Source organism: Gymnodraco acuticeps, unplaced genomic scaffold (assembly GCF_902827175.1).
Source record: "Gymnodraco acuticeps unplaced genomic scaffold, fGymAcu1.1, whole genome shotgun sequence".
Classification (NCBI taxonomy): domain Eukaryota; kingdom Metazoa; phylum Chordata; class Actinopteri; order Perciformes; family Bathydraconidae; genus Gymnodraco; species Gymnodraco acuticeps.
Genome location: NW_022992250.1, coordinates 3,565,391 through 3,853,748, shown reverse-complemented (window position 1 = coordinate 3,853,748; position 288,358 = coordinate 3,565,391). Strand labels below are relative to the sequence as shown.

At 40.3% G+C, this 288,358-nt stretch overlaps 11 protein-coding genes across 30 annotated transcripts; 5 read left to right on the top strand and 6 right to left on the bottom strand.

The window, feature by feature from the left end:
• Positions 1-34,111: 34,111 nt before the first annotated feature.
• spry4 (sprouty homolog 4 (Drosophila)) lies at positions 34,112-41,166 on the top strand. Its single transcript, XM_034206807.1, has 2 exons — positions 34,112-34,393; positions 36,747-41,166. The coding sequence occupies exon 2, from the start codon at positions 36,798-36,800 to the stop codon at positions 37,935-37,937; it is 1,140 nt and encodes a 379-aa protein (XP_034062698.1). The 5' UTR covers positions 34,112-34,393; positions 36,747-36,797; the 3' UTR covers positions 37,938-41,166.
• A 51,533-nt stretch (positions 41,167-92,699) lies between these two features.
• Positions 92,700-99,541, bottom strand: ndfip1l (Nedd4 family interacting protein 1, like). Of its 3 annotated transcripts, none has more exons than XM_034206749.1 (8): positions 99,370-99,541; positions 97,264-97,351; positions 96,406-96,536; positions 95,446-95,499; positions 94,898-94,985; positions 94,641-94,765; positions 94,333-94,399; positions 92,700-93,871 (listed from the first exon to the last, which is right to left on the bottom strand). In XM_034206749.1, exons 1-8 carry the CDS (start codon positions 99,397-99,399, stop codon positions 93,768-93,770), a joined length of 687 nt encoding a protein of 228 aa, XP_034062640.1. In that variant the 5' UTR covers positions 99,400-99,541; the 3' UTR covers positions 92,700-93,767. The 3 variants fall into 3 exon arrangements, with proteins under 3 accessions (XP_034062640.1, XP_034062641.1, XP_034062642.1); XM_034206750.1 differs by having other exon boundaries at positions 95,446-95,496; XM_034206751.1 differs by lacking the exon at positions 95,446-95,499.
• Positions 99,542-100,197: 656 nt separating this feature from the next.
• On the bottom strand, positions 100,198-105,521 carry endou2 (endonuclease, polyU-specific 2). Its single transcript, XM_034206815.1, has 7 exons — positions 105,390-105,521; positions 104,379-104,520; positions 103,822-103,927; positions 102,692-102,813; positions 102,038-102,150; positions 101,353-101,506; positions 100,198-100,578 (listed from the first exon to the last, which is right to left on the bottom strand). Exons 2-7 carry the CDS (start codon positions 104,478-104,480, stop codon positions 100,321-100,323), a joined length of 855 nt encoding a protein of 284 aa, XP_034062706.1. The 5' UTR covers positions 104,481-104,520; positions 105,390-105,521; the 3' UTR covers positions 100,198-100,320.
• Positions 105,522-107,065: 1,544 nt separating this feature from the next.
• rnf14 (ring finger protein 14) lies at positions 107,066-118,514 on the bottom strand. Of its 2 annotated transcripts, XM_034206792.1 has the most exons (10): positions 118,424-118,485; positions 115,207-115,282; positions 113,979-114,137; positions 113,744-113,874; positions 113,359-113,548; positions 110,734-111,119; positions 110,044-110,272; positions 109,375-109,547; positions 108,772-108,902; positions 107,066-108,659 (listed from the first exon to the last, which is right to left on the bottom strand). In XM_034206792.1, exons 3-10 carry the CDS (start codon positions 114,127-114,129, stop codon positions 108,599-108,601), a joined length of 1,452 nt encoding a protein of 483 aa, XP_034062683.1. In that variant the 5' UTR covers positions 114,130-114,137; positions 115,207-115,282; positions 118,424-118,485; the 3' UTR covers positions 107,066-108,598. The 2 variants fall into 2 exon arrangements, with proteins under 2 accessions (XP_034062683.1, XP_034062684.1); XM_034206793.1 differs by lacking the exon at positions 115,207-115,282 and having other exon boundaries at positions 118,424-118,514.
• Positions 118,515-120,931: 2,417 nt separating this feature from the next.
• On the bottom strand, positions 120,932-143,414 carry hspa4a (heat shock protein 4a). Its single transcript, XM_034206746.1, has 19 exons — positions 143,087-143,414; positions 137,041-137,098; positions 136,779-136,919; positions 130,981-131,103; positions 130,113-130,212; positions 129,685-129,818; positions 128,891-129,135; positions 128,493-128,569; positions 127,996-128,147; positions 126,669-126,775; positions 125,935-126,068; positions 125,417-125,598; positions 124,830-124,913; positions 124,049-124,195; positions 123,485-123,610; positions 123,238-123,345; positions 122,858-122,977; positions 122,557-122,718; positions 120,932-121,911 (listed from the first exon to the last, which is right to left on the bottom strand). Exons 1-19 carry the CDS (start codon positions 143,191-143,193, stop codon positions 121,714-121,716), a joined length of 2,505 nt encoding a protein of 834 aa, XP_034062637.1. The 5' UTR covers positions 143,194-143,414; the 3' UTR covers positions 120,932-121,713.
• A 799-nt stretch (positions 143,415-144,213) lies between these two features.
• Positions 144,214-150,886, top strand: zcchc10 (zinc finger, CCHC domain containing 10). The gene is made up of 4 exons (XM_034206470.1): positions 144,214-144,352; positions 145,339-145,500; positions 147,477-147,512; positions 149,927-150,886. The coding sequence occupies exons 1-4, from the start codon at positions 144,312-144,314 to the stop codon at positions 150,153-150,155; spliced, it is 468 nt and encodes a 155-aa protein (XP_034062361.1). The 5' UTR covers positions 144,214-144,311; the 3' UTR covers positions 150,156-150,886.
• Positions 150,887-151,982: 1,096 nt separating this feature from the next.
• Positions 151,983-181,610, top strand: aff4 (AF4/FMR2 family, member 4). 11 transcript variants are annotated; one of them, XM_034206571.1, is made up of 21 exons: positions 151,983-152,292; positions 162,416-162,545; positions 165,819-166,610; positions 166,974-167,012; positions 167,156-167,242; positions 167,601-167,628; positions 167,736-167,799; positions 168,004-168,096; positions 168,793-168,937; positions 169,161-169,914; positions 170,075-170,226; positions 170,641-170,726; positions 171,020-171,254; positions 171,549-171,646; positions 172,022-172,085; positions 174,694-174,830; positions 175,413-175,484; positions 175,615-175,708; positions 175,843-175,886; positions 176,243-176,466; positions 177,756-181,610. In XM_034206571.1, the coding sequence occupies exons 2-21, from the start codon at positions 162,420-162,422 to the stop codon at positions 177,881-177,883; spliced, it is 3,462 nt and encodes a 1,153-aa protein (XP_034062462.1). In that variant the 5' UTR covers positions 151,983-152,292; positions 162,416-162,419; the 3' UTR covers positions 177,884-181,610. The 11 variants fall into 11 exon arrangements, with proteins under 11 accessions (XP_034062462.1, XP_034062461.1, XP_034062467.1 ...); XM_034206570.1 differs by having other exon boundaries at positions 165,810-166,610; XM_034206576.1 differs by having other exon boundaries at positions 151,984-152,292; positions 165,815-166,610.
• Positions 181,611-183,395: 1,785 nt separating this feature from the next.
• Positions 183,396-214,735, top strand: shroom1 (shroom family member 1). Of its 6 annotated transcripts, none has more exons than XM_034206649.1 (9): positions 183,396-183,589; positions 203,264-206,125; positions 206,205-206,382; positions 206,591-206,643; positions 207,327-207,932; positions 208,300-208,896; positions 209,439-209,547; positions 210,124-210,396; positions 212,041-214,735. In XM_034206649.1, exons 2-9 carry the CDS (start codon positions 203,478-203,480, stop codon positions 212,287-212,289), a joined length of 4,713 nt encoding a protein of 1,570 aa, XP_034062540.1. In that variant the 5' UTR covers positions 183,396-183,589; positions 203,264-203,477; the 3' UTR covers positions 212,290-214,735. The 6 variants fall into 6 exon arrangements, with proteins under 6 accessions (XP_034062540.1, XP_034062545.1, XP_034062541.1 ...); XM_034206654.1 differs by lacking the exon at positions 183,396-183,589 and adding an exon at positions 184,041-185,444; XM_034206650.1 differs by lacking the exon at positions 183,396-183,589 and adding an exon at positions 186,318-186,621.
• A 3,662-nt stretch (positions 214,736-218,397) lies between these two features.
• LOC117540205 (ankyrin repeat domain-containing protein SOWAHA-like) lies at positions 218,398-220,556 on the bottom strand. Its single transcript, XM_034206764.1, has one exon. It carries the CDS (start codon positions 220,423-220,425, stop codon positions 218,992-218,994), a length of 1,434 nt encoding a protein of 477 aa, XP_034062655.1. The 5' UTR covers positions 220,426-220,556; the 3' UTR covers positions 218,398-218,991.
• A 2,230-nt stretch (positions 220,557-222,786) lies between these two features.
• Positions 222,787-268,158, top strand: sept8a (septin 8a). Of its 2 annotated transcripts, none has more exons than XM_034206727.1 (10): positions 222,787-223,067; positions 243,461-243,575; positions 243,752-243,947; positions 246,703-246,889; positions 251,041-251,202; positions 253,813-253,909; positions 258,545-258,713; positions 258,840-258,972; positions 259,387-259,556; positions 266,275-268,158. In XM_034206727.1, exons 1-10 carry the CDS (start codon positions 223,038-223,040, stop codon positions 266,438-266,440), a joined length of 1,425 nt encoding a protein of 474 aa, XP_034062618.1. In that variant the 5' UTR covers positions 222,787-223,037; the 3' UTR covers positions 266,441-268,158. The 2 variants fall into 2 exon arrangements, with proteins under 2 accessions (XP_034062618.1, XP_034062619.1); XM_034206728.1 differs by lacking the exon at positions 266,275-268,158 and adding an exon at positions 261,086-262,163 and having other exon boundaries at positions 222,788-223,067.
• A 650-nt stretch (positions 268,159-268,808) lies between these two features.
• ccni2 (cyclin I family, member 2) lies at positions 268,809-272,705 on the bottom strand. The gene is made up of 5 exons (XM_034206729.1): positions 272,393-272,705; positions 271,136-271,292; positions 270,605-270,739; positions 270,247-270,321; positions 268,809-270,118 (listed from the first exon to the last, which is right to left on the bottom strand). Exons 2-5 carry the CDS (start codon positions 271,247-271,249, stop codon positions 269,918-269,920), a joined length of 525 nt encoding a protein of 174 aa, XP_034062620.1. The 5' UTR covers positions 271,250-271,292; positions 272,393-272,705; the 3' UTR covers positions 268,809-269,917.
• Positions 272,706-288,358: the final 15,653 nt, after the last annotated feature.

The window sequence follows — 288,358 nt, the reverse complement described above, 5'->3', positions numbered from 1 at the left end:
GAGCGAGGAGGGAGGAAATGAAAATAATCGACCTGAGAAGGACCCATGGACGGATGCGGTGCTTCCCTAAGCGTAAAATACCGCCGCCAATGGGAATACATTGCAATCAGTTGAAAGCTCTTTTCGTCCGTTTATTAAGCTGAAGGAGACTCGGCGTGTCACAATTGCACGCCAAGGACCCTGACCAAGCGTCGCTATTGGACTATCAGGGAGTGAGACTGTGTTGTCCAAGCAGCTTTACAGTCAGTCATTTCACGCATGTCTCCTTTCTCCTCCTCCTCCTTTCTCCATTTGCGTCTCTCTCATTCAGAAACATAAACTATTTGCTACTCACACTAACACAAACACACTCCCTGCCATTGCCCAAGGCACACAGTGTACAGAGTTACTCACATCCCCAGGAAGCGGAGGTATGACATCACCTTATCATCTCCTGTGGACCCATGGGAGAGACTGAGAGTGGGGGAGAGAGAGAAAAATAGATAGGGAGAGAGAGACAGATGAAGAGATAGTAGTCCAGGAGAAGAGAAGAAGACAGAGCAAGGAAGATAAAGGAGAGGAAGGGATACATGGGAGGCAGAAAGACGTGTTTGACAATGTGTTGAAAGTGATAAAGACGTCACAGCAAAATATAATGAATGGACTGTTAATTAAAACTGTTCCATGTCCATCATACACAAACACGCAAGTGCACAACACTTCATTTATATGGCATGAGTTAGAAACAGTGACTTCTGTAAACAATCACTGCGGTCGGTGCAATAATCCTAATTATGCATGCTCTGAAAAGAGGTCAGGTTGAGGAAATAAACAATGTGCTGGGTTTTATTGACGTTTTATTTATTTTTTTACACATGACCAAGAATCACTCATTATCAGGACTGACCAATGCTCCAATGCTTCCTCCTTGGATAAGAAGGGGATGCATAATCTTAAGTGTGCTTTTACTGCAGCAAATCTTTATGCATCAGTTCATTGATATTGCATTGAGCTACAAAATAGTTCTTGTAGACAAAGCAAAAAGACATGTTATAAATTGAAAATACCAAAAACAAAGCATTTGGTATGTTAAACCAGATGTGCATTTGCTAATTCAAACAGAAAGTATTCTTCATTGAAGTATATTCTAAAGTAAAATCCAAAATTACAGTTTAAAAACACTTCAGATTAATCAGAAAGCTCACCTTTCTGTTTTCAGTGTGCTGTCTTCTTCCCCTCATTGTGCAGCACCATGCTGTAATGCGCTCACTACTGCCCCCTGAAGACAGAGGTATAAACACATACAGTCTATGATAAACACCCACAGTTGGTAAAAAACATTGACTGCATTTGGTGAAAACAGCAGCTGTTGTGGATTGTTCCCTAAAGGTCATTGACAAATTACAATGAGCCCATTCCCCACTCGAAAACATTTACCAGACGTGGCAGCCTTAAGATCTAAGTAAATGTAATATTTAACATATATTTGTATTATGTTGCTAACTTTTATGCACATACAGTAAATACATTTCATTTTTCGATCACTTCCTCCGCAGTCTATGATGCAGGAGAAAGATTGCTATAGTTTAAATTCCGCTAATATATAGTAGCCTACATTTTACCAGTAAAACAAATTCAGAACAAATAAGACATGAGGCAAAATGCTGCATACAGTAATTGTGGTAAAATCAGCATTTGTAGGTGTACATGTCAACTCATATATAATACATATGAGTACATATTCATGATTCATGATTTTCCCCACAATGTGACAGGACTGTTTAGCTGTAAGGTATGCTCTGCCTCAACTTAGTATGACATGTCATTACATTAACAGTACATTCCATTCCCATCTCTGAAATAACAAGAACAGCCTTGATCAGTCTTGTGTCTCTGACTCCAAGGCCTGAAAAGATAAATTGCTAGTGGACAGATAGCACTTCCCTTTGCCTTGAACTGGAAAAAATACTTCTTTCCAGAAGGTTAAACTGTCCACACATGATTTAAAATTAAAATAAAAACTACATTTATGTCAGATGGCCAAGATTTGCAAATGTGTTGTGTTTTTGTAAAAAGGAGCATCAAGGAAACACTTATACAATGTTCTGTGAAAAGTATAGGTGTTGCTTTTGACAACGGACAGACTTTTCTGCAGTAATGGCACAAGTTAGAACATCAAATGAAAAATATAGCCTACTAATGTTAAAATGCACCCTGGGATCAGGATGACCTATAGCATGCAGAGACAGACCTATTAAAAGGACCTATTAGTGCTGATAAAAGGTTATAGGTTTGATTCTGTGACAGCCAGCGGACGGCCGTGTGGCCTTTCAGGATGACAGGATGTGGTTGCCCTTGGTAAGATCATCAGTAAGAACTATAACTGTAAATATGGCCAAAACAATTAATACATAAAGTAAAATTAGGATAATGTTAATATTAAAAACTACCACACACCGCTGTCACATTTGGAGACTATGAGGTGAGGGCATCATTGAGATATAATCCCTAGTCCAGTTTTGATATTGACTGAGACGTGTCATCCTGTTAGTAAAAAGCAGCACTCAGGTATCACAGCATGGCTTTGGTCTAAAAATGGCTCCAGGTCTATTTATAGATCAATGGATGGATGTTACTCCCCTCAATGTCACCGAAGCCCAATGACACAAACAACATTGCTGTCATTGTGCTATGTTGGAAATCGAAAATAACACCTTCGAACATGTTAAAGCTGGCAGTTTCTAAAAAGACAAATAGTGAAGTACATTGAGGATTTGCCCAAAAATCACGAAACTATCTGTCTATCTATCCATCTCTATCTATGTATTTATCTATGTATTTATCTATGTATCTATGTATTTATCTATGTATTTATCTATGTATCTGTCTATCTGTCTATCTGTCTATATATCTATCCATGTATATATCTATCTATATATATCTATCTATCTATTTATGGGTTAGGGTATCTATGCATCTATGCCAATAAATCCTACTAAGTCCTATACAAACTGGTCCTTCCTGATCTCATCAGTAGGAAGTTCTTTTGTCATGTTTGTGTGGGAGTTTGTGTCCGCTTGTGCATGCATCTATGTGTGTGTGTGTGTGTGTGTGTGTGTGTGTGTGTGTGTGTGTGTGTGTGTGTGTTTGACTAAATATAGCTTTGTTTCCCTGGTAACACCTGAGGTTCATAATAATGCTTTTAGCACATCAACTCCCATGCACATTTTTGTCAATGAAAAACAACCCATTCATCAAATGCTCACCTGCACCAGTTACACAAAAAATAATTTAAAGTCCTTCTTTCTTGTGATGTTTCTTTTTTTCACACACACAACAACAGGCATACAAATAAACACACACACCCTTCCACCACCAAACATGCATTTGTGATCACATAAAGTCAGATACGCTCCGGAGGGGGTGTGTGGAAAGGAGATCCATTATTTGAGCTTCTGCCTGACGCTTTTGTGTGCAGCTCAGCAGCTGAAAGGGAGCGATCAGCCAACCATAACAATCTATAATGGCTTTTCTGCCTCATCCACAAGTCTAGAAGCGTGCCTCCGGTCGGGGCTATCCCCCCGGCTCCAGCCGCCTCTACCTCCCTTGATGTCTGTGAGTGTGTGTGCGGATAGATGGTGACTGTGTGTGTGTGTGTGTGTGTGTGTGTGTGTGTGTGTGTGTGTGTGTGTGTGTGTGTGTGTGTGTGTGTGTGTGTGTGTTTGCGTGTGTGTATGGAAATTCAGGGCCATGACTGTGACTGTGACTGCGGAAGACCCCATTGACAAGGAGTGGAGTCAGCCAGTGCAACCGGGGGCCCCTGAGCCTGTCTGATCACGCAACAACAGGGGGGCCGGGCCCCAGGATTCGTGCAGAGCAGGCCGGTTGGATGTTCTGAATATCAGCATGGAGTTTGGGGCAAACATTTTTCCTTAAAGCCTCATCAACAGCAGAATAAAAAGGCAAGAGCTTAATTCTTGACTCATCATGAAGACTGCAAATAATTTGAAAGAAAGAGGCAGTGGCAGATAACCATAACCAGAAAGTAATGCACCACAAAGCATGCTGGGTATGACTAACAGGCTATTTGTTGTTTGTTTTCTCATGGATAACTCAAGGTATTGAATGTAATCACAACGCCATTGGTGGCTATTTTAAAAAACACTGTACATCAAGTTTTTTACGTTACTTTTGATAGGTCCACATTCAAGCAATCGGAAAATGGCTGATTGTCTTCTTTCTGTATTTTATCAAAAAGAATCACTAAAGTTATCATACATGCAGATTTATCTTCCATTCTGTTTCCTTATATTCGTCGTAGACAAACACAGTTTAGTTTATCTCAACAACATATATTATGTTCAGTTTCTGTTGTCAGATACTATAAGTTGAAATAATTTAGGAGTTTAAAAAAAGGGATTCCACTACATCATTCTTACATTTCTATCCACATTTGAGACAAAACATTTGAATGATTCAGTTTAAACTCAAACACATGTTAGATAGGCAATGATGTACAACTAACAGAAGGCAGATTTTCAATTTGTATCAAAAAAGCTTACAAATGTTCGCCCTGGAAACAAACTTTTATAGTTAGTTTAGAACATAAATTATGGAGGGGCACTTCCTTCCATAACCCGCTGCTTGACTGCTAGCGAAAACCACAAACCGACTTCCATAAAAGATTTACCTGAGAGCAAATGCCAAAATTCCTGCACTCTTAACGGCTGGACACACAGACACTGGCCTGTGGCTTTTTTAGGTATCACTTGGTGGTTTTATGAGGAACTCAGGTATGTTTCAGCCCTGATGACCCAGCACAAGATGGAAGCTTGGGTTATTGGTTGTAGGACTTTTACAAAGTGCCTCTTGGACAAACACTGACATTATGGAAATCTGGATTGTATTTGGTCAAATATCCTTTTGATTATCTAAACAAAAAGTCAGTAAACTAGCTATAAATACCAACTATTTTTTGCATAAACATTCAACATAACTAATCAAAGACTTAATTAAAGAAAAAATGAAAGAAAAGTCGAAGTGACACAAAATAAATAATAGCATAGGAATAATGACACAATGGTAAAAGGTGTAATTTCAATGAATAAATAAAAAGTATTAGGACTTAATGCAAATATAATTGATTACAGCACTGTGTTAATCAGTTTGAATTAATAGACAGGAAATAGTTCCAGCGCCTCTCTCATCATTCTTAACTGCCAACACTTAATACCTCCATGAATTAACAGCTTTCTTTTACAGGAGCATCCGTGTGTCGGCTCTACAGTAAGTGCCTCCTCCTTCCCCTGCTCTCTGCTGACCACTCCCTGGGGAACAGCATCCATTTTAGGGAGGAAAAGAGCAACGGAAGAAAGGCAAAATGATGGAAGAGAAGAAAAGGGGAAGGAGGACTGAGAGAATTAAAGTTATATGTTGGGGTGGGTGAGCTGGAAAGCTGTAAAAGGGTCGAGAAAGTGAAAAAAAGGCGGAGATGAGGGGAAGGGAGGAAAGGAGAGTAGACAGGGAAAAAGAGAGGGAAATCAAGTAGCCATCCGGTGATCATTTTACAGGCTGAGGGGAAGTGTTCCTGGAGAGGGGATGGAGCCAGACAAATGACTGAATAGGAGCTAAGGTGGCAACACTGGCCTATAACAGAGCTACTGGAACTTCATCAGTCCTACAGGTAGACAACAGCGATCATAGAGGGGAAGGTGTGACTCACAGAAAAAGATACACACATAAATGTCATCAAATAGCTTTACTTATCTAGCCTTCAAGTTGAAGAGAGGCTTAATGCACAGAGAAAGAGTGGAAGAGAGAGAAGGGGGTGAAGTTGCTCCTCATGTAAGCACACATGTTCCACATTATATTATTCTGTATAAACTTATCAAGCTTTGCAACCTTATTTTAAATGTTCGGAAACATTCAGTTGTAAAGGGGAACAATTATGTGTGTACCAAATTGCACGAGTTAGTTAAAAATCCAAATGTATCCAAAATGACAGTCCTCCATTGCCTTAGATCTATGTTGTTAAATATTTTTGAAATATCTCCTGTTGATACTGAGTTGTTATTCTCCTATACTCAATCCCAAATCCTTCTTGTGTGTTGTTACAATAATCATTAACATAGATTAATGCTGCTTATGTTATGCATTTGATTTCTACATATGTTATGTTTAAGTTATTTGCAATGAAGGGAAAATAATCTTCAATGTCATTCCCTTAACTCTGTGTTTTTAGATCATCACTGAAACTTCCACCTTCACTCTCTGTAATAAGCAGGCCACTCTGCATTACACATTATAAATTAATAGCCCCATGTGTTGACATGAAGTATCGAGCGTGTGGTGCACTTTGAGCACAAGACTAATCTAAGGGTTTGTTGGAGAATTGGATGTTGTAAAACAAAACTGCCCGTGCCGACGCTACTGTAAGCAAAAAGGCAGATGGCAAGGGGAAGGAGGTGAGTTTACATATGCCGAGAGAGAAGAAAATGAGACAGATGGTCATTTGTTGACTAATCTTTCACCGAGCACCTTTAGCACATTTACACTCTGGCCAGACTTGGCTGTCTTAAGACCTGGCTAACATTTCTGGCCCTTTATGCATTAAATTGGTTCCCCACATCCCTTTTTTATACATTATTTTATTTTAAATACATGTTCCCACATATGACCATATTTATTTTTACCGCATCAACAGGTTTTCATGGCCCAAAGGGAATTATAAATGTCAGGTTCTTCCGAATGGAGTCGATATCTTATATAGCTCTCCCCAAAAATTGCATGAAACCAAATGAGGTGTGATGATGATGAGAAAACTGAGCACCAGGTGTCCCTGTCTCTCCTCTGTCTGCCCCCACTTTAAAAAAAAACAACCTCCCCTCTCCCTTTCTCTGTCCCTCTCCCCCCACCTGGTCTGCTTGGCAGCCTCACAGTCCTGGGAAGTGAGGCTGAGATGCTGGACAGCATTTGGTTTCAATGCTAACAGATACCATAAACCTCTGGTGAGAATCTAATAAGCAAAAGTGCTCTCTTCCTGTCCTGGAGCTCGGGAACAGAGTCATCCAGGAACATATCAGAAATAATTATTGCCTGGTACCTGTCTGTGTTTGTGGAAACTTGTGGGTTATGACTGAAGTTATGAGGGTTGTAAGGCCATGAAACTCTTTGAATAAAAAGTATCACATTAGATTTACAAGCTGAACAAGTGTATCCATTTGTGTCTCTGCATGTTCGGATGCCAATTCTTGTTTGTATCTCTGGCTTTGCCTGTGCATGCATGTGTGTGTGTGTGTGTGTGTGTGTGTGTGTGTGTGTGTGTGTGTGTGTGTGTGTGTGTGTGTGTGTGTGTGTGTGTGTGTGTGTGTGTGTGTGTGTGTGTGTGTGTGTATGTGTGTGTGTGTTGAGGATGCCTGTAAGGCCCCTGGTATCCAGCAGAGGAATGCAGCAGTCTCTTGAAAAGTAGTTATCAGCTAATGAGAATTCCACTCGGAGCAGGAAGGAAGGGCTTAGAATGCGTGTCCCTCAGCGAATTGGGGCGAATGTTAATCACGATGCCTTTAAGTGCACGCGCGCGTACACACACATGCCTGCATGCACGCACGCACACACTGAAGTCTAGACCAAGTGGAGAGCTGCAGAGCCTGACACATGAATGGTCAGGAGAGAGAGGGGAAGATGGGGCAGAGAGAAAGAGAGGATGTTTTTAAAAACTCGGCTCGGTGTTGTCTTCGTGGTTTGGAACTAATTGGTTTCAGATGAAAATCAGCGTGCACAAATTCGAGAAGGCCCTAATGTTCTTTGCCTTGCACTCCCTCTCCCTTTCACAAAACACCCTCCTTCTCTCTGGCTTTCATTCACTTTCTCTTCCTCTTGGCATGTCGCCTTCCTGCCATCCTGGCCAGGCAATTAATCAAACTTCATCTTGTTTTAATGCAATGAATGCCATGTCGTGCAGGTCATAGCTCAAGACAATTGCATTTAAGTAAAAACATCAGCTTAGAAAACCCTAAAAGGTCTCCTCTGGTTATCCAAACAACATACTGACCACTTCACTTTCTAGCAGTTTTTTCTCCCCCTCACCTTCAATCTCTCCTTCAATCCATCTCTCTTTCTCTCTCTCTCCGTCTCGCCTTCACCCCATTTTGCCGTGAAGGACACCAAGCTTCTGGAGATCCCGTCCCTCAGGAAGAAAGCAAGCGTCCCCCTACCTCCTACTGTTTTTGCATAACCTATTATTTATGTCTGACAGACCTCCTCCAGACAAATGGCTGCCATATGGAGAAAGAAAGGCAAAGGAAAAAGAAAGAAAGCAAAACACTCTCTCTATCTCCTCTTTCTCTCTCTGGCCTAGTTTCTCTTTTGGGATTTTGAAATTTCGATCAGTTTCTTCGCTAGCTGCGTTCATATTTCCTGTCGGATATCTTGTCTCGTGCCTTACAAATGGCAGAACATACGTCTGAGCTGCCTGCTGTCTCATCGAGCCGACGGAGATATCAATCCTGTCTCATTGTAAAAAGATCTACAGCTTATGTGGGCTGTAAACCACGACCGCACTTACACCATCTCTGTGGTCCATAGGGACTTATACATGTGAAGCCTTTAGCATGACTTAGGGATTTGTGCAAATACAGTTTGATGGGATAGTTTGGATTTTTCTAAATAGGGTTGTAGTATAGTTAGTCATGGTAACATATTGTAAAAAGTTGATGAGGAATGAGCCCTATTTTTCACTTTCGTGTTAAAATAAAAACAAAGCGTTATTTTTGAATACAAATCAACATAGCAGTACCTGCACCTACAAACAAATTAGAAATAAGACCCTTTTGATTTTGGTTTCATGAAGATCACAAAAAAGCATGCACTTAAATGCTTAGATGAATCACATACATTAAGGGAGTTTAATAGCAGATGTTACTGCAAACAAACATTGATTTTCCATTGGGTTAACAGTTCAGAAAGTCCATAAAACTTGTCCAACATTGTAAATGAATTATAACTTCTGTGCATATGAGGTAGCTCACCATGCCTGCTATACACTTTAAGCTTAAATGACATCCTTCCCCCTTAACCGTGGTTCCTTAATTACTCTACTCCTTTCTTTTGCATTTGTCCTTCTGTTTCCTCCTCTGCTTTTTTAATGTTTGTCCTTCTGCGGTTATTCTTCCTGTCTCTTCTTCACGGCTCTTTGGAGTCCCTCTTCCTGTCAGAATAAACGTGTGTCTCTCATGCCTGGTCCCTGAGGGAGCAGCTGGCAGGCTAATTCCCGATGGGACCCTATCCTTCTCCTCCTCCTTCCTTTCTCCCTCCCTCCATCTCTTGTGTAACAGCTCAGTTGTCCCTGTCGGACAAAACAGCACCTTTGTGGCCTCTCTATCCATCTCTCTAACCCCCCTACCCCACCCTTTTCTCTCTCGGGGTGAAGCAACATTTAAAGCAGGAATAGGGAAATTGTAAACAGCAGGTTTTTGGGCATGGAGGCCGAGGCAGGGTCCAGCACGGCTCAGAGTCCAACAGAGCAGAGAAGCAGGCCTTTGTTACTGGGGGATTAGTTGGGGAGGTGAGGGTAGGATTGCCACCTCAAACACCATACCCCCACACCTCCACCTTTAATCACCACACAACACAACCAGTACAACACCCACACACAGTGGCAAAATCAAGAACATTTCCACTGACTGCATATGTCATCTGAGCTTCATGATGAAACTTAAATGCTTTCCAGCTATTAAAAACAGAAATATGATCTAAGTAAAGGACCACTTTGACTCCACATTCACAGGCTGTGTTTGACATATTATGTGCTAATCAGTATTAGTTGTTCCATTATGACGCTGTGGTAACTGTAACTGTTACAATCATCTGGGGAAAGGGACCATCTGTGTTTAACATTGTGATTTAATAAGGAAGGCAACATTTTTCTCCATAATGAATAATGAATGAGCCATTACCTGCCGTCTGTCTCCAATCTCTCGCTCTCTGTCTGTGTTTCCTTGTGTTGATTAGTTTCGCTTTCTACAGTTTCTTCTGGATGGACGCTGCCACTGTGTACTTCAATCTGGCTTTTAGCAACACATGAGAAGCTACATGTTAAATGACACCTTATTTTCTAAAACAAACTTAATTCAACAAATTGTTAAGAGAAAATAAAACACTGCAGATGTGGAAGCTCAGACTCAAATAGTGAACAAATGAATCAATGATATACCACCACTACCCAGCTTGATGTCAAAAGAGGGAAGTTAAGATATATGTGTGTGCAGAGATGCTAAAAGTTTGCTTTGGGCTGAAACATAAATCAGGGGTACTTCTTGTGGAGACACACAAGACATTTGACTGAACTCAGATCGTATCAAAGGCCTACCGGCAACATATGAAAGCCTTGTATGTTACATTTGTTAAGTGCATATCTGATACAATATCAGATAACATATCAGATAACATTGGGAGGAACATGTTGATTGCTCTACTTTTGTTTAAATCTCACTTGCCTGTGCTTTGGGTATATACCTCTACAGTCAGAAAAATGCTTTAAAAAAATTGCCTTTTCATCTGGAGTCATTTAATTGCTACAATAGTTCAATTGTATAAATGTATAAACCCAGTTGTTTGCAGTGTTGAGTGAAGTAACTACAACACACAGTGTAAAATGTGAACTACAGGCAGACTCTTGGCACCAAAATCAAACATACAAATAATGACTTGGACACCCACACACATAGGAGTATGAATACTTTATCTCAAAAGTGAGATATTGGCACAACTGCTCCTGCATAAATGGCTGATGCACCAAATACAATTAAAAAATCAAAAAAATAGAAGACATTTGTGATTTGTCGATGCTTGTTAAAAGAACCACATTGTAATCTTTGTATATTTGGACTACATTGGGAATTTTTGGAGGATTGAAAGCATTTTGGAAAATAGATGCAGCTGGACAGCTTTGATTTGTAGCCATTAATTAAAAACACAGAAGGTGTCTGCCTTCGAGGCAGACCATCCGGCTGAGGCTTTAAATCTTTGCAGAGCAGCAGATAGGTGTACAAAAGGGCAGTCCATCACCATTGACCGTTGTTCCTATTTGAACCATCAATCACTACCTCACTGTAAATCACAATTGGACATTTCCTGTCTTCTAAGAGAAATCCGCGGCATTTGGCTGAAAGGTGTGTGCCCTTAAAAAAACACACATGCAAAATGGTGGGATTGATCAAACAGCACAGCTGGGCTTGATGTGTGTCTGCCGTGGAGAGAATGACAACCTCATGTTGAAGATTTAGCATCGAGCTGGAAATGCAAAGTGAGGCAGGTTAGTATCGCTCTTTGATGAGAGATATCAAATGGCTTTTGAGGGTTTTCCTCTCTTTGCCTTTTATGTTCCCCTCTCTCTCCATCACTCTCGTCTATCCTCTCTGTCTCACTCTTGGTTTTGCGCTGAACTTTCCATCCACAGCCTGCCTTTCCCTGTGTGTGTGCTTTGAACTCCTCAAACTGTTCTTTTGAAGGGCAGAGTCATAAAACGTCCTTTTATGCAGGCCCGGTCTCTTTGATGGGGTTGTCACTTTGTACAATGCTCCGCTCTAAGCCTCAGAAACTTCAGACAGGCATGGCCACACCTACACAGACGGACGGACAAACACACAGACAGACTTTACATAACATTTCTGTAAAAGGAATAGGGTTTAAGCTCAATGGAGACTCTGGCTTAAGACATTCAGGTGTTAGAAAAAGGGGTCAGGAAAAGCATGGCTGTACCCCTTATAAAGTAGCCTTACTTTGGTGCAGAAAAGTTATATAACAACACAAGTTTACCAACTCTCTTATCTGATCACGATTACTGCACATGTTCTTCTTGTTACCCATCATGGATAATGTCAACAACATGAGAAAACTTCACAGGAAGCAGAAACCATACACAGCTTTATGCAGGTTAACTGCTTATATTAAAATGCCATTCATCCCAAGACATCATCTTAAGAATAGCTTTTTCAAAGACTTTTCAAAGCTGTTTTTCTTTTAATTCATGTTGTTTAAAGGTTGGCGCTACGTTGGCTTGTTAAGTACACGCTTTGAATTAAATTGGCTAAACGGTAAAATCCTTCAACATGTCAGTAGCAGAGTACAGAGATATGTGACAAGCCAAATGTATAACCCAAAGCCAGACTGCCTGTTTTGGAGTTGGGGCAGCCACTAGGCACCAAGCCACCACATATGTTTACTATTGGAGCCTCTGTTGTGGTGTCACACCCTGTGAATAATGCACATTCTGTCTTTTGTCACCTGTTTTTTATTTTTCACCCTGTACACTCTTACCATCTGTTTTCCCTTGATTTACTTTATCTTTGATATTGGATGGTTTCTATTAAAAGGATACAAATGTTAGAGATTGTAGCTTTCTTTCCTCTTGTTCGTGTCAAGTAGCAGAAGTTTGTATATTATGGTATGGCATTGTAGGTATTATCGTGTTTATACTCCACCATTTAAGCTCTGTAGCGGACAGTGCCAGGCTTTTATATGAGGCCCCGTTAAGAATTGAAAGCAGTCTAACACTGTCCCTGTTTCTGCTTCCTACAGCTGCTTCACAATAAAAGCCTCCTGTTGGTTCAGTAGTGGAAAACCCATGAGGAAGCAGCATGAAATGCTTATCAGGTGTAACTTAACACAGCTCTGACATAGCCGAAAGCAATAAGAAAACTTAAACAAGGCTGATAGCTGAACGTGTGGATTGTAAGGAACAGAGATTTGGTTAGAAACTACAAAAAACACTGAGAGCTGAGCACAGAGACACTTTCAGAAACAAACCTTTCTCTCTGGTCACCAGGGTAGCCATACCCTGGTGATGTATGGTACTGTATTGTACTTCAATGACCCTCAATGTTCATGAGGAAGAAGGCAAGACAAAACCACTCCCTTGGTAGAAAAGGGAAACCTGCCTGCCACTGCACAACTCATTTTAAATGAGTGGCTCCTACTGATTGGTTGAAATATTTCTGGAGAGGAGCATGGGATCTGAAAGGTACACACTTTTGTACTACACAAAAGTAAACCGGACATTCTATTTCTGTATGATATTAAAAAACAAGGATGTAAAAAGGTCCCAGGTTTATACAGTAGATGTATCGTGTCCTCGATACCCCTTTCGTTTCCAAGTTGTCAAACTGTGGCCATTACAGTCTAGGTTAGGTTTCCCATAAGCATCCCAACACTGAGACAATCTTTGTTCCATTGTGAGCCGCGAGCACTGAGAGGCTTTTGGGAAGCTGGAACCTGGCTGTTCCCAGGATCCCTTTCACCTGAGCAGTAGAACAACAGGGGGAAAGAGGGGTGACAAAGAGAGCGTCTGTTGGAGAGCAGGAATAATGTGAATACAAACATGCTTGCAGACATACACATGACAAGAACGTGGACACGCATACTATCAGTAACATATACATGCAATGACAATGTTTTACAACACAATTTTAACAAAGCGGTAAACGACAGTGTTACACTACACTTTGGTGCAAATGGTCTTTACAAAGAAATGTCCTCCACTGGTTGGATAAAGTGTTTGTGTGGTAATGTAGCACATTTACCTGACTTTTCCATATTCTACATGATGTTTTTCAGTTAAGAAAGCCTCACATTGTTAGAGGGTTGGTCAGCTTGCAGTATTTTATTGCAATATTACACGTTACACGTTATGAGGTGTCATGCAGATCTCCCAAATTGCATCTAACTAGCCACAATATTCTAAATAAACCCGGATGAAAAACTAGAGGATTGTTTGGTCCAAAGAAAAATGCCTTTATACCAATAATGCAATTTGAGTCCAAATGTATATTACCATTTCATTTAATCGTTTATTTGGCAGGGAAAATGCACAGTGATGAACACTTAAAACATAAAAAATGTGTCAAGCGTAACAGTGCCAGATTTAGCTTTGAGCTCATTTCCATCCGCAGTCCCTCACATAAAACATTTAAGAAGTTTACATTTTACAAACATAGCAAAAACAAAATACATGATATGCAAAACGTGCAAAATAGCATACACTAGTATTTATGACATGGTAATACCCCTGTATTAAAGTGCATTTAGCGGTGATTGCACATCTGTTTGTTTCTCAACCATTCTTTGAGTTGACCTTTAAAACTATTCAAAGTGGGACAATCCCGTATCTCAGTTGGGAGGCTATTCCAGAAAGAGCTGCCTTTAATGGAGAGGACATTTTGTCCAAAAGTGGTCCGTCTACGTCACAGTCTCCTCTGGTGTCTGACCTAGTGCAGCGTCCAGTGTGTTTTTTGTGGATGAATTCCCCTAAGGGAGGGGGGGCCAGTCCATGTAAACATTTTTAAATAAAACACATACTTTTAAAAGACTTCAAATTGTCAAAACTCAAGAAATTGTGTTTTTCAAGGATGGTACAGTGGTGGTATGAATATGGCTTTCTGTCAAACACTTTGATAGCTCTCTTGTACAACACATTGGATCCTTCGATTTTGACTGGTCGTTTACGGCACATCATGCATACTGTTTTTCTTATGTTTAACTGTAAGCAAATATTGTTCAGCCAGTGTTGAACCTTGTCCAAAGCTTTTGAGAGACCACATGAGATAATTTCAGTGTTCTTCCCGTGTATAAAGATGACCGCATCATCGGCATACATTTGCACATTCAACTCAGGACATACATTAGGCAAGTCATTTATGTACAGTGAAAACAGTAATAGTCCAAGAATGGAACCTTGTGGAACCCCAACAGGGTTGACAAGGTAGGGGGATTTGGCACCGTTGACCAAAACACACTGTTTTCTGTTAGATAAGTAAGACTTTAACCAATGTATAGAAACTGCAGAAAAATTGAAATGAGTCAGCTTTGTAAGGAGCACTTGGTGGTCAACAGTGTCAAAAGCCTTCCTGAGATCAAGGAAGACAGCACCTACATATGGGCTCGTGTCCAACATACATTTAACCTTTTCCACAAAGACACAGTTAGCTGTCTCAGTGGAGTGGTGAGCACGAAAACCAAGCTGCATTGGGTGGAGTGGAGCGAAACCTTTGTCTAAATGTTTGGTGATTAGTTTTGATGCCCATTTCTCAGCTATCTTAGACCCCATTTACACGCAAACGCAAATGCATACGAAACTCAAACGAACCGAATACAATATCAAAAAAGTCTTCCGTTCACACGAGACCACTCAAAAGCGCTGGAGACGCTGTAGTACATATGCCGGGCCTGTAAGTGGCGCTGTACTTCCGCACAAGACCGCTCGAAAGTGCTGGAGACGCTGTAGTACATATGCCGGGCCTGTAAGTGGCGCCACAAAAAACACCAAAAGGCGCCACAAAATACACCAAAAGCAGGTTGCCATGGTTGCCCTTCTGTTCATGCCCCGCGGTGGATTTAGCAACATGTAGTTCATGTAATTCTCCATGTCCACTTGTTGCTGATGGTTGTGGTAGAGGAGCTGTAGATGTTGCACTAACGGCCCCTACACACGGCGGCGTGCGTTGCCGCTTCAACGTTTCTGCCCATTCACTTTGTATGGGGTGACGTCACGCTTCGCCGAATTGCATTGTGGGAGCAAAGCGTAGCTTTTCTCGCGATGCTCGCTGCAAAAGTAGAGCAATGTTCTACTTTTGACGCTTCGACGGAGGCGTCAGCCAATCGAATCATATGCCAGTACAAGCTCTAGCCAATTAAACCGCGTGCTTGTGTGACTGGGGCGGGAGATTCATGTGATTGGTCGAATTTCAGCCCCCCCCCCCCCCCCGCCGGCAAGCGACAACGCACGCCGCCGTGTGTAGGGGCCGTAACATCTGTAGCATGATCGAGCTGTAGATTTTGCACTAACATCTGTAGCATGGTCAGTAGCAGTAGCTACTGACAGTAGCTACTGACCATGCTCCAGCAGTGAGCAGCAGAGGTGGGGAGAGGTGGGGCTATGGCTTCATGGTTATCAGGAAAATGATCGTATAGGGCGTACACACTGAGCCGTTTGGCCCCCCAGAGTGCTACGTTTGCATATCTATCCACCTTGGGACCCGTTATTGTTTGCGGGGTCCGTTTCTGCGTTTCCGTTACGGGCTTGTGTGAACGAACGGGCTATACGAAAGAGAAAAGTAGCGGATACAACAGTTTGCGTTCTCGTGTAAACAGCACCTTAGAGACACAGGGGAGGATGATTGGTCTATAATTGGACATCATTGCCTTATCCCCAGATTTAACGATCGGTGTCACCTTCCAGGATGATGGAACTTCCCTTGTGCTGACCACTTGACAACTCACTAAGTGTTTAAACATGAGAATGAGATGACAGGCCATATAATGTGACGTAACTATTGCATTTGTACTATATGTCATTTTAGGAACACCGATTATCTAGTTAGCAGCTGTATAATTTTATGCCCCCCGTTTCCTATGGGCAATTATGAAATTAGAGGAAGAAAGTATATAAACTTGAGGCTAACTAACCCATTCAAAATTAACCTTTGTAGCTTCCACTATCAATGATGGTGATGTATTTCTGAAACAACATACCTTGGGAGTCTTATACGTCAAGGTGTGCTTTAAAATTGCTGTGCTGTCTAAGCAAAATGTTCCTGTGCCAGGAAGTGAGGTTTTAAAGAAGCAGAACGTTTCTGGGACAGGACCCCTCTAACTTCTGAAATATCCATCACCCTCACATTCAGAGTTCAGAAGAAGTGCTGTCAGGGTTGAGTATGTGAAACAGATTTCTAGGACAAGATCTCTATACAAACATCATAAGAGCTCTGTTAAACCGGTTTGATCGTCAACCTGTTTTCTTGCTGCGCTTGTCTTCCGCTCTTTGGTCTGTGGAGTGTGTATGTGTGCAGCTTTTGTGTGTGTCTCTTCTAAAAGACGGTCTTAGAGGATGTAAATCACCCCGTCAAGATTGAGGGCTGTGATAACATCCTGAGTGCACACCGAGACACACACACACACACACACACACACACACACACACACACACACACACACACACACACACACACACACACACACTGGAAATGTCCATGTGAGATGAGTAATAATTCAGCTGGTTGAGAGAAGGTATAATATGTAAGAATCAAAATGAACTTTTCATTGAGAATATCGCATTACCATGTTAACCAATGCATCGTAGTCATTTGGTTGGGAGAGCTTTTGGATATTTTTTCACTGTGACATAAATGTACATTGACAAACCACATCCAACATGATCATCAGTTTCAACAGCAAAACCTGTTGTAAGCCTTTTATCTTAGAAGATCTGTTAAGGTGCTGACACTATATTTCATGAGCAGATCTGGCCCAGGAACAAACTTTATCTGTGTTTTGTTTCCAGTTTCCTCACCTCGGACATGTATTTTTCAGTTTTTCGTGTCAGTTACTGACGGTTGAAGTGTTGCTAGACAAGAGAGCTAAATATAACCCAGAGACATCTGTGGTTTTTGAAATCATGCAGATAAGCGTTTTGAAGACATGTGGGCTGTCAAAATGTGAACTTCTCGGTTATTGTAAGACGGCTTCCATGGCATTGTGAGGAAGGTAAAGTATATTCAAGAGACGTGGCTTTATTTGAAGAAGCCTGAAGGTCCAGGAGTTTTAAACCTTAATATTAAGTTTCTCCTCTTTATAATTATAGACCTGTAATTTGAGTCATGATGTGCCAGAAAAGTTCCTTAGACATGTTACATAACAAACGCATGGGAAAGAGTCTAAAGTGAGCAGTAACATACTTTAGATAGTTAAATAAACTCTAGGTAACACCTTTAAAACAGCAGTGCTACATGAAATCAGAACACCCTGCTTGTATGTATTTTAAACTACGTCCTTGTTCTAATTTTAAAATATCCAAGTCATATTGTCCTGTAGCTGTCATTGTGAAATAAGAAAGTGCTTTGATGGCTGTCAGAGACCAATCAAGTCATGGGTCAATGGGTCACATAGCAACAGGCTGCAAAGGCCACAGAGGAAGAGAGAGAGAAAGACACAGAGGAGAAAAAGCAGGAGGGCAAAGACAAATGCTTATCGCTTCAGTGCCCCCGTGTCGGCAGCACCATCTCCCACTGTCACCACCTTGAGTGACACACATCAGGGTTGAAGGGTCAGCAGGGGTGAGGAAGTGTGATGTAAGTGGGTGTGTGTGTGAGGAGCTGTAAACTTTCTTGGAGAGGAACAATAAAAGCAGTGATTGCAGGACAGGTTTTGAGCCTGTTTGACCAAACATAGTCACAGGAAGTAAACCCAGGAAGTATTCAAGGCCCGAAAAACGTTTTATCTCCCTGTGAAAAACTACACAAACAACTGATTTAAAAGTGAAACACTTGCTTTAAGTCCTGTCCTGAAGTATGCTATGATTATAATTTAACCACAGTACACTGAACAGTACAGGAGCAAAATTAAGTAGCAACAAATAATTCTAATGCCTCTAGATTCTAGAACAGTCGTTTTCACAACAAAAGAAAAAAGTGAGTTTTACTTTTATAGTTTGCTTTTACTATATTCTGGTGGATATTAAAACAAATTTAAATGTCAGAAATCTCCATGCCACAATTAAGAATTGAAAAGAAGAAGATAAAATAAATAATGAATATCATATAGTTTGGTAATGACAGTAAATAAAAATGTGGTATCATAAGGTTGTCTCTCCAAGCATAAAACGTCTCAACTTAATTGTAGCCAGGAAGATTTTATTGCCAAAAACTAAATAAAATGGAAAAGGTGGAAAAAAACAAGCCTTGACCAAAGCAGAGCAGAAGTTTTGGCTTTATGATTGTTGGAAAGGAAATAATGAGTGGGTGTCATTTTAAGGGACAATTGGCCACAATATAGAACAGGAAGGAACCAAAGGAGTTGAAGACGTTTTGTTGGCCTTTAATGCATTAGTATATGAGAACATACATTTATGTGAAGCAACAACAAACTAAGAAAAGTAAAAATAATTAACTTAATCAGCATTTTGACACTTAATAAGCTTGACTGAAGGAAGAACAATAGATGAAGGTGAACGGGGGATGGTGCGAGAAGGTGGAAGTGTGTGTGAACAGAGGATAGGTAGGGGGCAAAGCAGTAGGTGGGTGTGGGACCATTGTCAAAGGATAGGCTACTGTTAATGGGGTGGGAGCTGCAGAGGAGATTGGAGGTGAAGTGAGGGAGTGACTGACACATGGATAGAGACGACTAGCAGGGGGTGGTAGGCAGAGAATAATGGTGGCAGGATGCGGGTGTGCTGCATTGAAGAGGGTGTGTGTGAGAGTGTGTGTGTGCCACTGGAGGCTATGCGTGTTCTCGATGTTGTTTCAGGTGTCCATACACCCCCAGCCAACCAGCAGGCCCTGGAGGGAGGACTGGCAGCTCATTAGCCTGATCAAAGACTCCACTTCCCCCTCTGGTTTAACACACAGACACACACACACACACACACACACACACACACACACACACACACACACACACACACACACACACACACACACACACACACACACACACACACACACACACACACACACACACTTTGCTGTGTTGTGTTTACCTGGCTAATCCGAGTCTAATCCGCCTGATATGCAGGATGTGGGGATCAATTAAGGAAATGAAGGTGTAGTGATGAAGGGAGGGGTGGAGAAGCTGGAGAAAAAGTTGAGGTGAATTGTGCTTGATCTTCTTAAAACAGAGTGTCAAAGCAACAAACTGACCTTCTTTTAAAAGCTCTTGAGCTGATGTACGGTACGGTTGCTTGGTAGTAATCGTTTTGGTGTCATGGTAGCCTTGAAAAAAGAAACAATTTACGAAGTACACATTTATGTTTCATTTCCAGATATTTTTGTAAGTTCATCGGTTAGAAATACTTCTGTAACCTGTTTGCTTACCAGCATTTACTTAAGGAAGCTTAAAACGATGTGTTACATGTTGAAAGTTACATCAACAAACACTTTGACAACCTACATGTATATGTAACCGCGGCCGCGCACACGGCCTAAAGTTTAGCTGTTCTACTGATCAAATTTGCCCTTTAACTCAAATGTATCAAACACCAAAAACTCCACAGATTCAATTAAAGAAACACGATACAGTTGGCAGTCAACAAAAAGGTTCAAGACAAGGATTTTCTCCCAAGAGTATTAGTGTTTTTATTATCTCAATGAATCTTATCCAATTAATTTATATACTGTTGTGTTTTGTGTCTTTTGTTGAGGGATCCAGCACCCCTGATGTGAGCGGCAGCCTTGGGAGTTGGGATTCAGCCGTGTTAGGCCCTCACGTGCACTTCACTGCCCCTTAAGTGTGTGTGTGTGTGTGTGTTTAGTTAATTTTGCACCTTTCTTAATTTATCACTTTCTTTTCAGTTGCTGTGTCTGTACAGGGCACGTGTCGTGTGAGTGGCGGTGAGTCATATTTAGATTTGACCTGCTTGCTTCCCCCTCCCAACAGTAACTGTCTGCGCTCATTTAGTCAGTTTTTATAGGCTGGATATATTTTAAATAGCATTCTTGGTGTAGATGAATTCATAATAAATTGTTGTTTTTACTGGTTAAAGTATTGTTTGTAAATGTGTCTGATATTGATAAATAAATATCATACTCTTGGGAGAAAATCCTTGTCTTGAACCTTTTTGTTGACTGCCAATTGTATCGTGTTTATTTAATTGAATCTGTGGAGTTTTTGCTGTTTGATACATTTGAGTTAAAGGGCAAATTTGATCAGTAGAACAGCTAAACTTTAGGCCGTGTGCACGGCCGCGGTTATATTATAGTGTGTAATAGTGTAATAGTTGTAACTAGTTTTGCTTTTGTTTGATACTTCGTTTTTCTTATCTTTCAGTTGGTGCATGTGTATTGACTCTGTTCAACACAAAAGCAGACAAATTCAAACTTACAGTATTTATTTCAGTTTCAGCTTCACTTTTTGTTTTAGTTGGAGTTTCTGTTTTAGTTTCATTATGAAGTTATAAAACTCTTAATCAAATCCTCTTTCCTCTCTTACCTCCCTACTGCTATTGCAGTGAAATGTCACCCATTGTGAGTCTTTATCCTGCCTCATGTGTTTTTGTGAAAACATCATCCTGGTTAGAAATATATGTGACAAAAACCGGATTTATTATATCTCCGTTAATCAGGTTTGTCTTAATCCTTAGTCTTAAATTAGGTTTCTTATTTGCCTGTTTTATGAATCAAGTTACAGCAGACAGCTGAGGAAAACCAGGTACATAAGCGCAAATGAATGCACTGAGTGACACAGCTCATCTGAGGCAGGAAATGATTCTTTGTAAACTACAATGAGCTGACTGTCAGGATATCATCATAATCACTGACTCAGCTCCTGATGCTGAGATGATTCATTTGAGTGAGAATAGAATCATGTAAAAATAGAACTTATAGTGAAGAGCTGCTGTTTATTTTCTGTTCATATTGAATAGGATCCTGATTCATATCCTGTATTGACTGGGCCTTAGTTCGGAAATTGACCACCACATCATACATCATAATATCAAAGCCTGTGAGTCAAAGCATCCCTCTCGAGCCACATCCTCTCAGCTCAGGAGGATATTGTATTAATCAGAGGCTTACAAAGCATACTCCCCACACTCACATCTGGACACAAATTCACAAAAAAAACTCATTCAGGGGCCATTTTATCCTCAACATGAAGTAAATCATATTATAATGAATTAATTTAGATAATTCTGAAGGATAATACTAAACTGTTGCAGCTCTATGAGTGGTCAATTTGTTTAATATTACATTTCACTACATTTACAAATTAAGAAGATAAGAATTTACTTTTTATAAGAAAAATAATCGAATTACAATCCAAGTATGCAATGAAGAAAAAGTTATTTGGTCATAGTGTTAAAACAATAGGGTTATTATTTCTAGGGTAAATGTTTTAAGGATAGATTATTTAAAAAGGACACATGTTCTTTTTGCCATGACTCAACCCAGTCTCACGGCATTTCGTGTTCACCAACACGATTTTTAATCTATTGATTCGTGTTCACCAACACGATTTGCCCCTTTTTTTCGTGTTGCACACAGCACGATTTTAAAAGCAATGTATTTCTACTGCCTGCAGCACGTCTTTTTCTCCGGTCGGGTCGAGGAAGACCGGAAGCTGTGTGGTTCATAAAAACATGTTCTTACTCAATATCAAGCCACAGTTATTGCTTTTATTTGAAATCGTATAATTTCGGACTTTTGTTGCCGTCTGTGAGGAAAATAAATTGGGCTCAGAGCCTCAGAATACGGAAATCTGTATTTTTTAATATTTGTTTCCTTCTAATTCGATATTCTTTTCAAAATAATACACTGTTATTTACTCACCAATAACACACAATTATCCTTGCTTTTATTTATTGGTTTAATTCCATAATCTCGGGCTTTTTTGGCGTCCGTCAGGAACTGAATTTCAAAATAAAAATAACCGGAAACAGACGTAGGCCTATAAGGGACATTTCGAGCATCATTGCGATTGTCAACATTTCTGAGTTTAGGATGGCCGAAGACACTACACTACACTACCCATAATCCCCAGCTATCGTTTAGGACTACAGTCCCGAGGTTACGCAGAGCGTCAAACAGCTGTGTGAAATGGAACGAAACCACGCCAGACTATCCAAAACTGGAATCGAACGCCCCCCCAGAACTACACATGCTGGCTATTGTGTTTCGCAAAATGTTCTATGGGACGTCTCTACTGAACGTTTTCGTTTTTCCCACAATTAGAAGTTGCCAGTATTAAACACATTGGTGTTATGTAAAACATATAATTAATAAATGGGTGAAAATCGCTTGTGTCCATAATGCGCAGCATTAATACCCACATGACAGCTCATTGTTACTTTGTAATTCTACTCCACTACAATTCAGAGGTTAACCTGGTATTTTTACTCCACTGCATTTATTTGAGTTACTTTGCAGATTCTGATTAATTATGTGAAATATAAACAACCCTTAAATCAGACTTTAGTTACACCTGAGTAAAATTCAGGTAAGGTGATTGTCAAGTGCCAACAATCAGGAGAGATATTTGATAGTTGGTGCTTGAGAAGACTAAACATGTATCTGGAATTGACATGAATGGAAACGAGTAATAAAGTATATTCATTACTCGTTATTCTCTACTAATAGTTAATTAAAGCCTGTATATTATGGCTATTTTGCACATCCCTTTCAAGATTTTTCAAAGGTGTATTGACATATCATATACACAACTACGGTGTAGTTATGCAATGAATGAAACACTTGGGTCACAGGTTCCTCAACAGTGCATTACAAGACATCTATCAATATGTGTGTACCTCCACCATTAAACTGTCATATTCTGCACATTTCTTATTCTATCTACATACATAAGAGTATAATTCATATGTATAATATCAGTTAAAATAAGTGCTTCAACATAGTTAACATTGCAGGAAAGCAATATATTAGACGTTAAGTACTTTGTCAGGCTTAATATTTATCTGTAGATAGATACCCCCAAAGTTTTTTTCTTATTTAAAAGAAGACCTTAATCTGTTATTTAATGTTTAAATAAAGGTTAATTCGTTTTTCTGTTTTGCACCTCCTCCTATTAATATCTTTGTACATTCTGCACTAAACTGTTTTATTGTAGAGATCACTTATAGTATCTTCTTGATTTTTTATATTCTATATTTATACTTTCCCCCTATGAAAGTATGTACTCTTAATATATTTTTTATCAAATAAAACACAATAATTCAATAACGTGCTTTAACCACTAGGCGGTGCACACAAGGTACACACAGCCATAATAACTTTGTATTATTAGTGTAGGACACTTTTGTTTTCGTACAACATCTGAAGATGTGTAGTTTTATTCGTGCTTTCACATAATTTTACAGCATATTGCTATACTATTTCAGACTCAGTATTTACATTCTTACATTCAAAGAAAATCAGTAATATCTTTAAAAACTACAGTCCTTTTATATCAGCTGTGCACCGTTATGGTGTAAATATAACCTATCTGTGAATTAGATCAAATGTAAAAGTCAGCCGAATTAGTGTTGATACTGCAAGGAGACGTATTGTGTGAAGAGAAATTGAAGATGTTGTTGAATATATTTATGATCCACGTCAAGTATTCAGTTTCGGCGGCATTTTCTCAGTTTTTCCAAAGGTCTTCTCATCAGGGCTCTATAAATAAAGAACTACGGCAGATCTGTAATATACAATGCAGCCGAACCGTGTATTACAATGCCGTTATGTGATGACTTTCAAAGAGAAAAGCAAGAGCGCTCGGAATTAAGTATTCTTTTATTCTTTTAAAATGTTTTCCGGATTTCATATCATATAAACACCAAATCCCAGCATGCATTGCGGCTAAAACATCCAATAAGCGAGCTTAAAACCATAGCTGAGGATCTTGGGTAATCGCTCGAAATGCCTACGTCTGTTTCCGGTTATTTTTATTTTGAAATTCAGTTCCTGACGGACGCCAAAAAAGCCCGAGATTATGGAATTAAACCAATAAATAAAAGCAAGGATAATTGTGTGTTATTGGTGAGTAAATAACAGTGTGTTATTTTGAAAAGAATAACAAATTAGAAGGAAAAAAGATTTAAAAAATACAGATTTCAGTATCCTGAGGCTCTGAGCCCCATTTATTTTCCTCACAGACGGCAACAAAAGTCCGAAATTATACGATTTCAAATAAAAGCAATAACTGTGGCTTGATATTGAGTAAGAACATGTTTTTATGAACCACACAGCTTCCGGTCTTCCTCGACCCGACCGGAGAAAAAGACGTGCTGCAGGCAGTAGAAATACATTGCTTTTAAAATCGTGCTGTGCAACACGAAAAAAAGGGGCAAATCGTGTTGGTGAACACGAATCAATAGATAAAAAATCGTGTTGGTGAACACGAAATGCCGTGAGACTGGGTTGCATGACTGTATTATCTCGCACCATTAAAGCCTCTGAGCAAAATGTCAAGTTTTGGGGAACACCCATTATTAAATAATAAGCCAGAGACAGGAGATGATTAGCTTAGCTTTGCATAAAGGCTATAGAATAATGGGAACAGCTAGCCTGGCTCTGACGAATTATACCTCATCATGTCTAATCGCTACACAAACAGTCAAGCAAAAACGACAAGTTGTATGTTTAACTTCAAATGTGTCACATACTGTAACTATATATTGGCAAGGTGAAATTACTTCATAAAGAGCCAGCTGTTTCCCATGCATCTAGCCCTTATGCTAAGCTAAGTATGTCTCTCTGCAAGATAGCTTACTTCCCAAAATCTTGACAAATTCCTTTAAAACATCGAGGATACTCAAACATTACCCTGAAAGATAAAAGCTTAACACTGCTCAATATGTCATTCTAAAACTGTTTACACTACTTCTAAAGCCTGCTTACTATGACCAGTTCACAGCTGACAGAATTGGAAAAGGCTTCTGGTTTTTTCCCAGATGAAACTGATTTCCTTTGTCTGCCACCCACTTTCTGTTGCTCTTCAGACTGATGGCTAACAGGAAGTTGCTGTAGCTGTCTGACGCTCTTCCCTCACCGTCACATCTCCTTCCTCTATCCACTGATCATTTGTATACTCCTCTCATCTCCTCCTCATCTTCCTCTCTCCTGCTTCCTCCTCTTCTTTGATCTCCTAACCCCTCTCATAGCCTCTTTTCTTCTTCCTCTTCCGTCCTCTCGCCCTCTCCTCTCATTTACCTCAATTTTTCCACTTACCTGATCCTCTTGTCTTTCCTCCTCTCCTCTACTCCTTTTCCTCTCCTCTTGTCCTCCTGTCCCACCTCTGAAAGCTTAATTTAAGCTTGTCATCAGAGTATCTGAGAGCTGAAGTTGGATACTGCTGAAGCTGCAGCCATCATAACTTCTGGGGCGCAAAATAACCTGCAATCTGTCTTTATTTGTGGCTGTTAAACATAAGGTATTTTTGGTCCTCCTTGTTTTCAGCTGAAATATATAAAAAATATATAAAAAGCAAAATGAAATTGGATTTGGTTCACCAACAACTTAAAAAAGGCACACATGTTGTGAATCTGGTGTGGATTTAAGCAATGTGTTATCTTGCTCTGAAAAATGCAGGGATCTACATTTCTCTCATAGGATTTCTGTTCTTTTCCATTGAAAATTCCTGAAAAAACGGTTCAGTTTTGACTTTGTAGCTCTCGTCTGAACTGGAAGAACCCCGCCGGGCGAGGGGAGGAAAGGAGAGCTCCGGTGGAAGTTGACCTTCGACCTTTCTTCAGAAGACTGACAGGACCCCGACTGCACTCCGACCTCCAGGGACCAACCAATCACTGAAGCGTGACCTGCCGTCTGGGGCGTGGCTACAAAGGCCCTCACCATTTCTCACATTCTGGGCATTCCAAGTGTCGCTGTGAGCACATATCATCCCGGCACCCCGTGGATGAACACACACACACACACACACTTACGCCATACACAAATTCAGTAGTACAACTTAGCTGGTCTGTCATCAGACACATTAACCATAGCCAAAAGAGTTCATGATAAAGATATCGATAGAAATTTGGAAAATAATAATCGTACAAACCGTACAAAAGTGCTTGTACAAAACTGTATTGGTGCATTATACCGATTATACCACAGTTATTCTCAATATCTGTATAAGTAAGATGTATATAAATCTTGATCACTAATCCAGATCCGCATATTAAGTCCATATATTAAGTAATATGGATTAGTTTCAACAGGGAACATGTAGCCCACACATGCTGTTTGAGTTTTCATTTTTACCCTGTTTTGTCTTTGATGTATTCCTACTCACTTGGACATGCATCATAAGTATTTTTGAGTTTAATTTTAAGTTCAAAACCCAGATTCTGTCTGTCTGTCTGCTTAGTTTGGCACATTTATGAAATGTAATGAGAGATGTGTATGTCTTGCGGCTGCCTGGCATAAAACATTCACCCCACATTGGTTGTTCCCTGCTATTTATGTATTTGTAAGTACAACTACTTACATATGATTGGACAAGTGTACCAAGGATAGACCAACTGTGTATGTGTATGTGTGACGTGTTTTATTTGCCCTTCATGTGTGGTTCGACTTAGAGTGGAGCAGTCCGCATCCCATCCTGTGGTGCTGCATAACATCATATTCAACACACACACACAGTCTCGACACTGACCCAGACAGAACCAAACCAGGCCACACACTAATTACATGCCTGGAATTGGACATAATATCAACCAGCCGGTGGACTATGGAAACAGGGATGGAAGGCCAAGTTAAGGGTTGTGTGATCACGTGTATGATTCTGTGCACACTTTATGATGATGAAAGTTCATGGATGTATTTCTGTGTACACATATTTATGTTACTGTACAACAGGAGTACATTATGAAGTCAGACAAATGGGAAGATCAGAACGTTACATATCTTTTACAGCCTTGAGAGACAAGAAGTACACATCTGGTCACGGGAGAATCTGTTGCCAACATTGTTTTATGTAATGACGCTCATTTCCAAGGATGCAATGTCTTCCATTTGTTGATTACAGTAGTTTCTAAAGTGTGTCAGAGGGAGTATAGGAGGAGACCATAAACTGAAAGTACTAGCTAGAAATTGTGCTTTACCTTTTGCTGTAGAGTTAGCTACAGATTCAAATGTAGATGTATTTACTCAAAACTAAACTACAGAGTTTCAGAAATCCTTTATTGGTCCCACACCAGTAACACTTAAAGGTCCCATGTCATGGCCATTTCTACTGATCATAATTCCATTGTTGAGGTATACTAAAATAGATTTATACTGTGCAATTTTCCAAACTCACATTGGTTTCTCATACAGCATCTCTGTAAAGTATGTGTATTCACCGGTATTCACTCTCTGTCCTAAACGGCTTGTTGGAGCTTCTGCCCCCCCCCTCCCTGTGAGCCCAGTGTGCTCTGATTGGTCGGGACGTTGAGAGGCTCGTTGCTGCTCGCAGCTGCTGCGAGCTGCTGCGAGGAGCAGACAGGCTTCCGTGTCGGCGATACAGCGAGAACAAGCTAAACTCATCCTGAGCACACACAAATACTCACAGCCAAAGTAAAAACAATAAGTGTGGCTTGATATTGAGTAAGAAAAAGGTTTATAACGCTGTGAGCATGGGTCTGCGGAGAGCATTTCTCCCCGATCCCAACGTAGTAGCCCGAAAAACGTTTACCCATTTAAACAGTCGTGGTAGATACCTTGTTTGTTTTAAACATCATAAATACACAAACAACAATGAATACTTAGGTTGTGTATACCCGAATCTCCCGCTGGTCCAAACAAAGTAGGAACAGCATCGTTCTTCAGTGCCCTACGCTGTATATCCGGCATGAATCGCTGAAAGGTTTGGGAAGCTTTGTTTCGTGAAAGGCTGGCAGAGGGTGTGGCCTCTGGGTAACCCCACGTCAGAGTACCCAGGAAGTAAACAATGGAAAATGAGAAATCTCCAACGAGGCATTTTGGGTCAGCATAGACTGTGTTAGAGTTGTACTCGCTACCGGGTGTACTTTGAGGGTTTTTGACTCTGCAGACCGTTTACATGCATAAAAACCTTCATAACACACAAGGGGACGGGTAATGACCGGAAAAGCATGACATGGAACATTTAAAGATTCACCTACACAACTGTAAGATCCTCCTCAAAACGGTGTGCTTTACAAATGGCCATGGAAGGACTTCTTCCTGTTTTTCATCTATTATGACACACTTCTGTTTTCCAGTTCGGCACTGGCTCACCGGAAAAATATAAACAATGACATATACAAATCAAGTATTAAGGTCTAGTAAATCCAAAGGCATAGGATCCCCTCTTGGACCACCACTGCGGAAGATGTATCACAAGGTTTTAATGAGATGGTTTTATTGATCCCTATAGGGAAATTCTTTCATCTCTTTTGAACCAGCCCAGGAAGTTCAGAGGTCAGGACCCCTGGAGCTGACATGGATTCAGGGTTTCGCATGAGACCATTTCAGCAGGGCAAATGCTTGTCAGAATGGAAACTGTGTCTGGTTCATAATGGGAACATACAGTCTATATGACCTTGAGGTCAGAGGCTTTCAAACCAAGGATCTTCAAGTGTCCCTGAGTCACCAGCAAAATTATGCATATGGAGTTTATTGTCAAATTCATTTCACGCTTGGAAGCAATAACTGATCATTGCTTATTTGCTTTGTTTTCACCAAATAAAGTATAGAGTTCTCTTCCCACTTTAAAAAGGTGTGATGGCTCTTCAGACTATTCATAGTTATATTTATATTAGTATTTTGAAGGCCTATGCTCAATAAAACACTATTGCCCTTAATATCATGGAGAAAAGCTTCAGCTAAATGGCATTTGTCACTTAAATTATCTGAAGTGGGACCAACCGGGACCAGATGAGGCCACATTTCCCAAAACGGTAGCCCAAAACAAAAAAACAACAAAGTCTTATGGGCTCACGGCTGCTAACGGACCAGCCTTTCCAACAATGGGTGTGACTATGGAGCCACAACACTAATTTCCTGATGCGTAACCATGTCAAATTACTGGTCGAGAGATTTCCTTTCAAAATGTCAAATGCTCATGCAAAATGAATTGAAAGTGGCACATTTGTATGACCCAAAAAAAGTTTGTATCTACAAATATACAGTTGATTTAAAGTAACACAATAGCTATGATAGTGTTACAGAAAAACCTGTTGTATGGAAGCTGAGCCAGTGTAGCTCATTTAGCCTCTGTGTTGTTTTTCCTTTACAGGAATTTCTAAGCCCTCTAATGGCTCTAAGTGAATTAGGGCTAATGTATCCTATTATGGTGCAACGAGGGCATGCCAAAGTCATCAAACTCTTTATTTTGATGGATGTGGATACACAGATTCATACAACCACACATACATGCGCCCCCACCCTCCTTCCTACCTCTTTTACCACACACATCTCCGGACTCCAAAGCACACAAACACACCTCCTGACCAAGCGGGCAGCGAGGAAGGAAGTCAATATTTGAGGAGTTGAAGCTACCTGGACTTGTGTTTGGGATCCGCCTCTTACTGTAGGGAGACTATAGAGTTTTCTACAATGCCGCTCTCAGCTTGCTCAGCTTGACTGTTATTGTAGGTTAAAACCCATCATTACATTAGCTAATTATGTTATTCTTGGACATAAGCCTACCCTACTGTTCAAAATAGGAAAAAAACACCCTTACGGTAACATTATTCACAAACACATGTACTGCCACCAGCCATTTGAAATGAGCTCAAGTACCCCTTCTTCACCCATCATGCTCCAAATGTGTGATTATGGATGATTATTAAGGGATGTTTTTTCACACAATTAAAAATAAACATAAATATTGGTTATTGGTCATTTTTTGTCAAATTGAATCATCAGTGTTTGGTACTTTGACAAAGTCTGCATTTGGTCTGATGACACTTGGAGTTCCAGTTACAATTGATCTATTAGTTGAATGTACGACATCAGTTTATCCACTACTTTTACTCAATTGTATTCAATACGTCAACTACTGGTATGTATACCATCTAATTATCCCATTATTTTAAATGCTTTTCATTAACTATTTCAACCATTTAACAATGAACTAGTAGCTAACTATTCCAACTGTTTATCCATTACAGTTTTCAGCATTTATAGGGGAAATTTGGTTAACTATTTTAGGAAAAATAATGGCCGCTTTTAACAATGAATGAATAAGTAATCAATTTACTTCATGCTTGCTTTAATCTTCATGCTAAATTCCCTCTCCAATGATATGTATGGTTATGGTTAATATACATTTACAAAAGTTTAGCATTCCATCTATGTTACCATATATAGCAATGGAATGCCCTTCCTAACCTAAATATGTTGATATTTATATGGTTACATTTTGTAAATTTGACTAACAAATATTCTCCACAACCGGAAATAATGTCATCATGACCAAGCCGAGTTGTTGTGATAAGTAGGGGAAGTCGCCCTTCTGAATACACCAGATGACCAATGCTTAGAGTTAGGAGGTAAAATGACTGTGCAATGTTTCTGAACAACACACATATTTACATGAAGCAAGCACAAGGACAGAGCCCGTAAGAAATATGAAGTACTCTGTGGGGTAGCAACAGTTTTTTTGTATCTCCCACTCACGTTTTTTTACTGCTACTATTGTCTGGGATCCATTAAACTTTTTGGGAAAATCTTTGAACTTTCTTCTGAATGAGCTGTTTCAGATAGACATTATTTAAAAGTGCACACTGAGTACCGTTTCCTGCATGTTGTTTATTTAATACCACAAATTATGTAATCTTTCAAAAATGATCTGATTTTTGATCATCCTTTCATGTTCTATTGAAAATTGTATTTTATGTTTAGGAGGGAAAGATGTGGACCTGGTGTGAAAAGCACCTTCAGGCTGTTGCAACTGCAGCCCCACACAGCTGTTAATTGGTGAGAGATGTGTATTATGTGGTGTCACAAGGGTTAGGGTTAGGGTAACCCTGTTGCGATGTAAATGATGGCTTACCTGCAACAGGAAGCTTTTGATGTAAGCTGTGAGTACTCTGTGTAGAGCTATCGCTGTGATTTGCATTTAAGCAGTGTCACACATTCAGACACACAAATACACACAGTCAGGGAACAATCAAAAGCCTTTCTCAGGAGATTGTGTCTTGGGAACAATCAGGAAGTACAAGATTGACAAACAGCAATAGATTAGTGAAATACAACAAGTGATAGACTTAAGTGATACACGAGAAGGTTATTGGCATTGTAATTTGATTTAGAAAGAAATATCTGTATGTGGATTCTGAAGAAACTGAGGTGGGAATAATGGTTCAACTACAGATTTTTTCCAAGGTTCGAATAAAGAATGGGCTTAAAATAATAGACGTTTTTTGTTTTTCAAAGCGCAGGGAAACATTTTTCAACATTTGATATGTCAAATTGCTGTGGAAGCAGATGGGACTGTCCATTAGACATCTCAAGCTCACAGCAGTAGCCAGCAGATGTGGCAGGAAGGAAAGCTGGGAGGGAAGACTCCGGAGAGAAATCTAGGCCCTCCCTTCCGTGCATGTATGCCTGGATGATCACACCGACAAGAAATCTACAATTCAACAAGCACTTCATGTGGACCATGCCTGCAAGCCACACAGCTGCGCACAGAAATCTGCCAGTATCTACAGTGTGTGACTTTGTGCATCTCTGTGTGTGTGTGTGTGTGTGTGTGTGTGTGTGTGTGTGTGTATGTGTGTGTGTGTGCGTGTGTGTGTGTGTGTGTGTGTGTGTGTGTGTGTGTGTGTGTGTGTGTGTGTGTGTGTGTGTGTGTGTGTGTGTGTGTGTGTGTGTGTGTGAGAAAGACAGAGAGAGTTATAGAGGGAAATAATAAAAATGTGAGGAAAAGGAAAGACAGGCTGCCATGTGAGATTTCCATATGTGTTGGTCTATTATGAAAGCTCTTTAATAATACATTTTAAAGAGCTTATTTTAGTTATCTTGTATATTGAGAAGATCACTGCAGGCAGAAAGTAATGCCATATTATTTTCAAGTCTGCATTACATCATGGAGTTTTAACAAAGCTGTTTTGCAATACTGCATTTTAGATGGAGTGATGCTATTTTAAACTAGACTAAAGCTATTATGGGTTAAAATATTTCCCCCATGCCACTATGCAGAAGTATTTACATCAGATTCATAAAAACCTCTTAGGATTGCAATATGATTCCTATTCCTAAAATATACACTATATATCTGCATGAAAATGTCATACATGTAAATATACTCTTGAGAAACCTCTTTACATTTCTATAATACACTATTACAGGCATATCATAAAAAACATATTCAAGACAATATTAATTACACTATTTATGATTAAGGCATATTCAGTTGATTAAAACCCTTTTTCTGTGTTTTATAGACTATTCTGGATGCTTAAGGGACAATTGTTTTTGTTTCTGATTCATCCAAATACAAATAAAATTACATTTTATCTTTCACTGATTCTTTCTCTCTGTCTATACTTTTTATCCAAAAAAACAATAATCACAATTTGGGATGTAGTGGTTTCCATGGTGATGTATGCAAACAGCTAATGGGGCAACTGTTAACCTTTGACTGGTTAAAAGCCCCAAGCTGAGGGAGGGGAGGGGAGGACGGTGAGGGTGGGGGGTTGCAGGGAAACACACGCACACACACATACTGGGATGTCAGAGAGAAAGGAAATTCAGACTCATTTCCTCCGTGTGGTTTCGGTACAAATCAACAACATCCTGTCCTTTTGTGAATCCTGCCTGCCCTCATGCTGGTTTGCATTTCAGAGTAGGCGTTATAACCCCCCACCCTTCTCCTCCCCTCCCCCTCATCTCCTCTGTTTTTTACACTACCATAGATAGAAGCTGTAGTCATACCTCACATTGTTGCAGAGGAAGGAAGGACACGTCCTTGTTTGCAATAGACGGATTTAGATAGAACAGATACACAAGAGGAGCGGCCATTATTTTTCCTAATGGACCTGAGAAATAGCTTTTGCTATCTCGACATCGAAGAAATGTAGATTAAAATAGAAATAGCCGTCATGCTTTTATACATCAACCTCATTTGTATCATACATGTGGGATGATGGCTTTGCTTAGATGTTTTGTTTCCTGAAATGCAGGCCATGCATGCATCTTTATGTTTTTAATTAGGACAGTTTGCCCTCCATTAATCAGAATCACAAGAATATTCAAGATTGAATTCGCCAGGATGAAATGAGACATTAATTCATTGCAGATTTCACATCTTGCTCCCCCTCTCGTCTATTACACAAAACCACCATAATCGCGTCTCCTTTAATGTGTTGCAGGAAGCGAGAGCTGCATAGATAAATAAATTAACAGGCTAAAATAAAGCGAGAGTGGCACCACAGCCGATGAGCCGAGGCTTTATGTAAATCAGGCCTGACATTGCCCTTGTGACCAAAAAAAAGACCCACCTCCTCATTCCCTCACCCCCTTCTCTCTCACACACACACACACACACGCCTCAATCGCCATTTCTTCCCATTCATAAAAATATCGGCAGCGCGCCTGCGCAATGTCATTCGGAGTCCTCCCCATTCATAAAAATGTAACCTCCGCATTTCAGCCCTCCCATTCACAAAAAAAGGAAAAAAGCCGAGGCATCTGCGCAGTGCCGTCCCTTCCCTTTCCTCTACCCTCCCATTCATAAAAACTCACTTCCCTCCCCCTCAGTGGTTGCAACACCATATCCAAAGCTCTGCGTCCACAGTCGCCTTACGCACCAGCGAGTGGAGAATAGTGCAGGAGATCCCGTCTCCTTTCGATTACCGTGCTCATATTACTTCATAACATTTGGACTTATCTTTACTGTGGAGCTACTCACTCACTGGGACTGGACTATTGCCTGCGCGCAAACGTCGTGCGCAACGAAGGGATGAGAATTGTATCCTGAAACCACAGTAAGTGATTAACCCTGATGGGTTCTCATCGTTAAATAATTGAAACTTGTGAGCGTAAAGCTGCATAAACAATATTGAGCCCCCATTTGCTTGCTGCAGTGAACTGTCCCTCTTTATCCAGTGACTTCCTACACATGCAAACGCTCTTGCAGACTCTATTTGCAACAAGCTGATTCGCGGACCCTTGTTTGCACTTTGAGTCAATATTTAACAACCGATTTCGTATCAAAAGCAATGTTGTAGTCATAGAGAGGTGAAACCGTGTCGCGATTAAGCGTAACTTGTTCGCTTTTTTAAAAGTAGAGACGTATTTCAACCTATGACGCGTTTCTATTTGAAGCATCATATACGGCCAATGTCACGATATCAGTCAGCGTAACAGATCCATATTGTCTAAACCTCCGTCCACTCTGAAGCCATGGCTGTTCATGTTGTAGCATATCTCGGGCGGTTTGATGTGTGTCTCGTTCTCGCTGCAGCGGCGGTTGGCGCACCATTTCAGTTGTGTCAGGTGTCTTTTCCATTGCCTTTTCATCCTGTTCGGCTAACTTCCAAGAAAATATAAAAATGTGTCTTTTATCTGCCTATTTCGGATGCCATAAGGTCCAGGGTAAGGCATCAAGCTACGCATTTAAACATCGCTGATTTAACTATCCCTCAACCTGTCTGGTGGCAGAGAGTGTACCATTTGCTTCATTGTTCGTCCAGTTGAATATAAATACAATCAGGTGTAGGCTACAATACGTGGATAAAATGCCTATATACATGCTATTCGACTATGCCGAGCGGCCGCCTCCAGTTTTTATGACTCAGTCCATTCACATATTAAAGGGAGGGACGGGCACTGCACGCGCGCACACACACGCACTTAAACTCGCAATGTTCCGGATTGGAGTTTATAATGGTCTAGATTTGACGATCACTAGCGCTTGTGTCGGTGCCAGCAATGTCACAACAGGTTTCTCAACCAGGCTTTTGGAAATCCGAGGAAATAGGAGAATAACACGAGCCGACGGTCAAGCAGAACTGTGTCGAGCATGACACATGTTTACATAAAATAAACCATCGATCAGCAGTTATGAACCGCACCACAACAGCGTTTAGGTCCTTGGTAACATTCAGAGTGCCTTGGAAGAATACAATCAAAACCATAATGCATCTCAGGGTCTGAATTAGCTAGGTTTGCGGGGTGATTTTGTAAACTAACTTGCCACCGCAGATGTAGGTCAGTCGAAATGTCGTTTGTCGTCAATCATCGTTTTTATTATCTGTATGTTATGTCTTTGTCGGTCTGCCCAGCGTGTAAATGAATGATGAAACCGATTTCATTCAGGTTCATCATGACTGGAGCGCATTGATTCATGCTTGCAACACCGATTGCATCCAGCAGTTTTCATTCACAAAAACCGGCAGTTCATAAAATCTGACCCATTCACAAATTGCAAGATTGGTGTGTCTCTCTGATTCAAATGTGTGTGTGTATACATGTTTTAACATGGACAATCTTCAAACTGATACAATTGTAGGCACAATTATATTATTTGCTTATTAGGATGTAATTTTTCCAAAACCCTTATATTTGCCTCTTGTGTTAATATTGGCTTAGTTGTAATATTTTTCTGGAAACCTTCTCATCTCTTTGCTCTGCCTTGTTTTGCATCTTTGAGTGTTTTGCATGCAAGCCCTGCTCTCTATTGCTCCCTGCTCTTTGGAAAGGAGGCGATGAGAGCCAAACTTCTATTGTCCTAATGTCAAAGTTAGAATAGAGGAGGTTTGAAACCTTGTTGGTCTAAACAATCAAGGTCATTAGGAAACTCTACATTCAGATTATTCAAGAGATCCGGTATCTGTTGAAAGAGTTTTAAAATACGCAATAATCGTCTTGGGTTAGGCAAGCTTTCCTGTAAAATATGTAATTTTACATATTGTCTGAGGCGTTGATTGGCAATCTAATAATTCCTTTAGATAGTTATTGTAAGATGTATTATAGTTATACAATACATTGTATATCATGTGGAAAAAAAGTAGTTCAATTATGACAAAAGTCATTAGCAGAAGCAAAAGAAGCAGGACATTTAAATTATACCACATATGTTTAAAATTGACACTTTACAACCCCTCCAATATAATTGTATGTTTGGGATTAAATGCAAAATGCAATAGGTGTTTTTTCTTACTAATTTAATGTCTAATTACCTGAAACCTTGACTTCAATATACCCTGGTTTGGTTAAAGACACATAAAGGAATGTTATTTTCCCTGTCACCCTTTATTCAAAATGGTACAAGAGCAATAACTTAAACAGAACATGAAGCTGGTTTTAACTGTCTCTTTTGTGTCTGTCTTTTTTCAGTTTTGCTAAATGCTGCTTTAGAGTGAAGACGTGCAAGGCACCAGCCTACACATGGAGTCCAGGGTTCCCCACCACATCCCCGGAGTGTCCTCCTCTCTCATATCCCAGCCCCTCTTGGACAGCAGAGTGCCCTACGGCCGTCTTCAGCACCCTCTCACCATCTACCCCATCGACCAGATAAAGTCCTCGCATGTGGAAAACGACTACATCGACAGCCCGGCTGTTGTCTCCCAGCAGCCACCAAGCCAGAAGTCTGTGAACCGTAGAATCACCTGGCTTGGTCAGAATCAGGATGCTTTTCTTGGGGCAAACCACAACCACCATCACAATCATCAACACCAGCAAGGCAGGTGTGAGCCCCACTCTCACCAGGATACCACCACCCACCCTTGGATTTCTTTCAGTGGGAGGCCCAGCTCCATCAGCAGCAGCAGCAGCACCTCGTCTGATCAGAGGCTGCTGGACCACGCTGCGCCTACCCCAACGGTGGACCACCATCCAAACCTGCATCCCCACCAGGGCCCCGTCAACACAATCACAACCCAAACTCCAGGCTGCTTCCCTTCCTCTGAATCAAAAGTCCTGACCTCCTCTTCCTCTGCTTCCTCCTGCTCATCCTCCTCTAAATCGCTGGACCTTAAGTCTGCAAAGATGCCCGCAGGAGGCGTGTGCACCAATGGAGGCCAGCAGGGTTTGGCGGTGATCCCTTCATCCCCGGCAGAGAAGAAGCACCTTGTTCTCTGTGAGCACTGCGGGAAGTGCCGATGCACGGAGTGTACGCTCCCCCGAACCCTACCCTCTTGCTGGGTCTGCAACCAGGAGTGCCTGTGCTCTGCTCAGAGCCTGGTGGATACAGCCACCTGCATGTGCCTGGTCAAAGGGATCTTCTACCACTGCACCGAGGATGAGGACGACGAGGGCTCATGTGCCGACAAGCCCTGCTCATGTTCCCAAGCTAACTGTTGCGCACGTTGGTCCTTCATGGCTGCCCTTTCATTTGTCCTGCCTTGCCTGGTCTGCTATCTGCCAGCAACTGGACTGGCCAAACTTGGACAGAAGTGTTACGACAATGTTAGCAGGCCTGGCTGTCGCTGCAAGAACTCACAGGGCGGCGTGAGTGCCCCGGTGTGTAAAAACGGCGTGGAGGCAAAAGTTGGGACAATAGAGAAGCAGCAGCAGCAAGGGTCATGATAGTGGACCAGACAGGCTAATGGTTGCTTCACTAAAAAATGGACAGGACCACACACTACTTGCTTGCTCTCTATGGATAGGACAATCCAACACCAACCCCTTAAACTACCCCATTAATCTGCTGGAAAGTGACTTATGTAAAACAAAGGTACTTAAATGGCTTCTTGACCTTTGTTTGATAGGGTGGATGATCAAAAGGGGCCTGATCTGTGCGAGTCTGCTAGTAGGAATAGATAACAGGCCCCCTAAGATGTTTTTTTTTTTTTTGTAAGAGTGACACAAGAAGAAGAGACTAGATTGTGGGACTGGTTGTGTTGTTTTGCAAAGATGGCTGAAGGCACAAAGTCATTGTACCTCTCTGCTGCTCTGTATTTCTTAGCTAATTTTTGTAATGGTAACTAACCAGAAGCTGGTGGCTGATCCTCGGCTAACATAAAAGTTATTAGATGGAGATGAATATCTGTACGCCTCCCTCCCACCCCCCGAAAGCACAGCATAGTGTGGGTAAAAACACTAAACTAAGTAATAACCAATATTGTGGCTTTATGATAGGCCACTGCAAGAGTGGAATCACCAGCTACTCAATCACTCTCTCCACTATTATGATGATCATCTTTGAGGTTTTCTCCTCTTTAGCTTGAAAGATTCTAGCTTGATGCTAACAATTTATCTTTAGTTTTAATCTCCAAGGAGGAGCTGTAAAAAGCAAATATGTTTGAGACTTAAAGATAATAGTAATTTCCCATAATACGTGTAGAGTAAGAGAGAGAGATACTCACTTTACAGTGTTTTTCCTGTTGTTGGGGGGTGAAGTCCAGATATTATAAAAGATTTTGAAGGCTGTTCACCAATCACCTCAGAGGTAATGCATGTCATGACCTGCATGCTCTAGTCTAATGGTTACCCAATGTGCTAGAAGTCGATGTGTCGTAGAGAAATGTGTAAAAAAGTACACCCAACCTTCTCAGGGACTGTTACAGTAATCCTCTCTAGAACTTGGCCTACAGCATGTTGATTTCTAAACTGCCTAAGAGCCTGGTCTACTTCCTCTTTGCACAATAAGGCAAATAAATATTTAGGGGCAAAAAGGCAATTGTGAATAATTTAAAACAAGTAAGCTAAGTGAGAGACAAGCTGGCCAGAAAATAATGTTTCCGGAGGAGAGGGGATGCAAGTGATAGAGAGTGAAAAGGGGGGAGAGAAGGCATAGCAAAGTTGTTGTTGTGTTTGTATGTAGTCAGCCTTTGTCAAAATCAATCCTGCCACTTGCACAACCTTTTTAGGAAGACGCAAACCCCTTAAAGGATGTACTAAAGCACAGTATTAACCACCTCAGCCATCTCACATTACGTTTGCGTGCACTACATTTAGCCCACACCCCCAGCCCCCCTCTACACACAGTGTCTTCATTAAACTCTAATCATTATGCTGCATAGCTGCGTTAGTCAGATAGGTTGTCTTTTATTCTTAAAGTCTATTTGTGTGGCTTGCATGATGTTCTTAGGACTTTGCCAAAGGAAGCTAGGTTACAGTAGCTTGTTTTCGCTGTCTGAGTGATCACAGTTGTTAGGCACTCTTGCCAAATGGAGTTGACGGCAGTTGGTTCTTAAAGGCATGCTGCCCTTTAATACAGATGGCCTTTTCTGTTTGGCATAAAGGCATACTGTCTTTGTTGCTGCATAATACACGCCTCTCTTTCATGTTGGACACTTAACTTCCATTAGGGCGCCTAACTTTGTTCATAACCGTATTTGTCTTGTTGCACAAAGCTGATATCACAGGAAAAAAAGGAAAGAAAAAACACACTATCCTTAGTCTTGAATGTATGAGGCAATATTTTCAAAAACCTAGCAATTCAGTCCGAGAGAAAGGTGCCAAAACTGAGAATGATTGTGTGATTGGGCCAAAGCCTAATACATTATAGGCAGGCGGCAAAAATCACAAATGTTTTGACAATATATTTAGTAATAGAGCTATGCAGGTACAATGTTATTTGCTGTAAATAGTTTCACAACAATTGTGTTCTTTAGAAGAGACTTTTAAATGTCCTTGAAAGATTGCATGGTACGTTATAACTACAATTCAGTACAAAATATATAGAGAATATATTAGATATATATTTTGAGGGTAAGATTAAGATGTTTTTGAGGTTGTGAGTAGAAGGAAATATTGAGTGTGGAGATGGGAAGGTTCAGGGAGGGGTAACAAAGATGACAGGTCTTTCTATCACTAGCATTTGATTTAAAAAGTGTGCCCGGCAATAAAAAAAAAAGAAGGAAAACAAATTCCTGCTGTTTATGCTATCCATGGCTCGTTAGCAGTCGAGAGGCTAAGCTAATTCCCTGGTTCCTCTCCGAGTCCTAAAGACTGTGGACTCATTGAATCCACACAGGGAACACAATCTACCCCTATCCGGATCAACCCATTTCCTGCTGTTACTGCTCAGTGTCTCAGCTCTCCCCTCTTTCTCTCCTTCTTGCCTTTTTCCTCCCTCTCTTCACTCTTCTTCCCTCCTTCCTCCCTGAGAACAAGTTTAACAAACACCCCTGGCCTTGATTGACAAACACAGCTGCTGTGCATAAACGTGTCATACCACAGAGACGGGAGAGAAAGACAAGCCTGTCTCTCTTCCTCTCCCTTTCTCGACTGTTTTCCCTCTCGATTTGTAGTTCTGTGCCATCATTTTAACCAATGGACCTCTTTTTTCAACAGTCGCTGCCTTTATTTTATTTCTCTGCTCTGTCACTGCACGTTAGCTTTATACTTTTACATGTGCTCGCTAGCCTGTTAAAGGTGTGGAATAATCATCCAACAATGACAACTCAATCATTAAAAACGTTATTTTTCTTTTTTTTTTACCCTTTGCTACAATGCTGTGACTTTTACACATCCATACCCCTTTGTGTCGCTCAAATTTCGGGCACTGATTTATTTTATTTTCAACCCAAATGAAAGGAAAAGTCTCATACAGCTGGGTGATACTACTCCATTCCTTTTATGCCTTTGCAATGTCAATGTTGGGGATTAAGAACGAAATCCGTGCTTTTGTTTTGTTTAGATATAACAAAAAGAAAAAAAATCTCATATAAAAGGTTCCCTTTATAGATATATTTATTTTGAAGTTCTATTTTATATAGTATTTATTTAGATGCCAACCTTTTGTTTGTGAAGAAAGCTTATGTCGAAATGGAATGTACATTGACAATGGAAATATATATTGTTAAATATACCTGGCTGTTGTGTCGTTACTTTTGTGAGCTGTTTTCAACCAAATAACACACACACACACACACACACACACACACACACACCACACACACACACACACACACACACACACACACACACACACACACACACACACACACACACACACACACACACACACACACACACACACACACACACACACACACACACACACCATGCACTATACCTCAGAACCACTGACGTAAAGCTCCAAGTGGGATTTTGGACAAAAATACTCATAAAACTTCCAAGTTACATAGTCAAATATAGATATAACAGCATGTCCTAACATTACAATTTGACAAATAAGGACCAACATCTTGAAGGAAATCTTAGGTCCTAAACTGCTTAGGTCCTAAAGTAATCATTCATATGTACAGTGTATTTCAGCATACCTTTTAAACACATTATAGGCTTCTTATAAAGATGCTTTAGTTACTAAATGCTGATTACGTTAACTACGATTCATTCTATAAAGGAATGTTTATGGGCTTGAGTTGTTTTACATCAGCACTTCAACTTCCTGAGGTCCCCTGCTTCCTGTGTCTGAATAGATTGCTCTCTATAAAACACTGTTAGGTCACTGAAGGCCAAATAAAGCAGCTTGACCTTAAACTGAAAAAAAACATTACATAAGTAACAGGAAATCATTTAGAGACTTCCTCTGAACGATGTAACATGAGACAGATGGCCACTTCAAATCAGAGCAATGCTTGATGGCTGCTGTGTTTGTTTGTGTGCGATTGACTCACAGGTTAAACTGACTTCCTCCTAGTTTATAGGGGTGGTCTGTTATAATCTGGATGTGTAACATTCCTTTCTCTCTAAAGCACCTCCTTAAGAAGCTGGAGCACACAAAATCTTCCTGTCACACGCACACGCACGCACACACACGCACGCACGCACACACCCACACACACACACACACACACACACACACACACACACACACACACACACACACACACACACACACACACACACACACAAACACACACACACACACACACACTGTCATCACCCCCCACCCCCAGCCCACCTGCACTGCTGTTACCCCTGAGGCGCTTTTCCTTCCCTTATGCCCTTCCCCTCTGTACCCTTGTTTCCTGGGTGTTTACCAGAGTGCACCTGGGAGAGTAAAGCGGGACACATGAACACCACAGAGTGTGTGAGAAAGGTAGAGAAGAGGCAGCTAAAAAAGGGAAAAAAGAGCACATAAAAAGAACAAAGTGTAGAACAGAGTTGGCCTTCCAGCATCACATAAAGAACACGTTTCCGCTGCAGAAGCCCTGCAGGCGCTGCAGAGTCTGCTCTAACAGGTGAGATCAGAGACCAACCTGCCTGTTTACCTGCCGGTCTGTCAGCACCCACCTGGGACAGCACACACACACAAACACCTGCATTTGACTTCCTCCACACCTACATTGTCATCTCCACCCCACCGGGCCACATACATATCATCAACACAGGAAGCTCCGGCACAGGCAGCTGAAGGAGAAACCATTTATTATCAGCTTGTATTATGGCAGGCTGGATTCACAGTTTCAACCACTGCTGGGTCAGAAACTGAGCATGCAAATAATTATTTGTGCTGTGGTTTGGCTTACGAAAAGTGGTTTGGTTTACCGCAGGAGACAATGCAGCTAGAAAACCGATGAAACTAATGTTTGAATCTTCAGGAAAAAAATGGTGTATGTTTACTGTGTTTTTTTTCAATTTGCTAAGCAATGTGTGTGAGCTAGTATGTCAGACTGCTGCTACCGCCACATGTTTGTGCTCTGCCTCATTTACAGCGTTATTGTACCATCAAGAATAAGGTTGTCACACCCACACATCAGCTGTTGTTATAGGAAAGTATTTATGTTGTGCCAGTAGTTTCTTACTTCTGCATTTTCAAATGCAAATGGGACAGTGTTACATTATTGTCCAAGAGAGAATAATTATTTAGCTATTGAAATTAACCAGAAATTAAGACATTGAAATGCATTAAATGTGCTCCATGTTTAAGAACTAGAAGTATGTGGCCTTTAGGCTGCATGGGACTTTGTTTGAGTCAGGACATGTATGACACAAAAAGCGTGTGTATGTGTGTGTATGTGTGTGTGTGTGTGTGTGTGTGTGGATTAAACCATCAATGCATCAATGCATAGGAGTCCTACTGACGAGGTTGTGTTGCGATAACGCAGGACAAAGGAATCATCAGGTGCCACCACCAATTGCCAGATTCTGACTTGGCCCATCTCATGTTGGTCTTCTTATCTGCTGCATCTGCCGCTTTGTCACCATACCAACATACATCAATGTGACCCACGATATAATTGAAAAAAGGGAAAAACAGCCACTTTCCAGCGTGAATCTGAACATAAACATATGAACATATGTTAGACCAATGTTCTGAGGCTGTGGGGAAATCTACAAGCCAATTTCTGCAATGAATTATGTTTCCCCTCAGCTGGTTTGAGATTTTCAAGAAGCTAACTGTAATTGTGTCTTTCCAGCACTTATGTGCTTCAAGCAAGCTCAAGTAAATCCCCCGCAGTTTGCTGTTTAGATGACATATTGCAAAAGTCATTTTCACATCTGGTGTAGCGCTCAACCAAACCCCCTTGCACCGTCGACCCAGCTACATGCACATTCTTTCCTCTTTTCTTTTCACCCCTGTTCATAACCCTCCTCCTGTTTTTTTGTTTACAGAATATAATGTATAGATGCCGATAGATACATTTTTTTTAATACAAAAAAGGGGTCAAGTTTGCAATCTGTTGCTGATAGAGATTTTAATTTGCAGGGGCAACATTAGCAAGCATCAAAACAGCATGAGTTGTAGCTAAAGTCAGAATCAGAAAAAAACTAAATGTTGGCCTTTAAATGATTTGCAACCTTTACCAGTATTTGTTGTGATGCTAAACGAAAGCATATACCGTTCCAGGGTAGAAAACCCAAAGGTGAAGAGGTAGCACAATCACACATCTTAAGGACGGGGTAGGTGCTGGGGCTTGGTGGATTCTATAAAGATGGCCTCTGCCTATTCAATGTTGAAACTCTTGCAGGACCTTGTGGTGCAATGTGTTCCCACAAAACACATTGAAAAAATTCCCAAATTGGGAAAATAAAGTATATCTAATCTAAATGTTGATTAGCACCAGCAAGTGCACTAATAAAACTAAGAGCCTTTCACCCAGCCTTGCGATGAAAGGCTCTGTGCCCGACCTCATGGTGAGCACTATAGACTATTTTCCGTTGTTTTCACAACATCATATACATTTTGGCTATTTCAAATGTGTCTGTCACAAATGAGATATAGCATTTGGGGAACAGGATTCTTCTCATAAACCCGTAGACAAAAATCAAGTCTGCATCCAGCGCAAAGAAATGTAAATTAATGCGTGTTTCCATTTTCTACTTTCTACTATATAGACATTTTAAGAGTTTGCAGTATTGAGATAAACTGAATTTTCTAATTATGTAATTGGGTGTCATTACACCACAGCCGAGAGGACAAGGACCAGATGACTTAAAAAATAGTCTTCCAAAGAAAGAAAACAATGTTGAAATCTAGAACTAATGACACAATTTGACTTCTCCACATCAACCAATTCTAAAAAAAGTGTTGCAATATTTCTTTGAATTTCTGGTGAATGAAATCACCATTTGATTGTGTGTGTGATGTGTGTGTGTGTGTGTGTGTGTGTGTGGTGTGTGTGTGTGTGTGTGTGTGTGTGTGTGGTGTGTGTGTGTGTGTGTGTGTGTGTGTGTGTGTGTGTGTGTGTGTGTGTGTGTGTGTGTGTGTGTGTGTGTGTGTCTGTGTGTCTGTGTGTCTGTGTGTCTGTAAGTGTGAGTTGGGGAGGGGTTTATTATACTCGTAAGCACATGAGATCCTGCGCAGGTCTGCAGGAATGCACACTCTTATGGGGCAGACATGGCAAGTGCACTGTTTGGGAAATGGAATCCCCTGACAATTAGACTTGCAGATTGCAAAATCATGTAGCCTCCACCCACACACACACACACCACCCACACACACACACACACACCCACCCACACACACACACCCACCCACACACACACACCACCACACACACAAACACACACACCCACACACCCACCCACACACACACACACACACACACACACACACAACACACACACACACACACACACACACACACACACAACACACACACACACACACACACACACACACACAACACACACACACACACACACACACACACACACACACACACACACACACACACACACACACACACACATGCACAGATGTCCAAACACACACAGTATCTCCTCCTCTGCCCCCCTCCCTTCCCCTGCTCTCTTTCCTCTGTGGAATTCAAAAGTAAAATGAACCTAAGTGTGACAGGACGGCTTGAGCTGCAGGAAAAACACACATTTCAACACTTGGGAAGTGGCGGGGAAAGCAGAGAGGAGAAGAGAGGAGGAGGAGAACAGGGAGCAGAGGAGGAGCTGTTGTTTAGGATTCTGAGAAGCTTCTCTGATTTAACATGCATCCATCCAAAACAGTCAATGAGAGCTTCAGCCCCAACTAAAGATATTCAATTAAAAATATCTTTCAAGTTCTTCATGAAAGAATCAGCTTTGAAAACTATTGTCAAACCTCAAAATACTTTTCACTTCCAGTATGTCAATTCAAAGTGGTGGAGATTTTTTTATGCAACAAAATATTTCACGACTTAAGTGTTTCTTTGAGGCCAGGGAAGCGAAAGAGAAAGAAAGACAGAAAGAAGAAGAGGAAGAGGGATTAGCCACGATTTTTTGTGCCGCAGTTGCCTGCCTACCAGCAAGTCAGCCAGGCAGTCAGCCTGTCCACCATGAAGCCAGTCACCCAGCCAGCAAACAAGCCAACCGGTCCATTTCATTCAGTGGGGCCACTGGCATGGGACCAAGTAATGCCACTAAACAAAGAGCTACTGTCTTGCATCACTTCCCCTCAGAGAGGCCATCCAGGCCGCAGCCTCTTATCACCAGGCACTGCCAGTCTGCAGTGCCGAGGCCTCCACCACACGGCCTCTTTACTGCTTTCTGCTCCAGCCTTCTCCCATTATACCACCATTATGCTAACCCTGTACCCAGGGGGAGGGTTTTATTTCAGCTTTATTTCAACAAAAGGGCTAGCACACACAAAGAAAAACAAATTAAACCTATTAAATAGTATTTTTAATTACATTTCATCTGACCTCCCAACATAAAGGAGCAAATGTGTTTCCTCTTTTTGGACAAATATGCACCGAGTGATGTTACATTATTATCATTCACTTTTAAAAGTTTAGAAAAACAACTTTCAATGGCATAAGTCAGTTTTTCACTTCTTGAGTTTGAAGGTATTCAACATTACATTATTTTTTTCTCTATTGTGATCCTAATATTTTGTTATTGCAAAAGTTAAGCAGCGAAAGTCTGGAATCTTAATGGGCAGCTTTGCTCCTCAGTCTTGATAAGTATTCTGCCGGTGTAGTTTGATACTTCCTTCCATTCCACAACCTCGGTACGTGTGTGAGTGTGTGTGTGTGTGTGTGTGTGTGTGTGTGTGTGTGTGTGTGTGTGTGTGTGTGTGTGTGTGTGTGTGTGTGTGTGTGTGTGTGTGTGTGTGTGTGTGTGTGTGCGTGTGTGTGTGTGTGTGGGTGGGGGGATTTGTGTGTGTGTGTGTGTGTGTGTGGTGTGTGTGTGTGTGTGTGCGCGTGCGTGCGTGTGCATATGTGTGTGTGTGTCATGGATGCGTGTCCGTTTTCAACAGGCCCTGTGGCTGCCTAAGGGGGGGTGGACATGTGTAAAGGAACAGTTGCATTCCTTTCAGATCCTCCTCTCAAAAGGGAAAACACACACACAAACACACATTCAAATCTATAGAAAAGTAAGCTCACAAGAACACACAAACCTTCTCTCTCTCTCTCTCTCTCTCTCTCCTCTTTCGCCCTCTTTTCCTCTCGTTCACCCTGTTTCTCAACAACAGCGGAGCAGAACGGTCCCCCGAGGCGTCAGAGGGGCCAAAACTGAACCGACCAAACTTGGCTTCCGACCCCAGATCAGCGGCACGCCCACTTGGCGGCGGCCTGCAGTGCATTCCTGGTGAGAGCATTGTCAAAGCCAAGCACTTCCTCTGGAGCCGGGCCAGCCCAGCCACAATAACATTTCATACATTTATCTCTTGGCTTGGGACTCTAACACTCTGTCCTGACACAAACAGTGAACAGACACATGTGTGCATGCTTAAGAAAGAGTTGTGTGTACATGCATGCATTTAGATAGAAAAGCCTTGCAAAACCCTTCCTCCTGTCTTTGCTCTCCTCCTCTCTGCGTTCTTATCTATGTTTTTTCTCCAATCATGTTTTCTCTTTTCTAACGCGAAGCTGTTGCACTGACTTTTTCACTCTCATCTTCATCATTCTAACCTAACTCCCACTTGTTCAGGGATTCAGGTTGATATCTACTAATCATTACATTTTCAATGGCAAGGCAAGGCAAGTTTATGTATATAGCACCTTTCAACACAAGGCAATTCAAAGTGCTTTACAAAAATTAAAGACATTAAGAGCATTAAGAAACATATTATAAAATGATCTAGAAACACTCTTTTAAAAGCAAAGATAAAAAGCAAAAATAATAAAAGTTACAGTGCAGTTTAAGATATGAATATATTAATTAAAAGCAGCAACAAAAAGAAAAGTCTTCAGCCTGGATGTAAAAGTAGTCAGAGTTGTAGCGGACCTGCAGGTTTCTGGGAGTTTGTTCCAGATATTTGGAGCATAATAACTGAACGCTGCTTTACCATGTTTAGTTCTGACTCTGGGGACAGAAAGCTGACCAGTCCCTGAAGACCTGAGAGATCTGGATGGTTCATAATTTAGCAGGAGGTCAGAAATGTATTTTGGGCCTAAACCATTCAATGCTTTATAAACCAGCAGCAGTATTTTGAAATCAATTATTTGACACACAGGAAGCCAGTGTAAAGACTTCAGAACAGATGTGATGGACTTTCTTAGTGTTGGTAAGGACTCGAGCAGCGGCATTCTGAATCAGCTGCAGCTTTCTAATGGATTTTTTAGTGAGACCTGTGAAGACACCATTACAGTAGTCGAGTCTACTGAAGATAAAAGCATGGACATGTTTCTTTACCTAGAAATGGGAGGTTTGATATGGGCCTGTAATTGTTCATTACTGAAGCATCTAGATTATTCTTTTTTAAGAGCGGTTTAATGACTGACGTTTTTAGGGCCTGTGGAAAAACACCTGAGTGAAGAGATTTGTTTACTACATGAAGTAGATCTGAGGCCATGCAATGAAAAACATTTTTGAAAAATCCTGTTGGGATAATATCAAGGAAGCAGGAGGAGGATTTCAGAAGTTGTATAATGTCCTCTATCATTAATATGATGGAATTGTGTCATGGTGTTTGAATTGAAATTCGGTGGACACAGGGACAAAACATTTGCTGTACCTGATGCAGAGGCACTGACTGCTTGTCTAATTTTCTGAATTTTGTCAGTGAAGAAGAAGGCAAATTCATTGCACGCCCTGGTGGATAGAAATTCAGAGGCTACTGACACTGGGGGGTTTGTTAGTCTGTCAACGGTAGCAAACAAGGCATGTGCGTTGTTTTTGTTTTTGGCAATTATGTCAGAGAAGAAATACTGTCGTGCAATTTTCAATTCCAAATTATAAGTCTCTCTTTATAGATTTAAAAATTAACCTGGAGATTTGTTTTTCGCTACCTGCGTTCAGCTTTTGCAGAGTGCAACATCAGTCACCACAACCGTATAGATATTCAGACCCTTTGAGATAAATAAGTCCAGAGTGTGCCCCTTATTGTGCGTGGGCTCTGTCACATGCTGAGTCAGTCCATAGCTATCAAGAACACAAAACAGTTCTTTAGCCCCTCTGTCCTGGGGGTTGTCAACATGGATGTTAAAATCATCAACAATGACTAGACGGTCAAAGTCAATACACACTATAGACAGCAGTTCAGTAAAGTCATCAAAAAAGCTTGCACAGTATTTGGGCGGTCTATAGATATTTAGGAACAGAGCTCGAGAGGAGCATTTCAGCTGAAGGGCCACATATTCAAAATGTGTTCCCATAAGATGTCTTCCTGCATTGAAGGCAAGGCAAGGGAAGGTAAGTTTATTTATATGATTGAAGGGAATCATTGAACAAAATAGCAACTCCACCTCCTTTCTTATGCATTATTTCCTGGCTCATAAAACTGAAGTTGGGAGGTATTGATTCGATAAGAACAGCTGCACTGTTATTTTGTTCAATCCAAGTTTCCGTTAAAAACATAAAATCGAGATTGTGCTCAGTGATCAAATCATTGATTAAAAACGTTTTTCCTGCCAAAGACCTGACATTTAATAAAGCTAGTTTAAGTTCGTTAAATACACTATCAGTCAGATTTTTTGTAACAAGCTGTGGATGACATGGAATCACTGCTAAATTTGATAAACTCACACAAACGTTTGAGCACTTCCTGTTTCTAAGCTGATTCACCGCTCTCAATCTATTACCTATCAACACAGATATCGGCAAAGCTACTAGGCAGGCAGGGCCCCGGCATGTCCTGGAAAGAGTTGAGACTGCCATACGCCCTTGAGCCTGGACCCAGCACATATCAGTTAGAGTTTGCTGCGTTTTGTACACACACATTCTTATCAGGCTTCGGAGACCGCAGATGCTGTCTTGAAGGGGGGGAGGTGGTTGACGTAGGCACGGTGATGAAGACGGGGGAGATGGTGCGCGTCTCTGCTTCTGTGATTGTGGTGGTCGTCATTGAGGGGCGGGGGCAAAGGACATGCTGCCAACCCTGAGTATCGCCTTCATGCGGTCATTGATCTCCAGGAAGGACTTGGTGCCAACCCTCTGTATCTCCTTCATGTGGTCAAACTCCAGGAGGGTGGGCGAGGGTGAAAGGGTGAACGGAGAGTAGAGAGAGCTAGGGGGTGAAGGAAGAGTATCCTCAAAGGTGATAGGGGGGGTGAAGGGCAGTGGAGACTCCTCCATTTGTGTCATAGGTCTCCCATAATCAAGACATTCCTCAGGCGGTGCAGTGATACTTCTTCAAGGTTTTCTGCGCGATATGTTGTGTCTTTCTCTTGTTTTGATTCCTCTTGTTGCTTGTCCTTGGCAGAGGGAACAGATTGATGACGCAGGCAGTTGAATATGTTAGAGATAAACAATTTCACTCCTGACTTGTTCAGGTAAACTCCATTTGCCTTAAAAGGATGTCTGCGGTCCCAGAAAAAGTAAAAATTGTCAATAAAATTGACAGAATGGTCAGTACAGGCAGTTGAATCTCTCCACTCCTCTTCTGACTGGTGGTAGAGGGCCACTGATGAACACCTCTGCATTTAGTGAGCTGACAGCTTCCAACAGACATTTAAAGTCTTCTTTCAGCACTTCTGACTGTTGTTTCATAACATTATTTGTTCCAATGTGCAGTACCATATTGTTCACAGTCGGATGTTCAGCCCCAATATGCAGGATCTTCTCAGCCAAGTCAGAGACCAAATCCTTGGGAAAACAGAGTACTTTGGTGTTGTTCTTTCTACACAGACTTTTTACATCTCTTAAGGTCCTTACACACCAAGCCGATTTTCGGCGTCGATAGATGTCGATAGATGACGGGCCGTTGATGAGCGCCGTGTCGCCCTACTCAGATTGGTGTGTCTTGGTGTATACTGCACCGTCGTGTCTTTCGACATGTTGAATCGGCCAAAGAAATCACTCTGATTGGCTGTTCAGCTTAGCGAATCAGTGCATGAGAAGCGAAACGGAAGTGAGGGACCCAAACAAACTATTAAGAAGGCAAATCTGAGATTTCATTTAACTCCAGCTCTCGACACAGGCTCGGGAAAGCCCCATGAGCTTCTCGCTGTAGAGTGAAAATCGAACGCACCCGCTATTTGTTGTTTGTTTATATCACGCAGTCTGTTCTTCTTCTCTCGGTGTATCACGCAGTCTGTCTTCCGGTTGTTGCCTCTTTTGAATGACGAATACACACTACCGACGCCTGCTGGTAAGGAGAGTTATTGCCACTCACGCATGGCCAAGACGCAGGAGATGTGAGGCGACGTGAGGCGACGTGAGGCGACGTGAGGCGACGTGAGGCGACGTGAGGCGACGTGAGGCGACGTGAGGCGACATGAGGTGACATGAGGCGACGTGAGGCGACGTTCCGTCTTTGGAGTTCTTTGGTGTCAGTTTGGTGTGTAAGGACCCTTACAGCAGAATCACCCACAATCAGAGTTTCAGGCCCAGTCGTTAGCTTTCCCTCTAGCCTTTTACTTTTGGAGTAGCTATTGGTCCTTACCCTGCTGTGTGAAGAGGACAGGTTATCCAGGTCATCAGAAAGAGATCTCCGGTTCTGGGTCAGCGGAGCGTATCTGTTCTGGATTGGCACACTTGGTGGTTTAGGAGGGTTGTTTGTAGTTCTCCCTTTAGCAGCTGTCCATGGCTGTTTCCTAGTATGAATAGGGGTTGAAGAGGCGCTCTTCCTGGGTGATAACAATGCAGGCCAGCCGGTCGCATCACAGATTTCAGAGCGCTGGGCTCTGCCTGTTATTCGTCCTCCCAAATCCCATGGAAATGATTTACTCTTAGGCTTTGCACCCAGAGAGTTCCAGGGAGGACTACCACTTGTAGATTTATTACCCGGTACACAGCCCTCCTGTTCCTTGGAATCCTTGTAGCTGCTAACTAGCTGTGAGTTAGCATGCCTTTATCCATTATTTTGCAACACTGGTAAAGTGGTGTCATTCCAACCTAGTCCATTCACTTCCATGTTAACTTCTAACCGTTGCATTTTCATTTCCAACACGGTCATCTTCTGTAGAAGTTTCTGGAAGTCATCTGTAGAGAACGGAGGCATTTTACTGCTAAATAGCATGCAGTACCAGGCTTTAGCTGTTGCTAGGCCACGCTACTATAAGACTGAGGTCGTCGTAAAAATATTGAAATATGGCTGAAACCCTCCATCTATTTACGAAGAATAACTGTCCCAGTGATAAGTTAATGTCCAGGAGCCGCTGCTCGAAGTTTTCAGAAAAGAAAAATAGGAAAATCAGCATAAAAAAGTAAGCAGAGGCAAGAGCAAACAGAAAATCGTCTGCACTGTAAGGAAGCAGGAAAGGGTCACAAGTCATATTCCAAGCCAGTCTCACGGCATTTCGTGTTATAGGCACGACATTTAATCTATTGATTCGTGTTCACCAACACGATTTTCCCCTTTTTCGTGTCACACAGAACGATTTTAAAAGCAATGTATTTCTATTGGTAGTATGTTTCGTGCCTGCAACACGTCTTTTTGTCCGGTTGGGTCTTGGAAGACCGGAAGCTGTGGGGTTCCTAAAAATATGTTCTTACTCAATATCAAGCCATGATTATTGTTTTTATTTTTAAATCGTATAATGTTGGACTTGTTTTGCCGTCTGTGAGGAAAATAAATGGGTTTGTTATTCTTTTTTAAATAACACACTGTTATTTACTCAACAATAACACACAATTATCCTTGTTTTTATTTATTTGTTTAATTCCATAATCTCTGGCTATTTTGGCGTCCGTCAGGAACTGAATTTCAAAATAAAAATAACCGGAAACAGACGTAGGCCTATATGGGACATTTCGAGCATCATTGCGATACACAGCCACTGAACTGATTAACCAAGATCCTCAGCTATGGTTTAACCTCGGTGATTGGATGTTTTAGCCGCAATGCACGTTGGGATATGGTGTTAATGCGATATGAAATCCGAAAAACATTTCGGAGTTTAGGATGGCCGAAGACACTACTACACTACCCATAATCCACAGCTATCGTTTGGGACTACAGTCCCCGTGATTAATCTTCAAGCTCTGGGATTGGATGTTGGAGTGGCAGTGCGCCAAGGTTACGCCGAGCGTCAAACAGCTCCTTGAAATGGAACGAAACCACGGCAGACTATCCAAAACTGGATTTGAACGGGACCAGCCCCCGTTTTCCCCACAATTAGAAGTTGCCAGTATTAAACACATTGGTGTTATCAAATGTAAAACATATAATTAATAAATGGGTGAAAATCGCTTGTGTCCATAATGGGCAGCATTAATATATACCCACATGACAGCTCATTGTTACTTTGTAATTCTACTCCACTACAATTCAGAGGTTAACCTGGTATTTTTACTCCACTACATTTATTTTTGTTACTTTGCAGATTCTGATTAATGATGTGAAATATAAACTATCCTTAAATCAGACTTTAGTTACACCTGTGTCAAATTCAGGGAAGGTGATTGTCAAGTGCCAACAATCAGGTGAGATATTTGATAGTTGGTGCTTGAGAAGACTAAACATTTATCTGTAGATCCCTATAAAGTATATTCATTACTCGTTATTCTCTACTAATAGTTAATTAAAGACTGTATATTATGGCTATTTTGCACATCCCTTTCAAGATTTCAAAATGTTCTAAGGTTTATTGTCATATCATATACACAACTATGGTGTAGTTATGCAATGAATGAAAAACTTGGGTCGCAGGTGCCTCAACAGTGCATTACAAGACATCTATCAATATGTGTGTATACTTCCACCATTAAACTGTCATATTCTGCACATGTCTTATACTATCTACATACATAAGAGTATAATTAATGTGTATAGTATCAGTTAAAATAAGTGCTTCAAACATAGTTAATATTGCAGGAAATAAATATATTAGACGTTAAGTACTTTGTCAGGCTTAATATTTATCTGTAGATACCCCCAAAGCTTTTTTCTTATTTAAAAGAAGACCTTAATCTAAAGTATTATTTAATGTTTAAATAAATATGAATTAGTTTGTCTGTTTTGCACATCCTCCTATTAATATCTTTGTACATCCTGCACTAAACTGTTTTATTGTAGAGATCACTTACAGTATCTTCTTGATTTTTTATATTGTATATATTTCTATCATTGACCTTCTACTTTCCCCCTAAGAAAGTATGTGCTCTTAATATATCAAATATAAGTATATAACACATATCAAATATAAGTATATAACACATTAAAACAATAATTCAATAACGTGCTTTAACCACTATGCGGTGCACACAAGGTACACACAGCCATAATAACTTTGTATTATTAGTGTATGTATAACATCTGAAGATGCGTAGTTTTATTCATGTTTTCACATAATTTTACAGGATATTGCTATAATATTTCACATGTTTTACTTCTACACATTAATATCTGATTGATATCACAGACAGAAAGGTACATCCGTCATTTGATGGTAAGCTATTGAAATTCTGATTCCATAGATGTGTCTCCCATCACCCAAAACCCCTGACTATTCTTTCAACTCAGTATTTACATTCTTATATTCAAAGAAAATCAGTAATATCTTTAAAAACTACAAGTCTTTTTCTATCAGCTGTGCACCGTTATGGTGTAAATATAACCTATCTACGAATTGGATCAAATATAAAAGTCAGCCGAATTAATGTTGATACTGCAAGGAGACGTATTGTGTGAAGAGAAATTGAAGGTGTTGTTTAATTGCTGATATATTTATGATCCACGTCACATATTCAGTTTCCGTGGCAGTTCTTCCAGTTTGTCTAGAAGTCTTCAGGGCTCTATAAATAAAGAACTACGGCAGATGTGTAATATTTAATGCAGCCGAACCGTGTATTACAATGCCGTTAAGCATCACTCGGAATAAAGTATTTTTTTTTTTTTTTTAAATGTTTATCGCATAAACACCATATCCCAACGTGCATTGCAGCTAAACAATCACCAAGCTTAAACCATAGCTGAGGATCTTGGGTAAATGGATACTGTGTAATGTGGGTATGATGTTAAGGTTGGTGATATTAGATTAACAAATATCGATGTGCGTTCAAAGTTAGCTGAAAAATGATGGGAAACTTCTCCGAGGTCTTGAGGTTTTTACTTAAATATTTGTATTAAAATGCTGTCAAACTGAAGTCTCCAACACATATACATTTGTTGTGCATGACTTCGATAATGGCCAACCTCTGTAATCACATTGACAGCCCACATGAACAATAATCGAGGCGAAAGTTTGGACAATAACCCAGGTTACGCATGAGACTGGACATTCAGCTGATCTTTGACAAACTATGAATATTTACACATGCAAAAAACGAACATGGACTCCCTCTCACACACTTTGGGAGTTCAGTTGTGACGTGATGTGTTAACTTAGCTTTGTATTACAAATCCAACAGTGGTTGTGCCAGTGAATTAAATAATGATGTTTCACACATACTGTATGTTACTCAGTCTGCACTCTCCAACTCAGGAGAGGAGCTGAAAGGAGAAAGAGTTCTACTCTTGTGAAAAAGTTCCGCTTGTAAATTTCCCACTGTCACATCTTCTTCTACGATACTCTCTACCCTAAAATGCCCCCTCTCCTTCCCCGTTAACATACGTCTGTTTTGTCAATATCGTGAGCAACAAGGAAAATCACCATGGTAACTCATCAGAAACAACTCACCACCTCTTACACTGGTGCATCCATAGGCAAAGAGAAAAAAGGTCAAGTCATGTTTTCTCAGATATGTGAGAGTTTTGTGTATTTGTGTGAGTGTGTGTGTGTTTGCATGTTAAGGACACGAGGGTGGGGTATCTTGGCATGTCTCACCACAGTTCAATGTTTCCTTTTAGCTCTATTGGCACTTTGGTGTTCCTGTTGGCTGACCTTTTCTCTTCCTGTGAAGTTCCTGTCATGCATTCTCTGTTTGGAAGGTCACAGGTCTCTTAGTCAAAGCCCGTTTCACTGTATGATAGTATAGAAAGAGGTCTATTAACCCTCCTGTTGTCTTCGGGTCAAATCTGACCGATTTATTACTTTCATCAATCATAACTTTTTTGTTTTACATTCGATTGCATTAAGGCTTTGTGATATCCTTCACAGTAGACATTTGAACATATGAAATTGCTGACCACCACTTTCATTGAATTTTGGATGATTTAGTCAACTTTGTAACACCCATGGTGCTCCCGGTCAAAAATGACCGCCATAAAGAAAAGGAATTAGTAACCATCCGGATCAGATAAAACACCAAAGTAAGAGGGGGGGGGGGGGAAACGAAGACAATAGGAGGGTTAAACAAGAATTAGAAGTGAATGATGTGTTTAGCATAAATGGTTTTATGACATGTTAAAGTAACTGGCCCTTGTTTAAAAAATAACACATTTCTTCACCATGCAGTCAAATGCATTATTTAAATATAAAACAAAATCTTAGGGAACTATAAGATTTCTATATTTGTGATCCCTCTAGAATACTAAAACTGTGAATTAATCATTTCCAATGCTTGTCTCTGAGTCTGGATCAAAGTAAAAACAGAAATTAGCCGCCTGGATAACCTATTGTTGCTAATTGCATAGAGATTTACCTCCAGGTAAAATTGTACGCTTTTCAGATTAGTTACTTCCTGTTAATGGTCACATGGCTCAAGAGGAAGCTTTGCAAAATCAAGTGAAGTCAGTTCGGTATTTCAGTATTTCATTCATTGGTTATAGCATTTTTGAAGTGGGTATGAGCCTTAAAGGTCCCATGTCATGGCCATTTCTACTGATCATATTTCCATTGTTGAGGTATACTAGAATAGATTTAAATTGTGCAATTTTCCAAAATCACATTGGTTTCTCATACAGCATCTCTGTATAGTTTGTGTATTCACCAGGTATCCACTCTCTGTCCTAAACGACCCCCCCCCCTCCCTGTGAGCTCAGTGTGCTCTGATTGGTCGGGACGTTGCGAGGCTGGTTGCGAGGCTGGTTGCGAGGCTGGTTGCGAGGCTGGTTGCGAGGCTCGTGGCTGCTCGCCGCTCCTCGCCGCTGCTGCAAACTGCTGCGAGGAGCGGACAGGTTTCCGGGTCGGCGATACAGCCAGAACAAGCTAAACTCATCCTGAGCATACACAAACACTCACAGCCGAAGTAAAAACAATAAGTGTGGCTTGATATTGAGTTAGAAAAAGGTTTATAACGCTGTGAGAATGGGTCTGCGGAGAGCATTTCTCCGCGATCCCAACTCGTCTATTACCAGCGTTTTCTCCTTTTTTCATGTCACACAGAATGATTTTAAAAGCAATGTATTTCTATTGGTAGTGTGTTTCATGCTTGCAACACGTCTTTTTGTCCGGTCGGGTCTTGGAAGACCGGAACGGGTAATAACCGGAAAAGCATGGCATGTCATGCTGCCCCAAATGCCTCGTTGGAGATTTCTCATTTTCCATTGTTTGCTTCCTGGGTTCTGTGACGTGTGAATACCCAAATCAACAACAACTGACCGGATTGGCCCAAATGGACCAATCCGCAGAGCACCTCACACACCAGGATCCCTTGGCTAACTAACAGGGAGTCCCCATTGACTTGCATAGAGCTTCCTGAACGCTGGTAATAGACGAGTTGGGATCGCGGAGAAATGCTCTCCGCAGACCCATTCTCACAGCGTTATAAACCTTTTTCTTACTCAATATCAAGCCACACTTATTGTTTTTACTTCGGCTGTGAGTGTTTGTGTGTGCTCAGGATGAGTTTCGCTTGTTCTCGCTGTATCGCCGACCCGGAAACCTGTCCGCTCCTCGCAGCAGTTCGCAGCAGCGGCGAGCAGCAACGAGCCTCGCAACGAGTATAGCAACGAGCCTCGAAACGAGCCTCGCAACGAGCCTCGCAACGTCCCGACCAATCAGAGCACACTGGGCTCACAGGGAGGGGGGGGCAGGAGCTCCAACAAGCCATTTAGGACAGAGAGTGGATACCTGGTGAATACACATACTATACAGAGATGCTGTATGAGAAACCAATGTGATTTTGGAAAATTGCACAATTTAAATCTATTCTAGTAGACCTCAACAATGGAAATATGATCAGTAGAAATGGCCATGACATGGGACATTTAAGGGAGGGGTATAGAGAAAGACTTAATCAGTTTCATGATAGTGTTTTGAGCATGTGTGTATGGAGAGAGCTGGATAGAGAGCAGCCAGCCATGCTGATCAACCACATATCTGCAACAGAAAAAAATACAAAAACATGTTTCCCTTAAAGTGGACCTATCATGCTATATTTGAAACATATATTGTAGGGCCATACCTATACAAAACATGTCTGTGAAGTTTTTTTTTCAAAATACCAAACAGTTCACCCATTGTAGCCATCCCTCATTCTGCTCAAACCCCTCTTTTGAAGCCCTGAGAAACGCAGATCTTGGGTCCTTAGCTTGAAAAAAAGAAAAGAAGAGGAGGCAGAGCTAATGCCTGATCAGAATTATACAGGAGATAAAGTTAAATTCTGCTGTGATAAAACGCCATCCTGTTTAAACCACGTCAAGGATTATTTCTGAAATAGTATGGAGCTCAAATGCTTTTTCTCTTGCAGGTTTATCACAAGGTGAGTTCTTTTTTTATTTCCTGCTTTTTAAACACATGTGCTCTCCAGTACAGGTTAGCTCTGAGTGTTAGCGAGGTTGCTAATGTAAACAAAGACGTCCAAAACACATCAGACATTGTTTCTGATAGCAACTTTCTGTGGGTCCACCGACGTCAGTTCGGATGGACACGTCAGTTCGGATGGAAATCTGTATCCGCTCGTTGTACACCCATTTTTAAAAGATTTGGGTACGGAGGAAAAGAGAGAGGGTTTTATTTGCTGATGCTGCGTGAGTTCCCCGATGCACCGGGGACACATATTTATGTATCACAAACATCACAAAGTGCATTTTGCGTGAGTTCCCCGACGCACCGGGGACACATATTTATGTATCACAGACATCACAAAGTGCATTTTGCATGATAGGTCCCCTTTAAAGAGATGTGTAGAACTGTTGTCAGTTCACTTCAAACTGCAAACACGGTACATTTTTACCATTTGCATTTTGAGCCAAGAAAAGTAGTTTTATGTATGTGACGTCATCTTTGATGGGAGTCATAAATACAGCAATTGGGTGTGAAGTAGACAACACAACGATGAAAGCAAAACCAGTAAGCATGTATCCTGATCAACTTATGTTGAAATTTGTAGGCGCAATCATGGTGTCTAACTCTCATAGAATACACATGTTGCCTGCAAGCGGGTAGCATCAAATAAGTGAAAAAGGATAGCTCTCCATCAATTTAATGAATACATTCTCCTCTCTTAGGTTTGCACTTTTAATATTACTCAACAAAGCCTCGCATCCAGAGTTGACAGAACCTCTGAAAACACATAAAAGGAATCACAAAAAGGGCAATTATAAACCCTTGGGATTCAATTCAGTCATTATTCAAAGTGATTTAGTTAATGGTTTCAAAGAAAGGGAATCTTTAGGAACAACAGACAGGGCCGGCCCTCGGCATAGGCAGTATAGGCGAATGCTAAGGGCGCATCAACCCATAGGCGCCGAAAATTGGGGAGAAAAAAATAAATAATTAATTGTTATTAATAAACAAGAATACAGTTTGAAAGGGGAGTGATTTGTAAAGTATCCATAAAGAAAAAGAAAATTTATTTACAGTTCTGTTTCATATGGGTTTTGAGAGATGTATCCATAGATCTCCTAATGTTGCTCTCAAAGTGCACCAGATTGATGCTTTTAACTTCAATATTTAAAAAAAAAGTCTTCCCGGGTGTTCATGCCCCCGGACCCCCCTAGAGGAGGTGAGGTCCCCCCCCCCCACTTAGATCATGTTCAAATGGATAGGAAACTAAATACAGTTGCACACATCTTGTGTCCATATCTTTCTGTTTTGGTGGTCATGCCACAACAGTGCACGCGCGAGTCATAGTAAGTGTAAGTGTCTGCATTTGGGGGGGGGACGCCAGCTAAAATCTTGCCTAGGGCAGCAAATTGGTCAGGGCCGGCCCTGACTACAGGAACTCGTTTAACTGAACCACATATTTGCACACACACACACACGCAGTCTACGGCAGTCCAACTTACGTATTGTATAGAGAGTATAGAGTAGTCTGTGAGTGGTCTGGCCTGCAGAGCTCTGTGGCCCCTGTGTGTGTGTGTGTGTGTGTGTGTGTGTGTGTGTGTGTGTGTGTGTGTGTGTGTGTGTGTGTGTGTGTGTGTGTGTGTGTGTGTGTGTGTGTGGTGTGTGTGTGTGTGTGTGTGTGTGGTGTGTGTGTGGTGTGTGTGTGTGTGTGTGTGTGTGTGTGTGTGTGTGTGTGTGTGTGTGTGTGTGTGTGTGTGTGTGTGTGTTGTGGTGTGTGTGTGTGTGTGTGTGTGTGTGTGTGTGGGTGGGTGTGTGTGTGGCCTAGCATTACTATACTTGTGGGGACCTAAATCTGTTTACATAGTCACGTGTGGGGACTCGCCTCCCTTATGGGGACAAATTGGAGGTCATTCATTGTAGGGTGAAGACTTGGTTAGGTTTAGGATTAGGGTTAGGGTAAGGGTAAGGGTTAGGGTTAGGCATGTGTTGGTTATAGTTAAGGTTAGGATAAGTCTCCAGGAACTACATGTAAGTCAATGTAATGTCCCCTGAAGTTATGTATACATGGTGTGTGTGTGTGTGTGTGTGTGTGTGTGTGTGTGTATGTGTGTGTGTGTGTGTGCGTGCATGCGTGCGTGCGTGCATGTGTGTGTGCGTGCGTGTGTGTGTGTGTGTGTGTGTGTGTGTGTGTGTGTGTGTGTGTGTGTGTGTGTGTGTGTGGTGTGTGTGTGTGTGTGTGAGTGAGAGAGAGAGATAGAGAAAGAGAAGAGAGAGAGAGAGGCATCATTCAACAGCCGCTCCTCCGTCCAGGAGCATCGGATATTGGATTAGTGTGTTAATCTCCCTCTCGTTCTTTTCTCACGTTCCTCTTTCCTGGGTCTGTGTGTGGTTTTTTTCTGTATCGTTCACTTGCCTTCTTCTATATTTCCTTGCAGTCCCAATTCATCTGTTCCTTTCATGCTGACGTCCTATGATGCCGTAAACAGGAGCCCCAAATGTCCATGTATGTCGTTGCTGCGGAGGTCAGACATAAACAATAATTAAAAATTGTAGGGAAATCTGCTGCCTCCATTCAGATTGTCAAGAGCTGATCATTATGTATCACATGTCATGTCACCACTTAACCAAAGTCAGATAGGTAATATAATGTAATAGGGAAACAAACATAATGTAGCAGAGAAAAACTGAGTTCCTGCAGACTGATACATCCAAGTTGAACCTAAAAGTCGGTGTGTAATCTGTGATGTAGCAGTTTGGGTAACCTTTTACTGTTCACCTTTGTTTTGTTGACTTCCAAGGGGAAAATATGGCCGCAGCACACGGATTGAACATGCCAACCCTTTCAGTAAAACTGTGTCTTTATCAGGGTCAAAATGGACAAAGGCACATGGCCAACACATGTTTGGCAGCCTAGATTATTGGATAATTGGTTGAACAGGATTTCTAATCTAATGGATAATGGATCTAAGGGTAGGATATAACCAGCGTGCTATAACCATTCCCCATGCACTGAAATGTATCCAGAGCATTGACAACCCATTTTTCATCGAGCAAACCTTTAGGGGGTTTAACCAAGCCCCCAGGAAGTGCGCAGGACTCTGAGGAAAATATTCGTTGTGGCCAAACGGCGGTACTACACTTCCGTTAGGTTGCTGGGCCCGGAAACACTTTTTCCCATTGACTTACATTGGGAAAGAGTGGTCTGTAAATCGTTGGATAATGTTTTTTAAACTAAATAAACTACCTAGTCTGAACGTTTGTATAGCCCTTATTAAAAACATTCGGTCCTCAAGTTGTAAAATGTGCTAATAACGTTATTCTGAGAGTTATTTTCCTTGGCATTATGAACGCGCATCTAACCCACGGGACCGCGCTGCCCGGCACGTTCATGTTACGTGTTCAGTACTACATGCATTTTACCTTTACCCATGGATGCACAATAAGAACGGACCCATGTCGGCTTACTGCCAGCCCACGGAGCTGTAATAATGGATATATTGCACATGTTTGCTGGTTTTTTTCATCATTTGTAAAATATTATACTACATGGGCTGTATGATGTAAATCTTGTACCGTAAATGTTGTATTAAATAAAGTTAATATTACCGACGTAGATTAACGTCCCTGTAGCTTATTATTGCACTTGCAATATACCATTAAAGGAGTTGAACATAGCTGTTTGTGTTTGCTATTACTATATAATACCACGCAGGGATAAGCCAGAGCGTACAACCTTTGCATGTGGGCACAACACGTTTTGACCGAGTTTGATTCATTCGCTATACCCTATGATATCGCCCGGGGAAGTCGTCATACTTATACATATATAAAAAATATATATGTTTCAAAGCTCTTATTAAATTAACAGTTGTATTAATTATAATTGTATATGTATACATATATATATATATATATATATATATATATATGTATATAGCCTGTGTGTTGTATATTTATACACACAAAGGAACAACCTTTGTTGTCAAAAAACAAACAAGTTGTATTGTAGTGTTTATTTTAGTGTAGTGTCTGATTTCAGAGCACAGGACAGGAGAATGCTGGGCACAACATAAAGCTCAACAGTGAAGCTGGCAATGCTGAACAAAACCATCTAGAGTTATAATAGTTATTCAGCTGAAAAAGTCAAAGAATATATATTGAAAAATATATTGCACATGGTTGGTATTTAACAATAAGGGGTGTTGTAGTCTGTGTATAGTGTGTGATATTGGTATTTATGGAAACATTTTACACCTTTCCTTCAAGTATTATACGTTTCAGTTACTTGTGGGTTACTTAACATGAATAATCACGGTTACTATCCTTTTACTCCATCACATTTCAAAAATAAATAGGCTATTGTTATTTTAACTCCACCACAGTAATCCATCATCAGCTTTACTTTTTAGATAAAGATTTAACTCACAATTGATTATCACTCAAAATACATATATTTTTATATATTACCAAGTGGTTTCATGTACAACCCACACAAGTAGGCTCTGTTGCTTGGATATCACTAGATCCTGTTACAGCGTAATATAAAAGTACATAACAATGTATGTGTTCATTAGCATAATTACTAGCTAGCCGCTAGCTGCTAACTGCCGCGGCCGCCTAGTTTATATCAAAATCCATCATATAACAATGAATCCAGTACCATGCTGTCATGAATGCGTAGAGCTGTTACGTGTACAAATTGACGTGCTTGATGTGAATGAGCCTTTGGGGGGCGTGGTTAAAGTTGCGCATGCTCTATGACCGCACATACGGGTACTTATCAGGCATGATGGGTAATCTGTGACGTTTCGCTCTCTCAAAAATTGGGCCATGTTATCTTCATGCGCCAGCAGCTCTCATAGGAATTAATGAGGCCCCGCCTCCCACGCCGTATCCAGTTCTTATTATACATCCATGGGTTTAACCAAAAATCAAACTCCTTTTTAGCAATGTTGTAACAATCCCAGATCCTTGCAAATAACACAAGTTATTAAAACTTTTGAATCCACCCATCAATGTTTTTAATTAAAATATTTCAATCTTTCATCATGCTGTTTACTCTTTTGCTTTAGACAAAAGTTAAAAACATGGCTATACAATTTAACCATAAATGCTCTAGCACTGAAATTCACAGTTTTGTCAGGTTTTTTTCAATCAGGACGTTCGTGTTAAATGTTTGTAATTTCATGTTTTCATCTGCATTATACAAGGGGAAACACAGAGTAGAGTGAGTGAGAAAGGGACAGGGCCAGAGGGAGAAACAGAGGAACAGAGAGTGGCTGAGGAACACTGAGGGAACAGAGACAGCACCTGCTCGCTGACCTCGAGGCCCGGACAAAGACACCTCTGTCCCACAGTACAATGACGTCCGGGACACTGTAACTTCCTGTGTCTGGTGGGACGACAAACAGCATAGCAAGCTAGCTGTCTGTGCAGTCTGACTCTATTCATTTACACACACAGACAGAGACACACACACACACACACACACACACACACACACACACACACACACACACACACACACACACACACACACACATACAGTGGGCCCTAATCTGGCCATTCACACAGTGACAAACTTCTGTTTAAAGTTTGAGTTTAGAGTAAAGTAACACTTTCTTCTTCAGCAAAAGCCACTAAACATAGTGTTTCCTGTTTGAGTATGGAATCTGATTAGGATTATAAAAAAAAAAAATCTTGCATTTTCTCTGCCTTACTTACTGATTTGAATGTGTTTATTCATCATAGATTTGTAGAATTCCCGTTTTTCTGTGAGAAGAATAGACAGTCTGCTGCGGCTGCTGCTGCTGCTGCTGCTGCAAAAAGGAATAGGAATCACTACGAGCAACAAAAGTTGACGACCACCCCATTTTTCGGGGATTAGCTTCAGATACTAAAATTGAGATTACCTTCGTCATGAAAACTACTCAACGTCAATGACTATAACGGAAATATAGGCAGCATTTATTTACCAATAGCAGGTTTAAATGAGACAGGAAGCTTTTTCCAAAAAAATTGCTTTCAAGTTTACATCAGAGTATTTTAGCTTTTTTATTGTTTTGAGTATTCTGCTCAGCAACAACTCTGTGACATTCCGTGTTATATAATTGTCCACCACCTCAATGTCTATCTTTGATAACAGGAAGGAGACTCAACCTTCCAAAATCAACAAGCCCGTCCTTGGATTTTTATAGCTGTACAGTTCAAGGAAATCAAGGCGTTAAAAGGTACTGGCCTCCTTTTCCTGCTTACAAACTTAGAAAATAGCATATATTTTAACTGTTTTTGAAACTGCTGCAGATGTAGCATTAAATCACGTCCATTCAAAAATATATAAACTTTTACAGCTTACTGGTTAGCTACTTTCTATTTAAATGAATAAAACAGAGCAAAACAACAGATGTATTCCTTATTTTAGCCTGTAAGTCATGTTTAACCACAAGCAACTGCTATTTCATATTTCAGAAATAATGCCTGGATCCATTGTATATATGCTCCCTAAAAAAAGATATGATATATTCAAGCAAGCCAAAAAGTAAACCTTTAGGTTATAAAGTCTGTTAATGCAGTGATGTATTAAAAATAGGCCACTATGACCACAAGGAGACAATCTATAGCCGCTTCAAACACTCGATTCACTATGAATTAAAACGTAGTATTCACTTTATGCAAACGATGATTTATGTTACAGAAATTGTCCCCTAACAGGCGGGATTAACCGATTTTTGGCCGTTTTAGTTTCCACCACAACAGTGAGTTGTGACTTTTTCCCCTTAAATGTGACCTCTGTAAACCAATTACATCCATTCAGACTCAAGCAGAGCCTGTAGTAGCAGAGCTGCATCTCAGTCATTATGGCACATGATATATGGGACAAGAACAGGGTGCTGAGCTGCGGCGATAGGGACGCCTGATTGAAGTTTGATCGTGGCCACCAATTATGTGGTTGCTATGTTTCCTCTGTTGCTACTCAGGTATCTTCCTTTCACACGCCCAAGGGGAGGAGGAGGAAGGGTGAGGAAGGGATATTATAAACACATGTTGATATACAGGTGAAGTCAAACATAATACATTATTGGTGGGAGTTGGGAGTTAATGGGGAGCATAGTAGCAACAGATTATTTAAGTGGTACTGTGTGAATTTATTCATTTTATTTTACTTATAAACTGAGTTTGCTTAAGTGATTTTTTTTTTATTTGATGATGCTTACATCCAAGTCAGAGAAATACTGCAGTGATTTAAGCCACTTTTACACACTCTCCCTCAATCTTTTTAAGTAATTCTGGACGTGTAAGGAAGAGTCTGTGATTTTTAGAAAGGTGTGTATTTGATTGCCAAGACTTAGATTAGAAGATTACTACCACTTTAAATTGGTTATATGCTAAAATTGATGCGATAGATTAGCTTGGCATAAAGACTAAATAAAACAAAAACTGAAAGCATTGTTCAAATGTAGGAAATAAAATATGCCTAATAACACCCTTAAAGCTCACACATTAACAACCTGTAAACTGTTTCTGGTGCAAAACAAATGTGTAAAAAGTTAACATTTGTGCTTTTAGGGTGGAGGGCTTATTCGCAAAAAAAGAATCATTCACAATTTATAATGAAAGTAAAAGAAAATGATACAATATTGACTAGTAAACTTGCAGTGAATTGTTGACATGAGTAGATTTCAATACTTGTAAGAAACATAGAATGTAATGCCAAAAGCAAACACATCCACTTCTCTGTGATCTTAATCATCCTCGGGACACCGTTCCAAGCCCACAGGCCTCTCAGAGTGTCGTGTCTGTGTTTGTGCACGTGCCTGAATGCTGGTGTGTGTGTGTGTGTGTGTGTGTGTGTGTGTGTGTGTGTGTGTGTGTGTGTGTGTGCGCGCGCGCATGTGTGTGTGTGTGTGTGTGTGTGTGTGTGTGTGTGTGTGTGTGTGTGTGCGTGCGCGCACGTGTGTGTGTGTGTGTGTGTGCGCGCACGTGTGTGTGTGTGTGTGTGTGTGTGTGTGTGTGTGTGTGTGTGTGTGTGTGTGTGTGTGTGTGTGTGTGTGTGTGTGTGTGTGTGTGTGTGTGTGTGTGTGTGTGTGTGTGTGTGTGTGTGTGTGTACGTGCATTAGTGTGTGCTGTGCATGTAGGGTAAATGAATGTGATTGTTTTTATTTGCAGGCTGCGTAGGATACAGGAAGCCTTGGGGGCCCAGACTTGCTTTTTGTTATGGAGGAGTAGGTGAGTGTGTGTTTATATGCGCATGTGTGTGTGTAAGAAAGAGAAAGAGAGATGGAGGCAGTCAAAGTTAAAGCCATGTCTTCTATCTATAACTGCTGGCCATAGAGTCTCAGTGGAGCCAGAGTGGGGTACAAGGGCGTAAACACACTCCACACACACAAATGGCAACACTTTATTTGAAACATATCGCTGTAATTTACAGCATCCTATTGATCCACTCAGGGCTTGAGCTGATTCATCCCTTATGTCAACTCTTACAATGTTCTCATCTTCCTCCTAAATTACATACAACTGGAATATTGCAATGGTTAATTATTAATAGATGGCAAAGTCAGAACTAAAGTTCTTGTTTTATCAGTGAACATTTCTGAATTTGCACACAACAGTGCATAATCCAATGCAAAAGGTTTTTGTTCACACATTCAAATGTGCAGGAGGAAAGAGATCCTGAAGAAGCTGTTTTCACCAGCAGAGTAGAAGAGGTTCTTAAGTCACCTAAGTCTTAAGTGCTTTAAGTCACTGGATGGGACATTGTGTCTGTACTCCATAAGCAGCAACACTAAGAGGAATCTGATGCTATTGAAACTTATTTACTATCTGTCACATTCCTAATAGTCATGAGAGATTTGCATGATTCAACCAATCAGTGATGAGTCGAACACTGAAGGGAATTAAATGATTTCTCTTTTTGTAAAGTCACTCGCATTTATAAGAATCAACAGTTTCAGGCAGCCTTAATTTGGCAACAAAGTCTCTTAGAAATCACATGGATATAGAAATAAACGAAAAAGGTTAAAGAGAAATATCAGCTAAATTAAGTCACAATATGTGCATACCATATAAGAAATCTGCTAAAAAGTTCACAGACAATGTATATCGACCAAATCTACTCATAGCAATTAAAGCATGATTCATTTTGTTATGGCCTCTTTATAATCACTGGCAACACTTGGTTAAGTAATAAAAACTACGATCTTTCCCCAACCAAAACCAAAGTGCATTTGGTGCCCAAAAGATATTTGTACGCCTTCCATCTACACCAGAAATCTCCCTACGACTGGCATGTGTTGAAAACTTAGCACTTCCTACAGTTAACCAAAATAAATGTTGTTTAACTGAATAAACTCTAGGCAATAATTATGTTTCCTCCGAACACAACTGGCAAAACCAATTGGTATTATAAACGTGCTTTCTAAGGACAGGGTTGCAAATGACAAATTGTGTTGTTGGTTTCCCACACTAAAACTTTTTTGATTAGACAGGTTTGCAACATGAGCATATCTTAAAATAATCTGGGTGCATGTTTAGGAAAAATATATCTTTGGTGATTTAAAAATGCTTGTATGGCCAAACCAATTATTTAACTTAAATGTGGAGTTTTAAAGTACATTATAATAAAAAGCTATTGGATTAGTATTTCAGGGCTTGTATTTGTTTAAAATTGAACAAATGTCCTTAAATCAAAAGAAGGATTTCATAGCTTTTTGACAAAACCATAAATATTGTATGAAGCAACCTGGATGAAGAAGTCTATTCGCCAAGACCAACTCTTATCTCATAAAAGTAGATATGTAAAGTCAATGGAAATGAACAAGATACTGAGTAATATGACAGCCATGCCTCAACATTGACTTAAAAATATTTGTACAAATATGATTTTGCTTTGCTTGTTTTGCAACAAAATGAAAAAAACTCTACTCTCCCTCTCTGTTTTTGCCTCCTGAGGTTTTGCTGCAGTTTCCTTTAGTAATTTGACAGTTTCACCACATCCAGTTTGGTTTCTGGCTGGTGTCTTGGCTGGAAGCGACGGCAGAGCTTTTTCTGGAACCTTCTTTTACCCCCTGCTACAGCTCCTATGTGGTTTCATCTCTGAGGGCCTCCAAAGCACATGGCTGTCGTCCCAGTTGGAAAGAAGGCGAGAGAAAGAGAGAGGCAGAGGGGGTAGAAAGGAGAGAGAAAAAGGGTAGAAAGAGACAAATAAAGTGTAAGGAGAGAGAGAGGGAAAGACTGAAATGAGGGACCCAGTGAGGGACATTTGTGCTCCGAGCAAACAGGCCAAAGAAAATTAAGGCCTTCATTCTTCCCTCCAGGTCTTCCCCACTTCCTCCCTCCTCCCTTTCTTCTCAAACCAAGGACATAAACACCAGACAGGCAAAGAGTTTGACCTAAAGAAGAAACGTTTCATTTAGCAATGTGTCCTTGTGTTCCCTGTCCTCCACTAACCTAACCCTGTGCTTTACAATTCAATGCTGGACCTGAGTCAGAAATGACTCACTGCAATACGCAGCTGAAGGTTTTCATTGTAGAATGTGTTGTTTCATTGTGCAAGAAAAAAAATGTGGATTGCTCACTTTTAAAAGTAGCTTCAGCAACAATTATGAGTGAGGTCTATGTCTGTTATTAACAAATGGTACTTTTCCTAAACGTACAAACTCTCCAGACTTTTGATCATGTCCCAATGCCGATGGACATTCTCTTTAATTAGGGTATATTAGTAAAAGGGCAATCAGTGCAAGTGAAAAATAACTATAGCTGGAAGTTATGTAATGTATTTCTTGTTGCAGCAGTGACGCAACTTATTGGAAAGTTAAAATAATACACCAGGGTGTTCCGCTTGCATTCAAGATGATATCAAATAAGCGTGAAATGGAAAAACAATGCCCTCATCAGTATGATTATCATTATTATTATAAATATGTTATATACTGTATATTAACTCTTGTTTAAAAAACGACATCTTGTCATGCATCATGCACATAATGCCTGTTAGCTATAGTTAGCTATAGTCTTGCAGCAAAAACTCTCCCTCTGAAGTTCTTTAGCTAACCTTTACCAAACACTTTCAATACAATTGGCAGGTGAGAAAGCACATTAGTAGGTCACAGATTAAGGTTTTGTGCCACATGTGACATTTTCTTGATTTGGTAAATATATTGAAAATACATTTTCTCATGTGTGTATAAAAACAAACAAACGTGCCTTGTGTTTCTCTTTAAATGCATTTACTGTTGCCAATCAGTGCTTATGAATGTAAGCCAGGGTGAATGTAAGTGTTTTGGAAGGCACTGCCAAATAACTTTTAGTGGATGGTTTTCATTTGAACATGCAAAAAAAATACAAAAACACTTTGACTATAGGCGATGAGTGCTTCTGAAAATTCCTGTGCTGTTATGATTAAGAGTAATGTGATGAGCCAGAAATAAGAGAGAAGGAAAGAGTAAAAGGGAGGGAGGGGGTGTGTAATTTACACCAGGAAGTAATTATGTAAATTCTAGGCCGGTTCTTCTAGTTTACAGTCCAGCCATAAAATCACTGTGATGTCTGGCTCGCAATAAACATTATTTATTTCTTTGTTTATTAATGCTTCCTCTGCTACTCCTCCTCCATGTTCCTGTGTTACTTTTTTAAAGAAGGAAGTACAGAACCCCCCCGCCTGAGAGGCCCAGCAAAGTTTAATGTTAAAACATCGTTTTAAACAAGTTATTTTTTATGAAACAAACATGAGGCTTTGATGTGGGTTTGTCACATGTGGTTTGATATGTTTTGTGTTTGTGGAATAAAAAGCTGATGTTTTGAAGTGGGTATTAAACAGATTCATATTAACGGCCTCAGGACTAATTCTGATATGGTTAAACTACTGACTTGCATCTTGTGATCCGTTAATGTCAAAGACTTTTCATTAAAAAAAGTGAAAAAAACCTCCTGTGTACTCTCCTAAAAACTCATATTGATGATATTAAACACGAGAAGCAAAGTAAAACAATGGAAATTGATTTGTCACCATAATAACATAGTGAATCTCATTTTAATCCAAACAAAACTGCCTCTGAAAATGCATCATTTTCTTATCATTTTCTCATGGACAAGCTCACACTTCAGTGGAGATATAAGTAAGCCGGCTGTGGTGAAGTGAGTTAAAAAAAACGCCTCCTGACGTTGTTTGCTTGTGAAGTATTCAACAACCATGTTTGCTCAATGTTACACAAAATATAAAAACTTCTGAATTAATCTGTTCACATTGTCTGTTAGTTTGTTTGAAGTAACGAGAGTTTGTCTAAAAGCTGTGATTCTGTACTACAATCCACATTTTAACTTGCCTAAAGCCGAATGTCTTCAAAACATCTTGTTTGCCCTGTCACAACATCTGCAAACCTTTGTTGGGTGCCAATAAGCCACCCACTGAAAAACAACAAGCAGAGGTTAAAGTCCACAGAGACCCGGCAGCTTGTTTTCAACTGTCAGAGAGGCAGGATTCTTTAATGACATGTTGTATCCCATCCTAACTGTAACATCCTCCCCATAGGGTAAATAAATGCTCAAAGTGTGTGTTTATGTGTGTGTGTGTATGTGCATGTGTGTGTGTGTGTGTGTGTGTGTGTGTGTGTGTGTGTGTGTGTGTGTGTGTGTGTGTGTGTGTGTGTGTGTGTGTGTGTGTGTGTGTGTGTGTGTGTGTGTGTGTGTGTGTGTGTGTGTGTGTGTGATTAGAAAGAGATATATGATCCATCCTGTCTCCCTCAAAGGAATCAGAGCCTCTGGTGACGTACATGCACAGCTCATGTGTTCAGGCAAGGGAGAAAGACCGAAAGAAACGTCCAAGTGCTTGAATGCAAGTGCAAGAGTGAGTTTTTATGTATGCGTACGTGTGTGAGTGCTGCAGTGTTAGTGCACATGTGTGCATGCACAGCAGATAGCCTCTGTGTTTATTTAGTTTGAGGTGACAGCAGGAAGGAAGGCAGGTTAACAAGCTGCCGGCTCCAGGCACCCAGGCACATGGTGGTTACGCAACCCCGGCCAACTCCTTTCTCTCACACTCATACACAGATAATGCACTCACCTGGGTGACAAAACAGATGCACTCACAACTTTGCAGGCATATTGGAGTGCTCTTAAACCAGCGGAATTTGACTCTGCATCATACTTGCATAACAAATAAAAAACTCTGATAATTTACTCTTATCTAATCATTGTCATACGAAACACACACAATGTAAACAGCACATTTAGTAAAGCTGGTTTTGTTTTTCTGTCGATGTGTTGTTGTGACCATGCTGTAGACGCCGCAGATGTGGAAACTTGGTGAAGGATTTGACACAACAATTGTTTTAGCACCAACATAACCAGAAAACAAAAGTGAGATCAATGTGGAAGTGCCTTAAACTTGCCTTCTCTCTCTAATATCCAGCAAGGGGTACTCCTCTAAAATAAGTTTGGTTGTGTAGAACAGAAAAGTACCTACTTCACACTATATGTGTTGCTTCAGGGAACATTTTCCTGACAAGTATATGGTCTAAAGTTACTATTTTATTGCATGAAGTGGAGCTAGAAGTGTTGAAAAGGCTATTGCGTACCAACAGGTAATGCTTGCATACTACAGCTTCGGAATCACTTCCTGATTAATCCTCAAAACAGGTGAGTGCCATCAGCGTAGAGAAGGAAGTTATTCCATCAATGCATTTAATTTGGTTATAAAGCTAAATATAACAACACAAAAATAGGACCAAGAACAGAGCCCTGAGGCACTCCAAACTCAGAAAATGGGGATGCAGTTTATTTAAGAGGAAACATACTGTACTCTTTCAGTAAGTAAGACTTTGTAACACAATCTATTTTCTGCAGAGAAAAAAAGGATATTGCAGACAACTGATTTTAAGTTTTGCTAAAGTTTCTAAAAGTAATCAAGAACTGCTTTTATTTCGGCTTATTATTTGAGAGAAATATGCTGCTTCTCCGGTGGATAGCAGATGCTTGCAATTCAATAAATACACAATACAATGTCCGGTTCTGTTGCCTCCAAATGTTCTGCAGGCCACGTGTTCCTTCAGTAAACCATGTTGCAGACCTCTTTGATCATCTTGACATCTATCATCACAATTCATTTGACAGTATTATATGTTTACATGTATTTGTTTTATCAAGCTTAACCAGAATTATTTAAATAAAACATTTACTTTATTGGCAAAGATCAGACATAAACTGTTTTCGGTATTTGAAAGTTGCTCAATAGTCAGATTCATAGGAGTATTTTTTTAAAGAGAAACATAAGCACAGTCTCGGCTGACAGGCGTTCACTCAGACGTTCTCAAGTACACACACAGAGGTGCACATGTGCACATGCTCACTAACATATCTACCAGGTGCAGCATCTGTGATTGTATTTTGTGCTGCGTTGAAACATCGTACCTGTGATTTACAGACCCAAAGGCAAAACCCAGAGTGGACAGAAAAAGACGGACGAAGAGGTAGAAAAGAAAGAAGGTCTCAATAATAATTTATAAATATGTATATGAGGGGTTTTATGGGTGTATCTGTGTGTGCACATGGCAGTGATGGTCACTCAAGCAGAAAAGACCCCCCACGTCACCCATTAACACACTCTCACCTTCGACCCCCCCGCCCAAACTCCTCTGAATGGCTGTCTAATGGAGGCCAGACTTTGAGAGTGTGTGTGTGTGTGTTTGTTTCCATGTGCTCTCATACTTGGTTGCATATGTCCATCTGCATGTGCATATGAGCGAGAGAGACAGACAGACAGAAAGGATAAAGAGAGGGAGTTTGTGAGTACAAAGAAAAAACAACTCCAGAAAGTGGAGGAAGTTTACACAGCCGACTTTGCGGAGCTGCAGGAGCTGCTCTATTTATAAAGACAGCAAACACTCACTTCAAATGTGCTTATGTGTACGTGTGTGTGTATGTACATAAAACCATGTTTTCACGTGCTGTACAGTTTGTGTGTGTGAGCTCTGTTTGTGGGTGTGTGCATTTCAGAATGTGCACAGCTGTGTGTTTGTGTCTGTGTGAGTTTATGTGTGTGCGTTAGAATTAATAAATACGCACAATTGAAGGCTTCCTGTTATTTGGCGGTGAGGCCAGAGGAAGTTATTTTGTGGTACACTGATAATTTCGGTCAGAACACCAGGCTATAAATACTGTCAGCGCTACGCACTCTATCCCTCCTTCCTCTCCTCGCTCTATCATTCCATCCCTCCCTAAAATGAGAAACTGGTGTGCTGCAGGAAAACAAGAACAAAATAAGCGTGCAGGGAGTTGTTTTTAGATATTTTACAACATCCCTCTCTCCACTCTGCTCTGCTGTCACGTTCATCGTAGGAACAGGATTGCGTGGCAGCATATGCTCAAAAAAAGAAAGCTTTGCATATGTGAAAAGCTCAAATTGTTCACATTTGTTGCAAGTTTTTTTCTCATTCTCAACAAATATAGTGGAAACCTCAATATCAAACAATTATCTTGTAAGAAAGCATAGCCCAAGTAGCCAGCCTGATATGTTATTCTTCTTTGCGTTTTTTTTTAAAATAGAATTTTCCTTTTTTTAAGATTTTGGTTTTAGCATTAAGACATGGCCACAAACATGGCACATAAGTCAAATATACTGAGATTTGATGACAGTGGGAAAACCACAAAAGTAGAACACCGCCAGCCTTACCCTTGGATGGAAAGCAACTGAAAACAATTGGGAAGAAAAAGTAGACAATATTACAGAACTTCAAGAAGTGCAGAAAGCGGTTCTCAGAGGGTCTCATATTTTAGGGTTTTACAGTAATGAGGAATTTGGCTCAGCACAAGTAGTTAAATAGTTGTTCAAATACAGGTACACACACTACAGGAACATGTTCACCAATGCGCACAATAACCAAGAAAAACACAAACACACACTGGGATGCAGCCTGCTACACATGCATACCCTCTCATTAATATGGCCCTCAAAGACGCATGTGGTCACTGCATGAGGCCACTGCATGAGGCATGCCAGGAAATTATTTCAAGGGCATGTTAATATTCCAGATGCTTTTGGATATAAACAAGCTTCCAAATTGGAGAGCGGATATTCAATTTGAGCACAGCTCTGCGTGGTGATACATAGATGTTTATCCCTGCCTGCCTATCTCTGTAGCCGGATGGCTGAGTGGCCACTTAGTGTTTACCTATGATAAGGGTTTACTGTTTGACTACCAGTTAAGCTGCAGTCAACAGAGAGGCCACAGTGGGGAACATAGTTTTTATAAAACCTGTTGCTCTTTGTCATTTGATGCAGAGTAGTACAGTACACTATAGGATGAGAGAATAGTTTATGTGGTTTGTTTTTATCTTACTATGATGCAAGATGGGTGTGGAGTTCGCTGCGCAGATTTGTACAAGAAACTAAAAAGAACATTTCAGAGTCCTTATCAGAACATATGGACCCAAAAGGCTTAGACTTGACAAAGATAATGACAGTAAGGTGTATTTTATGCATGCATAATGCAGCTTAAAAAACAGACATGTGTATTTGCTAATTCATACAGTTAGCATGATCACATAACATGTATTAAATATTTAAATGTTGACAGTTAGCATGTCATATCTTATATTATCATGCTAATGTGAGCATATACATATTATATTATGGTATCTTCAGTAGTTCCCAGCTACCCTGTATCTCTTCTGGTTTCAAGCATTGTTGCCATGAAAATAAAACACATAACTTAGCAAAGGTTTTGTTAACAAAGACCTGGAGGACATCTGTTTAGAGCAGGAAATGGACAATCTAGTATAGGAAACAGTGATTACAGAAAGGCAGACTTTTTTTTTTACTTTTATGAGCCATGTCATGTTGTTTACTTTAAAAGGACAATCTGCTCACTGACTCTCACACTGAACATCGAATGTTTTACCGATGTGAAGGAGTTATCTTCAGGCAAAAGCATTTTGGAAATGAAATCCTCACCCCCAATGTTTGGGGGTGAGACATCTGCCACGAGGAATCTGATCCATCGTTCACACTCGAGCAGCCTCACCATGCAGCTTTTTACAGCCTTGCTTTATGTACAGGTTGTTAGCCTGAATGGCCTCTCATCATTAAGGACAAAACAAGCACATCTCAAAGTTTATGGCAGGACCACTCAAGTCAGCAATACACAGGAACTGCACAAGACCCCTCCTGGACTCCTTAAGAGAATTCAAGAGAGTAACAACAAACACACAAGCAACCATTTCCAGGTCTGCAATACAAAAATGTAAGCTTATCTTTGGCTACAAACTTATCATGTCTATAAAACATATTTTTGCTATGTTTAATAAGTTTACTAGCACTCAACCTTTTACAACTGTGTTTGTTAAATCCTGAAAAGATCACTTCCTCTTCCCCCCCTCCAACATCAACAAATTGTAGTTGTAACTGACAAGTCCTCACTGTGCGATGTCAGTATCGTTCCTCTCAATCAACTCCAGTTTGTCCTGGGACTTTATCCCCCGGCAACATCGGAACTCACTGTTTACCCATCCCATAATAAGGCTCATTCAGCTGAGGACATCTTGATTAGGTCTGCTGAACGTCTGGTTCTCATTTAGCATGGAGGATGGGGACAGAGAGAAAGGAAGGAAGGAAGGGGGTTAGAAAGGGAGCGGAGGATAGAACTGGAGAGGTGAGTGGAAAAATTATAATAGAAAGAAGTATCGTCTTTAAGTCAGATTTGGGGATATGACAAAGTTGAGGTCCAAGTTTGGGTTCATACATTTGATAATATTTGGCAAATTCACAGTGTGCTTAGTATGGCCTTGAAAACTGATCTGGAGGGAAACCATGATACCAAATTTGTATAGATTTTCCCTTATTCACACAGTAAATGTTATGTCTAATACCCTCTGCTATAATTTGGCTAATACCCTCTGCTATAATTTGGCATATTCATGATATCATATCACCCCTCTATCCTTGGAAAACAGGATTTAGTACTACCATTTCCTGACCAATCACTATGCAAACATACTGTAAAATTAGCAACTATTGAAAAACTCAGTCAACCTCTCCCGTCCAGCTACAGTATACATGTCAGATGTTTTGCTTGCTTGTGAAATTGTCTTGATTCTGCCGACATGTGAGCAAGTCAATGTAAGTTTAGCTTAGCTTAGCACAAAGACTTAAAGCAGGGGAAAACAGCTGGCCTGGCTGTGTCCAAAAGTATAAAAATCATCCTACCAGCAACTGTAAAGCTTACTGTTTAACACATATCTTGTTTGTTTAATCTATACACCAAGTAACGTGTAAAAACAACAGGTTGTGGTTAGACCGGGTGTTGTGTGCCAAGCAATTTTTTGTCGAGGCGTGGTTACTTCCTGGAGTCTTGTGGTCACATTGAGGCTACCAGAAAACCAGCAACGATACTTTTAATTAATTAAGATGCATGTAAAATTATGAATTTAATTTCAAATAAATCTATCGCTTATTTCCTCAATTAATCAGTAAATAAAAAGTCATCACAATTTCCAAATGTCCAAGAAATTCCTGATTTTTTTTTTTTTTGAGACAAAAATCACAAAAGAGTTTAAAGCAAAGATTACATTTCCACTGATATAAAAGAAAACATGTCGATTTTTGATTGATAAATATCTCTTTTTCAGCCTGGCATGAATCCCTCCAGCATAGCATTGTGCATGTTCATTTCATAGGATGAAGTACTGGGCATGACAAACAAAAACATAATAATGGAGCTGGAAGATTGCATCAGAAAATGCAGGTATGACATTCATATGCAATGCAGCTTAAAAAAGGCCTCAGCAGAACATAGACAGAGGCTGTATACATATATACTGTCAATAAACATGCATTCAAAAAGATACGTCAAGACACACACACACACACACACACACACACACACACACACACACACACACAGCATGTTTATGTGACAGAGTAGAGTTCATGTAACAGATAAGGGACAGTAGAGTCAACATTACTGTGGATAGCCTGCTGATAGAGTGTTCCTTTCCTTCCGCTGCCCTTTATTTACCTAGTGATAAAGTGGGGCTGTATATGTGTGTGACAGGATGTGTGCACATGTGCACGTGTGTATGAACATTTGTGATTAAGCGGGTGTTTTCCACTCATTGGAACCACAAAGGGGCCACGTCTTATATCCAAGTGTTTTCCCCCTTCACAAGTAGTGAGAATGTGTTCTGTGTTAAAAGAGACTTCTACAAATCGCATTACTTCGACACAGGGGACCCGAGTCTGCTTCAACTGAAAACCAGAGCAAAAAAGCATAAAGAACATTGACACTCCCACAGGGTAAAGGCATTATCTACAACCACTTCCAGAACAAAATGTTGAAGCTAAACATGTACCAGGAAAAGCCTTGAGCTAAGAGAGGCCATCTCGTAATTTTCAAAGGTCATAGGTTCAATTCCCAGGTTGAAGACACTCTGAATTACAGTACAACTTAAACGCCTGCACACACATGGTTAAGCAGCTCTGTGGATCCACCCAATTTAAAACTAGTGTACCCTATTGTCCAGCAAAAATGCAAAGAGACAAACAGAGAATTAAATCACATTAAGCCACAACCGTTTCTTTGTCTAGCAAAACCATAAAGCTCCGAGAGGTTTGTTAGTGTTTATACCTAACACATAGTCTTTTATTAGCTTTTGTAAATGTCACTTAGGGCAACTTCCTGTTCAGTTATACAGTACCTCCTTTATATTTCTCTGTTTAGGAAATTAGGCTACAGGGCAGTCTGATAGACAAACTGAAGATTAGAGGAAACAGGAAAACAAAATACAGACACAAAGGCGGTAGGTGATATTCATCAGCAAGGAGGAAAAGTTCCAGCAGAGTAGAGAGAGAGAGAGAGAGAGAGAGAGACAGACAGTCGTACTTTCCTCCCTGCAGTCTCCAGCCGAAAACATAGTGGAAGAGTCATGCATCAGCGGAAGAAATTGGGAATGTGAAACATGCCAGATTAGAGAAGCAATCGGAGGGCCTGCAGACACACTCAATGGCTTCAACCATGGGAAAACACATGCACACATACGCACATAAACGTGCACATACGCACACACACACACAACCACAAAAACCCATTCAGATTTTGAACCACCTGCTGCATTCCACAGCCAATAAGTCAGCTACTTAAGGAGCCAGCTTTTAATCAGCCAGTCAGTCAAAGAGGCAGGCAGTAAAGCAGCCAACCATCCCGCCAGTTAATCAGCAAGACAACTAAACAGCCAGGCAGCCAGTCAGTTAGTGGGATTTACTACTTTAATAATCTGCAATAAGCAGCCATTTGCAGCCTGTGACACAAAGACATTAGCACAGAGCAACATCAAGCAAGAAGGGAAAATACGTTTGGAAATAGCTTGAAATGTTTTTGTAGGCCTACTCAAATATGCATGTGCAGGAAATTACATAAAAAACAAATACTAAAAAAATGATGGCAGAAATGTATGTGTGTTTTACACACGGCATCTATTGCACGTCTGTCCGTCCTGGGAGAGGGATCCCTCCTCTGTTGCTCTCCCTGAAACAAACTGTGAAGTCCACTGAGGCAAATGTAACATTTGTGATATTGGGCTATATAAATAAACATTGATAGGACATATTTTGTACCGTTTAACACACACACACACACACACACACACACACACACACACACACACACACACACACACACACACACACACACACACACACACACACACACACACACACACACACACACACACACACACACACACACACACACACACACACACACACACACACACACACACACACACACACACACACACACACACACACACACACACACACACACACACACACACACACACACACACACACACACACACACACACACACACACACACACACACACACACAGACAGACAGACACCACAGACAGACACACAGACAGACACACAGACAGACAGACAGACACAGAGGAAGCAGTTATTAAGGAGGAAGCCAGGACGTCTTAAATCCATGATATGCCCCTCAGAGAGAGGCAGTCGGAGGCAACACAGCTGACTGGAGTGCTTCAAAGCAGGAAGGAGCCTCCACCTCCACCTCCACCTCCACCAGCCTGCACGTTCAAGGGGAAGTGAGGAGTTTACAGGGTAAGATGGGGGTAGGGTGAGCAGGGTGGATGAGAAAAGAAACACAAGATGTGAAGGCCGCACCTGCAGCCACACAGCCGATTTAAGTGTTGATTACATTTTGTGTTTTATAGTTTACACTTATAGTTCATCCTCTCTTCATTATGTGTGTTGACATTTTGACCTCATGCACAATGCACACTAGTAAACATATGCATGTGGGCAGCATGTTCATGTTGTAGCGCAAACATTTAGTTTCTGTACTGTAGCACATCACTCATTCTTTAGATAAGTTCACCTTATGTCATCATTTCAGGCTGGGCCAAAAGATCCCCATAAAGCAGAGCTCTTAAATACAGGAAGTGGCAAATCAGAATGTACCAAATGCCACCACACTATGGGGTTTTGGGGGATTTCTATTCAAGAGATTTTGTTAATTTCCTTAGAGTATATTATTTGTTGGTGCTTTACTCATAGGTAAATGCTAACTATGTATATTTACACGAATAAACTACATGTTTCTGTTATTTCCTTTAGTTGAATGGTATAGTTTATCTTTTTATTACCCCTTTAATTCTAAAAAAATGGTCTGATCCGATTTTAAATATGCTCCCTATGTGTGCTCAGTTTGGGGTAAGATCAGTTAAGTGGAGTGATGTTTTGTTTTATGACTTCTGATTTGTAAAACATGTTTTGTTTGGGTTTTTTGGTAAATAAAATCCTCCTTTTGAAAAATCCTCCTTGTGACTGAAAAATCCAACAAATCAAATCACTTTGGTAAGTGTTATGTTAAGGACTGCAACTAAGACTGAAATAGTACTTAATAGAATATTTCAAATGTTATGTTGCCTTTGGTGAAATTGGGATTATGCTATAAGAATGATAAAGGATGTATTTTCCTTTTTATGTACTTTCTTCTACCCCAATAAATCCTAGCATCCCTGTGCCTATTACCTTTATTTAGTTAGTTTTCTCCCCTTCCTCTCACTTAATAAACAGTATTTTATTCCTGTTCAGTATTTCATTTTACATTCTGTTTTTAGCTCATCTTATTCTATTTTACATGTACAGTATAGTTTACTTCTAAGTTCTTACACATTAACTTGCACATTGGTCACTTGCAACATTCTCTCTTGCACTATTTCATTTATATTCTGATTATTTTTAACAATTTATATTGTTTTACATCCTATATATATATGTGTATGTTGCACTGTTGAAGGAGCCTGCGACTATAGTTTTCCATTGCCAGAATTACACTGTTGCTACTGTGCATATGACAATAAAACCTTTGAATCGTTGGTTCTTCTGCCATTTAATTCCCTTAATCCATCTTCAATTTCTCCCTCTTTCCTTCCTTCCCTGTCTTCCCTCTCTGTCCATTTTTGTTCTCCCTCTTTAACGGTGGCCCTCTCCTCCTCCTCCTCCTCCTCCTCCTCCTCCTCCTCCTCCTCCTCCTCCTCCTCCTCCTCCTCCTCCTCCTCCTCCTCTCTCCACCACCTGTGCCCCTGCGGAGGGGGAGTTCCGGGAAAGAGGAAACCCCCGGGGCAGCCAGGCACCTCACAGATGGTTAGCAAATTACACCTTCATTATACCTCTCCTCTCCTCTTCCTCGCTTCCTCTCGCCACTGCTTCACAATGACTCGCTGTTCCTGTGACACCTCACATCTGTCAGCAGCTGACCAGGCTGCTCACAAAAACACATCTTTAGGAAGTTTGTTTTAATTAAACCACAATACTGCTTTTATTGTATGTTTACAAGTAACTTTTCTTCTTTTTTTAACAGCTAAAAAGACTTAATGCTGGCGATAATATTTAATGCATGTCTTTAAGAGCATGTCCTTTTTATATCCTGATAGGAAAACTTACTTTATGCCAGTTACTCACTCAAATGTTATCCAAGTGATATAACAGGTAAAGGTAAGGTGCAGTTTGCAGTCAATCATATTAAGGGTTTACTTTTTTAAAAAAAATTAAAATGATCATGCAATCTTGCCACTTGTTTTTAGGTTTAGAAAAAAAAAAAAATTATTAGGTTACTATGACTTTTTAATGTTATTTTACAAAAAAGGTTACATTATCATGAAAATGTGCATTTATTGAAACCCAAGAAGTGATTAAGCCATCAAATATTCTTAAATAGTTTCCGTCTTAATTTTTGCACTGCACAGCATTCACTTCAGAGATATGTTAAACGCGTGTTAATGGTCTGCCCGAGAACAGTGGAAACAGAAATATAGTTTCTTCAGGTTAGTTTCAAGAGAAGCATATCTTATAGAATTGTGCGTAACTAAATCACAGTCATATCAGGTAATAATTTAAACAATTGCACTTTACAATTTGTAGGATGATTAACGATAACAATGATCCATCTCCAAAGAGATATTAACTCATGCTCTCTGTTGGACTGGAACGTGTCAAAACGAGTGGGGAGGTGAAATTATGAGACAGTATGATGGAAAGATGCTCATGGGAACTGTAAAATGAAGCACTAATCATAATTCATCGGGATATGATATATGACAACATCAGCCTGAGAAGTCTGTTTTTTTGTTATTATGTGAGTTTGAAGATGTGTCTCATGGTAAAGTTTAAAAGCTCTGCATGGTTATTGAAGAATTTCTAGACTGTACGAGGCTTTTTGGTGTGTTGCAACGGCAGCCGTGTAAGCCAAAGAGGTCAAAGTTCATCATTGATTGACTGATTTCTCCTGGAGTTCAAATAAAGTCAAACTTTCTTTATTATGGCCAGGCATAAAAAAAAAGTGGAAGAGGAATGGGTTTTATTTGCATTTGCAAAGTTAAAATGCTTAGAATAAAGACAAATTGTTGAGAATTAGGTTAAATTACCATTTTCAAATGTCTGGAATAAATCAAACTACCAATGCATAGAATGAGAGTTGACTTTAAATTCAAGATACGCAAACATATTTTTCCTCCCATTTTTTCATTATACGTACCTGACCCTAATATTGATCTGTACATAATCAACAATCCTGCATATTTAATTTTCTGAATTAGCAATGATAACATTAAGAAAGAACAAGAGAACACAGAACAGAACTTAGAAGTTGGAAGTTCTCCTAATTAAAGATCTACAGTCTTCAGGTCACCAGCTGTTTGCTAAGTTGTAATGACCACGGACTGACTCACACACCCTGTATCTTATTTCCATGCCTCCTCCAGCCCAGCATGCAAGCACCGGGCCCAGTGCACCCATTAGTCAAGCCGAGGAAGACATGGAATAATAATGAACGCACCTCACATGCATGAACAAGTATAGCCCCCACCACCGCCACCGCCGGTGAGTTTCCAAGAGGTATTTCCATCATGTAAAATGTATGTCCCTCTCACTTAAACTGATCTCACCCTCCTGTATCAAGAAGGGAGATTTTCTGTTTTTAGAGCAAGTGGAGCAACTGAAGTGAGAGGAAAACAGGAACATGTATTTTTCTCCCTCAAAGGTTGTTAAAGTTTTACTTATGTAGCTTCTTTATCAATGTTTGCATCAGGTTATCATTGACATTACAACGTTTAAAATCTGAATGTTGCTGTACTCAGGACTACAATTCCCTTGATGTTTGGCCACACATGTTCAACTGATGGACCCAAGTCCTCTCAAGTGATGCTCCTTGAATTTTGAGCATTGCTGCATTCACTCGCAAACTGTCTCACCTTGAAGAAGGTCTCTTTCCAAAGCTTGAACAAAACATTTGATCTGAATGTGAAGATGCTCTTATTCAAGAGCAACTACAAAAACACAAATCTAAAGAGACAAATTCAACCAACAAAACAAAGATTGAAGACAGCAGTTTAGACATGGAATATTTTCATTAGAAATAAGTTTTAAAATGATTTTATTTCTTCATTGGAGCCACCTGTTTGTTTTAACCATCCGAAATATTGAAACCAAAAGATAAGATTTTTTTACGGCTGCACCATCCCATCAACAAAAATATTCTTGTCTTTGTGTTTACTAATTTGTGTCCAGCCAAACATTGATGGATACTCCAAAATAGAGTTATGAGGGTTTTATCAATTACTTTTTACTAGTTGACCACAATTCAGGGTCAGTTGGTAAGGGTTAACAATCTTCCTCATTACCCGCCAAAACAGAGATCTTAGCAGAAGAGAACCGACACATGGATGAGACAAAGCGTCAATGCAGAGACGCTGTGGAGCAAATGGAGAGGCAGACAGGGAGATGGAGATAAAGGAGGGAGAGCCCACAGCAGGCCAGAAGTCCTCCAATGCTACTGCAGTGGAGTGACAATGAGAGAGGAGAGAGTATGAGTCATACACAAACCCCTCCCTCTCCCCTTCTCTATCTCTCTCCCTTCTTCCCTCACCCCCCAGCCTCCCCTCCCCTCCTGCCTACAGTGCCCATGTAGCCAGGTTACGTCGATCCTGACTCATTCATTCACAACCGAGCCTACTTTTGTTATACAGATGAAATCATGCTACTTAAGAGGCCATTGCAGCTCTCATTATAGTTCTCTGACATACTTTACCGCTCTGGCTGCCGGAGCCCCATTCATAAAAATGCTCCAGAGTCTAAATATGTGCAGAGAGAGGAGGACACACACACATCCCCAATCCCTTATTAGGTCGTGTTGTATAGCTGAATGGGTTGCTGACCAGTGTGTGTCCCTGCTAGAGTTTGGTGTTTAATCCCTGCAGAGGCCACCCACACGTGTGTGCACCCAAAGTACTCTACCACTTTTGAAAACATGAATGTGCTCCATATCCCCTGTGTCATATGTGGCTTTCGCTTCATGGAAATTCACCACTATTTCTCGCTACCAACATTTTTCTCCTCTTTGTCCTCTCTCAGTGGAGCAGCATCTACCTCCATGTGGTTAGCTCATCTCCTTTTCTTCCTCTCCTTCGCTCTCTGGTTAGCTCATCTCATCTCTAGGCAGTCAGCTTTGCAGGCAGCTAATTATAGGCCACGCTGTGGAGCGTAGGGCCGGATGTGACAGCATACTGTGTGGGTGTGTGGTGTGTGTGGTGTGTGTGTGTGTGTGTTGGGTGTGTGTGTGTGTGTGTGTGTGTGGTGTGTGTGTGTGTGTGTGTGGGTGTGTTGGTTGTGGTGTGTGTGTGTGTGGTGTGTGTGTGTGTGTGTGTGTGTGTGTGTGTGTGTGTGTGTGTGTGTGTGTGTGTGTGTGTGTGTGTGTGTGCATAGTATGGATGTGAGGTAAGTGCAGACATATACTGTATGTTGCTGCTTGTCTTGAGGAGTGTTTGTGTGTATCTGTGTAGTGTTTATTAACATCCAGGACCGGTTTTAGTCAGACACCGGACATGTTTTCTAGTCCTCACTTCTAAACATTGCAGAATGTATTCCATTAACGAGGGTCCTGATGTTTAACAATACCAAAGTGTGTGTGTGCATGTGTGTGGACGAGCCACCAGCAGGATATCCAATCCCAGCCCCTCCCACACTGTACTGCAGCTCTGACTCATACAAGGTGGAGGCAGAGACAACCAGGGTCTGATGACTGGCAATGAGTGCACACCACACACACACACACACACACACACACACACACACACACACACACACACACACACACACACACACACACACACACGCACACACTCTATGAATAAACATACATGAAATATACATTTATACACATACGCATACAACATAAGGCAGTCTTCATAATTTAGATTGACACAAACAGAGGCTATATAGTCGTGGTGTAAATTAATTTACTCAAGTACTTCATGTAAGTACAATTTGGAGGTGCCAGTTCTATATATTACAATTGCTATTTCCTTCTACTACGAATATTCAGTCAAACAATGTCCTTTTTAGTCCACTGCATTATTTGACAACTGTAGTTACCTTGAAGATTCAGAGTTAGATTTTTAACTCACAATATGATCAACAAATAAATTAACATTTATTATTGAAGGTTATCTTTTGGCAGCCACAGTTTTGAAGGAACAAGGCTAACATTTGGCTTGGAGGTTGGTGTTTGTGACGTGGATGAGTGAACAAACTTGGTCACAGCAATTGGGAAATTGTTCAATTATTATATTAAAACATGGATGTATCTCATTTTGACTGTGTAACTCGCCTTTAGTGTGATAGTGCATACCGAGATTTGCTGATGAAGAAAAGGGCAGACACAGCAGAGGAAACCTGCTTCACATCATTTTCCTCTTCCTCCTGACTGGTCCATTATTTTTGTATATCAGGGAACCTTTACATTAATTGTTGCTTACTCAGCTCTGTAGGTGCTTGCCTAAGCCATGTGAAACACATAAAAGTCACTGAATAAATGTGAAGATACATATCTGATTATCAAGACAAATACCTGAATGTGCTGCATCGCCTCCTTCTTTCACTTCACCATAAAACACATTTTAGTTGCACAATATGTCCATACTTTCTGGGGGGGAAATGAAACAACAACAATGTGATATTGTTGCATTTAATCCAATAAATACATGATGAGGATGACCTAATTATCACCAGAAACATTTGAACACTGTGTGACAGCAAATCGGGTTGTATACATTCTTTCATTGTTTCTGTACAGCACTACAGGATAATATGACACAAAGAGGAAGTGTCTGCATTAGACGGAGAATGTGCACATGGATTTGTCAATGAAAGAAACAAAGTTGAATCCATTCATACATTACGCACATAAACGCGTCTGCCTGCACACACTCCCGCATAGTCAGACAGATAATAGCAACAGCTTCACACGTAAAGGATGAGATCAGCAGTCAATGTGTATCCGTCAAGATGCCATGGGAACTCTCTCTCCTCCTCCCTCTCTTTCTTCTTTATCACTCACTCATTCCTCCTCTCCTGTTCTGCGTCTGCCTCTCTGCTTCCTGTGTCATCCCCTCCCCCCACCGCTATAAAAGGAGAGAGGCCTGTTCATTCATGCATTCAGCCAGTCAGCTGAGCGAAAAGAGAGGAAGGAGGAAGTGATGGAGGGAGGGAGGGAGGAGAGACAGAGATAAAATGAGAGGAGAACAGAGGAAGAGGAGGAAGGTTTCCTCCCTGTGATGAATAGGTCACCTGTATTACATCACTGATGGAGGGATGAAAAAAAGAAAGAAATTGGAGGAAAAAATAAAGAGGTAGGGGAAAAAAGACTCTCTCTTCTTCTCTTTCTTCCTCATCATCTTCCTCCCTCTGCCCTTATTTCTCTCTCTCTCTCAATCTCTCTCTCTCTCTCTCTCTCTATCTCTCTCTCGCTTTCTTTCCCCCCCCTCTCCATCACCCCCTCCCCTCCCCATCCTGACAGTATGAGTCACAGACAGACCAGTTCCCTTGATGCACTGCGGAAACGTAATGTGACGTAGCCTCCACATCTCCCCCTCCCACGCCACACGCGTCCCCCCCGTCCCGTCCCTCCCATTCATCCATCCTCCCGTCATAGCACAACGAGCCTCCATTCACAAAAAGCCCTGTGAGCTGCGAGAGACAAAGAGACGGCAGGTGGATTCACACCACCGGAACCAACACAAACTGTGTCCCACCAGAATATTATACATTTCAATATATTCTGCAGTACATGACAATCCATTCTAAAACGGTGCTTGTAAATACATGATCAGCACTTCTCACATTAAAGCTCGACCAGGAAAACATGAACATCTTGGCAAATGAAATGAGTCTCTTTGGCTACTTGTACCATTGCTTCTGAGTTTAACCATCAGTGCTGTGCAAGGTTTATGGTTACCATGGTTACAGCATGTGCAGTCAAATATGAGTTAGATTGCCAGGAGCACTGATTTGTAACTGTAATTAAAGTGTTGACAGGAAGTATGTTTGAGGTGTCCGAGCATGTGAAAACTCACAATCTAAAACTGCAAATGGAACAAAATAAATGCAACTAACTGCAACACAATATGCAGAAACAATCCAATACATGTTTTCCAATTCAGTGTGATACATTGTATGTGGCAGTGATTAAAAAGAATAGAATGTACAGGTTATACGATGTGATTATTAAACACAACAGTACATTAACAATTAAATAGTGGATGCATTAGGAGCAGATGTGAAATCATAATCACAGCTTCTACAATAGTCTACAGTTTTTCAGGCAGAATTGATGGTGTGAAGTGAAAAAAGCCAAGTCTTTGACATCACTTCAGGATGAAGTCATCGAAAAATGTGACTCTCATCAACTGCTGGCATTCACAGACATTCTGCCAGTTAGTAACACAGACAATGCAACGGGTCGGCATTTTATGACATACAAAAACATCTGCAGCATTTAACTCGTCAGCAGTCTGCGGATGTAAGCAGTAAAATGAGATACAAGGGTCCTTTTTCATGCTATACACTAAATAGTGCCGCACAGCAAGAAAAGCATAGGGACATTACATTATTGCTAATGGATGTTTACCAGAAATGAAGAGACTGTAAACCATGTATGTCAAAGACGCAATATCTGAATAGATTTACAGTAAATGGTGACAGAACAATCCCATAGAAAGCATTATTCCATTGTATTGACCTTTGACATGCTGTTTATTTTATTCTCGCATGCAACCTTGCATTTAGTGCAACATAAGAATAATGTTACAATTCCTGTGCTGACACTGGTAAACTACAATTGAGGATAGATCATGTTTTGATAACTGGTGAAATTATGCTTCAGATTTAAGGGTATTTTCTATTTTTGTTCAACGAGGCAGCTTATTTTTTGTACAATTCAAAGGTGTATAAAGGCAATGTGAGCTCAGTTTAAGATGTATATATATTTTGGAGCAATTAGCAACTGTGATCAAATGTTCACCAGAGCTTCTCATCGAAAATGATTCCTGTATCCTTTAGGTCTAACAAACACATAGTGGTAATATAAGGCCTATGTCAAAATAATGTTGCATCTTATGTCTATTTCTAACCACTTTACCTCAACCTCGATGTGAAGGAGAACTCATAATGACTCATTCATTGCTACAATGTCCTGCTCCAAGTGTCAAATTCCGATAACATCAACTTTTTGCAACTTGAGGGCGATTTTATGAATGAATGTCTGACATCCAGTTTTGCTGTGCTGGTTGGCTGAAGAGAGGAGCAAAGAAAATCTCAACGTACAGTATGATTCACCACAACAAAGTGTTAGGGAGGGGGTGATGATGTCATTGGTGGTGGTGGGAGAGTCATGTGTGAGTCAGAGAGGGAAAAGATGAGGAGGAGATGGAGGAGGAGGAAGAGGATAAGGAAGAGAGCATGGTGTGGGGTACCTGCTGTGTGTGACCGATGGTAACAGGCAATGCTGGCCTGTGGATGACTCACCACTGCTTTACCAACCTCCAACACACACACACACACACATACAAAAGCAAGATATTGTAGAGGGGGGGGGGGCCAGAAGGATCCTTCTTATAAGCATAATGTATGCTGGGGGGGGGCTTTTGACATCACACACATGTTTAATGATATCAAAGTGGCATTACAAGCATGTAGTCTTCTACACAACATACACACACGTCGCCGGCAAGACGTACACACAACCACATGCACATAGACGGCAGGCGCATGCATATATGCACACACACACACACACACACACACACACACACACACACACACACACACACACACACACACACACACACACACACTCTCACACACCACACACACCACATGCAGTGCAAGGGAGAGGAGGGGAGGGTAAGGATGACTCATACATCAATGATAACACCCCTCCTCCTTTCCCAATCAGACACACACACGCACACACGCAAAGACAAAAAAGAAGAAGGACATAATCATTTGGATGCAACCCACATCCTGGGGAACCTCCCATCTGAAACTCACACTGACAGCAGGAGGCCCCGACTGAGTGCAGTTTGTCTAAGGTGATGGGAATTCTCTGGCAGGATATCCTCACTTAAATAAATATGATAAAGTCAAAATGTGATATGCCGGTATTTCTGTACGTGTCTTTATATTCCAGCCCTTATCTGTTTATATCAATTTTTCGCGGTTAAAATAAATCTGAATACCTTGGTATAATTTATTTGGAGAATAGGAGCTTGGTGGGGACGGTCGTCACTAATATATGTCTCTCAGAGTACTTAGAAATTCCCTCCAGTTAACAGAATAGATATTTTTAGAGCAAAATGTTTTTCTATCTTTGTCTTACCGTGGCGGATAAACATGTTACAAGTGATTTTTCCACAGGCCTTTTACTCGTTCCACCGTCTGCCTTTCTGAGAAAACTCTGACAGCTGTAGCTCCATTTGTACTGAACAGTGCCCTCTGGAAGACCTATTCGCACTACACGCTGGTGCTGTTTCCACAGTGGATGTTCTTTAATGTCGTAGTGTTCCTCCTACACTTATACCAACATGGACTATGTCTGTGATTTGTTTTATAGTATGTATCATCAATTTGCTTTCAATTAATTTAGCTTGTGTTAAAATAAAGTACATTTACTTGATTTGGACACATTTGATCCAAGGGTTGCATAATGTGTAATGTTCTTAGTATTAATTAATAATTAAAGGCTAGTTGGTGTTTCTAATTTGATGGGTCCCTTATGATGGGGGGGGGGGGGGGTTTACACCACTCTATTGTGGTATCCATCTTCTCACTGAAATCTCAACCGGAAAACAAGTATATTCCCAACCACTTTTACTTTGATCCTAGCGAAAAGATTATCACTCAGCTATTTTTAGAGGCATTAAAAGTAGGTATTCTTTGTGGAAGACATTTTGACATATCACAGCAAGAGAAATAGATGTTAATAATACAATTAATGATTGCAAAAGTTGTTTAAGATTTATGGCCCTGACATTTTGTATGCTTGGCTCACTGTCATAACTGGGACATTTGAATACAATAGAGCCATCTTTAGTCAAGTCAAGTCAAAATGTCTGCTGTGAAAAGTCTTATTCTCAAATAGTGAATTTGTTAGTAAATTAATTGTTTTTTAAATGATGCAGTCGAATTGGGGCCAAATCATTTTTGAACTAGTCTACAGTGCACCATATACCTGTCTGATAAGCCCTTAAAAAACGAAATCTCTGAACATGAGTCGTATCCCAGGCAAAAGGATTTAGTCCGAAACATATTGTACTACTTTATCGACTATTGTAAATCCAAAAAGCTTGAACCAAAAGTCTGTTTTACAAAAGCCAGAAAGCCAAAGCACTTCTCTTTGGAAAGATGGCTCACTCCCAAGCTCACTGTAAATCAAAAAGGCTCCTCTTATCTTTTGATAGCTAAAACATGCAAGCAGTGCAGGCACTTGGCTAGCACACATAATTCCCATCAATTACTCAAAGAAATACTTCCGTCTCTGTAAATCTAGGGCAGCTGACAAGACACAGACAGCTCTTGGCACAATGGAGTAATTTTATGAATGACATCTGGATAAGGAGAACACCTGGACTGTGTGACCCCGCTGAAGCAGAGCAGGAATGACTTTACAGAGGGAAGTGGTCTGAGGCTGAATCTGTGGAAGATTTGCATGATAAGGAATTTGGTTGTTTGTGTGCCTTGCCAGAATTTACAGCTGAAACACTGTCAGCAATTAAACCCGTCCGCACCTGGCAAAATGAAGTTTGTTTTTCCAAGGTCATCTGGTGACGTGGTGGTTCAGTGGATTGGAGTTGATGGTCTGGAGAATAACCTCTACTCTATTTGTCTCTTACTCTCTCCCACTTTTGTACTGAGCAAAATTGGAAAAATGAACAGAAAAAGACTTGAGTTATTAGTTTCCAAAATCTGAGACGGTTGGAAGTTCACATTTTCAGCCTCAGAGCCGCTGAACATCTGTGATTTCTGACCAACAGCTGTTTCTGTTTTTCCCAAAGTGCACAGCACAAAAGAAGAAATGACTTCAGGAAATCTGATTTTTTTTTAAAGTACCAGTGGTGCTGCAACATAGAAGTAAAGGATCTATAGTTTAAATGGAAGAAAATTATTTGTTAAACAACATTAAACAGTTGCCTTTCAGTATGCAGTCAGTTTCCTGTCATCAAATCACACATACTGGCCTTCTCAAAATGATTGACAACATGGCATGAGTTTACAATTAATATCATTTAGAATGGATCAAACCAAGCATGAACATCTGGATCGCTCTGGCTTCTATGTGCTTCTCTTGGGAACGCTCTATTACATGATGTAATATGATCATTTTTTGTGAATTAAGAGTGACATTTCCCCCTCTGTGCCCTGTGCCCTGTGAAAGATAACCTGAATGGAGCTAAAGTCATGTAAACTGAGCACCACCAGAGGCCAATATCCAACCAGGATGATGTGACACTATGCGACAGTAAAAGTTTCAGTAAAACCAAAGAGACAGATTCAGTTGGTGTGACATGTCTTCCAGGTGGAGGGACCGTAACTTCCTGCTCCAACTGCTGACATGTATAATTAGCCACCACCAGTAAATCATCTCACTATGTACACACACCTCTCCTGTGTGTTAAATTTAGCATGGCTAAAAGTATGTCAGTAACTGAACATCGTGGTCAGCTCAGCTTCCTCTCTGAGGACTGTTGGATCTCCACCTTTCTCTAGCCTCCACATGCTGGCCAAACGTTGGTGTAAAATACAGAACATGGAAGATTGTTTTTTTTATTTAGGTCATGTAAGGTTTAAATTTAGTCTAAAAACAATAAATCATCCACTTAAACGATATATACTTTATGAAATGTCTTGACATCTGTCTGATTTAGGTGTTTCAGTCTTAATGATCCTTATAGGCTTTTATTTTGAAATGCTGTTGCTTTAAAAAAAGAAATCTAAAATAGACACACAACAGCATGGAAAAATTGAAGGAAATGTTTATATGTCAATGTTAAATAAAATCAAGCAGTAAGAGAAAAAGCTCCTCTTTTCATTATTATCAATATCTATCTATTTAATTTTTCTGATTTCTGAACTAGCTAAATTGAAATGCCTGTTATATCATGTACTTTTTTTAAACTGGAAGCTAAATGTCATTTGATAAAAGCTCAACAAAACATGTCCTTTTACAGTTTATTTCAAAACATTTTCCAAGCAAGATAATTTAAAATTGCTGTAAAAAAAAAGAAGTAATTCTGCTTCCACTAGAATGAGAGTTAACAGGAACAGAATGACTCTTTTGATATTTCATTGTAACATCAAAGGAAACGATCACACATCCCTTCCTCTTCACAGGGAAGGGTTTTTAAATAACATCTGGCAATACGATAATTATTTCCTCATTGGAAACCATTGGGATGACTAAGATAGGGTGTCGGAATCATTTATTTAACAATTTTATTATGTCTATTTTCACATTTGAATCTCGTAACTAGAAGCTTTTTTTAATCGCTATCACTCTATATTTGCAGCTTTACATCTCCGCTGACATACATGTTTTTGTCCATAGGGAAACAACACTCTTGATTAGTACTGTAGTAGGTAGTAATTCCTAAATACATGTGGAATAAATGCTCTAGGGGAAACCCCGGCTCCCGTGCTCTTTAATACATTAATAACTTTTTAGCCCAAGAACCCAAACATCTAATGATTTCCCTTTTCAGTCTTGTATTACCTGAATTCATACACTAATTCACAAGGGACCAAAAGCATTGGTCAGAAGGATTATATGCACATTAAACTTGAAATATTGTTACACACTGCGTAAATCAACCCATAATACCAAAATGACCCACTGCCCCTGGGCTGAGAAAAAAACAAAACATCTTCTGGTAGTAGACATGGTGAAAGATAACACAAACAAGACTGCCCCCTGGAGGTTAAACAGGAGCACAGTGCATGCTGCTGCTACCAACAGGCAGTAAATAAGGCATTCATTTATCAGCACACACTTCATAACTGCAAATAGCACTTGACAGTTCACCACTAACAACTGAAGGATTTTACTGATTTCTCAGCAGTCACTATTTCACACCAAGAGGAGACAAAATATGTATTGTCCAAATCATATAATCAGAGGTTTAAAAAAAATGTTCTTTTCTGCCTTCTTGAATGGAGAAAGCCAGACCGCATGTTTCAAGGAAAAGGAGAAAAACAAATAATGATGGAAATCTGATGGATTGAGAGTTTAGTAAATGAAGAGGACTCGGGTGCGGGGCAGGGTGGAGAAGGTGTCAGCCATCTTGCGGATCCTGGCGTAGTTGATGAATCCTCGAAGGAAGAGCAAAAAGCCTGAAAAGCACAGAGAAAGGGACAGTCAGACACCATTTGATGTGCTATACGGAACAACTATAACTTAACGTAAGCAAAGAAGGGTTCAATACTGCACTTCAGCAAAGATCAGCATGAAACATTTTGTTTATATAGGAGAAATGCATTCTGGATTCATTTTGGAGAAATTCTGCAACTATTGTGCTTTGTTTTAGGAGGAAATTAATTTTGAATAAATTAAACTGATGAAATACAAACAGTTGTCTATCTAATAAGGGTGATAATAAAATACACAAAGTTATTCAATCAATTTGTAATATTACATTTTGATTAACATTTTTTACTTTGGCGAAAAACACTTTCTCTCCAATACGGTAAATGACAGTCTTTATCGACACCTCAACACTAATGCAATGGAGCTCCAGAGAACAGAAACGTGTCACAAGCCAAACGTAAGCATTTGATTTGATTTGGCTACTTACCCATGACCAGGAACACCCACCACAGCCAATACTGTCCGTCAAAGTAACCAGGGAAGTATGTGGAGAACTAGAAACCCAACAGGACGATACAAAGTAGTGGTTAGAATAAATATGGCCTTCACTGGTCTCACTCTAATGAGTCCTGCATTTTAACAGTGAATGAAGAAAGCAGTGTACTTCTCAAAAGAACTAAGCAGTGTCAAAAAGCGACAAAAACAACACAAATATACCTTCTGAATAATTGATTGTATTTTAAGTCACATTTGACGTGTTTGTACGTGTGCTGTGTTTGAGTGTCTGTGTTGTACCCGGACAATGAGGATCCATTTAATGAGGGAGAGGCCAAAGCCTGAGATGGCACCGTAGCGTCCCGCTGCTGAAGTGGTCAGACAGAAAGACAGGAAGAAGCCGATCCAGTTGAACAGGAATGCCACTGGACAAAGAATAAAAGAGAAAAGAAAGAGTAAGTCATGTCATCCCAATTTTCTTTTTATCAAAGTAGAAAAGCTGTAGATGAATAAGGTTGGGTGAACAAAAGAAAGAGACAAACAGTGGGTCAACTAACTGAAAAAAGTGAGCATGAAGATGCCATCATTTCCTATCCTCAGCTGATCAGCGTCTTCAAAGTCGTCTCTGGCCACAAAGTCTTCATCCTGAGATAGAATAAGCGACAGTTTTAGTTTTTAAGATTGATTTAACCAACTCACAATGTTATATTTAGCATTTTACAAGTACAGTGTACAATGAGATGTAGGTACATGTTAGAAAAACACAGGCAAACTTTGTTCAGCTTTGGTGGAAACCAAGCTTTGTTCACGACAGAGATTAATACAACACAAACAACCAACAGAACAATGGAAAACCACAACACAACAAACCTGTTTACCATTCAAACCACTACTATCATTGTCACCTAATTAAAAAGTCAGTTAAATGCAATAGGCTATCAGGAGAAACCAGTAGAGGTTGTCTACCTAACACAGCACCAGGTAGCACTCTGAATACACAAACACACAAAAGGGTGGTGGACTGAACACATAAACACTGTCGGTACAGCTGCAGTTTCCCACACCAAATACACTTCCTCTCATCATACACTCTCCTCCCAGTTACCTCCAGTGAACTGCGAATTACATCATCAAAAGTCTCCGGGCGTTGAAGCTGCTGCTGAGCGCAAGGCAGTGTGTGGCAGAGAAACACAACACCAGCAAATCAAACACAGTGGCCCACATGCAGAACGGTGCAAAGCATCACAATGACCACTAGAGGTCAGATAGGAGCTGTCTTTTTCCACATGATATTTCTAACAGAAACAGTAGTTTTTATAGGAATGTATCATTTCTTATAATTAAGTCAGAGTGCCTCGGATATGACTTTGTGAATTAAGCCTACTCACAGCGGGATGGATTACTGGTATTGTTATTAAACAGTTATATAGGCATTAAATGCAAGTAATGGCATTCGGTTTGCACGTGAGGTTTGCTTTGCCCTTTTTAAATAAAAAAGAAAAACTAGGGCCTACACTTAAACTTGAAAGACACATCTTTTGCATCAGTAAAAGACCATGGATATCTCTCCAAGCAGTTTTATGTCCTCATAGCAAAAAGAATAGTACAGAAAAATAAGTCTTTAAGTCTGAAGCTCCCTGTCTGTTTCTAATGCTGAACCAGTATTTACTCAGATTTTGGAATAACAAACTCCGGTACAAAGTGCACAGGGGCAAGTTAAAAGCCTGACAGACAGACTGAGGCATTGAGGGCAGAGAAGGCTAACAAAAAACCTCACCCATTCAAAGCGATCCTTTAATAGGAGTGATAATAAATGTCTGTATCAATATCATATTGTTAGAACAGCAACATAATCTTTGCAGTAGTAGGAAAGAGAAAGAGGCAGACTCAGAGTTTTCCGAAATTTGAAGACAAAAAAATGTTCCGTTGCCGGGTGCTAACCACTTCCTTGCAGACAACACAGGAAGTGTTTGAGCACAAGCTAGTGTGTGTGCGTGCGCGTGTGCGTGTGTGTGTGTGTGTGTGTGTGTCCACAGGCTATATGCAAATAAAGTGAGACACTCACTCTTCCGGTTACCAGGGGAACACTGGTCTCAGCCTTGGTTCTTTCTGCTTCATCATAGGAAGGTAGGGTAGTCGCTACGTTGTACGACGGAGGCTTGGGGAAATCCCCATCTTCCTTGTAGTCAAAGAAGGCTGAAGAAGAAACAACACAAAAATAAAAAGGAAGAAGTTTCACTAGTACACGTTGTATTTTGTATACATTGAGAGCAAACTGGTTATTGCATCAGCAAATTACTGGTCCTGCCAAAACTAGAGCCACTATTAAACTTGCATTGTTGTTCTTGTGCTTGTTTACTACAGGCAGGCAGCTCTGAAAGTGGAGACCAGCCTACTAATCCCAACTGCCAGCAAACGGACTTAGATTACAAAAAGGTGCTGTTTACGCAATCAAAACAAAGCTCTCTCGTGATGTTTTGGCCAAGAAGACATCGTCGACTGGCCTAAAGTGCCCATCTAACTGAAAAAGGTATAAATCACTAACCAACTAAAAAGTATTCTGAAAGCAACTTGTATTTATATAATCTGACTAAAATAAAAAAGCTCTTGAACAAGTAAAGGTGCCAAATTTAAAAGGCTACATATTTTATTGGAAATTTGTGTTAAAACAAGATTGAGGGAAACGGATCCAAAATTAAAAGGATATTTGAATTTGGGGACAAACTAAAAAATAGCCAAGACATCCCTCAATAAAGAAATGTAAATCTAATCTATGTGTGTATTTTTTTATGTATCCTTTTGAAGCTGTTAAGTTTATACTTCAGTGTTAATGTTCAGACTAACACAAATATGGCTTCCCAATGTGCCACCGATGTAAATGACCTCGGTACAAGGGAAACATCTGGACAAGTCAGGGTCTTACCAGCATTGTCCCCGGTGATGCTGCTGTATGGGGGGGGGGCATCAGCGGCTGCCTGTGGACTCTCCTCTGGGTCCTCCTCATTGGGAAGCTGTGGGAGGGGGAAAAAGCCATCCTGGTTTATTTAGGGCTACAATACATGTGTGTCAGCACTTGCTCATCTCAATTAGAATCAGATGTTTTAAGAAGCTTTAAAATGCCTGTGTAGCAATAAATGATTTTCTCAACACCCTGGCATACTTAAAAGAACCCACAAACCAAACATCTATCAAATAAACAGAGGAGAAGAATGTCATCAAGTCCCACATCAAAAACTGTTTTTAAATGACATCTGAACATTTTAAAGAGGAAATGAGCATTTACAAGGATTACAACATATTTCTCATTCCTCTTTCTTTTGTTAAAAGTAGGAAACATGTGACTGCCAAAGCTCAGCCAGCCCTTACCCCTGATTCAGCTAAACAAGATTTGTTCAAACCAAGCTTATTTGATCATAAACCCTGTTTACAGGAAAGACCACTCAAGTGGTGCTGCATACCAAAGTACTGACACACTGGGTCCGCAGAGGTATCAATTACAGATAACAACACCTTAGGTGTCCTTGTGACGTTTCATTGTTCAGTTCCCATGGTATTTCTTATGATAACTGGAACTCAAATCTTATCATAAATGGGTGTGATTAGATTTAGAAGAGAACGGGGGAATGTGGTATACTGTATCTGTCAACTGATGCATTTCCAAATGGCTTTTCTGGCATAAACAAGCAAGTCCTGTAATAGTCATTGAGATTACCTGAACAAGCAAGAATATGAAACGTGTTTGATGACTTGCTTAATCCATGGGGGGTAATTATGAATCCTTCAAAACATGAATGAAATGTGTATTTGTGTATTCATTGAGCACTTATTACCTCTGGGAAATAATAGCTGTTTATAAACTCAACACACCATCAATCATATAAAGATAAGATAATATAGATTATGCTCCTAACACTTTCATGTTTCTCTTTTGTATGATTCAAATACAATCACTGACAGGCTCAATTCTCGTCACCTACAGGAAATTATATATTTATTTGACATAACAGCAGTGGTGGAAAGTAACTAAGTGCATTGTATTGAGTATCAACATTGAAATACTTTTATTTTACTTGAGTATTTACATTTAATGCTACGTTATACTTCTATTCGACTCAACTCATAGGTAAATATTGTACTTTTACTACACTATATTAATTTAAAATCTTAGGTAGGTTAGCTTTTAACATAATGTATCTCTTAAAAATAAACTAGTGGACTAACTGTTAAAGATACAAAAACAAATTGAATTATCCAACATATAATACAAATGTCAATTTTGTATGTAGAGTAAAAACTAACATGCTTATTAATGCAAAAATGTATGTCACATATACTGAATATTTTATAATAAATCACACATGGAGGCCATTTTTCTGGAGAATTACTACATTTTGCTGATAATACTTCTGAACTTTACTTGAGTAGGTACTTTTACCTGAAATGGAGAATTTTACCATTAACGTATTGGTACTTTTACTCAAGTAAAGAATACTTCTTCCACCACTGCATAACCGTTTCCAATACATCTTCACATTAATCTTCCATCAACCACATAATGAGCAGCAGAAACAGGAGTCACACCCACTAGGAGGTCATGTGCTTCATCCTAACATTAGCATGTAGGGCCAGGGGGTCGTCGATAAGTGTTGAATGAAGAAGTTACACCTTAACCCACAATGCTAACTAGCTAGCATCCAGTCAAAAAACCAGAGATAAAAGCGCCCCAATAGGCAAACACGTTCACATTCTTGTAGAGAAAAAACAAGGAAACGTTAGCGTCAAGTTAGTAATGCTAGCTTGGTGTTAACGGCCAGCTATACCCAATACAAATAACAAAATTAACCTTATTAACGCTAATGATATCCCTAAATAGAAAACCCCCACTATCAAGGATGTGACACAACCATAGATTGGACACAACCCACACGCCTGGGAGAGCTACTTTAATCTAACAGTATACAGCTGACGTAAACGTGTCATGTTAAATTATAACGTGTTATCCATTAGCAAGGTTATAGTATCCTCATACCTGCTGATATCTGCCGCTCGGTTCGGCCATTCCGCTTTGAACGGCTGGGAATCAACAACAGAGAAAGCCACCCAACGAAAACGAAATTATATAAGAGTACGAACTGTAAACTCAATGGAAACCTGTTTCTCCCTCGACTGCTTGGTGCTCTCATACAGCTGTCAAGTTACAGTATTTGGTAGGATACACTACCTGACTTCCGGTTAGACATTTAAAATAAAATCCCGATGGAGAACTATGAGCAGTAAATATATTTATTTGTGTTGTTGTTGTGAAGTACTAGGTTTTTTCTAATCTATTTCAATGAGACTTTTTAATAAAAAATGTTTTTTGTTTTTGTAACAAAGCAACAATTACAATGCTTTTATTTTGAAACCAAAACAGAGCCGTTTCCCCTAAATTCTTGCTATTTTGACGACTGTTTTTGCTGGCATATCGATTGACGTCATAGGCCACAACAAACTCGTTGCCGCCCCCATTAGGAACAAAGTGATATTAATAAAATAATCATAAGAAAAACGTCACTGAAGAATTAGCTGGGAAATGTTCTAATAATGAGAAAAAGTCATGCATCATCAGGGGTGGAGGAAGTCCATTAATTAAATATAGGCCACTGGTATCACCACTGGTGATCAATTTAGCATAAACCAATGTATTTATCATTTTCATGATTAATCTGTTTGTTATAATTGTAATGATTAATCTAAAAGTAAAAGTTACCAAATGAAGTAAAAGTATGATATTACATGAAACAGCATGAATTATCACATGACACATTCAATTTAACTTAAAATACAGTTAGAAAATGCAGCACTAGAACAAATGTAATTGGGTCTTGTAAGGTTTTATTGTAGCTTTATATAAAATCAAAAGACAACAACAATTCCTGTGACACTTTGAATGCAAGCTTAAGAGTTGGAGAAGTTTATCACAGATTAATTTCTAGTCAAGTTACTGAGCAGGTTTTCGGTACTTAAGGAGCACGGGATACGTGGTGCCAATGTGCTTTTCGTTGTAGTGGTGGCAAACAATCTCCACATCATAAAAACTGAACTGGACTTTGACACGCTCGTTGGGCGAGGATAGGAAACAGACAGTGTAGAGAGCAATCTCGAACTCAGGACTGACACCAACGAAGATGCTCCCCTTTGGCTTTATACCATCCTTCCAGCTGAACTGTAGCGCCAGGATGTGTTTGTTCTCATCTGGCTGCAGTGAGAGAAGGAGAGATAAATGGCAGGTGATGAAATAGACATGAAGAGGATGGTGAGGGATGGAGAAATATGTAGGATTGTTTGACAAAGCCACCTCCTGAGACAGGAGACAAATAAAGATGTAGGGGAGACAAAACGGACTCATGATGGTTAAGGTGTCAGTTTTGTATTATCAAGAGAAGGAAAATATGAAACCGGGATGAAGAGGAAGTGAGAATGGGACAACACCCTGTCAGTGTTTCACACTTGTTATACACACCACTTGATGTATGGAAGCCAATTATCACCAAGAGAAGAGAAAAAACATGAAAAGGCATGAGAAAAGTAAAAATAGTCATCACTAAATACACAGTATATATACACAACACATTTTTGGGGTGATTGTCAGCTTACTTGTTAGCATTACATAGTATGTTACATAATGATGCACTATTATGTGGAAAGTGGGCTGAATCCCCAAATATGTGCTGTGATTTGCATTAGACTCAGATTGGAAAGACAAATAGAGAGCTGAACGGAGGGAGAGAAAAAGCATATTCATAGCAGGATGTGAGTTTTCTCATAGGTGTGCAAGAATGATGATGTGAAATAGAATACAAACTGTGCAAGTTATCTTTATATTTAAGGGGGAAGAGATGTGAGAGATTTGGGAGATATATTAGTATGCATATTTGACAAGGAATAAAATACAGATATTTAAATAATGATAGATTTTTGACACAATGTGGTCAATCTAAATTGAAACAATAGACAGACAGTAACATCATACCTGGGGTGAATGTGCATCAACGCTGTAGCCTTTGTAGTCAACGTGTCCCATCTTCTCTTGTAGGTAAAGCTGGATCCAGTTGTGAAAGCCGATGACAGTCCGACCTCCTCTTGTCTCTCCAACAAACACATGTTCAAATCCAGAGGAGTCTGGCCTGGAAGGAGTAAGCATAGGTGTCATTTAAGCTTCGGACACATGTCGCCACCTCTAGTCCCCAGTGCTTTTTAAATGTATAATTAGCTAAAAACGTTGCGTACTCAAAGAAATGTATAAAATGAGAACACTTTGAGAAATGGTTAAGACTACAATATAAACTGAGGCTAAGCAACAGCCCACAACATGTGCATGATCATTAGTTATAGATGTTATCAACATACTGTATACTGTAAACTTAACTAAAGATATTAGACTCACTACTGGTTAGCGCACTAGCTTGATGTCTAAACTTAGCATCCATTCAATTCAATAAATCATATTAACTCAGTTGCAATTTGGACATAATGCAGTGTTTCGTGGCCTGCTTCTTTTCTGTCCTTGCTTCAATACACATTTTCAGTAGTTCCAGTCATAGTACTATTGCTGACTGGATGTTCTACACAGAGCCAGTTACTCAGACGGTTACCATCATAGCACCAGATTCCACTGGTGAAGTTATTATTAAGGTGTTGTGCCAAATTTCACCCACTTGCTGGCTCCTTTCCTCGCATAAAGTTCAAACCAGATCCTGTACAGCTGCTCCTTGAATTTGGTCTCATTCTTTGGAGACAGGTTCTTCTCCACCAGGTATTTGTGAGCTATCTGCAAACAAAGGAGAATTTCCTATAGAATGTTGTCATACACTTATTTGCCATGCTTGAGATGTGACCTAAGGGATGTAACTTTGCTCCAGATTGAAACTTCTCAACAACCGATTGATTGATTGATTGATTTATTGATTGATTGATTGATTGGTTGACAGAAAATGTTTGTCCAGACATTCACATTAGCATGCTAACTGTTAGCAAGCCATTGTTAGGATTGCTTGTCTAAGATAGTGAAAATGGTCAACATCATACCTGCTAATCATCAGCATGTTAGCAGTGTTATTCTGAGAATCTTATATTAGCATTTAGTATAATATAACCTCACACACTCTTTAGCATGGCTGTAAACCTTTAGTATAAACGTAATGATTTAATAATAATTCAATCATTTTGAGCATCTGTTTAATTGTTATTATGTGAAAATGTAAACAACTGTGCAACTCTGGATGAGTTTGCATTTGTTTATTTTGCAGAAATTAGCCATAATGAGGTGGAAAACGAGATGGGACTTTATTTCCATTGGTTCCCACAGGTACCTTCATGGTGGGTGACTGAATGATGCAGTCCAGGAATTTGTGGTTCTCTGCCACCTCCTCAGGGGTTACAATTTCTGGTTGGCCGGTGTCACTCACATAGTTATCCAAGAGGGAAATAAAGGCTGTAGAAACAAACACAAGCTCTCTTCAAAAAGGGATTTCTGTTATCAGTCCTGAACATGGATACAATGACAATTATTATAGCTGAATGCAAACCTCTAACTCAGTACAGTATATACAGAAAAAGTCTCAAAACCAAATCAGCAAAAAATGCCAAATTCAAGGTGAGGGACAGTTTGTTTGTAGCCTTTATTTAACCAGGTGAGGGGAGACCTGCAGCACAATGGTTACACAAAAAAACAACAGAAAACAAAAAGGACATCATACAACATAATTACAGGGGTACAAATTAGAAACCTATTCACAATGACAGGTATCACATAAAATGTCATCCAGCCGAGCTTTAAAATGATACAAGGGAACCAAAATGCTCAGTTTCCAAAAATGTTGCATAGTGTTCCAAGCGAGAGGAGCAGCGCACATAAAAGCTTTAGTACCTGAAACAGTCCTAGCACTTGGCACATGTAAAAACAGTAAAGTAAAGCAGGTTGCTGGAGACTATGTATAAAAAAAGTACAAAAATTGCATAAATCCTTTTAACTGGGCAGCTGCCTCAAAGTGAACTCTATGTCAGCTGTTACATTACCAGTCCCTCTACAGCTCTGTGCTAGGGCAACGTGATGCACAATACACACTGAAAACATCACTAAACAAGTATTGCCGGAAAAAAATGTGTATCAGCAGTTTTCATGCAGAGAAAGTCTTGAAAAAGCCAGCGGTGATAGAAGAGAATATTTCGGTATCCATCACAGAAGACTCTGCATGCTCTGAGGTTATGAAACATGCTACTGTTCGTCATAAGGAGATTAAGAGTCGACAAAGAAGCTTTTCTCAAACGACGAGGAGGATAGTACCAAACAGACATATGGTGTAGTGGAATGTGGAGATTATGTCAAATGAAACCTTTTCTGACAGAGCTGTTGTGTAAGAAGCAGCCTCTTTCCACAGAAACAAGGGAAATACATTAGGACAGATAATTCACTTCTGGATCTTTTCCCTCATGCACTTACCTAAGAAAGTCTCCTTTTTGAAAATGTTCTCATCGACAAATGTAAACAGAGGAGATCCTGCTCCATCGTTAAGGTCCTCCAACGGCATGCTGTGAGCAGCTTTGCCCTGAGGCAGGAAGAGAAACACTCACATTTTAAAATTAGACTCAAATTGTCAATGCAAAGTCAATGCTTTCTGTTCCCAAAAATATACAATTATTTTCTTGCATGCTCCCATACATTCAGCATTCAGTCAGTGCATTACAACATAGATTCACTGCCACAGTGTTAAACAATTATCAGAGTGAAGGGAAAGTATATAGGTGATACAGAAGAGCTGATACATCAAACAACCGGAAAAAAAATCGATTATGTTGTCTCATCTGTGGTTTAAATTAAGAGCATATCATATATTCCTTTATATATTTTTTGTATTCACCTTAATATAATGTATATATTTAGTCATGTGACATGTGATACAATTTGCTAAGAAAGTTGGTATTAATAGGTTGGTATATGAACATGAGGTTCTTAAAATACAGACTCAGCAATTGTATATGTGTTTGTGTGTCTCTCACCTGCAGAGAGATCATGTAGTCCTTTCCGGGTTGGAGTCTGTTCACATCACTGTCCCACAGCTCCTGCATGATGGGCGACAGCTCTCTGTCGCTCTCAATCATGATGCAACCGCTCGATGTTCCTTTGGCTCAGTGTTTTTCTCTAACAGGAGAGGAACATTAAATAAGGTTCAGTGTAAGCAGCAGACGGTAACTAAAATGTTCAAGTTTTAGTGCTTTTTTGATTGTTATGTTTACTTTTTTGTATACAAACATCTGTTGAGATGGTAAAACATGATTTAGACTGATTTTGAGATCATGGAATTTATCTTTTACAATTTTTAAGGATTTGTATACTTTTTAGATTTTGTTTATCTTAAAAGTGTGAGTGTTTGTTTTTATCTGGGTTAGATAAAGATCATTTTAAAATGTAAAAAGTTATTTTCTTCACATTTTAATTCTGGGAAATTTCCCGTAACTTTCAGAAGATGATAAAATTGAAGAAACATTCCAGTGGGTCAAAGTAATCTCAAACCATCTGTTAAGGAGTTTGATTAAAGGCACTATGCCTTTTGTAATGTTGTTTTACATTCTGCCCATGAGACAAAAATACAACTTGATTTATTCATATTGAACTACTGCATGCTAAAGATAGCTCTTATTTATACAGCCATTTGTTGGCAGTGTATGGGGGTATTCATTTCGGAGTTTTAATCTGACAAAGACATGATGAATAAAAAGTTATTATATCTAAAATGCTTTAGAATTGAATTGTTGACTTCCTTATACACACAGATATTGTTAGAGATATGAAAGTAAAGCTTGATAAATAACCACAAAAAAGTCCATCAAAAGGCTATGATGAAGCAATTGTCTAGTTCACACCATTGTAAAAGACATAATAGCATCGCCCAGCCAGACAGAGTTTATCCATCCAACTCAACACCACCACAAAAACATGGCTGACAGCAGAACACATGACACTGAGCCCTGGGATCCTCAGCATTATCATCCGAGCAAAAACCCACTGACCTCTGTCCTGTGAGCCTGATTTTCTGCTTCAGCGTTGTAAGAGTTAGTGAAGTTCCTCAGTGATGGTCAGGTGCTGCTGGTTGTGGTTTCCTGTGTTTGTGACAGCAGGTGTCTTTATGGGCAAAGTAACAGCTCAGTCAGTGTATGGAGAAAGACAGGCAGGGGCTGGAGGGGGGGCGAACAGAGGGCACGAGGCAGGGGACAGGACAGGACAGGAGAGAGGGGCCATTTGAAAAAGGTTGTCCCCTGTCAGCAACTCTAACCAAAGGGATTACAACATGTTGTCGTCTCTTTTCAATCTCAGGCTAAAATGTGCGCTCTTTGTTTCTTTAGTATTTCATTGTTTGTCTGTCTGTCACAGTATAACCTCTGGAGTGCAGGGTAAATGTGGTTCATGTTTCAGGTAATAAGGCGTTGTAAAGGTGTACATAAAGCACTACAGAAAGCAATTTATTTTAAAAAACAGGAAAAAATATAATCTTGGGTTGGGACATTTCTAGACTAATCGAGTTTGGGAAACCTTATTCATGTGACCAAGAAAATACTGACACTGACAGCGTTGATCTATCACTTGTGTATAAGACTGCAGGTATAGCCCTGAATTGCAGGTGATCATTGTTTTGTTGTTTAATCTAAATTGTTTATGTCTCCTCTGTTAAGACTTACACAGGTGAAAATCCAGTTACTTTGTTATTCCTTTTCTTTATTTTCATCTTGGAAACAGAAGGAAAACAAGCTTTGCCAGGTTAAAAAAATAGTTAAACACATTCATTTTCTGTTCCAGGTTCACAAATCTGCAATTTAGATATCTAAATGATGCCTACATAGACTTGTATATAATATAAATATATGATTTACTGTGTTGTGCTTCTTATGCGATCTTTCACTGCCGATACCTCGTTTCTTCCTGACATAAAACACAATTGAACTAATTTGACTGCAACTTTTTACTTTTGGGAACCAGTTTCTATGTGACACATTTTTTCAGTACCTTTGGACCAATGAAACTCAGCGTAAATTCAACCAGGAAGACTGTCTATTCACTATTCCCATGTAACTTCTCTCTCTCCTCTCAATAAGTGATCGGGGACGTCACTCTCCAGCTTAACCAATCACTTCGCTCTATTCCCAAGAGCCTATCATAGTGCTCTGCCAAATATTTTAAGTCTGCTCTCCCCCCTCTGACAGCTGTCATTTCAGGTGACTTCACGCAACCCTCCTCCACCCCTTTTCACCTCCCGTGCCTCTGAATCCAGGGTCAAGGTAAACCACTCCTCTTCAGAACGACCCAACTATCCATTCACCACCATCAGTGTCTAGACCCCAGGGGGGTTTCATCGGATCGGTTCTACCCTCCCGAATGATACTTCCTGCACAACTGGGCCGAATCGTCACAATCACCATTACATTCATTTGTGTATCTTTGCAATAAATATAACACGAATTCCACTAGCCTGGCTGTGTGGTCATTACAGATTCTAATCTAATCTAAATATGTATTCTTACATCAAAACCGTCTCTCCTGATTGAAACACAAGTGTTGTCCAGGTGAGGTCTCAGTTTCCCAATTGATCTCACTGAAAAAACGTCAGTGTGTTAAGTGAGGGCAGAACAATTATGGCAGTAAAAAGGAGCATTTTTCAGAGTCAGATAAAATGAATACAATTAATAAAATGTGCATTTTTTACTTTTGTTTTAATGAACATTACGCATATTCATTTTAACAAGATTCTGCAGGTACTGTATTCAAATGTTTACTAAATTAGACATTCAGTGACATTTGATCTGCACTTAAGGGGAGATGGATCCATGTGCGTTCCTAGACTCATCAAAAGATTGTCTTTTTATCAGTCCCACCGGCATAAACTCTGAAAGTAGTCTTTTGGAAGAAGTGAAGAGCAAATCATTCAATTGTAGTAAGAACAGATTTCATGCAGATCTCAAATTCAAACAGAATGTATTCCATGATAGTCAGCCTTCATGTCAAATGTAAACAAAAGAAAATAAATTAACATTATACAACGTGTTTTTGTATATCTAGATAGTATCATTATTATATGGCCTCTCTTTGACACTAAACGTTGGCAACATTAAAGAACAGTTGTACAAAGGAGGATGTAAATAAATCAAATATCATTGCTGAATGTTTTGGCTGTTTACCAAGTGAGGATTTCTTTTCTCACAGCTCCGTCCCTGAATAACTCGACACACACTGTGATCACGGTAACCCCCCCAGAGGATTGACTGCCATAGATATAATCTGTAGTGTCCTTCATTATTTCATTTTGTTTCGAAAAATACATTTGACTTCAACTTCTTACCCTCAACCACTCCCATAAAATTCAACCTTTCAACCTGCCTGATTTGTATCACATGACGTGCAAAGGTGTGCTTTAGTAAAATAACTCATCTCAAGGAAAACAAATTAGAAAAAAAAATTCAGAGTGGAACAAATATCACATTTTGGCAATAGATACAAAAATGTCTAGATGATAATATCTGGGCGAAGTATTTCCAAGTGTGCCTCCATTGCTTTCCCTATGTTCGTGAATATGAAGATCATGCAATTATCCACCTTGAGCGTTGTTGAAAAGTTGTTAGTTGGTGGCATAGTTGTGACACTTGACATAAAGCCAGAAAGAAGTTCGATATTTAATATAACAAGCAGGATACTTATCATGACAAAAAGGGGCGAATGCAGTCCTCCATTTCCCTAGAACACGCAGTTATTGGGCAAATAGAGGCAGCCACGTTGGATTTACCAAACGCAGTCAGTGGTTGCAGTATCACCTGTTGATGATTGCAAGCCTGTGAGATGTCAAAGCTCATGAAAAAACCCAAGCGGAGAGACACGGATGATCTTTGAGCTTGAAATAACAGTTAGGTCCTATGACATTGTCATATCTAAAATATCTACTATAGTCTTGATGTTCATGAATATTTAAGAATGTGTATAATTATAACTGCTTTTATTTATAATCCTCTCTGAACAAATACTTTATATACATGTCATCTGTCATATATAAAGTAAATATAAACAACTTGTTTTCTACTCAAGATGCGTTATTATATTCCAAACATAAACCATGATGGTACATGTATATGGTTGAAGTGGCACTCCTGTGCTTTTGCAGGCATGGTACGTGTCACAGGTGAAGTGATGTGAGATAAAGTGCATTCAGATGGAGCATTCAGACACTGCCCAGGTGTCAGTCCTCTTCATCACTCCAGAAGGCATCTTCTTCTTCAAGATCCACACCTTGGAAGAGTCTGCAACAGGCAAACAAACAACACGTCAACCAATGTGTCTGTGTACAGTAAGTATCCGTGACTACTTCCCTGGTGCTGTGTACAAAACAATAGTAGAAAGAAGGTTACTCACTGGTTGTAACAGGGTGAATTTGGGTTGTTAAAGTGGCTGTAAGGGTTGACTTTGCTGAGGATGCCCAGACACAGCCAACAGAAGTATTGTCTACACGAGGTACAGGTCATCTTATTACAGCCATCATCTTTCTAGAAAGACACAAAGACAAGGCATTAGCAACAGAGGGATGAACAAACAGCAGTAAACAACAGTAAGTGAAACAATATGAGTCTGAACATGGGGATTTAAGGGACAGTGTGGTCTGGATAGACATCTTTTTTTAAGTAAAGCAAAGGCAGGGAATACACATTTGAGAAGCACTTTTTATTGTATATTTGCGATTAATCCCTATGGTATTTAAATATCAAATGCTCTGACAAAAGAAAATCAGTTAGATCTTTCTAAACAAAAGCTAGCTTATTTACTAAAACCATTTGGACCAGAGCTATGCATCAAGCACTGGCAGCAGATATCATTTTGAAAACATTCTTTGAACACATTCTTGCAGCTGGTGTATAATGTTAAGTAAAGAAAATGTTTCATATTAAAAGCAGTGAACACTGACCCCTGGTGATAAAGTCAAAGCCTGTTTTAAGTGCACTGAACAGCAGGAGGAGCTACCTGTATGTTGGTTCCACAGCGAGGGCAGCCTTTGCAGTTCTCATTGAGCCAGTCTCTGCTAAAGGACTCTTCCACTGCTTTCTGGATCACCCTCTTCCCAAAGCGCTGCTCCATGAACTTCTGCCCCGCAGGTGTGGCTGACAGGTATTCATCTCTGAGGTTACGCAATTCATCTGTGGATCAAGGCAGAAAACAGGGACAGGAACTCAGAGTTGGGATTGAGAAAATGTGGTACTCATTGATTCTTCTTTAAAAAACCATTATGGAACCTGAAAGCCAAAAGTTATTCACAATGTATCGACCCACTGTATATGTATGGATTTTTATTGTGTGCTTAGCTTTAAAAACTAAAACACCAAATCTGCAGTGTTAGTTCTGAGTCAATTGTTAGTAGTTACTTAGTAGTAGTTTTCCAAGCCCACAGTATTAATTGTATTTCAAATACATGGGGGCTTAATTACAATTTGTCTTCAACTAAGATGTTGTCTTCCAACGATTATGAAAAACAAGACAATTGCTTTTTATCATTTGTATTATAGTTGAATTATATTCAAAGTTCAAGGAAACTGTTTCTACAGTCAAGTAGTAATCTTGTTGGATAAGCCAACCTGTTGCTTATGTCCTTTATAAACTTTTGTTGTGAAGCAAACCTGTTTTTAGTGACCTCACCTGCAGGGAGTTTACAGTGGGAGAGACCATGATAGCCCATCTTGCACAGTGTACAAAAGGCATACTGGCAGGCTGAGCAAATGGCCATGGTTGAGTCTGGCTCCACCATGACCGCCGTGCCGCAGGACTGACGGGGACAGTACACCACGTCGGCCATGAGGTCCAGGCTGGACTGCAGCAGTAAGCGGTCATACCGGGCAAACAGCTCTTCATCCACCAGCTGCTTCACCTGAGAGACCACAGATCAGAATTCCTTTATTTGTCCATTAGAGGGGACATTTACATTATATCAGCAAAGAGACAGGCATGATGGAGACAAAATAAAGCAGTATCAAAACAGTATTTAGTAAAGTGAACAGTATTTAGAAAACTGAGAACACATATTAAAACATTTAAATATAATAATGGCACATTTCTAGAAAAATAAGTATATAGCGGCATTATAAAAAATAGCAAAATAAAAGGTGAAACAAGAAGAAAGAAATAAAGTAGCTGCAGTATGACAGTAGCAAATACTAAATTACCTATTTTAAATGATATAGTGCACAGTTTTATGTTACAATGGTTTATTACAAAAGATGTAGGCTTAATGTATTCCTCTGAAAAAAATGTATTCAACTGTAAACTAACCTTTGAACTATAAACAAAGACAGCCACATACAAATATGTTTCTACTTTACCGTCTCTTACCTGCGACGGTGTTGCTATGGAGGTACATTTGGGCTCAGGGCAGTTAAGGCACTGAACGTTGCCGTCCCGTATTTGGATCTGGAAGTATTCGGTCATGCAGGACTTGCAGTAGACATGTTGGCACTCTTTAAAGCAGATGCAGTGTGAGCCCATCTTCTCTACAAAGCAGATTCCACAGCCGAACACCTTGCTGTCAAACACCCTCTGGCGCTGCTCCTCGTCAAAGTCCAGGAGCTGAGGTAGGAGGTCGGCACGCGGGTCCATCGACAGAACGGCCCGCGGGTCCAGGTGAGAAGACAGGAACAACTGTGCTTCACACTTTTCCTTCTTCACTTCTCTTTTCTTCTCTTCAGCGTTTTCAGAAAGACTGCCACCTTGCGTTAGAGCTGAACAAAAATGATACAAAAGACCAACAAGTTTTTAGAAAGTTGCATTGTTTTGAAAGAACCAAAGGGTAATTACAGATTACCTAATAAGTAAAAATAATAATAATAAATACAATTTACTTAAAATAACAAAAATAAATACATTTGGCAGGAATATGGGCATAGATATGTCTCATAATTATTTGTGTGAACATAAAAAAAATGTGTGTGTAAATATGTGATTTGTAAATGTAAAACACCACAAATGCATTTAAAAGATTTGCAAACTCACAAATACATTTGCAAGTGTAAAACGGATCTGCACATATGCTAAATATGTTCACAAATAAAAAAAAGATCTGTGAATATCTCTTTAACATTTACAACTTTCAATCAGGCATTTGTGAATCCATTTTGTATTTGTCGACCAATAATGCGCTTGCGGATCTCAAATCTCATGATTTCAAAGTAAGAGCATGATGGTTTGTTTAATGCGCTGTTTTTTTATTATAATGAGCTGCGGAACGTTAGATGCATTCTTTATCACCATCATCATCATCATCATGTTTATAGTTAGTTTGTGTTAGTTTGGTTCAATACAGCATATATCGAGCACTTTCGTTGATGTTGAAGTGCAGGCTATACGCCACTTTCGGATCCCGGGGGGAGCAGCTGGCAGCGAAGCAGCCCAGATAAAACTCCTTCTTCATTGTTTGTTGTGTATTCAGTCAAGCGGGTCAAAGTTACAATGTAAAATTGTAAGTACAATGTAAAGTCCTGTGCTCTGCAGGTGCCGGTAAAGAGCAATACAATGACAAAACCTTTCCAAACAAAACAACTAGTAGGTAGACAGACAGACAGACAGACAGACAGACAGACAGACAGACAGACAGACAGACAGACAGACAGACAGACAGACAGACAGACAGACAGACAGACAGACAGACAGACAGACAGACAGACAGACAGACAGACAGACAGACAGACAGACAGACAGACAGACAGACAGACAGACAGACAGACAGACAGACAGACAGACAGACAGACAGACAAACAGACAGACAGACAGACAGACAGACAGACAGACAGACAGACAGATAGATAGATTGAAGGACAGATAGATAGATATCATATATAGATAGATACTTCATTCATCCCAAATTGTGAAATGTGTGGAAACAAGTATAAACACAATAACATTAAATACAAATGAAAGCAATAGACAGGAATATATGCATATACAGTGGAAAGGACATGATGAATATTATAACATTTAATGTAGCCTTACTATGAAGGCTAACCTAAATATGGTGCTTTTCTACAGATTACTTTATTACTGCACTGGTAAGGTAAAATTAGGCCGATTAATAAGATGTGAAGTGCTTTGTAACTTCGACCCGCTTGACTGAATACACAAACAATGAAGAAGGAGTTTTATCTGGGCTGCTTCGCTGCCAGCTGCTCCCCGGGACCCGAAAGTGGCGTATAGCCTGCACTTCAACATCAACGAAAGTGCTCGATATGCTATATTGAACCAATAAACTAACACAAACTAACTATAAACTATAACATGATGAAGATGATGATGATGATGGTGATAAAGAATGCATCTAACGTTCCGCTGTTCATTATAATAAAAAAACAGAGCATTAAACAAACCATCATGCTCTTACTTTGAAATCATGCGGAAATGTCATCATCAGCGGGCAATCACGTGGTTTCCAAAAATAACCGAGTGACACGAGTAGATTTTAGCCGAGACCGGCGGAAAATATGTCTCAAAATTCCGTGTGTGTAAAAAGACGATCCACAAGCAGAAATGTGAGATCCACGAGCAGAGATTTGAGATCCGCAAGCGCATTTTTGGTCGACAAATACAACATTTTCACAAATGCCGGATTGAAAGTTGTAAATGTTAAAGAGATATTCACAGATATTTTTTTAATTTGTGAAAATATTTAGCGTATTTGCAGATCCGTTTACACTTGCACATTTATTTGTGAGTTTGCAAATCTTTTAAATGCATTTGTGGTGTTTTACATTTACAAATCACATATTTACACACACATTATTTTTATGTTCACACAAATAATTATGAGACATATCTATGCCCATACAGGAACTGTAAACAGCTTATCTACAGAATAGCAGAAGAGCATATATTTGATCTACTTTTAAAAGATATTCTTGTATGAGGAATGTTTAGCTAATGCAGATGTATCACACACGAGCAAATTAATGTAACGAAATGTATCTGTACCTGTAGCTGCTTGGTCATTCTTCCTGCGCTCACTACATGCCTTACTTCCTCCCTTGATGAATTCAAGAGGAGTCTGGATGCCCAGGAAGTCCAGAGCCTCTTCTTTGAGGAACTGGATCCATGTGAAAAGAATCACACAGCCTTCGTTCTCCTCCCACAGCTCATCCAGGCGTCTGCACAGAGCGCTCATCTAAGGAGGTACAATGGAAAAGGAGAAGAAACATCAATGTATGGTAAGAATTTTTTTTGGAGTTATGACAAAAAAAAATAAAAAACTTAATTCATCTTAGTTTATTCTCAATAATAATCATTTACAAATCCTTCGATGCAAGTGTGGGTCATCTTTTGTGCAGTGAAGAATGATGTAAGCCACCATGAGTGTTACCTGTGCTCTGGTCATCCATTTAGAGCTGAGGGTGAAGACCGGCGAGGACGTGGATGGATAGAATGCAGGAAGCTCAAAGTTGAGCACCAAAGGAGGTAAGAAGCAGACATTATGTTCGGTTTGCTTCTCTCCTGCAACACAAGAGATTGGGTTACATTGAGACAAATAAATACATGTTCCTATAATAAGAAAATAATCTATCTATCTTGGCTACTTGACTCACTAACAGCTGTACCTTTGAAAATAACTTTGAAATCAGGAGGGAGCTCTAGACAGAGTTGGATTTCCCCCCCCTGTGCAGACTCCGCCTGGTGGAACTCCTCCTCATCGTAGATACTTGCTAAAGCAAGCAGCTCATCCTCCTGTGCTTCCTTGTCTTCAGACATTTACATTCCTGCAATAAAAAACATGTGGGACATTATTTATTAATATATAAAAAAGCAACAAAAGAATATAGCAATAGCCAAACAACAAGACATCAAACCCCCAGCGAGCTGACACAAATACCATCCCATCCCGGACACAAACTGTTTGTCCCGCTCCCGTCTGGTGGGAGGCTGTGGCCCATCAGGAAGAAAACCTCTCACAACATGAACAGCTTCTTCCCTTCCACCACTAGCCTCAATAACAAGGCACGGGACCCCTACTGACACCAGCCCACCCCACAAACATTATGCATTACAGCAGAGGTTTGGACTCGAGTCACATGACTTGGACTCGAGTCAGACTCGAGTCACCAATTTGATGACTTGAGACTCGACTTGACAAAATCACAAAACACTTGCGACTCGACTTGGACTTGAACACCAATGACTCTGGACTTGACTTGGACTTGAGCCTTCTGACTTGAGGTGACTTGATAATTTAATTCAGAGGTCTCCAACACGCCGATCGCGAGATGCCGCTAGAAGAGCAGACTCCCGTCGGGGAAAGCAGAATCTTCAGCCGCTCCTACTCTTGCTGAGAATCCTTGCAGGCAGGGGCGGGACTTTATTTAGCTGGGCCACCATGCGGCCAATCATATGCGAGGACACACTAGGATCATACCATTATGTGAAAGAAGGGTGGGGGGCACAGCAGGTGTAGTGGTATAGGCCAGCTACATAGAGCGACGGGGAGACGGATTTAAATGCAAGCGCGTCGGAAAAAGTCAAGAAATTAGTCAAATGAAAATAACCTTTTTTTTTGGGGGGGGTGGAAGTTCAGATCTTGTACTTGAGTAAAAGTACCAGCGTATAGGAATACTCGGTTACAATAAAAAGTCCTGCATTCAAAATGTTACAAGTAAAAGTACAAAACTATCAGCATCAAAATATACTTAAAGTACCACCTGCAGAGGGATCTAGATTCAGGTGTTCTCTTCCCCATAGAGACCGCCTCGCTGCACATTATCCCTTGCATACAGATAGATTGTGGGTCCCTTATAACATGTTGTACACAGTGGAAATAAACATTCTGGTTACCTCAACATCAGGGATCTTATCAATTAAACTCCTTCTGAATCAAACCGTCACGGAGAGCCTGGTCTTACTGATCCCTCTTAAAATAGAAAAAAACACGTTACTTTACCAGCAGAGAGAAAATGGATTATTAAATGATTAATGTGACTAATAAAGAGCAGTTTGATTATTAAGTATTATTCTGTTGATCGATGTCATTACATTTGGTGAAAAGCACATAATGACTTGTTTATGACTAGTTTTGTCAAAGTTTAGGACTTGGACTTGACTTGAACTTGCCCATCCTGACTTGAGACTTGACTTGGACTTGAGCGCAAAGACTTGAGACTTGACTCAGACTTGCAAAACAATGACTTGGTCCCACCTCTGCATTACAGTAATGCATATCATGTAAACAACATATTGCTCTATTTTAATACTGTGAGCAATGTTCTTCTCTCTGAATATATTTTGCACATTTCTATATATATATATATATATATATATATATATATATATATATATATATACACACACACTGAACAAAAATATAAATGCAACACTTTTGTTTTTGCTCCCATTTTTCATGAGATGAACTCAAAGATCTAAAACATTTTCTATATACACAAAATAACCATTTCTCTCAAATATTGTTCACAAATCTGAATAAATCTGTGATAGTGAGCACTTCTCCTTTGCCGAGATATTCCATCCCACCTCACAGGTGTGGCATATCAAGATGCTGATTAGACAGCATGATTATTGCACAGGTGTGCCTTAGGCTGGCCACAATAAAAGGCCACTCTAAAAATGTTCAGTTTTATCACACAGCACAATGCCACAGATGTCGCAAGTTCTGAGGGAGCGTGCAATTGGCATGCTGACAGCAGGAATGTCCACCAGAGCTGTTGCCCGTGAATTGAATGTTAATTTCTCTACCATAAGCCGTCTCCGAAGGCGTTTCAGAGAATTTGGCAGTACATCCAACCGGCCTCACAACCGCAGACCACGTGTAACCACACCAGCCCAGGACCTCCACATCCAGCATGTTCACCTCCAAGATCGTCTGAGACCAGCCACTCGGACAGCTGCTGCAACAATCGGTTTGCATAACCAAAGAATTTCTGCACAAACTGTCAGAAACCGTCTCAGGGAAGCTCATCTGCATGCTCCTCGTCCTCATCGGGGTCTCGACCTGACTCCGGTTCGTCCTCGTAACCGACTTGAGTGGGCAAATGCTCACATTCGATGGCGTCTGGCACGTTGGAGAGGTGTTCTCTTCACGGATGAATCCCGGTTTTCACTGTTTAGGGCAGATGGCAGACAGCGTGTGTGGCGTCGTGTGGGTGAGCGGTTTTCTGATGTCAATGTTGTGAATCGAGTGGCCCATGGTGGTGGTGGGGTTATGCTATGGGCAGGCGTATGTTATGGACGACGAACACAGGTACATTTTATTGATGGCATTGTGAATGCACAGAGATACCGTGACGAGATCCTGAGCCACATTGTTGTGCCATTCATCCACGACCATCACCTCATTTTGCAGCATGATGCACGGCCCCATGTTGCAAGGATCTGTACACAATTCCTGGAGGCTGAAAACCTCCCAGTTCTTGCATGGCCAGCATACTCACCGGACATGTCACCCATTGAGCATGTTTGGGATGCTCTGGATCGGCGTATACGACAGCGTGTTCCAGTTCCTGCCAATATCCAGCAACTTGGCACAGCCATTGAAGAGGAGTGGACCAACATTCCACAGGCCACAATCAACAACCTGATCAACTCTATGCGAAGGAGATGTGTTGCACTGCGTGAGGCAAATGGTGGTCACACCAGATACTGACTGGTTTTCGGACCCCCCCTGACCGCCCAATAAAGCAAAACTGCCCGTTTCAGAGTGGCCTTTTATTGTGGCCAGCCTAAGGCAAACCTGTGCAATAATCATGCTGTCTAATCAGCATCTTGATATGCCACACCTGTGAGGTGGGATGGATTATCTCGGCAAAGGAGAAGTGCTCACTATCACAGATTTTTTCAGATTTGTGAACAATATTTGAGAGAAATGGTTATTTTGTGTATATAGAAAATGTTTTAGATCTTTGAGTTCATCTCATGAAAAATGCAAAAACAAAAGTGTTGCATTTATATTTTTGTTCAGTGTATATCCCTACCTCTCCACTTTAATATGTAACATACTGCAGTTTGTCGTATATTGTCTAATTCATTGTACTACGTTTTTTTTGGGATTATTTGGTATATTTGGTTTAAATACTTGTCTTTAGTTTTTTTAAATGTTGAAAGTTTTTAATATACAAAAACATGTTTTACTTTCTCTTACAACTTATTTAATTATGTTTTTTTTTATATATTTGAACCACCATACACCAAAGCTAATTATTCCTATGTATTCCTGTTCCTATAATTCCTATACGTGTAAAAACAGACCTGGCAACAAACTCGATTCTGAGTAAACTATACACTGTTAAACACCAGTTACTACTGTCATTACAAAATTAGCATTTATACCCTAACAAAATATATGTATAAAGTCGTGTATTGATTAGTGAATGTAATGTTAGTTAACTACTGTTTACTCGTAGGTCTATAGATAGATATGCTATGTAGCTGTGTGCAAAGGTTGCAGCCTTTGTTGTTACGTAAGCTTTCCTTTGCTAACGTCAAGCTTTACTGTGCTCCAGAGTTAGCACGCTAGCAAGGGAAAGTAAACTTAAGCCATTAAAAAAGTCGTTGGCACTTATTGATAACTTAATACTCGTCTAAACGATACAAAATAGCGTTTTTGACAGGGGCTAACTGGAAAACTTAAAGCCAGTACACAGCTGAGTTGACAGACTATGACAAAAGTTATCACTTGGTGTAAGCACTTAAGCTAGCCAACAAAAGTAAACGTTATCCATACTAAACGTGGTCGCCATTAAATGATATATGAATATAATACTTGCATAAATAACAACGAGTGGGGGTGTTTACAGGGGTCAAACTTCTGCTTGGTTGGTGAACTAGGAACCAAACTTATTTAGCAGTAGGGACAAGCAATTAGCAAGCTAGCAGTGTTAGCTGATGTAAACAGAGTGACTATACCCACAGTCTGAGCTCGGCCCTGCTTTAATATTTCCTCTACGACAGCATCAAGCAATGGCAACTTCTGGGTAAAACTACAATACATATATTACATGCGGTAACACAGTCAGTATGTGGTTAATAACGTGTTTCTTACCTTGTCCGACCAAATACCAGTTACTCCTGCTACAGCTCTGACTGGACCCAGCGACTGGACCATGACAGTATGGAGGCAGTGTGTCACAGCGCCGCCTGTAGGGTTAGTGCAGCACATTTGTATTTCATTCAAACTATGTTTTCATACTTATTCACACAAATATTTACTGTGCTTACTTATTTTACGAAACTTGACATTGTAGGGAATATCATTTATGTTTACACTATATTTCAACAATGCTTGTTCTTGAAAAGAGTGAAGACTGGGGTTATAATAATAACAATAATAGTAATAATAATAAATAATGATACTCACATCCCCCTTTAATTAACAGAGGGAGATATATTTATTTTATTTCTTGTCAGTCCAAAATGTTGGGTTTTTAGTTTTAATTGAAACATATCCTACATTAATTATGAACTAGAGAATGCAATTCCTGAAGAAATTGCCAGTGGGAATGCTTTATGCTGAAAAGCTGACGCTAAACTGCTGAAATGTAATGTGTAAGAAGAAAGTGAATAATTTAGTTTGAAGTGATACATGAACACTGGGAGCTTGAATGTGTGATGAGAGAAGAAAAGAAAGTAAAAAGGCTTGGAAAAGCAGCAGAATATTTGAACTGCAAACATCTGAACAAACTTGATGGCGAATGATCTGTCGCCATTCCAACGGCATTTGATGACATCCCATAATACGCTTAGATGCGTTGATGGCTGCATCGTTACCAAACCTGTGAAGTTTTGGGGCGTTTGGAGCAGTTTCACTGAAGTTATGAGAAAACTATGTTTCATGGTGAGCATTGTGTTGCCGTGGCAACGGCATTTGAAGAAATCTCAAAACTGTCCCGTAGATGTCTTCACGGCTGGACTGTTTGCACACATGTGAAGTTTGAGCACTTTTGAAAATGTTCATAGGAGTTATAGCGACATCATGTTTTATGGCGAGGGATGCGTTTCCATGGAAACGGCATATGGTGAGATCTCAGATTTGGCGTAGAGCTGTTGAGGCATGGACCAGTGATATACAAGTGAAGATTGGGGGACGATTGGACCGTGTCGATTGGACTTACAGCGACATCGTGTTTCATGGCGAGTGGGCTGTCGCCATGGCAACGGCATTTGATGACACCCCATAATATGCTTAGATGCGTTGATGGCTGCATCCTTACCAAACCTGTGAAGTTTTGGGCTGTTTGGAGTATATTCACTGAAGTTATGAGAACCGTGTTTCAAGGCGAGCATTGTGTTGCCATGGCAACGGCATTTGAAGAAATCTCAAAACTGTCCCGAAGATGTCTTCACGGCTGGACTGTTGAAGTCTGCTGCATGTCAGTTGGAGTGATGACATCATCGTGTTCCATGACACAGGTGTTTCTATTTGAGCTAACGAGGTGTGCAGAGATCACAGGTTTCCATTGTTCTGAATGAGAGATAAACCTCTTACATGTGAACGTTTTGTGGAAGAACCGTAACAGATATCTGTGAAATTTCAAAACGTGAAGCATGTCAAGGAAGTTGAGAATCTGAAGTGTAATTTTTGTGTAGTTTCGGGTTAATAATGTGGCCTTTTTGGCAGCTTAACTAAAGGTGTGCGGCTGCTACCGTGAGGAAATATCTGCCTGAAATTACAATGGGCTTCAATGGAGGATTTTTGAACCTTTTTGTCACTTCATGCCCTCAAGAGGCATTTTGTTTAATTATTTTTTGCTTCATTATTTGTCATTTTTCAAGCTACGAGATGTTTTCCTACGTTTGTCATGATAAATTATGTCTCAGGAATGTAAGGTTTGGGAATTTTGGCAGTTTAAAAAAAATATATGAATGTGAATTTCAAGCTGTCCTCCACTCTAGCTGTGACATCACACACTCTAGTTAATGTTAAAATATGAAGAAAGCCTCTGTACCAAGGTCTGAACAATGTTTAATATCTCTAAAAGTAAGAATCAGATTTAAAAGTTGTTTTACACGAATAATCTCAGAAAGATGTGTAACATTTTAAAGTTGGAATGAGGTTTCTGAGTGAAAGTATGAATGAACAGTTAGCAGTTGAAGTCGCATGAAGATTTGTTGAAGTTGAAGAATTTCTCCATTGACTTCAATGGTTAAAAATGTGATGTATTATGGGATGTATCTCTGGAATTATGAAAGTTATGAAGGAGAAAAGTAATAGCAATCGATTCCCGACTGAGCTGAACGTTTTGATGTTTGAACGGAGTTTCTGCGATGTTCAATGCGGGAGGAGAAGCGCGGCAAAATAAGTCGGCGGAATAATAATACAAATTTCGTGTGTAGAAGAACAGTTAATTTCTTCTACACACAACATTTAAACACTAAATTAAATGTGTCCAAGTGTTTGTGTATCTAGGGATCAATTAATCAACAAATGGTTCAGCCTTATCATTGTCTGTCAAAATTACAATGATATTTCCTACTGGTACACTTTACAAACTAGGCTAAAGGGAAGAACTGACACTATTGCTTGTGAATAAGCCATTTCTTACAGCACACGCTTCTTTGTCAAGTTTTATTTTTGCTTTTTTTGGTGATGTGGCAATAACAGCAGCACCCTGAAAGTGATTTGTTAGACCAGCATTCAGACTGTTGAGTAGAAAAAAAGACAGTACAAGGCTACCAGAGAACAACCAACAGACCATTGCTTTTGAATGAGAAAAGCCAAACAATGAATTACTGCATGACAGTTACTTTAAGTACCTAGTTTCAACATACAATACAAGTATACTCAACACAATCTCCTTTCTTATTTTTTAACTAAATCAATCATAATCCAGCAGCTACAGTTATTTGTAGAGAACACATTTTACTATTTGTCATGTACAACTTGTACAATGTTCCACTGTTCCTATTCCATATTTAGACATACTGCAATATTATACATGTTCATGAATCCTGCGTGTATTACTAGTTTTCTTTTGCTTAGCCACTTGTATTACAATTCTTTAAATCTCACATTCTTAGCTTAAAAGTGCTCAGGAGATGCTGAACAAAAAATCGTTAACTTAATGGCCATCAAAGCAACACAGAGATAGCAGTTTCCACCGTACGCTCACAACTTTTAGGTCATAAAGTAGTCCTTTCAATATTAATATTATGCAATATTTTTGTATTCATCAAAAAACAGAAAGAGAAATGACATGCCGAGGTGGCTGACTGATGAATAGTATTGATAAGGGATGCGGCTCTCTGTGTTTTCTGTGTCATCGATAACAATCTCAGATGAAGGACAAAATCAGGGGCATGTAGCAGGAGGAGGTGAAACTCAGGTAAAACAAGTTATTCAATGTCCATTTCAGGTTGCTTTTTCTCTGGTGTTCCCTCCTCCGTGCCTGCAGGTTTGGCTTTGTCTGAGTTGCATGGCTCCTCTGTTCCCTCCTGCCCATTGACCGGCCCGTTCTCTGTCTTCTCCTCTTTGGGAGGCTCCACCTTGGGCTTGGGTTTGGACAGCACGGGGTTGCAGGCTGAATAAAGCTCCTGAACAGGGAAGAAGACAATATTTGTTAGAGGACATGTAGAAATATAGTTTTTTTTTTTACAGAGACCATGATTTACTCGATCAGGTTTTAAACCAAATAACGATATAGTGTACAACCAATTTGACAACTGATGATTTTCCCACTTTTTTTCCAGTCACAACAAAACTCAATAAATAATTACATCTAACGGGAGTGGATTTGATGAAGCTGTGGTAACAACCTCCAGTATTTCTATAATAATAATAATAATAATTTCAATTTATATAGCGCCTTTCACGAAACCCAAGGACGCTTTACAATGGGAAGTAACAAAACAAAAAGTAATAATAAAGATACATAGGCTGAAGAAAACAAAAACAGGAACAGGTTGCTGAGTACTGTATATTAGTTGAGGCCAAAGGCCTGAGTGAACAGATGGTGTTTGAGGTGTTTTTTGAAGGTGTCCAGAGTGTCTGCATTCCTGATTGCACAGGGGAGAGAATTCCAGAGGGTGGGGGCTGCGACACTGAAGGCTCTGTTGCCAAATGTTTTCAGCTTGGAGCGCTGGATGGAGAGCAGCCCTTTGTCAGAGGACCGCAGGTGACGAGGTCTATGGTCTATGGTCATATATCTGTACGTGCCTTTGAATGCACTCTTTTAGTACCTTAATCTTGGCATGGATCTCCCCGAATTTGACGACTGGGTCCAGAGTGAGGTCCTGATTATTCTGCTGGTTCATCTTGCTGCTCATCCAGACCATGGCGTCCTTCACCTGCTTGTCCACCCGAGTCACCTCCAGCTCATCCAGATGGTCGTACAGCTCATCCTGTGAGGAAAAGCACAGATAAATGATTACATCTGTTTGGTGATAGTTCATCAGTAGTCTGACATATAACCATGTGATGTAATAAATAAAGGTTAATCTAATCTAACTAAGCATTCATTTGGTGAGCAGACAAACTTACCTTTGCCTTGTAAGCTTCAACGATCTTCATGTACACCTGTATCTGTCTGCCAAGCTCCTCAAATGCTTTTGGTCTCTCGTTAGCTTCCACGTATCTCTCACAAATTGGCTGGCCCATTTGCTGTGGAAAAGAACATCAGGTTAAGTTAGAAAATCAGCCAGAGGGACAACACAATTAAAAAGTGACATTGTAAAGGAATGTTGAAATATAAATGTCAGCTTTCTATTACAAAATAAATGCAAATTAGCATTTATATCCGGTTTTGAAATAGGTGCACAAGTACCAAAACCTCTTCTCCAAATATCAGTTCATTATTGAATGGTAATATCAACATTTCACGTATAAACATGTGTGCAGTTACACACTGCATGCATGGTTACCTTCAGGTCACCCAGTTTGTCGATGTAAACTTGTTTCTGTTGGTCCTCTCCGTCTTCATACAGCCAGGTCTCTGTATCCTCCAGCTTTAATGAAAATGTGTCACGATCCTACAAGTAAATAAAGACATTTGATTCAATTCCCAATTCACACAATTGAAAGAACAAAACATGAAATGCATGCAGTACATTTGAATTTTAGAAAATATAAATGTTGGTGCTATTTTTGCATCAAGTGTGATTTACTCACAGCTTCGTTCACAAACTTCTCCAGGATGCCGTGCAGTTTATCCCTCATTTCATACACATACTCTTCTACGTAGTTCTTAGCGTCATTCCTCTCCTTCTCCAGCTTATCCTGCATGATCATCTTACCCTGGAAGAGTCACAATAATGGTGTTCTCGATGTAGTCGGCAGAAGAAGAAACAATCAAACAATAACATGCTACTTTGCCCGCTTACTGATATTACATATTATACCTTTTATCACTACAGTCAACACTTTGGTTCAGTTTGAAATCAGGTCGGGCTCTCTAAATGTAAGCTTGTGAAGTGGGAATAACAATTATCACTTTTGTGGGGAAAGAATCCACCTATTTAGAAAACATTAACAAACTCTGTAAAAGGAAAACTTCAATTAGTTTAATAGAATGTTGTCATGATTACGTCATCAGATAAGCATAGCTGTTATATTATAAACATACATTATAAAGTGACTGACAATCATTCCCATTTGTTTGAAATAAAAAGCAAATGAAGATAGGATCTGGGCTGAATGCATGCTGGACATTCCTGGTGATTTTCAGAGCATTACCTCATTCTCCACACACAGATTCAGAACGTCATTGGGCATCTGCCAGTGCAACTTGTTCTCTATGGGCAGCTCCACTGTCTTCGTCTTGACTTTGGGCTTCTTCGCCTGAGGGGGCTGGTTCTTCCCCTGCTTGTCGTCCTCTGTTGTCTGATAAAGGAGAGATGAATTACAATGAATATATTCAACTATAACCTACATAATGTTATATATTTAACATATGCTTGAGGTTAGTGCAATGATGGTGAATCTGAGAAAACATAAAAGGTTATATTATTTTATAAAACATGTGAAGCCTCGAGGGACTTTCAGTCATTTTCCTCTGGTGAGTGACCCCGTACTGGAATCTATCAAGCTCCACCTTAAGGTTTAAACTAATCCTATCAAATCATTTTCTTTGTGCTTGTGTGCCCCAACTAGAGATGATAAAGTCATTTAAATGTGTGCAGGATTACTGTATTCAGACTATATTCCTGTTAATGTGATTATTATTTGTGTTGGATTTGCCAAACGATAGACTTTTGAGGATTGTTAGTACAGTTTTAATGTTTTAGTATTTCATTTTAACTACATTCTTCTCCCCTATATACTTTTTTACTTCTTTGTTTATTTACTCCTTTCTTAATGAAGTGCCAAATACGGTAATAGGGTAAAAGAACGAAGGGAGGATTTTAGAAACAAAAGCAAGGATGACGAGAAGGAAGGAGGGAAATGAAATAAGGAGCAGAGAATCCAAAGAGCCCTAACTCCATGGTGATTGCCTTACAGGTCAGCACAAGTTTACCTCCATCTCTTCAGCTTCTGTTTTTTTATCTTCGCTGTCTCCAGTCGGGAGTTTCTGATCCTCATGGTCCATCTGCATTTTGTTCTGACAAACGGTAACAAAATGGAAGACATAGAACATTCATTATATTTAAAAAAAACATGGCATTATGCTGCTAGTCTTATCCAAACTCGGGCTTCAGACCGATTGAATGCGAGTATCACAAGTCAGCAAACAACTTCACTTCTCACTGAGCCTCTTATATGTAATGCAGAGGTAGTGTAATGTGTGTTCATGACGTTATGCCATCTACTATTGTGTGTCACCCTAGTTGAAGTGACATTCAATCAGAGGAACATTAAAGGGTAAAGTTTGCTCTAAAGAGGTGGAAACCAACCCAAAATAAAAATGATTACAAAGGAGGCCTTAGCAAAAGACAACTTTAAGCCCTTGAAGAGGTCTGGAACTTGTTAAGGCAAGATATCAAAATTCCATAGTGACGGCATTTCTGGCTTATACAACATCGAGGTGTGGCCAGACTGACTGTGTGAACAGGTTGTCTGAGGAGAAACACAAAGGTGTGTGTGCGTTGCTGTCAAAGTACACACCTCCTCTTCATTCACTGTCTGGTCATTCTCCGTCGACTCTTCCCCTTCAGGTACTTTAATGACCTCTACCAGCGAGGCGCTCGACACACTGAACATGCCGTGAATGTTGACCCGAACCTTCACCTTGACCTTTGCACTCTCCCCGGACGCCTGAGGAACCACATTCTTGACCAGGAACTGGCCTGTAGTGCAGAGGAAAGTGTTAAAACGGAAATTAAATTATTCAAATGGAATAGTTAACATGTGATAGCAATCCTTAGGAAGCTATCAAACATCTTGGAAGTAACATTTCTTAATTGTAAGCATAATTTGAATTGCAAAGTAGTTGCAACCACTCAAAGCTAGATGCTTGTACATATCACATTTGAAAATGAACAACCTCCAAGTTAACTATAACTGGCACACTTAGGATTTAAGCTTGCATTTCAAACTATATCATTAACATACAAAATATCTCCAGAAACGACTTTTCAGTTATAATAGCTTTTTTAATCAAATATAGCTTGATGTTGCAGTACCTATAGCGCTGTTGGGGCAGGGCAGCTCCTTTTTGTTGTTGTAGTAACCTTCAAGAGTAAAGGGCTCTTTCCGGAAGAAGGTCAAAACTTTGGAGAAGGGAGCTGCGTGGTTCTTTGGGAAAACCTCACAATCACTGTAAGCACACAGCAGGGTGAAGTCAATTATTCAACAAGAATAAACACAATTTGAGCAAATATTTGACACGGCTTGATACAGCTGAGACATTTTCAAATATCTGGTTAAATTTGATTGCAACTAGCATAGATTTCAGATGGTGGGTGTGTGTGGTGGAAATGAACTACAGTTGGTGTGGCAATATATCCTGCAGGCAGGTGTGTTCTTAAAAGAAAATCCCAAGCAGACTTCCAGCCTTGTCCTAACTGCAGGTTTGGGAAGCTTTTCAAAACTCTCTTCTTATTATAATTTTCAGAGTTTGGGTTGCTTCAGCTGTCAAACTATCAGTGTGTCATCAACTATGGTCTTACAGACATAATATAAAATAACAAACAGTACAACATGTAACTGATGACATCTTGATGACATTCTTAACATTTAAAAGGAATCTAAACATTTAAAAAAACTAACTCCTGAAAGTTTAAACATTGCAACAATAAAGACCTCTTATAAAGCATGATGTCCAAATCAGTATGTGTTATGAACTCTCCTATTCTCTTCAAATGAAACAATATTCAAAGAAAGTATTTGATGTTCTCGGGTGTGACGGAGCTCGTACCTCAGTCCCTCTTCTGCGGCCGAATTCCATTTTAGAGAGATGGAGTAGGGCACCACATCAGTAATGGAGAACTCTCTCACTTTGAATGCTGGTGACAAGATTGCACACTGAGGAGAAAAGGGGGAAAACATTCAAAAAAAATTACTAAAGCACAAACTTCCCTCGTTGAAGTGGCTTAATTACTCTGAGTCAGCAAAAAAAAAAATCAATGTCCAGCCTGAATATTCTACTACCACTTAGAAAGGAAAGCATGATTAATGATTGTAAAGCTGTTACCAACAAATGTCTGGTATTTTGAAGCCTAATAATATATAAAAAACACATTCAATCATAAATCCTGCATTACAGGGGACCTATCATGCAAAATGCACTTTTTGATGTCTTTTATACATGAATATGTTCGAAAAATAAAAACCCCGCTCTCTTTTCCTCCGTACCCAAATCTCTAAAAACTGAGGTACAATGGAGCTGATCCAGATTTGTGTCCGATATGATGCAATATAGGAAATGCGGACCCACGGCACTATCAGAAAGTTGCTATCAGAAACAATGTCCGACTGTTTTGGACGTAATATGGTCTTTGTTTACATTAGCAAGCATCGCTAACACTCAGAGCTAACCTTACTGGAGAGAATATGTGTAAAAAAGCAGGAAATAAAAAAAGGAATTCACCTCGTGGTAAACCCGCAAGAGAAAAAGCATTTGAGCTCCATACCGTTTCAGAAATAACCTTGATGTGGTTTGGAACATGATATGGTATTTAATCCCGGCAGAATTTAACTGTATCTGCCGGGTAATTACATTACATTGCATTTAGCTGACGCTTTTATCCAAAGCGACTTACAATAAGTGCGTTCGACCAACAAAATACAAACTTGAAGAAAACAGAATCATATAAGTACATCAGGTTTCATAGAGCCAAACATTTCAAGTGCTACTCAACTGGCTTTAGATAAGACAGTCCTTTATTAGTATAAAAGTGCTTTGTTAATAGTTCTAATTCTGAGCAGGCATTAGCTCCCCCTCCTCTTCTTTTTGTTTTGTTCAAGCTAAGGACCCAGATCAGCAATTCTCCAACAGGCCTGAAATAGAGGAATATGAGGGATGTCTAAAATGCATGATCTGTTTTGAGCAAAACACATCATACACATGTTTTTTATATATCTGAGACCCATAATATATGCCTAAAAATAGCATAATAGGAGACCTTTAAAAAAAAATCCATGTTTGTCATAATCCACCCACTCTACCATCACAGCTGTCAGTGAGTTAGTCTGCTGCGTGAGTCAACAACACTAAATGCTGGGTCTGGACAGGTGAGCCGTACCTGCAGAGCACAGCCTCTGGCCACGGCTTCATCTGCATTCAGGGTGGTGCTCAGCTCCTTCCCGAAGAATTTGCCGATTCGCTCCTTGATGGCTGGCATTCTGGAGGCACCGCCTACAATCTCCACTGCGTAGATATCTTCCTTTTTCAGCTCTGGATGACAGGAAGCAGAGAAATCAACATTTTATTGAGTCAGTGCTTTACATAGTGATGATTCCTCTGTTTAACAACACTTTGAGTCTTCTTAAAAATTACATCAGGATTTTTCCTTTAAGTTAAATCATTTGGTGAAAGAACATTTTTCAAAAACATTTCCCCTATGTGTTTGTTAATGATGTGTGCTACAACTGCCCAGTATCAACATGCATAGATAAAAGGAAATTAATAAAGGGAGGCTAGCATGATGGCAGTGTACAGAAGGAAAGGCTCTTTACTCAATGTGGGTGTGCACGTGATGACGGGGGTAGTCCAGCTGACATTCAAGTCAGATGTACTTACTGGTTTGTTCCATGACGCTGCGCAGGGGACCCTCTACTTTGGCCAGCAGCCCTGCACACATCTCCTCAAATTGACCTCTGGGGACACATGGTCATAGATTATTAATAGACCGAAATACACGGAGTACCTCTAAAAGTCATTTCTAATTATAGCCATGCATTTTTTTTATTCGTGGTCATGGCAGCCTTATTTAATATTCTGACACTAGTCCATGGAAAAGAAAACTATACAAAATAAATGGAGCTGCCAGGTTGCTTTTTCTGGCCTGGATTGACATCATCAGTATCACATACAACATAAAGATTACCATTTTCTTAAAGCCTCATTTATGATTTTTGTCATACCTATAGTATTACAGTTTTACTTGTCTTAGTTTCTAAAACAAATCTGCATCTCACCTGTTAAGTTTCCCGGAAACGTCGATGTCGTTCATGAAGCACTCGATGTTGAGAGGAAGGTCGGAGGAGTTGGCACTCATCAGCCTCTTGAGCTTCTCACACTCCTGGTAGAGTCGGACCAGCGCCCGGGGCTTGGTCTTTACGTCCAGCTTGTACTTTTTCCCAAACTCCTCGCAAAAGTGGTTGACCAAGATGTTGTCAAAGTTTTTCCCGCCAAGCTCTGGATCAAACGCTGTGGCCAGGATCTGCCAGGTGGAAGATATGGGTTATATATTTAAAGGTATGGTAGGTAATCTAACTACTAGATGAGTATTTCATTCCAGTGTATAGCTGTATGTCTAGGATGGGTCAGGTGATGATAACTCAAAAATGGTGCTTAATATTTGTACTCATTCAATACATACAGTATGTTGGAATAAACAAACAGTACCGGCTTATACGCTATAAAAAATGTACGGGTTCAAAAGTTTGGTACATGAAAGATATCTGAAAGGTTTCATCAATTCAATAAATAGCAGTGACGTTTAATTGTGTTTCTAGTGAATTCTATCCCTTTTCAGGTTGCGCCCTGCTTCAGTTGTAAGATATTCCTATTTAAATGTTCTTTTCTGCTAATGAAATGTTTTAAAATAACAGGTTTCTTCTTTCTTTTTACTTCAGAAAAATAATATGAACATGCGATTAAAAGAAATTACCCAACCTTTGGCCAAACCAGCCAAGAACATAGATCTGTATCATCGTAACCTGTTTTAAAAACATTCTCTCTGTGTGGACACAAATGATTCATTGCTCACCTTCAGCTTTCCCTTGTTGAATGCACAAACGGACACCTGGTAACCCGAGTGGCCCACATCCACAAACAGCACTATCCTGGGCTTCTCCTCTGGAGCTGGCAGGTCCTGCTTGTAGATGCCGTATGCAAGAGTCACTGCAACAAACAGGAAGACTCTGATGTTAGTTTGTGCTCAACTCAAAAGATAAACACAACAAAATGCTGCAAAAGATGTCACTCAATGATGCTTTTGAGTTAGTTTAAAGATCAGCAGTTCAGTTCAAAATGTCACTATAAATGTACATTTGTTATACTTGTCACATATGCTACAATATCTACGGAACCTACTGTAGATGTAATTTCATGGCACAATGTTATTATTTCTCAAATAACCCAATAAGTAGTTAAATTGGGCTCGGATGCTACTTGTCCTGGATAGAGATAATGTACCTGCAGTGGAGTCATTCATTAGTCGAAGACAGTTGAGGCCAGCGATCTGCGCTGCATCCATGACAGACCTTCTCTCTGGGTCAGTGAAATAGCTTGGTACCTGGGAAGAGAAAAGAATGTCGATGACCACCAATAATGAAAATGTAAGGCATTAATGACATGCCAAACATATCCTTTATTCCTTCTGTGTGAATGATCACTTTGATGCATCACAATATGTCTGGATAACGTTGCCCTGTTTGTTTCTCTCTAACTAGAAAGGGCTAATTTGAGCTATTGGCAACAGTAATAATAACATGTAAGTCATCTCTAGGGCTGATGCATACTGTGGACCAGTGAAACCAGTGAGAGTAACGTTACATAACAGATGCTGTTAGTGAGTTCATATAGTGATCACAGCAAGAAACACAACCATCTCGTTCTTTTCCAACAGGGTGCATGAGAGGAAATAAAGCTTTTAGAAAAGCCATCTGGTGAAGTGCTTGGAGCTCAAAATGTCACACAAACATTTGTACATCGAGGAGGCAACTCTCACTGGACATTTTTATAAAACAAACTACTTGAAAATGCAACTAAATGCCATTAATAGCTGTCAAAAAGGAAGGGTGGATATACAATGAACTATAACAGGTAAAGTTAATAAAGTAAACCTCATCAGTCTGAGGTCATATCTTTAAATACACTATGTGCAGTGATCCAACAAGTAACATAACACCTCCTCAGACAGTTGATGCCAAGTAGATAATATATGTTTGGACAAGGCACGAAGAAAAATAATGCACTATACTCTATTCTACAATAAAGTTTTATAGATTTTCAGACACCCTGAAGTGGAGAAAGCACTGCAGGTTTCTCGAGGAATCCTTACCGAGATGACACAGTCCACAACTGGTTTCTTCATTGCACTTTCAGCAGTCTCCTTCAGTTTGGTCAGCAGCATGCCGGTGACCTGCTCGATGCTAAACACTCTTTCCTCCTCCATGTACATCACCTACAGTCAGGGAGAATCAAGTACACTATTAAAGAGACAATGCAGGAATTTGACAATCTTTAAAGGCTGTTTTCTCAAAAGTCAGAAATGTCCACTTCAGTAGCACTAAGATATCCCCAAACTACATTCCTATCTGTATTCTAAAGGTTACTTTAAAGAGGACTTTGTTCATATTTAATTCAGGGATTTGGTTTTTGTGAAGGCCGTCAGAATGATTAAGAGGTGTCCAAAATGTCCTCCGTAAAAACCATTGACTATGAGATAACAATTGTTGAACCTGGTTCTATCTTATGTTCACATTTCTATTCGGTAAATATATGCAATTTAGCACATTTATAATAAGATAATGCAGGGTTTCCCACACATAGACTATACTTGGGCGGGCCGCCCAGGTATATTAACGGCCGCCCAAGTATATTTCGCGACCCATTTAGGTTTTTTTTTTTTTTATTCGTCCGTGACCACGACGCCATCTGTGATCGATTAACTTGTGGACAATGATCCCTCGCTCTACGTCTCCTGTATCCAGTCCCGGACTGGCCATCGGGAGGACCGGGGGGTTCCCCGATGGCCTGGCCTGTTAAGTGGCCTGCCTCACACAGGGTGACTGGCTGTCTGCTTGGGGTGTAACGGTACACGTACCGAAATTATACGGTACGGGCCCTTCGGTTCGATACATGTGTGTACTAAACCAAGGACTGTTTTTGTGGGCAACAACAGCTCGATGCAATCTTCTCTGATTTGTCATTTCTTCTGATGACTCACATTAATAATCTCCACAGGGACACTAAAGCATGCTGGGCTGTGAGTTTGCAGTGTACAAGCCAGGCACTGTCATACGTGTACTTTTCAAGACCTTTGAGAGGGTTTTGAATCTTACACTATCCATCTGATAATAATAATAATAATTTCAATTTATATAGCGCCTTTCACGAAACCCAAGGACGCTTTACAATGGGAAGTAACAAAAAAAAAATATAATAATAATGATACAGATACATAGGCTGAAGAAAACAAAGCAGGAACAGGTTCCTGAGTACTGTATATTAGTTGAGGCCAAAGGCCTGAGTGAACAGATGGTGTTTGAGGTGTTTTTGAAGGTGTCCAGAGAGTCTGAATTCCTGATTGCAGAGGGGAGATAATTCCAGAGGGTGGGGGCTGCGACACTGAAGGCTCTGTTGCCAAATGTTTTCAGCTTGGAGCGCTGGATGGAGAGCAGCCCTTTGTCGGAGGACCGCAGGTGACGAGAGGGGGTGTAGGGCTGAAGGAGGTCAGAGATATATGGAGGGGCTAGGGAGTGGAGAGATTTGTAAGTTAGCAGGAGGAGTTTGTACTGGATGCGTGACTTGACCGGGAGCCAGTGAAGGCGGATGAGGGTAGGGGTGATGTGTTGCCAGGGCTTAGTGCGGGTGAGGAGCCTGGCTGCAGAGTTCTGGACGTACTGGAGCCTGTCCAGGGCTTTGCTGGTGACCCCGAACAGACCTCCATTGCAGTAGTCCAGACGAGGAGATGAAGGTATGAATTAATATTTCTGCAACGGGGTCGGGGAGAGAGGGTCGGAGTCTGTAGATGTTTCGTAGGTGAAGAAAATGCAGTTTTGACAGTTGACCTGATGTGGGAGTTGAAGGTGAGGCTAGAGTCCAGAGTGACGCCCAGTTCTGCGAACCTCAGGGGAAGGGTGGATGGAGCCGCCATCGATGGTGAGAAGCAGATCTCCAACCTTCCGGAGCAGTGTTTTTGGGGCCACAACCATGAGCTCTGTTTTGTTATTGTTGAGTTTAAGTAGATTTTTTTACATCCAGGCTTGGATGTCGCAGAGGCAGTTGACAAGTGACAGTGGGGGTAGCTGGGATGATGGATTGGTACTGATGTATAGTTGGGTGTTGTCGGCATAGGAGTGGAAGTTGAGACCATGTTGGCGGATGATTTCACAGGGGGGAGCATGTAGATGTTAAATAGAAGGGGTCGAGCACCGAACCTTGCGGCACACCTTGGTTGACAGGGGCTGGGGGAGAGCTGGATTTTCCGATGGTCACAAACTGTTGCCTGTTGGAGAGGTAGGAATGGAACCAGGAGAGGGCAAGGTAGAGAGGCCAAGGTAGAGGGATAGGCGGTTGAGTAGGATAGTGTGGGAGACTGTGTCGAATGCGGCGGAGATGTCCAGGAGGATAAGGATGCTGACGAGGCCTGAATTGGCGGCTATGAGGAGGTCATTGGTTATTTTAATAAGGGCCGTCTCTGTGCTGTGGTTGGATCTGAAGCCTGATTGGAAGGGTTCGTAGAGCTCATGGTCGGACATATGATGGTGGAGTTGGGCAGCAGTTCTGCTCTTTCCATGATTTTGCTAAGAAAAGGAAGGTTGGAGATCGGCCGGAAGTTGCTGGGGTCCTCGGGGTCGAGACCAGGTTTTTTGACGATGGGGGTGACAGCTGCTATCTTGAGGACGGCGGGAACCTTGCCTGATTCCAGGGAGGAGTTGATAATTGTAACAATGGTGGAGCTGAGGATGGGTAGGCAAGTTTTGACCAGGGCAGAGGGCATGGGGTCAAGGGAGCAGGTTGTAGCCTTAGCTTTTGAGACAAGTTTGGTAACCTGTGTGGCATCCACTGGTGCAAAGGAGGAGAGACAACATTGAGGCAGGTGTTGAGTTGAGCGAACAGGGACTGGAGGTGGTGTGGCATGTGGATGGGATGGGGCAGAGGCCTGGAGTTCCTGGTGGATGGAGTTGACTTTGTCCTCAAAGAAGTCAAGGAACCTGGTGCAAAGCTCGGGGGCGTCTGCTGGGTTGGGGGGGGGTCAATTGGGCGGAGTAGGCGGTTTATGGTGGAGAAGAGCATACGGGGGTGGTGTTGCTGGTTACCGATGAGTGAGGAGTAGTAGTGTGCCTTAGCTTTTGAGAGAGTGTCCTTATAAGATTTGACATGCTCTCTATACGCCTCCAGATGGACTGTGAGGCCAGATTTTCTGTGGAGCCGCTCCAGTTGGCGGCCAGAGGCTTTCATGGCACGGAGACTGGTGGTGAACCAGGGGGCTGAGTGGGTGAAGGAGACAGTGCGAGTAATGAGGGGGGCAAGTGAGTCGAGACTCAGGGAGAGAGCAGTGTTATACTGGGCTACCAGTCCGTCAACCGAGGTGTCAGGGGGATCGGAGGCCAGGTGGCTAGCTATGAGGCTGGTTATGGCTGGTGCGCTCACTGATTTTAAGCTCCTGTAGGTAATTGTCCGCAGTACAAGCTGTCTGGGGAGGGCGATAGGCACAGTGAACAAGATGGCATGATGGTCGGAGACAGCCAGGTTGAGGCACTGCAGGTGGGATGCAGTTGTGCCAGTGGTACATACCAAAATCCAGGGTGTGGCCTTTGGCATGGGTGGGATCATGGACATGCTGTTCAAAATTGAAGCAGTCCAGAAGTGCCAGGAAGTCAGAGGCAAACGTGCAACAGGGTGAGTCCACATGAATGTTAAAGTCTCCAAGAAGGAGCGTAGATGGGGACATGGAGCAGATTGAGGTGAGTAGCTCAGATAGTTCCGACAGGAAGATGGCAGAGGCTGAGGCTTTGGGGGGGCGATATATAAGAACAGCCTGGAGCTGTGCAGATCCAGATAGAGTGAAGGCAAGACATTCAAGTGAGGTGGTGTTGGGTAGAGGAAGCTCTTTGATCGAGATGTCTGCCCTGTATATTACAGCCAGCCCACCGCCCGACCAGTGGAGCAGGGCTTTTGGAGGTAGACATAGCCAGGAGGTGTGGCTTGTAGGGATGTAACGATACCAAAAACTCACGGTACGATAATATCGCGATAACAAGTCCACGGTACGGTATTTATCGCGATATTGAATAATAAAGGGAAGAAAAACAAATTCAATTTTATTTTTTCAATAAAAACATTTTTTACTCGGAAAATGTTTCTTTATTACATAATAAATCTGATTTCTACAGCATTTTAGTAGGATAGCAGTATTTTAAAGTGTCAAAAACAAAGTGACAGTAACAGACTGGAACAAGAAAACCAGTGTTTTTGTACCTATAGTACTACCAAACAAAGTAGGCATTTTCTTTGTGCCACTGCATCTCACAAATAAACATAAATAAACCCTGCAATAAAATAAATCAAGTTTCACTTTGACAGTTAACAGTTCACGAGCGTGCTCTCTCGTGAACTCTTCAGACCCGACGGGTAATAAGGGATTATGACGGATATTTTACGATCCTGTCTGTCAAAATGACGGACAGCGAAAAAGTCTAAGGCCACCTCAGTGGGACGGAGAGATATGCTTTGGCCATGGGTGACAGCAGTGGGTCAAACTATGCATTGTCTCTCCACCACTTCAAAAACAATACAGTGTTTGCCAAGAAGGTGAGGCTTATTGACAGGGCGAGATATAAATATACTGTTGGTACTTGTCAATGTCTCTAGGTGTGTAAATGTAGCCCTGTAAATACGATGTCCTTTTGTGTTCTGTTGTTTTATGTTCATGTTGTAACCTACTTGCTGCCATGTTGGACAGGTCTCTTTTGAAAAAGAGATCGATGATTTCAATGGGACCACCTGGTTAAATAAAGGTTTAAAACAAAAAAAAAGTGTTTAATTATTTATTTATTTATTTTTTAAATCGCGGTAGATTTAGTCAGTCTCACTACGGTATTGGGACGTTTATTTACCGCAATACCGCGATATTCGGTATATCGTTACATCCCTAGTGGCTTGGTTGAGTAATAGGAAATCCTGTCCAGTTTGCCATGTTTCGGTTAAGCAGAGGAAATGAAGTTTATGATCAGTGATGATGTCATTGATCAGAGGTGCTTTTTTGTTCAGTGATCGAACATTCTGCAGCATGAATGTTGCATTGTTGTTTGTAGTTGTTGAGGCAGAGGGGGTGAATGGGCTGATGATGTCGATACAGCTGAGAGGTCTCAGATTACAGCTATGCACGTAGGGTGTGCTCTGATGACGTCGGCGAAGTGCGACAGACCGCCGGTCTGTCTGTGTGGTGGGGATGTCATGGTCAGAGTAGACAAACTTGCGACGTGCAGCCCTATGCACATAGCGGGGACGGCGAAGGAGTCCAAGTGATTGTATTGTAGTGAGGCAGTTAGGAGTGTTGTGGCAGACAAGATTCCACATTTGCAGAGCGGAGCCTTTCCAGAGAGCCAAGTCAGCAGCACAGAGGAGCAGCGGCTAGCTACGAGCTGCTAAGCAGGGGCTAGGCGGCAGCTAAATTGAGAAGCTAGCAGTGGCTAGCAGTGAAATGCTAACAAGAAATTGGGTAGCAGCTGAGTTGAGGGGACAGACTGGGGATGTGGAGAAGGAAATGGAGCTCCAGAGCTGGCGGCTGAACGGCGGCTAGCAGTGACAGCCGATCGTCAGCTAGCAGTGACAGCTGATCGTCGGAGAATGTGTAAGTGTAATAGGTACACAGTCGATAGATCCAGACAGTTATGGTAGCTTTAGCAGACTATTTGCAGTGGATTTGTGGTTGTTAGAACACAAAAACACGGGAAAAAACAGCACAGAAAACACGATGTTTTGGCTACGAAGTGAAGCGGCGACAAACACGCCAGCGTCCTCACTCACGCAACTCGCGAGTGAGGACTCTGATGGCACCAAAAGAACATTTTGTTTATATTTATGAATTCAGTTAATTGATTGCAAGTTTCCTATATAGTTATTACTTACCTTTATGCCGGTGGATCCAGAGGGCAACTGTGCCAGATCATACACCAGGTTAGACTTGGCTGCCTGGACATAGGGGTCTGAAAACGCCCTGCCATGGAATTGCTTGAAGCCTTGCACTGTGTTCTGACAGTTGCTCACCACCTGGACGTGATAAAGGAGGTTAAAGAAGAGATCATAAATACAAATGAGATATACGTTTCCACTTTTGGGGATTTAATTACAATAAACTCAAATTATGTTATTACAAATGAATTGATCTTACCTGGCTCTTTGCAGCTGCTCCTATAGATCGGTTACGTGGTCCATATGACACAAATGAGCTGGAAGAGAAAAAAAACAGAAATCTTAAAGGTGGGGTAGGTAATTTTGGAGAAACCAGCTTGAGTGCGTTAGAATTTGAAAATACGCAACCGGAAAAAATCTGCCACTTCCTTACAGAGCCCCTCCTCCAACACACACGAACGCGCACATGACCAATGAGGGCACGAGATAAGTTTGTGCACAGATGGACGGCTGACAGGCAGGTAGGCCATCCAGTTACTTTAGCCAGGCCGGCTAAAATGATCGGTCGTGCTTTTTACAGTGCTACGGCTTCCACAGATGATTTTTTTTAATGTATTTATTGTCAAAGCAGGGCTCGACATTATAAATGGCCCGCACTATTTAGACACCCCGGGCCAGCATAATGTACTTTCCACTTGCCCGCTCGGGCCACTAAAAATATTGCTTTAAACAAATAAATGGTCCTGTGGTATTGGTATTTTGACTAGCAATTTAGTTAAATTGTTTTGTTTATTAACGCTACAACATAGCGTTTCGTGAGTCGGTTGTCGTTGTTGGGTGGAAAGCAAACCGCCGTTTGCTGCGGAGCGCAGCGCGATCAGGCTCCCGTGAGCGGCAGCGCACTCCTTCACTACAGAGCATCGTGCCACCTAACCATTCGCCAAAAATGTTTTTAATACCAGCGGTAACCGGCCAAGCGCCGGGCAAAAAACAATCTTTAAATAAAAGAAAGTCACCGGAGGAGTTAAAGGAGAGTGACAGGGAGCATGAGAAGAAGAGGGAGAGAAAGTTTCAGCCAGCTTGATCGATGGAGTTGGCTTCTAGTGGTGCAGTGACGCATCCTAAAACCCTTTTATAATCTATCATTAGATTTAAGATTCGAAAATTATAAAAGTAGGGTAGACATGTGGATATTATCCGGCTGAACAAAACGTGCATTTATCAAACAGGTTTGTTTTCCACAGACCTTATTTCCAACTATTTTCCAAAACCCTGTGGAGAAATCCCATTGCTTTTTTGTCGAGGGAACCAGCAGCTTACTTCCTGGTTTTAGGATGCGTCACTGGCTGCACCTTTCAATATGATGCCAGTATAAACAAGGTCTTTAGTCGGCTCTGTACATCAATGCCGACCTATGCTGACAAGTAAGTGAAGAGTAGAAAATATAAAGGTATTGGCTATAGGGAAATGTCCCAGCAGTTTAGGATAATGAAGGTTCTAATCTAATCTATTACATAGCCATTACATTTCTAACTCCTAATGACAGGAAGGCAGAAAGCGCATTATACAAATAATAATACTCATAATAATAGCAGACATTATTTAGCAATGACTACAATATCATTATTTTAATAAACCAAATATGAACAATTGAGGAAAATGAGGAAGAACTGATGATTCAAATGTTGTAGTACAAGTTGTAATGTAGTTAGTGCATAAATTACTATTGCAACAAATGTGTTAATTTTCTTCATTATTAGTCGATTTGTTTTGGACGAATGCTCCGGGCCAGTGGTTACAATGGTGGGGCCAGTGATAATACAATTCCACCGGCCCGGAGGGCCAGTGGCATTTTACCCTTAATGTCTACCCCTGCAAAGCATTTAATATATTCATTGCTATCGGGATGTTAAGAGCATTCCATGGAATATATTAATATAACAAAAAGTATTTCTGAAATAAATTACATACCCCACCTTTAAGCTACAGCACACATGATATTAAGAGCAAGCAGTGTACGTGCTTTGTATGTTCCAGGTATTTGGGGAAACATCCTCAATCAAGAGGAATGTACTTGCTAGTTCAGTTATTACATGGTCTCATGCCTATACTGAGGCCACCCCACAATAAACTGGACCAACTGTTTCTTATGTCAGCAGTAGCAATGCTATCAGTTTGTTTGGGTTGGCATAATTGTAACATTTTAATATGCATTTTCTTAAGATATTTGCCAACAAACTGTAGCTCATGTGGAACTGAAATATTGTGTCTGCATTTAAGTTTGTTTAGATCCAGCTCTTACAGTTAACAAGGTTATGTATAAACAGTCGGACATAATGTGACCAGTCAACTTGTATCCAAGCGGGATTTGGTCTCAACAGGCTTGTCATCAAAATCTCTTTCAAACACAGATGTCAATGGTGATCGTCAACACACAAATGTAGTTTGTGATGTCAAAAGAAAGTCAACAAGTTTTATGATGTGGTGTTTTTTTTTTTTTTTTTTTTTTTTTTTTTAAAGGTCCCATGTCATGGCCATTTCTACTGATCATATTTCCATTGTTGAGGTCTACTAGAATAGATTTAAATTGTGCAATTTTCCAAAATCACATTGGTTTCTCATACAGCATCTATAGTATGTGTATTCACCAGGTATCCACTCTCTGTCCTAAACGGCTTGTTGGAGCTCCTGCCCCCCCCTCCCTGTGAGCCTAGTGTGCTCTGATTGGTCGGGACGTTGCGAGGCTCGTTGCTGCGAGGAGCGGACAGGTTTCCGGGTCGGCGATACAGCGAGAACAAGCGAAACTCATCCTGAGCACACACAAACACTCACAGCCAAAGTAAAAACAATAAGTGTGGCTTGATATTGAGTTAGAAAAAGGTTTATAACGCTGTGAGAATGGGTCTGCAGAGAGCATTTCTCCGAGATCCCAACTCGTCTATTACCAGCATTCAGGGAGCTCTATGCAAGTCAATGGGGACTCCCTGTTAGTTAGCCAAGGGATCCTGGTGTGTGAGGTGCTCCGCGGATTGGTCCATTTGGGCCAATCCGGTCATTTGTTGTTGATTTGGGTATTCACACGTCACAGAACCCAGGAAGTAAACAATGGAAAATTAGAAATCTCCAAGGAGGCATTTTGGGGCAGCATAGACAGGTATTTTCTGTGTTAGAGTTTTACTCGCTACAGGGTGTACTTTGAGGGTTTGTGACTTTGCAGACCGTTTACATGCATAAAAACCTTCATAACCAGGGGTGCACATAACTTTTTTGCCCTGGTTCTCAAAGGAGCACCTGGAGATGTTGCTTGGTGCTCATCCTTAAAATGAAATAAACCGTAACTTTTGAGGGGGTCTTGACTTTATTTGCCAGACACACGGCACAGAACACACATGCAGAGGCGAACCTCCTCTAGGGGGGGTCCGGGGGGCATGCTCCCCCGGGAAGATTTTTTTTAAATGTTGAAGTTAAAAGCATCAATCTGGTGCACTTTGAGAGCAACATGAAGAGATCTATGGAAACATCTCTCAACACCCAGATGAAACAGAACTGGAAGCAGATTTATTTTTCTTTATGAATATTTTACAAATCACTCTCCTTTCAAACTGTATTCTTCTTTATTAATAACAACTTTTTTTTACTGTCATATAGTATTTTGTACCTGTTTACTTTATTCTCTTATTTTTTTATAACTATAATGATCATATAAATGTGCCTTTACCTCACTGGTTGTAGAAAAAGCTTCTTATATTCGTTAGCATAGCTAGCTAACCAGATGCTAATAACAACAAAGTTATTGACTGTATGATCAGTATGACAGATGAACAGATCGCCACTGGGCTTTCAACTAAAGACACAGCCACGCAAAAACTGCGGCATGTGTACGGCTCCTTATGGGTACTGCAATTTCTGAAGTGCTGGAGCGGCGTTCTGGTGCTCTCCGTCAGAACTGCATCCCTGTCAGTCGAGACATATACCACGTGATGACACGTTAAACTCGTGTTGTGTTCAAGGACCCTGACCTTGGCCAGGAAAAACAGGCACTCGCTTGTTTAATTTTTTTTCTGTCTAGATTTCTTACATTTTTTTCTTTTTTGCGTGATTTTATAAATTACCTCGAGGGCCGTACCAAATTGTCTCGCGGGCCGTATACGGCCCGGAGGCCGGAGGTTCCCCACCCCTGATGTAGGCCTACTACTTCCTCTCTGGTTGAGTCTGCGATTAGCTGCTGGTTTTGGGTCGAAAGTCTCTATTGTGATCTTAGACAAGTGGATGTAATCAAATAAGTATGTGAACATAACCAATAACCTACCATAGCCAAAAACAAATGAATGTAACTTATTTTATTTGTGTTGTTCATTCATATCTTATTTTACCTTAACATTTATTTTATTTTTTTTATCTCCAGTTTTAAAGGATATTTTTGGTTACTGTCCTATAGTATACATTGGAATTATTTCAAACCTGTTTATCCCAATAATTATAAAGGAGTGCCTTGGAAATATGTGTTTACATAAATTGTGATCAAAACGTTTGAGACCCACTGAGATAACTTAGACTAAAGTGAACTATCAAAACACTATGAGTCCTTTACCTCACTGAGCTGTAGTATCAGCCTCTCAGTCTGACTGGAGAGGACTCTCCCTCCACATTATTGTAGAAACATCTTCTTCTTATATCCGTTAAAGTAGCTAGCACGGCACCAGATTCTAATAACAACAGCGCCGGTACCGTGACCCTCCCTCTCTCCCTCGCTCACTCGCATTTTGGCTGTGAGCTGCGGGCGCCAGATAAGCCAACATCCCCCATTTTCATCACTTACAGCGCCCATCGTACAGGGCAAATGAAACGTGTAACCGGGGTGAAAAGGGTGTTACATTTACTTAATTATGAATATTGTTACATCAAGGCCGAAAATTAGGATGAGCACCAACGGTCAAAAATGTTTTTTCCCTCCCAGAGCTGCTCCCCAGATCTGGTGCCCTAGGCGAACATCTATAACGCCAGTGCTAAGTGCCGACCCTGAGTTCATATGCAACTCGCAAATATCTTTCTCTCTCTCTCCTCTCTTCTCCCTTCTCTCTCTCAATTTTGGTACGCAAATACGCCTTTTTTCAAATGACACGGTGCTCTTTTTTTGGCGGAGGTGCGCATGCGCACCTGCGCACCAGTTATGTGCAGCCCTGTTCATAACACACAAGGGGACGGGTAATAACCGGAAAAGCATAACATGGGCCCTTTAAACCATTTGTACTGGTTTGAAGGGTAAAACACAGGGACATAAGCATTAAGCAATGTACTACATTAGGTTAAATGCTTATCAAATGTAATGTTTATGCCACAGCTGTGCAGAGTGCACAGAAAGAGTAAAATCATTAGATCAGTTTAAATAAGATTAAGATAAACCTTGTTCCCCATAGGGATAATGGATTTTATATTCCCCATAAAAATACAGCAAAAATAAACCAAATTAAATCAATGGAAAAAACATTATTTCTGATGAGATAACACGTTTAAGTAAGAACTAATATTGTTGAAGATATAAACAGTCTAATTTACAGCACCTGTACACAGGTCAACACCTTACAAACGACCCCTTGAAAATAATGTTTTTCATTAGGATATTGTAACAACACCAAAGCCATAGTGGGTACAGTGTGCTGTAGCAACCAAATGAGCTGAATTCAAACTATTTATTTATTTTGCAAGTACATATTATAAATGGTATAAGTCAATATCTTTAAGTATACATCATAAAACACTTTAATTTAACTCAAACTTGCTAGAATATTCCAACAAACGGCTGGCTGCTGTCGTCATCGTTGAGAACATAACTGAGAGGCACAGTTTGCCACACGGGACACACCGGTTGGTCGGAGCTTTCGCCTCCAAGACGTGAACAACAGCAATTAGAACGGGGTTAACACCGCCCGCTCTTGTTCACCGGGCAACCAGGGTCTGTTCTCAAACAATATAGTAACGGTAAAAGAGAAAAACTGTATAGTAAGCTTATAGCTAACTAGCTAGCTCGTTAAGGCTCCATTGGTGGTAGGAAGACACGCTGTAAGGATTGTTTTATATGGTTTGCTTTAACGTTAGAATCATTGACAATACTGACTTTCTAATACGGATAGGTAGATTTAAAAGCCAGGGGGATACACGTTTGGCTAGCAAGTCAGTACAAGCAGCATTCACGTGTATTATGACCGGTGAGATACATACAAGCGTTTACAAAATAATAACCCTCTGTCCTTTGTAGCTGTCCTCTAAGAATTCCAATAAATAATACATGTGTTTAAGGTACTTACGGTGTGCATCTGTCACTGTACTCATTAGCGACAGTCTCGATCCCTCCGGCTCGGGCTACAGCTACATAGCAGCTTTGAAAGCCCAAGTCAAATCCCACCACTGACATCTTCTGTGATACGATTGTCCTCTGGCTATAACAACGTTATCTACAGTTCGACCTATGCTAAATAAAACAAACGTTGAGCTCTGACAATATGTTAAAGCAAGGAGAGGTAGTTGTGATGAACTGTTCTTAAGTAAAGCTACTTCTATACATAATCCACACCGCTGTCTATTACCGGTGTCTCTGATCTGGCAGGCTGCAGCAGCAATGTGGTCCAACGGACTTCTCGTCGGAAGTCATCGCGAGATTTGAGTCGTTCTAGATAAATCTAGACCACTCTGGACTTTTCTATAAACATGTGGAGTTTTTCTCTCTGATTTAAAGGTTTCTACAAGCCTGACACACAGTGTAAACAATTAGTGAACAAACCATACCAACACATGTTTTTTTTGGCTTCATTCTATTATTTACCACATTGTTGCTTTATTTTAAATAAAATGATATATTTGATATATTGTAGTTCCTTTGAGTTCATTCTGTTATAAAACATACACATACCATTCAACACAAAACAACCCAACACAAAATAAGAATCTAATGGAATAAATTATTTTGAATTGTTATCATTCACATTGAAGCATGACACTGTTAAACAGGGAATGCAACATTTAGGATGAACTATTATACTCTTTTTTTTAAAGATGACATTACAATGTTGTCCAAAGAATGTCTGTGCAGGAGGTTCATCCTACATTCCTCTTTTTAAATTAACCAAAATGTGAAGGATGTACAATATTTAAATACCCTCCTTTCATGCATTTTAAAATACAAAATAAGTATAACATGTTTCAAAACAATAATATGAATATAGCTCTTGACAAAAGTAACCATGGGTGGGTGTAATGATAATTGAATAGTAGGAGGGAATATTATGTTATTGACATAAATGCTCTGTATAATGTTTGCACACTATTACAATTATTCTGTGATTGTTACATTATTTTCCTATATTTAATCTGGTGTGTTTGATTTTGTATAATCCCAATAAATTAATTTGCACTGGTGAAAAGGGAATAACATATGTGCAGTACACCATTGTTGTCGTTCGGGGAGCACTCATTAAGGCTTCCGGAAATACGTAATGGTCTGACACCAAAGAAGAAGAAAAAGTAAACTGCAACATGGCGACTCCCATGCACAGAATAATAGCAAGGAGGCAAGCGTGAGTATACTTTATATTACTTTGTATAAATACACCCTTTTTATCGTTTGGTGAACATAATGCTCTGGTAAACACAAATTACATTGCGCTGGTCTAGATTTGTGTTAAATAAAGGAGATCAAATACGAAAACAGCAGGGCTAAATAGAGCAGCAGCGCACCGCGGTCTTTCTCTACAATGCATTGTTATTACTACCGATGGAAGGTTTTCTGTCCCGTAATCAACAAATACCTTGAGATAATTCAGTTGATTCGTCAAGGAAGTATATCTTGGACCATTGGAATAGTATAGTTACATTTTAAATGAGTTAATATACCATATTGTTCTCTCATAGACCCATACTACTTTGTGGAGGTATGAGGAACCGCAAGCCAACACTAGATATATATAGATAGATAGTTCTGTTACAGTCAGTGCAAGAATTACATTTAAAAAAACATTTCAAAATAGAATAAGATTAATATTAAAAGCAAATGCATACATATTCACAGTAGATCACACATATGTTCAGAAGACTATCTAAGAATACACACTATAACATATACAGAATACATAAATACTCTAATACCAATATACTAAAGGGCCAGAAACATATAAAAATAGTGTACTATATATATATTTAAAGATTTTGCACAGAAGCTTTTAATTAAAAGTAAAATATATCCTGTGAGGAAGTGTACAGTAAGTAGGCTATAATATGTATGTGCAAATTGTTCATTATGATACAGAAGATAGCCATAATAATTGGAAAGTGTTTATCGTTGCAATACTTAACTAGATTTAAAATTATACACTGTAGAATGTTAGTAGGCATTACCAAAATGATTGATGATTCAACCATACAACATTTTCACCAGCTACAAAGCTTTACTTTGCTGAAAAGTAGTTATTGGCAATTCATCATTACTCGACTTGAAACAAGGAAATGTAGCTGCGACATTGTCTGTTCATGTCTATCCTAATTCAGTCTGTTATTTTACATACAGGGATGCAAACAAACAAAGTGTTCGTTGCCAGAAGTGTTTGGAGCTGGGACACTGGACATATGAATGCACTGGGAAGCGGAAATATGTGCACAGACCATCAAGAACAGTTGAGATGAAAAAGAAACTAAAGGAGAATGAAAACAAACCACGGAGCATCCCTGGGTAAGGATATCCATCAGAAAGGCAGGATGATTCATTTGATGCTACTAAAAACACAAGGGATTGTCAAATCCCTAAGGCACCCAGTGGAGTTCCTTTCAGAACCTGAAGTAAATCAAACTTGTCAATCTAGAGACATACTTTTCTCACTACCATTGCTGTGAGAGCATGTGAACCCAGCATTGTTCAGGTTAAACAGATCCAAAAAATTATTGAGAAAAGCATTTTCCCGGCATTATTCTTTATACAGAAACTAATACGGAAGGGAAATGAGTCAATCAGTCATACCTTAGACTGAATTTCATTAATTCAGTCATCCACACGGCAGCGTGCGTTGAAGCTTGCCGGCGGGCGTGTCTGAAGCTCGACCAACAACCAATCACATGAATCTCCCGCCCCGGACACACCAGCACACGGTTTGATTGGCTAGAGCTTGTACTGGCATATGATTTGATTGGCTGACGCTTCCGCCGAAGCTTCAAAAGTTGAACATTGCTCTACTTTTGAAGTGAGCAAAGCGAAGCAACGCTCCTACAATGCAGTTCAGCAAAGCGTGACGTCACCCCATTCAAAGTGAATGGGCAGAAGCGTTGAAGCTTCAACGCACGCCGCCGTGTGGACGGGCCGTTAAGAAGTTTTGCTTTTTGCTCTCTCTTATTGTGCTGAAAAAGATTTGAAGTTTTATAGTTTCAAACACAATGACACCTGGTGGCTTGCAAACCGTATAGAAGCTACCTAGGACGGGCTGAAGCACGACACAACACCTATCTGTTACGGCCCGTCCACACAGCGGCGTGCGTTGAAGCTTGCTGCCGGGCGTGTCTGAAACTCGACCAACAACCAATCACATGAATCTCCCGCCCCTGACACACAAGCAGCGGTTTGATTGGCTAGAGCTTGTACTGGCATATGATTCGATTGGCTGACGCTTCTGCCGAGGCTTCAAAAGTTGAACATTGCTCAACTTTTGCAGCGAGCCACGCCAGCAAAGCTCCGCGTCGCTTCCCACGATGCAGTTCGGCGAAAAGTGACGTCACCCCATTCAAAGTGAATGGTGAAGCTTTCAACGCTGTGTGGACGGGCCGTTATGACTAGTTTTAGTCTTGTGTGTGCAAAAACAGTTCAATAAGCCTGCATGTTGTTTTTAACTGTGCTGCATTACATTTAGAGCGTGTTGCAATATATTGCATGACATCATTTATCAATGCATAAACCAAAAGTTGTTCATGCAAAATATTTTTTCTGGCAGAAAACCTTAAATATTGATGTCATTTAGTCCAGCTGTCATTGCCAGCTTATTTGTTTTAATATCATGGTCTATATTCATCTAACATTAATATGAATCACATTGTGATGTGAAAACGTTATATTCATTTATAAATTAACAAAGTGGAAATGTTGTACTTTCTTAATTATTTTCTTCTTTTATCTAATGTGTTTATCATAAGTATCAAAACACTTTCAAAGTTGAATCAAGCCCTTTCAGTGATGTTGTATGCTTAGGCCACATAAGTAACATTGTATTCTTAATTTAACACAAGCTCCTACAAAATGTATTAAAACATTCACTTCACATGAATGGTGAAACGAGCTTTGGAGGAACTGTGTCACCCCCCCCCATCTCTACTCTACTTTCTAAAACTGACCCATAAGCAAAGGACAATGCTATTGCTTTATATTGTCATTTAGTGGATCACATTTTAAATTACAGCCAAACACTTCAAAAGAATACTGCACATTATTATCAAGATTTTGTTTGATGTTTAGATATGTCACTTTGAATAAAAAAAGAATGTAACTATTAATCCCATTACACAATAAGAACTGCCTCTCTTTTCATGAAAGCTATTGACATAGCCAATGTTAAAACTACTACAACACATATTACTACTTATCACTTGAGTAACAGGCCAATTCAATCTCAATGTATTACTAATAATAATAATATCATCTCATTAAGGCTTTTATTCTCTTTACAGACCTGGAACAGAAGGGCCTAGCGAGAAGAAAAAGAAGTAAGTAAAATGTATATTTAACTGAAGTTTGAGATGATGAATATTTTGACTCCTGACAATATATATTTTTGACGAGAAACAAGTCCCAGAGGTACGATACGCTTGAATAATATACCTACAGTTTGTGAAATATTTTGGATACTATAGCAATCTTCTACATCTTAATAATAATGTGTTTAGTATCTCAATTTATTGTGTAAATCTTGTTATGTTAATAACATATTAATGTTGCACCACTCCAAGAGCCCTTCAGTTCTTCTGATGGTGGGGGATTAATTTGTTTTGGTCATTCACACATTGTCACACAAGGCTTGATACGGTCACATGATGAGTTGTAGTGAAGGCCTAATTCCAATCCACCCCTGCCTACACACTACTCCTGCCTTAATGCACTTAATGTGGCAGACCCGGGTCTGCCACATTAAGTGCTGTTCCAAAGCAACGAGTGTAGAGGGGGGGGGTTATCAAGCCCTCAAACAGCGAGTCTGCATCGGTGCTGACTTCACCTGCTGCCCTACCTGACCGGAGTCAACGCTGTGTCTGTCCGTCAGGAAACAAGCTGTTTACAAACAGTTCCTGCAAACATTCACTTATAAATTGCGATGTTAACAACCTCATATTTTTTTTACTTAGGATCATACCTGTGTTTAGTATAAAGTTGTGTATATTTACAGACTGTTGCAAAAACTAAGAAGCTTATAAGCATCAGGTTCAAAACTAAAAGAGCATTACAAAAAAGTAACACAATTAAAGATGTTTGGAGTTTTATTTTAGTTATTAATTTAATTTTTTGTCCAAGAGTTGCTGATTTGAAACCGTTGTTACATACAGTTACGGCATTTCCTGTTTCTGGCGGAGAGAAGGGAGTTTGTTCCAAAGCTTGCCGCTGTATTTACACCCTCTATCTGACAGGAGGGAGCCTCGTTGAGCTGCGAGTATCACTCCGCCACGGAGTGGGAGTGGGTAGGGTGTGGTTTGGAATTGGGCCGAAGTCATGTGAGAATCCTGGTCACGTAGGTTATCTGGGAGTTTTTAGGAGGGATGTCGTAGTGACCCTGTGATCAAGTGGATTTGATATGACCTTTGCAGCGTTACTATTGATTCAAACTGTAGAAGTCTAGATGAACATCCTCACATCCTCATTCTTAAAAGAAGTGTAATGAAACTGCTCCCTCTAGTGGAGACAATTGATGACAGTTTGCTGAAAACTGCTAACACAAGCAGTAAAACAATTGAGTAATTTTTTCTCTCTTATTGAGTCATATTACAATGTCTGTTGTTTCTAATCCTAAATATCACAGCTTAATATAGCAGCTGAATGGAATCTTTCTGTCATTCATTTTTGTATTATTCACATCTCTGTTTTTTCTACCACAAAATGTCAAAATGTATTCCGGTAAAAGTCCCATACTTGTAATTGGGAAGGCTTTATTTTACCAGCCTAGCATATCAGCCCCTGTGTTTCATTATCATTCCCAAATTATTCATTTTTGTAGACCTTTTTCACAACAGGCCTTTTGACTTGTGGCAGAAAGGCGCAGGTGGAACTAATGACTTTAAAGATGGCTTGGTCACAGCTGTGATGCAAACTGTAGATTAATTAATAAGGATATTAGCTACACTTGTGTGTGCCACGTCAAACTCTCTGCTGTTACAATGGACCTTTTCAACTTTAAGGTCCCTCCACATCTTCCCCCTGGTCATGTGTGCTGCCACGTCCCACACATCAATTATTTGCATCATCACAGGCTGAAAATGGTCTATCTATAACGTTACCAACAGGTATTCGGTGTATAATTGAGCAGTGAGGACTTTATCTTCTCTATAGACAGTTTGGCTTCAGCATAAATTCAGATGTTGTGTCATGTGCAGTTGCTTTTTAGCAGGCCATCCTAGTGTTTTGGTAGGAAGGGCAGATGGTGAACGGGCATGAGATGTGTGAGACATCTCAACAGTGACTGTTTCGCTTAATGGTGTTGTTCCCCATTCATTAAAAAACAACTAATTGATAAGGCTGTAAAGGGCAAGACTAGTCAGATACTTTTTCATAAGTGTGAGTACACTGGTCTTTAAAACATGTAATAAGAAAAAAGTACTTGTAAAGGTAACTTTAGATTTTCCTGCATTTTTTCAGTTTGAATAATAGACCTAACAAAAATTCAGCAGATTTGAACATGTCATAGACATCATGCCATTTCACTTTTAAAGTAGACAAACCAAGCATGTCAGTGTGGCTGAAGAACAGTCAACCAAGTGAAAAGCCTTTCAACATCACTACATATGTTCTCTCTCCTCCTTTGTAAACTGGCACAACTACAGCCCGACTGTAAAAGTGTCAGACCTTTTATAACAATACTTGCTGTTCTGTTTACAGTATTCATGTTTTCCTTTTGTGCTCCGCCACTTGCTCTCAGGGTTAAAAATGGTAGCGGCAGCAGCAGTGATTCAGCCAGCTCCTCAAGTGACTCATCGTCAGACAGCAGTGACTCCTCCAGCTCCTCTTCAAATGACAGCGACAGCAGCGACGATGACAGCTCTTCCTCATCTTCGTCTTCCTCGTCCACATCCTCAGACAGCTCAGACTCAGGAAGCGGCAGCGGCTCAGATCAAGGACCTCCAAAGAAGAAGAAAAAGAAGAAATGAACAAATGTTAGAATAAATGTTTTTTCTCTAAGTAAATTGAAGCTGTCCACTTAAACCCCCTTCCCTTCCCCCCCCTCCCTTTCTTGTCATAATTGGATTGATCCAAAGGGAAAGGACACCTTTAGGGCTGTAATAGTGCTTTTACAGTTTAGGCAAAAAGGACAATTTGATTATTTTGTGTCAGCCATTTTCACATTTTTTTCTTTTTGAAATGCATATCTCTCTTCCTGTTACTTTATTGATATATTTTCCCACGTTTCTATATCTACTTGGCACATGAATATTAATTCTGAGAACATTTATGAAAAGAATCGTGTTCAATTTGTGATTTTGTACTAAAGTTTATTTTTCGTCAAATGTGACTGCCACCGCACAACCTCAAAAAAGTAATGCCGTATCTGGTATTCAAAAGACATTGAACCTTTCCAAGGATAGAAAATAAAAGTTTGTTCAATTTTAGATTACTTTTGAAGTTGGAAAGTCTTGTTTCACTGTAAAATAAACTTGGCTTGGTTTTCTTTTTTATGGTCCTTGCTCAATTTGATATTGTAAAATATTTTACTTTGCTAAGACAAACACATTATAATGACTTTACTTATATGCATTTCAGAATAAAATGCAAAAAATTGTCTTTTTGTTAACTGATTTACACATTATATTTTCAAAAACAGCATATATATCTGTGCCAAGCAATGTGGTTATAAACGGTGTCTCCGTGGAAAATATAAAAAGTGTTGTGATTGTTTTATTTGCACTCATGCCTTTTTGGTGATGAAGATGAAGAATTTGGGCGTGGCAGACCACAGTACTGTCCCTCACACCGCTGCCATAGTCATTAGCATATGTTGTGTACATCTTGATATACTTTAAGTTCGAAGACGTTTTTAATCTAAAATGCTAATAATCAAAAGTTGATATCCCTTAATGTGCTTGATCAAAAAGAAAATCTGGGGAAAAGTTAATTGATGGCTATTTTGAAGAAATTAACTCGTAAGTATCCAACATAGACCAAATTGATCATTAAACTCATCAAGTCATAAATATCAGCGAAGAGAGCACACAAAACACTGAATGTAATTGCAGAAACTTAGCATCAAAAAGTAATCATTAATGGATGGGAGAAAAGTATGTGTAAAACTTAATTTACAGCATTTTTTTTGGAAATTAATATTGAAATGTATAAACATTTAAGACATGTAGCCTACTTACCAAATCAACACAATAACTTTAAATAAGTAAATAGATATGGTAATAAATATATTATATCAATATAATAAACATAAAATAAGTCTTAAATCGTTCCTTAAAAGTCGAATTACAAGTATTATTTTCTTTAAAGATTTAATCATTTGACAATCAAACCAACGATATTGGGGTTACATATGTATGTAACATAACCACCTATTATCCATAGGTTTACCATGAATGTGATGTTTATGAATAATATCCTCAATGTGTAATTACACTTTTAAAATCATGTTTGACTTTAGGAATAGTTTTACAGAGTATTATCTTTCAATAAAGTCGAAAATGATTTCCGTCCTGACCGTCAAGTCAGTTCAACCTTTGCGTCACACAAATGTTGCATTCAATCATATGGGATTTAGCAAGATCATTAATCGTTGCGCTGTCACAGTAAATATTACAATTTTATACTACCTTTAAATCAACTTCCTCATCGGTGCGTTTTCAACTCAGTAAACTGATAATATGTGTGCTGTCACAATAATAATTCCTCTAAATTAAAAAAATGTTACACTCCGATAATGTTTACAAAGGTGGTTGCCTTGAGATATTTCTGACAGCAAGTGAAGGCAGCACCGCTTGCTGCCATCCATGCATCCAGTCCTGTCTGTGGTACCTGCTGGCTACTTAACTTAGCTAGCAGCCTTACCTATCAGTTACTTCTGTTCAGTAAGAATAAAATGAACGACAGACAAAATGAATTTATTTAGTTTTCCACTCGATGCGCAGTTGCGTTTTAAGGAAAAGATGGATAGCTTCCATTCGGTTTTTCTATTTTAGCTGTTATAGCATTTTGCTGAGTCCATTTTGCGTGTAACTGGAAGTGGAAAAGACAAAGAGAAAAGAGCTTTCCAATAGCTAGAATGGTTTGGGCCTAAAAGGAAGACAAGAGGTAAGGATGGCGAATATCAAAAAATACGTCATTTGGTGATTAACTGTACTCGGTGGTAATCTGACATTTTTAAAGAATGTTAATTTAAAATTCTGCAGAAAATTGCAAGGGTTTCATAGCTAGCTAGCCGCTAGCATAGCCCTAATACGCTAACATTATGCTAAGGCAAAGATGCAGGTATTTCTCTAGGTAGCGTGTTAGCTTCTTGCTAAACGGTCAAACGTTGTAGCTACTTATGAGTTTTGATTGTGGGAATGATACAAATGCCTAATGTTACTTTGTATTCGTGTGGTGGCTCCCTGTCCTCAAAATGTAGGGCTAACACCGCAGTAGTAGTGATCATGTTTTTGTTCATGTTATATTGGCTAACAGGTCATTACGTCTAATGCTTGTGTTTTTCTCTGTTTAGCCAAGTTTGACATGCCTTACATGCATACGTTTTATAACAATTAGTACTTTGTTGTATCGAGACGGAGGTTATTATGTGATATTCGAGTGAACAGAACAAACAGCTGCTCCTCACAGTTTGTTTATCATGCACATAACTGTTATCCACTTCTCACATCTAACTATAGATTAATTCTAAACGATGGACAATTAAGAAACGAGCAATACTTGGGTGCATTTTCTCTGCCGATAACAGCACAATTTAACACATTCTAGGCCCACAACATTAATCTTTTTTCATAGTGACGAGCCAAAACTTTTGGATTGTTGTCCTGTAGCCTCCGCACGTCGTATAATGAATGTATTATAGCAGATTGCTCTCGGTGCCACTCCTAACTGTCTTCAGTCAGTATCCTAATGACTAAAAAGTATATATGTAAAATAGGAAGGCAACAGAATAGCTTATGTGTCGAGCTTTGGTCTCGCAAAGGGACAGCTGATATGCTTTTCCAGGAAGCCATTTTACGTGCCACAGTTGGGGGAAGGGCCAGAAAATGCATCATAAGTCCACAGTTAAGTAACAATTAGGAGTACCACTGTCAATGTGTGTGTATCAAGAAGGTTCAGTTGACACACATGGAGAAAATGACATTGCTATCAGCTTGTTCGTCTTGGTTCACACATCATGGTGGGGGGGAAGAGACTCAGGTCATGAACTCATTTATGGCAGGTAGCTGTGAGCTAGCAGCCCAACATCTGTAGCCAGCTGGTTCATGGAGGTTCAAGTGTTCTGTGTTGTGGGTGCAGTTGTTTATAAAGTTTACAGTATGTTAAAGGGTTTGTTTTACAGTGTCTTAAATGTAGTAATTCCTTTAAATAAAGCGAAAGGAAAACATTTCCCTTTTTACTACTTACAATAATTACAAGATGAAGGCACTACAATATATAAAAGTAAAAATCGGGTTTAGGGTAAGCACAGGATCATGAACTCTTAAGCCAACATAGGACACATTAGTCAACAGAGCTACATGATTTGTTGACGATTAGTGTTAACTATTTTGATAGTTTTCTAATTTTCATTCAGGAAATGCTGTTTGCGCTTCTAAATATAGATTATCTACGATGTTTCTGGACTGACAAAATAAGTCATTTAAAGACAAACCTTGGACTTCTTTAAGGAATTCAAATGACATATTTCACTATTTTCTGACATTTTATAGATCAGAAAAATAATCTGTAGTGAGAATAATCTTTAGGTATTTGTCGGCCTATATTTGGGTGACTCCCAATGTCAGTACTTTGAATTTATGGGAATATTAAGAAACTACTTTTGTTTAAGCAACCAAGTAAACAACCTAATTGAAATGTTTTCATGACAAGCGTCTTTGTGAAGGTGACAAGTGTGTTGTAGCACATAATGTTATTTGTCTTCTGTCAACTGGTGCTCTGTGACGCATCTCACTGTGAAATCCTCTTCACTTCCTGTTTAGGTTTTGTTCTGTGGCTTCAGTATAACCGTTTCCTTTGTTGTTGCTTGACGGGCACGTGTTCTGTTGAGATGTTATGGCGACTAGTTTGTCCGTTCCAGACAGAGGAGTGGGTGCATGCTTTCTTTGGCTTTGACACAACTATTGTACGTTGCCGTTGTGGTACAGTGTGGTTTTCCAGGCTGGAGTTTTGGAAAGTGTCATGAGCAATACCTAGGTCCAGACTTTTCAACAACAACAGGGTTGTTAGGCTGCCCTTTTCAAAACGTAGTGGTTGTCTGAAAATAACACATGCTTTGCAATACTAACTAACCTTGCCTTCATCCCCTTCATCTCCCTAAGATTATACAAATGAATGTAGTAGTCATAGCAATCATGGTTTCTTTATTGTGCCAATGCTACTGTCACAACCCAATTTCCCCCGGGATAAATAAACTATTCTGATTTAAGCAGTTATATTCTTTGAACCCTGCCCAAAGTAAGAGCTAATTGAGTCTTCAGATATGTGTTTTTTAATCAGATCTTATTACCTTTACAAAGAGAGGCTTTTAGAAAGTAACTTGCTTGAAGGCTCTTCCAGGGTCTGCCAGATGAATTAGCCCAAATCTAATCAAACATCAGCAGCTCTTTTTTGTATCCTTCAGTGCTGGTGCTCACACAGCAGAAACATATGCTACTCACTGTGTCCTGACCTCATGCATCTGTTCTTCAGCTTGTGTTCTTTAGGGTGTGAGTTAAGCGCTCATGAGGCTAGTCCGGTGGAGGTGAAGCTCATTAAGGCCATTTAATTTCACAGATCTGGCACACGGCCGGCCTCTGAGATACTGCCCTATAATATTGCTCTTCTTGAAATGAGAACATCAGTTGGACCAGTTTAATGTAATACTTCTGATAAAGGACAATGCTCTGCAGGATAGTGCTTTGCAGGCAATAACAAGTGGATCAGTAACACAAACAGTAACAATCCCAGTCTGTCAGATGGATCCGGAAGAGTCAAAGGAGAATTAGGAGTACTTATTTTTGTGTTACTTACCCAAACTTTTTTTAAATAAGCGATTCAGAAAGCACATTGTTCCAACAAAAGCTTCTCATGCATGGCACACGCAGGAAAAGGCAATTGCCCCCCAATTTACGAATGATGTAATTAGATTTTTCCTCAGGTTGCCACTGCATTCACATTTGGCACCCAGCGTGTATGAAAAGGCACGCTCTGCTGAGTGCAAAGGTTTATTTAGAGGTTCAGAGTAGTAAGCTATAGGTTATGTTTCTATTTGTAGGCAGGCAGATATCACAGTGTCACATTTGAGCACAGACTGCTCTCTGAGGAAAAATATTGTTTATGATGCATTCAATTTGAACAGTCATGATTAAGGGTGTGCTTTTCCTTTTAAAAGCTTTAGCATTTATTGTTGGCTTTATTATAAGAGTTCAACTTTAGAGAACATTTGATATATATATATGCTCATGAAATGATCATTGACGTCCCTAGCAGTTGAGCTATTGTTCAGCATGTTTTCTTCCATATGTTTGCTTGTAAATCTTGTTCAACTCAATTCTGCAAAATGTCAATTTTAACCCCAGGAGTTTTCCCATTGGTAAAACCGCTCACAACTTTAGACGAGCTGCCCGAGATCATACATCTGCACTTGCTTGACCTGTGTAGGACCATACACGTAGCATGTTGATTCAATGCTGAATGGAGGCCAAAGGAGTGTTTTTTGTGTTTGTTAAAACAGACGTTACATAGTTCAGAGACCGGTGAAGAGGGTGATGCAAAACATTTAAAGGCCTTCTCTCTTAGACATACATGATGCCTTTCACTAAACACATTTCTATATTAACAGCCGAGTGACTTGTGTTTATCTTAAAAGATACTCTTTACATCTCAGTAAACAGGTTTGCTCGATGATGAGATAAAAACACTTCTAAATGAATCTGCTATTAATTAGCTTTAAAATAAAGAACCGTCACAGCACTTGGCTCTTATTGGAAGTGCTACCGCCCCCCCCCCCCTCGATTCAGATAATGCACACCTGCTGAGTGGAGGCTTTCCAGGCAGCGACTCCGTTTAAATGCTTCAAACCTGACCCAGCCTCGATGAAAGGATAAAAGCAGTTGTTTAGAGAACATGCCAATCAAGACTTAGTCTTGTTTTGATATGCTAAAGTCACTAGGAAGCCTTATACACATGGTAAAGGCTCTTTGCTGAAGAAAGCATTCCAAATACTCTGACGTAATCCTCATTTTGACATCTGTAACATAGGGGGCCAAATAACTGTTTAATTATTTTACTTGGCTTGTTCATTACCCCAATTAGTGTATAGTTATGTCTGTGCACTTCCAATCTACTATATCTTAGCATTTGTGTTTCCCAAGGAAAGTATTTAGATGTTTTAGGATTGTTTTTATCTTAACATTTGTGAAAGAGACCTTATCCTAGCAGCTACGTATGGGACACTAAAGTTTATTTTGATGTGGATTGCGATATAATAAGCAATAAATTGACTGCAGTACATGTAGAGAAGTGGTAAAATAGAGCCTGATTTTCAAATGATCTCATATAAGAAAGAAGAGCTTCACACAGTGTTTTAGTTCTGTTTATCGTTTCATTTATTTATGTAGAGTGCCCTATGACTAAATAACACTAGTAATAGTTTTAAGCATTTTTTGATTATTGGATATATCCTAAATTGCATTTAGTCAGGATAATCTTGACATGGAATTTGTATTTATTCCAAGCCTAGCAGCGGCATGTGGTTTTGACAGCACTCTTCCCTGACAGCTGCTAATATGAGGCAGGTTTGCAGCATTTGAATGGGTTCTCTGTCTGGAATGCCTGCTGTCAGCAGGTTTGCTTCAAAAGCATCAGGGGAGGTGGCACTGACTGCCCATCTGCACCCGCTACTGACGATGTGTTGTTCAATGTCAAATACTCTTTGCACACAGGAGTTGAATGAGTACTGGAAACTTCTGATGACACGTTTTGATGTCTGATGTCTACACATTATTGATAATATCAGTGATTAATATGGTTAATTAAGATTCACATTAAAGTGACTTGGTGGTCCCCAGTGAAAGAGCACTCGTTCCGTAGCATCATACATTTGCAGTTGCTGAGTTGCATTTTATACCTAATGATTTGTTATTGATTAGATCAACCTTGGATAGCATCCTGCTTCTATATAACAAATATATATGGCATTTATAATTGATGAGCTGAAAATAACTGACTACAAGTAAACAAATATCATACAAATGTGTTTTTATATTATATATCATTACGTTTTTCAAACTAATACAGGATTTCCGAAAACATCAACCCTGATCAGACAACATGGAGAACGTATCCTCCTTATGGTTTGGTAACGTTGTCCTTGCTGCTTTGTCTACAGACCAGCTTTACAGTTCCAAATGTAAAATGTAGATGTCATATGTTGTGTGTGTAAGGTTGTTGTGTGTGTAAGGTTGTTGTGTGTAAGGTTGACACTATTTGACTAACAATGCCAAGAGAACGTTGATCACAAAGTTTCAGCTGTTTAGTCAACTCTTCCATCTTGTTGTCCTGCTTTTAGTTTGTAGTTTCAATGTGTTGCAACTGAAAGCTCTTCAGAGTAGATGTACCAAGTGGTAGAAGTGAAATCCCCGTTTAGTTGGAACCTGTGGTCAGGCAATACAGAAAAGAAGCTAGCACTCTTAGCGTTGTCTTTGACTTTGCATTATGCCTTAAGATTAAACAGCACCTCATACATTACAAGTGGAAACTTCAAAATAAACTGATGCTTTGTAAAAAAACATAAATGCAAGCTATAATAAGTCGGAACAAAGGTAATGGCAGGTTGTTGCAAATCTTAGTACCCGATATATATACAATTATTGGTGATGCTAGAACATTCGTCATCATGATGAATAGCTGATGAAAACATTTCTCGTTTGTAACAACCTGCATGCTAGAAACTGAGCGCTGTCTCTTTAACAGGCTGCATGGTGCTCTGCCCTGTGCTCTGAGCATAGTGGGGGAGGGAGGGGGAGGGAGGTTGTTGATGGAAAGATGAGCCCTGATTGGCTGGGTCTTACTGAGGGCAGTGACATCACACGGAGGAGAGGCCCTGTGGTGTAAAATAACATCTCCTTTTATGGGACGAGCTGGATCGTTCCATTCTGAGAGAGAGGTGAAACTGTGTTCCCCGTATTGCTCACTTCATACTGTCTTACTCCCTAGAGGTTCATGTCCTTACAGTCTGTGATGCTCATTTGAGAATTAATCCAGCTGTATGGCTGTCTTCAAACCCAGCTCATTTAATTTGTTAATCCTCTTTAAATGAAACCTTATTTTATCCCCTTTTTGTTTTACTGCTCGTGATGTTCTTTTCTTTTTAAAAAAAGTTTTTAAGGTGTAATAATCTGCCATAAGACTTTATTCCCTTCTCTTTTCTTGCTCTTTCTCTACTTTAATTTAAACTGTAAGGTGTAATCAGTCAGTTTTGTTCATAGATATGTATTGCACTGAGTATTTATAAATCTTTGTTGTGCATTGTGCTTCCATAACATCATGCCCTGATTTGACCATGAACATTTACACACTCACCCCATCTTGTTATGCAAAACATTTAAATCTCAAAACCACAACACAAACAAACAAAAGCAACTGCTCCCCTTACACTTCATCTAGCATTTGACCACCCCCGCTGTTTGTGGATGTGGTATCTACCGAGAACGAGCAGCCGCCTCCCCTCCCTAAGTCAGATTTGTCACCACTCCAAGGAAATGAACTGTGCCTTCGAGTAAAGAAACTGTAGTTACACTCTTCCAGCTGGACGTCCACAGCCAGGGTTTGAAAGAAAAGAGGGCCAGGGTGTCTTCAACGGAGGAAGTTGCCGTTGAAATTTAGGCTGACAAAGTCATAACGAGAATACTTCTGAGTCCCTGGGAGATCCTTTGAATCCTCCTCCCTCCTCCTTCCAATGTTTCAGTGGTCGGGGCCATGGCCTCTCAGTCAGGGTAAGACATGCACAGCTAGTTGGCTGCTTGACTTATTTCTCTTGAAAGAATAAAGCTTTGTTTTCACTATGTTGTACAAGTCCTACAGATTTAGCTTTGGCTGGTCGTACTTGAATGCCTGTCTCACAGAATCCCTGTCCTGTATTCATGGTGCTCAGATGACCATCACTTCTTCGCCTTTCTTTTTTATCGTGGTGAAGACGTGACCTGGATGTTATGTTGTGAGTTAGAAGGAGACCAATGAGCAGATTAATTGAGTTACAGAGTGAACCGCAGACTTTGACCTTTTCAGTCTGGCACACTGTTGAATGATTACAATACATCTAGCTGGAAAACCACAATTTGATAAAAGTAAATGTCATTTTGACTTGTGCTCTGTGAAAATGTATTTGCTTAAGCAAAGCTGTTCTTATATTTCAACAAACATTACCTTCCTTACTATGTTGGCAGCTGATCAACACCGTAGGGCTTGGGCCTTGGATGCACGATCAACCAACAATTCAAATCGATGTTCACTTATGATCTGTTCCTCTTAATGTTTGCTCTCCAAATAATTACAAATTTTAAATTGCATGTCTTGGGTATTTATTTACCAAACTTGGCTGATATATAATATTAGGATAGGCCTCTAGTGCTTTCCCCCAGAAGCCCACAGGTTTAATGGCAGCTACATTTGCTGGTATTGAGTCATATCTGTGAACGTCCCACAATTTGGACAAATAAGGCCGTCTTTCACCAGGTACTTCCTAAATACTTGGCTTATGAATACCATGAGGGAAACCTCTCCACCCAGCGGTAGTAGTTGCTCTGTCTTGCATACTTGGCGTCATTATAAAAAAAAAACATTTTTTTCTCCATTAAGAGGACTACAGTGATCTTTCCAAAATCAACATAGAAGAAAGAAGATATGTTTAGCTTTTCATTTCTCCTTGATAGATGTCATGAAAATGTTACTTTTTCAGATGTTTGCAAAGCCACAAACATAGAAGAGACTGCTGGCTGCAATGGGTCTAAATACAAACATGTATTCTCCAGTAGAAACCAGTAGCAGACAATTGAGCGTCCTGCGTAAAGATGTTAAGTGCTGTGCTACAGTATCGCAGGGTGTAACCAACTGTTCAACTCGTAAAAACCTACAGATTGGCTCAATTAGTTTGGCAGAATGGACGTGAGCAGTGTTTACAAAGGATTCTGTGCCTCAGGCTTTTGACCATTTAACTCTGCTAACAGTGGCCCATTCACACGTTCAGCAAAACCGACATTGGCGTGCTCATTTAAATATACGCGTGGTAACGGCATGCTAAATGCAACTTTGGTATATAACCATTTTATTAGATGTATTTTTCTAAACCAGGAAGATGTACATTGTTAGTTACAGGCCTTGACATTGGCCTTTTCTTTCACCACAGATTACATTTAAAAGCATGATAGACCTTCAAATGAGACTTGGAGCTTGGAGCTGGGGGGTCGAAAAGGCCAAATGGCCAACATCAAGATGGATTTACTTTGATGTGGTGTGAACAAATGGTAAACTGTAGTAGACCGTTTTTGTCTGAAAAAGAGGTCCGTTGTACTTTACGTTTGACTAAGTGTGTTATTCTGCCCGACTGTTGTTTAGTTTTAGAAAATGTATAGTTTAAACTGAAGTCAAAATAAATCCAGAGGTGGGAGTTGATGGAAGTTTGGATGACGGATAGGATTTCCTTTTTTTCTTCACACCTCTCCTGAAAGAACTGGTGTTAATGGAGTGTCTCAAAAGTTCAGTGTCCTTGGATGCATGCTGAAATGTGGTTTAATGTCTCATAGCTTTAGTGCGTAAATCACTTAGCCTGTTGTGAGCGATGAGTCAGAGTTGGGTGTTGATGATGTAAAACAGGCAGAGGCTTTGTTAAGAGGTTGGTTGTGAAATTACTATTTAGACTTTCTGATAAGCTCCAGTGAGAAGTTGTTAAAAAAAACTACTACGTGGAACAGTTTTTCTCAAGAGCTTGCAATACTTAGTCAATAGAATACTATTGCTTCATTTTCCTTATCCAATCTCATGTAGAAGATGTGTACATCTTTCCAGGACACTAAAAGTCTAAACATTTGGAAGAGTTAATCGACCAGTTCTCGTTTAAGATCTCTAGTTAATTTGTTCCTTTTCTGCAATCACTTTCGTCTCTGCATTTCATCTGTTCATTCATCGCTGAATAACCACCCTGTGTGTCATGATGGTAATCTACGAGGAGGCTGGCTAGTTGTGGTATAACCCTCAGCACACTCACTACAGCGTTAAAGTCTTTGTTGTCGTGGGAAGAGCCGGAAGTTTCGTACTTTAATGACTTGCGACACAACTGGCCAATTAGCTTGTTCTCGTTTTGCGAGCTGTGTAGTTGCTTTCTGTAACAGAAGTCTTCTTTTGTTTCCATCCAGATGCCCATGCTTTAATGCTCAAAGTGGCATCCAGAAGAACATTTTAAGTTGCATGCGTAGATTCACTTCTAAAGTCTTTTTCATATGTTCATCACACATTATGCCAAGAACAAATGGATAGTTGGTTTAGCTCACAGTTATGGAGTTTTATTCTATTCCACTCAAGTTACCAACCCCACACATTGTAATAAATCAACTTGTAAATGAAGGTTGCAACAACCACAACACATTTCCCTCGTTGATTATTTTTGCCGTAAGATGTCTTATCAGTGTTTCCCCTCAGATGCCTTTTACCACTCAAATTGAACAAGCTGGAATCAGACCATTTAATAATCTTGCAGCTCTATTCTCATTGGACGACTATTTGTAAACTGACTGGTTTCAGGTGGATTACACATTTACCTGAACCATCTTTACAAGCCGATTATTTGCAGTTCGAGTAGTTTACCGAGCATTGTGTAGACCAGCCTAAACCTATTAGAGACTACTTTCTCTATAGGTTATCTCTGTGATTCACTCTCTGTTCATGATGTGTGGGTTTCAATAATGATGGACCTACTGACTCATATTAGAGGGTAGATTATGGCAGCAGTATGATTTGTGGTGAACATTTGGAAACTTCCTCTTGTTAATATTCATTTCTCAAGAAATCATAGCTGGAAATTGAACCGGAGTTGTTGCCTCACCATTAAGAGTAATTCTTTGGGACGTTTTTCTTTCAGGATACTGCGCAGTTTGTAGCCATCCTTGTAAAGCCACGGGATAAGAAGTGTGTTTACAGTCTCTCCTCGGCGTGTTTTTATCTTGACTTTTTGTTGTTCTGTTTGCGTTATTAGCAACATGAACCGTGAGGACCGGAATGTGCTCCGAATGAAAGAAAGAGAAAGGAGAAATCAAGAAATCCAGCAGGGAGGAGGAGAGGCCTTTCCAGCAAATTCACCTCTCTTCCCCGAACCCTACAAAGTGGTAAGTTTATTTACCTGTCATTCAGTGTTGACATGTAGTTGATTAGTCAATTTATTTAGAAGTAATCACGACAGGAAGTGAGAACTGACCATAGTACAGTTTAGTCATCATACCTTCGTCAATTGTGCCTGCTTTGCTCAGAAGAATGTTTAGCTACAGGCTTCTGTGGCAAAGTTGGAAACACTCTTTGCTTTGCGTGTCTTTGTACACATGTGAGTGTGCACACATTATGTAACATATGTTTGACTTCATTCCTGCATTGCTACAGTCTGGAAAAGACGTTCTGTTGTAATTCAATTACTTGATGTCAGTTCAAGTTGTTGTCAAGAATTGCTTATTTCTTTTCCTTTTTTTTTACAACGATCTTCAGGATCCTGCAGATTTGGTTTTGTTGATGGTTTGTTTGATGAAGGCTTAACATGGTAAACTCACAAAATGCTTTCATATCCATGCGGGACATGTTGGAACAAGCTCTACTGACGATGACAGTCCTTTTTTTTTTTAACCAGATGATCTGGCACACATTCTGAGCTGTAATTGGCTGATCTGTGTGCAACGCAGTATGTGGTGGTGTTACTCATATGTATTCAAAAAACACACCGGATGATTCGTGAATTAAATTAGGTAATGTTATCTGCAGGGTATTTAAGCTATTGGCTAACTCTGCACAAGATGCTAACGCTCTAAAGTGAAAACACCTGTCTTCAGTTAGGTGTTTGCTAGTGCAGCTGAAGAAGGTAAACATGAGATCACTACACTCTCCTCCCCTTCCTTCTGTGCTCACAGAAACACATAGATGTAGGCCAGCCAGCTCCCACCCGGCCACTATAATTGTAAAGAGGATTTGACTTCTCTAAACTGGTCTAATCTTTGCCACTAACCAGATTGTAGCCGAGGTAAGTGGCTCCTCTCCTAGCTACAGTGAGCCATCAAAGCGGCACAGAGGAATGTGTCCTGACAGGTTGGGGATAGAAAATGGGAGCCGAGGTGAGCGATGAGTGCTGGCCCGTGTGTTTTGGACCAAAACAAAGTGAAAGCTAAAAAGCTGACTTTGAAGAAGGAAAAAGTCCTTGACATTTGCACAGGGAAAAAGGCAGCTGCAGCAAATAAGTGGTGCATGTTTGCTCTTCGGTCTTCAGAATCTCTAGCCCAGGTTCGAATGTGTTTGTTTTGAACGCTTGGAAAAGGCTTCATTTGAACAGTTATGTTTCTGAAGGTTAGGGTTCTCCTTGAATCTGAATATACTTGCTTGTTTTTTTTATACTGAAGTAACAAAACAATCATTTAAATGAAACTATCCCATCTGCAGATTTGTCTCATTGCATCTCACGCCAGACGGAGCAAATCAGAGCTCGCTAAGCTTTTATTAATCCTGAGCAAAACAAAGGTTAATATGAACAGCTGTTCAAATAAACAAAGTAGCATTATGCTTTGATTGCAGTGGGAACACACATTTTGTAAACTCTTTTTTTTTGCAATTGCCTTCATAGTAACAATTGGGATGTAATGATAACAGTTTGAGTGAAGGTTTAGATGCCTTGAATGAGTCTCTTTAAGAAGCGTTACTCACCCTGTGTAGTACAAAACAAAAATGGAAAAAGCCTTCTGTTTGAGTCACTTGCTCGTCTACACTTTTCATTTCTTCTCGGAGTCTTATGTAAGCTTCAGTTTGACTTTTTTTCTCCATCTCTGTCATGCTTCACTAAGTGGAAGTTTACTGTGTTCTGCAGGCCATGTGTGCATGCAGCTGCAGCTGTGGCCTCCCAGATGTAGACCAGCAAAGCTGTAACAGTTTTATGGTGCAGAGTTCACCACTTCTTACTCAGCGGCACAGAATGAAAAGATCTGTTAAAAGATAAACTTCGACATTGGTATTTTGTTACGATGGAGCATACCAACTGTATAAATATATATCGTGATTATCGAATGTGCGTGTTTGTTAATAGTGCCAAGATTTAGCAGGCCAAAACAAAGAGAACAAAAATCACAGATCCATTCAATACATTAAAGCTGTCCTTTTACTGCATTTTGAGAAGCACCAAGACTGGGCTACATTTTACAAGTAACGGATGAAAAAATGCTTTCATGGGTTGGCGTCCTGCAAAGACAGCAGATAACTTGGAGAGAGATGGCGATTAGTGTTTTCAACTTTTGTAATTTACTGTTTGAAGTGATGTTGGAAAGGTTAGTTCCTGGCTATCAGGGAAGAACTGTCCGAGGACCGGGGACTGTTTGCAGGCAGGAACCAAAGGCTCAACACGGTTCCTTTGATCAACATGGAAGTAAAGTTCCTGAGTTCCTAAACAGGGTCCTGAGAAAGTTTCTAAAAAAAGGAAACGAGCTGTACACAACAACAATTTCAATGAGTCCAACATGTATAGGTGCCATACTTTTGTCCTTTCAAGTACTTGCATTATGTTATTTACAAAAAGCAGAGGGTTTTGCTGTTCAACTGGAGGTTTATTAATATCCTAATGCAGCGCGTCATCACTGCTCTCACTACAAACAACGCCCATAAGAAAATGGATGACGCTTCACTTCACCAGCTACACACGTGTGAGGCAGGCCGTGCTAGCAGGAGGTAGTGGTGTGCATGTTATGACCAAGCTAGTTAACATTTCCAGCTACAGATACCGGCTTGTGTTTCCTCACCCTCTGCGTGAATCTGTCAAACAAAACAGGAGGTCTGAGGCTTCATGTGAAACTGGATATTGTGCACTGAGTGTCACGGCTGATTGCCATCAGGTCGGCTGGAACCTGTGGCCTCAAAGTGATTGATTAACCTCTGTGTGGGGACTAGTCTCTTATCTGTGTTAACTGATAGGTGTGGACTCTTGTGAGCCACGTGATTGGCTGATCCCTACGTTCAATCGATTATTTTCAAGGAAAAACTGACGACACGCGCTTTAGGATATAATTGGTTTCTTCCTTTTGTCAGATGTAACTCTACTTTTCAACGGTGTTCTTTTTTATTTAGTGATTTAAAGTGTTCCTTTGTTGCAGTGATACATTTTCTCCATTTTCAATGTTTTTGATGGAAAGCAATTAACCCAAGTGTTGAACTTGTGCCCATAATGACTGTTTTCTCTGCCCCCTCTTCTCTCCTGTCTGCCTTTCCTCTGTTCATTTGTTCTCAATGGTTTTCTTCTTTATTTGTTTTCTCTACGTCTGTCTTGTTTTTTTTTCTTCTTTCTTCATCATCATCATCATCACACTGTCCTCTTTCCCACATCTCCCTCCCCCTTTCTCTGCTTCTCTCTTCAGTCCAGCAAGGAAGATAAACTGTCAAGCCGTATTCAGAGCATGCTGGGCAATTACGACGAGATGAAAGAGCCGATTGGTGACACACTTCCTAAGCTTGGCGGTAAACCTTCTAACAGCTCGTCTTCCTCCGAGGAGAAATCGGGCCCACCTTTGTTTGGGGGGGACCAGCGCGCCGTCGGTAGCGGTGGCAGCAGCAGCAGCAAGTGGACTCCTGTTGGCCCCGCAGCAGGTGGATCTTCATCCCAGTCTGGGAAACGCTCCGGACTTCAGGGCGGGCACGGCAGCCAAAGGGGCAGCGGCAGTAGCGGCAGCAGCAGCAGTAGCCAAAGACACGGAGGGGAGGTGCGGGAAAAGAAGTCGAGTAAACACAGCGGAGGGTCAGAGCACTCAAAGTCACACACATCAAGTCCGGCCAAGGGCTCTTTGAGTTCCTCCGGCAGCAACAGCCACTTGCGGGGCTCCTTGTCCGCCGAACAGCATCACAGTAAAGAGCGCTACCGCTCCAAGTCCCCGCGAGACCGAGAGGCCAACTGGGACTCTCCCTCACGGGTTCACACCTCCTTCCCCACTGGACAGCACTCGAGTCAGGCCTTTCCCCCGTCTCTCATGTCCAAGCCTGGCTCCATGCTGCAGAAGCCCACAGCGTATGTGCGGCCTATGGACGGCCAGGAAACGGCAGAAACCAAAAGCTCACAAGCCGAAAGCTACAGTGGACAGTCGCACAGCAGCACCATGGGAGAGATGAAGTCTAACAGCAAGGCCTCACTTTCCAAACTCAAGATCCCTTCACAGCCTGTGGAGGTAAGGCTCATCTACAGGCTTTTCATTAAGGGGTGTTCTGTTTGTTTATGTGGCACTTAGGATAAACTAAATCAATGTTCCTATGATAGTAAATGAACCTCAAGAAAAGCTTTGATTGTAAAAGGAAGTAGTGCAGCCGCAAAATCTATTGTAGCAGAAGTTTCATGTAGGGTATATAGACTGTATAATGGAAATGAATATATTACCTCTCAGCATGCTGTACTTGGCACATTTGAACTTCTAGTCCCATAAAATGCCTATTGAATGACTCGTGCCACTTAAAATGGAAGCTGCCTTTCACCCACTGCAATGATCATCCTGTTGTTCATAAACACGTGTTGATTGAGATGTTTCTATCTTCAGGGATCTGGTGATGCCAACTGTGTCGATGAGATTCTGAAGGTATGTAAATAATGTTGTTTTGGTTCTCCTATCAGGCCATCTTGAGTATTCAGAGAAAAGCCTCATGCCGGAGTCAATGAAAGAGCATTACTCGCACCGTACAACTCATTTTCACATTTTTGTTTTTTCTTCCTTTCTTTCAGGAAATGACTCAGTCGTGGCCCCCTCCGCTGACAGCCATACACACCCCCTGCAAAACAGAGCCCTCCAAGTTTCCATTCCCCACCAAGGTCAGCATAGCACCGGGCCCTGTGTTTACTGTTTGATTGGAATGACTGTGTGTCATGATGAATAAGGTTTAAGCTTTAGTTGGTTACCAGTGTATAGGGCAAACAGACCTTGGTAAAAAAACAATGCAGAGAAACAGCATGCGGTTGTTGTGCTATACAAACTAAAATGTACTTTATACATATGTAATATAATAATTGAAATGGTTAAAACACTTTGAGGTGTTTATTTTATGCTTGCCTGTCAATATAAACAAGCCGCAACTAGAGGAAAGATAATCCTGTTTCATTTAGTATTCACTTCTACAAATGCATTTTATAGCTTCATGAAAATAACTTCCATTTTCTTTTTTCCCCTTAGGAATCTCACTCTTTTCCAAGTGGACACAGTGAGTACAACACACACTTCTTATTCAAATACAGTATATTTAAGAAAAAAACATATTTATGCACATGCATGTTTGCAAATCCTCATGAGGTTTGTTTGTGTTTTCAGAGCGAGGAAGTTCTTCAAAGAGCTCCAGCAGCCACCAGTCCAAAGCCTGCGAGGAACAGCCCACGTAAGTGCTTCATCTCTTCCTCACTTTGCTCTTCCTCATCATAGTTTTGCCAGCATTCATTCAGACAACAGAGTAAGAGACTAAAACAAGTTGTTAAAGTAAGACATATTTAGTAACCACACATGCATAGATGGCCTCCAACTGCAGCAATTCCACTTCTGTAATACAATAGAGATTTCAGTGAGTTTTATGCCTGTATCTCAGTTTGCTGGAAGACGACCTGAAGCTCAGCAGCAGTGAGGACAGTGATGTAGAACAGGAGTCTGCCAAGAACGCCTCAAGGAACACATCAGCAAGGTAAAGCACAGAGTACATCTACTTGAATTTGAATACCGAGTTGTTGTTGTTGTGATTGTGGCGGGGACATAGGAGGAGTTTTGAGGCCATGGTGGTTTAGTGTCAGCTTACAATATATTCAAAGGTGTTTGTGATGGTATGTTCTTTAACTTATAAGATATGGGGCACAAGTTGGTTAGCTTTTTTATTGTTGTTGTTCTCATTTTGTTCCCTTGTGGATATTATTGGTTTGAAAATAAATGTAGGTTTTTTTAATTGATTTAAAATACCACGATTAATCATCTGATGTTGGAGGTTTTCAAACCTCAAAGTTTGAGACTATTGCTCTTTGTGTTGGTTTGGCAGGGATTCACTTTACAGGGTATCTCCACAGGGGTTTGTTTAATTAGGTTAACACTCATTCCTAGTCAGGCTAATTCTCAATTGGTTTGTTTGGAAACACAAAGCTACATTATGTGCAAATGATGTAACTCTTGTAGTTATATATTTGTAAAGGATAATCCTCAGCTGTAGATCTGTGTTGATGTCCAGAGATAATCAGCATATTAAACACTTACCTAATGTTAACTAGCAAAGAGGTAACTCTCACACAGAGACACACACATTTTTTTTTTTATGCATCCTTTAGCTTGCCTTACATGACTTAGAGTTTGCTGCACACCTTTAACACACTTTGACTCTTTTCTGTGATGACAGCAATAACAGTGAAGGTGCGGAGCAGTCGAGGGATGACTCGAGCAGCCACAGCGGCTCAGAGAGCAGCTCGGGGTCCGACAGCGAGAGCGAGAGCAGCACGACGGACAGCGAGGCCACCGAGCACCAGAGACCCGCCTCCCCTGAGGTAAAGACCTGACGGTAGCTCTGTACAAAATGATAGTGCTGCTTACAGATGCTACTCTGTGTGTATTCCATGCGTAGGATTTGTGGTGTAATTGTGACAAGGCATTCGTTGTTCTTTCTTCTTGCCACAATACTATCTTTTCCTACAGGTTCTTTTTGTTTAGGTTTCATACATGACCATTTTCATTTACTCAAACAACGTCTTCCATCTGTTTTCTCTTCAGCCTGAGCAACCTATGGCCAACAAGTGGCAGCTGGACAACTGGTTCAAGAAGGCCAAGCAGTTCTCCCCAGCCTCTCCAGTGGACAACAATGTTCCAACCAAGTGCAAGAAGGAGGGCAGAGATAATGGCTCAGGACGAGGCTATAGCAGCCAGGGAGGGAGCTCAAAAGACTCAGCAGCACCCACCCCAAGCAGGGACCTACGGGCGGCACAAAAGGGTGCAGAGGGTGGCCGTGGGCGGCAAAAATCCCCCGCCCAGAGCGAGGGTGGCACAAGTGCACGAAGGAGTGTGGGTAAAAAGCAGCCCAAAAAATCTGAGAAGCTCCCAGTGGTGGAGGAGCCTAAGGGTGGTCTGAGGGTGGAGAGTGAGCCGGCCCCCGAGATCCCCCCTAATCGACGCATAGCTGCTACTAAAGGTGTTCGCAAACCAACCATCAAAAAAGAACCCAAATCTTCCCCCAGGCCAACCGCTGCTGCCGTCACCACAACCGCTGATAAACGAAAAGCCAAGGCACCAACGAAGACTTCCCAGAAGTCTCGTGAGTTTGTCGATACGGACTCTTCGTCGTCAGACTCCGAGGGGAACGACAGCATCCCGTCGTCATCACAGACCCCTAAGTACACAGAGAGCATCAGGACCCCTGTGTGTGTGTTTTCTCCAATGGAGGAAAAAGAGCTGCTGTCTCCACTCAGTGACCCTGAGGAGCGTTACCCTGCAAGGCAACCCCAGCAGCAGGTTTTACTAGTGAAGATAGGTTAGTCAAAGCTGCTCATATACTCATGATAGTATCATTCAAATGCTCTCTGCATTCTATTTTGTGTACTTGTCTAGCTAGAAGTGCACACCCCTGAAGCCTTTCTTTTCTTTGGATCACATTGAAGCTTACCCTTCCCTTTCCTTCCCATTTCCTATAGATCTCAGCTTGCTATCGAGGATCCCAGGGCGGCCCTACAAGGAGCCTGTAGAGATAAAAGTGGAGAGGGACGACTCTCTAGACAGGGACAGCAAAGACTTCAGCAAACAGAGCTCTGAGAAGAGCTCGAGCAAGGGCAAGAGGAAACACAAGGTATGAGACTAATGGATCAAATTCCCCTCTGTATGCTCTTTCATACTAAAAGATAAGAAACCCCCTTTTCAGAGGGTTATATCTTCAGTATGATTATGCACATTATTACTTTTAAAACGGAAGTTGTGTTTTTTCCATTTTAGTGTCCTTCCAACAGAATGATGTATTTCTTCAAATAACCTCTAAACAGATTATCATTAAAGAAAGAAAATGCCGTCATCCAATAAACAATTGATTCAATTTGGGTGGAGATCCAGATCTGATTTTGTGATACGTTAGGGTGTAACAGCCAGCTGGAAACCCTTAGCATGTGGTTTGTCCACTGTAATAATTGTAGTGATTTAGACTCTTTGAATCACATCTCTACAGAAACATGTAGACGCACTACTAAATGAGAATCTTTGTGTCTTCTAGAACGATGAAGAAGGCATCAAGCCAGAGAGCAAGAGATGCAAGCTGGAGGACAAGTCCCTGTCTCATCATAAAAACAGCAGTAAAGAGTGAGTATTGTTCTTTTTTCTCCTGGTGTGCATTAACAGTAGAACCCTCTGCACAGCCGGGACACTTGATACAGTAGTACTTGAATTCTTTACAGGCTTCCCATCTTTTTTCTTACACTTCACAAAATAAACCCTAAAACAATAAAATGTTAAATGGGGTATTTTTTTCTGTAACCTTGCACACTTTTTAACCTTTATTATTATTATTATAAGTGTTCACATTACATTTCTGAGTTTAGAACTGTAATTAAAACAAAAATGCTGTGCTACAATGACAATTAATATCCCTCCAGGTCTAAGAGGTCTTTGGAGAAGAAAGAAGAGCCAGTCCCCTCCCCTTCCATGTCGGGTCTTCAGCGAACGCCCAAGGCAGAACATCCGAGTCGAAAGAGGACAGTCAGCCAGTCCTCTACCTCTTTGTCCAGCGGGACAGGAAGTGGAAAGGAGGGAAGCCTCAGCACCAAGGGCAACTCCTCCTCCAAACACAGAAAAGGAGAGGACAAGGGACGCAGCACACGCGAGGGCAAGGTGAGTGTAACACTATCACCGGGCATTAGCTGTATGTGTTAATAACTGGCAAGCGTTGCGGATACCGGCAAGTGCAATCTTTCATCATGTTTGCCAACTATGCAACATTCCCCCTGGGGAGTTGTGGGAAGAAGGGCTTGTTCCAGAACATCTTCTATATATAGTTCATTCCCATTATCCTTAAGAGCGCACATCAGAGACCCTCAATCTCACCCTGTTATCCATTTTATCGTCCACTTCAAGTACCCTTTTTATACCTGAAACTTTATTCCCTCCCGCTTGCTGTCTCTGCAGGAGAAATCCTCAAAGAGCTGCGATAACCAGCTGGCTGTGCCTCCGCTCACCACCGAAGGCTCCAAGGCTCAGAGATCCAAGCTGGTGTTTGAGGACAGGTAAGAAGAGCTCTTTCCACTGTGGACAACCCCTCAGCAGGGTATGCAGAAAGACCTGCTGTGGGGATCTAGAGTTGCCTTTGATGAATAAAGCTGTAGGAGGTTGGGTTGAGGTCATGAATAGATGTGCCTGCATGCAGAAGGGACGGCGTGTATTTCCATTTTAAAAGGCTCTCTGTTGGATCTGTCTTTTTCATGCAGAGGAAAAGAAACGACTAGTATTGTCTTATTTTTGGGGGTTTGATGTAATACTTTTTTAGGTGTAGTTCTGTGTCAAGAGGAAATGAATGGAGAAACCTAACCATCAAACAAGCTTTTCAAAAAATCCAGCCAAGTAATGAACATTTGTTTGACCTGTTTTTAATTTGGTTTCAGGGTCCATTCGGCAGATCACTACCTACAAGAAGCCAAGAAACTTAAACACAATGCAGATGCACTGGTAAGAGCAACAGCCTGAGGACTATTTACCAACAGTATGTAATCGAGAGGCCCCGGTGTTGCTGCATGCAAAGCAGTGAGAGGAGCGTGTTGTTTCACAAGTTCTAGACCTACAACATCCTGGTGACGTTTTGCATAGAGATTAATGCATCCCGTAGAAACACATTTTATATTCAAGTGACTATGTAGCAGTGACGTGAGGTTCATGGCTGGTGAGGCACTGACTCTTTCAGAGTCAGATTTACAAATAGGCTATTATATTTTGACCTTAATCGAAATATTCTGTTATTTTCAAAAGCTTTTTTAGTCTGATGCTTCGATTCATTTTAAACAGACCGTTCAACAAAAGGATACCCACAATCGAAATATTGGATTGTTCTTTCTTATGCCTCATTCACACCAACGGTGTTTCGGGGCCGGTTCGGAGCTGGAGCTTGAAAAGCACCGGGTTTTCCTGTTCACACCGCAGCGGAGCAGCCTCTTAGCTCCGGAATCCGGTTCGTTTCAAGCTCCAAAAAATTGTCCGGCAAAAGCACCGCATACGTCACGCTTACGTCGAGATGGGGGCAGGGGCAGGATCAACTCCTGAACAACAACATAAAGTGAAACTTAACAAGCAGTAGTTGGCCACTGAAGAGACCAGCTACCTACTGGGAATCTGGGCTTCCGAAGAGGTACAGAGGAAGCTGGAGCACAATCGGCCATTGTTGTTGTTGTCCGTGTGAGCTGTGAGGGGTTTCCGCGCGGTTTGGCTTTATGAAGCAGGCACGCAAACGGTTACGTCATGACGCAAACGATGACGCAGCACCAGTCGGACTCTGGGCGGTGTGAAAAGAGCCGGAGCTAAACCGAAGAACCGGTTCTGAACCTGAAAAGCTCTAGCACAGAGCTTGAACCGGAGTTGCGTTGGTGTGAATGAGGTATTAGTAAGATCCCATTTTCATTACAATTGGGGTCTTACCTTAACTTGAAGATGAAGTCCATGCTATCCTTCTGGACAACAATCTCTATTACTTTTTTGTAAAAGTCCTCCTTATCTTCCTCTAGTTTCAAAAGTCTAGTTTGTTGTTTGCGTCTACCGTCTCTGCGTAGAATAACAGTAGCAACAAGAACTTGTGGGCTCACTTGCGCCCCCTTCAGTGCGGCAGAGGTTATGGCTGCCCCCCCTGGTGCTTTCTCATTGCCGTTGTACGGCGAGACCAGCGAGCCTAAATATCATATCTATGTGAAATAAGTTATTTAGAAACTATGGATAAATGTAATAAAGAGATCTACAAACATTACATTGGTGACCTACAGTGAGATGGTAACATGCGCTTAGGGCCCGCTTCCCAGCCAGTTTCTGTGAGGTGACGCATTCTGAGGTGAGGCAGAGCTCATCTGTGCCTCACCTCACCCCACAGTAACTGGCTTGAGCGCGCTCACAAAATAAGTGGCCGTGCTAAATTAGTGCCCGCGCTCCAGCAAGTTGATGTAGGGTTACGTCCCTGCCTCACTTCTCATCACTCCCATGTAGCCTAGTTGTAGCGGAGCTCTGCAAATTTGCCGATTTTGACTATAAAAAGCGATTGGAATCTTACAGAAATCACATTTACAACACAGATCATTGGTGAGATTTTATTATTTAGTTTCTTTAGTTTTTTTCCCGTTACATGGGAGTATGACAGGCGAGTGCCTCCCCTGACTGCACGTTGCTGCTATGTAGTATGTATTGTATTGGGTGGGGTATATACCTCAGACATAAGGTTTCCGGAGCCATTTTAGTCTGTGCTCTCACATTTTGAGCACAGTATCGCATAACAAGCAAAAATGTATATAATACTTTTGTTGATGGGTCACTGAAAGATGACCCCCCCCCCCCCCCCCACTTTCAAAACACTGACCAAAACACTCCTTCAGAATGGCTTTTAATTTGTGAATTGTGTTGCTGTTTTAATATATTTTTTAAATTATTTTATAATGTGTTGCTGTTTTAATAATTTTATATTCTATTTTATCTCGTGTTATCACCTCTGTAAAGTGTCTTTGAACACCTGAAAAAGCGCTTGGAAATTAAATGTATTATTATGAGCAGGTGACTATTTTTAACTCCTCGTCTGGTGTCAGTTACTTACCTGAGGATTATCACATACCTTACTCTGCTGCATGTTGTTTCCACTCAGAATCCTTGACAATTTCCTTTGTTACTGTTTTCTTTTGCTTTCCAAATGTAAAAAGTAACTATTAAAAAGTATCATTGGAGAAAAATCTCCAATGATGCAAACACACACACACATTATATGCTGACAATTAACATTTCTCATTGTTCTCTCACAAAATATAACTAATTCTCTATAATGTACCTAGATCTCAGTTCATTAACCCACCCCACATAATTGAGATTGGCATTTTATTTTTTAAACACAAACAAATTGTATGTATTCCACACAAAATCATGCTCAAACCATGTCAAATGAGAAGTCATGTGAGCAACATTTAGACCTGTTCTGCAGCTGTGACAGTTTCAGAAAGGTCTGCGTTATATTAGACTAGTTCATGCTCACTAACACTCAGGATGCCCCTTCAACAGAGATTTTAATGTTTTCTTTGTCCCTGTCCCCTCTTTGCAGTTGGATCGTTTTGAGAAGGCAGTGTACTATCTGGATGCCGTGGTGTCTTTCGTTGAATGTGGAAATGCTCTGGAGAAGAGCGCCCAGGAAGCAAAGTCTCCCTTCCCCATGTATGCTGAAACGGTGGAGCTTATCAAGTAAGAACGTAAACATCTAAATCATCGTCACGCTAAAGGAGAACTCCACCAATTGTACACATCAGTCGTTTTTCAGGTCTTTGGTAGTATTAGCAGCATGGGTGAATTGCTTTAGGCAAGTTTATTTATATAGCACCTTTCAACACAAGGCAATTCAAAGTGCTTTACAAAAAACAAAAGACATTAAGAAAATGGCATTTAAAACCTGAGTCAGCGACAGTTGGGACTGAAGACTACAAGTTTGAGAATAGAGAAGTGCTTTTGCCAGACAACTGTATCCAACTCCTCATCGCTACATATACTGCAACTACCATAACACCCCCAAATATTCAAATGAACTGTATTTAGTAGGATTAAGTTTAATTGTGGGTATTGAAGGTGCAAGTGTTAAAGTAAGAAGACCGTTTGTAATAATACATTTTAAAAAGATGCTTTGCACTGTGTCACATTGTTTAAAAAGTTTCTAAATCAATATGAATATTATCACAGAAATTCTTTGTATTAACTGAAATAAGTGTTTCTTTAATAACTTGTAAGCTGATTCTACCATAAACCTAACAGCTGTTCTCGCTGTTTGTTCAGATACACTATGAAGTTAAAAAGCTACTTGGCCCCAGATGCTACTTCAGCAGACAAAAGGCTAGCTGTGCTTTGGTAAGTGTGCAAAAGCAATAATGAATATTATTGTCAGCGGTTTTGTCCATTTCTTAGCCTTCATCTAAAAGTCCTTGCTATTTTATTAAAGGAGAGTTTTAGATCAATATGAACCCATTTCTCTTTACAGCCTACGATGCCAGTCTCTTCTCTACCTGCGGTTATTCAAGCTGAGGAAGGACAGCGCACTAAAATACTCCAAAACACTCACAGAACACTTAAAGGTACTTTTTTTTTGTCCAAGCTATAATCCAGTGTTGCTCGGGAAACCTTCCAAACCACAGGAGCACAATTTAAATTCCATGAAAGTATGTTTTGCTCTGTACATAATGTTCTCCACTCTCATTTTGTTTGGCAGAATTCTCTGAGTAACACCCAGGCTCCCTCTCCTGGAATGGGAAAGTAAGTTGTGTGCTAATTTAGCCTATTGGATTTGAGATGTGATTGTAAATGACACATCTGCGTTGATTGCTAGGAAAAAAAGTACTTCAAATGACATTTTCCAACATTTCAAAGGTTTTAGAATTTCACATAAAGTTCAGGAAACTATTGGAAATACTGTTTTAAAATAATATTATAGACAGAGTTTAACACCTTGTTGGCAAGAAGCTCTAGTCATACTGAGCAGGAATGACATGACGATGGATGATTTACAGCTCAGTTTATCTTACTGTCATGCGGTCAGGTGTCTTTTAAGCATACTTTGCCTTGTACCAAACGTGTTTCTGAACCTTGTCTGCTTGTTTCTGTTTGTGTAGCAGCAAGGCAGCAGGCATGCCCTCTCCGGTGTCTCCCAAACTGTCGCCAGGCACGGCCGGCAGCTACTCGTCGGTCAGCAGCAGCAGCAGCAGCGCCAGCTCCTCAGTGACCATACCTCAGCGGATCCACCAGATGGCTGCCAGCTACGTCCAGGTCACATCCAACTTCCTGTACGCCACAGAGGTCTGGGACCAGGCGGAGCAACTGTCCAAGGAGCAGAAAGGTAAACCGCCTGAGAACAGAGGCATGGTTACGTTAATGACATTTACTCAAGCAATGATGTATAATGACGAGGAGTTTATAGTAGTTTTTTGTTAAATCTTTTGGACCTTGTCTTACAATGTATCTTCGGACTGTCCATGTATGCACCATCTACACCAGGGGTGGGGAACCTCCGGCCCCCGGGCCGTATATGGCCCGTGAGACCATTTGGTATGGCCCTCGAGGTAATTAAAAAATAAAAAAAATAAATAAAGAAATCTAGACCGCAAAATAATTAAACAAGCGAGTGCCTGTTTTTCCTGGCAACGGTCATGGTCCTTGAACACAACACGAGCCTAATGTGTCACCACGTGGTATATGTCTCGTCTGACAGGGGTGTAGTTCTGACGGAGAGCACCAGAACGCGGCTCCGGCACTTCACAAATTGCAGTACCCATAAGGAGCCGTACACATGCCGCAATTGTTGCGTGGCTGTGTCTTTAGTTGTAAGCACAGTGGCGATCTGCTCATCTGTCATACTGATCATACAGTCAATAACTTTGTTGTTATTAGCATCTGGTTAGCTAGCTATGCTAACGAATATAAGAAGCTTTTTCTCCAACCAATGAGGTAAAGGCACATCTTTATATGATCATTATAGTTATCAAAAAACAAGAGAATAAAGTAAACAGGTATAAAATACTATGACAGTAAAAAAAAGATGTTATTAATAAACAAGAATACAGTTTGAAAGGAGAGTGATTTGTAAAATATCCATAAAGAAAAAGTAAATCTGCTTACAGTTCTGTTTCATATGGGTGTTGAGAGATGTATCCATAGATCTATTAATTTTGCTCTCAAAGTGCACCAGATTGATGCTTTCAACTTCCCGGAGCAGGCCCCCCGGACCCCCCTAGAGGAGGTTAGGTCCCCCCCCCCACTTAAATCATGTCCACATGGATAGGAAACTAAATACATTTGCACACATCTTGTGTCCATATCTTTCTGTTTGGTGGTCATGCCACAACCGTGCACGTGCATGCATACGTGAGTCATGGTAAGATATCTGGATTAAGAGGTTGCTTTTTCTTTGCACAGAATGAAAGTAAGGCCAAATGAATGGGCTGTGATTTTTAAGCAGAGGTCAATCATTTGTACGGCCCCCGGAGGATGTTGAAAAAATGTAAATGGCCCTTGAGAGGAAAAAGGTTCCCCACCCCTGGTCTACACCAAGGCAAATTCCTCGTACATGTTAACATACTTGGCAATGAAACGGTTTCTGATTCGCTCGCTACGTCTTTGTTTCCCCAGAGTTCTTCTTGGAGTTGGACAAGGTGATGGGTCCTCTGATCTTCAACACCAGCAGCATGACAGAACTGGTGCGTTACACGCGGCAGGGCCTCCACTGGCTGCGACTGGACGCTAAGCTTATTCCTTAGCAGGGACTCCCTCCCTGTACGCTGCTTCCACACACACCTCTGCAACATGTGCTCAAAGACACAAACGCATGCCCTCACAGACAGACACACATTTAAAGGATGTACTGTACGCACACACACAGTCCACGTCTGGTCCTCCATGTACACACACGTTGATGAACTTCTCAGACATATCTCCAACACTGTGTCCATTTTCTACACCAGCTTGCCAAAAACACTGAGCAATCCAGGGCATCTCACACCGTCGACAGTCTACACAGGGAGAAGCATCCAAACTGCAGCACAGGAACAAAAAGCTTATGCTTCATATATCGGCATTCATACAATCTTTGAAGGCCATGGTTTTATCTATTCGGCACAGAAGCGCTGGGTGAATTATTTGTTATGGAATCGCTTAAAAATGGGGTTTGGTTTTTAGGCTACTTTTGGCTTTTTAACTTTTTCTTTGACTTTGTCTCACCAAAGTACCTCCCATAAACACCAAAGGTGCTTTAAAATGAAGGTTTCTCTTTATCGTTTTTGTGCCTTGTATGTGAGCAACAGGAAAGCAGACACCCCTCATATCTGAATCAATTGTTTTTATTTTCCCTTTAAACTCATTTTATGCATTTTTAAGCATTTTGCAGTTGAAGCTGGCAACATTTATGAGTTGAATTGCAGACTTTCAGTTGAAAATCAAGTCCTGTTAATGTATTTAGAGCAAAGAGGATGTTGGCCACAAATGAAGCATTACACTATTTTAATTTATCTTTCCTTCAGAAGCGCTGAGCTTATCTTGAAAAATGCCTGAAAGTTTTAAGGCCGGACTGTAGGAAAGGCCACTGTGCACAGCAGATTAATACTTCTGACATGCACATATTTATAAATGTTCTCTTTATCGGTCAGTGTATTGGATTTTTAACAGTGTCATCTTTCCAGAATCACAAACTCCTTTAAGCCCTGCTAGAAAATGTTGGTCAATTATTACAAACCACTGTACTCCAGTTTGGTGCAAGGAGCAGCATGGCCTCTAGAGGCTGCTAGCAAGGGCTTTTAGACTCTTGACCTTAATCAAATATATCACCTTAATGTTCTCTCTAAGAGGTTTGCTGTCTTTTGAAGCTCCAGAATACAGGTCACTTCCTATAAAAGGTTTCTTCACTCATAGCTACATTGTTCATTGAGAAATATCCTCCAGGAAGAGTCGCATCCAGACAGTGTTATTCTGTTTTTGATCCCCTTTGTTTGCTCAGAGTGTATTTTTCTAAGTAACAGCAGGGAGTGTCTTAAGTATTGAAGTTCATTTCCACATATACAATGCAGTTATTTACATTGCCGTTTATAAAAGCTAGGCCTGAGTGACCACTAATCTGACACAATAAAAGCAAATCCATATGGAAGGAAATACTTAGAGAGGCAAACTCATCAGTGTTGCTTTTATAGAACAAAGAGTTTTTAAATCTATCATTATATATATTTCAAAAAAGGACTATAACGGCCAATAAAGATTTTATTTATATACCAAGCAGTTTTTTTTTGTTTTTTTCTCTGGCCAAGCAGAAGTATAACTTTTCAAATGCATTCTTTTAAAACAGGGTTAAACCAAGATGAGATGCAAAGTATTTGTAATGTAATTGTTCCTATTTAAATTGTATCCATACTTTTATTACAAGATGGTGGATATGAAACATGTCAGCCAGTAGTTAGGCGGAGCAACACTGTATGCCAACTACCAGATATGAACATTTCTGTTATTAGTTTGACATTTTCTGGTTGTCATCAAGGGTAAAGTGGTGTTTTTTTTTGTTTTCAATGAAGCTGTTATGACACTTGGGTGTTTAGTAACGGTCAATGACATGAAGGAATGTCCTTTTTTTGTGCTTACTTTTTAGATCACTTCCTTCTAAAACATGCTGGAAAAGTTCAAGCCTGGGTCAAATGGTATTAAAACTATTATTGGTTTATTTTGATTAATGATGAGATCAGTTTGACAAGAACGCAACAGAAGTCTTAACTTTTTGGCACTTTTCTTACATGTTCAATCATAAATGTGGTGCATTGACATTTCATCTATCACCCTTTTCATCTCGAGACAAAATGCATATTAGTAATTGTACTATTTGGCTCAGATTTGACCTTTTTGGGTTATGTTTTTTTTTGTTATCACTGGCTCCCTGGTCTTTATTGTAGGAGGGGATACTGTTATTTCCTCTGGCACTTGAAAAAGAGAAAGCCAGACGAGGTATGATTTTAATCTATGCAGGATTTTTACAACAACAAAAAAGGATCTGTTTCTTTGGAATAAATGAAATATTTTGGCTTGGGATTTTTTTCCACGGCTTCTTTCTTTTTCCCGCCTCAGTGAGAAACCTATTGAACTCAAGTGTCCAATGCCTTTAGCTTTTGCAATTTTGTCTACTGGTTTAGTATATATGTGTATATAGGTCTGTTTTATAACCAAACACCGATGGCTTGAGCCATTTTGTACTTAAAGCTGGAGGCCACTTTTCTCATAGGAATTACTCTGTGGGTTTTGCCAGCCCAGTAAATGTCTTCATACACTGGTACACTTTGTAAGTACAGGTCCGCGCCTTGTGTTCCCTACACTATCTTGTAGTCAAATGTACAACATTTAGCATTAGAGTAATTTTGTTAACAGTTTGCTACTCACACTTATTTATTTTTCTGCCCCTTTGCTTAATATTTTTTTCTATTTTGCCATTTTAAGGAGTACCATTTTATGAGATAAGATGATGTAAATGTATCGGGGTTGTTCATGATGAGATTTCCTTGTAAGTAGTAATTCATATTAATTCTAACTTGAAAGAATCCAGGGTAAGATGAGTTTTTTTGGACATTCGGTAGGAAGATGTTAACACGTGCATGTTTCTATTTAAATACAAATGTATAAATTGTAAATATAACATTTCTTTAAGGGTGAATTTCTACTACAGGTTGACATTTTTATTGAAAATTAAAAATGCTGTAAATACATCTTGTGAGATACTTTATGCACATTATTTTTCCTTCTGGGCTTTTTTTGTTCACTTCTTCTTCCAAGCTGTTACAGAGTACATCCGAGTCTCGTAACACTGTATATCACATTGATTTTTCACTCCTTTTTTCTTACCGCTCTTGTATTCTTTGTCTTCTGCTTCACTGTCTCCCAGTACCATGGTCGCTACAAAATCATTAATGTCTCTAAATCCAAGTGCGAATATTCTGTCTTCTCTGTATTTGATATGGAGGCGTGTTCTTTTCATGAAGTGTATATTGTTGATCTCATGGGATGGATGGATGGATGGTGTGTACAGTCTGTTGTTTAAAACCATGTCTGTTTCTTCCTCACGAGAGCAATGTATTTACTATGTGTCCCTTTTGAACAATTGGTCCAACATGTCTTTTGAAACAGAGGTATTTCTCTACAGGTCAAAACAGTTGTAGCAGTTTATACAGTATGTTGTATAACACCTTTTTTCTAAAAAGTCGTCTCTAAAGTGAGGCCAGCAGCATACACTATGTACATTAGTCTAAATTGGATTAGTTTTAAGAGAACTGATGATAGAGATACTATATATGATGGATGCAATATGATTAAAGGTACTCAATGAGTTTGATCTTCAAACTTAGGTTATGTAATTTAAAGCATTCTTGTGAAGTGAGTATTAATTGTGACTAATGAGAGTCTGTCCTGAATATTCTTTGTATTTTGCCGTATTGAGAATAAAATATATATGGATATGTTTAATGCAGTGTTACTCATTTTATTTAAGCAGCTGAAGGTTGATATTATCGAAAACATAACACTTTAGGCATTCATAAATGGTTTATTCTAGTACAAGATTATTCATTGCAACAGGTGATATTTTGATATATTTTAAGGTCAAACTGAAAGGGCAAGTTAGACATTGGATATTTTGAGATGATTTACAGAACAAAAAACTTAAAAATTCTCTGCTAACAAACATAAGCAATGATTACTCAGCTAAACATGCTGCTTATCCTCATGTGAGCCATAGGGCCACTAGAGGCCAAAACAAAATATAAAATATATATATAATTTTTAGTTTAGAAATCTGTTTTACATGGATACACTTATTGCAATGCATTGTATTTCATAAAGGAGTCTTTGGTTTTGTTTTACTTAACTTACAAAGTAACTACAGCAGGTGACTAAATGTTGTAAAATAAGAATTTAAATACTCCCCTCTGAGATATGGAAGTAGTTAGTCACATAGTGCTGATTGGAGTTTTCTCACCCACCTTTGTAGCAGTGTTTGAGCTGAAGCCCCCTTAACTGTAGTGTTCACATTATTTTATCTACTCCTGTAGTGACTTGGCTCTACACAGACACAACAGGCTCTCAACAGGTCCGGCCTGTGATTTACAGTAGTGCTTGAAGAATAAATTGCCACCAAGTGGTCATAAATTGCTACTGTCATTACTGTCGTCTGATCTATTTCAGCCTAAGTGTCATTGGATTTTAATTTCAGTCACTGGGACTTGTATTTGACCGTCTTAATTGTTATATTTTGAAAAGTTTCCTGGATTGCATATCTTAAAAATGGCTATCCTGTGCATTTAAAAAAAAAAAAAAAAGAGCACTTTCCAATAAACAAAGGCTTCCTTTAAAGTCTGACTATACAGTACATTACAGTTTACAGAGGATAAACAGTCATTGCCAACTGAAGAAAACGTATGGTCATTTAAAAGTAACCTGGATCCTAGTTATCTATATATTTGTTGACACTAAAAACAATGCTTCGCCCCAAATTATTGTATTATAATAGTTATGATTTGAAAAATAATGATGTAAATACTTTGGTATATTTGATGCTATGTGACTATTTAATGTAGGCCTATACGCTTTGTAATTGGAACATAATTTGACCTTGCACTAAAATAAAATATATCAAATATATTTAAACTGTGTAAAATAAATAATGCCTGCTGATTAAAAGAATATTACTTCTAACCACCTGTGTCATCCAAACATTTTAGCTTCGTTTGTTTGCCTGTTTCAATAAGCAATGGATGTTGCTTAGTAAATATTTGTGCATGAATGAAACAAAGGTATTCAAAGAAGTTTATATAGCTTTGCATTGCAGAGCCTCTTAGAAATGATTAGCTCCTTCCAATCCACATTGCGCTGCCCTGAGAACATTAACTCTTATGTAGACTCTTTGTTGTGTCCACTTTGTCCACTTTTTATTTTGGGTTATTCTAGTCAGTTTTACTTATATTATTTGTAAATATTATAATGTTCGTTTACTCCTATTAAATGTATCTTTCAGTGAGTTCAGTAAAACAGTTAAACTGGCACTGTTCAGTTTTGGCTTCTGCCTTTTTCTAGTGAACTGAAGAACATCAAAACAATACAGAGAAATCCCCCTTTTCACTATTCCGCCATTAACACGGATGGACCAATGGGGTGTCGTGTATTCCCAAAGGAACCGCCTCCCGCCTCATCTGATTGGTCGACGTTATCCTCTGTTACCTTTCATCCGATTCTCTCCCTCTCTGCAGGGAATAAGGTAAGCTAACTGCGAGCGAAGGAAAAAGGAAAGCTCATTACCCAGGCGACGAAGCACGTTACTACAAGAAAATGAAATTAATCCGTTAATTTATGTGTTTTTTCTCACCGTTATCCACCCGAGAAGTGAAAACACACCCGAAAAGAAACAAGGAGTACAAGTTGAAAACAGCCAAGTGTTTGGAAATAAGCAGGTACGTAAAGGGGACTTTGGTAGCAGCAGGTGCATCTAGTATCGCCGTGGCTGTTCAGTTTCGGTTGTCAACTGTCAACCTGTTGCTTACTACTTCTACTAAATATAGCTTTATGAAAATATGTTGTTTTCAGCATCTCTTTGTATCTGTAGTTTTAAAGTTGTGATGCTTCTCGGTTTAAAAAAAACCCGTCCTTTTGACTGAGCGATGCATGAGCAAACGAATGCTGCTGTCACTGGTTTTTGGAAATCAGAAATGATTTAATAATCCCACTGGGAAATTGGGTTTCAACATAGAATTTATATTGAATTGTATTTCCAACTTCTGCCTAAGTAGACCTGTATGAACGTTTTGTAATTTTGTATGTCTTTGTTTTCGTGTTTAGTGCAGTTTGGCTGCCTCATTGTATTTATATGCGTTTCCCTATACACGTTCACATTACTAATAGTTTACAATGGATCCAATTTTAAATGAATCCTATCAAAACTTATATTTAAATGTTCCAGTGATAGAAGCAATTTAACTTCACCTTGTTCTCTGAGAAAACAATTACCATATTGATTGATGTTACACATGACTTGTTGTAGTTGCAGCCCTGAAATGGATACATAATGTGGACTACTAGACACACAGCAACCCAAACCACTGTTGTCACCACATTTAATTGCCATTTTCATATTTTCCATGTTGCACATTACCCATGCAATGCCTGTTGTTTGACCATAGTGTGAGAACAACACAGTATTGTTTTTTCCTAACCGTATCTCCTTGTCTTAAATTGATACCTGGCCCTGAATTATGCACAGGAGAGCCTTTCTACCTAATGACTGGCCTATGTTTTATTTAAAGTGGGGACAAAAGGCGCCCGTGGCTGTGGCGGTGTTGCTTCGGGGGAAACCAGACACTGGTGTTTTGTGCTGTGGTTGAAACTGAAGCACTCATGCGGTACATTGGTCAGATGGTGGGAGCAGCAGGAGCACACTGGCCTCTCTGTGCTGCTGCTGGATGCCCTGCTGCACCCACAGACTGACCTGAAGGCTGCTAAGAGCGCCTTATTGAGACATTTGTGCAGAGACGGCGTGCGTGTAGGTGTAATGCATGTGTATAAACCATGGTATACACACAAAGACACAGACAATTCATGTGCACTGAGGCAAAGAAACCAACAACATGCATCCACCTTCTGCACACAGGTGCCCACATTAACGCCTGTTGATTCGAAACTCAACACATCACTCTGCGGGGAGAGTCATGCATCACTGGTGTTGTTAGAACGCATCTAATGCAATACACAAAGACAAAACATTCAAACATGTGGCAATACACAAATGTAGTGGTAGCTGCATACAGGTGATTGTGTGTATGATGGTGTGTGTACAGGTGTTGTGTGTATGCAGGATGATTAAAGAACAAAAGACGCCAGATACAAAAGAAGAAAATAGAACGGTAAGGTTATAAAATAGAGTAGGGTCACAAAGCCAAGGGCCAAAGCGTACCCGGTGGGATGATGAAACGTGAACTCTTTCTCTGCATTTACGTATGGCTGTGTCTCTTTCCTTCAGCCCCTGTAGACCTGCCGCAGAAAAAAGGAGTTTAACAAAATAAAATATGATTGAACAGTGAAGTCATTTTTGGACATTATAGATTTAAAAGAAGCAATAAGTTAGGGGTTAGAGGTTAGGAGTGGCATGTGCTGGTCGCTCATTTAACAGTGGAAAATTACTCTTGGTGTGTTTGGGTTTTACTTGGATGTTTACATTCTTTTAGTGACCTTTCACCCAGCCCACCTCTGCAAGGATGAACGAACAGGTTTGGCTACGTGAGCCAAAATGAGATGAGATCCAGATACGTACAGGTGAATTCTGTAGCCATTAGAAACTGCACGCAAACATTAAATGAATACACACTTAAAATGTTTGAATTAATACAAAATGTGACTTTATCTAACGTCCTAATGGCGCTATAATTAAATCATTATCACTTTGAAATCTAGTCAAGGTGTCACAGTGAGACAATGGTCGAGCATGTGGCAGGAAGGTGTCGTAGTTAAACCATGTTTTACTTTCTGTTGTTCTTACCTGTGATATTTGCTTTTTCCTGTTACTGGCATTGTTGGTTTCACGGAAATAAATGGTTTAAGGAAATAGCTTTGAATGAATCATCCTAAGGGTTGGGGAATACAATGGTGTGTTTTTTAACGGGGAAATGATTGACTCAGACTGTAATCAGATCAAAAAAGGAGGATTTGTAATGCTACTATGTAAAAACCACTAACAGCTTGATCAGGATTTAAATCAACTGATGTGATCAACTACAAGCAAATGTTGTATGCATTGTTATTGAGGAAAGGGAAGATTTAATTAACAGGAATAACAGCGCTTGATAAGGATATATTTGAGCCCCCCCCAAAAAGGTGCTTGTAAGTTAGAGCTGCAAACGAAATACTTCTCAGCTGACCAAAGTCCAACACTCCCGTTATTACCAAAGCTTTAATGAGTAATAAAGTTAGACTACAGGGTGACGTATTTGAGATAAACTCTAGAGGACTTTAACGTCATGCAGAAGTACACTTTATATTAAAAGAAATGTGGTACACCATGTTGATGCTATAGCTAATTAAACTGTAGCTAGCATAGAGGCTAGTTATTATGATGTGTGTCATTCTGTCATTTTGTGTAAGTCATCGTGACATCATTCTCTATTTTAAAATACGGCCTTGGACAGGTTGATAAGGTGATGGATGAACACTGCAGTTGCATGATCACAGGTATTCAGGTGCGCTCAGGTTGGATGAGATCATTGTAGGATGGTCTGTTTAAGCGCTGATAAGATCACAGTGGAAGATTTGTTTCTCTACAGTCAGAGCACAGAGGAGGAAGACAGAGGCCATGCCATGATCAAGTTCAAATGTTCGCATAGGATTTAATAAGTGATAGGTTTTAAAAGTAGAGAATGTGTGGTTGTTGTAGCAGGAAGGCATGGTGAAAACATTCATATGGAATATTTTCATTCACTAGATGATCGGGATTAAAGTAAGTGAATTTAAATTTTCCGAAATACTTCCACAAAAGTAATACCTGTGACTTTGTTTTTTTTGTAAGTTAAAGAGGCATAAGCAAAGCGGCTCAGTATAGGAACCTTTGGCATGCACATACAATCCATAATCACTTTAAAGACTTAACTCCTAATGTATTAACATGACATACCCATGACTGCTGAATGTACCCTGTTACAAAATTGTTTTTATTTTGTGTGTCTTCTATTGGAAAACACTATCATAACACCCTCCTGTCTAATTGATTTGTCACTCATTTAATGTAAAAAAAGACATTCACAGTCCCATTTGACTCTCTTCCACCACCTTTTGTATGGGGTCTTTTCATCAGTTGTAACCATAGGTTGTAACTTAAGAGTTATATTTCTGCATGCAGGGCCAGGGGGCTTTTTCTTTCTTGTAACTTGGATTTGACCGCGGACTGCAGTTGTGAGTTATTGTCAGATCCTCCTTCTTTTGTCCCGGGCCCAGAGAGGCCTATAGAGCAGATGGATGAGAAGGAGACAAATGGCTGACAGAGGTTATCACTGCCTAATACGAGACCCCTGAGGCCAGCTGGGAAGTGTGTATGGTTATGTGTGTCTGTCTGGTTATCTGACAGGACCACATCTACACTATTGTACAGCACTATAGGACCCTCACTGGGAAATGGCAGTGTCATATGTCATGCAAGTATGTGTGTGCAACCTAATGTATCGGAAGTTCTCTACTTTATTAGAATAATAGACAGAAAACACAATTGTTGTAGCAGCAGCTGAAGTTAATATAAACAACACTCTTTAAAGGTGCCCGGAGTTTTCTTCCACACAAACAAAAGCTATGTTTACATTTAGCATTACCTTACCTTACCTAACAAGGTCTTAGGAAAGGTAAGGTAAGGTTGTTGAGGCCAAACAACCGTGGGAATACAGGGAACGTCTTCTTTTGGAAATCTGCATTCTAGTCTTCTATGGTCTTCATTATTCTACCATTTACAGATATTTACTCATGTTTCTATTTTCACATTAACTTTTTAATATGAATGAATTAACAAGTTTGCTATCTCAATGGACTTTTGACTATAGCAGAACAAGACATCATGCAAAACCATCAGTACACTTATTTCATACTGATGCTAAAGTATTAAAATATTCATGTTAATCAACCAAAAATAAGGCTTATAAGAAAGAAAAGAAAACTTTGAGACTGTAACTGTAATACTTTAATTTAGACTACAGGGCCCTTCATTCGTTGTGTGTGTGTGTGTGTGTGTGTGTGTGTGTGTGTGTGTGGTGTGTGTGTGTGTGTGTGTGTGTGTGTGTGTGTGTGTGTGTGTGTGTGTGTGTGTGTGTGTGTGTGTGTGTGTGTGTGTGTGTGTGTGTGTGTGTGTGTGTGTGGTGTGTGTATGTGTGTGTGTGTGTGTGTGTGTGTGTGTGTGTGTGTGTGTGTGTGTGTGTTGTGTGTGTGTGTGTGTGTGTGTGTGTGTGTGTGTGTAGTGTGTGTGTGTGTGTGTGTGTGTGTGTGTGTGTGTGTGTGTGTGTGTGTGTGTGTGTGTGTGTGTGTGTGTGTGTGTGTGTGTGTGTGTGTGTGTGTGTGTGTGTGTGTGTGTGTGTGTGTGTGTGTGTGTGTGTGTGTGTGTGTGTGTGTGTGTGTGTGTGTGTGTGTGTGTGTGTGTGTGTGTGTGTGTGTGTGTGTGTGTGTACCTCCATAATACACCGTGTCAACAGGTTTGCTGGAGGGCCTTCTCAGGTTTCACAGCCCCTGATGAAAAGGTGTGTGTGAGAGGTTGTCACTGAGACCTGAGCTGGCCATGGCCGCAGTAATGTGGCTGTGATATTGACTAATAAAAGAGGCATTTACAGCTGTCTGACACGGCTGGAAGTAGAGGCTCGATGTTTTCTGATGTGTCCAATCAGGGACGGAACGACCTCCACACCTGGGCTGAGATTTAGTTCTATTTTCAGTCTAAGATGCTTAGATACAAGTTTAAATAATTCATCATTTTGGAAATCAGCGGTTCACATAATTGTAATTTATTTGGAGCTGTAAAGATTATTTAAAGGTCTCATGTCATGGCCATTTCTACTGATCATAATTCCATTGTTGAGGTATACTATAATAGATTTATATTGTGCAATTTCCCAACTCACATTGGTTTCTCATACAGCATCTCTGTATAGTATGTGTATTCCAGTGGCGAACCGTGGCCATCACAACTGGACCTTCTGTAGACACACCCACCCACCCACCCCCCCGCCGCCCCTCCCCCCCCCCTCCGCGGCATTATAATGTCCGTCTTTTCACTGAGTTGTCGTCTTGAAAAGGGTACTCACAACAATTCCGCAACAACTTCATCTCCACCTGTTGCACTTGTCATTTCAACGTTAAAAACAATAAAATGGCATGAATTGCTTCGTCGCCTTCATTCTAGATCCTTTGCCTCGAGCCAGTTAACTAGCGGGCCTTCTAGAATACCCTGGAACCGAGGGGAACTCTGAAAGAATACGCCCATTGGCTACAAATCAATATATGATTGGTTGATCAAACTGTCAGTCCAAACGTACGCTCTCATTCAGTGCAACGGCCAGGGCATTCGATTAAGGATGTAGAATACCTTGGTGAAGGATATTCTACCCAGAGACCCAGAACAAGATCTGATTGGTTGCTTTCTTTTCTACTGAAATGCGTAGTGCATGGTCCGAGAAATCAAATCAACAAATCAACGTATACTGTAATATTACAGATTAAAAACACGGATACGATTCTCATTTATTCATTTTATATACATTTTATTTATATAATTAAATCGATTTTTTGTTTGTTTTATCTGAGTGTTCCAGGGTATTCTCTGAATACCTTGAAGGCCCTGACGGTTCGCCACTGGTGTATTCACTCTCTGTCCTAAACGGCTTGTTGGAGCTCCTGCTCCCCCTCCCTATGAGCCCACTGGCCGTCTGCGAGACAGCGAAACCCAGCCCGAACACACACAGACCTGCAGCCTGGTTGGGAGTTTGTGTGTGTGCTCACACACCGACTCACAGCCTCGCCGCGTCCCGCCGTCTCAGGGAAGAGAAATCGGCGGAGCTGCAGCTGAGAAAAGATTGAGTGTGTGTGTGTGTGTGAGGCTCCGCGGACGTAACGTAACGGCTCCATGGATTGGTCCATTTTGGTAATAACAGGAAAAGTATGACATGGGACCTTTTTAAAGAGTATATTAGTTATAATAGTAATACATGGGGTTTTTATAGCGCTTTTCCTAATTCTCAAAGACGCTTTACATAAAATCAATAATAATATATAATTATAATATATATATAACAATATAAACTATACCTTTTTAGTTATTTAAATATTTTTGAAATATAATACTATTGGGAGAAAAAAAACCGGCAGATTAATCAATAATTAAATAAATAGCCATAAACACATTTCTATTGTATTTCCTCTGCCACAATAAAGCTATTTAACCCCAGTTAGAGGAACAACCTACCAGCTGACCAGAAGCAGACAAAAACCAACAAGTAAACAGTAAAACATGCATTCAGCGAAGGCATACAGTAATGAACTCATTATACAGAGAAACTGAACAACATAGGAAGCAAAACTAGTGAAATAAACAAGCATGTGTTTGCCTTTGCAGAACCTGATAGTCAGGCAGCTCCACATCTGAATAACACACTGCCAGGTTACAAAGTCCAAAGTGTGTTTTCTAGTGAGGTTTAATCTGTGTGATTAGTTTTACAGCCTTAACCCCCCCCCCTTAAACACCACCCTTCCTCTTCTGATCCCCTCCTCGTCCCCTGCTCTGAGGAAACCTGGAAACCTGCGCTGCCAGCAGTAAAAGGAGCTCATTGTGATCAGCTCCCACAAAATGAGCCACAGTGGCAGCCTCGGTGCTGGGAAAACACAATGGAGATTAGAAATCACTTGACTCCTGAGCGTGATGATGAGGACTATTAGGTTACTGTATGTGTTACAAAAGCAGGGCAATTAACAGATAACACTGAGTTTTCCATCTCTGGAGGAGTGGGTATAATAGGAGATTACAGTCTATAGCCTGAGGTGTAGGAGGCATGTGTAATTATCTGCACATTAGACACACATTTGTTCTCTCAATAGAGCTCCGACATATGTACTTTTTCGAGATGGAGGTCGGATTTTTCGCAAACCAAGTGGTAAAGGCGCTCCAAGCTAACAAAGAGCTCCTGTATCCCAGATAAAATAATAATTGTCCTTTTTCATTGTTACATTATTGTCCTAATTTAGCTTTCCTGCAGCATAAAGTAAACTCAGAAGAAAAGCGCTTACCCAGGATGACTCAGTTTGAGAGTCTTATCAGAGAAAAATGTTTGGCTGTGTTGCACTGATCATCTGCTTAATGAAGGATTATAAAACTGGTTAAATGTTAACTATGTGTGTTGGCAAGGCTGTTGCTGTTTGCTGGTGTGATTTTAAGACATTTAACAGCACTAGTTTGTACAGTATGTTGGCATGGAAAAGCCAGTTCTGCTTTTCAAGCGATAAGTTGTCCAGTAAATCAAATTCATTCTTGGTTCATTTTACAGAAAGATCCCCCTGTAGACCTGGTGTGGAGATTGAGAGAGTGAGGAGGAGGAGAGAAGAGGAGATACATTCCTTGCTACTCAGATGTTTGGCTCTACGTGAGCAAAATTACTCAGACTTTCCCCTTCGATTTTATGAGGCCCAAGTTAAGGCTTTTTATATGATGGGTAATACAAGCCTCTTTATTTAGTTAGAACAGCTGTTCAGGGGTCATTTGGTGTATTTGCAATTATTTTGAAAGTGTTCAGGTCTGTTTTTCTTTAGTATCCTTATAACATGGATGATACTTGTTTTGGTATGAGAGGAAGCCAAAGATTCAGTCTGTTAGAATAACTTGTTTTTAACTGAATTCTAGCAATAAATGGAGCTCTATACAACAAACGTTACATTAGTGGGGACCTTCCACTAGCTTTGAACATAACATAAGCAGATGAAGTGATCAGTGAAAGTGTGAAGCGTTAAGTTGATTTGCCCCAGTTTTCCGTGAGTTTTTATAGTGATGAATGATTGCGAAGAACTGTTTGGATAAATGCAAAGCAAATATTTACCTCAGCATTTTATTCAGACTGTAAATTAGCAAAGTAGATCAGGGGAATACAATCAGGAAACGCAAACTTTTTTAAAAGGAAAGCTGTCAATATTCCTCAAATGCTTTAACCTAAGTCTGAGGAATGAGTAGGAAGAGACAGAGAAAGAGACCAGATTTGTAAGAATGGTAATATGAGACAGAATTATTTTGCACTTAAGGACACCTGTTACCCACAAGACATCCTTATCTTCTTCTGCTTCAGTATTATCAGCTCCACTTGGCTTAATGTGCTCTGTTTATCAGGGTGTAGTTCTCCTGAAAACAAAAACTGGAGAATTATTTGCCTCCTTTTTCACCTGGCATAGACTCACTCTTTCAAAATGTTGTCACTGGCCTGGCGCTGATCTGGGGTTAGGTGACTTCGGTGGCAGCCATGTTGGGTGCAGTGGGGGAAGTGAACATTAACCATTGGCCCTCACACAGACACACAGTGTCCCTGTCTGCCTGGCCGGTTCTTTTGCAATTCAAATCTGTGGTGCAACACTGAGCAAACGTTTCCTTGTTGTCCTGCTGCTGCTCTACAAGCAGCGTGTCATGTATCTGGACTGTCCCTTTCATGCGGCCTAAAGCATCCCGGCAGGTATGAAAGGAGAGATTAGAGGCATGTCTGTTCACTTTCATCACGCCATATTAGAGTAAGGTGACCCAGTTTCTCACATCTTTACCCTATTTATGCATTGTTTCTTTTGGGCTGTTTCTCCTTCATCCAGAATGATGTCACAGTAATACCCATGTAACCACAGGAGCTTCTTGAATGAATAACACAAGTTAAGTGTAAGTGAACCTTTTTCTCTGACATCAGGGTAGAATCTGTGCGTATGTCACCAATAAAATAAACTAATGGATGCACGCATGACTAAAATGTATTGGTTTAACATGTTCTGCATCTGTGATTTGAGAAAGGATCAAGATTTTTGTGTCTGTTGATAATATTTGAATCAACCCATTCAGGTGATTTCACTCATAAAGACGAAGGCTCAAACGAGAAGTCAGAAAAGAGAATCAGGTACATTGTACAAACATAGAGGAAATAGAGCAAAGAGCATGTTTGTATTTACGTTTATTAACAAAATAAAAAATACCATATATAATCTGTAAAGGAACGTGAAATAGAATTGCCTTACACTGAAAAAACTGAAAGGTTGACTTTAATTAAATGTATTAGGTCAACAGATTTCACATGTCTGTATTAGGTTAGTTGAAAACAATAATATTAACTTGAAATAACAAATATTAAGTTCAACTTAATATAATTGCTTTCAACTAACCTAATACAGACATTTGAAATTACATTTAATTAAAGGTCTCATGTCATGGCCATTTCTACTGATCATAATTGCATTGTTGAGGTCTACTAGAATAGATTTATATTGTGCAATTTTCCAAAATCACATAAAAAGAGAAATGTCCAACGAGGCGTTCTGGGGCAGCATAGACAGGTATTTTCTGTGTTTAGAGTTGTACTCGCTACAAGGTGTACTTTGAGGGTTTGTGACTTTGCATACCGTTTACATGCAGAAACACCTTCACAAGGGGACGAGTAATAACCGGAAAAGCATGACATGGGACCTTTAAAGTCAATGTTTCAGTTGTTTCAGTGTACGTTCCATTTGGAAGAGTAGAATAGCTTATTGCAGCACTTAATGGTGCTGAACCATCATCAATCAATTTCCCTGTGCGTTTCCTACTATGACAAATCAAAATATCCATGTGAAAAAGATCCATCTTCCAATCTAACTTTTGAAAAGAAAGTGTCTTTTTCAGTTAAAAAAAAAAAAAGGTATGCACACACCCGTCGATTACTGACACCAGTGCTTTTTCTTTGGATTTATTATACCTCAGCTAAAAAGAATTCAACAATAATGTATTTTATCAGTCACACCTGAGCTTTCTCTGCTGTGACATGTCAAACTGTCTTCAGTGATAAAAGGCCTTTTGAAATACATGAGTATTTGACCATCATTATCGGTGCATAGTGTCTTCTGAGCAGGACTCTGATCAGTGAAAGTAACTGAAAGACCGGGGGGGGGGGGGTGCAGAGAGCTTAACAAGCAAAAGAATGGTAGTGTTGACAGACAGGGTCACTTTGGTTGATGCCTTAATCTCTCAGTGTTTTGTGTTAGCTGTGGGGAATGTCTTTACTGTTCCCTTCATAACTAGTCCCTGGTATTCTGTATAAGCTTTATTACATACTATGATCTAAAATGTCCTTTCATTGGCGGTAATTGCCTCATATTAGGCGGGTCGAGGGGAGCAATAAGGCCAGACGAGGAATTCTGTTGTGTTGGAGCTCAGCCGGTCATTTGGTACTGTAACCTGACTTCGGCCGCTGCAGGAGGTCGAGCGATTACAGGAGGGGAAACACCCACTTCTAATTATGTCGTCTGAGTGTCTCAAAGTGAACAGGGTAGTCTGTTGATGTAAAGATTTAGGATTTGTGTGACTGTAGAAAGATAGGGATAACAATGAGGCTTTTCTCATGAAATAGTGTGTTGTGCAAGGCTATAGACGTAGAACTTCCATCTGTTTTTACCTAATTGAATTACTTTGTTCAATATTATTTTTAGTTGGATGAATTGACAAACTAAATCAAAAGCTTATACTGTGTCACTCGGTGCCATTGCAAAACCATTGTACTCATTGGTGCTTGCACAAATCGTCCTTTGGAACTTTATTATTCTGTCTTCTTCCTGTGTATAACTCCCTCAATGCAACATTAAGTATCTAATACAATTATGCAATGGGTATTCAAACTAAACGTGTCCTTGTGATATAATAAGCCTCACAAAAATAATCAGGATGAACACAACGTCCAAGCCTCGCATAAAAGTCATAACTTTCATTTTAAACTAATTTGACTTTGCGACATGTCATCAAATTGCTTTATTGAATGTAAATCCAAAGGTTTATTTCCTGTTATCTCATGCACCTTTTGTTCAACCAGGAAGTGACCTGTAGGCTATCCTCTTATTGTCTTATCTTCTCCTGACGTCTGCAAATGCAATAAATTCATTGCACGTAGCATCTGCTATACAATTGATATTCAAATACAGCAGTGGACTCAATAACTTTATCGTGCACAAATGACAATAGAGTCAATTCATATTAAGAAGTGGACTAAATAAATACTTATTCCATTGTGTCCGACCAGGATGACTGAATCCTTTCTGTGGCTTGAGGTGTAGATGTGTGAGAGAAACAGAGCAGTAAATAAGTAGCTGAAAGTATTTGACTAAGATTTGTATATTTTGTTTTAAGACGTCAAACTGATAGCTGTGTTTACTGAATATAGCAACCTGTTTGCTCTCCTTGTTGTACCTGTACCTGCCCTAGCTGCGTATCAAGCCCATTCCTTTCCATGTTCCTCTACCAAACTACCAAAGAGTGATAAGGCACCGAGTGTCAGAGTGCCATCTGGCCATAAAGTGTCAGGTGTTTGGCACGAAAGTTACCCAGCATAGACAGAAGATTGTTTTATTGTTCGGTTTTTATTATTGGGAGTTGTTTGAAATAGTCAGTTGACTCTAACTTCCTGTCACTTTCTCAAGAAACAGAAACGTAAGTACTGTCCGCTGTCATCCACCACAACATGGTGAACATCCACAAAGTCTAATGAAATTGTATTATTAGTGTTTGCATACTAACATGCTCACAATAGCCTGTTTACATTCAGGTAATTGTATATTCATGTTGAAGTATTGCACAGGAAACGCTGTTAGGAAACTTCAGAATTTGTTTAAACTTCATACATTTTGCAACAAAAATAGTTTACGCTCACTTACACTCACGCAACTAATTCTAAACGAAAATGTTTCCTAATTGACACAAAGTCCCGGAGACCTTTCTCAGTTGTTCTCTTGTAGAATAAAACACTGAACCTGACAGATTATTATTTCCAAGGCAAACAATAACATCCTCACAGGGAGCAGAGCCGCTTTCACTAATTGTAAAAAATGCAGTTAGGAACCAGGTCATATCGTATGGCCTTTCTGCCACTCCACTCTGTATAGGGTGAGATAAGTCCATTAACAGCTTTGGCTCAGATTAGCAGCATTAATACATTCTATGAGTACAAATCAATGATTGTAATGGAGAGATAACTGTTTAGCTTGCAAAAGGAATTCATTGTTCTGTTTGCAGTAGGACTTATTTGCTAGGATTTGTTACTTCCTATTGTAAAGCGTCCTTGGGTTTCGTGAAAGGCGCTATATAAATTGAAATTATTATTTATTATTATTATTAGGATTGATTTCATGTCAGCATTTTATGAAACATTGAAACTGTATAATGTACTGTATACTAACTGTAAATACCGTATAATAATTAACAAATTCAATTGAAAAAGCATGTTGCTTCATCAGACTGACTTTGTGTTTGATTGCCATCAAGTGTACCCTAAATAATCTGGTGCTGAATCACACACCCCCAATCACACACCCCCACTACAGCTCGATTACAAAGGCTCACAATAATTGACTATAGCCACTACACATACATATTACAATATACATTTTCAGTGCAGGATGCAAAAAGTTTTGAGTACTACAGATATAGATAGATATTTACCTAAGATCCCACAAACACTTCCAGAATTGCATATATTAAACCACATTTCTGCTTGTGTACAATTCAGGGCTTCATGATATTGGAAAACACTGAAATTGCAACAAGAAACATTTGTGATACAATTTATTGCAATGTAAAACAATTCGATGAAAAGTAATTTAGTTGAGGGGGAGTTGACAGATGTTGCCCAAAGAAAAGACCAAACTGAGCTTCCTTTATCCGTCCTGCCTCGACTGCAGTCTCTCTGTTGAGAGATGAGGCCTGAGTTTTAGGAGACACTGGGGACTCAAGAACAATAGATGTGTTTTTTGAATGTTTTTGTACATGCTGATGGAGCCTATGAGACGTTTCTGACCTTTAAACAGGAAGTGGGTCATTTGTTTTTGTGTGTTGTTTGTCGTCATCTGTCTGCCGGGCAGCCTCTTCTTTCGCACTTTCTGTGTTTTTTTTTTCTTCCTTTCTTACATTCCTCACCATGGCTCTCTTTTGTCTCCCGTGTTGTTAGTGCCATCAGACATTTTCTTTGTCCTATGAACTATTTGGCTTTGTAGAGATGTTCAATTTTGTCACTGTTTTAAAGCAGCAAAATGTGAAATCTGAAGTGTAGAGGATCAGTCCTCTCTCTGCTGACATCAGAAGTTTGCGCCCGCACGAATAAGCTTTATTTACATTTTATCAAGCTGCAAGACAGATTGTTGCTGCATAACTTTTTATTTCAGGTTTTACATTTGACAGCGTTCAGTGTACCATTCAGTTCCCGATTATAATTGCTTCCTTCATTTGACTTTTTGTGTACATCTGACCCAGATAAGTCTGCTCTCAGATATGAACACACCTACCAGAGACTGAAAAGGATATGCTCTTGAAATGATGATTTTACACGGCCCATTCTTACACCAAACAAAACTCTCATCACGCCTGCAGCCTTGTGCTATTCTAGTGTGGAGGAATTCCTACGGTATCCAAGTAAACTCACCATGACTAGATCATATCGCAGCCCCACTGGGGGGTTCTTAATACAAAAGTAATTGTCTTCTCAGAAGCCACTTGAAAGCAATAAGAAGTGTATCATTCCCTAAAGCCTGTGTTCAGTTTTAAAGCTTAATGCTGCAGGGAATTGCAGTTCCTGGTTAATGGTTGACAAGGAAGGGTACATAATGTCAAACTGATGTTTTTTTTACAGTTATTAACACACTTATATTGACCCTTTTGCATTTAGAGTCCAAGCACTATTTGTTTTGCAGGAGAAGTAACACATACATTTAGTAACAGTAAGACATATGTTTATTTAAGTGTATGCAGGTTTAAGTGAATTCCTCAACATAAAATCATGCAGACTGAATTTTAATATTGTCAAGTAATTTAGGCCAGATCAAGGCAGGAATGTGGAGCTTGTTAGAGTGTGACAGCTTGTCTTGGTCAGTTTGAGATTTGACACACCGATGTGAGCACTGCCCAGCAACACACAGCCACAGTTGCTCTCCCTTAATCTCTGTCCTTTTCCAAGTTTGACACACACATACAGGAGGGACTGCCATGCAGGCGTTGGTGACAACAGTGCATGGCAACGCAGCTTTCCCTTTACCGTTGATAAATGCTTCACTGTGGAAGTGCTCAACACCCGACCACTTCCACCTTTTCAAAACGGCTTCCTCTCTGTTTCTGTTTGATCGGGGACAATAGGAATGATGTCTTTCAGGTCCTGTGGGAAACTTGAGTTCAGAAGTGAAGCATTTGCGAATGTGTGATGCCTCATTCGTCCATTTTACTCTCACAAATGTAAAAGATTTCTCATTGGATGACACCGAGTTTCTAGCGGCTTGTGTTAAAGTATCTTCCGTGTACCTAGGTGGTATTCGTTATAGGGTCAAGAATCTCATATAGTGTACGTTGTAAGAAAGTAAAGAAAATAACAGTTCACGTTTTAATGGAGGCATGTTTGCCCTGAAAGGTCATTGTAACAATGTGAATCCTAACAAGAAGCTTAAATCATTAATGTCGTAACCAGAGTGGAGCCTCTTGACAAAGACCTAGGCTATGTGCATGTTTGTATATTTTCTTTTTCCCCCATTTGAATCAGGAATTCTGAGGTGCCTCGTCTATTAGCGATGTTTTTGACTGTTCTGTTCTTCAGTATGAAAGGAGTCTTCTATGTGGTACAGTTGACATATTTCCTGACACAAAGTTGTAGTGTGTCTTCTTACAACAGCATTGGCGCAGCGTTCTACTCTCGTTTCATGTTTTCTTACCTCTAGTACATTCTTTTTTTAAAGTAACCAGGAAACTGGTCCCTGAGCATCATGTACTCAAGTTTGAATACTGCTTGAATACGGCCTTCGGTCCTCACCTATCATCTCCTGTATCTCCCCCTCTCGACACTGTCAATCTCCAAAGGCTAATCTGGCCCAAACATATTTTAGGGTCCAGTCAAAAGTCCAAAAGTATAAAAGACTTGACTACTAAGACTGAGACTCCAACTTCAGACAAAATCGTCTGTTGCAAAGCATAGTTTGTTGTTCTGTATAGTTCTTGAATCTTACCGAAGACTAATTCACAATCAATTCTGGGTACATTTAAACATGGCAATGTGTCCAACTTATCTAACCCGAAAAAATGCCTTCTGAAGGTATTTTACCATTTCCTATAGACACTTTATTGGAGTATGTTCAGCAATACAAAAAGTTAGTTGTTTCTGTTGGTTGAGACAGTGCTAACTTCAGTATTTTGAGGACAAATCCATTTAGCTCAGAGGTCCACCAACCCATCATCATCTTCTTCATCAGCAGACATAGCATGGCCTAGGGGCTAACATACTTATTGTTTTTGGCTTGCTAGTCGGTTGGCTGGCTACCAGGGGCATCAGCCCCTATAGTCCCCACATTTCCTGCTTGTTTCTTCCTTTGTGCCTTCCCCACTTCTTATTGCACCTTGCATTCTTGGGGTCCTGCTGCATTTCCTTATCACCCTGTACTTCCTGTATCTACATTCTCAATCTCTTCAATGTATTATTTCTGCCATATTGCCTGGTGGTCCAGTCTCGTGGCTGCATGGTGAAGGTCACACTGGAACACATAATCACCATTGAAAGACAAAAAGCTCTGAAAGAATTTCGCACCCCCCCCCTCCATCCCTCATTCCTCCCTCTCTCCATCAGCCTCCACGTGTTCTCTCTCACATTCATAGGTTTTATAAATCCAATCTTTGCAAAAATGTGCCCTTGCCTGACACCTTTCCTGACCTCCTTGGATTGTTTTTAAATATGGTCTTTAAATTCTTACAGGTCTTAAGGAATACTTTTCTCTCGCTCCACCAAGATATAGTACTTAGCTCAGTTGAAGGCAAAAACTGGCATGAGCTTATCTCTGTTTCTATTTTAAAGTTGACCCCTTTCATGGAGCTCTCTTCTTATCACATTTGGAAAGGGACTTGATAAGCGTCATTATTTTAAAGCTGATAGCCAGTTCTCTCTCACAATTTCCAATGAGGTATCAAGCTTCAAAAGATATAATACAAAGAAATAGGGCTCAGGTTGAATGCAGTTCACATTTTTTATATTATTAAAATGAATCTCTCCTTCTCAGTTCTAATAAACGTTATTTTGTCGTCAGATTGAGTCAGCCAGTTCAGCGTTAACCAATCACAAAACATTGACGCACTACTTTGTCTGACACTGTGCTAACTCTGCATAGCTGAGTGGGCACAAGCATTGCCAGCTACCGTAGAAAACAAGAGTGCAAATAAGGTCTTTCTCAGACGGGAGTTTTTAAAGCTTAGGGTGCCATGGAGAACCTGTTCGACCCCTTACAAGACAGATCTGTAAAAAAAAAATACACCACCACTGGTATGATAATTAAACAAAACGTTTCTACGGGTAATTACCGTAATGATGACCTTTTTATTATCACTGCAGAAGTGATTAGAGTAGACTCATGGTTATTGTTTAGCTGTGTAGCTTCTTTATAACGGTCATTAACAAGGGTTTCGAAGAATAGGACAAACCTGGAAGACTAATAGATGTTGGGAATAAGAGAAATTGAGCACGATGGTGGGGGAGAGTTAGTCTTTGTGACAGTTTTTCTTTTTGGGGTGGAGGTTGGGAGGTCACCCATCCACCCACCACCACTACCCCCTCCTATCCTCCGTCCTCCCTCCTGCCTTGGCTAGTCTCCATGTGCCGAGCTCAGGGCCTTGGGAATGAATGGCGCCCGGCCTCTGCTCCGTCTTTGAAGCCAGCCAGGAATGCGAGGCCCCCTTTTTTCTTTTTTGCTCCTCATCTCTCTCTCTGTTGTTCAGGCGGCCGGCAGCACTAGCAGCTATCTGCGGCAGTGAAATATTCCCTCCGCTGCGCTCATTGTGCAAACGGAGAGCCAGACGTCATCGGCTGGCCAATCAGAGGCTCCCGCTATGCAGACTCGGGTCTCTGTGGGGGGAGAAGGGACTCGCTAGAAGTCTTCCCTCTAATATCTAGCTCTCCTGGTAACTTGGTCTGGTCCCTATTTTGAAAGGAAGAAAGATTTTTCTGAAAGAGAAGCCAGGACGGAAATCATTTAGGAAATCCTAATTTAAGTGGGAACTTTTTCTTCAACTTAGACTCAAAGTTGTGGTGAGTTTTTCTATTTCTTTCTTGCTAACATCGCTCTCTTAACTTGACAAACTTTCATTCATACCAGCCTGCAAGTAGTTGATCTCTGTGTGGCTCGCTGCCTGCCTTGCTGCTGATCCTGCCTTCCAACTTGATTCAGCTTTCCTGCTGTCATTGTTCACTTCTCTTGTCTCTTGTTGTTGTGGTTTGCGTGTGAGGGTATTTGTCTGGGCCGGTCACCCTCTGCCTCACCCTCCCTCCCTCTCTCTTCTCTGTACATTTTGTCACTGCCTGTCCCCTCCATCACTTCCACTTGAGCGCTCCCCTGGTTGGGAGCCTCTCTCTCTGTGTTCTCAGAAGGAAGAGGAGGGCTGGAAACCACACACACACACACACACACACACACACACACACACACACACACACACACACACACACACACACACACACACACACACACACACAGAAACACACCACAGATCAGAAGGCCCTTCATAAGCACATGGAATCCCCCTTAATACTGTAGTATGAAAGGCTCTGGGGAGGTGGGTTTTGTGAGTATGCAAAACGACCACCTCCTAGGATCATCTTTAATTCTGGGATTTATGCTCAGGCAACAAACATGGCCATACTGATTATAAAAGAGGTTTCAGTTGTCATTCTAAGTTTCCAAGAGATCAGTCTCGACAGGACTTTTTGGTTTGATACGCAACATTTGCTGCACTTCCAACAATGGTGAGGCCAAACTTTTATTCTGCAGTGTCAGAGTTGATTAGCTGGTTGGCTTGTCTTTGTTTTATTGGCAACATCAACCTTTGTGTATGCGTGACAGGTATGCAGCCTCATCTTGAGGACAAAGTCATGGAAAGGCATGCAGGTCATGGAAAAGACGAGCCTTTACTCTGTCATTAGAGTCCTCCGTAAAACCTAAACCTATTATTAACTAGAATGAACTTGAAGGGGCTGTGGTTTGTATTTAAGATGTTTCTTTGGATAGCTGATAATGGCAACCGGTTTCTTTGTTACAGGATGGTAGCCCTATAAGTTATAACATCCTCTGCACTTTTAATGTTTTAGAGTGTTATAAGGAAACTTGGGAAATGTTACTAGAGTTTAAAGTAAAACCCACTATTGTCAAGTTAATTGGTTCATTCAAATAATCTGAATGCTGCAGCAGACTCATTTTGAAAGACCAAAAGATTATTGATCAAGCTTCACTGTGTCTCAGTTGGAAATACATTGTCTACCCTTCAATCTGTAAGACTCTACAGCGTCTAGAACAGAATAACAATAAATGTTTCCTTATCGTCTCAGTCACTGTTCTTGTGTAGTTCATTGAAAGTTGAATCATGCCCAAATCATTACATGTTAGGCTGCTAAATGCTTCTCTCGCTAAAAAAAAGAATGTAGAGAGCCTTTATGGTTTGCAGCGCTGTATAACAAGGCATCATACATCCATCACATGACTAATCCTCCCGGATTTCTGTAGCTCCATATGGAATTCCTGACATTTTTGTCATGTGTGTGCTGTAACGTGCACTGCCAACCTCAAGGATCCCTAATTAGAGGCCGTGTGCATGCAACATGAAGACAGGCTCCTTCAACAGGTGGTTAACTGTACTGACCTACCAATCAACCTGCTGTGAAACATACAAAATACCTTTTACTGTAGGCTACGTCTTGTACACAAAATGTCATCATGGAAAATGTGATTGTTCACTCTATAGCCCTAACTTTCTTCCTTTGAATTAAAAAAGAACAAGAAAATTTGGGTGGAAAATAAAAGTACCAGTAAATTGACTGGTATCCAACAATTGATGGACAAAAATATTATAATAAAAATGTTCCTCATTTAAAAGCTTAAGCAATTACGTGACATATATTAATAATTATTAAGCGATAAGTTTCTTCTTTGATGCTGCCAGGTTTTGTTTTCTGGCATCTTAATATGTTTTAGGCACCATGCAACATTTTGCAATTGTTGCGGGTTAGTTGATTTCATTTCAGTTATCTATCTAAGATAAGGTCTTTCTTGTTGGGGTGTGGTTGGGTGTGCCATTTACCTAGTGGACATGCCAAGTTGACAATCTCACACAAACATTCATGTTTGCAGTCGTAACAGCTACGCATTGGGATCTTTGTGATGACCACACAGAGCCATGTGATATACTGAGTGTTGGTCAATCTATTGTTTTTCAAATGCTGTTTGAACAAGAATTTTGTCTTTTTAATTTTCATCTTAAGCAGTCATTTTCCTCAGATGTAAGACTGTAGTGTGTGTCCTGAGTCAAGATTCATGGTGATAACTAGTGTGTGCTGTTTTTGTGTTTTTCCCCCCAGGAGCTACTGAGCAGACCGTTTCAAGAGGCCAAGAATAAACAAAAAGAAGGCAGGAAAATGACCTAATTAGCGACAAGCGTGACGGACAACCTGGTGCAAATGTGTTGGCGGTATATTCCCAAGTTTCACCCACAAGGAAGACACATGCATCAGTGCACAAACTTGTATACCACAAACCCCGCCCTTCCCTTCCTGTCATCCGCCCCAGTCCTCCATGGATTCCTACAACTTCCACTTTGAGAGAATGAGCAACGTGGACCTCCATCCTCTGAGCCTGCCCGTCAGCCGGCTCTCCCCCGCCAAGTCCAACAGCAGCATCGCCGACCATCTAGTCCACCATCAGCACGGCAAAGGAGACTCTGCCTACAGCTCCTTCTCTGGGGGGTCCACTGCCCCAGACTACCCCTCCCCCTTTCTCCCAGACGACATACAGTCCAGCTCCTTCAGCCACTATGCTGATCTTAAGTACGTGAAGTCCATATACCATCCCACCCAGGTTCTTCAGTCCGACTCAAAGACCATGGACCAACTCTATCGCTCTGTGGAAGCTATCTCTCAGCAATATCGTAACAATACCAACACCAATGTAAACCACCAGAATGGCAACAACAGTTTGCACATCAACAACAAAGCGCTCTCTAAAAAAGAGGTGCCTATGGGGGCTCATTCCCACCCTACTGTCCGTCCTCCTCCTGTTCCAGCACGAATGGATAGTTTTATAGCCACAAAAAACTTGGAAAACAGCCGAGTCCACAATCAAGGTACTGAATTTAAACCCCAGCCGCCTCAACAACAGCCCAGACCCTTCAGTCGACTCCATCCACAGCCCCATGGTCAAAATGCTCCAAAACCTGAGACGGCTAACCAAGATACAGGCAAAGCAAGCTTCAGTTCGGACCCAGTTTTCTCAGTGTGGAGGGGCTCTCAACAGGAACTGCCACAGGCCCAGCAGCCGCCAACATACCGCCCCCATCCCCAGCCTCACGATCAAACGAGGGCGCCGTTGAACCCAGAATACCTTTCCATCACTGATAACAAAGCAGCGGAGCAGGACAAGTCAATAAACTCCATAAGCCAGCCTGAGCACCTGAAACCCAGACTGCCTTCAAGCAGTGGTGTGTTTAATGAAGACCATAACAACAAGCCCAGTGGAAACAGTGGCCATTTGGAGAGTAAGCGCAAAAGGGCGCACTCGGCGCATGATTGGCTTGGTTCAGAGCCAGCTCGAGCTGCCAGCCCCTGGAATGCTGGTCAGGGTTTCATCAACAGCAGCATCCAGCATAAGGGTCAATTCTATTTTGTCACAGGACTGTGTAAGCTGTCTGAATCTGGAATGAGGACACACTCTGCATCTGTGTGTGGGTCTGAGACTGGAAGTGAGAGCTCCACTGTGGTGCTAAGAGAAAAAGGAAGATGCCACAGCACAATGGATAATTTGTTTAGATCTCTCCAAGATGAGACCTCTTTCAGTGATGCGAGAGAGGCTTTAACTTCTCAGAGCCAGGACCTTTCCTCCAGAAGCCAGGATCAGGAGAATCACAGACTATCCCTCATTTCAATGCGGTCCTCGAGAAGCTTCGACACCTTAGAAGAAATCGACATGATCCAGAGTCGGGATATTAGCCGCCACACTGCCAACAACCCTATATTCTACTGTGGACCTGAAAGAAACTGCCCACCACATTCAACCAAACCAACAAAGGAGGTGACCCCACTCATAAGCAATGAACAGCCTAACCCCCACAAGAGAGAGGAGCAAGCAAAAAGAGGGAAACGGCAGCCCTTGGGAGATGTAGCCAGCGAGAGGATAAACAAAGAAACAACCCCGCTACTGTACCACCTCACCGGAGCCAGCAGGGCGGCGTCACAGCCTAAAAAGGATGCTGATTTCAGTACAAAAGGCAACGAAGCAATTCTAAACAAAACAGGTCATGGAGACGTGGTTGGTAGCGAGAAGGAGAGACTACTAAAAAGTGACACGAGCAAGAACGATAGAGAGGAAGTTGCCTGTAACACGCTGGACGACTCCTTTAAAAAGTACTACAAAGAGAAGCTGAAGGATGCCCAGTCGAAAGTCCTGAGGGAGACGTCATTTAAAAGGAGGGACCTGCAGCTGTCATGGCCGCACCGTACCAGGCCAAAACCTGAGCTGAGGCCTACAGTTATCCACGCTTTCTCCTCATCACAGGACTCTGAGACCTCCACAGATACACTCACTCCCTCTGTGGCCTCTGAGGAGACCGAGAGGGAGAGCATCAAAGACGAAGTCAGGGAGAGTCAGGAGGAGAGGGACAAAGAGGCTGAAGAGGTAAACGGGAGGCCAGCGAATGTGGCCCAGCCCCAGGTAGCACGCATCAGAGGCAGGAAGCGATTGACTCAAGAGCAGAAAAAGATGTGCTACTCTGAACCAGAGAAACTCAACCAGCTCGGTGGAGCCCCCGTCCACTCTGCATGCCGCTCCTTTGGCAACGACACTGAAAGCCTGTTTGCAGTCGAATGCGAGGAAGAGGAACCTGCGCAGCAAGGGGAACAGGGACTGGTTGCAGCACGGAGGAAGATGTTTGAGACGAGAGGTAGAGCCCTCTCAGCTTCTAGCGCTACAAAATCCAACTTGAAACACATGCAACACAAGGCGCTGGTGGAGTACATGGTGCGTAAAACGGGCCAGAAAGTGCCCGAGCCACAGCAGCCGGCTCCTCAGTTACCATCTCCACCCAGACAGAGGCACTCTCTGGGGGAGAAACCCTTCGACTGGGGTCCCAGGCCTCTATCAGGAAATAATGAAGGCAAAAACACCAAGAATAAACCCAACAGACCCCACTCTGCAGGCCGCATCCTGGACTCCTCTGCCAGCTCTATCAGGTATGAAAAAGCAGGTCTTGTGTGATGCTTTTTGTTGTCATAAAGATTAAATCATTTAATACAAATTATCCCAATTCAGGTACGCCCAGTTCTTCTCGGCACAGTCTTGTTCAGGCCAATATGTGGGTCAGTCCAATCAACCCAGATGGAGGGAGAGCCAAGGCCCATCTCAGGGGAAGTCCGCCTCAGTGGAGAGTCTCTTGGACCAACCAGAACCACCATGTTTTTTAAGGAACAGATCCACATCCACACCACAGGTATGTCTGTACAGATTGAGACACTTAAAATGCATATTTTTTTAATAAAGTTAGTGTTTGACAAGCTTTCATGTTAACTTACCCCTGTGTGGCCTTTGCTGTACTATTTCACACTCATTTTGTATACTTTACAATTGCCTTTAGAAGGATTTAACTGGACAGATTAAAGTGTAATTCACGTGTTTTGACTTTTTTTCTGGGTTTGCAGGCACTCGATCATGAAGAGGATCCATTACCAGTTAATGCTATGGAAACCCCCAGGTATGCACCAGCAACGCAGACAAATTGGTACATTTGTATAGGTTTAGGTCACGAGAGTAATAGGTCAGTGAGTGTGCACAGACAATAAATCTTCTCTTAAGTCCCTGGGACACTGGAAAGTCAACACCCACCTGGTCCAGCTAGACAGCATTCCTCTCCAGAGGTTATGCATGGGTTGTAAAAGAAGAATCATTGACTCAAGCTTTTCCAATGAGTTGACATATTTCAAAATATGAAATTGTTAGTTGCCAGTCTTTAAAATGTAAAAATACAGAGCCTTTTTATGATGTATTTTTATTTGTCCTTAAATGATCATACCTTACCTTACTTAAAAAGAAATGTCTGCATACCTCCATGATGAATAAAGAGTCCAAAAACTTGAGACATTTCTACATTAGGGTTACAGCAAAGTGATATCTTTTACATCTTTCACATAAACATTTTGTACAATTAGCCCGTCTGCAAACACGTAAAACTCAAAGTTTGTTGCAGGATGAGTATTAGATAAATAGATAAAGAATTATTCCGTGAGAGATATAAAAAAAGAAAAACACGATACGAAGATGTGATGGCTACAGGTTGTGGTTTAGTAGTTTTTGTTTTAATTGAAAACTCTAAGTTATCAAACTTTGTTTAAATTGATGGCTTGTGTTAAACATTTTAACATTGATTGTCTCTGTCAGTCCTCAGATGCATGCCAGTGAGGACTCCTCATTGAAGCCGGCCCCTGAGGGCCAGCAGCGCGTCCGTGTGGTCGCACAGAGGGGGAAGTCCATGGAAGAGCTCGGGGCATCAAAGTTACCAAGACCATCGGCCATGAGTAAAAGTTCTGAGCAGTTAGATCAACTTTGGAGGGATCCGACTGAACCTGGAGGACCCGTCAAAGACAAGAGGAGCGTTTCATTCTTTGCTGAAGTCAGAGAAACCCAGGGGCTGGTCCGAGGGGGAATGAAACACAATGTAACAGGGCAAAAGGAAACGGCGATCGTTGGTCAGGGACAGACACAAAACCAAGCCCACATAAAGTCTGTGTCAAGGCAGAGCTCTGAAACAGAGGAGAGCGCCTCAGCTAGTAGATCCTCCTCCCCGGCCTCCTGCAGGACTCCCTCTGGATCTCCTGGTTCTCACGGCCCGGTTACAGATGAGGTCAGGTCCAGCAGACCGCCCAGTGAGACTCCACCTGACCCACCTTCCCCCAGATGTCCAGAGACCAGTGAGAGAGAAATCAAATCCACCTCGTCCACTCCCACCCAGACAAAGCTTCCCTGTGAAAACAGGCCCAGCTCCAGGTAAGATTACACTCTTTGTCAATGCAACATCTTTTTTCGTCTGTCAAATTGTTTGACAAGGGCCCGCTTTCTTCCACAACTTCCAAAACATTCCTTGCATAGTGCTCATTGGAATATATATCCCTTCAGCTTTGTAGACAAACACATTTTTTCTTCAGAAAACGGATAACCTTGCCCACTACACAACAGTTTATTATTGACTACTTTTTCTACTTGGGTCTTTGTTGGATTCAAGTATAATTTGAAATGTAGTCAATAATAAACTTGTGAAGCCGTTCCCCTTTACATATCAACACTGTTTTTCTGCACCTACATTTCTTTTTCAACAGGTGTGATTGTTAACCATGATGTGTTTATGTTTCATTAGAGTCAAGACTTCTCCTTCTGCATCTGGATCAGAGAGAGAGCAGTCGGTGGATGAAGAAAGCAACATTTCCCTCCAACTCGAGTCAAACCAGGAAGTGTCTCTGAGCTGCGGTGTCACCACCGATCCATCGCTGTGGATTCTCCCCGCAGAAGAGGAGATCAAAGAGGAAGTTCAGTCTTCGGCGCTGACAGACAACGTTTTTGACGACGAGTCCACCAGCCCCGCCCCTCCGACACAGACAAGCGAAACCTCTGTGTCTGCCTGCACCTCCATCTCTGACACAGACATCAGTCAGCAGGTGGAGGAGGAGGAACATCCAGAACCGGAAGATGAGAAGTCTGGAGAAAACCAAGCGACGGAGGAGAGGGGGACTCAAGAGGGAGAGACAGAGAGCCTGGAGAGGCCTGCTGAAAGACCAAAGTGGGAGGGGCTAGTAGAAGCGGCAGTCAAGGTTGACCAATCGCTGGCCAGAGTTTTCTACCCACTGACCAATCGTAAGACGGCACTGATGCTGATGGAGCAGCTGCTGTCAGAGGACACGCTGCTGATGGAGGAACACTACAAGAAGAAGCAGGAGCAGAAAGGAGTTGCAGAAAGGTAAACGTTAATGTCCTAGACCTAGAGCACAGCACTTAAAGTTTAAACCCACCTCTGGAACAGATCAATAATATAAACTTGTTTACACTTTTGGGAGGCTTTTCTTGCCTTAGTGGAGACGGAACACTCCTGAGATGTGCTCTGAAATAATGAAAATGAGGGAAATAAGTTCACCCGACTTAACCTTGTGACAAGCTGTGTACATGGAAACAAATAGTAATAATATAAAACAAGTTTAGTGTTGATGTGGTGTTTAGAGTGCAGAGTTAATTAGAATTCCTAGTTTAATGTTTCTCCGTGTAACTTGATACTGGTTCCCGTGTTATCTATTGCTGCCACACACGCACAGACACACCTGGCCATCTGCTTTCCGCGGTACATGACCTCACTGTGTAAGCACTCTCTTCAGATACATGGGGAATGTGCGGCTGCATTTCAGATTTCTCTCATATATAAATTAAAGTATTTGAAGATGTTGTATGTGGCACATTGATATGGTGCAGGAAAACTAGCTTGACCTAAAAACATTTGTCTTTTTCCAGTCCTGACACAGTGGAACAGGCTGAACCATCTCCTGCTCCGTCTGCTCCTGACAGCCCTAAACCTCCGAGTACAGACCTGCAGAGCAAAGCTGACATCACTGAGAGAAAGGTGATTATTCAGTCATGTGTATGGTTATTGTCAAAAGTACTTCACAACAGAAGTTAAGTGTACATTTCAATACTTTTAAACTATTACATATTTTACCATAAACCATATGTCTCTAAGAATGTCACAGCTTTGTACATTTAAATGACAAGAAAGCCGATAGGACCGCAGAGTAAAATTGAAGTTTAACCACAAACTTTGAGGTCTTCTTCTGATTTTCTTTTTAAAAAACGAGCTCTGGATTTCATAATGATACCATCTGGATGATATTTGGCCTTAAGTGGATTCATTTCAGACTGAGATAGTTGTGTGTCTCTTATCACATGATATACTGTCTGCCTCTTATCAGTATCTCCTACTTGCATAATGTTTGGCTTTGCAAATAGCCTTCCCCCTCTTCCTGAATGCCTCCCACATTCACTCTTGATACATTTCCCCTTTATTTATTTTTCACTGCAAATATGAAATACATTTTCTTTTCAAGTTTCAAAGTATTATTTATACACATATTGTATTTACCCTGTAGCACCATTGCCTACAATTTCTCACACATCTCCTCTTGTCTGCTTGAATTATCAGCGTCTCTTAGCGTCCATTATCGATGAGCGCCTTCACTCACTGGAGGAGACTCGCGGGGTCTTGCAGGCAGAGATCCAGGAGAACGTGGCCCACGGGGGGGTCCTGGAGGTGCTGGTCCGCGAGCGCTGTGTGCCCGTGGAGCTGGAGAGGTACAACCTGTTCATAGGAGACCTGGAGAGGGTGGTGAGCCTGCTGTTGTGCCTCTCCGCCCGGCTGGCCAGGGTGCAGAACGCCCTCAGCACCGTGGACCAACACACAGACGCTGAAGAGATGGTGAGGAACCAGAACTTCATATGGAGGCCTTGGGGTTGATAAATGAGGGTTTTCAGGGTCTGTCTCAAGAGGATTTTCCTTCCAAGAGTCCTCTTATCTTCTATAATTTATTGCTTAATGTAATTTGTAGTTGCATAATTGTCTGATGGTAATACTCCTGCCAGCAGGGAATGTTTTTGAAAACTCCTTGGTGGGGCCTTCAATTACCCTCCCAACTCCAAGCTTTCTGAAGCTACAGAGAAAAATACAGCACTCACATAGACATAATCCTAAAATAAAAAGTGTTTTGAGTGGATTCTGTAGCATCCAATTCTCAAATGCATATACCACTGTAATTATTCACATCACACATGTAAAAAAAAAGCATGAAGCTGAATAATCAGTGTTTAAATCTCCCTTCAAAATTGTATAAATCTAATCAAAAGTTTAGTTTATTTGTGTCTTTATATAGTTCCCATATTGGGAATTAATCTAAATTCAATCCGTTAAACCAGATGTGATAAATCAATCTACTGATAAACAGATACACACTAATACAGTTAAGTAAAAGCATACATTCAGGTAGTGTTTATGTAATGCAACCTCACCGTTTTTGTGATTTACTGCAGCTCATTTAGAGCCTCTGCCGGAAAGAAAAGACGACTGCGAGTGTTGGAAGTGCGCGGCTGCTCCCATGCCCTCGGCTTTCCTCTCGTGCTGTTTACTTTAGAACAGCAAACACATGCCACTTGGGAAGTTAAGGGCGACTTTAATGGAGTCAAGGTTTCTCACCGTGTGGAATTCAAAAAATGTTATCTATGACTAATTGCCTTTTTAGCTTATCTTGATTTGACCCCAACGTTTAAATAGACATTTGAAGAATTAATTTCATCTAGTGCACTTTTTGATTTGATATATTGAGAAACAATTACTTAAATTCCGTCATGTCATGCTGCATCTGAGGTAGCTACAATTAATAGTTTTTACTAGAACATTTAAATTCAAATAACTTGTTGTTTCACACGATCAGACTTAAGCTCTGTACCATGCTCTGTTTTCCTGTTTCATTATGCTGGTATTTACAGCATCAATTTATGTTAGCATGGATGCATTCGATTTCTAGATGTATCCGTGAAAGGGCTCTTTGTCGGTTTGTCCATCTGTATACAGCCCAGCTGAATGTGCTGCAAACAGGGAGCTTGTTAGAGGGTCATTGGTTTTCTTGCTGTTATCAGCAACACTGGTATTTACACTGACTCACCGAAACTGCAGTCCGGTTTCGATGACATTTGTACCTACCCTGCCCTCTGTTGACATAAGGAAACACTGCACCTCCTGCCCTGTGGTGGAACCATAACGCTTTCACAGCTCTCTATTACATCAAACACCATTATTACCTTTCAAATAAAACAAGAAAATCCCAAATATAATACTTGGACATGTTCAAATGCCTTATCAGCATTGCTCTCCAATTCTGAGTTCTCAGCAGAATATTTACTTACCCATTTAATACTAGGAGCATGAGCAAGGCACAATTTCAACACCATAATAACATTTCAATAACAGACCTAACACATTCCTTTGTCCCCAGCAATATCATGTGAGATGGAGAGGGAACATTAGCAGGTATATTTCATGTTCTTTATCCTCTGTGTCTGCACTCAGCAATCTCTGGACAGCCGCCACCGTCTGCTGTGCAAACAGAGGGAGGACGCCAAAGATCTGAAGGATAACCTGGACCGCAGGGAGAACCTGGTCTCCACCTTCCTGGGGCGTCAGCTGTCCGCCGAGCAGCTGCAGGACTATCGGCGCTTCGTGCAGACCAAGGCCTCGCTGCTCATCCGGCAGAAGGACCTGGAGGAGAAGCAGAGGCTGGGAGAGGAGCAGCTGGAGGCGCTCTCCAACAGCCTGTGAAGAGAGGAGCAACACAAGCACAGATTCCTCCTTCACTTGCCTTAAAGTAGTAGCTTGTTTAAGAAGACATGTAGAGAGGTGGCTGTCTTTTTCCCAACCCTGTCATGACTTCCTAATGTATCATTGAAAACGTTGACAAACGCATCATGCCTCCCGCTGCTCTCCTCTCATGCTACTCCCGAGGCTGCACATCAGATGCAAAAATCTGTGCACCTGAAGACTTTTCTCAATGTGTCGCACATCTTTCCATTAACTTAAAACACTGAGCTGGTTTTTTTTCTGTGTGCCTTGATGTTGCTGTGGATCGTTTTCCATTAGAGCTGCTGTGTGGTGGAAACTTTGCGTCCCCTGTTAGCGACTGTCCTCCACTTTTTCAATGAGATGGTAGTGCTACAGCCCTGTATCTGCACCTGTGGAAACCTATTATAAGCTTTAAGATTGTATTTGGACCTGTGTGAAGGCTTCAGTGAAAGTGTAGCCTGAGAGGGGGCGCTGTGCTGTATCATGTCAGCAAGATGTACAATAGCTGTAGTAGATTTAATCGTTATGTTTTTGTAAATATTCTTATTTTTGAATGTGTTTTCAAATTAAGGCACTAAAAACCAAAAAGGGTGAATGAAAAAAAAAGCACTTTGTAATGATACATAAATGCACATTTCTTAAAATCAGATTCAAGTAATTTCAATGAAAGCCTTACCCCATCCATTTAAACAATATCCCTGTTTTTGTCGTTGTTTCGTCATACATTTTCAATAGGAATGTCGACATATTTTTTATAAAAAAGGTACATGAGCACACCATGCAACATTAAGGATTTTGTACAAATTCTTTTCCAGCTAATTTCATACATAATGTTATTAAGCCTCAATGATTTCACGCTTAAACAGTTTCTCCTAAGGAGGTGCTAAACCTCTTTAATCAGATTATGAGTCAGCAAGAATTATATCACTGAGTATTTTCTCCCAATGTCCCTTTGTCACAGAAGTGACACGTGATACTTGAAATAGTTTTTATCAAACGGGAAAGTCCACAATCTTCACTTCAGGTGTCTTAAACTAATGTTCAATGTTCTAGCTCCACTGCATATCACCTGTTAGATATGTTACCTTTTAGTTTACTTAAATGTAGTAAACTCTTCTCAAAGGAAATGCACTCTTGAATCAAAAGACTTTCCCCCATTTTCTTTAAAGAATCTGTTTCCACATTTCTTTACTGAATCTTCAACTAGACGCATCAAAGTGACTGTTGTTCTCAAGTTGTTGTTCTCAGAATGTGTGCAACGTGTGTGTAAAATCAGGAATGTCTTCATTTCATGTTTATAGTGAGTAGTTGTTGAAGAGAAAGACAGAACTCCTATTGGTGTTTGCCGTTTAAGTTTTCAACAAAACTCCTTTTGTGGAAGTGATTCAATGTTATTATCCCTCAGGAAATCATACCTGTTGGCTGAACTGAAAAGGTTTCCAGTGTTGACTGTTTTATATATGATATTTATATAATGACTACAAAAGGCAGAGCATCATTTGCATCCCCTCCACATAAAACACCATTAACTCACCCTAACTCTAAATGTCAAAAAAACAACCTAGAAACTCTTAACTTTAAAGATATTGTTCTGTTTCTTTTGATACGCAGTTTCTCCATCCCCCGCCATCCCTGGAACATTTCTCCAGAGATTTACGACCCTGTCCGTTTCAGTTTGCTAAACAAATGTCTGTTTGTTTTGGCCTTTGTGCTGACGCAGTCCTGAAGGGTTAGAAAAGACTCTTGTTGTTCCCCGCAACCTTCAGGAATTTCTAAAGTATGCCACATTTAGGAGAAAGAAAGCTTGCGGGGGAAAAAGCTCCCACAGAAGAGGAGCAGCACATGGATAAATACTCATTTCAGTTCTTGCTATGTGTGTCTACTAACGGACATGTGACATTACTTGTTCCCGTCATTCAATCAAAGCAGTGTTTTGTTGAGTTCACAGGAAAATGGGCCTGTTTTTGAAGTATGATTATATTTAATAATAATGGGTTTAATTTATAACGCACTTCATATTTGAGTTCAAATCCCGAAGTGCTACAAGCAGTGAGCATGGAACCGTATAAAACAGTACACAACACGGTAGAATTGAGTAAAAAGCAGTAAAAACAAACAATACAAAAATAAATAAAAGGGTAGTAATAAATCAAATAAAAGGTCTAGGAAAAGGCTCTATTGAACAGATGGGTTTTGTTTAGTTTTCACATACTGGAAGCGTGTCTCATTGATCCAAACATCTGTTTTTGAAAATATTTCAGTAAGTCCCGGCTGGTGGGACGACAGCAAGCATTTCTAAATCCACTATTTCCGCTCTATTTCACATCTGTTTTATGTTGATAGTTAAAGTTGTTTTTTGTGCCTGTTTGGAGTTGTAAATGCCATGATGTTTGTTATATTGTGAATAAATTAAGCTCTCCCTCTCCCTCTTGTGTACCACAGTTCTTTAATCCTCTCCAGAGTGAGCTTTACTTAAGTCAAAAACAGATGCAGACACATGTATCCAAAGTAAACATTAACAAACAATTGACACAAATGTTGGCTACATTACATATTTATGCAACAAATGGTTTAAATTGTGTGCTTCTTCTTCAGTATCAGTTTGTCACATTAGTTCTCATAGTTGGTAGTCATTCAGTAGTTGAAGCTTTGCTGGAGTGGTGTTTCCTATCAGAGCTCATCTCTGCCCTCTGCAGCTCCATCAACAAACTGCTGCTGAGGGAGCTTTACTGTTTCTGCACTGGGAGCAATAATACACCGTTTTGAATGACTGTTCTGGTTTAAACACTGTTGGGGAGCTCCATAATCTATAGGGAGAAAAACTATTCAAAATCTTGATTGCTTTGTGAAAAGGGAGGAAATCTTGTTTTTTTATTGAATTCTATAAGGCACCAAGTCGGTCTTATATTCAATGCTAATTATTGTTTGAATTCAGTTTCAGCTAACGTGTGACTGGAGTCTCAGCAACTTGAAAACAAGAGGAAATAATGTAGGACTACTGAATATAAATATTATTGTACTACTACTATTGATTTAGGCTACTTTAGCTTACAAAACATTAGACATATCAAAACTGGACACAACATGGTTAACTTTAAATTGCTAGCTTCACCAAATAAATCCAAACCCACCTGCAAACACCTCTAAAGCTTTTTTAATCAATTGTAATATCTGAATAAGTAGGTAGTTAGTTTGACAATCAAACAAACAAGATACAAAGTGTTGAATTGGTAATTGTGTTACCTGTGGATGGAGCTATGCTATCTGTTCCGCTCTATCATAGTCTGTATGCTAAACTAAGCTAACCAGCTGCCGTACGCTATGTAGGCCTACTATGAGAAAAAGTTAAAAGGAATAGTTTGACTTTTATAAAACATCGCTTTCTTGCTGAGTTACATTTCTCAAATTGGGATCAATAAAGTTCTATTTTATCTTACTCTAAATGATGCGTCGCAGGCTCATATTTTCAGAACACTGTCTCTCTTTTGTCCCTTTCATGCATATTTGCCCTCACGTTCAGCCTCACAGAGGAATGCTGTCCCGTCTGTTTGTCAGCAATAACAATAGGCTACTTATTAAAATAATTGACACGGAAAAAGAAAAATGATTTCAAGTTGGAAAGACAAGATGAAACTCCAATAGGTCAGCGAGAGACAACAGACAGCACTTATCTTACTCTACTCATTAAACACTTTGAATAACATTCCCACAGAATGTAGCAGGGACATTAAACACAACTCTAGGAATTCTCAAAGATCTTTGTCAGTCTCTAATTGTATGGAAATTAGGTTGGGCATTATTACAAAGGCAGTGTTAGTGATGGAGTATTTAGGGTGTAGGCTGCAGATAAAAAACAGTAGGGAACAGGGTGGTGTAAAGACATTAGTTCCGTCACAGTACTGAGTAATAAGGAGCGTTGCAGCTGATAATTACTGACTAGATCTCAACAGTGAGGCAGGGAAAAAGAAAATGGTGGATGAAACATAACACTCTAATTTTGAAGCAACACCTGTAGCCTACCATTTAGGTGTTTATTTTTTATAATGTTAAATGGACCCTGTTTTATTTCACAGGATTTGAAGATCATGTCGATGACTCAGTGATTACTCTGCCAGGTGCTCAGATTAGTGGCTCCAAAGTTCATTTTTAAACCTGAACCCTGAACTCTCCACCAGCAGGAATGTCAGCACACCTTGAGTTTCTTCCTCCTACCAGTCATTAAACATTCACTTATAAAGACTGACAAGGCTTCGTACTCGAGCCTGTGCTCGTTTTATATCACCAAGATTTATCGCTTCTTCGTGTTACAGTGGATGTTGCTGTTGGAACGCATGCAGCTCTGATTAACCTAACTTAAGACCTGCTATAACCACATAAAACACACATGGGATAATGGTTTACAATAAAAAAAAAACGTTCCACGTTATATTTCACTACCAGCTTCAATTACATGACAACTTATACTTTACAAAAACAGGTTCATGTGGTGTTCTCTTACCAGAATATGCCTGGCAGGCCTTTTTGATGTTGTGTGGTTAACTTTACTTTACAAATACAGAGATGTCCACTGGGTTGTAACCAATACTTGACTATGAGGAGAAGACCAATTAATGAAAAATCCTGATCAAATCAGTAGATATTAAGCCATAGATCACTAAACAGTTGGGATAGTTGGAATATATTCGAAAATGTCTTGCAGAGAATGAAATGAGAAGATAAATATTTACTAATGTTGTCATCTATCCTAGCAAGAGCACATTTTCTAAATGTCAAACTAGCACAATTTATCTAATATGTTGTTTGTGGTACTGAGAAAATGTCCTTTATTGCAAGTGCAGATTCAGAGAGGCTTGTAGTAACTAATCCTCAAGTAGTATGATATCATGTTGCCACACTGAACCACAATATAAGAATTTCTCTTTAACTCCACTGTGATGCATTTTAAAGTTTAAACTATCACCCAGTAAATTGAGCATCTGTACTTTTAGCATTTTAGGTTGACATTCACATTTACAATATTTTCCATATTTAAAAAAAAAATGATCATTGCACAAACAGTTTCCTATAAATGATGGTATTTCTGCTTGTTTTATCTGAAGGATTTAAGTTCTTTCTCCACCGCTCTGGGTCTTGTTCTTGACCTTATTGACCTTTCTCCTCAGCAGCAGCAGTGGCAGAGAACATTTGCTTACTAAAACCATGAGGCACGGAGATGAAACATCGTCTTGACATGAGACAATGTACGCTGCTGGGGAAGTGACATCATGTAACGTTAAAGACACAGAGGGAGGTGACTCGAGGCGGGAACAAGACACACAGTCTGAGAAGCGGCTGACCACAGAACATTTCCGAACAACACTTCTTCAACTTTTGCCATGATTTCGGAAACTAACCATTAGATTTTTAGACACATATAAAGCCTTACTTTGATTTTTCCTTTTTTCAACTAGGAACAAGAAACCATGACAGACAGGAAACCAGGCAGCATTACCCCACACTTTCAGTCACCCACATGCAAACACACTCATTCCCAGTCAGCTGCTCATGTGGCTGAATCACAGCTGTCTCAACAAGCCCTGAAGATGGATCCAGGCCACATTTCAGAGAAGTTTTGGCACTGTAATGATTTATGGAGCACCTGCAAACCTCTTAATGAACATGCACTTTGCCTATGCTAGTCAAATATTTTACAATCCAGGAAATCCAGTTTTTGTTTTCTTCCAGGAAATTGCAGTGAGTTGTGTGCCTCTCTAAAATGCTTAGCAGTGTTTAATAATTCATCTCGAAGCTGAGAGGTACCAAGTCCCCTAAATCCTCCTCAGAGGCACCCATTTTTTTTATTGTATTTATTTAGTTGCTTTTAAAAGTTTTAGTCACCCATATGTCATCACATCTTCAATTTAGTTTGGGCATGTTTGCCCGTGGAAATCAAAAAGGATGACTGCTTCATTACATAAGTTCATATCAGTTAGTCAAAGGGGAAAACACACAAGTCCTGTCGTGATCTGTTCGCTACCTCAGAAATAGAATGCATTGGTCATAGATTGATTTCCTGTTAACAGACGTAATGAATGCATGCAAACTTTGTTAAAATAAGTGTCTGATTTATTTCTCATGAAATGCATCGCAGTTGATTTACAATCACAACAAATGGAACTATATATTTTACAGGCAGTGGAAGAAAATATGCAGTTTTTTTCTGAAATGCAGATGCGACTGGAAAACAAATTTGACTCTTCATTCAAACAAACAGGAAATCATAATCAGTAATTAAACATCATCAGTGTTTAGCTCAGTTTCCATGTCTGAAGATTAAAATGACACATTCGACGGACCACAGACGGTGAGTAATAAGAAAACTCTGAATCATGTTTTGTTCACACCTGTAAACTCTACCATTAGATATAACTCAGAAACGTAACATATGTAACAACAAATCTGTCTCTCAGTCATAATCAGTAAACCATGCATATTAGTTTTTCATATTTTATGCCAAAAGAAAAGTCAAAAAATATGAATAAAGCAAACAACTTTTTTGTGACCTCATTTAGTCATATGAATAAAGCAAACAACTGTTTTTAGTTGTTGTCATTGTTGAAGAAAGCCTGAAAATCAGATGAATGTCAGTCAAGAATCGGATGTGTGGCTCTAAATCCACATGAGAACAAGACAAGACATTATTTACATAAAAGCATCTGATATGACTCTCTGTCTCAAGCTGCTGTCTTCTCGTTCCTCGATGGGGTCTTCGCTCAGGGAGTAAAATCCTGACCTCTGCTTGTGCTTCTTCTTGGTGCCCATGACATTGGGATTGAAGAGGCGGCTTATTGAATGCAGGCCCTTTGAGAGATCCGGGAACAGATCCAGCTCTTCTTTCTCAATTTGCACTATGTCCGGAGCCTTTTGAACTTTGGGTTCACCCAGCATCTCTCTCACTGTCTCAGAGATGCCCCCGTGCAGATAGTGGTAGGCCTTCTTTCCGCAGTTGTCCCTAATTCTTGGATCGGCACCGTGTTCCCCCACCAGCATGGCCATGATGTACTCCTGATCATGCAAAGCGGCAATGTGCAACGGAGTGTAACCTCCATGTGTTTTCGCATTAATGTCAATGTCCACTCCTCCTTGCCTGGATAGGTCAATAATATTCACAAGCATTTCACTGTTCCCACATTTGGCTGCCCAGTGCAGAGCGGTGAACCCTGACATGAAGTCCCTCTTCTCGGCCAGTTGGTTGTCTCTCAGCAGCAGGCCGTAAACTTGGCTCCAGTGACCGGCGGCACACTTGACCAGCCATTCATGCTCAGCTTGCTCCAAGGGAAACAGAGAGGGGCCCCTTGTCTCCTGAACCTCTGACGCCTTGGTGCTCTTCACTGACCTCCTCAGCTGGGGCGAGCTAATGCTACTGTCCGTCTCCGCTGAACTTCTCTTGTTCCTGAAGGAGTCCAGCTTCGGGCTTTTAGGAGGATCATCTGGGTCTAATTTTAGTTTTCTGATCTCCACCATTGTAGTGCTGGGTGGCATCCTCAGAGGTAAGGCATATGGTTTGCTCTGGATCCTGGTGGGCTCATTTACCCTGCTTCCTCTTGAATCTTCATTTGTTTCCTGCTTCTGGATCTCAAAGTTTAGCACTCTTTTAATTCTAACACTTGTACATTTGCTTCTTTGCAGTGCCTGCTGTATAGAATAAAGTATTTCGGTAGGATTGTCACTTAATTCACTTTTATCTTCTTGATCAGGCTCGGAAACAACTGATCTCTCCCCTCCTGCTGCCTCCTCAGAGCCTCCAGTCTCCTCACCCTGCACAGGTGGGCGCTGCTGCTCACCTGTCTGCGGGATCTCTTTATTTGCACTCTTCTCCACACGGATCTGTTCGGTCTGGGCACCGTCCAGGAAGTGCTGATACGTTTTCCTGACGACAACGTACCGGACACCGTCGATTTCTTTGACGAAAGCGACATTGTTAACGAAAGTCTTGAAAAGCTCCTTGTTCTGTTCTTTCTCTGCGGAATCTTCGCAGTTTATGGAGTCTTTGAATTTACCCACCAAGTCGGATTTCTTCACTTGGCCCCCCTCCGCTATCAGCAGAGAAAGGACGGATTCTTGCGTCAAAATCATGATTTAATCTGTATGATTTACGTGGATAAAAGTTAGAACTTCTACCTCCCACAGCCGCCCTGTTACTGTTACCTTTGTCCTGTGAGAGTACAGCCTCACCTGGCCGCGCACTTCTCTCCTCCCCACCTGGAGGAGTCTTTTCCGGGAGAACGCGCAGACGTGGACACAATCTGAATAATACATGCATATTTTTTTCTAAAGACAAAGTGGCTGCGAGATTACAATTGAAGACTAATAATATCACCTTAATTTCTCTAATAAAATAAAAAATAAATTAAAACAAATGTAAAATAAATCAAATAAATGTACAATAAATGTATTAAACAAGAACATGTGTTTTTATCAGCTTCAAAATGCCTACCCCAAAGACCACATACACTTTTCCCCATGATAAGTTATGCACATAATAATTGCAAGAATAATAAGAATAATAATTAAAAAGTCTACTTTTATTCAAAAGCAAGGCAAGTTTATTTATAGCACCTTTCAACACGACAATTCAAAGTGCTATACAACAATTAAAGACAGTAAGATCATTAAGAAATGGTGCAGGGGAAACACATTATTAAATGGCAAATGTAAACATTTTCAACAACGTTTTTTTGCCCAAATATAACCATGCTTTACTAAAGTCTAAGATATAAAATACAGCCCTTAACATCAATAATTGGTGGGGCCCCTAAACACACAAACACAAAGTTGTAAATGTTTAATGTAAGCTGGATGCCAGCATAAATCTGTGAATATAATGTACACGTCCCAAAGGTACCAGCTACACAGTAGGCTACAATACACACAACAACATAAACACTGATTATAATAGGAGTTAATTAAACACAATATTGGAGCAGTATCAGATTGCCTTATCTGAATGGCTGACTCTCACTCCTGTACAATGTGACCTCATTTAATAATTTAAAGGTCCCATGTCATGCTTTTCCGGTTATTACCCGTCCCGTGTTATGAAGGTTTTTATGCATGTAAACGGTCTGCAGAGTCAAAACCCTCAAAGTAGACCCTGTAGGGAGTAAAACTCTAACACAGAAAATACCTCCCCAAAAGGCCTCGTTAGAGATTTCTCATTTTCCATTGTTTACTTCCTGGGTACTCTGACGTGGGGATACCCAGAGAGGCCACACCCTCTGCCAGCCTTTCACGAAACAAAGCTTCCCAAACCTTTCAGCAATTCATGCCGGATATACAGCGTAGGGCACTGAAGAACGATGCGGTTCCTACTTTGTTTGGACCAGCGGGAGATTCGGGTATACACAACCTAAGTATTCATTGTTGTTTGTGTATTTATGATGTTTAAAACAAACAAGGTATCTACCATGACTGTTTAAATGGGTAAACGTTTTTCGGGCTACTACGTTGGGATCGCGGAGAAATGCTCTCCGCAGACCCATGCTCACAGCATTTTTCTTACTCAATATCAAGCCACACTTATTGTTTTTACTTCGGCTGTGAATGTTTGTGTGCTCAGGATGAGTCTAACTTGTTCTCGCTGTATCGCCGACATGGAAGCCTGTCTGCTCCTCGCAGCAGCTTGCAGCAGCAACGAGCCTCTCAACGTCGCGACCAATCAGAGCACACTGGGCTCACAGGGAGGGGGCAGGAGCTCCAACAAGCCATTTACAGAGTGAATACACATACTATACAGAGATGCTGTATGAGAAACCAATGTGAGTTTGGAAAATTGCACAGTATAAATCTATTTTAGTATGCCTCAACAATGGAATTATGATCAGTAGAAATGGCCATGACATGGGACCTTTACATATTGATGCACTCTCTAGAAAACGGCACAAGCAGACATAGTTGTCTACACTGAAGCGGTGATTAGGTGTTTTACTATCTCTCCCGCTGACACACATATTTGTGCTCTGCCTCTGTCGATCTGCGGTGCTGTTAGCTCATGTTCTGACTTGTAATGCATGCAACATGACATTCCTGGGTTGTGAACGATTGTGAATGGGAGTTCCCAAGAAGTGGCCATATTGGAACACATCTGACCCACTCAAAGATCTAACATGGACGTCAAGACAGTTCTCCTCCTACTCTAACGTACGCATACACTTTGACAGCGAAAACACCTCGAGGCTATTTAAACTGCTCCAAATTAAAGATATATAAACATTTATTACGGAGGGACTTTTATATGGGGAATAAAACAGAATCTTAATGAAATAAATCGCGATTGTTCGTTAACTGTATGACACACGCTGCGCATTAGTACGCATGCGCATAACTGACAAACCTGCCGAACCGCTGTTACGTCTGTTTATCGACTTTTTTAACCGACTAATTGTCCTTCGCTCCCAAGATAGATAGTAAATATTAATAACACATTACTTTCCCTCTCTTGTCAAAGTCGAATTGACGAAAATAAACGATGAATACGCCTGTCTGAGCGAAGCAGAAGTGAAGTAGCAGGGAGTCCTCTTGACGCCTAGCTTAGTAGCCTCCCTGTCCAGTTAGCAGCTCCTCTCCGTCTTGTGTCGCTCTCTTCCTATCTCTGTCAACGGCTCAGTAGTTTAGCAGTACGGAGAGACGAGGGCTGCTCCCTTTCTGCTCAGTCAGCCCAGCACACCCACACCATACATTCCACCACCATGGCTGCCACAGATGTTGACGTGTTTTCGGTAAGTAAAAGCCACGGGGTTCCTTTTTTTGGGTCCATAGCAACCGAAAATATTGCATGTGTAGCTGCAGGAATACTTGGTAGTGATTAGTAAAAGTGTGTGTGTGTGTTAGCTGCTGTGAAGCTAAGCCTCCCCCGCTTGGGAAGCCTGTAATGTGGCCGAGATGGTGGAAGTGATTTCTGTGATGGAGTGGTTTTTATTTTAGACCAATTAAGATGACCCTGCATATTGTTTACTATATATTTGTCGTGTCCTGTTTGGTATTGTTCTGTCTTTCTATATCTTAGTATGTATTGCTTATGGGCGTATTCAACTGTTTACTATTGACGTTATTAGGGGTGGTCGTAAACGTAACACAGTTAGAAAGGCTACTATTATAAGTGTATTTGACGCTATAAAATACCATGCTGTATTTAATATCTACATGTACAGTAGATAGCAGTTACTACAGTGTGCTGAGCCCTGACATGTGTTTCAATGTAACTTCCTCTTAGGGTAATTAAACTTCACTTCTGTTGTCTCGTAATGTGATGTTTACACAACATGCCATTTTAGTTTTACCAGCCATATGCTAAACCAGCTCTCATTACATTGCATTTGCATTAGGTTGGGTCATACTATCAGATGAGAGTGGAATGTATCCTGCATTTTATTAATTGTGACAAGCCCTGTTGTCAGTCAGGTCCGGTGTGTTACAGTTCATGCAATACAGGTTTACGAAAATAGCATAGAGTAAGAGAGTCAGCCCTCAAGTATGTCAATAATTCACACAACAAAGCATTTCAAAAGCCAAAATTATGGTGACGAGGCGTATACACAGGAGGGGATTTAATTCGGGTGATTAACTTTTTGTCAGATGCTTGAAGAAATCCCTGGGGTGGTGAATTGGACAGTAAGCACACAGAGTTTTAGGGATAAAGAGATTAAGAACACACTCCAGGGCCACTCCTACCACCTCTTGGTGTAACACGTCTTGGAAGAAAGGATCCAAAAAAGGAGCATATGATATTGCACTCTTGGCATTTCTTAAATTAGGAAGGTGTCCAAGAGGGGATGCAGGTTGCCAAGGATAATGCTGATATTGCAGTGAAACAGGCCAGTTGAACAACATTGTTAGCACAGTGTCCTGGCTGTCTGTCCGACTTCCTGCCTAATTTTCTGAACTAAATTGGACTGTATTGAACAAAGTTACTCGCCTTGCAGGTTGTGTAACGGGCACGCTGTTAATTATGTTAAATCATTGATAGGGATGTGTGGTTGGTTGCGCTGTTGACCCTCATCCATCGTATATCGTAGATTTGGTATAACTTTCTAGGACAGACTCGCACATGGCGATCAATGGAGGCAACTACCCATCTATTGTTTTCCCTCATTGATTGCATTATAGAGTGTGTACTTAGTATAGAACATGATGCTGTTCATTTAAATGGTTATGTAATGAAATGCCCTACAACATATTTAGCATGTACAGTGCTGCTTACTGACCCCAAAGATTATTGTCTCTCCCGTGAGGCCTGCATGCATAAAATGAAATTAGCTTCATAAATTACTTAGAGGCAGGAGACAAGGAGTGAGGAATTATGTGGCAAGTTGCTTTGCACTTTAAAAAGGCAGCTTTTGCTTGTTTGTGCAGAGGGTGAATATATGATCTAAATGTGTGCTTTATTCAGACTGCATTTCTTCATTTGAAACGCATTCCTGTTGTTCAGCTGCTCACAACGGACTGCAGGTTGACTGCACTGACTGTCAGCAGTGATGTTGGCTGTATGTATAGAACATACTGGCCACAACAGCCTAAAGGCGAGCGTGTCAAATCAGATGTTGTAGATGAATGATGACAGCCAAGCTGCAGCGTCTCTGTTGAGTCAATATCCATCTATAGATTCAGTCATGCTCAGAAGACATGTTTGGAGAGTAATAGTAATGCTTTAGAATTAAAATAGCTCATTAAATATTGTTGGAAAAGTATGAATGAATATTTAGAGGCAGCTATGTTTTGATATTGAAATTCCATAATTCAGTTTGAACAAAGAATGCAAAGTTCACCATACAACGTAGTCCGCATTGAACAGCTGTTGGCATAGCCTGGAAGTTATACCTTATTCCTTTTATGTTTAATCATTTCAGCACCCAGTGAAAATATATCGACAGTCATGTGTGCTGTTGAAAGGCTTTACAGCTTCAAGTGCTTTACATTTCATGCAAATTTGCTTCACATTGTATGAACAGAACAAAGGCTGCATGGAGTCACATTTCTTCAATTATTTTTGGATTCTGAGACATGCAACTTTCACGAGGCATGTGAATGCTGACATGGCTCAAGCAGGGGGGGAAACGACACAAGAAACACAATGGGGGAAAAATGCATTTGCTTACTGTAGTCAAAACAACATGAGCACATGATGAATGACATCTCTTGTTTTTCCATCTTCTTTTGAGTAATCATAGCATGACAAAATGAAAGCAGGATTTACTGCATCCAAAAAGAGTCTAGAAGAGAGTCTAGATCAGGGGTATTCAACTAAAATTCAACGAAGTCCAGTTAGAGAAAATGTCCCCATGCAAAGGTCCAGAACATCAAACTGTCTAACTTGCTTCATGAATTAGTGTGATATATATTGAAGTGACCTGTAGCTTTATCAACGTCTGCATGTAATCAACAACTGACTGCCAATCAAAGAAAGAAAGTACAATTCAAAAACAACTATTTATTGTCAATTAACATTACTTAAGTACTGTGGATATGTGTAATGTTCCTCTCGGGCTGCATTTAAAATAAAATAGAGAAAATAAATAAAATGGCTTTTAAAAATATATGCATCTTAAAAGTGCTTAATTTTAGATAAATAAAACAAAGTGTAGCAGCAGCTTGAGTTTCCCTTTTTCTTTGTTAACCGTTTCACATCATGACTTAACAGTTTCAGCCGATTATAGAACAATATCAGTCTTTACATATCATAACAATTGAACAGTTTTAAAGTTTCTCTTTCTTTACCTCTTATATTGCAGTCCCTCACTCGCTTTTTTTTAATTCAGTGTGAGAATTGAGCTGGAGCTTGTCCTGCCAGGAGTTTAAATCTGGGCTGAAATGGTGTCAGGGCCATTCTCATACACACATGCAGGTTGGTTAGCCACGGTTAGCCTGCGCTGGAACGATATTTAGTTTTAATTTTGATCCTGGTGGACTGATCATATCGGGCTCTGAGACTGCTTATTTTGTGTGACCTCAGTTCTGACTTGAGAGGGAATGTTTGGTCAAACACTTTGTGTTTTGTCTCATAGTGGCGTTTTGGCACTTTTAATGAGCGCCACGGTCTCTGAACAAATGAGACACACTGGTTCTGTGCTCCCAGTGGGCAGGATGAACATGAATGAGTCCACTCAGGGTTAAAAGCTCTGTTCTCACTGTCCACTTTCCTCTTCTTGGAGAGCGCCATGTGTCATTATTTGTCTCTCCCTGTCTGCCGCTAACACTCCTGTTCAATCTCCTCTCCGCTTCTCTCCCTGTATCGCTAATTATTCTCTTCACTCACTTTCCTCTCCGCTTCTCTCTGCCGCGCTCTCGTCTCTTCTTCTGTGTTTCTCTCCCTGTATCGCTCACTCGTCTCTTTCGCCCCCTGTCGGTGGCGGTTAAAATAGAATCGCCCCGTCAAAATTGAAATCCCCTATTAATGTATTGATTATAGGTCTGGGTCCGTATTAGGGCTGTGCATCTTCACTGGTCTCACGATTCGATTACGATTATCCTGTCAACGATTCGATTCAATTCGATATCCCGATGCATCCCGATGCATCACGATTCATACCAATGCGTTGCATCCTCAATTTTCTATATTACTGCACATGGCTTATTTTTCATCAATGCATACATGCAGTAAATACATATGAACTCTCTTTTTATTATTTAGAAAGTGCTTCAGAAATCAATAACATAAATGTCTTGACATTCATTTATAAACCAAAATAAATGAATTGTATAGGTCTAGCTTCCCTATATCTGTGTGTGAAGTTGTTCCATCCTCAAAAACAAAAAACTAATGCTTCTGCAGTCTAGCTGCAGCTTCTAGCTACGGTCTTCTGTTAAAAAAAAGGACACTGAATGTCCTGAATGTGGCATCACACACAGGACTTGAGTCTGAACACAGCAGACAACAGGAGTATTTACAACAGCATATACAAACAAAAATAGTGCATGTGGGTGCACACTTACATTCTGTTTTACTGTTACATTAATCCCATGAATGTATGAGATTAAATTAGCTTCATTATATCTCAGTGATTAAGTGAATAATAAAGTTTCTATCGGGTCATTATCAGCCTGTCACTCATTATTTTCAGGGCGGGGTTTGGAGGAACGGAGAGGAGACGGTGATCGCGGAAGCTTTTTTCCTCCTGCCTTCACAAACTTTACACAAGTATATATCGTCTGGAAATTGCTAGAGGACATTCATACTTTGCAATCCAAGACTTAATTAAATCCACCAAAAACCTGACATGATTGTAACGCGATTATTTTTTGAAAAACATAAATCCCTGTGCCGCAGCGACACGGAGTGATTCAGAGCGCGTCCTTCTGCTGTTGGTTCTGGACTGGTGGTGTTGTGTTGGTGGATAAAGCAGACTGCTCCGTGTTTGGTGTTGCTGTGCCGCTGTCACGTCTGTTCCCTGATCTCTGCGTCACCGACCGATTTTATATTAAAGTGACAGAAAAAAAAAACGTTATAGTAAAGCCGCGGCCGGAAAATCAGGAAGCAATGTTACTACGCTATAACCGATTATCTTCCGTCACTGCATCGAGACCGAATCGTCCGCATCGCAATGCATCGTAGAAACAATTATTTTCAACACCCCTAGTCCGTATAGGTCCGGGCCGTGGTCCGGCTGTTGCCGACCCCTGGTCTAGATCTTAAATACTTATCCTTAGCGTGTGTGAAAGCTTACATGCAATGAGTTTTTACCTCTAATTGATAAAGAAATTACAGAAGTGTATCTTTTGGCTAAAACATAGCTCACAGGACAATAAAAATGATTTCATTACGATACATTATTCATCTTTCTCCTTTCAGTTTTAAAAGGTAAACTCGATTCTTGAACAATCATTTAAAGATAAGTCTATCTCGTAAAACAGTTCCTCTATCTTCCGTCTCTCATTTTTGTGTCCTTCCTGTTGGGCAGAGATGAGTGATAAGGATGAGCAGTAATGTGGCCATTCAATGGTTTTGCGTGACTAACAGAGAGAGAAAAAGTGAGGGCATTTGATTAGATAATAAACAGAAAGTCTTTTTTTATCTCTGAGCTTTTGAATTCCTGATGGCACACACATGACGTCCTAATCTCAACCATTTTTGCCACAACGGCATTACAGCTAGCACAAGTAGCAGCATGAGAACATATGTATAACAAAGACTGAGTAATAAGTATATTTACTGTATTGTTTGCTGTACCATTCAACACACACTATTACAATTCAAAGGACAACAGGCACTTTCATAAATCTATGTAAAGCTCATTGAACAGGAAGTGATATCAACTTTATATAAAGAGTAGTGTTGCTTAAATGTAGTTCACTTTAACACCTACACTTAGCTCGGACTGAGTTCCCCAATCTGTCCACCAACCGCATGCTGTGGTCGGTAAAAAGATGACTCACCCTTCAAAAACCAACTGAGTATTTGTGATAGAAGTCACGATTTTTTAAAACACATGTCAGCAGTTTCATATGATGTTTTCATTAGGTATAATCCATAGTTTGGAAATGTTTGTGATCAGTTTTTTTTGTCAATCAAATAATACATTTTTCCTTTAGCCATCTTTTTGTTCTCAGGTCCAAGTCATGTTGCCCCCACCCCATTTGCTTTAGCCTCCCTGACCTTTATAAAGGGTGGGGAACCTTTTTTCTCTCAAGGGCCATTTCAATTTTTACTACCCTCCGAGGGCCGTACAAATGATTGAACTCAACCTCTGCTTAAAAAAACTAAAATCACAGCCCATTCATTTGGCCTTTCTTTCATGCTGTGCAAAGAATAAGCAACCTCTTAATCCAGATATTTTACCATGACTCGCGCATACATGCATGTGCACGGTTATGGCATGACCACCAAAACAGAAAGATATGGACACAAGATGTGTGCAAATGTATTTAGCGTCCTATCCATGTGAACATGATTTAAGTGGGGGGGGGGGGACCTAACCTCCTCTCCTCTAGGGGGTCCGGGGGCATGCAAATGTTGAAGTTAAAGCATCAATCTGGTGCACTTTGAGAGCAAAATTAAGAGATCTATGGATACATGTCTCAACACCCATATGAAACAGAACTGTAAGCAGATTTTCATTTTCTTTATGGATATTTTACAAATCACTCCCCTTTTTAAACTGTATTCTTGTTTATTAATAACAACTTTTTTTGTACTGTTATATAGTATTTTATACCAGTTTTTCATTTATTCTCTTAATGTTGTATAACTATAATGATCATATAAAGATTTACCTCTACCTCACTGGTTGTAGAAAAAGCTTCTTATATTCCTTAGCATAGCTAGCTAACCAGATGCTAATAACAACAAAGTTATTGACTGTATGATCAGTATGACGGATGAACAGATCGCCACTGTGCTTTCAACTAAAGACACAGCCACGCAAAAACTGCGGCATGTGTACGGCTCCTTATAGGCCATAAGGTGAACCCTGTTATCGTTTCAACCCGCTCCACAGAAGTGAAACTACACAATCTTTAGTTCATAAAAAAGAACGAGTCATGCTTATCCACCAAAAAAAATATCGTCGCTAAAATTCCTGCCAATTCTTCTAGGCACGTAATTATTGGCTGAACTAGTCCCTTCGAAGCGTAATAATATCTTGGTCCAAAGTCGTGCCACGGTTCGTCACGTGATCGTGCTACACCAATTGGGTAGCTGCATATTGTCAACAGAAGTGAAAGATGGCGGCCGCCATGGTTACGCTAAACCAGACCAAATGGATTCTAAACAGTGCTGTATGCTTGTTTTATGTCATGTTTTGTCATATGTCTTAATACATCACTAAGTCCGAGGTATTTGCGTTATATACGCGGTATTTGTGAGAGGTTTTACTATCTGGGAACAGAGTTGACCATCGAATCAACATTGACTAGCAGCGTTTATCAGCCAACTCCAGCTACAAACAATTTCCCCACGGGGATTAATAAAGTATATCAAACTCATATTTATCAAACTATCATTCCTGGACTGCCATGTTCACATCGCTAGGTTCATTGGGATTATTCCATTAGACTGAGGACTTTTTGTCTGTCTGTTGTTACCCTGTACACGTTAAATGCACTCTTAAAATAAACATGACTTGATTTCTGCGTCCAAGAAGAAGGTTAACTTGTTACGTTAAGTAATTTAGATCAATAAAATGCAGTACTTCCAGGCTGAAGACTTTTCTTTTTGTTGCTGCTTTTAATTGAACTATTCATATCTTAGACTGCACTGTAACTTTTATCCATGTATTTTTTCTTTTAATGTTTCTTTTATTAGCTTTTCTTTTGAATGACTGATTTTAAATGCCATTTTCTTAATGTCTTTAATTTTTTGTAAAACACTTTGAATTGCCTTGTGTTGAAAAGTGCTATATAAATAAACTTGCCTTGCCTTACTTATACCAATGTCCATTGATTCATTTATTTACTCATTCATCCCTCCACAAATGAAAACAACACTGATGAACCATAAAAACGAGATTTATTACAAATATAAAAGGTATGACATAGAAAACAGTAGAAGGACATGTAATGTAGTATAATTGATTGGTGTCAGGCTGGGCGGAGCGGCTGATTGGTGCTGTGATTGCATCAGCTGGTTAAAAGAGTCCTGCTGATTATACTCTGTTCTAGTACCAAAAACAAACGTATCTATGAGTGATGTGTGAGCGCGTCGGCCAGGCACTAAAACCAAAAGAACAGAAAAGAGCTTAAGAAAGATGGAAAGAAGGCTCTTTTATTCCTATTCCTCACTGTCAGTGTCAGGGCAGTCATCGTTCTCTTCCTCTGTTTCTTTTTTATTTGCACAATTTGAGCAATGACATAAGTCTGTGCAACAGAGTCCTGCAGAGAAGCATGAACATCTGCCTTTCTCACAGGCAGACTCTTTGCAGCTGCAGTGTATCACATGCAACACACTGTCAGGGGCAGGATTTCTTGTCATCCAGGTGACGTGTAAGTTCCCATCCTCTATTTCCCAACCATATCCAGCAGGTGATGGAGCATTCATTTATCTTTTGAGACAGGACCTCATTATTGCTGCCTGGTAATTTGCCCTTTTGCAGTGCTGATGGAGGGCATCATGAGTAGGGGGAATACTTAATTCTGGCAAGGCCGATGATGCCATACAGAAAGCCTTGTACCTAGCATCATTTACATGTTCGGCTGCTGGCTGATCATACAGGTGACATACATACCGGCAAAGAAGTGCAAATGTTGATTGCTCCAAGTCAAAGTTAGTACCTAAACTTCTGAAAGCCTTAAGGTAGTCATCTTTCTCACATGCAACAGCAAATGACTTTCTTTTGCCTTTGCCATAGAAAGCGCTTGTGGAGTCACACCCAGAGAACGTGTGAATTCCAATCAAGGCTGAACACACACTGGTTCCGAGAGCTGATGACACCATGGCAATGTCAATGATCCGTGTCCTGTTGCCAGTCCCTGTGAACACATATAAGCTGCATGGCAAATCTGCCTGCAGACTTACAGCAATGACTGCCACATCAGTGTCCGAGCTCTTGATGATGACAGCTTTGTGCTCCTGTGCAGCATGTTGGGCATGTAAAAACACCCGTGTGTCACATTCCTCATGATCACACTGCAGGTCTTCAACAACATCAACAGACTGTACACCCTCCATGACAGTTACACAGTGGCATTGATTTTGATGGGCAATGTACAAGCTGAGGTTTTTACCCACTGTTGTGAGGTCTGCATGTGTCCATGCCACATAAAGGAATTCGGCCAGTGCTTCCTTATTTTTTCCGTCAGAGAGAAACTTCTTCCACTGGGTTGGAGTTCTCTGATCTGGGCTGAAGATTGTTATTAGTTGTGACCCTGCATCAGCTCTACGGGACCGTTCTAGGCTTTTGATGCTGATGGGTGGATACCGGTCAGTGACAAAATCAATGCGTGTACACTTGTGATGCAAAGCAAGTTGGAGTATGCTCTGCAGTATGGTCTCTGCAAGCTCTCCAAATGTTGCTGGTCTGGATGGCATGGCCTGCATGACTGCCATGCCATCAAAAAGAATGGCACCACCTATTGGAACTTTGTCAACCAAGCACTCTCCACCTTTGCTCTGCAATAGATCCATGAGAGCTGATTTGTTTGTTTTGGCAAGTGAACCATCAGCACTTGCTAATGGATATGACACAGTTCCCAAGGAATATGACAGAATTTCCCTCATTTCAATTTTCCTGCTCTGGCCAAGGATGAGGAGCCTGGAAAATAACTTCTTGTCAGCACGCAAAATCACTTCCTTGCCTGCTGCAGATTTTTTGGGGGGCTTTTTCTGATCACTGAGAGTCTTGAGTTTTTGTGATATTATGGGGGCAAATATGTCAACTGTTTTGGATAACAGTCTCTGCTCCATAAACTCCTTTACAGCATTTTCACCCTTTTCTGAGGCAACAAGCAAATCCTTTGTGATTTCTCCTGTTGCTACTCTTCCAGAGCTAAGACACACAATGCCGTCTTGGTGTACATCAAAAGGGTTGAGCATGGAATCAATAGTGTCCAAGATTCTACTCACAGCCTTTGCATCAGCAGAGATGCGTGTCTTGTCCAGGTCTTTTCTTGTCCGTAGCTCAGGAGATATCCCTGCCATTGATTCACACTGTCTTGCTATCGCGGCTCTTTCATGCTGTGACAGTATCCAGCGATACACTGCAGACCGATTTTGTGTGATCCCTGTCCAGCCACCTTTGGTCTTGGCATCTCTGTTAAGCGTTTGCTCAATAGCCTGGTCGCAAGCAATGGAGGCAAATCCATGAACACTTTGTCGCTGGACAGTCCACTGGCCTTTCACATTCATGTCACTGTGGCAAGAGGGATGTGTGACAGGCAGATTCATCATTTCCAGCCAGTATGCAGGTAAATATCGAGCGTAATTTACTCTATCGTAGGCAAAAAACCATGGCATCATTAACCGGACGGTTGACAGGTGAAGCTGCCAGTTTGATTCTCGCGTTGCTCTCACAAACAGGAGGAGTAGCTGCATCATGTCAATGTATGAGCTCCAGAAAGCAAATGTTGCATTCTCTGTACTCCTCCTCTGCACAAAGTCTGCATATTTCGAGCACATATTATCAAACCTCTGATCTGCACTCAAAACATCCATCAATCTGTCTGGAAAGGCACATTCCATCTCAGTGATGACATCCATGCACGCAGCTCTCTCTTGGGGTGGCAAGGAGTCCATGAAGGTGATAAACCGGATGCGCTGCAGACTCTCATATAGAAGTTTATGAGCCCTCATGCTGCGATTGTAGTGATGGCCATTGAGTACCCCATTGATGGATCCTGGGGCAACAACTTCAGATTCAATGAGGATATCTTGCAGTCCTGCATCTCCGAACCTTTTGCCTAGAATACTCAGGTAGGACATGCATGTATGGAATTCACCTAGTCTAATCACTAGACGCTTTGTAAACTCAACATCCTTCCAGCGTATTTGCTGTGCTTTGGCATATATAGCCTGGTCAAACACTAAAACTATATGATCCAGTTCTAGCTGGTCAGCAATCTGGACACTTCGCTTCAGGATAGTGTTGACTGTTGACATCTCTGTTGGTGAGGCTTCAATGACTGGAAGATAATACAATGCGGACTTCTGCAGAGTGTTTTCATCCTGAAGCAGTGTATGGAACCCTGTCCAGCTTGGGATTGTACAACTATCCGTACATGTGGACTTCACAAAAGCATATGCCATTTCAGCTTGTACAGCAAAGTGGGTGTCCATTCTGCATGTCGTTGACACAAGTTCTGTGGCCCTTGCCTTTTGGACTGATGGTAAGGTTGTATAGGCATTGGGGGGGGGGCTATGAATGAGGTAACTCCCTTTCTCAGTGGCTGTCTGATTGCTGTGGACATAGGCTCGCCGGGCACACTCTGGAGCATAATTCCATTTGTATGGTGAGTAGTTCCACGACCCGATAGTGTCTCCTCACCAAAGTCAATGTTATCCCACACAAGTGTTGTGGGTGTCCGCTTTGAGAATCCCTTCGGTATTTTGTCTCTGCCTTCTACTAGTGTCAGTTGGGCAAGGCTAGTGTCTAGACTCAAAACTGTGTCCCATGATGCACAATGTCCCAGTCTGTTAAGCAGTGATACAATGCGTGATGATCCAGTTAAATGTCGAACAGTTAAACCTAAAGCCAAGGACTTGGGTGTCTGCTTGCGGCCCTTGGAAGCAAGGTACACAATGTCTTGACAAACAGACAACACTTTCAAATGTACGTCATCATCAATGTTGACATAATGATCCAGTGTTGGCTCCTCAGTGGAACCTATAATCCAGCTGAGCAGATTGTATAGTCCAATGGGGACAACAGTTTGAGATTCAGTGACATTTACATTTTCAGAAGTGGGAGGCCATGGGCATGACATGCCAGGAGTGTCACTAAGCAGTCTTTTCAAAAACAACGCTGCTGTATACAGTGTCCTTGTGTCCTCATGTGTTGTTTGGCACTTTGTTCTCCCTGTTTCATTGTCGCTGTCTGTCTGGCTCAATTCACTGGACTGTGTTGTTTCCGTACCGGATGGATCTGGTAGCATGTCCACGAGTGCATCCTTTGACAGAGTCTCAGCAAAAACCAGTTCGCAGACGTTGCGCTTGGTGGGCATGTGAAACGCTAGCTGAGGGAAATCTTGAGCCAGCCTCTTCTTCAACAGATCCTGTCTGTAACACAACAAAACAGTGACAATTACGAGTCACAGGAGTACCATCAAAAGCAGAGTGGTGGAGGTGATACAAGACATTACAGACTAGAACCTATCTGCCATACAGCACATTTAACACCAAAGAAGCCAAATAAAGGCCCACATCATCACAAACAACACTACACACTACACATCATGGGGGTTTCTCCAAACAGGCCTGTCATACACATTTTGTTTAAAGCTGGCCTTGCACATGATAAATAATAAGACTTGTATTACATTGCAGTTACCTGTAGTTTGAAGCATCAACACCTTCGTTTGCTTTCACCATGTCAATGAAGGCCTGCCTCAGCTGGCCCATTCTAAGCACCTCATTGTTGACAAGCAGCCTCTGGCGGATGATCCTCTCACAGAACAGCTTGTAACGCATCAAACATTGCCTCATCCCTACAACACATGAATGAGAAGTAAATAAATGGATAAATGAATAAGTGTTGTGATTGTGTGCACATATAACAGAAGGAAATTGGATGTTTACTTATAATGTTAAGTATGTGTATGTGTATATATATATATATAGCCATCGCCGACACACACCTGGACTTCAGTCTGGTGGTAGTGCAAATAGGTAAAGCAATCCAAGGAGAAATAACTTACTGTTCTGTCTCTGGTTTGTCAGGTCTCAGCAAAAACATGGTGTACTGACTGTAACAGCTTTTGTGGTACCGCACCTCCAGAGCCACACAGTCTTTGTCTTTTATATGTAAAAGAACACTTTGGTCATCTTTCTTCTCAGCAGCTTTCTGCAATTTGCCTAAACGGAAAAAAAGGACAACTCAATGAGTTTGTTGACGTATCTCTCACACATAATTGTACCTTTCAGTTATTCAACCACAGAGAATATGTGTGTGTGTGTGTGTGGTGTGTGTGTAGTGTGTGTGTGGTGTGTGGGTGGGGGAGGGGGTTTGCTTACCTGCTTTTAATGTTTCAGCCTTACACAGTTGATCCCTTTGTCGCTTGCCTGCTTTGATGATCATTTTCTCCTTCATCTTGCATATAATGCACAGGGCAGGAAGGACGGGGCCAGAGCCTGCGATTGGCAGGCCTGACCTTGATCGTAGCTTCTCTGTTTGGCTTCGGTACGTGCTGCGAGACGTCGATGGGATGGGCTCGACCTCAAGGTCCTCCCTAACGTCTTGATCTCCCTCACGTGCGAGCCGTCTTTCCACCTTCGTCATGGCCTTTGTGTCGGTAAACCTTATGTAGCATGTGTGGTGGAAGCCAGCGTCCTCAGGAATATCTTCGAACTCGAAATCAAGACAGTGCTTGTGGTTTTCAGCCACCACGTTCCGAGAGTCTCCCTTCAAGCCGAGCGACCGTTGTAAGCTTGTCCTGTACGTATTCCATCTTGTATTGGTAAAACAATCAACCTTTTCGTGCTTCACAGACGTAATATGCATGTAACAATGTTTGTGTGTTGACAATTTTGACTTTTTGAGACTTTCTGGTGCGTTTTCCTCGTCTCCGCTACTCGATGAAACCATGGCGACCGCCATCTTTCACTTCTGTTGACAATATGCAGCTACCCAATTGGTGTAGCACGATCACGTGATGAACCGTGCCACGACTTTGGACCAAGATATTATTACGCTTCGAAGGGAATAGTTCAGCCAATAATTACGTGCCTAGAAGAATTGGCAGGAATTTTAGCGACGAAATTTTTTTTGGTGGATAAGCATGAATCGTTCTTTTTTATGAACTAAAGATTGTGTAGTTTCACTTCTGTGGAGCGGGATTTCTTTTCTAAAGGACTTTTCGAGGTTCACCTTGCGGCCTATTATGGGTACTGCAATTGTTGAAGTGGCGGAGCAGTATTCCGGTGACATATACCACGTGATAACACGTTAGGCTCGTGTTGTGTTCAAGGACCCTGACCTTGGCCAGGAAAAACAGGCACTCGCTTGTTTAATTATTTTTGCGGTCTAGATTTCTTTAATTTTTTCATTTCCGTGTGTTTATAAATTACCTCGAGGGCCGTACCAAAGGGTCTCGCGGACCGTATACGGCCCGGAGGCCGGAGGTTCCCCACACCTGCTATATACGATGCAGTAAAAAGAATACATGCCATGCTTCAAAAACATGAACAATCATAAATTCTTTATAATCCTGTCTCAGTATGTACGTATATGTCTATCTATAGTGGGAAGTACCTAACAAAGTGTTCAAAGGAAAAAAAATACAATTTTGAAAATATGAAATACAATCTGTCTTAATATTTAATGTGAAAACAAGCCGTTTAAGAGAAACTAGTACACAAAGTGCACCTCAAGTTATTGTAAATATTTGAAGCCTTTTCAAAGCAGTCCTTCCCTGTGTGTGTGTGTGACACACATACATATATACATACATACATACATACATACATGCTGCAGCAGTGTGTGTCCATGTCTGTCAGGTTACTGCAGGGGGAGGCTCACTGAGGCTGCAAACACAAGTCAGACTCAAATCAGGTGGGAATGGAGGCCAGAAGGCAAGAGGGAATCTGAGGAGGGGATACAGAGACAGCAGGAGAGAGGATGACTCAGAGGAGAATTTCAGGTCATGTTTGAGATTTTCCCCAAAAGTGATGGGTGCAGAAAACATTTTGGGTTTGCCCTCAGTTTATATCGGGTTAGATCTGTGTCACATAACTTTCAGTAAGATGATGCTACAGATTATGCCTTGAGCTGATATGGTATTTAGCCATAAAAGTAATTTTTTAAATACTTGTTTGTTACATTGAGTTGAAATTCAAATTCTGGACAAATGTATTTTCAAACTGGGAGGTAGGGGCAGAATAAAAGATGGAAAAGACGTGAGGCAAAGATACAGCGTGAGGTGCATGCTGGAAGTTTGGCTTATCGATTTGGTCTGCTTATCAACATGGTTAGCGGTTAGAGCTGCAGTGGTTCTTATAAAGTCATACCTCACATATGAACGCATAAAGATGCTTTTATTTCTAGACAAATTTGACTTGCACTCCCCTAGGATATCATTATAACGGATGTTGGACGCAAATAAACGTACACAAATCTCATTGTGAATCAGAGAAAAGAGATGCCCCTCACAACTCATCAGAAAATCATCATGTTTTAAAGTTATCCAGGGACTATCACAATTTGCTCAACAAAATAAGTACTTTTTTTTACTTCATAGATTAGATAATCAATCATGTTATCAGCAACATAATAAAACAAATACATCTACAAAGTCATTAAACATTGACTTGAACGATCTACAACGACAGCTGGCACTGTTATAGTCATTCAGAGCGTGGGAGTATGTAGGCTACACACCATGTAGCTGCATTTATTTGACTTATTTTCACAGGAGAAATGTTGACTTATTGTAATAAAAGCACATTTGTTACTTATTACGTTAACAACGGCTCTGTTCTGTTCAAGTGTCTCGGTAAGCGATGACAGTGCGACAGCATGCACAATACCAGAACCCTGAAAGTGAGAAGACTGTGAAAAAGGCCTACTGCTGACAGAAAGAAGCTTTTCACTTCAGCCAGCTACAAACACACAGCATTGTGAACTAGCTTATATGGTTTGTGCCTCATTTGACTTTGAGCCACCTGGGGCCCCTCTGTGAAGCCATTTCCTGTTCGCCTGGTGATACTGAGGCCTGAGAACTGCTGTTGTTTCCTCACTCTGACACAGCTAACCAGAAGCTTTTCATTCCTCTCATACTTTACGCTGCTGCTCTTTACTTCTCTAAACTAGCTTTGGGTGGTAGACAGATGCCTGGTTACTCATTCATAACTGATGTTTGTTGTCATTAAATGTAAATATTTGCGGAACTTAGTCAATCAGGTTTATTTTTAGCTTTGTGACGAATGGTTCATGTCACACAGTTTGCTCTGCGCAGAGCTTCGAAAGAGGGAAACATTTATTTTTATGAACTATGCAACCAAACTATAACCAAGAACATAAATGACCAAATATGGAGATGTTTTCACATGACAACAGTGATATGTTGTTGCTCTAACATACTTATTATACTGTATGCACATGCACAACTAAATCGACTTACATGGAAGCTAAGTGTTTTCTTTAGACTTATGCTCTTCTACATTTCAAAGGCAATTATTATACGTTTTATTTTATGTAAGTTTACAGATGTATATGTTTTATGTGATCCACTTTTTGTTTTTCATCTTCCGTTTCTGTAAGTCTCTTTTTCTTTTTTTTCTGTGAAGAAACCTGCCAGTGCAGCCAGAACATTGCAACCTGTTTTTCAATGCTAATCAACTTTTGTAAAAATACATTTTTTCCTAATCCTAATGCACGGTTTGCATTATTCATCTTTGCTTTAAGCTACAGACACTCATTTCTAAAACATTTCTAAACAAGCAGATTTAATAAAAAAACTTAAAAATGTTACTTCACTGACACTTGTTTCATTTGTCTGAACCTGACAATGTTTAGGGCACTGTAATTCTAAAATAAGATAAGCCTTAATTGAATAAATAAATATTGAAATAATCTATTTTCCGAACAATGAGTGCTATACTCACACTTTTTTATATTTAGCTGATAATACTTTTGTTATTGTTTGTTTCTTGTACTGCTACATCACATACTTTTACTCCAGTAAAGTATTGTGTTACTTCTTCCACCAAAGACTCCAGTACACCCTCACATATTCAGTCAGGTCACGTCTTGGGGAGTTTCTGTCCACGTCTGCACTTCTTTTCCCTCTGATCCTTAAAGATAACACTGCTGGTCAGGTCTGCCTGCTCTTTCTGTAGCCTTCAGTCACAAACCCATCTGCCTGCTGCGATTAATACACACACTCACACACAGCTGACAGCTCTGTCTGCTTCTGTGTAGGAGGTCAACCTAGAATTATATCATGAGTCAGGAGCTTTGTTATTATTCTAAATGTGATAGTTTCACCAATGTGGTTTTGTAAATGTGCAGCAATTACCACAGAAACCATGTTTATAAGGTCTCATGTAAGGACAATGTATTGAAAAGGCACAGTCATTTCATAGAGTAAGCCTGTGTGAACGGAGGTTTAAAAGTCCAGACTTGTGGTTAAAAAAAAAAAGAAGAAAATTCCCACTCACACAAAAAAAGTTTCTCAAGCTGCCCTTAAGCAAGAGTCTGTGTGAAGTCAGGCAGCTACCATAGTCTACCATAGTGTTGATGGAAAATGGGCATGCGTAATATAAATTGTTGAATTTTAAACTCAACTCAGGAGTCCAGAGGGTCATTGCATTGGTTTTCCTTCTAGGCCTGATACCAGAGTTCACAACCTCCCCCTTGAGCAATCTATCCAATAACTCCACAAGCGCCATTCATCCAACTGAACACCACAGAGGGAAGCAATAATGCTGCTTGACAAGCTCCGAGTTAACAATGATTAACAAACAATAAGGCTCTCCTCCTTATCCTTGTAAAGGCCACAAACATCACATTAATTTGGGTGGTTTTGTTCAAAGCGAAAAATGCTTTCAGACAAAAAAGGGAACTAGTAGCTAGATTTCATTCAAAAAATGTTTTTGACTGGCTATGCTGCTACCTGAATTGCCATAAAACACATTTCCTCAGCTTGATTTGATGTATAATACGTGTTTAAGCATACAGCTTCTATGGATTTGTTATGTTACTGTAATTTAATGAACTTACAGCATGCTTCAGCTCACTATTGCCTAGCTCAGCTCATGTCAGATTACTCCAATGGTGTTAAGCCCCTCTCCCCCCCCATATATTTATACACACACGCGCACGCACGCACACACACGCACGCACACACACACACACACACCACACACACACACACACACACACACACACACACACACACACACACACACACACACACACACACACACACACACACACACACACACACACATCCTTTATTGTACAGTACAGTTCAATCAGGTTTAGAACTAGAGATGATCCGATCACGTGATCGGGGATCGGAGCCGATCACGTGATTTTCAAAAGATCGGAATCGGGAGAGAAAAACATATTTTTTTATAAAATATTTTTTTATTATTATTTAATGTTACAAAACAAAAATGACCATGTTCACAGCTTAAAGTCATCCTGAGAACTTAGTTTTGGTTTAAAATTACACAACATCAGGTATGTGTTGCTTCTTTTGGGCTTGTTTTCAGACCTGGTTGCTTATTTCTCTCAAATCTGGCAACAGAGTGGGCGCAGTGTCTAATAGAAGCAGTAAGAGGCTACGTTCAGCTGGTGACTCGGAAGTCGGGACAGAGAAACTGCCACAGAACAGTGAAAAGGCCAAAAAAATAACAGTCAAGATAGCTGAATTCATCGCGTTGGATGACCAGCCGTTATCTGTTACCTTTTTTTCTCTTAATGCATTGCATAAAAATCGGATCGGGAAAAATCGGTATCGGCCGATTGTCAAAATCAAATGATCGGAATCGGATCGGGAGAAAAAAAATGTGATCGGGACATCCCTATTTAGAACGTATCTACTAGGGATGGGAATTTGAAAGCAAATGTATATTCGAATCCCCAAAAAACGGTTAACCGGTTAACCGAAATGTACACATATATTAAAAAAAAATTGGGTCAAAAAAAAAATGTAAAACGTTTTTTTTTAAATAGTTTTTGGAAATAAATAAATACATGTTCAAATAAGTGTAGAAACCAAGTCGAATTTGTCAAATGTATTGAACTGGTGATCACAGTTTGACAGATAGGCCTACAGCTTTCATGTGCGGGATTCACAATCAGGCCAGCTGTTGAGAAGACCCTCTCAGCTGGAACGGAGGTTGCGGGTATAGCAAGGTATAGCATGTATATATAAGTTTAATTTGGCATAGTTTGACCTCTACACCGCACTCACTAACCTGGTCGAAATATTTCCACACATTACTCATTTTTGACGCCATGTCTGTTGTGTAGGACTCTTCTTAGAGTGTAAATAATTGCCGGACTATGACTGGTAAAATATGTTGAATACCGGCAAAACTAAATCTCTCCAGTCAAAATGTCTATGTACTTTGCCGCCACACACGGTTGCCAAGCAGCGCTTATTGTTGTTTAGGCTGGCCACTCATGTGTCGCGAGTGTTGACAGGGGGCGGGGGAGCACGCTCATGAACTGTTCGAACCTCACAACGGCTGCGGAGCGCATTTGCGCCGCATTTGGGCCTAAGATGAGATTTGAGTCTGCGTGATCTGCGTGTAGGGAGGGGCAGCAGCCATATCATTGGCTAGAACTAGCTAGATCTGATGGATTTGGACATTAACGTGAGTGAAGTATAACCGGACACGAGAGAAATCAGCACCTGCAGCTCTGCCCGCTGTGGGACCGGTGAGCGGAGCAAAACACACTTTTAGACGTCACCTAACACATTTAGCTATGGCACTGTCTTATACATTGAATTATTCAATTTGATAATATGTAATCAACTTAGCCATCCCTCCCAAAAAAAAAATTAATAACTCATATTCGAATACCTGAATAATTTCGAATATTCGATTAATCGTTCCCATCTCTAGTATCTACTATATATGCAGCGCCTGCCTCCCCCTCTCAGTTTAGTACAGTTGTGCTCCGCTCGCTGCCTGTGCTCGGTGACATCACCCTTCAAATATGCAGTCCTTCGTGGCTGAGCCAGAGCAGCTCGGTGGCCCCATTCATCTCAAGGTGCTGTCTGTCTGCTCCTTTGCAGCTCCACTCTCTTGTTGTCACTAATTGTCTCTCCTTCAGATGGGTGGGATAGGGGAGATCAAAGGTGAAAACGCTTACGACCTAATCGTTTTCTCTCTCGGTCTTAGGTTGGTTGTATATCTGTGAACGCTGTGCTTTTAGTTCCAGTATGCAGCACTCTCCTAAATGCAGATTGATTTTAGTGTGGTTGTGCAGCAAAAAAACACAATAATGATTGGTGATCTTTTTTTGTATTCTTCACATGTTATATGGTGCAGCTTGTTTTGCTCGATTTGAATGTATTGGAAAACATGATGATACAGGGGCTAACATAGATGGCTGGTTGTATATCTATATTCACATTGCTTATACTATGTGGCTGTGTTGACCCATCAGTGCTGTGTCAATGGTAAAGAGAAGCTTCTAAATGTTTGTGTTGTGATTATTCAAAACGGCTGCTAAACTTACATCTTGTAACTCCATAAGTAACATGTATTAATAACTGAGTTTATTTCTCAGCACGCTTATAAAGTGCATCTTTCCTCTGGGTGGAAATATATCTTTAGCTCAACATGCTTGTGAAGGATTATTCGTAAAGCTCATCCTCACTGCATTCCCTATCTCATAATGTTAGACGATGAGTTTTACATCTGCCGAATGTACTCACGCAAGGTCTTTCATTTGCATAGGAATGTGAATTCTTCAGTTTCAGCTCTTCCTAACTCCAACTAATGTCTTCCTCATGTGTGTTTTCCTCCCATTCAACCAGAGCAATCTTTTAATGTTTTGTTTGTGTCTTTCAGAATGAAGAGAAGCGTAGCCTTAACTTGGGCGGACATGTTGGATTTGACAGCCTCCCTGACCAGTTGGTCAGTAAATCGGTCACACAGGGATTTTGCTTTAACATCTTGTGTGTAGGTGAGTATCAAACAACAGCATGTGACCAATGTGTGTAACAGAATGAGTTAGATTAGTAAATACTGTTAATAATTAGCAATTCAAGGAACCCTTGTTGAAAGCTGATGAGTTACTTCTATGTGACTTAAGTGACAAAACCCTCTCTCTCATCTCTCTCTACTTCCTCCCACCCACAGGGGAGACTGGCATCGGCAAATCAACGCTAATGAACACCCTGTTTAATACCATGTTCGAGAACGAAGAGGCGAGCCATTACCAGAATGCCGTGTATCTGCGGCCGCGAACATACGACCTGCTAGAAAGCAACGTCCACCTCAAACTGACGATTGTTGACACCGTCGGCTTCGGTGATCAGATCAACAAAGAGGACAGGTGAGGATGGTACAATGATTATCAATGATGTGAGGATAGTTGCATTATGAAGCCTCGATGCCATGATGGCATTTTTATTTTTAACAGCATTTCAGCGATATATTTTAGTGTGAAGCTGCTCCTACATGTTTACCTGCTGCATGATAGCTTAAGCATTGTTAAACAATTGTTTCTGTTTTACAGCTGTCTGATAACTGTAGGAGTACAAAGTCAAAATATTTGAAATGATGTACAGTAGTATATAAATTAGCATAAAATGGAAATACTCAAGTTCCTCGAAGTTATATTTGGGTACAAGACTTCTGTAAAACATTGAAAAGCTTCTGAATCCATTTATTTATGAAATACTTTCATACCAAATGTAAACTAGTATAAAGCCATACTCTTATATGAATACTAACCAACTTCAGATCAAACCGAAACCGTCCTTACTTTGAGTCAATCTGTTGCAGAATTAAGACGACAATGTGTATAAGAGAAACAGTTACTGCACAAAAACAGTGCCATTTAAGCACGAGGAAAGTTTAAATGTTGTTATAACGGTTTTGTCCTATTCGTCAACACCCATTCATCTGGTACTAATTTCCCTGTCAATCCCAATGCAAACCCTCATTTCAGCTTTCAAGATTACAGTGCATAGTTTTGCCGAAACTAGGTCCATGTTGGCTTGTGATACTAATGAGAGAAACAGACCCAAACTTATATCAGTCCAGGTTTTGAGAGTTCTCTATAGAACAGAATACGAGCTGGGAGAGCAATAAAGAGGAAATGGCTTTTTCTTAAACATGCAGCTGTGGAATGGACTGTTCTTATTGTGACCTAGCCAGCGAGCAGCACTCTCACGCCCTTTGATAGAGGCTTTTCTGTAGGCCGTATAAACCAACATGCTGAAGGACAGAGCCTGCAGCGGACTGTACATGCTCACTGAGAGAGCCTCAAAAGGTCAGAGTTGGTGAGAAGATTGAAGATAGATGTGAAGGAAGAGGACAGATGACTGTAAACATGCTGCTGGCTGAGGATATAGAGTATATTGTTTGGACTTATGTCTCACTCTGAGCTGTAAAATGTGGGAAGACTTCCTGTTAAGAATTTATTAGCATTAGACAGCTATTATAAAGGAAATGAGTCACCAGCACACAATGACATCTGGCTGACAAATGCAAAGATCGGTCTTATTATACTCGTGAAACTTTGCATTTTGGGCTTGTTTCTTGTAGGTTGCTCCACTTTTCTTCCTAAAAACTTGATAATGTGAGTCAAACTTCAGTCTTTTGGATGCTTTAAAAGTCTTAAAAGGCATTGAAATCATTCATCTAAAACATACATCTTCATGGGTATTACATTTTATGAAATCAATCTTACAAAAAGTCATAAAAATGCTAAGATGTGGGAGGTAGGAGTTTATCAATTCTTATTTTTCTGACATCAAATCTCAAAACAAATGCACATTTTTACAAAAATAGAGGTCACTCTAGTTTTTACGCCATGCCTGAAACCAGCATTAATGCAATCTATATTATGCGCTGTTAGCTTTGTACAGGAAATGATTCAAACCCAGCACATTAAATCATGTAGTCTTCAACAGCATAATATGTAAGGCCAAAGTGATTTCGTGAGAACTCAACTATGACTTTAAGACTTGCGTCTATGGTGACTGATACATTACAACCTCAATTCAAAGAGACTTTCATTTGTGGCAGCTGTAATGCAGTTTATTAAATACAGTATGTGGTCTAATGTTGTCATTCTCATCTCTCTGAGCTAAATGAGTTAAAGCTGCAGACTGAAATAAACTGCTTAAAACAAACTTGCTTTGAATGCAGCACACATTTTCTCCAAACGGTCTCATCTGACATTATCAGACTGGTGCCCGGGTTGAAAGACATTAAAAATAGCTTCCAGAGACAAACGGTACTGCTGCATTAACAAAGATAAGATATCATTTTGGAAAAGGGTTGTAAGAAAGGACTGACATTTAACCTGATAATAACTCTAGTAAGAAAAACGTTCAGAATAAAAGGCACTACCAGGCTACGTGACAAGGCAACTAATAGCATTAGCTACTATAGAGGCAACGTCTTTATGTTATGTTAGGACTAATGTTTCCACATATGTCTCTGCAAGGTAAGGGATTTCTGATATTGGTGATGAAGACAAATCAGCTCTCAAGTCCTAAAACAATAATCACATTTCTTACAGTATTGGTTCAGAGTTAGTCCTGTCTAGCAGTCATTTCAATTTATATAATATCAAAATTCACGTTGCTTTGATATTGTTGATGAAACCATTGACTCTCAGAATTCAAACCTCAAATACTAGAAACCTCTGATGTTTTCACATTGTACATGTCTATCTATGTGATCTACTGGTGACACATGCTACACACATGCTACACATGCTCACTAATATCTCTTTCATTTTTTGTAAAGCACTTTGAATTGCCTTGTGTTGGAAAGTGCTATATAAATAAACTTGCCTTGCCTTGCCTTGCCTAAAAGAGGACGGGATGTTTTGTGACTTTTGTGACCAAACTACCAAGCCGAGAACACGTTTCATGCAGCAGTAAGCTGTACAGCTATAAGCCGAAATCTTGGCGTAGAATCAGCTCGCATGAAAACACAACTATCGCTTTTAATTTCCTTCGTGACAAGTCCACATTTCATTTCACAATATTACAAATGAATTGGAAGCCAAATATGTATGCTTTTAACCACAAATAAAAATCCTTATAGTTCTTCCTTGGCTCTCCCCACAGTTACAAGCCCATCGTTGACTACATCGACACTCAGTTTGAAAACTATCTGCAGGAAGAGCTGAAGATCAAACGCTCGCTGTTTAACTACCACGACACCAGGATCCACATCTGCCTATATTTCATCGCCCCAACAGGACACTCCCTCAAGTCCCTGGACCTCGTCACTATGAAAAAATTGGACAGCAAGGTAACTGACACACAAGCACAAAAGGAGATGTGGTTTTCCCCCTTTGGCAAAATGCTTTTCCCAGTGTCAGTGTTGCTGTAATCTGACCTCGCTTTCACTGAGGTGTGCATATCCCTGATCTGTTTTGTTGTGGTGGGGCCTCTGTGTGTCCCAAAAGAATAAGAAATCTAAAAGAAAAATGTAGCGAGTGAATGTGCAAGCTTCCCTTTTGACGTACAGGATTTCAAGACCTGCCCTACAGTATATGGGGTTTCACACCTAAAAGCCTGCATGTTTTAGCAGCTGCATGTGTCCAAGTGAAAAGGTTGAACATGTGGCTGTGAAAGAAAGGTCAATTCCACTTTCTTAATTTCAATTTATATAATATCAATTTATATATGATCAAACACAATTCAGTAATCTACAGTGTAAATAATTGTCATTACTGAGTTTGTGTTTGACCAAATTCCAGTTTACGGGTCAGATGTACAGAAGTCAATATTTACATTCAGAGCCACATTGATTTGTTACTTTTTTTTTATTGCTCGTGTGCAAGTTTCCCTCACAAATGATTGGTTGGTAGATCCATGTTTTGCCATTGTCTCATTGGATACCAAATCACTGGCTTGGCCTCAATTAGAAACACATCTCATCAGAGCAGCAGTTAGAGCGTGAAAGCGGGGGAGAGTTAGTTATGGGGGGGGAAGGACGGTGACAGAAATGGGCAAGCAGGCAAATTCTAAGGTATAAATTGGAGCCGTAATTGTTGAGATTATATAATTTATATTTTCTGGAAAATCTTTTTCTTTGTCAGCAGTTTAATTAGAAGTTTTCTTTTGAAGATTAAGCTAATATAGCAAGGCATTGTGACTATTGCTACTTATGATCAATCAAGACGAAATTAATATATAGAGATAGATTTTAAGCAAATAATGTCTATAAGTTTATGGTATTGAAATATACATATTTTTCTTCTTGATGACACACATTTATTAATTCAATTTCTTGACGTTTTGGATTTCCTAAGATATTTTTGAAAAAGGCTCAGTGATATCACAAACGGTTTTTGATCCTGAATCTTGGTGGAATTTAAGGCAGAAAAAAGCACATCCAAACATTTCAAAGCCCTGAAGGAAATAGGCAGTTAAATGGCAAACGTGAAGATTTGCTCGCTCGACCTAAGGTTAGGAGGGTCATATTAACTCCTTGGATATTTGTAAGCACTGAACCTGAGAAAGCTGCATCAGCGTAGAGACAAAATGTCATTTCTATTAAATTGTATTGGCTTTTATGATTTAAAGGATGTGTATATGCTCGTGTACATCCTGTCATAGCACAAGGTTTCGGAAAGCACTGCTGCATGAATGACGAAGTTGGCCCTGCTCCTGTCTGTTGAGGCAGTGAAAATGAATCAGGAGCAAAGCAGATGGTCAGCCTGTGACCAAAACCTGCCGACTTACCTCTGCCAACTATCAGCGCACGGCTACGCAGCTCTGCCAAGTATCTCCGGGTACTTTTCAAAACAATGACCGGATTATTCAGCAAACTGCTCCTTGCAAGGGACAGTTTAAAGTTTTAATGGGGGCTTCAGATTCAATAATTTTGTCGTATTTTTGGAATTCATTATTTTACTATATTTAAATTACGTTCACTTAACACAAATGTTGATGTATTATTATTACAATTTATTGAAGACGGTTATAGTGGAATCCATTTGACATCTTTTATTCCAATTTGAGCCATCCCGACTACTTTTACTGCCAAGTTTTACCTGAGGACCAAGTGGCCGAAGCCAAGAACCAGAATCCTCTTCAGCAGAGAGGACTTCACATAGAAAGGGCCAGGATCCAAACTCGGCAGTTCTTTTCATATAAGGGTGCAGCGCTGACCACTGAGCCTCTGTTCTGTCTTAAGCAGCCAACAGAGTGATCAAAAGCTGGCACTTGCAGTAGCCAACTGTCTCCTGATGCTGTCCAAAGCACCACAGCCAACTCTCTGAACCCTTTGCTTTGAATAAAGACTTGGTAGTGTACTTGAGCTAAATATATTACCTTTATCCCAGTATATGAACCACAGCAAATCAGGTACATTGAGCTAAATGGCATTGGTTTTGTGAAGTTGCTTACCTGCTCTACTCTAATGAGTGAAAGCAAAGTAAAATCTTCACATTCATCCATATGAAACATTATCCTTGAAAACCTCCATTATGTCTGTAAAGGACATTTTGGTGACACACCCTGAAAAGGTATTTTGCACAGTGCCTGAATGTATAAAATGACAGTAGTATTGGCGACACACTTTTATCCAAAATGATTTACAGCATTGTGAGTGAAGCAGTGTGTTGAGATTTAGATGTGGCCATGAGAACCTCTCTGACCCCTGTGGCTCTGTCCCTGCAATCTATTCACTTTGTGAAATATGACCCTTGTTTTATCTGAAAGCAAGCCAGTGTCGATGACCACAGTGTGTATGTGACACTTTTCTGTTTTACAGGCCTGGTGGGTTTTTATGCAGTGGTTTCTAGATAAAATAATAATGTGCTGCTGGCAATTTGCAGCAGTGGCTCGCCACATGCTATCTGTCTTAGCACGTTTTCATGAGCTCTAGATACCCACAGGCCAACCACAAGAGTACCTTCTTGCTTCTATTAGCCTAAAAGAGACACAGATACATTAGGGCTTCATTAATGATTCATTTTGGTTGTTGATTCAGCATACAGGTAATTTTTCAATTAACCGATTGTGTCCTTAGTAAGTAAAACGTCAACAATACTGTTTTATCCAACACGTAAAAATATGCAATTATAAAACGGAGAGCCAATCTTCACATTTTAGAAGCTGGAACTTGTTATCAAATTAATCAACCAGCACCAAAATACATGGTTATATTTGTAATACATTACATTGCAATTTGAAGCATTTGAGTCAATCTTCAGTAGAATTAAGATCCACGGTCACATTAGTTTTGTATTTTTTTTTGCTGAGATATCAATAGAAGTGTTGTATAATCTGTGGGAATATAAACTTTTAAACCTAAACTGAAGAAGAAAGAAAGAGCCCTGTCACTGACAATCCAGAGCAGAAATAACTATTTGCTCGAACTGCTCAGAGTTGGCTGTCAAGGCTAGACAATGGTGTTTTTCTTGTAAATCACCCCTCCCTACAGAGGATGGTTGAAGCCAGTGAGTGTGGTATGTGGTGGATGAAGGCAGGAAGAGAGATAAGGGTCTGAAAGAGGAGTCCTTTTGTTTTAACGTTTAGTTTTTCTTAAATATGACAGAATCATTTTTAGTTAATCAAGTATTATTAAGTCTTCAATGATTATTTACATGCTAACTGTTCTGTAGTGGACACATGGACCCATCTGGGGCTCCTGACACTGAGAACTATTTGGGAATACTTCGTGGCCAGCTTGGAAAACCCACTTGTGGAAAGTGAACAAACATCCCTGTCCCCTCCCTCCTCACTTGTCAGAACTGGATCGCAATTAATAAACTTGGTTTGTTTCTGCCCTGCTGTAAATTAATGATCCAATAAAGTATGATGAGCCTGTCATTTGAGTCTGAACAAGCGCTGGCTCTTGCTCTGAGGCACACAATGGAATTGATGAGTGAATCTGTGGGGATCCTCAGCATCCTCCCGGTTAATGACTGGGATAATGCAGCCGTACTGAGAAAAGCAGACAAACTGCATGTTTGTTTCTGCACATCTGCTGCTGGTTGGAGATGAAGCCTAGTTTGTTTTATTATCTGTTGGGGTTCTGTCTGAGTGTATTCACTAAACAGTGTTGCTGCATATGGTCTTGGATGCCTTCTTAGTAATATTAAGCACAGCACTTAGGTTGGTTTCTGTTTATACGTAGGTCCTCGGTATGTTTAATTAGCTTTATTCACATTGATTGTTAACGGCCCGCTGATCTATGGCAGTGAATTGCTCTAATCTTTAATTTACCGAATACATCGATTTTCTTTGCATCTTCTCATCATATTGAGATTGATGGGTTTATATGAATTCCACGTTTCCCCTTCAACACAAACAAAGCAGCTTTCACTTTAGGAATGCATATACTGTATGTCTTTGGCAGACTCAACCTTTAAAACAAGGACAATGGACTACACATTTGATAACTTATCTTATTAACTCCTCCCTGTCTTCTTCTCATCCTTTCCTCAGGTGAACATCATACCGATCATCGCCAAAGCAGACACCATTTCCAAGAGTGAGCTCAACAAATTTAAGATAAAGATTATGAGCGAGCTGGTCAGCAACGGGGTCCAAATTTATCAATTCCCAACAGACGACGAAGCCGTCAGTGAGATCAACGCCTCCATGAACGTAAGTCATGTTGTGACACTTAACAAGCATCTTTTTACTTTAACTGGAATAAGTCACCCCTTTTTTTTTTTGTAAGGCAAGACAAGGAAAGGCAAGACAAGGAAAGGCAAGACGAGGAAAGGCAAGAGGAGGAAAGGAAAGGCAAGACAAGGAAAGGCAAGACAAGGAAAGGCAAGAGGAGGAAAGGCAAGAGGAGGAAAGGAAAGGCAAGACAAGGAAAGGCAAGAGGAGGAAAGGCAAGACAAGGAAAGGCAAGAGGAGGAAAGGCAAGAGGAGGAAAGGCAAGAGGAGGAAAGGCAAGAGGAGGAAAGGCAAGACGAGGAAAGGCAAGAGGAGGAAAGGCAAGAGGAGGAAAGGCAAGAGGAGGAAAGGCAAGGCGAGGCAAGTTTATTTATAGAACAAGGCAAGTGCTTTGCAAAAATTAAAAACATTAAGAGCATTAAGAAATTGTGCATTAAAAAGCAAAGATAATAAAACATGAATAACACAGGTACATGAATAAAAGCAGCGGCAAAAAGAAAAGTAATCAGCTTGGATTTAAAAGTAGTAAGAGTTGCAGCGGACCTGCTTGTTTCTGGTAGTTTGTTCCAGATATTTGGAGCATAATAACTGAATGAAATTCAGGTCAGTGTCCATGATTTCTGGCTTTATCTGTTGTTTTGAACATTGCAGACTGAAGCTCAGTGCAAGGCAAGGCAAGTATATTTATATAGCACCTTTCACCACACAGCAAATGTTTTCCTGTCCCTGATACAGAGGCAACTGACACTGGTGGGTATGTTAGTCTGGCGATGGTAGCAAACAAGGCACATGCTTTGTTTTTGGCAATGATGTCAGAGAAGAAAGACTGTCGTGCATTTTTAATTTCAAAATTATGAAAGCCAGGTCTCTCTTTATGGATGTCAAAATGAACCTGGAGATTTGTTTTCCGCCACCTGCGTTCAGCTTTTCGACACTCTTTTCTCTGTTCTCACGGTCATGGCCTTTCTCCATGAAGATATTTTCTCGCCAGACATTTCCTTTACCTTAGTGGGAGCAATGGCATCTATAACATTTAAAAAAAAAAAATTATTTAACAGCTCATTTACTGAGATGTTAGCGAGGGCAAATGTGGAGTAAACATTTCCCTTTTTTTTTTTGTGTGAACAGAAATAGAGCTCTCAAAGAAAACACAGGAATGATCAGAGAGCGACACGCTTCAAATAGTTGAGAATACAAATTATACAGTTAGGCCTCATTGACTATTATATTCGTAAATCTTTTCCAAAATTTGCTTTCAGAAATGTTTATACTTGTGTTCTCAATGTGGGTTTTAATAAAAATAATTGGGTGAATAAAGCCCATTGTTCTTAGAATTGTGACACTTCTTAACATTGTAGGATTTACAAGGATTATCTGTGTGCCAACTGTCTTTGTTACATCATGTCTTTAGTGCCACATGTGTTACACATCTGGTAACAGCGGCATATGTTGACACCATTTTATTGTTTTAACACATACTGAAGTAATGCTGTTTATCCAGACGCTTTGCAATCCCACAAATCCAAAGTGCAAACGGGGAAAAAAAACTCAACAATTTTAAAAGACAAGCTGACCCTAGGCATGTGCTTGAACAAACAGTCTAAGCAAACATTATAACTAAAAACTATATGACTACTGGCTCTGTTTGATTACACTTGTTCTCCATTCCTAAATTCTTTCCATAATCAAATATTTGTTGAACTCTATAGCAGCACACGCTTTCCTACAACCGGCAATATGTCAATTTAAAAATGTTCCATTTTGAAAATAAACTGTTTTTTAGAAATACTGAAAAATTATATTAATTTAGCAATGTAATTCAACATGTGCTCTTGATTTTGGCTCAGGCAGCACAAACACCTTTTATTTGTAAAGCCTTTTTGAGTTATGACTTTAAAATGGAGATGATGCCTAATCACACTGTGCTTAAACATGCCCACACTCAGCTAATTCTCTCATGGATAAATGAGTGCAGACCATGTACAGTATCCCCATCTATTCATAGTCCGTTACATCAGCGCCCACACTCACCAGCTTGTTCCTCTGAGCTGCGAGCAGCCAGCTGGTTTCAACTCACCACACATTTTTGAGGTTTTGTATCAGGCATGTTTTCCCCATGATGCTTCACAGTCGATCCTAACGAGGCGTAGTAGGTCGAACGTAGCTAGAAAGTCTGTTTGTGTTTTATCGCTTCAACAAATGGGTGTCTCAGCCCCAACTAAGCCACATGTAAAACTTAAAACACAGCTCTGGTGCAGCTCATGTGTCGATGTGGTTACACTTCTCTGTGGTGTGGGATGGTTGTGAAAGATAAGAGGGACGACAGCCTCAGTGAAAGATTTTATTTGAAAGTCAACACACTTTTATTTATCTTCTTTGGTCCTATTTGTTCATAATAACTTGTTTATCTAGTTAAGTACTTAACTTGTGAAGTATTCGCCGAGCTGCAACCGACACCGTCATGAAGACAGGAAAAAAAAAGTTGAACACAAAGAAAACAGGGAGATGGAATTCAGCCCCTGTGAAAGGCTTCAGTTACATCCCTGGCCTTTTGACATTTTTAACAAAAACTTGTTTTCCCCTACACAGGCCCTTCTGCCCTTTGCTGTGGTTGGGAGCGTGGAAGAGGTCAAAGTGGGGAACAAAACCGTGAGGGCCAGACAGTACCCCTGGGGTATCGTGCAAGGTGAGAACCATTCATATGCAAGTTAATCAGGGTGTGTGTTTGTGTTTCTCAAGCAGGCACAACAGTAGGTGTTTAACTTCTTTACTGACTTTATTTTTTTAAGTGAGACAAAGACAGTGCCAAACTGTAATATTGGCACTGTGATTTAAGGTTTAAATATTTATCTTAAATCAACAGGACATCTATGGAACAATTATTTCCTTTGAGGTAACATAGATAAATAGTCCCATAAAAATACATATTCCTTAAAGTGCCAGTAAATGATAACTCTACCGCTTCCTGCCAGTAACTGATACAAATCGTGTTGCCTGTATAAAGCAAAAGAGAGGCTGAAACGTTCTTATAATAGTCACAAAATGAATTCATGTGATTCATCATCAACAAGGACAGATTTGATACCGCATGCCGCTGATTGTTTAGACGATGATTGTTGCTAATGGAGAAAGGGCATGCTGAGAAGGCAGTGACGTCCATCAGTATCCATGGGGAAAGATGTTTTCCTGCTCACGGCGGAGTGTCCAGTGCGTCCCACAGTTTGCCTGTTTATTTATACCCTCCCTCTTAATGCCGAGCGCCCTCCACAGCTGCGAGGCTGACTTCATGCCGAGTGACACTGCGAAATGAAGGACGAGCGGGAAGAGATTGTTTGGGAAATTGCCAGTGTGCGGCAGTGATATCTGTGAGGCTAATGTCTTCCACTTTGTGCACATACTGTATGTTTATCCCTATTTATATCTGTCTTTGTGTGTGCTTTGCAGTCATGTATGCATATGTGTGCATGTGTTGCTCATGGAGAAATCACCAGGGACATTTGTTTCCCACAGCTCATTCCTCTGGGCTTGTCAATGATAGTAAACAATTTAATTTAAGAATGTCACGCAGAATTGTGCTGTGAGAATATAACTGCTCTGATGGGATTCGGACTCTCAGAGAAGCTTTATCTTCCCTCCCTTCCTTGGATTACTGCTCTCGGTTCCTCCCCCTGTCTTCCTTTCCCTGACCACTGTCATTCCCCAACCCTCAGAGGACACTTTCTATGGTTATTTATAAAGCCTGCTGTGTGTCTCATCGGGAACAGATTCCTTCAGACTCCTTCAGTCCCCATGAAACTATAGCCTTGTTCAGCAAAATGTAGGATAGTGCCATCTGTGAAAAGTTATCTATGCTTTACTGGAAGCTCATTTATTTCAGGGATTAGTGTCAATCAAAAATGTTTTTGTCATTCTCTTCAACAGAAATGAACAGGTGGTAGATATTTGCTAGAACAGGTCTGATAATGATACATCGAAATGCTCACTGTAGAATGTCAAGAACACGGAGGTATCAAGGGGAACATTAATGTAAAGAATTATGTAATAACTTGAATTCAAATATATAACCAGCTATAATTCATCTCCCACAACTCTTTCATGACAAGACAACAATTTTATTTATTTTTTGTTTGTCTTTTTTACGGATGATGTAAAAGCATTTCTATAGCCGACTAAATGTAGCTAAATAAATTATTACTAGTTCAGTCAGAAAAAATGTCAAATTGATATCAAAAGAAAATTGACTGAGGCTTATCTGAGGCTGTAAGAAATGATGATGCTGTGTTTCCACATCCAAAGATAAGACATTACATCTATAACAAATAATGTATTTTTCTTTGTGTACATCTGCTTTGCCCATCACTGCCTGACAACTCAAATCTTGGCTGCTGGGATGCGATTCAAAAACCCCACTTTGCCTCTAGTCAGGCCTGCTTGCAAACCGATGGCTCGCCATTGGTACCACACACTTTGTCACAGTATCTGAGGGCAGACAGGACAGCAGAGGACAGACGTCTCAGTGTTTTTACTCCACTTGGCCCACAGAGAGGAAGGGCTGTGTCAGTGGAAACTGTTTGCGGGTGCCAGATGTCATATAGATGGGTTATGGTAACCTCTTGAAGAGCCGTGGGAAATGTCCATAGACGTGAAAACAGAGGAAGGTCTGTGTGCTGATAAAAAGAGTAATTCAACAGCTCTCAGAGTGTGTATGAGCGTGTTGGTCTTCCCTCAAGATCGTAATGCTTTGTTATCTCTCACATCGAGACATATGTGACCTAAAGCAGACCTTCCTATAATTCTTATCCGCAAGCTGCTGTGTTTGTTTAACCGTGCAAACATGATGTAGTGGGTGTTTGTACAGTATATGAATATGGTGTTATCAATCACTGACTTGCATTAGCTTCTCAGTAAGTATTTATTTCCCAATTACAGCATTTAAAAAAAAAAAAATGGTTGTGTGAAATTGTAGGGTTTTGTAGTTGGTTCATTTGCTTGTTAATTGAAAAGAAATTGAAACAAGAAAAAACAGAATCACACATGAAAGACGCCAGTGCACTTCCGTCACATATTACCCCTAAATAACCCCCCTTGAGATATAGCGCCACCCATACAACAACACATTACAATAACATTTATTGGTAGGCTTTAGAGCAGCATCTATCCTATAAATAAATCTGCTTGTCTCCCAATCATGACCTACAGTAATAAAGCCTTACCAAAACACAAGAAGAAAAATGATCATCCTGAATGATCATCATGAACACATCGTTCATTTTTTTCATTTGGCCCGTTACAGCAGATTTACTGCAACCATGTTTTCTCTGTTCTCTATTTAAAAGTCACTGTTCGCATGCTGGCGTGTGTGTGTGAGCTGGGATATCTTGAGGCTCAGCGCTGCAGTCAGTCTGAGCACTGGCCCTCAGTCAGCCCTCAGTGGGGGGGCGCGGGGGGGGGCAAAACAGAGAGACTATTACATGCCAAATGAACAGGCAATTCAGTAGCCTGAATGCAGCCCCAGGGAACAGCTCATGTCTGTTTTTAACTTGTATACTCCCACTAATGATATGTTGTCAGACTCTGTACAAATAAGTGATTTAGAAAGCTGCTTTTTTTCATGTCTTTTTCAAAATGTATTGTGGGTCATTCAATCAGATGTTGATGATAATTACTTTGATTTATGTTTTAAGCTTAATGCCATCCTAATTAGGCTTTTCCAGTGTTATTATTGCCATCTTTGCGTCCTCAGCTCACAGCTTGTGATGGTATTTAAACCCAACATACATCTCCGTCCCCACCACTTTCAGCCCGGGGTTAATTGCATATGCTCGAGCCCCTGAAACACCACGTGCCTCAACACAGATCTGAGACAACAGGAAAGCCCTTTATAGCTTCTTTCTGATGTTGGCTAACAGGTTGATCACATTCAATTCCTCAAAGGGGAAAGTACGTTTTTCCCTCTGACAACACGTGTGTTTTAAAGAGTCATTATACTATTCCCTAGACTAAGCAGCTATCATTTATTCACCACAGCTGCGTTAGGTTGTGCTGCAGGATTTTAGTGCTTAGCAGAAATGTGGCACTTCTTCAGTGGCCCTCATTTAAAGATTGGAGATTGAGCACATCAAATACACGTTTTCCAAGTTTCCACATCGACTTCAAAAGTATTATAAAGTCTTTAAAAGGGGGGGAAATAATGCAAAGGGAGAGGAAAACTTTATTTTCAAAGGAAAAAGTGATTTTTCTTGACGAGAACAGTGCAAAATGGGAGAGTTGGCAGAAATGATTGTCTGCAGAAGTTTAAAATAGGTTGCAATCAGTTATTTCCCACTTAAACTAAAGGGGAAGTGTGCAACATTTGGTCATTGGTCTGAAGGAAGCATTCAACTCTTATATTGTTTCAGTCACATTTATCAGACCTGTAGCAAGCACTGTCACTCCTGCTAGCTACAGTATCTTGGAAGCTCACCTTTTTCAATGGGAACATATTTCTTAAGCAATCCGATCCGTTTTCTGTCACTGTTCTAGTTAGCAAGTTGTCGTATTATAAGGAACGACCCTATTATCCCTGGTTTTCCATCATACTTTCACCCCGCTACTTACTATTAGCAGCATATGTATTGCTATATAACTCCCCACTTCTCCAGACTACATCCTCTGTCAACATATTACCACCCATGCCTACTTTACACTAACCACATTGACCTTAGCTATGGCCTCTAACAGAACAAAACAATCTACGTGCTAATTTCCAGAACAGTCCATATTGTTGCTCTGGAGTAAATGAGGTGACCTGGGAGTAAAAAGGCTTCATGACGCCCAGGGCATGAACCCCCCCCAGCTGTCAATCTGTCAGGCAGGAAACGCTTCCTGCCTTTCCCCACCATGAAATCATTCAACTGTGAGAGTCAGTCAGACGTGAAACTAAAGTCAAGTTGTTAAAGTCATACAAGTAGGAAAAATGAACTTTGTAAAAAAGGGCATATTATCAAACCCTCTTTGTCATCAAAGATTAGTTTGATTGAATGGATGCCAAATGGAATCCAGTTGTACTTTGCATTTCACATTCCTGTAGAGATGTGGTATGATTTCCTGCTTTTAAGAGAAAGAGGTGGAGAGGAAGGGATGTGGACACCGTGACAGATGGGCTGTTAAAATGAATTGGAAGACGTGATGAAGACAGCCAGGAACATAATGAAAAGAGAGAAGCAAACACTCCGAACTCAATGTGACTACACATCTGACGCTGACACCAGAAACCAATTGTTCAAACACCGTAGCAGAATGTGTTGCTGCTCTACTAATCCTTTCTGTGTTTTCCCTTTAGTCGAGAACGAGAACCATTGCGACTTTGTGAAACTGCGAGAGATGCTGATCAGGGTCAACATGGAGGATCTGAGGGAGCAGACCCACGCCCGCCACTACGAGCTGTACCGCCGCTGCAAGCTGGAGGAGATGGGCTTCAAAGATACAGACCCCGACAGCCAGCCGTTCAGGTAGCGAGAGGAGAGAGAGAAGAGACACACTCCAAAACTTCAGAGATACCAAAGTATCAACAGCAGGGAGAGTCTCTATTATTAGGAGACAACGACTAATCTATTCCTGTCTTTTCATCCGTCCAGTCTTCAAGAGACGTATGAGGCCAAGAGGAAAGAGTTCTTAGGGGACCTGCAGCGTAAAGAGGAAGAGATGCGACAAATGTTTGTCAACAAAGTCAAAGAGACGGAAGCAGAACTGAAAGAAAAGGAGAGAGAGGTACGTCTCAAGTGGAAATGATTGAGGACACAATATTAGTTTTGAACATATATCAGATCATAGTTATCAGTCATCTTCATGTCATTTTAGCTGATTTTATTGTGAACTGGTAAATGCTTGGTTGGGGTTGTATAAGCTTAAGTGGTTTTAATGTGTCCACGCAAAAACATCATGTAAAGCACTTTCATTTTGCATTATTTGAGTCAGGGTTATCAGCATAACTACATAATACATGACAAATGCGGTAATATATAAACAATTGTAAGACGTACCATTTTCTTGTATTCAGTTCAGCCCATTGTGAGATCCATTTAACCATAAAGAGTTAGCTTAACAGTGAAATGTCACTTAAGAAGTTCAAACTCAAATCTCTTCTCTCCTCACCCCCGTCCTGTCCGTCCATCTTCCCATCAGCTGCATGACAAGTTTGAGCAGCTGAAGCGGATGCACCAGGAGGAGAAGAGGAAGGTGGAGGAGAAGCGGAGAGACCTGGAGGAGGAGATGAACGGCTTCAACAGGAAGAAGGTGGCCGCCGAGACGCTCTCCTTATCTCAGCCGCTCAAGAAGGACAAGGACAAGAAGAAGTAAGGCACTCCCTCCCTTTTATCACTCACTCTCTCTTCTCTCCATGGCAGGAAGCTGCTGTTTCCAACTCCTCTATTCAACTAATCCTGTTGTCCTTTCAGTCTGTGCCTTAAACCGCTTCCATCACCCCTTCTCTTTCTGCTCTCTAACCCCTGTTACAAGTCTGTTAAGCGTTAGGCATGCATCTTGCCAGTCCAGTGGCAAAGTGTCACATGAATGAGCTTTTAACTGAATGTGCTGTGCCGTCACTGACCTCTCCAACACACAAGCTTTTCACCTATTATAAAGGCCTGGCATGTGTTACGGAAACTCTCTTTCCCCCCCCCCCCCCCCCCCCCCCCCCTCCTTTTTGTACTGCCCAAGCTTTCCTGTCCTTTCACTCTTTCCTTCTGCTTTGCTCTGATTATTTAGGATATTCAGGGAGGAGACGGTGAAGCAGTTGAAAGCTGAGCTTAAAAATATGTGAAGCGGAATACAGATCACAGGGCAGACGTGATCTCAATAGGCGTATGCTAATTGAGCGTATTAATGATAGCACGGGTATAAATGCCTTTTTATGCTTCAGCTCATTAACTGTAGGTGTTGTACTGCATTTCATTTCATAGATGAATTCCTCACCTCAGAAAGTTGTATTTTCTTCTAATTTGAGTCCAATATGATAGTCGGCTTCAGAGAGTTTCCATCGTTCAGTAATCCAAAGCAATGCACATCATGTATATGGTTGACAGTTTATAGTTTTAAAGGTTTATTCATGGGACCTTCCTCTTTCAGTAGTTTTGATTTACCAACAATGCACACTATGTGGACAAAATAATGTGGATAGACATTTGTGTTTGAGCCAGTCCCTTTAGATCCAATCAGAGGAAAGCTTAGTGCTGTGTTGTCATTGTATATTCTTTAGGTTTGCACATATTGATGCATCTGTGCAAAAAGAAAATGCAATGCCTCATGCAACGCATTGCAAATATGAGTTTACTGCAGATCAAAGCAGGTTTAAGTTTATTCTTAATTCTTCTGTAGTGATAATATATGAAGCCAGTGGCGGTCAGGGGGGGGTGTAAATGATACGTATGCTAAGCGTCAGACAGTGATGTGTAATGGTCTATGCATTTCTCTATAGCTCTGTCTGAGAGTCTGTGAGGACGCTTGGCTCCATCTTGTGGCCGCTCACACACTCTGCAGTCAGAGCGGCTTTAGGGAACTGATCTTCCATTTTGTGGTTTTATGAATGACATCCCACACATCCTCTGTCTTAGACTCATTTACTGACTCATGTTGGTTAACTTGAGGAAAATAAAAGTTTCCTTTGGAGAGAAGAGAGGTTTGAAACTGTAGAGCCTCCTCCACCCTGTAATGGCTCAACATATGACTAACACAAATAACTTATATTTCATTTAACTTAAGCAGCGCCTGTTTCTCTCCACTCTACTTCATCTTCCTTTCTTAGAGCTCTTCATTCATATTTTCCACAAAGTAATTGTTTACTCATTCATTTATTTTTTCTTTATTGTTTTTCATTGTTTTTCAGTTAATTTATGGGCGCTGCATACCCTCCCACACACGACCATGGATTTGTCCTCCATCACCATAGCAACGACAACACCTGTTTATTTTGTTTGTTTGTTTATTTTGACATTCCATCTTGACATTGTGCACATGGACCAAAGACACTGAGGATGATGAGCATGACGAAGCCACAGGGAGAGAGTGAAAGATGGTGAGAGATAAAATAAAACAAATGTTCACCTGCCAACAGTGGCCATCTCATTAATTCAGGATCGTACATTCTATGCTTTTTTTGGACACTTTTTATAAATATATGCAATTTTAGTTTTTCTATGTTGTGACTTAATGATTTTCTGTTGTTTTTTGTGTTTTTCCATCAACTATTTACACAGAAACGTGAGGCTTTTGGCTCTACAGTGTAACGCATCAGGTCATTTAAAACCGTTCAATTTGTATCTAAAGAGTTTAGGATGAGCTTGATCGTATACTAACATTTAAATGACTAAATGGAGACCAAGAAATCAAGCTTTTTTTAAATACCTGAGTTTTGAAATGTTTTGTGCCTGTTAACCTTTTGTAATCATTAAGTACATTTCACAGTAGAATAATCCCTGAGCCCAAATACATTTAAATAGCAATATATAAAGCAATAAAACCGAGTACCTGTATACTGTATATATTACTGCATATACATTGGTACTGACAACCTAAAGCTTAGTCCAAACTATATAAAAAAAGGAATGCAATATTTTGGTGCTGTTTTGTATTAACTCAATAAATGTATGTGAATATTTTATAGAGCTTACCCAGCTTAACTATGCAAAATGACCTAGTTTTTGAATATGATATAATTGTAAGACGCATATATGACGGTGTACATTGTCGACAAATGATGTAACTTTATTGTTTCCACCTTGATGGGAGTGTGTGACCGTGGACACACACATGAAGCCAGTATATACAGCATATGTATACACACAAACACAGGATTCAGGTAAACATACAAGCCTCAACTCGCTGTAGGAGAGTTTACACTCAGAGAGAAGAGAGCAGCTGTATTTACTGTCTGTCGTTGGAAATAAATGCAACACCCCCCCCCATCCTGACTTTGATGTGTCTCTCTGCCATGATTTCTTTGACGATATTCAGACGGGAGGGAGATGAAATGGAAACACGGGCAGGTAGAGCCACTTTATTCCCTCACACACAACACATATAAACACACAGACACACACACAACACATATAAACACACAGACACACACACGCTCTCGGCCTCAACTGTCACCACAACAGCTGTCAGCCTAAGATGCAGTGTTTCCTGTTTGGTGATCTCTAACTGAAGAACTGAGACATTATTGTTCAGGCTAGTATGTACACCCCCCCCCCCCTCCCCCCCTCCATTGCTTTAACAATGCGTGTGTGTGTGTGTTTGCTAAAGGTGGAGGAATACATGTGTAAAAGAGGTAGGTCTTTAGAGGAAGTGTGTACGTTTCAGGGAGATGACGGTGGTTGTGAGTGACGTGTGGGTGTACAGGAAGCGTGTTAACACAAATTGCAGCTGGTTGTTACGCTGTCTAACAATTGAAAAACAAGTCTGTACACATCATTCTTGTGTGAAGACGGATCAAATAGTGTTTCCTCATTTAACTATTGGTATCAGTTTTAAATGAAATCGTGGCAAGAATTTAACTCGTTGTATTATATGGCATATTAAATTCATGTGCTTAGTACACATTCATTGAAGGTATTTTGAATTAAGATATACCATACTTTATACTATACAATCCAAAATATATCCCTTATGTTTTGCAAAAGTATTAGATTTGGTAAATATTATTTAAAACATGCCCATCTAACGATTACTGCTACTATCAAATCATCAAATGTTTGGGATAAAACTGCAGAAAAGGTGAACAATTCCCATCACAATTTCTAAGGTCACTTCTTTTGAAGTTCGAAGAACATCCGAAGTTGAATTGCTTTTTTTACGGCACTGAACAAGTGTGTTATTCTTTGAAAACAGACGGCGGAAGTCAGGACCCAGTGTTCAGCTCTTCACAGATGAATGGTTTTGTGTAAACGGTGATGGCTCTGTAAGCACTGTTATTATTCTGTCCACCACCTGCAGGGCTCACTGGATCTGGATCTCTTCCCCTCTATCCTTTAGAACACAAACACTCTGCTAGCAGCTGAGGGATAATGGCTCTCTGACACTCTGTTCTACATTCAGGACACGATGCACACTGTACACACCTTATGGGCTGCTGAGGTATAGTGCTGGAGGCAAAAATGGAGGACAGAAGTTGGTTAAATACTAAGTAAATAAGGGAATTGGTAAAAAGGCAATTAATCATAAACCAAATTAAAACTGTAGCCTCAATGTATGTGATCAATTGATTCCTAAATGTATTATCTTTGGTACATTTAATGATATGTGCACTTTGGGGCTTTAAAAAACATTTTTTTTGGCTACTTCCGTCAAAAGTTGAATTTACCTTAACTCTTTGTTTTAATAATTCAAACTCAAAACAGTCAACGTTTTGTGAACTTCTAGAAGTTTAACTTAAAGAAGTTCATGTTACAGCTTCTAGTTTTGAATGTTACCAATAACATAGATTAACAATAATCTCTGACACAGGAAGAAACCATAGATCGTCCAACCTCAGTGACGAAAATGAAAATACCACTTTAGACTTTTCAAGTCATAGCTTTATTTCTGTTGTTGACCAGACGATAAAGATAGCTGCCTCATTAAATGAAGAAATGGAAACAACCTTTACATTGGTCACTGTGCTGCTTCCAGCCTGACTTGATAAATGCAACAGAATTCACAGTTGAGGAAACGGACAGTAACTGGTTCACATTATCTCACGTTTCTGACCTCTGAACACAGTAAGGCAGCAGAGTCAGCTTAAATTGAAAACATAATATTCTGTACCCGTTAAAGAGACATTTCAGTATCGGGATGAAACAGAAATATGTGGTATTTACAAATAAAAACAGGATATTTCTATCCCCAATACTTTGACAATATTTGGTGTATGATTTGTGGCACTGTCATACATTATGAAATAATTAAAAAGAAATATTTAAATCAGTAATCAGGTGATCTCATGATGTTCTGCTCTAGTATTAAACTAATCTCCCAAAGGTGCTCCTGCTTTGTTTGATATGCAACAATAGTCACATTAACCAAATCAGTACAGACTGAAGCATTAATGAAATAAAAACATGTGCAGCATTTAGTCAGGAAATTAAACATTTTGGAAAATGTAGCTTTTGTAAATAATTGCTAAATATACAACAAATTAGTACAAGGTAAAATATTGAAAAAATATATATATTTTTAGCATTTCTTAATAAAAAAAAAAGCTTGTCTTTATCTCAAGGTGCTACGTGGTCCTTGGAGGAACCTGAACACCAAGACACCTCACATCAAACTAAATCGGGATCAACTCACAAACATAAAAAAAAGCCGCTCTTGGGCTTCAACCACACTCATAAAAACACACATAACTGCCTAATCCTTCTTCTTTGACCTCACACTTGAACCATTTGTGGAGGATATTTAAGGACCGGTATGTTTAAAAGTAGAAAATATGGCAATAATAATATTAAAAATAACAATAATAGCTTGAGAACTTAAATAGACCGTTAACTCTGCACCAAAGAGAAACATAATTTCTGTCCCGCTAAAGAAAAGTAACAGCGTCAGAATACCTCTGATCCATACACACCTCCAGACTTCTGTGTGGACAAGTGCACGGTAGAATCCAAAACAATATCTTCTTTTGAACCAATTTCTAGTTCAGGTTCTGGGTCAGTTCCAAGTTTTTTGCAGGTTGAACATCTCGGTTAACGTCGGTATCATCAAAGCTTGCAAATGAGGTTGTTAGATGTACTGAACTACACTATATTGGACATTCTCCATGTGAGATGGGAGGACGGTGTGAATAAAACGTCCCTCTAGTTGAGGGCGGGGTGCAGAGGCGGGCAGGGCGAGACGTTTTTCTGCTGGGAATCGACATTGTTTCCCTGCTGAGTCGTCTCCTCGCTGTACAAACACCTGAAGCCGTCGTAGAACTCGTCCGTGTCCCCCTGCTGTGCGAAGCCCCCCCGCCCCCTCCTGAGGCGCAGCGTGGGGTTCCAGGCTCGCTGCTGGTCTGGGATCAGGGCGCTGTTGAAGATGTAGACGGCGTTGGGCGGCAGGGAGAACTCCAGGCTCTGAAGGTATTCGTCCACCATTTCTTTGCAGTGGATGAACTCGCCACTGTCCACCTGGGAGAGCAAAAACATCACAATGTGTGTGAGCTACAACAAAAGGTGCTTCAGAAGGAGAGTCCTTTCTGAGAGGACCATTGTGGAAAACTGAGAGCCTTCATTGACCCTAAAATGGGGTGTAAGTGTTTCCCTAGTGTGGGATTCCCTTCTCTTAGCTTCCTCAGTGTGATCATGATGGACCTGGATAAGCGTATGAATAACCAAAGGGGTGTTTGTGTCAGTTTTTGGCAGCATGAAGCAGCATTTGTTGATCTGAATGTGCCAATATGTGCCTTTTTATCCAAAACACCCAGCAGTATGGAGGATAATTGATGCTGTTTCTGCACTGCAAAAGGTGCGAGAGGTTTTTCAAAATAGCGTGGGACATCTAAAGATAAAAACAAGGACTGGCATCTTAAAGAGAACTGGTAATCCATGGTAAATAGATTTTCATCTGGGGAGTTTTAAACCCTTTTCCATCCTTTTTATCAAAACAGGATTATTTTTGACTAATGATTGGCGATGTCATGGGTTTACAAAAATTGAAGTTTATGTACTGCATATGGATAATTACCATCTTTTTTGAGAGTAAAACAATTTTGAGAGTGTATACTGTATTTTTAGACACATTGGTTATTAAGTATTTGAAACCAAAATGTGCTCTGTGAAAGAGTTTACATTTGAAAACTAAACGATTCTAATAATTTCTTAAAATATGTAATTCTAAATGATCTTTTATATTAATGTAAAGCAATATCTTTGTTTTGAATCAACTAGTTTATTTTCAGTTTCCAATGTTTTTGTAGCTAAAGTCTTCTAAACCTCAGCACAGTTGGGCTCTGGTATACATTTTCTCTGTGGGTATAATGTCACATTCTCTTCACTCAAACCAACTATAATCATGGAGGAGGAGCCTGTGCTTTTCTCTTACCTGCGCTTTCTTCAGCAGGTTGGTAAATACGGAGAACCAATCGGGCGTGAGCACCTCCAACTCCAAGGTGATGATGGCCAAGGCCAACGTGGAGCCCTTGAACTGCCAGAGCTGGTGGCAGGCCATACAGTGCTGCACCTGCCTGGTCCACAACGCCGCCTGGAGCCCCGCAGGCCTCTTCTGAAGCCCCGGCCCCGCGGCAGGCGACCCGGGGTCCGAGGCGGAACCCAGCCCGATGGACGGAGCGAGGTGAGGGTGGCCGGAGACGAGCAGGGCGTGGAACTACAGCGGAGAAGAGCAGGGAAGTGGAGCGGAACGAGACCAAAACGTTAACATAATGATGTCATTATTGTCTCATCTTCCATCCATTGCCTTTACCTCTTATCAACATGACATCAATGCATTTCATGTCCAACCTTCACAAAACATCTTTCATTCCTTTAACCCAACCTTCATCCCATCCACCCAGGACAATGTCCCTTCGCAGTCTGTGGTTCTCTTCTCAAGTGTTCATTGCTGATGGACACTTTGAGCAACAGATAGAACATCCCATCATCAGGTTTAACCTATGAAGACCTACCCGTTGGCCTGAGGAATCATAGTAATCTTGTTCGTATCGTACGTGCAGTGCGTATGTGTTCCCATTTGTAGGCCGGAACTGTAATTCACAACCTGAGGCTCGATGTTAAAGGACACTTTGAGTTTTAGTTCTTCTTAGTCTTATCACAAAGTGACCAGAAAACAGAAGAAAAAAACCCAACACATTGTGATGTTTCTCTGTTACAGTCAAATGTCTATCATGTTGTGTCATTTGCTTTAGTTTTGTCTCTTACTCGGTAGCAAAAATAAGCCATGGGTTTTTAAAGAAAGAGGAATTTACTGGAAGGTAGATTCAGCAATGTGGTGCCAAATTCAAAAAGGAATTTGTTAAAACAGCTCTCGACTTCTTCAAGCTTTCTAAACTGCCTCCACAAGTTTCCATTCTTCACTCCACTATGGGAATGCAGGGAGTATTCAGGGTGACGTAGCAAACAAAGGAAGCTTTGTGTTCCGATTGGACAGCCCGATACAGTCTCAGACGGTGAAAGATTTGAGAGCCACATAGCGGATTCTGCCTTTCAAAGAGCTTCATTTGGATATTTAAGAATATTGAGAGCTGATGACAAAGCATCTCTGTAAATCCTCTTTATATATCAAAGTGTCATGGTGACCAATAATAGATAGATTTTACTGATAGCTGTTTTATAGAAAAAAGAGAATGCAAAGTTATTTCTTCAAGGCAGGGGGAATGCCATTGTGAGGTAATTACAGTATTGTTCAAAAGTATTTGAATAGTATAAAAAGAGAAATTCTTTATTTTAATATAGTTTTTATTGATGCTTTATGTCTGTTTATGTTCAAATATTTTTTGGAATATATAAAGTGAAGTGCAAGGAAAATAAAAGCTTCACATCAATAACACGCTGTAAGCCTATGACACCATGTCAGTCAAATGCACGTTATAGTTGTGAAAATGCCATTTTTAGTCCTGCAGAAGACACTGAATCAGTTCAAATGTGCCAAACAGCTTTTCGGTGACAGTTAATGGTTTGCTGCTTTAAAGAAAATGTATCACTCCTCCGCAAATTTCAATATCACAAACAAATCGAACGCTGGCATTTATTTGTTGAGGGAATGAAGCTGTGCTTTGGTCCGGGATGAGATTTTTGACTAACAGAATGCAAAACTTCAATCCCTGTCAGATTTGTTGTGTGGAGAATGTTTATCCTTAGAACTGAGCAAGTCAACACAATGGAAATCCTTTGAATATTGTGAATCAATGCCAACTCTTGTGGAACTATTTGTAATGAAAACTGATGGGCTGTATTCATAAAGCGTCACTATGCTGGCCTCCAGTCCAAACTGTTTGCGTCCTTATTCATAGTAAGATGTAATGTTCAGTTTAATAACAGTTTGTATTGCTTTAAGTCAACTTCACTGTGATCCAAAAAGCTGTGCTGCTAGTGTGGCTAAAAACTAAAGTAGTTACTGGAGTTTGTTTTACAAAGAGTTTACAGATCAAATAACCAAATTGAGATTGAATGCAATAAACTGGTTTTGCATACATTTGCCGTAGAAGTAATGTATGAATCTATTTAATAACATGCAGCCCTATGTATGTGAAGCATATTAAGAGTTGTTCAAACTGTTTCCTTGGCGCTATAGTTACTGATCTTTTATCATAAAGTGCTGGATGTTTTCTTATTAAAAGCGTTATGAATACAGCCCTGGGTGCGATAGCATGAAGGGACCTGAAGAGAGTGTGTGTGTGTGTGGCCTAGCATTACTATACTTGTGGGGACCTAAATCTGTTTACACAGTCACGTGTGGGGACTTGCCTCCCTTATGGGGACAAATTGAAGGTCCCCATGAGGGAATCATTAATTTTAGGGTGAAGACTTGGTTAGGTTTAGGGTAAGGGTTAGGCATGTGTTGGTTAAGGTTAGGATAAGTCAATGTAATGTCCCTTGAAGTGATGTATACTGTGTGTGTGTGTGTGTGTGTGTGTGTGTGTGTGTGTGTGTGTGTGTGTGTGTGTGTGTGTGTGTGTGTGTGTGTGTGTGTGTGTGTGGACAGTTCAGTCAGTGGCTACTGCCTTAGGCAATGATTTGTAAAAGTTTAACAATAAACTACTGTGACTAGATCCAGGCTGTTCAACAATATTGTGCCATAAACTCAGTAACACAGCATGGGACCTTTAACAATGACAACCCTACTTTCACGTAAAAGACAGTCAACTATTCAAAGCACGTTATAGATTCCCTGATGGTAAAACATTTCTGTTAAGTCTCTCGAGGTCTCCTAATAAATAAAAAAGGACCTTATATCTCCGCGCCCCCCCCCCCCCTGGGTTTTGGTATCAATAGTTGGGCAGAAGTTAGTCAGAAGTGCCTTGGCCTGATATGCAACATGCCTGTTATTTGCTAGCAGCTTGCAAATGCAGACTTATGTGGAATAAACAGCTCTCTTCAGACCTTCTGCCGATTGGGTCTTTGTCCACAATCAGATTCAACAGATTCTATAATTGTCACTTCTGCTGACAGCTGACATTAAATCATATTTACATTGGGAAAAGGCAGTGATTTTTAGAGTTAGCAATAACTGAAAGCAAGGTGATTTCCATCTGTTAACCTTTAAAACAAGTGAACAAGTGCGCAAAAACAATAACATTTCGGTTTTTATCAGTGTTGAGGTCAGGTAGCCTTAGATTATTTTACGTCATTATTTAGAACAATATTTTATTGATTCTATTCAGATGTATTGAAAAACCAAATATAAATGTATTATGTTCTAATTGGACTCCCATTTTATTATGTGCACAGTTGCTCTTGACCTCTTACAACGTTCTAAACGTGTTCACCCCAAGCTGGACGGAATGGAGTTTATAATAATGGGAACAATGAGTGAAATCAAATAAATGCACAATCTCTACTGGGACCAATTTACCTTTATCTCTTCTGAGAGAGTAGGGGTTTGTGAAGGTTTGTGAAATACCGTCTTGAAGCAAACATGATGCAAGCATGATGGCAAAATGTGTGCTTTTGTACCGCTGGGTTTTAGGCAAGACCGGGACCAGAGTTGACGAAGCATTTCAGGTCCAGCTATGAGATGCTCGGACAACTCAGGTCCAGGAAAATAATAAAAATAAAAGTATTGTTTGCCCATCTATCTGCCAACTTACTATGTGAATGAAGTCGACTGCCGTTGCGGTGTACAAGTCCCATTGCAGCTTGTCTAGAATGATCCTCTCCATGCGAAGAATCTCAGCTGTTGAGAAGCTGCATCCGCTCTGCACAACCAGGTCTTGAACAGAACCTATTACCTGTTTAAAAACAGACACAAACAAATAGGGAAGTAAATAAATGTATTGATTTGAAATAGCATTGACTTCTGTTGTTTTTTGTTTGGTTATCTGACGTGTTTCTTCGTATCTTTAGGAAAAGATCTTACCTCATCTTCCTCGTTGATTTTGGCAGCCAAGACCAACGAGGTGAAAGCAATGCATTTCAGGTATTTGGGTTGGGCCTAAGAAAAGAGAATACTCTATTTAGTTCTTCAGAAGCAGGACAATCTAAGAATGTCAAAACAAACACCAGAAATCAAGATGTTTTTCACTGCTTCTTTAACACACTTTTTATATCATACTATGTTCTGACACAATTAGAAATGTAAAGTCAACAGCTTGGAGAGACTGGGATTGTCATTTTTTTAACTATTTAAAAAAGACTTTATGGGCCAAACAACTCATCGAGAAAATGTCCACCAGATTAATTGATAATGACAAATATCGTTAGTTGCAGCCGTCTACCTTGACAGTGGACAGCAGTCGGTTAAGGACACAGACTCCCAGTGCAAACGTTTCTGGACAGAAGTGGAACAGCCGGTTCATCTCTCCAAGCCAAAAGATAATTTCTTGATATTGGGATGAGGAGACGTCAGCACCCTGAGAGTTCAAAGAAGAAAATGATTGGAAAATAATAATTCAGGTTGTTGGCAGTACAGGCCATCCAAAAAAAGCCCCAAAGAAAGACACAATTATAGTAATTATACTGGGGCGTCAGTTTCATGCAATTAATGAAAAGTCTCACTTTTTTAGATTTCAGATTATTACTATTAATGCTTTTACTCTCCTTTTTCATGCTCGTACTTGAATTATTAATTTCCTTATTACAGAAAGTGACTTTTTAATTGTTAGCTTTAAAAATTAAGACATGAATCTTGTTGCTTCGTCACACAAGGAAAACTTTTCATTTTACAGAGGACCAAGATTAGGGTTTCTGTTCCATTTTAGGCTTTTAATGACTAATTATAACGTGCTTTACAAAGATGCTAGACTTACCTGGATGCATCCATTCTTGAAGAGCGGTACCTTCCAGAGACGAGCCTCCCTCAGCAGGGCCGCCTCCAGCAGGACGACCAGCCGCCGGCTCTCTGCAGCTCCGGGGCTCTTCATCGCCACCACAGCACAGGCTGGGCTGCACCCAGGGCACACACACCTGGGGAGAAGAAGAAGAACAGGCAACAGATAAGACATTAAAATGGGGAAATACACTTCTCTTAAAAATGCATTTAGCATCTATCTTTCCTATGAGTGCCCATTGCTTTCACTCAAATGCAAGTACAAAAACAACATTTAATTTAGCCGTTATATCAGTAGAATGCCTTGTCTTTTGCAATTTACACTTCTATTGTATTTTATGAGGATGCAAGACAACTGGTTTTGAAAACTATTACCACAGTTAATACATCATCTGTCACAAGTTAAGGCCCTGCATTAAAAACTTTAAAAGTACAACAAAAAGTTGTCTCAAAACATACTTAAAGTATCAAAAATGTAATAATTATGCAGAATGATACATTTCAGAATCTTATCTGTGATACAATTGTGAAATGTATTAATCACTTCAATGTTGCAGATGGTCAAGGTGGAGCTAACTTAAACTACACTACTATATTTGTCTCTTAATAAATCAATCTGAGAGTGACAAGTGAACAATGGCAGTCAAGTTAATTTACTGAAGGTCAAATCTCAGGGTTTCCCTCTGAGATGTAGAGGAGTAGAAGTAAACTATAATGTAGCCAAAGTGGACATAATAAAGTTTAGTAAGTACAGTACTGAGTGAAAGTACTTAGTTACATCCCACAACTGAGGACAACAAAGGATTAAATATACAGAAATGTTCCTTACTACACAAATGTAGCTAAACACGAGAGTATGAAGAGCAGCTTTAAGTTTGGGACATTTTTAAAGAATGTTAGAGAATTCCTATTGTGCATAAACTTTAAAGCATCAGTTCTGGCCGCCTTAGTAATATGGTAAACAGAAATACCGCTCTCTGCTCAAAGAGCCAAGTATGCAGCAGGAAATGGCTGTTTGCACAACAACATCGCCATTCAGTCTATGAAGGCTGGAAGCACAGGATTGAAAAACTAGACTTCATGCAAAACGTTTAAATATGTGTGACTTTAGTCCGCTGAGGGATTTTACACACACAGGATAAAGGTATCCAGGCGGGATAATGAGCTGCAGCTGCTGCGGACCCTTGAACAGTTGTGGCCAGAACACATTTGTCTTCCACCTTTTGATCAGTCTTACCTCTTCGATTACAAACGCAGGATATCCCCTCGACGGCAGGTACATTTATACGGTTTCTCAATTAGTCCATATTCCTTGAAAGCAACAAACAAGCAAACAGTAGGCTGCTGTTTGAGAAATCTATCCCGAGGGAGAAATATGTGTTTTTTGGTGAATATACGGAAAGCAGCCTCATTATATAAAAAATAAAAATAAAATAAAGGCTACAAAGCGCGAAGTACTTTACATAACTGGTGAGAGGAGAAAATAAGCGCAAAAATTAGGCAGGAAGCAAAAAGAATCAGGCAGGATTGAGGCCAAGCTGTGTTTTGAACGCTCGTGACTCCGCCCCTCCGTGACGTCACTCCATCTATTAAACATAAATGTGTTAGTAGGTCAGACATACGGGACCCCTCACACAAAATGGTCGAGCTTTAACTGAAAATGGAAGATTTCTATAGTGTGTAACCCAACAATATATTTGTTAAGGTGCTGAAAAGTGTAACTCTAGGTTCATCCTCTCTCTGTGAATGAATCCTGAGAGACAGACTGTGTCCAGCAGCCAGTGGCGGTTCTAGACCAATTTGACTGGGGGGGCCACTGGGGGGCCAGTTATTTTCTGAGGGGGGCACAATAAATGCAGGACGAAAAAGAGAACTAGACACAATTATAGTAATTACTGGGGCGTCAGTTTCATGCAATTAATGAAAACTCTCACTTTTTTAGATCTCAGATTATTACTATTAATGCTTTTACTCTCCTTTTTCATGCTCGTACTTGAATTATTATTTTCCTTATTACAGAAAGTGACTTTTTAATTGTTAGCTTTTGTCCAGCAGCCAGTGGCGGTTCTAGACCAATTTGACTGGGGGGGGCCACTGGGGGGCCAGTTATTTTCTGAGGGGGGCACAATAAATGCAGGACGAAAAAGAGAACTAGACAGTATGAAGTAATTGCGCATAAGAAAACAATGCAATACAGTTATTGGTATTTGTTTCAGTACACTTATTTATTTCAGATATATCTTATAGTTATTACTGTTAGCTTCAGCTTAAGTTATAGTGCAATGTTTGCACTAACATCATATAAAAATAAAGGCAATGAACAGTTACATCTCTACTTTACATAAGGGTGTCTGCACAATCTCACATTACAGCAACAAAATCCTGCGGTTTTTGGCAAACCGAGTACCAGAAAATATACATTTAAAAAAAAAAAAAACTTTTCATTGTTAGGAGGGCCACAGGGGGGTCAGAGGTCAGTGTTAGGGGGGGTCAGAGGTCAGTGTTAGGGGGGGGCACTGGCCCCCCCTGCCCCCTCTAGAACCGCCCCCCACACACACACACACACACACACACACACACACACACACACACACACACACACACACACACACGGAGGGGGGGGGAACAGCGGTAATAAAGTTTAAAAGTCTAAAAAATGCTACAACTACTGTCACAAACTGGATGAATGTGAATTATTTTGTTAAAGGAGGATGAAAGCGTAATTAAGGAGCACTATTGGAGTGACTTTGATGGTTATTGGACTCATTATTAATTCCTTTGGATTCCCGCTGTATGAAGAAATTAAAGGACGGCGCAAGTGGAAACAATTCACAAAGGGATTAAACTGTTTAAAACACATGCTCAAAGTAAGCCGGATTTTGCCGATGTGTTTATGTGGATTCAAAAATCGTAAATAATCTACAAAATGGAGGAGACCGATCTCATCGGAGCAACTGTGACAAATAATCCAACTGAAACCGGCATGGACAATGACTATGTTTTAAAAATGCGCTTATCCAGAAAAGCCTGGTTTGGACACTTGACTTTTTATGCCTATAATAGCTAGGCCTACTAACTTGAATTTTTATTCAAATTAATTAATCAATTATTTTTTATATTTTATTGTATTGTAGAGACAAGTCTTTTAGTGACAATCATGTATTGCGTTACAATTATATGTAAAAAAAAAATCTAAATATGATATTTGGCCTCAAATCATCTGAGGCCTGACGCCCCCCCTGCGATCTTTGGCGCTATAGTTTTCTTTGTCTCAGAAGACAAAGAAAACATTAAATGTTAAAGTGGTAACATTTTTGCCTTAGAAAATGCTCACCTGATTTTTTGACGATATAAATAGTGGATGATTAATGTTGTAATCAACTAATCGATTATCCACTTATTGCTTCAGCCCTTCCTGAAAGAGACTATAACTGGCCGACCAACATCGCTATCAAAGAACCATAACCAGATGCACTTGAACTACCAACAGGTACACACACTCAGGTAATGTTCCAAATAATACACCATGGACCTTATGAAAAAAATACTTTATACTTTTCTTATTTTGCTTTTATTCTCTTTTTTTCCTACCTAACTGAAGTGGTACTAGAAATGCATATTTTCAAGGCTCCACAATCCCAAAGTAATATTTTTGTTTGCACTGTAGTTTGATGACATAGTGCACAAAGTCTTTCTGGATATGGGTGTCAAAATGTCAACAATATTACAAACATAAATACATCTCAATGCCATCTCAACTGATGATAAAACTAATCCTCAAACTTTTCCACCATCAGAATAACAAAACCAATCCAAGGCTGAGATTGCAACACTGGAAAATGTTGCAATCCTTACTCATTGTTGCTCAATAGCCTTTTCTGCAGTAGCTTTTTCTCTCTTTTGCTCCCAAAAAAGACGTTTAGAATATAACCTGATGCACAATACTTTAATATCTAATTTTGCTTTATTAAGAAGACAAATAATTTAGATGTTCAAAATCTGAGATTAAACAGGGTATATTTTAAAGCAGTATATCACATCCAGACACAATTAAAAAAAAAAACACATTATATTATAGAAGCAACATGAAAAGCAGCAGCAGATACTCAATGGTGAGGACTGAATCAAGCTTAAATACAAATATACTAAATGCTGTGTGCTGAGGTAGAAAGCTGGCTTGAAAAAGTATCTGTCCTTATTTCTTGTTGTGCAATTGGTTATAGAGATGAATGGACAGAAACACATGTGTGATTACATTTGAATTTTCAACCAGTTATTTTAGCTGTACCAGAAACATGTCAGGATTGTTATTGTTTCTCTGACCCTGATGTAGGTTAGCAGTAAAGTGTGCCTCATGCAAAAACCTTTTTAGATCACAACATACATGAAATTACAGAGATTGTTTCAGCCTCTGTGTGACCTCAGTAAAAACATTTTCCAAAGCTCCAGACGCTCTCTGTCCGCATATAGAGTCAACAAATGTCCCCTAACCCCAGTCAACAGATGTCAGCTATGGGTAGAAACTATTCGCTTTCAACTCTGGCTCACCTCACACAGCTGACGGATAAAAAAACAAAGTTGACCAGTGTGTCAGAGCCAAGGTCACGACAGGAATGTTGATAAGGAAAGACGGGCACAGTGAGCAGCATATCTGCATGTTGACAGAGTGTAGCAGTGGGAACACAGTGGTGTCCCATATCAATTCAGATTGTGTTTGACTTGTACATTTTGTTTGTTCTGTGGGTGAGATTAGAATAGTTTTTATTTTATAAATCAAAAGGTCATTCTCATATTCCGTGGGCTTGAAATCACACGTACAGTAACCCTGTCATTCTCTTTATCATGCTGTATCCTCTGCTGACAAGACGTTTTGCGTATTTGCACAGATATGTGTGCGGGTTTACATTCCATTACCCTCAGTCATACGTACCAGTGTGAATGTGACAGAGCTGGAAACTGTTAATATTCATTTTTTCTTAGGCCAGGTTGCTTTTTGGGTGGGTCTGTGCGACTACGAGACCAAACCACTGCTAACTCCCATGGGAGCCAGGGAAAACATTTCACACACTGAGGGCATTATACTGTGCTTACAGTAGAGGGGGATAAAATGGATGTGCCTACCTTACATGTCTATTCAAGTCTGAGGCTGACTATTTGCTATATTTTTCTTGTTGTCAACAAATCCCATAATAAGAACAAAACTGACAATGTGTTAGCCTGTCTCGCAATACTTTCAGACTTTCCTACCTTGCTTTGACTCTCGGCCTTAAGCCACATTCTGTTGCCAGTGATGAAGTAAATCTTTAAAACAGGGTTAAGTGAACTATACACTCTGCACATCTCTCTATAGTGTTTTACAGTTTCACTTCTTTGGAGCCCTGTTGGATTGAAAATTAGTAGATCAATAATTAAATCAAACCAGAAACCAGATAAAGGGACAGAGCTAACCAAGGCTAAGTTTTTATTCAATATTCATGATAATATGTTTTATAACATCTTTTACAATTGTTACTCTTTCTGGTGAGAAAGACTTTGAGATAAGATGACCTTGCATTTGGCTTTAATATTTGTTGTCCATTATGCATTAATTAATTAATGTTTTTTGGCATTTCATATGTAAAATATATGAAAAACCTGCCGGTCACAGCTTCAAATAGCTTGCATTTTTTTGCAAGTAACTCTTTTGGAGCTTTTGTTGGAGCTTTGTCAAAGAAAGGCACATCATGGTTTTGGCCCCTGGTAACAATTGTTGCAACATACTAAATGATTGATCAACTAAGACTTTGTTACATTGAACATTTATAAATTCTCAGTCAAAGCCATAAGTATGATGGTATACAATTGTGGTGGCCTTGCATAAAAAGCAACTATTTTCCAAAGAGATAAAGTGCTGCATAAATATCCCCTTAAGCAGTGATTGTCTTTTGAAATGGTAATGATAAATCAGAAAATCTACACATGCAAATGTAAAAGATGAAACATTTAGCTTGAATTACCCAGAAGAAATACATATATAATCATATACAGTGCGACAGTATTCACTAGGGAGCTCAGCTGGACTGCTTGTACAAGAGATGAAAACACTCACAGAGCCTCGGGGGAACACTGGCTTCAACTTCCTGGATCCTAAGTGTGAAACCGAGAAGGAGCTTCTACATATTTAGCTTGATATCTCAGTGATGGATTGAACACAGTCAGCTCTGATCAGTTTAACAAGAGTTTGAAAAGTGTCTGCAGACCCCCTATGTCTCCACTCTACCCTCTTAGCCAAAGAATGTTCAGCACCACACCGTAAATCAATGTCAACCCACAACCAACTTTGTCCTGTCAGGAAAGCTTTGTGCACCCGACTGAGCACATTATGTTCCCAAAGACATGTCTAATCTCTGACTTTGATCACTGCCTGTCGGACCAAACTGAAATGGTTTTCTTTTCTTTTTATCTTTTGAGGCCCCTCTCAAGCATTGTAGCCTTTGCATCAGCTAAACTGACGTACAGATTTTCAGGAATTCTCTGTTTGAACATTATGTACTGCCCACACTACTGATGGTACACATCCCTATAGATGATAGATAGAGAAGAATAAACTGTCTAAGTCACATTATACAGTTTAAAATACTCCATTATTGAACATGGTGAAGTATTTAAACTGTCCGAGTCTCTATAAAATAAAAATCAGATTGGATGGCTTGCCATGAAATCAGAGAGGATGAATCTACTTAACTTTGGGTACCCCCCTTTCTTTAAATCTAGTGTCATTAGAGGGTTTTTCAGTAAAATGTACACACATTTATATCCAGCTATAGATTAATTGTGGTGTCCCCTTAAATGTCATCAAGAGCTCAGACTTTTGATTTGTGCAATAGGTTCCTTTTGGAAATTTAATTTCATCAGCCACAGCCCACAGCTATACTTTGTACTAATTAGCAAATGCAAGCATGCTGTCATGCGGAGCACTTTAAACATTATACTTGCTGAACATCAACATGTTTGGTTTGTCATTGTAAGCAAGTTGGCATGCTAACATTAGCATTGAGCTTAAAGCACTAATCAACCGCTGTATACAGTAGATCCATTAGCAGAGCTGTAGCCTTGTTTCAGATATGCAGTCAGATTGACGGTCATGTTTTTCTCTACTACCTTTTCCAACACCATTTCATGTTCAAATGTTGTGTTTCAACAGCATTTTGGTGGATATTAACATGTAGCCTGCTAGATATTGAAATATAATCATTAATGCTACCAAATTGAGAAGGATTTTAAAGTTAGTTTGCAGTAGTCCAATAAATCAGAAATTGGGAGCAGTTTTCACAACAAACACAATGATAGTGTAATCAGTGGGCCAATACTACTTTTAACCACATTGTTAGCTTTTAATTGGTCTTTTTGACACTTCATATTGTAACAGGGACAGTGTCTTTTTTTATATTTAGCCATCCTGCTCAGCTATAAGCATCTACTGTGCAAATAGGCGCAAGTAAAACCATTAAAGTAGATGAGCAGATGGTTTCTGGCCAACAGACCTCACTATGTATTCTCCACGTATCCATCGACCACTCACAGTGCAGATACAGGCAGAGCGACTGGAAGTTGGCCATGAAAAAGCTACAGTAATCCTTAGAGGCAGTGAGTCTTCCTTCCTGCCAGCTGACATGACCATAAATATCCTGTTGGAGCTACCCTCCTGCCACTGGAGGGAGACAGAGGCCAGATGTTAAGAGAGGTGCTGACCATTCAACAGCTTCCCTTAACCCCTGTCATGTTTTACACTTCATCAGCCCTGTGATATCAAGATGAAATGGTGAACTACGCACACCCATTCACTGCTCATTTATTAAAAAATAAATAAAAATCCTTCTTTCTTCTCTTCGTCTGAAGCACCCCACGCCGGCTCTCGGATGTCAGATCTCACCCCTGCCAGTCTTGAAAAGCTTTAGTAGAGAATTTCCAGAGGGGGAGACTTGATATCGTTAGGGTTAGAGAAGAAAGAAAGTGGTGGATAGATGGGAGCAGGGAGAGACACCCGTAGCGTGACCATTATCACAAAGTGGGTCTGAATTATGCAAAAAATGTGTTCCCTTTCTCCTTTCGCCTTTATGTCATTATTAAAGGTTGTACGCTGAAGGTGGAAAACATCGAGATAATAACATCAGAGCCAGCTCAATCAATGTCATGGTCTGTTTAATGGAAAAGTGGCAGGTTGTCTTATTACTCTGTACAGTCAGTGTGTCTGATGGAGCATAATGAATGGAGATGAAACAGTGGACGGTTACATCCCCAATCCACCTCTTATTAATTCCTGTAAAAAGGAATTCAAATAAATGTATCAAGAAACTAATATTTTGGTGAAAATCTGAAATTGTAGAGGTGCCTTCATTCATACATGGGTCTGTTTCGTTTATCTATTCATGTTCTTTTTACAGCAACAATTAAATGATGAGGAGTTATTTCATTGGTAGCTATAAAACCAAACACAAGTACTCTCTTAAATCATCTTTACACAACTACTGTAAAACAACTTAAATGAGTTGGCGGCAGTTTCATGTTTTACTACTTAGAGCCTGAAGCCTGAGAATTCTGTTTGACCTTGGATATATTTTTCAATCTTTACTCTCTTCCCCTCTAATGAGCACTCACCCTGTGCTTTTTAACCTAGTGGAGCAAGTGTCACGTTTTCCTTTGTGAGAGGAAACGGTTTGATAGGTGACATTTTATTAAATATGACAGAGCAGTCTTCTCACAAAGCGTCCTGGTTATCTGTTGGCAGCAGGCGGAGAGGAGCACCATGCATGATGCTGTGGATCTTTTCCATCAATAGGGGGCAGTGTGGTTACACAGGGAGCTCTGCTGCTTTCAAAATATTCTGCACAAAAGCTCTCTTGAGTACAAAAAAAAGGAAGATATTATATAATAAAATCATTTGGGAAGCAGAGCAGCAGTAGGAATTTCTGGGAAACGCAATATCTTTCTGAATTGTAGTTTCTCTCTCTGATACTTGTGTCGCCTTTTGGCTTTCAAGCTTCTATTAAAGTTATCTTAATTATCGAAAAACCTTTTAATTTTAGTGTGGAGTTTAGTTTGTGCTGTTTATCCCCCTCTTGGTACTTGATTTTGTAATTGGAGTATTGACCTTGGATGTTTACCTCACCTTTTTATTATAATTTTGTTTAAAAGTTCCAGTACCAATTCCAGTGTAAAACCATTTCTGTCTAGCTGAGCAACACTTGGAGCTTTTTGTACATACCTGTTTACTCTATGTATTAAAGTCTCTTCCAAGTGCTTAAAATGGTATAAACATTTTCTTCCATTTGAATCACTTCCCTATAGCACCATGGGTGAAGAATTAAATTGAGGCCTAATCAGTATTGAGAGTGTTTTACCATGAGCATTAGGCTAATTAAGATGAATGGCATCAGATTGCTTGGATGAAACTACGCAGCATATAATCATCATTATTACTCAGCTAATTGTCCACCATTGTATAGTATTACGGTAGTTATACCTGGGAGCGACTTTTTTTCCTCTCATCAAGAGTTTAATTGAGATTTGTGAGGATATTCTGCCCATATTGGAGTTATTAGACGTTTCATAATCCAAGATGAACAAGGAAATCTTGTGCTATTGTAACTCTTTTACATTTTAACACCTTAAAACAAAAATCACCTCCTCGTCTGTGATGGCCATGTGTTCTGATCTGATGATTTTGCTGATGATACACTATTGTGGGGGAAACTTCTGTGTAGCAATGCAGGAGGAGTTACCGACTCAAAAGGAGACACGGGGAGAGCTGGAGCTTTGATGTCAAACACTGATGGTTTATTTGGAGCCTCGGCCGGAGAATTCACAAAACAAGTCCCAAGTCAGAGGTCTGACTTCACGGTAGAGTTGCCACGTCAATTCTGAAGAACTCTACCCCAGACCCGTGTATTTAGCTAGTTCAGAGAGAATAATCAACATGCTGCATAACAAGATAGAATCATAACACCTCTATCAGCTGACGCCAACAGGCAGGAACAGGGAGACAAAACACTGAGAGCACAGCAGCCAAGGTTACAGGTGCGTGTGCTCAGTCAGGACAGTTTGAACTGATAAACTGGGTCAAAGTTATGGGCCTTGGAAATTATTTCCCCAACAACTATCAGCATCTTCTTTAGTGCTTATGAGAATATATTAAGTTCTCAAATGTGCAAACTTCCTCCCACATGCAGTAGATCACGTTTAGAGTATATCGTATGGTATCTCAAGGTCTGGTTGCTATAGTTTAATAACCATGACAACCTGTTGGTCATGTTATTACTTCTTGGAAAAAAGTCACCTGGGGGAGGTTGCATCGGAGAGAGCAGCCATTACGTAGGAGCAGGGAGCGGAGGTGGAGGAGGAGGCACAAAACAAACCAACCATCACCTCACTGACGAAGCACAACACATGAAAGACAAAATGAAAATTACCAGACAATTCTGGATTTACTCCTCAGAGGCATTCAGCAGTGAGAGACACACGAACGGCTGGTTTGTTAGGCTCACTTTATAATTAGACTTTGGGCTGCCACCATCATTCCTCATCTCTGTGCAAAGGAGAGCACCAGTCCTCATCAGAGCAACCTGCCTGGAAGGTGCTCATTAATTAAGTGATGGACACACACACACACACACACACACACACACACACACACACACACACACACACACACACACACACACACACACACACACACACACACACACACACACACACACACACACACACACACACGAGCCCTTTCTACTTTATTTACTCCAACTGCTCAAATAATTGTTTTTCTTCCCATTTTTAAATGAGGACATGTTTCTAACAGCTGTGTAATAATGCCTGCCGCAATAATCTGGGTATTATGACACACGCACAAATACACACGCACATACAGTACACACATGCTCACACCTTGATAATCACACTCAAGTCAGTTTAAGGGATGCTATCAACCACTTCATTTTGTTTCATCACCTTCAAAAAGAAAAGTAAAGTCAGTGTAAAGGAAGATATAAAAACACAGCATTGTTTATTCACTGAACATAGTTTATTTGCAGGCTGGTTGGTACTGGAGTATAAGTTCAGCTCCCTCGGGCTCTCCTCTCTCCACCTCCGTATACCTACCAGTGAACACTCTTTTGTCTACCTTTGTGTTTAACATTGTTCATTATATCATGCGGTTACATATCGCCGCCCTGGGATCAGCAGACTTTATTGTTTTTGTCTCTTGTAGATTAGTATAGGTTGGTTAAACTGAGCTATTAAGTATACTTTAAGGGCTGACATATCGTGTTGCTGCTGTTATGCAACACACACAAAGTACAAAGAGGATACAAATTACAATCAAATAACATTAAAGTAGGAAGAACCCATCTGAAGAAAACCTTGATCACCGACAGTAACTGAGGTCAAAACTGAGAGGTATACATAAGTAGTGTGGTATAGATATTACATATTACATATTATATTACATTACATGTCATTTGTTAGACGCTTTTATCCAAAGCGACTTACATACATTCGGTATACTGTGGACAATCCCCACAGGAGCAACATATACATAAATGTATCCGAATACATTTATATGCTAGCGGGGGATGAGGATACACATTTTTTCTAGGAACTTAAAAGAAGTGTACCACAAAAGAAGCCTGTGACATAAGAGATTTATTTATTTCCGACTATAACAACACAGTGTACATGGCTGGAAATGATAAGACTTGTACTGTTATTGAGTGGTGACATTTGGAAAGTTTGGAAATGGCAATAAAACCAAGCTGACAATAAATCTTTCCGGTACGGCAACCTTTCTTGGATTTGTTTTGTCATAACACAAATGTTATATAAGCAGTAGATTGTTCAACAGATTGTAAACAAAAAAAGGTTTCCAGTGTCTGAGACTAGCTCGCTCTGGTTTATAAAAGTATTGCTATTAATTAGTTTCGGAACTCCTGGGTTGTTTCTATTATCATGTGTAGTTCTCTAGATGTAATAAGATGGTATATATACAGGGGTGCACATAACTTTTTTGCCCTGGTTCTCAAAGGAGCACCTGGAGATGTTGCTTGGTGCTCATCCTTAAAATGAAATAAACCGTAACTTTTGAGGGGGTCTTGACTTTATTTGCCAGACACACGGCACTGAACACACATGCAGAGGTGAACACAGAACACACATGCAGAGGTGAACACAAGACAACATTAGCACGAGCAGTAATCCTACAAGCTGTCATCACTACCCTCCTGACTGTTCTCCTCACTGTCTTCCTCTCTGTCAGACATGGTAGCTGATGATGTAGGCCTACTTCTTTCTCTCTGGTTGAGTCTGCGATTAGCTGCTTGCATCCACAAGTCAACAGCTGGTTTTGGGTCGAAAGTCTCTGTTGTCATCTTAGACAAGTGGATGTAATCAAATAAGTATGTGAATATAACCAATAACCTACCATAGCCAATAACAAATGAATGTAACTTATTTTATTTGTGTTGTTCATTCATATCTTATTTTACCTTAACATTTATTTATGCATTTTTTTTTATCTCTCCAGTTTTAAAGGATATTTTTGGTTACTGTCCTATAGTACATTGGAATGATTTAAAACCTGTTTATCCCAATAATTATAAAGGAGTGCCTTGGAAATATGTGTTTACATAAATTGCGACCAAACCGTTTGAACTTAGACTTTACCTCACTGAGCTGTAGTTATCAGTCTGAATGGAGAGGACTCTCCCTCCACATTATTGTAGAAACATATTCTTCTTATCTCCGTTAGAGCAGCTAGCACGGCACCAGATTCTAATAACAACAGCGCTGGTACCGGTGCACCCTCCCTCGCTCACTCGCATTTTGGCTATGAGCTGCGGGCGCCAGATAAACCAACACCCCCCATTTTCATCACTTACAGCGCCCATCGTACAGGGCAAATGAAACGTGTAACCGGGGTGAAAAGGGTGTTACATTTATTGTTACATCAAGGCCGAAAATTAGGATGAGCCCCAACGGTCAAAATGTTTTTTTCCCTCCCAGAACTGCCAGCGCAGCGCCTCCACAGATCTGGCGCCCTAGGCGAACATCTAGCCAGGGCTACGGGCCGACCCTGAGTTCATATCATGGTTCATACATGTATGCAACTCGCAAATATCTTTCTCTCTCTCTCTCTTCTCTCTCTCTCATCTCTCCTCTCTCCTCTATTTTCTCTTTTCTCTTCTCCCTTCTCTCTCTCCCTCTCTCAATGTTGGTACGCAAATGCGCTTTGTTTCAAATGACCCGGTGCTCTTTTTTTGGCGGAGGTGCGCATGCGCACCTGCGCACCAGTTATGTGCAGCCCTGTATATATACTTGCTTTTCATTTGATCTACATGGTTAGCACTTTTTGAGTACAGCGCTTTTAATTGGATCCACATATTTCTTTACTGGTGATTCACTCTTCTGTTGCACCCTTTGTGTGAATTCAAATATTGTTTAATCATTTACCCCCTGTAATCAGATGGCTAATACTCCGTGTGCTGTCTCTTAAAACGAAAGTCATTCTGTGTCCCATAAATCCACACATGACCAGCAAATATGTGAGAAAATATCAATTCAATGATTTGTGTGTTTAATTCCCCTTGCCCAAATGATAATACGTTATCATATGTGCTTAAATAGGCATGTTATTTTATTCAAGCACATTAAAAATGATATTGATTTTGTTGAATAAATATCATAATTTGACTGTCCCATCAGATCAGCTCCAGTGAACTGAATAGATGGCCAGTTGATGCCTCTGAATGAAATCATAAAACATACATATAGTCGTATATGATAGTGAGATTACCATGACCTGTAATACAAATGGCTTCATTATAAACACTTCTAATTTTGGGTGTTTCAGCAGATTCACTTTCAAAAGAATTGAAACTTCCCATAATGCAGCCTCTTTCAATAAAACTGTCTGTCTTACAAAATGTACACCAATCGTTTATAATGCAGGCTTTTTTCTCAAAATTCTTCCCAGCTCAAGAGATTATTCAAAACAACACAACTTGAGTCACAGAGTACAAGATACTGTGATGGGAAATAAGTGGATTGCCCCCTGTAATTGTGTGCAGTGTCCTCCTGTGAAAGGCTTCTTGCTCCTCTCCCCTGAGCAGCATTGTATTCATTATAACTGTCTTTAAAGACATAGGACCTCAGTCAGTGTCTGTTTACTGTGATGGATTAAAGGCAAATAATAAAATAGAGGATGGAGTTTGTTGACAGAGGGAGAGGAGATGGGATGTGAGTGGGGCTAACAGGGAGCTAATGTGTTCAATGTGGTCACATGGGTTTTAGAATTACCTTTGGTAATTGGGGAACAGGGAAAGTAAAAGACAGATTGTATTCATGCAGGACTTTCACACAAACTACACACAGCCACACACACAGATACGGGACAACCTTAGAAGTAGTAGCACAGGCAGTGTAAGAGTGAGAGTAGATGTGCCTATTGTTAAAGCCATAAAAAATGTATTGTATTTATTAGGTCTTCCTGGTACAGAGGAGGTTTTCAGGTCACGGTCCTGTAGTGCTTGGCGTCATCTGGGAGTTGTTTGACGTCTTCTCTTATTCAGTCTTAACTACACACTTTTTTCTCTTGTCCTGAAGTTGCTGAGGTAAATCAATTTCAACACAACCATCCCTTACTAATTGTTATGTCATGGACATGGAGGAAAAGATAAACTGCTATAATGAAAAAGGGCTACGAAGCTTAGACTGTGGAAGGACTTTGTTCTTTAAGACAACACGACTAATTTATTTGTATAGCACCTCTCAACAACAACTCAATTCAGAGCTTCACATAAGTCAACAACCGACAAATCTAGAAAATAGAAAAACAAGGCCACCATGGTGCAGAGTAAACAGGTCATCCCCACACAGCTGTATGCAGGCTGTGCCATAATGTGTACATTAGAATGAAAATACTCAGGCATAACTGTTTAATGGCGCTGAACTAAATTAAACATTTAAAGGGCTTCACCATCAAAGTGATGTAAAGGGAAATACATATTGATGAATGAACTAACACTTGGTTCAAAGGCTTGGAAGCTGGGAAAATTAAAAGGGAGCAAGGGTCTGCATAAAGAAGGATGCTCAGTGGGGAGAAGTGAGGGGTTTCCCATGAGGCCACACACATAACCAAATGCATGAATTCATTCTACTGTAAGTCATGTTGGTTCAAAGCCCAGCTGTTACAGTGCACCACACAGCTTAAATGTTCTCAATCTGTTCAGACCACGTGAGGCATTAATACATAACAATATCTTGTCTTACATTTCTTTTAAGTCAGCCTTTCTTTTGCACAAATACTATGTACATGCATTCATATGTACTTCAGTTGCATTTTATATTTATGATCTGCCAATCCCATGTGTGGCTTTACATCAATGTAGCCTGAGATGTAATTTCATTAAATAAAAATGTATAGATTGGCATCATGCATCACAGCTATTAGTTTATGGTCTTATCATCATTTACTTTCACAGGGTCAAACCAAGCACAATTGACATGTCTTTATAAAACGAATACTATTTTTCTATCAACTAGATTGTATAATTCCAGAGTGATGTTTTATTTTGAAATATACCACCATTTCAGATTATAAAAACAAGACGTTTATAGGTTGCATAATAGGTTATCAGTGTGGATTTGTATGTGGCTGAGGGTGTACAGGTCACTAAAGATGTGGTAAAAATAGCAAGGTTAAGGTCAACGGTCAACACCAGCGTTAGTTTGTGTTCTTGAATAATCCCTTCTCCAGCATTTGTGGCAGCTTTAAGGATGCCATAGGCTCATCATGAAAAATGACAAGCGTGGGGGGCGTGAACTTGACCAAATGAGGAGCAAAGTTCATGGCTAATGATTCATTTTCTTGACTTGAGGCAGAAAGTTACACTTTCGTGAGCAAGACGCTTTCATGTTTCATGCAGGTAAAAATACATATATTCCATTACGTATCAGAAAGTTTCAGTGACAGGATGTCAACAGTTTTTATTACTACATATGGTTTAACATCTCAATCAGAACACATCCATTTACACAATCTAATGGATTGTTGTTTTAATTTGTGACAAATATCATTACTGTGTGTGGGAGGTCTGAAGCATTAACACATGTTGACTCACAGAATTGACCTCATAGATCGTTACATTTTGGCATTCATACGATGTTTGTCATCGGCCATTATGTGGCTTTGACTCTCTGACTGTGTGCATATCCACTGGCATCGAAATGAAAGAAATGTTGTCAGTCTTGCATCAAAAGAGGAAGTGTTTAAAGTGGAGCACATCATGAATCTTAAGGACAAATTGACACATTCTTTATTTAACAGCTTGTGTGTACGTGTCTTCAGTGGACCTTTGGCTATGCTCCACATTAAAACAGCCTTCTTTACTTTTTTAAGTATTTAATCAGATTTCAATTTGCAAGTCCCTTTTGGTAAAAGTGTAATTCATCTTTTGCCTCAAAGTTTCAGACCCACATGAGCTAAAGATATGCAAATGAACTCACAGTGACTTCCCAGCAGCATAACTCACAGTGCCCTCCTGCTGGATTTGTCCTCGCTCTAACCCCATGTGAGGTGAGTGGGAAAATTGTTGTCCCTGGTTGAATTCCCCAGTGACCCGCTATTTGCTTTCCATTGTAGCTAAAATGGAAAAACATTTTATGGTAGACATGTCAAAAAAGGTCTGTCTTTTCAGGCATAGTACTACATCAAGAAAATAATTAATGATATTTTTGGGGTTAATTATGTAAAAAGACGGTGAAGATTTTGGAATAAATTGAGCGATTTGTGTTATGGGGAGTTAAGATTCCTTCTTTACACTCTGAAATGAAACATGAAACATAACTGGGATATTCTCAAGGGTGTAGGCTTTTGCTTATTAATTAATTTTAATACATTTTTTTATTGCATTTTTCAAGCATCTCAAAAGCTACAGGCAGCCTAGAAAGATGATTTATTTAGAACTGTTTCTAAAGACAAAATGTCATAACTGTACTCAATGACACACCTGATATCTTGTTGGGACCTAGCACATATTGAATACAAAAAACAACATTGATACAAGGCAGGGTCTCGGCCAGGTCTGAGCTGCACATTGGGCAAACAATCCTGATGGGCAGGATTATTTTTACATTTGGTGACTACATTTTAGTTTTTATAAATACATTTAGAAGG

Excerpts from the sequence above, each read along its gene's own strand:
- spry4 (XM_034206807.1), top strand. The coding sequence starts at position 36,798 with ATGGAGTCCAGGGTTCCCCACCACATCCCCGGAGTGTCCTCCTCTCTC.
- ndfip1l (XM_034206749.1), bottom strand. The coding sequence starts at position 99,399 with ATGGCCGAACCGAGCGGCAGATATCAGCAG. Across the intron at positions 94,986-95,445 it reads TAATTCGCAGTTCACTGGAG|GATGAAGACTTTGTGGCCAG; the intron begins GTAACTGGGAGG and ends ATTCTATCTCAG. Across the intron at positions 94,766-94,897 it reads CTTCATGCTCACTTTTTTCA|TGGCATTCCTGTTCAACTGG; the intron begins GTTAGTTGACCC and ends TTCTTTGTCCAG.
- endou2 (XM_034206815.1), bottom strand. The coding sequence starts at position 104,480 with ATGATTGAGAGCGACAGAGAGCTGTCGCCCATCATGCAGGAGCTGTGG. Across the intron at positions 102,151-102,691 it reads TTCAGTCACCCACCATGAAG|ATAGCTCACAAATACCTGGT; the intron begins GTACCTGTGGGA and ends CTTTGTTTGCAG. Across the intron at positions 100,579-101,352 it reads TTGATGCACATTCACCCCAG|CCAGATGAGAACAAACACAT; the intron begins GTATGATGTTAC and ends CTCTCACTGCAG.
- rnf14 (XM_034206793.1), bottom strand. The coding sequence starts at position 114,129 with ATGTCTGAAGACAAGGAAGCACAGGAGGATGAGCTGCTTGCTTTAGCA. Across the intron at positions 111,120-113,358 it reads GAATGACCAAGCAGCTACAG|CTCTAACGCAAGGTGGCAGT; the intron begins GTACAGATACAT and ends ATTTTTGTTCAG. Across the intron at positions 108,660-108,771 it reads AATTCACCCTGTTACAACCA|ACTCTTCCAAGGTGTGGATC; the intron begins GTGAGTAACCTT and ends TGCCTGTTGCAG.
- hspa4a (XM_034206746.1), bottom strand. The coding sequence starts at position 143,193 with ATGTCAGTGGTGGGATTTGACTTGGGCTTTCAAAGCTGCTATGTAGCT. Across the intron at positions 137,099-143,086 it reads TACAGTGACAGATGCACACC|CTCATTTGTGTCATATGGAC; the intron begins GTAAGTACCTTA and ends TTTCTCTTCCAG. Across the intron at positions 123,346-123,484 it reads AGAAGTTTGTGAACGAAGCT|GATCGTGACACATTTTCATT; the intron begins GTGAGTAAATCA and ends ATTTACTTGTAG.
- zcchc10 (XM_034206470.1), top strand. The coding sequence starts at position 144,312 with ATGGCGACTCCCATGCACAGAATAATAGCAAGGAGGCAAGC. Across the intron at positions 145,501-147,476 it reads AAACCACGGAGCATCCCTGG|ACCTGGAACAGAAGGGCCTA; the intron begins GTAAGGATATCC and ends TTCTCTTTACAG. Across the intron at positions 147,513-149,926 it reads CCTAGCGAGAAGAAAAAGAA|GGTTAAAAATGGTAGCGGCA; the intron begins GTAAGTAAAATG and ends ACTTGCTCTCAG.
- aff4 (XM_034206567.1), top strand. Across the intron at positions 167,013-167,155 it reads GTGTCGATGAGATTCTGAAG|GAAATGACTCAGTCGTGGCC; the intron begins GTATGTAAATAA and ends CCTTTCTTTCAG. Across the intron at positions 167,629-167,735 it reads CTCTTTTCCAAGTGGACACA|AGCGAGGAAGTTCTTCAAAG; the intron begins GTGAGTACAACA and ends TTGTGTTTTCAG.
- shroom1 (XM_034206649.1), top strand. The coding sequence starts at position 203,478 with ATGGATTCCTACAACTTCCACTTTGAGAGAATGAGCAACGTGGACCTC. Across the intron at positions 206,126-206,204 it reads TCCTCTGCCAGCTCTATCAG|GTACGCCCAGTTCTTCTCGG; the intron begins GTATGAAAAAGC and ends ATCCCAATTCAG. Across the intron at positions 206,383-206,590 it reads GATCCACATCCACACCACAG|GCACTCGATCATGAAGAGGA; the intron begins GTATGTCTGTAC and ends CTGGGTTTGCAG.
- LOC117540205 (XM_034206764.1), bottom strand. The coding sequence starts at position 220,425 with ATGATTTTGACGCAAGAATCCGTCCTTTCTCTGCTGATAGCGGAGGGG.
- sept8a (XM_034206727.1), top strand. The coding sequence starts at position 223,038 with ATGGCTGCCACAGATGTTGACGTGTTTTCG. Across the intron at positions 246,890-251,040 it reads TGAAAAAATTGGACAGCAAG|GTGAACATCATACCGATCAT; the intron begins GTAACTGACACA and ends TCCTTTCCTCAG. Across the intron at positions 259,557-266,274 it reads AAGGACAAGGACAAGAAGAA|GTTGGTAAATACGGAGAACC; the intron begins GTAAGGCACTCC and ends TTTCTTCAGCAG.
- ccni2 (XM_034206729.1), bottom strand. The coding sequence starts at position 271,249 with ATGAAGAGCCCCGGAGCTGCAGAGAGCCGGCGGCTGGTCGTCCTGCTG. Across the intron at positions 270,322-270,604 it reads GACTGCTGTCCACTGTCAAG|GCCCAACCCAAATACCTGAA; the intron begins GTAGACGGCTGC and ends CTCTTTTCTTAG. Across the intron at positions 270,119-270,246 it reads AAATCAACGAGGAAGATGAG|GTAATAGGTTCTGTTCAAGA; the intron begins GTAAGATCTTTT and ends GTTTTTAAACAG.